This window comes from Phocoena phocoena, chromosome 4 (assembly GCF_963924675.1).
Source record: "Phocoena phocoena chromosome 4, mPhoPho1.1, whole genome shotgun sequence".
In the NCBI taxonomy this organism is placed as follows: domain Eukaryota; kingdom Metazoa; phylum Chordata; class Mammalia; order Artiodactyla; family Phocoenidae; genus Phocoena; species Phocoena phocoena.
This window is the reverse complement of record NC_089222.1, coordinates 132,968,046-133,256,403: the sequence shown is the minus strand read 5'-3', so window position 1 is coordinate 133,256,403 and position 288,358 is coordinate 132,968,046. Positions and strand designations below refer to the sequence as shown.

The following is a 288,358-nucleotide window of genomic DNA, read 5'->3' as shown; positions in this document are numbered from 1 at the left end:
ATAAAGGATTATGTGAGGCATAGACCTTGCCCATAAGGTACTTACAGCCAGTGCGTGAAACAGACACGTAATCACATCCATGGAGAACCGTGTGTGATAAAGGCAGAAGGAGAAGTATAGCAGAGGACAGAGTATAGACATGCCCACTGGGTGGGATCTACTGGAGAGATCTTCTCTCCTGGTCACTGTCCTGAGTGTTTGGAGATTGGATCCCAAATCCTCAAACTACAGTCTGAAGACAAAATTCTGCTTGTTTCCTGTTTTTATAAGCCCCTTACATTTTACATTTTTAAATGGTTGGGGGAAACAAATCAAAAGAAGAAGAATAAATCGTAACATGAAAATTATATGAAATTCAAATTTCAGTGTCCAAAATGAAAGAAAGCTCTATTGGAACAAAGCTGTACTGTTACCGTATTGTCTATGGTTGCGTTTACATTACAGTGGCCGAATTAAGTAGTCACCGTAGAGACTGTATTGCCCACGTGGCTGCCATAAGAGAGTACTGCCCACAGGGTGGCTTAAACAATATAAATTTAGTTTCTCACAATTCTGGAGGTTAGAAGTGTGAGGTCAAGTTGTTGGTAGGGTTGATTCTTTCTGAGGCCTCTCTGCTTGGCTTGCAGGTGCCTGTTTTCTCCCCGTGTCTTCACATGGTTTTCCCTTTGTAACTGTGTCCTAATCTCCTCTCCTTATAATGACACCAATCCTATTGGATTAGGGCCCACCCATATGAACTAATTTTAACTTAATTACTTCTTTAAAGACCCTATCTGCAAATACAGTCATATTCCGTCATATTCTGAGGTACTAGGGGTTAGAACATACGAATTTTGGGAGACCCAATTAAGCCCATAATACACATAAAGCCTAAAGCCTAAAACATTTTCTATCCGCTCTTTTTTATTTATTTTATTTTATTTTTATTTTTATTTTTTGCGGTACGCGGCCCTCTCACTGTTGTGGCCTCTCCCGTTGCGGAACGCAGGCCCAGTGGCCACGGCTCACGGGCCCAGCCGCTCCGCGGCATGTGGGATCTTCCCGGACTGGGGCACGAACCTGTGTCCCCTGCATCGGCAGGCGGACTCTCAACCACTGTGCCACCAGGGAAGCCCTCTTATTTATTTATTTATTTATTGGCCATGCCACACAGCTTGTGGGATCTTAGTTCCCCGACCAGGGATCGAACCTGCGCCCTCGGCAGTGAAAGCTTGGAGTCCTAAGCGCTGGACTTCCAGGGAATTCCCTACTCTCTGTTCTTCACAGAAAAACTCTGCCCACTCTGGCCTATGCCATTGCACAGTTTTGGTGTGGTCTGCTTGCCCTCCCTATTCTCCCCTCCATCAGCACACACCCATTTGGTTGTAACTGTCACCATTCTCTTCTTAGTTTATCCATCCATCCATCCATGATCCATCCATCCATGGTTTTTGGCCACCATGGCATCAGCTGCTCCAAGATTTGTTTACAGAGAATACAGAACTCTTACCAACCATTCCTGTAGGTTGAGCTGTGTTTTACTCTCCATCTGTGGCTGATGTTCTAGTATTTTCCCAGTTCCACTATTCCACTCTCAAACGTAGATTCCTCTGCTCCCCAATAACTCAACTCCAGTTGCTGGTTGCAAGGCCCACAGAGTGGGTATTCAGCAGAAAACTCTGAAGGGCTTCTCATTTGATCATAATTTTAGGTTGACAAATGGAGTCCCGTTCATTAAGCTCTGAGAGAGGTCTCTACAAGCAGTTTCATTTTTTATTTTATTTTATTTTTTTTTGCTGTACGGGGGCCTCTCACTGTGTGGCCTCTCCCGTTGAGGAGCACAGGCTCTGGACGCGCAGGCTCAGCGGCCATGGCTCACGGGACCAACCGCTCCGCGGCATGTGGGATCCTCCCGGACCGGGGCACGAACCCGTGTCCCCTGCAGCGGCAGGCGGACTCTCAACCACTGCGCCACCAGGGAAGCCCAAGCAGTTTCATTTTTACATGGCTCTTTGCTTAACAAATTTACTCCACCTGGGATACTTTTAAATTTTTTGTGGCCCATAGAAATGTAAAACAGTGCAGTACCGGGGTGGGGGGGGGGCCTCTAATCGACTCTAGGAACTGGGCATTCTGTGAAGCTCACCATGGAATTACTTAAGAAAGCAATTGGCTGGTGCAACGAGGAATGCATTTTTACCTTCTTATAAAATGCTGAAATTATGTGCTTTATTATCAAGATAATGGAGAGACGTATGAAGTCAATGCAAATGACTCCTGCGGCCCTGAATGTTCTCCCCTGTTGTCAAGGAGCAATTTTGCTCTGTGCTTTTCCTCACAGTGTTTCTTCCTTGAAATTGAAGACCACTGATCTCTTTTTAAGCAAAATGCTTCAGAAAATATACCGGAAGAGGCTTTTTTTTTTTTCTTTCTGTCGTTCCATTACATGTGGTTGCAGAGGCACTTCCTTTGGTTGCCCCAAGCATGGAGTTTCCTCAAAACTAGAGACGTTTCTTTTGGAAGAGCTTTACGATCATAATCTGGATATTGCAGAAGCATCTTTCGCCACTGCTCCATTTTCACTTCCTAATTTGGGGCTGATCACCATTCTCACAGAAGAGAGGAAAATCTGAGATATCAGCCATGTAGTCATTCAACATTTGGAAAAGAAAAAACAAAGATTAAATAAAGAAATAAATACAAAATTAGGGAGAAAATGCACACATAGGGTACAGTTTTAAAAGAAATAAAAAGAGAAAGCTTAGATTCCGCTTATAAGCCAACTTATTTACAAAACGGGAACAGACTCACAGACTTAGAGAATGAACTCACGGTTACCAGGGGGAAGCGTTGAGGGGAGGGATAGTTAGGGAGTTTGAGATTGTAGGTACGCACGGCTACATTTAGAATGGATAACCAACAAGGACCTACTGTACAGCACAGGGAACTCTGCTCAGTTATATCACAACCTAAATGGGAAAAGAATTTGGAAAAGAATAGATACATGTATATGTCTAACTGAATCACTTTGCTGTACACCTGAAACTATCACTACATTGTTAGTCAACTGTACTCCAATATAAAATAAAAAGTTAAAAAAGAAAAAAGAGAAAGCTTAGGTACTCACAAGATATTTTTTCATAAACATGTTGTGTAGAGGTGTGCTGGGGATCGCAGGGACAGATCTTTGCTTCTTACTCCAGTAGAATAGCAACATCAACAACAAAACCATAAAAAAAAGAAAAAGAAAAATGAAATCCCAACGCTATTAGTTAGAACTTTGTGTTGCAAGGTTTAGAAACCCAAGTTGATTTAACGTCAAAATGGGAATAGATTGGACCCTGTGAGGAGTAGGATAAAGCTGGACTCGAGGAACGGTTGGATCTAGGGAAGTCAGCACATCAGGCCTCTCTTTGTGTCTTTCATCCCAGTTTTTCCGAGTTAGATTAGATTTTTCTCAGTCTAGTTTGAATGCAGCAGAGACATGGCTGCCAGCAGCTCTAGGCTGACTTCCGCAGTTTAAAAAATTATTCCCGGGCTTCCCTGGTGGCGCAGTGGTTGAGAGTCCGCCTGCCGATGCAGGGGACGCGGGTTCGTGCCCCGGTCCGGGAGGATCCCACATGCCGCGGAGTGGCTGGGCCCGTGAGCCATGGCCGCTGAGCCTGCGTGTCTGGATCCTGTGCTCCGCAGCGGGAGAGACCACAACGGTGAGAGGCCCACGTACCGCCAAAAGAAAAAAAAAAAAATATATATATATATATATATTCCCAAGGAAGTTCTCTGATTGGCTAATATATATAGTTAACCCACCTTTGGACCAATCACTGTGTCCAGGGGCTTGAGGTTTAATGATTATCCCAGCCTGGATCATGTGCTCATCTTTGTGTCTGGGGATGGTGGAAGGAGAAAGTGTGGAGGTGTGAAGTGTGCAGAGAAAAATAGTGACAAACAAAGGAGGAAAGGAATGGTTCCCATCACCACACCTAGGCAAAACAGGCATCAGAGAACTTGATGTTCCTGTTTCTAGGCTGGATACTAATCAGAAATTAAAGAAATTAACTGCCTCACCGTGCAGGTAGGAAAGACAGAGTGCTCATTGCCCCAAGAGGTGATAGACGGGCCTTTCTTTAAAAATAAAAATATAGCATCTTCGTGGGTAGTGGATCCATGATTCATCATGAGGACAAAGGCAAACACTGTTGGGTGGATGGCTTGAAGCTTTGGGCTCAGTGTGGGGGTGACCACCGCCCCTTTCTCACTTCCTTTCTGGTGCCCCTGGGTTGTAAGCCTCGGGCCCATAGCTCATGCTGTCCAGGGACTCCAGAGAAGAAGTGGGGAAGAGGGTGAGGGTGCTGAGTCCACTCTTACCTGCAAGAGGTATATTCTTATGCTGGCCATATACATAAACATCTATGTATATGTGTGTGTGGGGTATATACATACATAAATATATATGCCATATCTATCAATCATCTAAGCAATTATTTTTATGACAATATTCCTTAAAGAAGGCTCACCAGAATCTATAACCATATGACCTCCTATTAGTTTAATGATTGGAGGAGAATGCCTTGATGCACTGTTTCCCCTTTAGAACAAGTATGTCATCTTATGTGTCATTAACTGTCTTACTCATTAAACTTTTTTTTTTTTTTTTTCCGCTGTACGCGGGCCTCTCACTGTTGTGGCCTCTCCCGTTGTGGAGCACAGGCTCCGGACGCGCAGGCTCAGCGGCCATGGCGCACGGGCCCAGCCGCTCCGTGGCGTGTGGGATCTTCCCGGATCGGGGCACGAACCCGCGTCCCCTGCATCGGCAGGCGGACTCTCAACCACTGCGCCACCAGGGAAGCCTGATAGTTAGTTTTCATGTGGATTTTATTAAACTCTTTTTAAATTGTGAAATCTGCCACACATCCAGAATAGTACAGTTGAATGTACAGCCTAATGGGGGTGTGGTCATCACCAGCTCAAGAAATGGAACCTTGTCAGCCCTCCAGAAGACCTCCCCTCCATCCTCAATCACAATCTCCTCCCACCTCCTAAAGATAACAACTGGGCTAGACTTCTATGGAATCATGTTTTTTCTTTTCTTCACAGTTTTATTACGCAAGCCTGCCTCTCTGAGCACTGTAGTTTAGTTTTGCTTGTTTTTGAACCTTATATGAGTGGGGTCATTCTTCACTTACTATTTTAGGTCTCGCTTCATTTCCTCACTTTTTAAAAATGAGATTCATTTCTGTTATGTGTAGGTCTAATTGTCTATTTTCATTAGTACACAGTTTCACTGTATGAATAGACTGTAACTGATGTAGCCATTCTAGTGCCAGTGAAATTTGGGTTAGTTCTAGCATTTGGCTACTGTGAATAACGCTGCAAAGAACTTTTGGGGACATCTTTCCCAGTGCACACGTGCATGCATTTCTTGGGGTTTATCACTAGGAATGGAATTGCTGATTCTTCATCTTTAATAGAGAGAAGGTGGTTGACCCAGTTCCATGCTCCCCAAGGGTGTAAAGGAGTTCCTGGTGTTTCAGGTCCTCAGGGACACCTGGCATTATCACTCATTTTAATTCTAGCTGTTCTAGTAATAAGTGGATTTCCTGGGTTTAATTTACATTTTCCTGATAATCAATAAGGCTAAGCTCCTGCTTATAGGTTTATTGGCCATTTGGAATGTCCTCTTTTATGGCCTGCCTCTTCAAATCACTTGTCATTTTTCTAATTGGTAGTTGGTCTTTTTCTTATTGATATATTGTGTGTGTGTGTGTGTGTGTGTGTGTGTGTGTGTGTGTGTGTGTGTTAACATATTCTGGATAATATCCTTTTTTTTTTTTTTTTTTTTTTTTTTGCGGTACGCGGGCCTCTCACTGTTGTGGCCTCTCCCGTTGCGGAGCACAGACTCTGGACGCGCAGGCTCTACAGCCATGGCTCACGGGCCTAGCCGCGCCGCGGCATGTGGGATCTTCCCGGACCGGGACACGAACCCGTGTCCCCTGCATCGGCAGGCGGACTCTCAACCACTGCACCACCAGGGAAGCCCTGGATAATATCCTTTTGTTGACTGTATGAATTGTAAAGATTGTCTCCCAGTGTGGCTTGTCTTTCATTCTCTTATTTATTTTTTAATTAAATAAATAAGTTTTTATCCTGAATGTAATGAATGTAATCAGAATTATTAGTAATTTGCCTTTTATGTCTGACCTATTTAAATAAAACCTCTTTTTGACCCAAGATTACCCATAGGTACCTGAGATTACAAAATCTTACATAAATGGTATTTTTATCCTTCCCAGATAATACTGGGATATTAGAGTGATTTAACTCTCTTTGCCCCCAGCTGGTTTATAGGATACTGTTATAGTATGTCATTTTTCTTTTATATTATTATTTTAAACGTCCTAAGACATTATGATTTTATTACTGTCTTAAACGGCCTTTATTTCTACAATATGGAATTCTCAGTTGGCAGTTCTTCTCTTTGAACACTTAGAAGAACCCATTCATCATCCTTTGACTTCTGTTGTTCTGTGGAGAAGTCAGCTGGCCACCCAGTGGATGGTTTGCAGGCATCAGTCTTCTTCTTACTACTTGTACCATTTTTCTATCTTTGGCTTTTCCAGTTCTGTGACATGTCAAGGTGTACATATCTTTTTGTTTCTTCTGTTTGGGGTTTGTAGGACTTGGATCTTTGCCTTTATGAATCTTGAATTTGTGTTTTTTTGGGAAATTTCCAGCCTGTATCTCTTTTGCCCTTTTCTCTTTTCTCTGGCATGTTGCACCTTTTTGCCGTATTCTCTGTGTCTCTTAACTTCTCTTTCTTTATTTTCCATATTTTTGTCCCTCCCTTCTACCAACTAGTGTTGTAAAAAAGAAATACTATTTATTCACTCAACAAATGGTCTTTTTGGTCCTACTGTGTTCCAGGCACTGTCTGGGGTAGTTGAAATACTTCAGTGAACAAAAGAGACAAAGATCTCTGTCTTTGGGAATTATCATTAAGTAGTAAGCAGTAGTTTGTTAATTGTGTTAGCTATCATTAATACTTCTTCATTTTAATTAATTAAACTTAAATGATATAATGTGTTAAGGAAAGCAGATCTGCTTTGGGAAGAAGGGCAGTCTGTGGTGGGGAAGTGCGCCCAGTTAGGGTACAATAATAATAAGGTACCACTTGAATGAAGACTTAAAGAATGTGAAGGAATTAGCTAACTGTATATCTGGAATGTTCCAGAAAGATGGATCATGTCTGGAAAGTTCAAGGGGCATCAAGGAGGCTAAAGGGGCGTGAGCAAAGGTAGAAGGAGCAGAAGACGAGGTCAGAGAGGTAATGATGAGGCCCAAGCAAGAGGTGACAGGCTTTGTAGGCCCCTCCTAGGAGTTTGGGTTTTACCCCTGGGTTGAGCAGATGAGGGATGTGGTCTCATTTTCACATTAAAAGGGTCCCTCTGGCTCCTGGGATGAGAATGGACTGTAGATGGGCATGTGTAGAAACAAGGGGACTTGTAGGAGGCTGTGCTGTGGTCCAGCAGGGAGAGGATGAGGCTCAGAGTGTAGTGGCAGCAGTGGAGGTGTTGAGAAGTGATTTAGATTTAGAGGCAAAAAAATCATATTTTCATACCTATGAAAATGCTCCAGTAGAGTGAGGGAATTGGATGGTGTAGAGGAGAGAGAAGGAAATGGCTAGAGCATTGTCCTTGAGTGGAGGGAGGAGGATGCAGAGGGTCTAGTCACAGGTGGAGGGATTGGTTTGAGGTAGGATGTGGATGGTTATCTAAGATCCCAGGCAGCAGGGTAGAGTGGGTGCAGATAGATGCTTGTTGGTAAATATAGATAGATAGTCTAGGAAGTGGTGGTGGTCCTATGTGATTGCTTCAATTTTGTCGGAGAAGTAGGATGAAAAATCATCAGCTGAGAAGCAAGATGGAGAGAAATTATTGGGCATCTGGGAAGAGAAGAGTAGATGGGAACTTCATGAGTGGGTGTGAATGGACTGGGAACTTTGTTTTTTTTTAAGTTTTAAAATTTTTATTGGAGTATAGTTGATTTACAATGTTGTGTTAGTTTCTGCCGTACAGCAAAGTGAATCAGCTATACATATACATATATCCACTCTTTTTTTAGATTCTTTTCCCATATAGGCCATTACAGAGTATTGAGTAGCGTTCCCTGTACTATGCAGTAGGTCCTTGTTGGTTATCTATTTTATATATGGTAGTGTGTATATGTCAATCCCAATCTCCCAATTTATCCCTCCTCCCACCTTTCCCCTTTGGTAACCATACATTTGTTTTCTATGTCTGTGAGTCTATTTCTGCTTTGTATATAAGTTCATTTGTACCATTTTTTTTTTAGATTCCACACGTAAATGATCTCATATGATATTTGTCTTTCTCTGCCTGACTTCACTCAGTATGGCTGTCTCTAGGTCCATCCGTATTGCTGCAAATGGTGTTATTTCATTCTTTTTTATGGCTGAGTAATATTCCGTCGTATATATGTACCACATCTTCTTTATCCACTCCTCTGTCAATGGACATTTAGGTTACTTCCATGTCCTGGCTATTGTAAATAGTGCTGCAGTGAACACTAGGGTGCGTTCATGAGTGGGTGTGAATGGACTGGGAACTTTGGTGGGAGATTGCTGATTTCATTTAAAGGCACTTGATATTAGTGGTCATGGGTTTAGAGTAAGACAAGTGGGTTGTTTTTTTGTTTTTTTTTCCCCCTCAGCCAGAGTCAACTGTCTGGGTGCAGGTACAAACCAGGCACTTTGTTGGATTTGACCACGTTAGCATATTTGCCAAACAGATGGGACCAAGTAATAGAGGGACAAGGAAGTAAGCAAGAGAATTTAATGATGGGCCATGGAGGGCTGTGAGGAAGCCAGGCTGGGAGGGCCAGCAGAAGGTGGAGGGGTATTTGGGTTAGGGCCTGAGAGGGAGTGGTCCAGGAGGATGGGAGCCAGTGAACTGAGGGTGGGATCCTTGAGGTTGAATTTATGGAGGCGTTATTCACATCTTTTCCCCTTTCTGTTAACAACCCCTATGTATTTTGGGTTCTCTGTAGGAGGAGTTCCACGTGTAGATGTATTTCTGATGCATCTGTGGGGAGGAAGGTGATCTCTGCGTCCTACTCTTCCGCCATCTTCTCCTGTCTCCCTCAATCCTATGTGTTTTGGAGATTCAGCATGCAGTGTCTTGAAAATTCTTAGTGAGGGTTACAAGTTGCAAAGCCCAACTATTTGTGTATTGGTGGAATAAATGTATACTTCTCCCCTTGTTCACTATTTCCCTTCTTGCTATGTGGGATTCTAAAGGAAAGTGGCAGAGAACTTTGCTCTGTGGTTTAAGGAGCGATCGCAGGCCTGGGTGGTCTTGATCATGCTTCTGATCTTGGTTATCATCACGAGGGTCTATTCAGTTTCAGTCCACAGATATGTGTTGAGGGTCCACCATGTACCAAGCACTCTTCTAGGTACTTGAGATAGAGTTGAGAGCAAAATAGATAAAAGCCCCTGCTCTTGTGGAACTTACATTCTAGTGGGTGGGGAGAGAAACAATAAATAAGAAAATAGGAAAATAAGAAAATTTAGTGTGTGTATGAAGGAGGAGAAAATAAAGCAGGGAAGTGGGAAAGGAGATGTGTCGGGGGAGAGAGGTGGGGGAAGGCAGTTGGGGGAGTGGCTGGGAGGACCCCACAGAGAAGGTACCTTGAATAAAGAGCTGAGATCTGTGGTCCATGTATATTTAGAACAAATGCTGGGCCCCGTGGGAGCAAATAGCACGAGCTGGCACCACAGCCTTATGAAAACGAAATCCCGTGCTGATGCCAAAGGCCAAGAATATTGTTTTTGGTTATTGAAGTCCACTGAGTCAGTAGGCTCCATGTATGTGCTAGTAGTGTCTATGAGACTGGAGATGGGCAGTTCATTAACAGCTATATTTGATATTTTTTTTGTGTGTGGGGGGGTAGGGGGTCTTCCTTCAGGAAGCTGCTGACCTCAGACCCAGCCGCCCTGATTAATTTTCGCCAATGGAAAGTTATGTGTGGACGGGATTACAGCTGTTCTTCAATGGGCTGAGTTCATCTGTGGCCAGAAAAACCAACAAAGGCTCTCAGGATACAGGGCTTTGGGAGGAGTGACGGGTCTGAGTCATAAGCCCAAGCCTGAGCAAGTTGTGTGAACGCGTTGAAGCCGAGCCAGCCCTCTGCAAGGATTCTCAAGCTTGGCGGATTGGCATCCCTGTGACCCAATGCTGAGAAATTCCTTTTCTCAGAAGCCACGAAGCTGGGAGTGGAAGACCGAGCTGTGGTGTTTCAGGTGATCTAGTGAAGCAGTGGTCAGCCTGCTTGCATGAGCCTCCTCTATACCAAGCAGCAGGCATGCGTAACTCTTGGTACCTACGTCAAGAGCAGTGTGTCATCCTGTGAAACACCTGCTGTACGTCACCAGGAAGTCTGGGAGGGTGCGAACTGGTTGAGCTCAAGCAAGATTCTGCTCATCGTGTATTTCTTTTGGCTGTGAACCAACATTGCACATAGCTTAGTATAAAATACCCACCCGATGGTTCATGATCTCAACCCGGACCTTGAACTTGCCTCTTGCAGGAGATCTTGCTTATGGGAAAGGCCCCTTTGAACGTATTTAGAAATTTTCTACATGTGTGTGAGGCATATTCCTTGACTATTGTCCAGTTTAACCTGCTCATCTTAGATACTTTGTTCAGTCATCTTTCTCAGACAGGGTGATGATTACCTTCTAGGAGCTTCGTGACAAACCCTGAAATATGTTGTTTTCCCACTACATTTGGCCTTGGGAGGGAGATGAGGTGCCCCGTGAGTAAGTGCAGCCTTCAGGAATCAGACTCAGCTCTGTGACTTTGTGAGCCCAGAATCTGAATACTAAAGGTGATAAGAATAATACAGACAAATGCAATGCATGTGAGGCTGCCCAGGTCAGTGATGATGACAAGCCTACAGGCCAACTGTAGCAATAAGATCTGGGAGAGCTGGGGTTCCAGCCTAAGTGAGACCAAGTTAGAATTTCAGACCTGCCTCCTACTTGTTGAGCAGCTTCGGGCAGGGCAGCTCACTTAACCTCTATGTCTCAGTCTCTTTTTCTGTAGAATGGGTCCAGTCATAGTACTTTGTTGAGTTGGCATGAGGACCAGGTACAAAAATAGATGAGCAGACCCCAGCCCTATGGTTTTCACAAAGTACTCAGGAAATGTCAGTGACAGCCTTGCATAGCCTCATGAGCGACATACTATTATAACCCATTTTACAGATGAGGGACTGAGGCTTTACAAAAATTTAGGTGATAGGCTTGTGACCAGAAAAGGAATTCCTGGCCAGTCTAGGTCTGTTGAATGGGATAAATGCGTAAAATGTGGTGTGTTAAAATGTGTGCCGTTTAGTACTTTCAGTTGGTAATTTGGATTTGATTTATTTCCTCCTCCTTCGGTTCTAGACTTAGATCCCACCCTCTCTGTCTTCATGTTCTGCTTTGCCATTTGGGATTGGGATGGGTTGCTGGAAGTGGATCCATGACATTCCGTACAGGTGTGACACCTGGCACCTGGGAAAGCTCTTGATGTGCAAAGGTGTGCCTCGTTTTGTCTTCATGCTTATAAGAGATTGAATTTTATAGATTAGACAATCCCATTTTATCACGTACAATCAGAGAAAAATTTGCTCTTTCAGGTGTAGGATTAAGATCTTGGTGATGTGACAAGGAGAAAGGCACCTTTTAAAGCTTGGTTAATGTGCTTAAAGTTTCGATTACTTTTGTTTTTAACAGCAGTATTTTGAAAAGCTACCTGTACCTGAGCCAGTAGGCTGAAAATGATATGTCTTTTTTGAATCATTAAAAAGAATTGTGGTAAAAAATATATAGCATAAAATTTGCCATTTTAACCATTTTTATGTGTATAATTCAGTGACAGTAATTATATTCACAATGTCTTACAGCAATCACCGCTCTTTACGTCCCAAACTTTTTCATCACCCCAAGAAACACTGTAACCATTAAGCAATAACTCTCCATTTCCCCTGCCCCTCAGCGTCTGGTAACCTCTAAGCTCCTCTTTCTCTCCATGAATTTGCCTATTCTAGATATTTCATATAAGTGGGATCATGCACTAGTTGTCCTTTTGTGTGTGACCTTGTCGCTTAGCATAATATTTTCAAGGTTCGTCTGTATTGTAACATGAATGAAAACTCCATCCTTTTAATGACTGAGTAATATTCCACTACGTGGACCAGACCACGTTCTGTTTATCCATTCACCTGCTGATGGACACCTGGTTTGTTTTCACTTTCTACCTGTTGTGAATAATTCTGCAGTGAACATTCATGTGCACGTCAGAAATGATGCTGTTTTTCAGCATCTGTAGAGATATATTTTAACTTCTCGGGACTCTAGGAGTAGGACTTCCCTAACTGGGGGAGTCCTTGTCTTTGACCATGGCACCCCCATGACCCCTTGGGCGTACCTGAATGTGTCCCATGTCTCTACCAGGCTTCCCCCACAGTCTTGCCAAGCTCACCCCTGTAATTTGGGAGGATGCGGTCTGCTGGTGAATCAGCCTGCCTTCAGCCATCCTAGATTGACTGTATCCTTCCATCCCAGGTCTCTGATCCTCTTGTGTCCTTGCTTGGGATTGAGCCAAGAAATTTCTCATGCATCCAGTTATTATGGTTTGCTCTTAGTTTCAGATGGGATCAACGTATATCACTTTTTATTTATATATGCCTTTTGTACTATGTTGGGGTACAGAATTATATTTGCATATACTGTCTTTAATGTTTATTTGATGGAATTTTTTTTAAAAGCAGGTACTAATTGAGTTGGTGGAATGTACAGCAGGTTTGTTTCAGTAGATCTGGCTTCTGGGCTGAATCTGCCATCATTATTTTCTGTGAGCCTGAGGGGGGTCACTTAACCCTCTGACCTCAGATGAATGAGTGATTTGTAAGATCCCCTCCCCCCTTTCTGCTCTTATGTATATGGGTCTATGACCCTCTATGTGTCTATTGCCTTACCTCAGGCCATTTAATATTTTGAGATATAGGCTTGTATTTCCTGATTGAAAATAACCTTTGCAGTTGGATCTTTGTTCAGGGAAAATGGCACCATGTGCTCCTAGAGACCATAAAATCTCATGCCTGGGTGCTTGGAAGGGAATGCAAGACAAGTGGATTCCCATTAGCATGTTCCCAACATTAGAAGTCCCCTAATTTTAATTGATGATGTCCCTGTCACTAGCAGAGAGCTCTGTCAGGTGTTAGAAATGCATCTGTGGGTGTGGTCCTTTTCACTTCACCGTTGTACCCAAGTGCTTGGTGTGTCCTTCCCACCCAGCTTCATCTGGATATGTTCTGGTCCAGAAAATGTGAAATGACAATTACTGATGTATTTTAATATAAAATAAAAGTATTCTCACTCATGAAAAACAAAACCAAATACTGTTTTATTAGCTGTCCCTGGTGAGTGCCAAGGGATGATGTGGCTCACTGTTAGTGACACTCTTGAGGGGACTTGATGCTTCTCCACAATAGGGACTCGATAGGGAGCACTCAAGGGGTCTGTCTGTGGCTCTGGGGTCTTGGAAGGGCCCCCGCTCTCTTATCTGACATGTAACTAGTGTCTCAACTGTACTTCATCCATTACCAAAATATTGTAGTAATATCAACATAAAAACATCATTCTAAACACTACCATAGCTTGAGATACAGGCTTTGCTTCTTTCCTGATTGGAAACTGACTTTGCCTGTGTAGTGCCCTTTACTGTTTAGGGAAAATATTAGGCATGTGCCCGTACAAAGCCTGTTAACCTATGCAGCCCATTGTCAGAGGCATCGATTTCAACTTCCCATTTCACTGAAGGGGAAGCTGGATGGCTTGCTTTAAGTTTCTCACCTGGCTGTTGGTGGAGCCTGGACTTGAACAAGGTCGTCTTACTTCCTGTCCTTGCTTCTCCCAGGACCAGATGAGGCCTCCCCAGTGGGAATGCTCCCTGACCCGGCTTTTCCAGGAGGCTCTACAGTACTGAATGTTAAGGTTATCCTGGCTACATGTTCTTTGGAAAGAAGGCGGGTCTGAAAATTAGAACTTGACTTCTTATCTTAGTCCTTTCGTTATTCAGCGTGATCCGACTTTCAGTGCCAGTGGTAATCATTATTGTTTACTGTGGCCAAGCGGAGAGGTGCCTGAAAGATCCCACACCCGTGAGAACCCAGACGCTCTCACCCCCAGCAACCACATGTACCTCTTGTGCAAGGCACACAGGGCCCTTGGAAGCAACAGCTTCACTGTGTGTGTGGGTAGGACAGCATCTGGCCCCATATGGGCGATTGCTAGTAGGGGCTAAGGGTTCACGGACTTTTCCTCTGTCTTCTTTGTTACCTTTATCCTCTGGTTGCACTTCCTCCCCTCTCCCCTTCACCCTTCCAGTTACAAGCGTGGGTTCAGTTATACGTATGTGGGCCACCACTGAGTCCTGAAACTCTCGACCTTGGCATGTGAGATAAAAGTTGTTCTGTAAAGAAATGTAATTTGTGGCAGTGAAAGCCAATGAGAATTTAAAAATCATGGAAACATATAATTGGAAGATATATATATAATATATATTTCCCCCCACCCCCACCCCTCTGGCTAGGAAGCCAGAGAAAATTAATTTGAACACCATCATTTAAATTGTTGAGGAAAGTGAAGCCTCCAGATTTTAGGGAACTTGCCACACACTCAAGTCACTGCAGTGTATCCTGGAGGTGGCCTCTAAAAGCAAACTATTAGAGTTTGCTTGGCCTCTTTTTGGCAGACATTGTATTTCTCAGGAATATTTCTGCTTATTGGTTAGGCATTCAGTTTTCAGACAGAGAAAACTATGTTAAGAGTCTCTAAGTTTGGTGGGTACAGAGTTTCAAGTTGTAAAACGTTCTTGTATCAAATCAAATTTAATGAGGGCTTTGCATATCGAGACATTGCCTGAAAGGACGAACCTTGGTTTTCTTTCAGAGAGAAGGAAGGCCTCGTCCAGGGCTGAATCAAGGGTTCTCAAACATGTCAGTTTCCTGAGCGGATCCTCAGATCACCAAGCCCGGGAGTGGGTGGGATGGATCCATATTTAGACTTTCAATCAGCTTCAAATATAAAAAATTGATTTTGGCAATCAGTTGTCAGCCAGCTGCAAAATGTATTCATGAATAAGCTTCTGAATTTCCATAGTGACATCATAGGATTAACGGGATCTGCGCTTGGATCTGTAATTATGCTGGGGAATGTCTTTTTATTTGGATTCAGCTCATTTGACTGTGTTAATTAACACCCCTTCTGGGCGTCACCTAACTTGATGAGGAGAACACACTTTCTCCCCAGCTTTGTTGCTGATACAAGGTGACACAGGTGATGGCAGGTTGATGTGAGCACTGCTTACCTTGTTCCTGGGAACCCTCCTTCCTAGCTCCGTATGCAAGCTGGGGATGGTGGTGGGAAGCTCCATTGCAGGCACTGGTAACAACTTTGCAGACCTTGTCAGTTCAGCTGATTGTAATGCTTTTGGGTTAAGCTTCCTCGATTCCTGAGCAAGTTGGTTTTGAAGACCCTTGAACAGATAATCCAGAAGCTTCTTGTTTAAGGAAGGCATTTGTGTTGTTGAGAGCACAATTTAAAAGGAATTTTAAAAGCCAGTTATTGTTGATCTAATGCAATAGCTGTATGCAGTGAGATCGAAGGTGCAATTGTAGATCTAAGCAAGTTAAAGACTGAGTAAAAATCTTTGGGGAGGATAAACTCTCTGGAATTTTTTGGTTTCTTAGTGTAAATTCAACTGACAAAGGGAAGGAGAGAAGTTTAATTCTTTGTGGCTTTCTTCCCCACGTACCAAATGGTGTTTCCCAACAGGTATTAATTGAGTGATTAATTAATTATAATTAATGATGTCTGTTGAGCTAGCTCTTGTGTAAATATCCATTTACAGTATAAATACCATATAAGGGTGTCATGGCTTGTAGTTTTTTCAAAATGTGTGGGTTTTTTTGCTTTTTTAAACATTTTAATTTATATTTTTCAAAAGGAAGGAGACAAACTTTATATCTGCAAATAATTCTAAGCCTTTTGATAGCGAAATACTAAGCTTATTGAATCAGATTGTGGAAATTTGAGAGCCTACAGAAATAGGAAGAATAATGCTGGATGACTTTTAATATAAGTGAAAATAAACATTTTGGAAAAATATTCCAAATTTTTGGATTAGTGACATGGTGGTGTTGGTCTAGCACCATCACTTAGTAAAGGCTTTCGAAAACATTTACAGTAGACATTAGCGTATGAAAAACTTCTTACCCAACATGAAACTAAAAATAATAAAAATAAAATAGAGCATTATAAATTATGGAGCAAGTTTAATTTTGCTCATTCCTAGGAAAAAAAGAAAAACATTTTAGTTTTAAATTAAACATGCTGTGTTCAGTGCCTATCTTATCTACTGATATGTTGAATTACGCTATTATGATGCCATTTAAGTTTGGAAAACAGTATATATTTTGCAGACCTGAAATCAAACCTATAAAATGAGGAGCCTAGCTTTTAATCTTTTTTTTTCCCCCCATGTGTGGTAGTGCGTGATTATTTTTGTAACTTGTTTCATTTAACATCGTCCCCAGGTTTATCCTGATGGTGGATAATTGTTAAAAACAAAAGTCAGTTGTGCGCCCTCTACTGGTTGCATTTCTCTGGAACAGAAATACAGTACTTTCACGCTTAAGTTCATTTCTTTTGGTCCGGCTCATAACTGTGGTCGCTTTTTCTTTTCCTAAATTCATATGGCTTTTTAAAAGCAAAATGAGTGGCATCAGAAACCTCAGGTTAAGAAGCTGGTAACTTAAGGAGGGCTCAAGTGTCTTCCTTAACGCCAATTTGTCAAGTGGTGTTTGGAGGGGACCCACAGCTTGGCACTCTTCCTTCTGTTATAGGAGTAAGCGCTTTGGTGCACAGAGACGTCCCACTGTGAGGCTGGTGGCCGCTGCTTGGGGACCTCTTGGGTTCTGATCTTGACGGGCTTTCACCTGTGTCAGGTCTTTGGCAATCTGTCAGCCACTGAACGAAACCAACAGGTTTTCTATGCGCTCACAGGTCACTCAGACTCTTGAACTCAGGGTGCCCTGCGGATTCCCGCAGAAGCAAGTATAGGGGACTCTTTATTTCCTGGCCTGAGAGGTGAGCAATAAAGTGGGGTACTCCTTCAGTTTAATCCCACATGCATTTATTGAGAACCTACCATCTGCTAGGTTTCAAGGGCGATTCAAGATGAACAAACCCACTGCCCCCTGCCTGGCCACGCCTACCCCCACCCCGCAGCAACAGCAAAACTCTTTCTTATTCAAGAAAGAAAAAAAAAAATATGGCATTCCAGTTAAAAGAAATACTTATCAGGTAATGATAAGACCAGAAAAACCTGTAGAAAAGATGTCTCCACTTTGTAAGTCCTTCACCCTGACCGGTAAACTTTGTGATGTTTTCATTCTTTTTCCTGTAAGTGATTTGTAACTTGCTTTTCGATAAGCTGTAATGAGATTAAATGTCCTTCCTGTTCTCAATGGAGTGTCTCCTGCTAGTGACCCTCAATAGAGAAATGACTGATGTGTCCGGGATAAGCCTGACCCCGTGTATCTTTCACATCTCTTTCACTTTGCACACCGTGCCTCCTTCCCCAACCATGCAGTGATTCTAAAGCTGATACTCTGGCTTTCCATCCTCTTCCTCCCACTCCTTCTTGATTATCATCCTCCAAATTCAACACAAGTTGTTGGCTTAGTGAGCTGCATGGACCTGAGGCTGTGCCCCAAGCCAGTAAACTGCTTTACTGATTCTGACCCCAGTGCCCAGTTTCTTCTGAGCCCACATAGATGGTCCTCAGCCATCAAATGCTGCACAGTGGAAATGAAGGAGAAATGCTATGCTATATTTTCGTAAGTCCCAGGAGAGTCTCTGTATAATGTTGATGGTCATAGATGGAATAAGTCAATTAATCGACAGTTGATAGTGAAACCTCTATGTGAGAGTTTCTCACTAGCAGCATTGGCATCTTAGGCTAGGTAACGCTTTGCTGTAGGAGGCTTTCCTGTGCTTTTTAAGATGGTTGGCAGCATCCCTGACTTTCACCGATTAGATGCTAATAGCACCCCCAAGTCGTGACAACCAAGAATGTTTCCAGATATTGCTACATATTCCCTGGGGGCAAAGTCACCTCCTGTTAAGGACCACTATTCTATCCACTGTCTTTTCATTCTGCTCCTTCAGAAGTCTTCATGGGCATTCTCTTGTTTGTTTGCTTCATTCATTTATCAAATAGTTATTAAATTTCTACTTATGCTAGCTTCTCTGCAAGGTAGTGGGAATATAATGATGAACTAGGCATCTACTTCTTATTCGATTTTGAATCAGTTTTGAACGGATCATGGTTTTTACCATTTTGACGTTTATCATGATTATCTTGAAGGTTCCCTTTTCTGAGTATTGCTCCCAGCCTATCATAACTCCGGCAGGCACTTGAGCAAATAGGACTTCTTTCATGATGAATGCTGTGTTTCTATTTCTGTAGGCTGTTTGTTTGAAAAAAAGCCCCTTGCAATGCGGGTCAGTCTCCTTGGCTTTTGACACAGCTATTAATTAACCTTGTAAAACCATAATGCTGTATTAATCTATCAGTTTCGGCCATGAATGCTTCAACTCTTTCAGATACGGCCCCTTGCTCGTCATTCCAGATATCCTATTGTCTTCTACTGTGATTTCTTTCATTCTCTTGAACCAGCCACCTGAGGCTTGATTTAATGTGTAGTCTTTTTAAGTTTTACTTAATTTAATTTCTGTTTGGGAAATAAAAGCAAGCCCAGGTGAAAGATACTCATTGGATTGCTTTTGGGTGAACTTTGTTAGCATGTGTCCTTTAGAGTTTTTAGAAACTGATATAAAAATTGCTCATGGGAAATCAAATTTATAGCAGTTAGATTTCAAAGAGGAGGAAAACGGGGATGCATTTCAGGGAGGTGTTGACAGATGGCTTCGACAAGATTGGTAATTTTAATTTTTTATGTTGCATGGTTCATTATGTTATTTTCAAATATATTTCTGTATATCTGAAATATTTTGTAATAAGCTTTAAAGGAGAGATAGCCAGCTGAAAGGTGTTTTTAAAAAATAAATTTATTAATTTAATTTTATTTATTTATTGTTTCTGGCTGCATTGGGTCATCGTTGCTGCATGCAGGCTTTCTCTACTTGCGGTGAGCGGGGGCTACCCTTCTTTGAGGTGCGCAGCCTTCTCATTGTGGTCGCTTCTCTTGTTGTGGAGCACGGGATCTAGGCATGTGAGCTTCAGAAGTTGTGGCACGTGGGCTCAGTAGTTGTGGCTCTTGGACTCAGTAGTTGTGGTGTGTGGGCTCTAGACCGCAGGCTCAGTAGTTGTGGCGCACCGGCTTAGTTGCTCCGCGGCATGTGGGATCTTCCCGGACCAGGGCGCGAACCTGTGTCCCCTTCACTGGCAGGTGGATTCTCAACCACTGCGCCACCAGGGAAGCCCTGAAAGGTGTTTTTTTGTTTGTTTGTTTTCCTTTTTCCCCCTGTCCTCCACTATTTTAAACTAGATGTTCAGGAATTAGGTCTCCACTTGCTGAAGCGCCCACATTCCTGCCGGGGAAGAGGGGGTGCTGAGCAGTTATTGAAGATTTATAGCCTCTTAAATCCGGTAAGGGGCACTGCTTTCTTGCCATGTGCTATCGAAAAATAATTTGAAAAGAACTTAGGCTTTCTGCAGGGCGACCAGGTTCATCTGTAAAATGGTTAAAACCTGTTAGGAATTAATTTCCCCTAAGGATGGGAGGAGCTGAGCGCAGGGAAGTTTGCGGCGTTGCCAGCTCCAAAAGGGAGAATTAAACTGGAGGAGGCGGAGAGCAGGGAGGTGACGGTGGGCGGGGAGGAGCCACAAACCCTCTCCAACACACCCAAGTGACCAGATTCATCATAGCACGAAACTTCACAAGTTACGCCCACTCCCACTGCCAGAAGCCGGGGGAAAGCTGCTGCTTCCTCATTTGTGTTACTGGAAGTTTGAGAGATGGGAAGCAAGACGCGAGAAGCATGTGCGCCTTGCTGAGCAGTGGTGAGCTTGAATTTAAAAACCCTTTCTTTTCACCGGCAAATTTCTTTGTATTGGGTGGTGTGGGCCAGCCTCGGAGGGTGGCTCTGGGCTAGGGGAGGCGGGATGAGAGCCCCGGGTTCTGCAGCTGCCGCGCGGGGACCTGTGCGCCACGAGCCCCACTCCCGGGGCCGGTGAGCCGCGACTCCACGCTGCCCTGGGGCTGCCCAGCGACGCCACCCATGTAAGTTTTAGCTTCAGGGAAAAGGGGTTCGGGCTTCGAAAGCGCTTCACTTGCCTTCTGTAACCAGGGACCGCGCACAGAATCCGGGATTGGGAAGGAGGCTGTGGGATCATGTTACCCACCAAAGATGTGCCCTGTCCCCAAAGGTCCTGCTGCGCGTTCAGTAATTACAGCTCAGTGTCTTTGAAAATGAACCCCGTGAAAGTCTTGGGATTTAAGTGACAAAAACTTCCAAAGTAATACCTGAAGCTGTGGCACCCAGCAGGCTCCTGGATGGGAGTTCTGGAGTGAGGCATCCATCGGAAGTCTCGGCTTCTCGTTAATTTTGTGTCCGATTTAAGTGAGTTCAGCTCAAGGCTTCCTGGCTCTTGAGGTGTTATATGTTTATGTGGATCTTTTTTTTTTTTGAAAAATGTTAGTTTTTCTGTGGCAGCTGGTTTATCTTTAGATTGATTGCCTAAGTCAATTTCAGTTGGGAAGGGGAGAGGAAGTTTGGGTGGAGTGTGGTACTGGGGTTTGGATGATTGCAGGAGACACTTCCTATGTCTCAACAAACGATGAACTTGGCCAAATGCAAACATTCTTTAGGTTTTATTTTGAGGCCCTCAGGAGCTTTCATTTGACACGTGTGGTGTTTACTCACTGCAGAGGGAGTTAGGTGGAGGCTTTAGGGGTAACTGTTATCTGTGTCATCTATTTCATATCTGATCAGCAGGTCAGTACAGAGCAGCGTGAGGGGTGTGTGTGTGTGTGTGTGTGTGTGTGTGTGTGTGTGTGTGTGTGTGTTTTGTAAGCTAATGCTTTGTAAGAATTTTTAGAGAATTGTCTTAGGGCCAGAAAAGAAAGTTAATAAATGTGTGGATCTCACTATATTTGTAGAAAACCAAATTGTATTTTACAAATGTTTCTCTCAGTTCTGGGGTGAGTGTGATTAGGGGGATGTTAGTAGCTGATTCTGTAATTCTTCTAATACCAGAACGGAAGAACCTGGCTTTCCCAGCCCACCTTCCACTTGAACTTCGGGGCTCAGGGGACAGGTTGCTGTGGCCACAGTTTTACAAAGTTTGCTTTCACCCTCCAGCTTCCCTGAAGTTTATGATACCGAAGTAAAATGAAATTACTTTTCAAGCACTCTAGACATGTCCCAGGGAGGAACAACAGGTTGTATGGTCCAGGCTGGCACCGCTGCTGGAGCCCTGCTTTCTAGCTTGCTATGGGCTCAAAAAGAACACGCAGGTAGATCTAAACTTGCTGCCGCTTCCTCCTACCTCCCAAGGAACCTTTAGCAACTCACCCAACAGGAAAGACAACCAGACTGGATCTGGTGACAGTTCTGGTGAAACTGACTAATAGACCCTTGTTGGTGGAGTTTTATGGAACAGGAATCCTCCGCTGGGGAAAGGGGAATTTATTATTCATAAAGGTTTCTAGACACTGTCACGTGGGACTGCTGGGGAGCATCACACAGACATTTGAAATTCGGTTAATTCTACTCTATAACCTTGCAGGTGTTGTAACTTCTGTATCATTTTTTTTCTTACGGTTCCTTTACCTCTCCCATAAATAACCTGGTATGGCTCTGCCTATTTGAATTTTTTTTAAAAAATTTATTGCAGGTTCAATTTGTTCAATAGAAATAGGACCATTAAGACGATCTTGGTTTAGTAGCTAGTTTTGTTTTTTTAAATGGAAAATTTCCCATTTCATTTAAAAATTTATTGGTATAAAGTTACACATAATATTCTTTCATAATATTTTTAAAGACTATAGCATCTGTAGAAATGTTTCCTTTTTCATTTCTGGCATTGCTTATTTGTGCCTTTTCTCTTTTCTTCTTGATCAGCCTTGCTAAAGTGTCATCAGTTTTACCGGTCTTTTGAAAGACCCAACTTTGGTTTTGTTTGTATTTTAAATGAAGCATAAACAAAGACTACTTCTTTTAAATTTATATGCATTTAAAAAATTCTGCCCTGTGGAACTCTGTCAAAAAAGATTTTAAGATCCTGTAAAACTGAGTAACTGAGTCTACTAGTTGTATCAAGACATTATGTATTTATCTTTATGTGTCTTTGACAAAATGTTTTTTAGTTTTATGAAAACATACCTTGTATTCTTGAGTATTACACACGTTGGATCAAGTTGTTGTAAGGTGGGTTTTGTATATTCACTGGGACACACCCTGCGAAATTGTTTCAGAAACATCTGACTAGAACTTCCACAAGGCTTACTGGTAATTTAGTGTGGATTGGAGGTGCTTTCCACCCGCTTAACAATACAGGTTAACTTTGTACTGAGGCAGAGCAAATTTGCTGTAATGACTGAGGAAGAATGTTTCATTTTGGTTCATATTTAATGCATGAGCCTTGGCATTTTGGTTTTCTCAGAAAATCTTTCTGAGTATGTGGCAGTATACGAACAAGAACTTCGGAGTCAGAAGGAGCTGGGTTTGAATTCCTGCTCTGTCACTTTTAGCTGAGTGGCCCCGGGAAAATTACCTAACCTCTCTGAGCCTGCATTTCCCCTACTGTGAGATGGAAATAATGAAAACTGCTTTGGTGGTGGGGGGGGAGCTGCTGTCAGATTTCTATATGAGTTATCATGTAAGGTACCTGTCTCGTGGTTTGGCACGAAGTAGACACTTATTAAATTGTAGTACACTGAGTATTTTCCTCTCCTACCCTTTTCCAATACTGTAGTTCTCTCAGTGCCTTCCTTCAAGGTTATTGCAACAGAATAAAACAATACCACTTCTATCATTTGTTTTTTCTTCATTATGGGGAGATGGAATTACCAGGGGCACTTTGCACATTTTCAGTATTTTCATCTTATCCTAGTTGATGGGTGGTAAACTGGCTGTATATTTTTTCCCCTCCACTTTTAATCTTATCTTCCTGGGATCATTGTTATTTTTCCCTTCAGTTCATCTCACCTCCTTGAGGGTCTCACTTCTCTGTTCTTATTTCCTCCCTCCCTTCCTTTCTTCCTTCCTTCCTCCCTTTTTTTTTTTTTTCTGTCTTTAGGGTACAAATGAAATGGGTACAAAGCTCAAAACTTGGCAGAAACTGGTTTGTAGGTTAGTGGGGTTGCTTCTTTAAAGGCAAAGTTTGTTTAGTTACTCCAGAATTGAACTGGGAGACGTAGACGGGGCCGGTGATCACCACATCGAGTTTGCATTGCCGCTGCATTTTCCTAGAATATTTTTCCTGAGCTTGCAGTTCCTCTGTGCTTTGGGGGGAAGTGTGGATTGTTGGATGCTACGGCTGATCTCATAACCAAGAAGGGAAAGGAAGAACACGGGGCGGAGGAGGTTGGCTGGTTAATATTCCTGCACAAAGGATTGTAGTGTTATTGAAGTCACCAAACTAGCTGTTGGCTCCGTGGGGTTTCTCCACTGAAAAGATCCTGGGGAATATGCGGCATAATTAGTTAATATTTATTTAGGCATCCAGTATTGCAAAGTGCTGAACAGGGCACAGGAAGGGATTGTGAACTGGGAAAAGGCTTTATGGTGCGGTGCCAACATCATTTGCTGTTCTGCCCAAGGAGTGAGTCTTGGTTTACATTTTGTGGAGTGAATTGGCCTCTGCCATGGAGTTACTTTCCAAGACAGAAGATTGATTAACTAACTACCCTTGGTCTGTCCTGTCCGCTGTGACCCCGAGTACTGACTAACAGCACCGGAGCTGCTGTTTGTTTTAGCTGGTGTTTTTATGAGGATGGAGAACAAGAGAGCCCCTATAGTCTTCCTTAGCGTTTTACAGCACCGCTTCCGCAGTTGATTTTGATTCTCTTGCTTGAACACAAAGTATGAGCGTGGTGTTCATTGGTAAAACTTTTGGGAGAGAGGTCATCACTTTTGGAAAGCTGTATTTTTTAATGGTTCGGGATGGATTTGTGAGATCTTGGACTAGATCATAGAGCCTCATGTGATACCTTGGAATCATACGCTTTAGTGTTTGAGAATTCTGACTTTCATAAATTATGAGATTTGGGTGGGCAAAAATAAGCATGGCCAAAGTGCTTTCTACAAAGCCTTTGTGGAATAAGGGTCTGGTAAATGCTTCTTTGACTATTAAAATATGAGTACTAAATACTGATTTATTTAGTGTCTACAACATATGAGGTACTTTTCCTGTATTATCTCATTAAGGTTTCAGAGGAGGAGCTTGCAACCCCTAGAGGAATATAAAAAATGAGCACAAAACCCATTCTTTACCTGTGTCTGCTCTTGTAGGTAGAACCACAGTGGACTGAGGCCCACCTTTCTAGACCCGAAGGCCGGGAGGAGGGGAGGAGGGTTGGTACCATGGGGTGTGATGCTCTGAATCCTGGCCTCTCACCTAGAATGTGTGAGCTGCCCCTGTGGATGGCGCGTCTGGAGATCTTGCGAAGCCTCTTCTGTTTGGGATGGAGTAAGTCGGGTATTCGCTGAAGGCTGGGACGTGAAGAGTCAAGCTTTTAAAGACCTTCTTGTCTTATGATCCTGCCCAAATCCTTCTGTTCAGGACAATAGGAGGTTCCTTATTTGTGACTGTTGTTTTGGTGGGAAGAGGGGTTCTGACTCTACCCAGTCAGAATCTGAGGCTTTGAAATTGATTTCCTGGGAACCTTCTGATGCGGGGTCCCTTTCTTCTTGGGTCATTTGCATGGACAGGCCAGTCTTTCGGGCTTGATGAGGCCGGGGTAGGGGTGCACCCCAAGTCAGGGCCACCGTGAGCTGGGTGCCCCTTGTGACCCTTCACCCCTGTGCACTGATTCCTTACGCCTTGAGTCATGAGGAAGAAGACTTCCGTGGATTCTCAGATTCTATTACTTTAGAGACTTTCCAGGGTAACCTTCCTACCTTTGTTTTCCTGGCTTCTCCTTTGCCTGCCCTCATGACACCAGAAAAGGGGAACAAGGGATCCATTGGGACAGCAGCAGGGGAAGCTTGGTATCGGAACGGGCTTTTTCTGGGCTGTTGGACATGAGATCATGTTACTTTTAACAGAGAGGGTGAGCCTCCATCTAAACTTCATCTACCCTGGGAAGTGGGTGTGGTTACAGTGGAATATTTCACGTGGGCGTCACTGCTGTGCTCAGATAGGATGTCATCATTGCATGAGAGGCAGGGGGCTTCCCGCTGGAAGGATCCAATGGTAAAGGAACACGATGTGCAGGCACTCGGAGAAAAGAAACCTGCGCCAGAGACCCCTTTCCTACTTCCTGTGTGTGGCATGAGGCTCTTCTAGGGAAGTCCAGCAAAAAGGGACTCGTGCTCTTCAGTTCCTTCTGCCACGTGGGGACCGGGATGTGTGCCCTGAGCAACCCCCCTCTACTTCACTGGGAGAGAATGATTTAGACCAAAAGGGGCTTTATAACTACACAGAGTTGTACTTATTCTTTTCAAGTTTGCCTTCCTCCCAAGAACAAAGCCACTCAAGCCTTGTTAGTAGGTGCATAATGCTGTATTACTTCACATGTATCAGATTTTGGTCCTGTGCTCGTTGATCCAGGATTTGAACAAAAGATGTGACTACCGTTCTGATGGAGACGGTGAATCACAGATGCTTCCTGAGGCATGAGCCCTGCAATTTAAAAAAAAAATTGTTTTTTTAAACTGTATTAAGAACCCAACATGCGATCTATCGTCTGATCAGATTTTTAAATGTACAATACAGTATTAGCAATAGGTACAGTATCTTACAGCGAGTCTCTAGAAACTACCCATTTGGTGTAACTGAAATTTAATACCTGTTGATTAGCACCTCCCCATTCCCCCTCCCTCCAGCCCCCTGGCAACCACCATTCTGTCCTTCGCTTTCATGAGTTTGACTATTTTAGATACCTCATCTAAGTGGAGTCACGCAACATTTGTCTTTCTGAGACTGGCTTATTTCACACAGCATTCTGTTCTTAGGGTTCATCTGTGCTGTCACATATGGCAGGATATCCTTCTTTTTGAAGGCTGAATAATATTCTGGAGTGTGCGTGCACGTGTGCACGCGTGTATACCGCCTTTTTTCCCCCTCATTCCTCCATCGATGGACATTTAGGTGGTTTCCCCATTTTGACTCCTGTGAATAATGCTGCACTGAACAGTGCTGATGTCTTTCTGAGATCCTGCGTTTATTTCTTTTGGGTCAATACCCAGATGTGGGATTGCTGGATCATATGGTAGTTCTATTTTTAACTTTCTTCTGTGACGGCTGCAGCGCTTTTGCATTCTAATCCCTGTAGTCTGTAGTTTCCCACCAGCATCGCAGGCCTGCTTTGCGGGTCTTGGTGACCTGTTCTTCCTGTCTTACCTGTTCTCCTGGCCGCCTGAATCCAGACTGGCAGCTTTAGCCACGCCTTTCTCTGTCTGCACATGGCAGCCTGGAGACCTCTCGCTCTACTTTACATCCCATTGTATTGTCATAATTGGGTTATTGGCTTTTTTTTAAGGGGCAAAAATAATATAAAGGATAATACAATAATGATAAAAACGATTAACCCCTTGAGCACATGCCGTCTGTGCTCGGTCCCCATCCTTTCAGATCCATGTTATCTTTCGTGCATATAAGCTTCCCACATGTGCTTTCACCCCACCAGCCAGCAACCCCTTCTCTTTGCTGGCCAGCTGGCCTCAGGGTTTGATTCCCCTTTGACTGGAATCCTTGTACCCCTGGGGCAGTCCTTAGCTAGGGCTGACCGTCAGGAGGGCACAGGTATTTCAGGACAGCTCTGAGGTTTCTCCTGTCCTGTCTCCAAAGAGCCCCTGTGGCTTCCTTTTCTTACTCTCCAAACTGGTTTTCTCTGGAAATGCTTCTAACAAGTAACTTAAACACGAGTTCTCATCTGTGGCTTAAGTAACTTGTTCCAAGTAACAGCATTAGAAGTGGGGGGTGGTGGGGGGGGGAAGCTAGGGTTTGAACCCCAGTCGCCTGACTCCAGGGGCTGGGCTCTCAACCAGAGCGCTTCCGTGTGTCTCTCCAGGGCAGGACTACTCATCCTTTTCTGTGTCTCCCCAAGGCAGGACTACTCATCCTATTCTGTATATTTGCCTCATCGTGGATTATAAAGACTGCCATGGCATATTTTGTAAATGCTTGCTTGATGAGTGGCCGAACGACCCGGCTGACCTTTGCACTGTCCCCAAACAGCCTTACTGAGTCCTGTCACTGGGCAGGTGTCCACTGGCTCTCCTCCTGGAGTGACTTTTCCCCAGCTGTCTTTCAGAGTCAGCACAAGCCCACCTCCTCCTTGCTGCCTTTCCAGCCTGTTGCAGCCCAGAGTTATTCTTTTCCCCTCGAACCAGTATTATTTGTCAGATGTTGCCTCTTCTATCTTCTCTCCTCCCAACCCGACTGTAAATCCTTGAGTGCTGCGATGGTGCCCAGAACCACACAGTAAGCGTTTGGTGATTTGATTCTTTGGGGATTAATCAAAACCTGGTCCAAGCTGTCCAAAGAAATGCCACGGTTGTTTCCGGGTTCTATGAATGAAGGGAACTCATGAGGTCAAGGGAGAAAATTGAAAAAATGAAATAAGTGAGGCGGCAAATCTAAAAATTGTTAGACCATTTTTGGGTAAGCCCGTGTGCGCGGCTTCATGCTGCAGCTGTTCAAGCTGAATCACAGGGTGGATGGATCATCTCTTGGCTTCAAGCACGGTGGCTAGCCGTCTTCCCCCTGAGGGAATTTAAGCAGACCTATGTGATGAATAATGTAGATTCTCTTTCACTTCTTGGCATGTGGTTTGACAAACTTTATGCAAGTGGTAGGTGAAGGATGTCAAGTGTCTTTCTTTCCCCCCATTTGAAAAATGACCATGATGTCCCTTAGTAGAGTTTGTGTGTTGAATTTGAGCTGGTGGTCAGCCTCACCATCCACAGAGGCCTCTCCTCTTTGGCCAACTGGGTGTGCCCCCATCGTGAGGTCCTGGAAGGAGGGCTGCGCTAGAACTGAAGATGCAGAGGAGAAGAGACCACGTACACTGAGCACCTACTGTGTGCCTGAGATTCTGCTCAGTGCTGTCAACAGAGTCCGTGATGGAACCTCACCACCACCTTGGACATACTGTCCTTCCCAAGTCCAGCTTATGGAACCCACATGACTTCACCAAACTCACACCGATGCGGTGCTCCTGGATTTGAACTGTGGTTTATCTGACTTTTATATCCATGACCACTCTCATGCATCTTGACCTGCCATTCTAGATATAGACAGAGGTGTTTTGGTGAGGATTCTAGAATTCTGAGACTCCTGGGTTTGTTTCTGATCTCTACCTTTTCTATCTTAGCCAATTCCTCTTAGCACTTCATCGTTCATGAATTTGGTAAAGTCGGTATTGCCCGAAGTACCATGTTTAGGTAGGACTTTTTGGGGGTGAGTTGTGTAATATTTGAAAAATATTACAAAATTACTGCAGAATTAGGGAGCTGATTTTATTTTTAGATGCGTACCCACAGGTGAAATGTATCAAGCCCGTTCCTTGCACACCCTCAGGAAAGTTAAATAGTTTCAGCCTTCTTTCTAAGAAGAAGGAACCTCTCCAGGCAGACTGAGGACTTTCTTGTCACTTACTCTGTAGCACATGCAGCCTGGGGTGTCCTTGCCTTGGGTATGATGCAGCAGGATGCCCAGGATTCTTCGGTCGTCCTGTCCCTCTCCTGCCCACATTGCATAAACATTGGCATGGCAGGGACAGATGGCCACTCCGGGGGCTCCTTTGATGTCACATTTGGTTGCCTGGGTAGGGGGTAGGGGTGGTTGCCGCCAGTCTCCGTGGGAGGAGAGGCTGACTGGGAAATACCCACTTGACAGTGGGTAAACAAAAGCTTAACTCGAGAGGAGCTGGGTGCCCTGATACGTGTGCGGGCTGGGCTGCAACGGAGTCAGGTTTACATAAGTGTGTTTAGCTTGGGAAGAAGCCAGTTAGCGCAAAGCACAGGCTTTTCCCTCTGCTCCTAAATGATGCTCCGTGGAGTTCTGTTTTATTTTGAGAATGTGAATGGACTGGGGTGGGGAAGAGAGAGATGGGACTGCAGATAATTACTTTCAGAGCTAGAAAAAAGAATTCATTCCAGAGGCCTGGGTTATCTTTGCTGGAGGTGCAGGCGAAAGTGTCTGAAATCCCAGGAGAGTTGAGATAGAGCGGTGGGGACCCTGTTATCAGTGGGCCCCTTTGCTGGTCCAACAGCATCAATCTGTATAATGGGGACCGAAGGCTTTGATGGAAATGGCAAGCGTGGTAATGAAGAACCCCCAGACAGGGTGGGCATGAGGCAACAGGATCACGCCTGGAAGAAAAATCAAGGGCTGACAGTCTGTGACAATCAAATAGTTTGTGGTTTTAGCTTTAGAAGGAACACTGGAGGTAATTGCAATTGCCTGCATGCAAACTCCACGCATAGAGTTCCATCCAAGTGGAAAAGGCAAAAGCCACGAGGGTTGATTGAAAGCTTTTCCTAGTCCAGCCTCTGGGTAATAACTGTTGCTATTTATTTCTCTAAAGCATTTACAAACCAAATTGAGATGATGTATTCAAGTTAACAGATTGACATCTAGTTACTAGGCTTCATACTGATTGGGAGGGGGGAGGGGGGTTAGTTTATTTATTCATTCATTCCATGAGTCACTCATTGGGTAGCTATGGGTATTGTCCTTGGAGGTGTCCTCGGGCGATTCAGTGAGGTGTGAGCACAGCTCACATGCCCTCAAGGAGCTTATAGTGTAGAAGGGGAGAAAAGATAATTCCATGGGAAAGTTAGTAGGGGGCCAAATAGGAGAGATATCATCTAGAATTTTGGTGCATTTGAAGGGTCAGGACATTTGTCATTCAATGGTGAAATGATTGGGAAAATCATTAATAATAATATTATTACTATTTTCTCTTGTTTATTAAGTATTTGCTCTCTGGACTAGTCCATTTGCTCATGGACTAACACATTTAATCCTCCCCATGACCCAATGAACTATTATCATTCCAGCTTTACAGGTGAGGAAAGTGAGGCAGAGAGAGAGAGAGAGAGAGAGAGAGAGAGAGAGACACATAAGCGTGACACAGCTGTGCACAGTTAAGTCCAGGTAGACACGTGGGCAGTTTGCACGCCCAACTCCCCCAGGCCTCTGTGGTTCTTCCCAATTCTGATTTTCCTGTGTTGCTGGGACAGTCTGTACATCTTCAGTGTTTCTTTCTGTCTAAGAGTCAGCAGCAAACCACCAATATGGGCGCTTAGTTTCTGCTCCACTCTTTTCAGTATTTAGAGGAATCTAGTTTGTGTGGATGTCTGATGGGCCATTCAGTCATGAAAAGATCTAACCTACTGACTTTTTAGATCCTTGGAGGGTGATTTCAATTATCATATAAATAGCATGACTATGAACATGGGAGTTGTATTACTCAGTTCCTTGGTGGTGGTTCCATTGTCAGTGTCGATACTGCTAGAAATTACCTCCTGCTAGGGCACAGTGAGTTTTCTCTTTTGGCGAATGGTCATTTTTATTTTTTTAAAAAATGAGGTGAGGGAGGTAAATAAACTCAGTCATTTGTGTTGAAACAAAATGATTATCATTATTTGCTAGTGTTTATTCAGTAAAATATGAAAAGAACACTGGGCTACAATGTGAAGAGACATTGTGAAGACAAAGACAAAGTGAAGAGACCCAAGTTTTCTTGACTTGAGCTCTTCCTAAGCCTTGGACATTTGGTGAGCCAGTTGCTTGGGTTAGGAAATTATATCCTTGGGGTCCTTGTGACGTACAGAAGTTTCTCTCTATACGATAAGCCTGTAATAGGGGTATTATGTATCAAGACTCAACTTTTAGCTTGATATTGCTGTGTTGTTTATTTAAACATGTTGTTTTAGACCCGGATGCTGCAGCTGGATTTTGTTTTTGGTGTTGTATTTAAAATATTTTGTTATCTTCTTTCTTTCTTTCTTTCTTTCTTTCTTTCTTTCTTTCTTTCTTTCTTTCTTTCTTTCCTTCTTTCCTTCTTTCCTTCTTTCCTTCTTTCCTTCTTTCCTTCTTTCCTTCTTTCTTTTTTATTCCAGGAGTAGGGGGTTTCATATAGGATGGAAATGGAAACTAAAGAAGAGATTGGATCTGGAAGTAATTTTCAGCAGTGGAGAAATTAACCAAAATGGGGAAACACACCATTTTGCTGCTAGATAAAGGGAACATAGGAGTGTATACTTGCTTTCTCCGAGTAATCAGATACATTATACATGGATTACTTTTTAATTGGGACTTTATGGTTTAAAAGAAAGCAAAAAGCAGATCTGAATATTAAATATTTCCGTCTTTTCAAGAACACATCAAGTTGGCATTTAAACTCGGATTGCCTGCCTTTTATTTCTACAATTTGAAATCAGGTTGAAATCCTGCAAGTGGGGGCATTAGTTCAGGTGACCCCTGTCAGTTTATCCACCTGGCCTCCTCTCTGGTCTTTTTTTTAACTCACAAGTGGGAGTGGGTGTGAAAGCCCAGGAATACTTTGAATGTGGTAGATACAGGATGTGGGAAATTTGTCTGCAAAATGTCAGCCATGAGTAGACATTTTGTAAATGTCTACATTTACAAATATAAGATGGAAGGCCTTCTGAACTGCCTCGTGATTCGATCTGAGTTTTTAAAGCTGGTGTGGTACGGTCGAGGCTTTCGGTCCTGAGTAGTATGGTTGTGTGGGAATTCATTTTGATTTTAGAAATTGAGAATGAATTTTGACTTCAGAAATCGTTGAGAAGAGATTTCTACTGGTATTTCATGTCCTACACATTTGGGCTCTTGGATACCATCTTTGCTCACGTTTCCCCTGAGAGGTGCTGTGGCGGGTAGTCCTTTGAGCCGTGAGGGCCTTAGGGCCTGCAGTCTGTGTTTGGAGGTGGTAAGCTGCTCTTTTCTAAAGAGATGGATCTCTCTGACTTGAGATGCCCACCTTTCTCTGGTTTTTGTTTAATAGTTAGTATGTGGATGTTGACATAGTTGATTGAATGCATGCTTACTTTTCTAATTTGTTTCTATACCTGTGTCCAGGGACTTTTATGAATCTTTGTCTGGAAATTTGTCATAATCTTGGTTGAATACTTGGTGGAATGTTCAGATGCATTTACCAGTTAGCAGTTTTTAGCACCTACTGTGTGCCTTACTTAGTGAGAGGCTCATGGAATTCAGGCACGGATAGATATGTCAGGTATGGTAGATCCCGCAACAGAACTCAGGAGCTGGTGGTACCAGTTGGGGAAAATGGACTAAGTGTGACGGAATTGACGAGGAAGTCCCACAGAGAGACGTTATTAATAGGGACAAAAGAAAATATTCAAAACCTGTATGACGTTTCAGAGTTTATAATCCATTTGAAGTGCTTGAAAAAACCATAGTGTTGGAAATGAATTCATGTGTGTATAAATCTAAAACCAGACTTCTTTGACAAATTTAACTTCTCAAAAATATTCTTAGAAAGAGGGACTTTCTTCGAGAGTGTGAAGCCTATTTTGTCTTCAACTCACTAAGGTTGTGTTTTGCATTTCTCTCTCTCTCCCTAAGATGCTATTAAAAACGTACAAGCATCGACACAAAAACCCTGCACACGGATGTCTGTAGCAGCTTTATTCATAGTTGCTAGAACTTGGAAGCAACTAAGATGTCCTTCAGTAGGTGAATGGATAAATAAACTGTGGAACATCCAGACAATGGAATATTATTCAAGGCTAAAAACTATCTTTCAAGCCATGGAAAGACATGGAGGAAACTTAAATGCATGTTACCAAGTGAAAGAAGCTAATCTAAGAAAGTTACGTACCGCATGACTCCAACCATATGACGTGCTGGAAGAGGCAAAACTATGGGGGGTGGGGGCCAAGGATGAATAGGCAGAGCACAGGATTTTTTCTTTTTAATTTAATTAATTAATTTATTTATGGCTACGTTGGGTCTTCCGTTGCTGCGCGTGGGCTTTCTCTAGTTGCGGCAAGTGGGGGCTACTGTTTGTTGCGGTGCGTGGGCTCATTGCGGTGGCTCCTCTGGTTGTGGAGCGCGGGCTCAGTAGTTGTGGCACAGGGGCTCAGTAGTTGTGGCTCATGGGCTTAGTTGTTCCGTGGCATTTGGGACCTTCCCGGACCAGGGCTTGAACCCACGTCCCCTGCATTGGCAGGCGGATTCTTAACCACTGCGCCACCAGGGAAGTCCTTAAGGATGCAGTTTTTGACGAACTGATTCCTTGGGTAGATTCCATGTGAGCCAGTCTTCCCTGCGTGGGGCATGGTGAGGGAGGAGCTGGGCTTGATAGTATTTGAAAGTGCTGTAGTCTGGGGACCGGAAATGGCCCAATCCTGCCTTGATCCTGTTACCTTTCTGCCAGGGATCGCTATGGGCACAGGGCACATTAACATGGAACTGAGTGAGTTCAAAGATTTTTCCAGAAGTTTACATCAGCGTTTCTCCTTGAAGGTTGCCTTTTACTTTTTTGAAGTCATCATTCACGTCTTCAACAAATATTTATTGAGCCCCTCACTTAGGGCCATGCGCACTTCCAGGTTGTGAGGGTATAGAAGTGAGCGAGACCCAGAAGAATCTCTGCACGCGTGTGTAGACATTCTGGGGGCGGAAGATAGGCAGTGATGAAGTAGTTAAAACGTGGAGTGTGTTGGAAGGTGATCATTGTGGTGGAGAACCAGGGAGCTAGGAAGGGAGCTAGGAAGTGCTGGGAGTTTGAACTTTTAAACAAGGGGGTTAGGGGATTGCATGGGTGACTTTGAAACAAAGGTGGCAAGGGGTTAAGGGAGTGAGATCTTTTGTTAACAGATGGGGAGTGATCCAGGTAGAGGGGCTGAGGTTGGGCCTGGCATGTTGGAGGCCACAGGGACCTGGCTGGAGAGAGCAAGGGGGAGACTCCAGGAGGTGAGTGTGGTCAGGGGAGGGGGCAGTAGGAGGGAGGCCTTTGGACGATGGTGGGCGGGAGACATGATCTGAGTTTTTTTTTTTTTTTTAATTTTTTTTTAAAAATCTGTTTTAAAGGGCAGTTATTTCCTTCTGCCTCATTTATTTATTTTTTATTTTTGCTGTGTCGGGTCTTCGTTTCTGCGCAAGGGCTTTCTCCAGTTGCGGCGAGCCGGGGCCACTCTTCATCGCGGTGCGCGGGCCTCTCACTATCGCGGCCTCTCTTGTTGCGGAGCACAGGCTCCAGACGCGCAGGCTCGGTACTTGTGGCTCACGGGCCCAGTTGCTCCGCGGCATGTGGGATCTTCCCAGACCAGGGCTCGAACCCGTGTCCCCTGCATTGGCAGGCAGATTCTCAACCACTGCGCCACCAGGGAAGCCCCCTGACTGAGGTTTTAATAGGATCCTTCTGCCTGCAGTGTTGAGAGTAAGCCAGACAGCCTTCTGCTTCTCACCCTCGTGGCCAGTAATCCTCATGTCTGAGCAGTGATTTGACTTTGTTATGGCTCACACAGCCCTGATCCCACTGGTGTTATTGGGTCTCTATTAGTAAGTTTTTTGTTTGTTTTTGACTTCTCTAGGTGCAAATCTCTTTCTTTATAGCTGATGAGGAAAAGGTCTTTCACCATGCCAGGGTAGGTAGCTGCTGAGTTCCATACGGAGTTCAAGAGTGCTTGAGAGGGCTTCCCTGGTGGCGCAGTGGTTGAGAGTCCGCCTGCCGATGCAGGGGACACGGTTTCGTGCCCCGGTCCGGGAAGATCCCACATGCCGCGGAGCGGCTGGGCCCGTGAGCCATGGCCGCTGAGCCTGCGCGTCCACTCCGCAACGGGAGAGGCCACAACAGTGAGAGGCCCGCGTACCGCAAAAACAAAACAAAACAAAACAAAACAAGCAAACAAACAAACGGAAAAAGAGTGCTCGAGAAGTGCTCCAAGATCATTCAGGGTTCTCTGTAGTCAGATGCTTCATTTACCTTCAAAACAGAAAAGTCTTCTTCTTTTGCTCTGAGAGCCCCTTTCTTGCCTGTAATCAGGTTCGACTCTCTTTTCCACTTCACACACCTCATTTTGGTTCAGTCTGATCATGTTTTGGTTCTTAGAAAAATGAACCATTTGTCATATGTGTTACCCTCTCATGATGGCCTGAACATAGCTGGAGGGTACCTGAGCCTTTCAAAAATCCCTTCCTAAATATTTTGGTATTTGACCCTCCTTAGCCCATTTTAAGTGGCATGTGGTAAACTTATCCACAGATGTTAGTTTACCAGTGTAGTTTGAACAGAATAATAATAACTTTCACACCTGTTCCCCTTTGCATCTAGGGATCTTAAACCCCAAGTGCACATTAATTAAACCTCACATCAATGGAAGGTAGGGAGGGGATGGAAGGGGATGGCTTTAATCACCACTGCAGAGAACTTAGAGGGACAGCCTCTGGGCCCAACACAATAAGAGGGATTTTGCATTTCACGAATGCATTTCATCTAGCATCTTAAGTCCTTGGCAAGTATTACCTGGTGGGTAATGTGTTATCATGCACATCTACAGGGAGAGGGCTATAGGGACTTGCCCTAGTTTTTCAGTACTATCATTTCAGAGGACTTCTTTTTTTTCCTAGTTCATGGGTCCTTATGGCTTATTATGGATTGTCTGGGATCTCATAGTGTGGACTGAAGCATGGTAGAGTTGACTGATAAGGTTGTTTGATCTTCTTTCCGTCTTTTTGGTTTGGTATTCCAATAGGTAAGGAGTTCCTTTTTCAATGTCAGCTGCGTTCCAAATTGGTAATGGATAATTCTCATGTAGGGGCCTGAGACGTCTCCCTCACCTTAACCCTGTTTCTCCAGAAAGTTTCCCAAGTGAATTGGGTCAACAGAAAGGCAGGAGAGAGCCATGTCTTTCTCCAGAAGAAGCTGCTTGAGTTCATTCCTGATAAATGAGGGCATTGGTTTAAAAAATGGAACAGAACCAAAAAATACAAACGGGAAGATGTTATGGTCATAGTCATTGATGGATGGAGAATTCACCTGCTAACCTGTGGGAGGGAAGTGAAGGATCTGGCTCTTGCCAGCGTGTTTATATGCACAGCCACAGTCCTTCTGGAGCCAGAGCCAGGGGTCATTCCACAAGGGGACGCTGCATGGCAGTTGGGAAAGGCAAACGTTGGCAGCACATGGGAATGGTGTGAAATACACAGTTTGCAGAGAGGTGGGCTTCTTTATTTTATTTTTTTTGATTTTTAAAATATTGAATTATAGTCAATTTACAATGTTGTATTAATTTCTGTTGTACAGCAAAGTCATTCAGTTTATATATATATATATATATATATGCATTCGTTTTATAAAAATATTCTTTTCCATTATGGTTTTTCATAGGATACTGAATATAGTTCTCTGTGCTGTACAGTAGGACCTTGTTGTTTCTCCATTCCATATATAATAGCTTACATCTGCTCACCCCAGCCTCCCAACCCCCTCTCCCTTGGCAACCACCAGTCTCTTCCCTATGTCTGTGAGTCTGTTTCTGTTTTGTAGATAGGTTCATTTGTGCCATATTTTACATCCCACATATAAGTGATATCATATGGTATTTGTCTTTCTCTTTCTGACTTCATTTAGTATGATAAACTCTAGTTCCATCTATGTTGCTGCAAATGGCATTATTTCGTTCTTTTTATGGCTGAGTGATATTCCGTTGTGTATATGTACCACATCTTCTTTATCCATTCCTCTGTCAGTGGACATTTAGGTTGTTTCCATGTCTTGGCTACTGTAAATAGTGCTGCTATGAACATAGGGGTGCATGTATCTTTTTGGATTAGAGTTTTGTCTGGATATATTGGACTTCTTTATTTTAAATAGAGTCTTCAGCTCTATTTTTAGAAATTCCCAAATGCCACTATAAAGTATGTTACTGATTTTACAATGTAATATTGCCTTATTTAGAGTTGCATGTGGAAATAAACAGTATAATGGAAAAATGTTGAGAAATATGGGTTCTTTGAATGTCTCCTCCATGTGGCACCTCCAACCCATTGATTCCTGGTTTCTTTCCATCTTTATGACCTAAGAGGTAGAAAGATATCCATATTTCCACAGGTAAAAGATAAACGTGTGTATTATTTTAGATGAAGGCCCTTCTGAGTCAGTTCCAAAAGCACACCCTCAGAACGTGTGTTTCCTTGACTGTCCGTGAGCACTGTTGAACTGTCAAAAATCCTTAATTGTTGTAGTGTTGGTGTGTTTGTTTACCTTGGTGGAACAGTAATGGAAAGATCATCTGTTCTTATGTGGTGGGATTTCCTTGGGCTCCGGGAGCTCTAGTTGGTGAGGACATTACTGGAATGTTCCTTAAATACATAAATAATTTCTGCAAAGAAATGACCTAGAAATCCACTTGGTTGTTTGGAAGCCAAAACATGCAAACATCTTTGCCTTCAGCATAAACGTCAGACTTTCAAGTTGGGTAGCTAATGTTTGCTCATGGCCATGTCAAGAGCCTGGTAGATGGAATCCTAGAATTCTGAGGTAGCTCTCCAAAATGTAGAGACAGAAAAAAAGGCTAAGAGCAGCAGACAGAATAAAAATCAGTTCTACCACTTACTAGCTGTGTGACCTTGGATAAGTCACTTAAAGTCTCTGTGTATTGGATTCTTCATTTATAAATTGTGGGTAAGTATTTTCCTTCTAGAACTGTTAAGAAGATTAATATATTTCTCCAGTGTCTGAGGTATGGTCGGTCCCCTCCCCCAAACTGTCAACTTTATTGTTGTTGTCATTATTTCTCTGCTCTTAGGCTGGAGTCAAATGAGTGGTATTGGGGTTTTTAAAAGATTTCTATTTTTTTCTCCTACTAAACCTTTGTTGGATTTAACCAGTTCTAAGCCAGTTCTCTCCATTTCCTGCCTGTGGAGCTCCATTAACTGCAGTAGGTGGACATCGTGAAATGATCGTGATTGACATGGTTATCCGGCCCCTGTTTTCTGTTTCCTCTCCTGATGTGTCTATAGCACTACTTTTCATGGCTTCTGTATGACTAGTCTGTGTTTCTTAACTTTGGCTGTGAAGGTCAGAAGTGCACCTAGTAATTTCCCATGAACTTCACCAGCGATCCCGTTTCCCGAAGAAAAATTTGGCTAACTGCTTCCTGGCTGAGGGGCTCATGCCTGAGCTATGTGGGAGGATCAATGAGCCATACTTGGCTCTAATTATCAGTGACTGCTTACCACTGTCATGGAAATAGAAATAGAGGCGTACGTGTTATATACAAGTAATTTAAAAAATTCATTTGGTTTGGGACATACAATTGAACAGTGACCAGTTCAGTAGCTGGACTAGAGAACCTAGTATGGGATGGATATTGCAGGTGGAGATTCGTCGGGGGCAGCTCCTGTCTCAGTGTGGCAGAGGTGACAGGAATGTCATTGCATAGTGACAAAGAGAAAGGCAGTGACAGCAAAAGAAGTACATCTAGGAGAGGGCAGGGTGTTGAAGCTAAGAATGCGGATTCAGGAGCTATACTGCCTGGGTGGGGGACCAGCTCTGTCACAGATCACTGGAGTGACTATGGGCAAATTACAGTCCTCTCGGGGCTGCTGTTCATTCCCCCGTAAGATGGGGAACAGTGGTACTCACCTCATCAAGTTGTTGCAAATAGTCAATGGATTAGCATGTGTCAGGACTTAGAGGAGTGCCCAGCACTGGCACACCTTCAGTAAATGTGAGCTAGAACTGTCCTCTACATCGTGATGAGGCAGATGGAATACGTGAGCGTGAGTGATGGACTCTGGTCGGGGAGGGGGAGAGGAGGCAAGGAAGATTTGAGAGAAGTTGAACTCCAAGCTAGCCTCTTCTTTCTCTTTTGTAAATAATATTTTTAAATGATCGTGCACCTTCATTACAGAAAAGTCGGAATATAGAGACAAGCAAAAAGAGAAGAATCAAAACTACCCCTTGGCCTGCCTCCAGAGGTACCCACTATTAACATGTAGCGTATTTCCTTCTAGACTTCTTTCTTTCTTCTCCGCTGAGTTGGATTTTTGAAAGATGTCAGGGAGGGTTAATGTTTTCTTACACTTAATTCCATCAATTTGGTTACATCAATATGTTATATAAGGAGCAATTTGTACTTGCTTTTAAAATTCTGTCATGAAATATTTCAAAAAACACAGAAGAGCATGGAGGGGGCAGTGTCTAGATTGGGCTCAAATGTGGAGAAGACTGCAGTCTTAGGAGGGGGGAGGTGAAGGCCGACTAAACTTACTGAGTGTCCCTTTAGGTCTGTCCCTGTGTTGGGCTTTTCCGGCGGGTGACTTCCTGTATCCCTGCAGTAACCATCTGAGGTTAATCCCCAGCCCCCCCCACCCCCTTTTTGATCCTGTAATTAAGGAGGCTTTGAGAGGTTGAAGGATTCTCCCACCCTAGCACGTGAATCAGCGTAGAGCTGGAAGTGTCGTGAGCTTGATACCACCTAACCTGAATGCTGTTTCCTCTTCACAGCTGCCTCAGGGCCCCCTGACTCAACCATCTTTGCCCTTCTTTTATGTTGTGAATATCTTTTTTTGACAAATTATATTTGGAAGCATACAGTGAACAAAATTGAGCTGATTTTTTTGTGGTAAAATATATATAACAAACGATTTACCATTTTAAACATCCTTAAATGAACAATTCAGCCAACTTAAGTATATTCATGACGTTGTGCAATCTTTACCACTGTCTTTTCCCAGAGCTTTTCCTCATCCCAAACAGAAACTCTGGACCCACTAAGCAATAACATCCCCACCTCCAACTTCTGTTTTACATTCTGTCTCTACAAATTTCCTTATTCCAGATAGGCAATTCTTCACATAAGTGGAATACTTGTTCTTTTGTGACTGGTCGACCTATTTTACTTAGCATAATGCTTTCAAGGTTCATTCCTGTCCTAGCATGTATCAGAAATTGTATTTCTTTTCGTTGACTGAACAGTATTTCATTACATATACATACTACATTTTGTTTATCCGTTCATCTGCCAGTGGACATTTATGTTTCCACCTTTTGGCTATTGTGAATTGTGTAGCTATGAACATTCGTCATAGAACTCAATGAGAACAGCAACAGAAAATCAACCCAATTTTAAAAATGGACAAATAGACATTTCTCCAAAGAAGATATACATATGACCAATAAGCACATGAAAAGATGCTCAGCATCATTAGTCAGTAGGGAAATGCATGTCAAAACCACAATGAGATCACTGCCCACCCACTGGAATAGCTATAATAAAAAAAAAGGAAAATATCAAGTGTTGCTGAACACGTGGAGAAATCGGAACCCTTGTACATTGCTGTTGAGAATGCAAAATGGTGCAGCTACTGTGGAAAAGATTTTGATGGTTCCTCAAATCCTTAAGCATAAAATTACCGTATGACTCAGCGATTCCACTCCTAGGTATGTGCCCCAAAGAATTGTAAACAGGGACTCAAACAGATACTTGTATACCAATTGAGCTAATTTTGAATGTGCATTATTATTATTGTTTATCAATTCATCTTTCCTAAAGATGATTTACTTATGTTGCCATCTGGACATTTAGCATGTAGAGCAGCAGAAATTAGAGCTCCAGAAAAAAAAACCCACCTACACAATACAATGAAACTGAAGCCCTAGAGACACAAAAAGTTTGGTTCTACCACGCAGGCCAGCTTGTAATGTCAAGACACAAAGGGAACGTTTTGAAGGAGAATCCAGGCTGAATCAGATTTCTTCTGTTAAATAACATTGTCAAGGTAATGATAAAATAATGTCAAGAAGATTTATCTATAGAACTTTTTTCTTCTAGTCTCAGAGCCCCAAAGATTTATTTCCCAAGTATTAGATTTTCTTGGTTGTACCATGATGAAATTGGCAGGTCTTGCTAATCAGAGTTGGGAATAGAAAAATCTACTTAGAACATTTGTTTTGAGTTCTTAGGTAGTTATTCCGTATCTGCAGAGTTGAGTCTCTTGACCACCTATTAACCATTGATAATTTCTCCTGAACTTAAAGCCTTAGGGGGTGTATCAAAATATTCACACTTGAATACTTGTTATTCTGGAAATTCACTTTGAATTATAGAATGAAATACTCTCTCTGCAAAGATCTGGGAGCTGTAACTGCCCAAAGTGTTGTTAACTCCACCCTGCAGCCCTGCCATTAGTTCTGTGACTGGGCATTCACCTAAGGAAAGATACCTTTTGGGCTTCCCTGGTGGCGCAGTGGTTGAGAATCTGCCTGCCAATGCAGGGGACACGGGTTCGAGCCCTGGTCTGGGAAGATCCCACGTGCCACGGAGCAACTAGGCCCGTGAGCCACGACTACTGAGCCTGCGCGTCTGGAGCCTGTGCTCCGCAACAAGAGAGGCCACGACAGTGAGAGGCCCGTGCACCGCGATGAAGAGTGGCCCCCGCTCGCCACAACTAGAGAAAGCCCTCGCACAGAAACGAAGACCCAACACAGCCAAAAATAAATAAATAAATTTATTAAAAAAAAATAAAGAAAGAAAGATACCTTTTTTCTGAAATCCTCTCTTGAGCTGGGTCAGTAGTTACCTGTTTTAGTTTCTCTGCCGGGTGGGAGCTGCTTAAGAATGGGTATATGTAATATAGTTGTCTGATTAAGTTGGCACAGGTAGTCTGTCCTAAAATTACAAAGTAACAGCCGAATCAAGCACAGTCTTTTTTTTTTTCTTTTTAATTCATTGATTTTTAATATATTCACAGAATTGTGCAATAATCAACAGTCAATTTTTAGAGTGTTTAAATTACCCCCATCCCCCCAAAACCCATGTACCCATCAATTGTCACTCTCAGTTCTCCCCACCCTTACCCCCGTCCAGCTCTAAGAAATCATTAATTTACTCTCTTTTTTTTTCTATGGATTTGCCTATCCTGGATTTTCTTTTACACAAATGGAATCATATGTGGTCTTTTGTAACTGGCTTCTCTCATTTAGCATGTTTGCCCATGTTGTAGTACGTAGCCTACTTTCATTCCTTTTTATTGATGAATAATATGTCAGTGTATGGATATACCACATTTTGTTTATCCATCCATCAATTGATGGACATTTGGGTTGTCCCTTATTAGGTACATGATTTACAGATTTTTTTTTCCCATTCTCTGGGTTGTTCAAGCACAGCCTTTCAAGTGCTGTCAACCCACTTGAAATCCAGAATGTGGAGAGGATCAAGCCAGTGGGATTTCAGAAGCTCTTCTCCCTGCCCAAGTTCTGAACCAACTGGGAAAGACAGAGGAGTCAGCAGGTGGAGACCAAAAAGTCAGCTTCGTTATTGATAGATGTGGGATTGGAGGTTGTGGCTTAGAAGTAGGGCAACAGTAAGATTCTTGAAATCCTTAACCTGGAAGAGTTAGATGGACTTGCCCACCTACGCAGACCTAGCCCTGGACAATAGTAGGTGGCCCCCCTACTAAAATTACCTTCTGAACTCACCTGCCACATGATCCAGAGCGGGTCAGACCTTGGGTTCTCCATGGGCCTGGGAGACCCCAAAGAGAGAGGGAAGAGAGAGGCTTGAGTTAGGCATGCGGGGGTCATTTTCCCAAACTAGGTGAGTGACCCTGCCCACCCATCCCCCCAGCAGTCCAAGCGGTCAGTGAAGCCAGGGAGTTTTCTGTGCTTTACTGTACATGGATCTTCCCCAGGGAAGGAAACCTCAGGCCTGGGGACATGGTACACATGTTCCATCAGGATGAATGCTATCATAGTTCCAAAACACAATTATTTTATCACCTTTGATCTGATAAAAGCGAACCACTTAGAGTCTTGATTCATTTTCAGTGAGAGGGCTGATTCTGCCCTAACCGTAGGGTGAGGAGAAGGCCACGTTTGTGTGTGTGTTTTTTTAAATAAATTTATTTATTTTTGGCTGCATTGGGTCTTCGTTGCTGCATGCAGGCTTTCTCTAGTTGCGGTGAGGGGGGCTACTCTTCGTTGCGGTGCACGGGCTTCTCATTGCGGTGGCTTCTCGTTGCGGAGCACAGGCTCTAGGTGCACGGGCTTCAGTAGTTGTGGCACGTGGGCTCAGTAGTTGTGGCTCACGGGCTCTAGAGTGCAGGCTCACTAGTTGTGGCGCAGGGACTTACTTGCTCCGTGGCATGTGGGATCTTCCCAGACCAGGGCTCGAACCCATGTCCCCTGCATTGGCAGGTGGATTCTTAACCACTGAGCCACCAGGGAAGTCCCACGTTTTTGTCTTAATAGACATTCAGGTGTTTACTCCCCATAAAATGCTCCCCTTTGTGAAATGCGGACACCCCTTTTCATCCGAGGGTGGCTGCACTTCACGATTGTCTAAATCAGTGCAAACCTTTTCTTGAAATATTTTGGCTGTTTAATTAGGAATAAGCAGTGATGAAGCAATGATTTTGAAAGTAATTAGCTTAACATTCTGTCAGTTCTCTGTTGGACAGGAAATGTAGGTAGGTGATAGTCTTCCGTTCTGCAGATTTCAGAATCCTAGTGTCATAGCACTGGGACACCACAAAGGCATCAGGGACCCTCTAGTTTAACCCCCTTTCCTAATTTAACACCCAGAATCTTAATATGGTCAATCTTCCTTGGTAGGCACTCGGTTTGTAGAATAAATGAATGAATGCTGTATATATTCTGCTCTATTGCTACTCTTTCTTTTGTGACATAATTTCATGGTCATCTTGGCTGGGATGACCTGCTCTCCTGGCATGTTAATTTTATTTATATATAGTGGAAGCTTTATGTGGTTTGGTTGCCAGGTTTGGTGACCCTCATGAGATAAATACATTCATACACAAAACTTCTGTGGGTTCCACTCATTTGAAAAGCTGGTAAAAGCCATGGAAGTGCTCTTTTTACAAATGCAGATATGCCTATGCACATAATTTTGTCTCCAATTCCAGAAGGTTCAAAGGCCTTTGAAAGTTCTCCAGGGATCCTATTCTGAGAACCTTTGTTTTAGTGTCAACTCCCAAGACCTATGCAGAATTGCTAAAGTGAGCAAGGTTATGTGACCCCTGCCCTTTAAAAGCATGAATGTTTAAAAGAAATACAAATAGCTTCACGTGGAGACTTGTAATTTCCATCTAGGCAGTGATTTTTAACTGAGAGTTGAGACCCTTTTGGGGTTTATTAAATAATGTTAGTGGTTTGGGGCCAACATTACCAAAACAAGGTAATGGAACATAATAGAAAAGAAACCAGGCTATACATCTATATATTGAGTTGAGATGAAAAATATGGGCCCCAGTTTGAGAAGCCTAATGTCTGCTCTGCTTGTTTTACTATATATATTTAGGGCAGTGGGAGCAATTTAAAGAAAGTCGTGCTTTCTTTTCATGATCTGTTTTGACTGTGTTGGCCCTTTTTCTTCCTTATAAAAAAGGTCCAGGAGTCCACTGGTTCCACTAACATTTTAATGTCTTGACAGCCTATCCCAAGTCATCACTTATCCACAGTTGTGAAAATAAGCTTAAATCCTACTCTTGAAGGGTCTCCCGATTTTTCTTTATATTCAGTCTTTTTTTCCTCCTCTCCAGCTAAGTAAAGATCAGTGTGATCCCCACCAGGCCACCACTTAAGCACTTTTAGATAAGAGACTTAATGTTCCTAGACTCAGTTTCCTCATCTGTAAAATGATCCTGATAACGATAATTTCCTTCTCCCAGGATTATTGGGAAGATTATGAGTTTACACATGTAGAGTGCATAGCATAAATCCTCAATAAGCATTAATCAGTATTCCTAGTAGTGGTTGAATTGTTTGTATACCGTAAGGGAATTGCATTTTTTAAAAATAAATTTATTTATTTTTGGCTGCATTGGGTCCTTGTTGCTGCACGCGGGCTTCTTATTGCAGTGGCTTCTCTTGTTGCCGAGCGTGGGCTCTAGGCGTGCAAGCTTCAGTAGTTGTGGCTCACAGGCTCAGTAGTTGTGGCGCACGGGCTTAGTTGCTCAGTGACGTGTGGAACCTTCCCGGACCAGGGCTCGAACCCATATGCCTTGCATTGGCAGGCAGATTCTTAACCACTGCGCCACCAGGGAAGCCCGGGGAATCTCATTTTATACTTCCTTTAGAACTTCTCAGAATCCGTCCATTTGGGCTGCATTTACCAAGGAGATGAGCACTCTGGTGATGTTCTTGTTTTAAAAGCATCTGCCTAATCAATTTTTAAAAAATGTACTCTATTTAACTCCTCATTTTTTTGGTATAAATTATTTTGCCCCCGCACGTCATAAATGACATTAAAAGAACAGTCTCTCTTTCCTCTCTTTGGATTGTGAACCGACATTCTGTTCACTTACAAATGTTACAAATGTTGCAAATGTTGATTTTTGGAACCCATATGGGAGTCTCCACAAAGACTCAGAATATCATTAAAACTCAAGTGCCAGGATCTGTTATTAAAGTAAATGTGGTAAAAAAAAAAAAAATTCTCAGAGTTAAGTGACTTTCCTGGTGTTTTTCCCCCTCAGAAGTACTTTTTGTAGGTACTGTGTCAATCTTTAAGGAAAGGAGTTTATTGAATTTCCAGAGTTATCAACAATACTCAAAGCAAATATTTCCCTCAAATCAATGTATTCAAATTCTTATAAATTTATTTATTTATTATTTATTTTTGGCTGTGTTGGGTCTTCGTTGTGCACGGGCTTTCTCTAGATGTGGCGAGCAGGGGCTACTCTTCGTTGCCGTGTGCGGGCTTCTCATCGCGGTGGCTTCTCTTGTTGCGGAGCATAGGCTCTAGGCGCGCGGGCTTCAGTAGTTGTGGCACGCAGGCTCAGTAGTTGTGGCTCGTAGGCTCTAGAGTGCAGGCTCAGTAGTTGTGGCGCACGGGCTTAGTTACTCCATGACATGTGGAATCTTCCCGGACCAGGGCTCGAACCCGTGTCCCCTGCATTGGCAGGCGGATTCTTAACCATTGCACCACCAGGGAAGTCGTCAAATTCTTAGAAGAGATAATTTATGCATGAAAATCTTGCTTCTCTACCACTCAGTGTATTGCCAGAAGATTTAAGTTAAAGCTCGTTGTAGCTTATAATATATAGGATGTACCCTATGCATATAAATATTATTTTTTGCTCCAGTAGCTGCTATAATTTAAAGGTTGTGTGTGATGTGAGTTTGAGAAGGTTGCTGAGCTCTCTCTTGTGGGGCAGCCCTACCTTCATTAAAATGCTTCCTGACACTCCTTTCTGTTCCATGCCCTGCCCCGTTCATTCCTTCCATCTACATAATGTTTTCATATTCTCTTGTCTTCCTTTCACTCTCTCTAGCTATAAAAACTTTCCCCTCGGAAGGAATGCAGTTACTAGTATCTGGCAGAATTCTATAGGAAAAGGCCATCTATCTATCGTCCAATGGACCAACGTTGGAATTCCCACTCAGCTACTTCTAAGAATTTGGGCAACGTCATTGACCTCTCTGAGCTTCAGTTTGTTGTCTGTAAAAGGGGCCTCTTATTATCTGTGGATTCAGTGAATGGTTCATACTGATAAGGCACAAGTTTACTTCTCTGAAAGGTATGTGTTTCTCGAGAAATAATTAAAAATCAGCATCTAACAGTGGATTTTTTGGTTATTATTCAGCTGGGTAGGGAATGTATTTTGTGAACGAGGGGGGTCTTCTTAGAACCCCTGAAATCTCTTTATTTCTGTTTTCCTACTGTTTGCAAGGGCTCTGACATTACATGCTCAGTGATAGGTGCTAATGATAACATTTGTTGATCCATCTTTCACGTTCCAAGTCAAGTATGTGCTTTTGCATATTATTACATTTAATCGTCATTGGTCACTTGGGGGTAGGATGGTGGTGGTACGGTGTTACTAGGAACAATCACTAGAACTGACTTCTTGCCATTTACAGATGAGAAATTGAAGTTTAGTGATGTTGAGAGACTCACCCCATAGTCTTCCTGGCCCTCGAGGCTAATTTCTCAGTCACTGTTCAATCCTCTCTTTCCCTTTGAAGAGGTAGACAGAGATAATTAGACGGCTGAGTCAATAATAGGGTGCCCCATCCACTGCCCCCACCCCCGGCCCCTGTCTCCCCAGTCCAAGAACTGCCCTTTGTGCGCTGCTACACTCCAACACGGAGGAAATGGACCTGTTCTGAAATTGATCCATAGACCCAGGTGTGGGAGGATGAGTCTTTTAAGAAATTACTAAGTTGACTCAAACATAATGATAAACCACCTCCCATGGCTGTTTGGGCCAAAATCTGTATCCCAAGTTACCGGGAACCTTGGTGGACATTTTTGGAGTGATTTCACTTCAATGTTTAAAGCTTCTATCTTTCACTGGGTGGTGTCATTAAAGAGAAAACACTTTCTTAGTAATATCAGCTGTTCCCTAGGTGGGGTCCTTCCCCTTTTTAGAAAACTGGCAGCTCAGTTCAGGGCCTCCTGTCTCGCTTTGGAGGATATTAATTCCCCAGAGTGAGCAATTTTTGACCCTGTTCCTCTCTGTGCATCAACAAAGCAGTGTCAGAAAACATTTCGTGACAGTGAAGACACTGGGCAAGGGAATCCAGGTTTTCCTCCTTGGTTCCAGCACCAGCGTAAGACGGTTCATTATTTACATATTGTGAGTCCTGCCAAGCCGATGCAGGTGTTGCTGACTTGTGAAGACATGTTGACTCTCCTTTCTCTAAAGAAAGGTTGAGATGCGGTCCTTTGTCATAGGGATCATGCTGTACCAGTCACCGAGCTACACGTCAGTGTATAAAAATACAGATTACACTGTGCTATAGAAGTAAACATTTTGCCGTACTGCCTTTAATAGGTTTTCTTTCAATGAATTTCGTCCTCCTTCCTTCTCACATCCCACGTTGCTGGGTAGCCCTTCCTTTAGGGTTGCTGGCTGTGATCATGAGATCATCTTAGTTGGCTTTGTCGTTTTGGTATCAGTAAATTGTTAGGAGAGAACACAGTCGCTGGGAGTTTCCACGAGGGAGTGGTTAACTTCTACATCTGAAAGGTAGCTAGTAAGGCTGGGTTTTCAGGAATCCAGTATGTCTCAGTTGTAAGTCTGTGAAATTAAGTTCACTTCCATGATGGTAAATTTCCAAGGATTTTTTTGGAGCTGGTAGCTTTGTGACCACCCAGAAGATTCTCACTGAAGTTCTTTAACCCAAGGCAGTTTTTCGTCTAGATAGGCTGACCTCTTTAATATACAACCCCAGATTTCAGTGGCTTCGTGTACTCGGAGGTTTATGATTGCCCTCGTCAATCTATTGCGGGTTCTCTTTCTTCACAAGGTCATTCAGGGACCCAAGGCTGCTCCACCTGCTTGGCTTCTGGCTTCTCTGTATTTGATGTGTAGGGAAGAGAAGAGGCACCACCCGGGGGGTCTCAGGGGAGGTGTCAGGGCTAGATTCTGGAAGTGGCCAACATTATATGAGTTTGTATCCCATTGGCCGTGACACAGGCACGTGGCCCCCACATAGGTTTTTTGTCTGGGCTGGGAAGCTACATTTCCTCACTTCCCAGGTGAAAAAGGAATAAATTTAACGTCACAATTTCATGTTATAAACTTAATCTTAAGCATTTCTGAAGGTGAGGTATGTCTATTAGGAAGACCTTGACAGGGGATTGACTTGGTAGCTAGTTATTTGATCTGAATTCCGGATTTATTTTTACCTTAGGCGTTCATGAGCTTCCCGCGAATGGGGAAGAAGGGAATTTTTTTTTTTTTTTTTAGGTGCTGCACTGGGGACTTTGCTTTTTTGCCTGATGATGTATTTATAACCTGCGTAAAGATCCAAAATTAATGTCTGGTCATGCATGATGCATTCTAGTTATAATCAGATTTGGGTTTTTCAGATGGTTCCTCTGTGGATCTGTGCTAACTTCAGAGATTATTCCCTGATGTCTGTCTTTGTACCTCACCTTGCCCTGAGTTTCAGGGTTAGAAGGCCACGTCATCGAGTTTCCTTGTTTGAGCAGCAGCTCTCTTGACTTTCAGGAGGATCCCAGCCAGACTTTCCTATCCAGGAGTGTGGAATTCCAGCCGTGTGATTTTTTTCCACCTAAGAGATGTTTTCCCCTATAAATTCCAAAGCTTTTCATCTTTAATAATAATTTTGGAAGCATTTAAAACATTTCATACTTTCTCAGTCACCTTCAACAGAGTATGTGGAGCATAATTTAATCTGTGGTCAGTTTTTTCTTTCTTTTTTTTTTTTCTCTCCAGCTGAGATTTGGTCAAGTAGAAGTTATTGAGGTTGGAAGGCCCAGAAAGGTGAGGCCATGAAGCTAATTGCACTATTCTTCTCATGTTGCTTCATTTCCTCCTGTCACATCTGGTGTGGTATTCTGTCCCTTCTTCCTCCTTCCCATCAGCCACTGATCCCTTGAACTCTCTGCCTTTGGTTTACTGTCGGCTGTCACACCAGATAACTCAGTGGGTTAAATCGAGAATCAATAGGTTCTAAATGAGGACTTACAACAGAGAGACTCCCGCTACTGACAGAGTCAAGTTCACGCTCCTCGTCTCGTGGTCTACAGCCTTTGGCAGCTGGCTAATCTGGTCCTGGCTGGTTGCACAAATTACAGCAACCCCACGCTCATGACACACACACTGCACCACCCTCTTTCTGAGCCACACCAAGTTATAATCCTCATAAACCATATAATTGTAATAAATATCAATGAATGTTAATTGAGTATTTACTATGTGCCAGGGTCTTTTGTAGAATATATTGAAGCATTAAACCTTCCCAGAGACCAAGGCATTTAGAATATATTAAATGTAGATCAAATTCTCAAATATTTAAAATAGTTAAATATTATGTGATTAATATATACTATTACATATCACATACTTATAATTTAATAATTAAGTATAGATTAAATGTTACCTATATAGGTGCGTGTGGAATACATTAAAGCGTTTAACCATATCAAGGACGGGCTGGGTAATGTTATTCTCTCCCTTTTACAAATGGGGAAAGGCAATGCAGAGGTTACATAACTTACCCAGGGTCACACGGCTAGGGGGCGCCAGAGCAACCCATTGTGTAGTGCTGGCTGTCTGAAGTAGCTAGACTCCCATGGGTGAATTTTCCTCCCCAGCCCTTTATTCTACTTGGGGGAGCCCCTTATTTCTATGCTCAAAATTCAGTGGAGACTCAACATCTTCCTGTAACTTCCCCCTCTTCTCATGCTGTCTCTTCCTGAACAGAATCAAATCTGTGCTCAGAAATGAGATCATTACACATTCCATCTATTCACAAGCCCCCGTCTCTGCTAGACTTGAGCTCCTCGAGGACAGGGCCGGGGCTGGGGAGGCCTTTGTTAAATGCTGGTGGAATTGATCAGCATGAGAGATTATCGTGCCACCTTCCCATTTTCCAGTTGACAAAACTGAGGCTCGGTGTGGTTGCATCACAGAGCTGTCTGGGAGGATCTGGGACTAGTACCGTTGTTTTCCGAGTCTGTGGCAATGTGGACTTTGAAAGCAGAACACTCGGCAGTTATTTTGGTCTGGTTCCTTAGTTCCTGGCAGTGTTCTGGCTGGCGGGAGGTGTTCCTGAGTGTACCATGCTCTTAACATGTACTTGGAGTGATAGCAACAGTTGTAGGAGTGGCTTGGCATGAAAAGACAGAGCAGGGCCCTGAGTTTACACCAGCCTGCTGACTGAGGGTTCAGATATTCTGGTGAGGACAGAAGGGCACATGAACACGTGTGGCTAAAGGGATTTTGTTTGATTTTCTCCTAAGATGAAACTGGCGAATTTTATACATCCTTTCATTCCTTCTCATATTTAATGTAGCAAATCACTCGCTAAATTACGTCTCCTTGTACAAATGATCCATAACCGTTCTGTACCTGTGTATGCAACTTAGAATAAATAAACCATCAGGCTTCAAATTTTGTTTTTAATTTGAGATTGTCACAAACTTCGGAAAAAGTTGGCACTATCGTATAAAGAATGTTGTTTTCTCTCAGTCATTTGGGAGTAAATTGCTATTACCCCCAGGCATGAGTGTTTTTTTCCTATAAGCAAGGACACTCTACTACACAACCACCCTACAGGGCTCAAAATCATGAAATGAGCTGATACATTACCGTCAGCTCCACATCACACCCTCTTCCACTCTTGTCATTTGTCCCCAGCGCCATTTCAAGTAACAGGTGTTTCCAGTTAGCAGCATGTGACGCCTTGAGTTGTCACGTGTCTTCAGATGCCTTCAGTCGGGAACAGCTCCCCCGTCTTGGTGCTCGTGACTTTGACTCTGTTGAAGAGCCCAGGCCAGTTATTTTGTTGCATGTCCGTCAGTTTGGCTCTGCTTGAGGCTTTCTCGAGAGCAGATCCACATTCCACACCGTTGGCAGACACACTAAATGGTGATGGTGCGTCCTTCCCACTGTGTCGTCCCTGGGAACTCCCAATGTGGACCCGCCCCATTTCGGATGATGGCCATTCACCGTAGTCTCTTGGTTAAGATGGCATCTGCCAGCCTTCCCTGCTAGGAAGTTATTCTTTTCCCCTTTGTAATTAGTAAACGTTTTATAGAGAGAGACTTTGAAACGGTGTCGATCCCCTGTTTCTCAACAAACTTTGAGTTTACTTATTTATAGCTATATGGACTCATGGTTTCCTATTTTAGTCAATGGTTATACTGTGTTAGTGGTAGTATTTATTCTGATAACTCAGGACCTGTGGGGGGTCCCTTCAGGAGGGCTCCTCTGTGCTCGTCTGTCCACCATTCCTCACTCTGGCTGGACTCTGATTAACCCTGGATGCTCCCCTTTGTGGGTGCCACCCCTACCCTGCTTGGGCTCTGACATGCCTGTGCCAGGCCACTCCCGTGAGTGGATACCCTCTCCACTGTAGTTTTTTAAAAACTCATGTTTTTTTTTTCAAAAATGCATACTTCTGGAGAGGGTGTGGAGAAAAGGGAACCCTCCTACACTGTTGGTGGGAATGTAAATTGGTACAGCCACTGTGGAGAACAGTATGGAGGTTCCTCAAAAACCTAAAAATAGAATTGCCAGATGATCCAGCAATCCCACTCCTGGGCATATACCCAGACAAAACTCTAATTCAAAAAGATACATGCGCCCCTATGTTCATAACAGCACTATTCACAATAGCCAAGACATGGAAATGATCTAAATGCCCATCAGCAGATGAATGGATAAAGAAGATGTGGTAATATACATATACATAGATATACAATGGAATATTAGTCATTAAGAAGAATGAAATAATGCCATCTGCAGCAACGTGGATGGACCTAGAGATTATCATACTAATTGTAGTAAGTCAGAAAGAGAAAGACATATATGATACTGCTTATATATGGAATCTATAAAAAGGGTACAAATGAACTTATCTACAAAACAGAAACAGACTCACAGACATAGAGAATAGGCTTGTGATTGCCAAGGGGGTGGGGGTTAGGGATGGATTGGGAGTTTGGGGTTAGCAAGTGCAAACTATTATGTAGAGGATGGATAAACAACAAAGTCCTGCTGTACAACACAGGGAACTATATTCGATATTCTGTGATAAACCATAATGGAAAAGAATATGAAAAAGACTGTATATGTATATATGTATAACTGAGTCACTCTGCTTTACAGCAGAAATTAACTCAACATTGTAAATCAACTATACTTCAATAAAATTTAAAAGAAAGTATATTTCACTTTATCTTGGGGTCAGTATACTATAGACATATTAATGAAGGTTTTAAGATTGCCAATAAACACTTGAAAGAATGCTCAACATCATTAATCATTAGAGAAATGCAAATCAAAACTACAATGAGATATCATCTCACACCGGTCAGAATGGCCATCATGAAAAAATCTATAAACAATAAATGCTGGAGAGGGTGTGGAGAAAAGGGAACACTCTCGCACTGCTGGTGGGAATGTGAATTGGTACAGCCACTATGGAGAACAGTATGGAGGTTCCTCAAAAAACTACAAATAGAACTACCATACAACCCAGCAATCCCACTACAGGGCATATACCCTGAGAAAACCATAATTCAAAAGGAGTCATGTACCAAAATGTTCATTGCAGCTCTATTTACAACAGCCAGGACATGGAAGCAACCTAAGTGTCCATCAACAGATGACTGGATAAAGAAGATGTGGCACACATATACAATGGAATATTACTCAGCCATATAAAGAAACGAAATTGAGTTATTTGTAGTGAGGTGGATGGACCTAGAGTCTGTCATACAGAGTGAAGTAAGTCAGAAAGAGAAAGACAAATACAGTGTACTAACACATATATATGGAATCTAAGAAAAAAAAAATGTCATGAAGAACCTAGGGGTAAGACAGGAATAAAGACACAGACCTACTAGAGAATGGACTTGAGGATATGGGGAGGGGGAAGGGTAAGCTGGGACAAAGTGAGAGAGTGGCGTGGACATATATATACACGACCAAATGTAAAACCGATAGCTAGTGGGAGGCAGCCACATAGCACAGGGAGATCAGCTCAGTGCTTTGTGACCGCCTAGAGGGTGGGATAGGGAGGGTGGGAGGGAGGGAGACGCAAGAGGGTCGAGATATGGGGATATATGTATATGTATGGCTGATTCACTTTGTTATACAGCAGAAACTAACACACCATTATAAAGCAATTATATTGCAATAAAGATGTTTAAAAAAAAATGAAGGTTTTAGGGAAGAATTGGTTTTGTTCCTCACCTGAAAAAAAGCCCAACGAAGCCTGTTTAGAATTTGTAGCTGGTTTGGAGGGGAGCTTCTGTGCTCCAGGCATTTTTTGTTTTTGTTTTTGTTTTTTTTGCGGTATGCAGGCCTCTCACTGTTGTGGCCTCTCCCGTTGCGGAGCACAGGCTCCGGACGCGCAGGCTCAGCGGCCATGGCTCACGGGCCCAGCTGCTCCGCGCCACGTGGGATCCTCCCGGACCGGGGCACGGACCCGTGTCCCCTGCATCGGCAGGCGGACTCTCAACCACTGCGCCACCAGGGAAGCTCCCAGGCACATTGTTAAACAAATTACTAAAAGACTTAGGAGAAGTTCAGTCATGTTAAAAACCCAAGGATTGAAATTGCTGTCATCACTTTCTTCTCCACCACAACTGGGTTGTGGAGAAAAAAAGGATTAGCAAGGTGATAGAAGGGCATCTTCTCAAGGAGAGTTGGGTTGGGAGGAAGGGCGGCTCACAGAGGAACCTGCGAGGATTACTTTTTAACTGTACCCCGTGGTTCTGGAAGGGCGGGGAAAAGGTGAGAACCACTTTTATTTATTTATTTTTAATTGTCTGTGCTCATCTCTCCTTCCTCCCCTTTCCTCTTCTTTCCCATCCTTATCCATGCTGCCCAATCTTGTACCCCAAACGCTCGTTCATCACCACTTACATTTCTATATGACTAGCTCAGATCTGCCGCTCTCAAAATCATCAACTACAATTCTTGTCCCCAAATTTAATTTTTAAAAATTGTTCATAGATAGATTTTTTTTAAAAGAAAGATTTTAGTGCAACAATGATCATAGAGAACACGTTCAGTGGCACATCCTTGTTAAGAAAAAAATATAAAATGTATACTGTTGGGACTTCCCTGGCAGTCCAGTGGTTAAGACCCCCTGCTCCCAATGCATGGGGCATGGGTTGGATCCCTGGTCTGGGAACTGAGATCCGGCATGCCACGTGGCCAAAAAAATAAATAAAGGAAAACCCTTCTCAACAACTGATCAGTCTATTAGAAGAAACATTAAGAGGGAAAAAGAAAACTGTGTTTAAAAATAAATAATTAAAAAAATAAAATTTATACTATTTACTTTATAAATGTCTTCTCTGCCCCCTTCTCTCTCTCCCTCCCCCTCCCTCCCTCCCTCCCTCCCTCCCTCCCTCCCTCCCTCTCTCTGTCTCTCTTTCTCTCTCTCTGTCTCTCTCTCTCTCTCTCTCTCTCTCTCTCTCTCACACACACACACACACACACACACACCAGTGTGATGGAAGATAGTTATCTGAGACAGAGGTTGGGTAAATTTTGAAATTCAGAACATGTCAAGGATATAATATTCCAGTTATTAACATTTACTAGGGCTGGAAAGATCTTTCTGTTGTCTTGAATTTTCAGTAACCACACCCACATTAAAAAAAATCTTTCCCATATTCTCATTTTAGCACATCACTCTTACCTTTAACACATGGTAACTGTTTGACTGAATTGAACTGGACCCCGAATTTTGAGGCTGGTAGGCTATTTCTTAAAAATAGATTCTCTTGATGGCTTCCCAGAAACATAGAGCATTTGAAACTTAAGATGGGGATTTTTTTTTTTTTGAGTATAATTGCTTTACAATGGTGTGTTAGTTTCTGCTTTATAACAAAGTGAATCAGTTATACATATGCATATGTTCCCATATCTCTTCCCTCTTGCGTCTCCCTCCCTCCCACCCTCCCTATCCCACCCCTCCAGGCGGTCACAAAGCACGGAGCTGATCTCCCTGTGCTATGTGGCTGTTTCCCACTAGCTATCTACCTTATGTTTGGTAGTGTATATATGTCCATGCCTCTCTCTCGCTTTGTCACAGCTTACCCTTCCCCCTCCCCATATCCTCAAGTCCATTCTCTAGTAGGTCTGTGTCTTTATTCCTGTCTTAACCCTAGGTTCTTCATGACATTTTTTAAGATTGGGATTTAATCGGTATATACCTGATTCCTTTTGGACCCTAAGCTTCCAAGATTTCCTTTCTTTTTTCCCGTCCTCTCTGTTTTTCTTCACTCCACAGCCTGCTATTATTTCTGTGGTTGCTGTTTATCATTTTTCATACCTCTGGTACCGACTTAGGAAACCTTTAGGTTGGCTTGGAGTTTCTGAGGAATTGAAAATAAGGACCTTTTCTTTGCTTTAGGAGTAAATAGAGTATATGAACGTATCTGTAGCTTTCACAGCCAAATAGAGGCCAAAACTCTCAGGAACCCCACCAAGCAAGTGTCTTACATTTTATTGCTTTTGGTGAGCCATACCTTGGGATAGAGTTTCATACATATTCACTATATCATTTGCTTTTGGCTCTATCTTAGTCATTCTTCCCCAAAGAGTGTTTTTTTTAAAGGTCTTTTTTGTTTTAACAATTATAAATCATTTTGATGCTAATAACTGGGAAGGCAGTGCCATGCCGCTCTATAATCCAGAAGTTACTTAAAATTGACTGTGGACAGTATTGGGGGAGAGTTTTGCAAGGTATTTGACATCTCAACTATATGTTGAATAACACTTTTTATTCTCTGAGTCTTGTATCCCACCTGGATAGCAGGGGCACGTCAACTGCATATGTCTGGCATACTTTGGTGAACTTACCTAGAGGATAATTCCTATCTGAGCTTCCTCTTTATGCCTCTCAGTTCTAACTGTGTCCTGATTTAATGCTCTTGTCTGTATTCCATAGTTATAAGGGTTGTATAATAAGAGTCTAGAGAAGAATAAGAAATGGAACCCAGGGTTTTTATTGTATAGTTTTAAATTCCACTCTATTAATCTAGCTCTTGAGGCCCTGTAGGAACAGGCCACTCGTCTCCAGGCCTGGGCTTGTGGGGTCAGAGTTGATGGGACACCTCGACCTCTTCCCAACCTTAAGCACTAAGCACTGTGTCTCAGCTGTAATAGCTGTTGTTTCCGCTTGATAACAAAAAGTGATCACGTCATGTAATCACACTCTGTAGGGGAACTCTGCTCTAAAATTCACAATCAGATCTGACCTTTCTGTCTCTTCCGTGCGTAACTGGGGGTTTCTACTCAAACATATGAGTCATATTTTTGGTGCTGGCTTTTCTGAGTCAATTTAACAGCTAACACATTTTATTATTGGCACCTCCTACCATGAGATAGCAGGTATTTGGTTTTTATCCCTCAAAACTGTGACCTGGGGCTTCTCTGGTGGCGCAGTGGTTGAGAGTCCGCCTGCCGATGCAGGGGACACGGGTTCGTGCCCCGGTCCGGGAGGATCCCGCATGTCGCGGAGCGGCTGGGCCCGTGAGCCATGGCCGCTGAGCATGCGCGTCCGGAGCCTGTGCTCCGCAACGGGAGAGGCCCGCGTACCGCAAAAAATAAAAAAAAAAACAAAAAACAAAAAACAAAAACTGTGACCTTTTAAACCTAAATAGTATATCTATATTTTATTTTTAGTTTATTTATATTTAGTAAGTCTGATTTGCTTTGTGCATTCCTGAAAAGTTCTGGGGCAAAAAATAAATAATGTTTTGCCATTGGCAATATTCTTTCCAAGACACTGAAATTTTTGTCTCTGGTTATCTTCAATCAGCATGGTTACTTATATTTAGAAGATGCATGTGCTGGGACTTTAATTTGGGTAGCAATAATCTTTTCAAAAAGCTTGCAAAGGCATATAAGAGCGAGAGGATGGGTGTATTATTTTACAAGGTGGTGGTCTTTTGGGTTGTCACTTCTCATCTTTATGCTTCATCATTGAAGAGGGATACCAGATACCCCTAGTGACTATTGTTATGTGCCGTGCCTTACTACTCCATTTGAAGGCTTCATGTGTTTTGTTTTCACTGTAATCAGTAAGGAAAAAGATTTCATACGTTCAGGCACTGATTTCACTAATTTTATTTTTCTTACTTGCTTTTTTGGGAAAGCTTCTAATTGTGGTGCAAGAGCCTGGAGATTATGGTTACTAATCAATATTTAGATGTAATGAAAGATTGCATATCCCCCCCCCCCCCAGGGTATCATTTATGGTGTCATGTCTTATGTTTAAGTCTTTAAGCCATTTTAGTGTATTTTTGTGTATGGTGTGAGGGAGTGTTCTAACTTCATTGATTTACATGTGGCTGTCCAGCTTTCCCAACGCCACTTGCCAAAGAGACTGTCTTTTCTCCATTGTGTATTCTTGCTTCCTTTGTTGAAGATTATTTGACTGTAGATTGTGGGTTTATTTCTGGGCTCTCTATTCCGTTGATCCATATTTCTGTTTTTGTGACAATACCACAAAAACACGTGCTGACAATACCACAAAAAAAATACGTGCTGTTTTGATTACTGTAGCTTTGTAGTATAGTCTGAAGCCTGTCCTCCAGGATATCATTTATTGATTACTTCCATGGCTCAGACAGTGGCCTGGGTGATTTCCAATGTATTGTCCTGTTTACCCATATTATTCTCATTCTACCAGTGAGGAAACTGAGTTTTCATGATGTGAAGTAACGGTCCTGGTGATTTGGGTATTAAGTAGCAGAAGCAAAATTTCCACCCAATTCTGTCTGTCTCCACCATCCATCTTCTGAGCACTAATCTCTTAGTCCTGACCACTTGATGGCTAGTGACATAATGAAATGCAGCTGAGTTTGAGATGACTGTGGTCTGGGAACAGCCCTTATTTTGGCTGATGCTGTTGGTGTCTTTCACAGTTGCTCAAGCCCTGTTCATTATCTGTTTCAGATTTCATTTTGAGATTAATTAATTAACCCTTAAGGGCTTTTCCCATTGTGTCAAGTTCAAACAAAAGAAGCTGACAAACTCCCATTAGAAATTGAACATATGTAACAAACAAACAGCACAAGCCTCAACAAGAACTAACAGTTGGCAGGCTTAGTGTTTGCTCCACTGAAGCCTGGGCCAATGTCAGCAGCTAATTGCATTCTCAGAAATATCATGGAAGCAGGGGAGGGTGGTGGGGTAGTCACATGGCCAGGTTTACTTCTGGAAAGCCAGAGCTGTGTTTTCCTTCATTCTGAAAGGCATGGAGAAGATTTAGTTTTGATTACATCCCAGAGGGAGATATCGAGGTCTTTCTGAGAATTAAATATGCATAACATATTACAAGTTAATTTTGAACAGTTCATTTCTATGTCTTAAAGGTTTGGGGATACACTGTATTAAAAACACAGTATAAAAACAACAAACCTATGATTAGAAATTTCATTTCATGGCTGTTGATGTTTTTGTTTTAGTGAGTGGGAAGAAGCCATTAATGGGATACATTAAACTCCAAATCGAAGTATTGTTGCTGTATAAAATCACCTGTAAAACCCGTATTCCTTTTCACCCTGCACTTCCTTCTTCTGATATATTTGTTTAATACAGAGTAAAATATTTGTTTCTTTCTCTGATTCATTTATACCAGAATTTATAAAAAAAGGTTTCAGGGGCATGTATACCATTATGCTTTTTATTTTTTTTAAAGCTTGTATTCCAGTAGTCACATATACACATAGATATGTATGCATATACACACCACCCCTCACACACATATACATGAGCCCTAAATGGATCAGATTTGATCCATGTCCAGTGAGTAAGAATTCTAAGAGCCAAGGATGATGCCAGGTTAGTCATTATTATCTTTCTCATGGTCTCTGTTGTACTTTTGTGGTTGCTGGAAAGATCTGGATGAGTGAAGATCTAGAAAACTGGAGAGGGAAGATTACTAGATGAGGGTAGTGCTGGTCATGATATTGCCCATTAATTAAACAGCCTGATTACTTGGCTCTTTCTTCTGCAAGGAGAGGCTGAATCTATATAAATGAGTACCTTTCATTAGATGAGTTCGTACAGTAGTAACCCATCAAATACTTTCTCACAGGCTGTTCACAGATATTCTGCAAAATAAAGTCACACAATTAAGAAAGTTTGGAAAACACTGGGTTAAATAAAGTGAAATCCAGTTCTTGACTGCAAGAGTTTGAATTCCCAACTCTGATCACAGAATGCATATTCCTTAAAGTATCTATAAACATTCCCTGTATATCTCCAGAATGTGTACAAATGTTGGAAGAGAGTGTGGGGTTGAGAATTGAGTACATGTATGAGTACACTCTTCCACCCACTCAACAATAGACATGTTACTTAGAAAGAAACAAGTGTGAGAGTTTATACATATGCCTTTCCTCCAAGCTGCTGTGATCGTTAAATGATCTAATGTATATAGAAATGCTTTTCAAATTTTGAAGCACTCTGAAAACATTAGTTATTAATAAACCCTCTACTTTTTAAATTGTGGTATTATATACGTAACATAAAATTTACCATTTTAAGGCGTACAGTTCAATGGCATTAAGTATATTCACATTGTTTTGCAACCATTGCCACCATCCATCTCCAGAACTTCTATTTCTTCCCAACCTGAAACTCTATACCCGTTAAACACTGACTCCCCCTTTCCCCCACCTGCTGGCAACCACCATGCTAGTTTCTCTCAGTGACTATTCTAGGTACCTCATATAAGTGGAATTGTACAGTATTTGTCCTATTTCACTCGGAATAATATCTTCAAGTATATCGTATGATTTTTTATGATGTGGGATTTTAATTTATTTTCTTAATTCTCTCACCCCTGGTGCCATTCTTTTTTTTTTTTGCGATACGCGGGCCTCTCACTGTTGTGGCCTCTCCCGTTGCGGAGCACAGGCTCTGGACGCGCAGGCTCAGCGGCCATGGCTCACCGGCCCAGCCACTCCGCGGCATGTGGGATCTTCCCGGACCGGGGCACGAACCCAGGTCCCCTGCATTGGCAGGCGGACTCTCAACCACTGCGGCACCAGGGAAGCCTCCACTGGTGCCATTCTTTTAACACATAGCTCAGTGACAGAGAGCGCACGTATTCCTAGTGTTCTTCTAGAATAGCCCTGAATAGGCAGTACCCACAATTTTAGGAGAGGAGCTTTTATGGATGTGCCTTTGAGAAAAGCGGATCAAGAATCTAGTCCATCCTTGAAGGAATCAAAAGGTACAAATTTCCAGTTATAAGTACTAAGGAAATAATGTACTCCATGATGTATATATTTATCTCTGCTGTACATTATATAGGAAAGTTGTTAAGAGGGTAAATCCTCAGAGCTCTCATCACAAGGAAACATTTTTTCTATTTCTTTAATTTTGTACCTATACGAGATGATGGATGGTCACTAAACTTACTGTGATCGTTTCATGATGTACGTAAGTCAAATCATTTTGCTGTACACCTGGAACTTACACGGTGCTCTATGTCAATTATATCTTAATAAAACTGGAAGAAAAATGCATTTTAAAAAATTAAAAAAAAAAAAGAATCTAGTCCATCCTCAAATTAGAACTAAAGTGACCCAGAGCTCTCCCTGACAAGCAGACATACTTCGTTTCTTCTTGAATCAGTGTTTGAAATAGTAGAGACCTGAGTTTCAACCCCTAAGTATTCATTATTATCTAGATGCTTTATGCACAAGATTTAAAAAATTTTATATTTCATCATTTTTACCTGTCTTAAAATGGTGGCTCTTGATATGGGGCTCTTTTGGGGAAATCCTCTGTAACTTTTAGGATGAAAAAAATCATCCATTTCAAAATCAAATAGCCTAAAATTTGAAATGACCTGTACTTATTTATTAAAGCCTTTGGAGTGTGTGTGTGTGTGTGTGTGTGTGTGTGTGTGTGTGTGTGTGTGTGTTTTAGAAAGAATATTCTCCTCTATACCGTGATTTTATAGCAAAATTATTTTCAAATACCCATTATTAATCCCCATTATTAGAAATGTTTCCTTTTCTAAGGATTTTCAATATTCTGATTATAGATGAAATGGTGCCAAAATGATCATATTTTTTTCCTAAGTAATCATAACACATCGCTTAAAAAAATCACAAATTAAACTGGCATCTTGTCCTATTGTGCATATTCTTGTAATCAAATGTATGTTTTTACCTTTGCCCTCTTTAGAGCATATTTTTTCATTGTAAATAGTATTAGCGGCATCAGCGTGCTTTAGCATGAAAATTTTCATTAAAATACTAAAATGCTAAATTTCAGTATTCATTTTTCATAGCACTCTGAGCTCCTCATAGACAACCTGATTGCTCTTAGGTCTTTTACTGCATTTTGGGGGTCCTTGTCTCATCTTACCTCCCCACCCCCGAGATCCTTAAGACGCTTTAAGGTGCCTTGAGCCTTCCCTATCTTAGCATCCCCAGGGAATCTCGGACTGCGCCAGCCACAGAGAAGATTCTCAGCACACATTGAAATTGAATTGGCTTGAGTTGAATCGAGATTTAGGTCTGGAAGCAAAAATTGAAGGGATTTTTTTTTTTTTTTAGATGAAAAACGTCAAGATCTTATTTACCTTTATGGAGAACCACGCCGAGCTGGTACAGCACAGATGGCAGCCTGTTCCTGTGAGTGTGGGGATGGAGTGAGAGAAACAGAACAAAACAGGTGGCTTTAGAGCTGGCACCCTGGTGCCAACATTAGCTTGGGCCACACTTCCCTGTGCTGTGTGAGTGAGGCATCGGCAGAACCAGAAGGCTGATGTTATTTTGATCACGAGCTTTATTTAGTGAATACGCTTGATTAGTCCCCCTCCTTCTTCTTCTGGATGCTATTTTGAATGGAAAATCACTACTGGAAAAACAAATCCCTACACTGGTGATGTACACAGTACCTTTTTTCTCCCTGTCACGTACCACACCCAGCTTTGGGCTTCTTATTCTACATTTTGAAAGTGCTTACTAGGTGCTGAATTTTACCGAGGAAGTATCCGAAGCCATAGAGAAATGAAATGATTTGTCCCAAGTTAACAAGTTTTCCTGGTGCTCAAAGAGGAATACCTATGGCCTCCCCACTGGGCGTGTTCTTTGGTTTGGTCCTTGAAAATTCAAGTTCCCTGCCCTGGAGAGAAGCAGAATTAGAACTCCTAAGCCAAATCTCTCTGCTTGTTTTCTGTCAAGGTGAATATTTTCAGAAAGGGGTACACTTAGGGCTTGGGAGGGCTGTGCTCATACCCAAGGGGTGGTTTGGTTTAAATGTGGGCTTGTTGGTTCCAGCTAGCTGGGAGGAATTGCTTCCCCAGTGTGATGCATTAGTCACGAGCAGAGTGTAGGAGGTGGTGAACAATCAGACACCCTGACACCCCGCCCCCCCGCTGGGGGTCAATTTTAAGGTCAATTTTAAGCCCAGCTGCATCAGAATTGAGGACTTGCTGGGGATACCCCTACCCACACCCTGCTGTGTGCTTGAAATCTTGGCTCAGAGGTGGGAGAGGGTGGTGGTTTCAGATCCAAGGCTAGAGCAGAAATGGCGTCACAGGGAAGCTTATGTACCTAGGATGCATAATTTGTTCATGTGTGTGAGGGGTGGGAGCAGATTAAGCGGTGCGGGGGGTTGGCGTACCTGTGTTTTCCCATCTGCATATATATATATATGTATATATATATATATATATTTTTTTTTTTTTTTTTTTTTTTTTTTTTGCTGTACGCGGGCCTCTCACTGTTGTGGCATCCGGCTGCACGGGCCCAGCGGCCATGGCTCACGGGCCCAGCCGCTCCATGGCATGTGGGATCTTCCCGGACCAGGGCACGAACCCGTGTCCCCTGCATCGGCAGGTGGACTCTCAACCACTGTGCCACCAGGGAAGCCCTGCAAATATATTTTGATGCTGTTCTCCATGTTGAAGTAAAAGAGAGCCACAACTCTGAATGAGGTTGGCTACTAGGAGACTTAAGCTTGGAGGGATGCTTTTGTCTAGAAATATATGGCAAAGATGACATCATGAAAGTCAGGCCACTCTCTCAGTGACCCCTTCACGACCTGAACCCTGGGGTGACCAGGGACACCCCAAGTAGACCTTTCTTCAGAGCTCAAGTCAGGTGGACTTGTGGGCTGGTATTCAGTCTAGAACACCTGCTGGCTATTCAGTTGTAAACATTCTATATGGGAATACATTTTTTTTTTTTAGTACGCGGGCCTCTCACTGTTGTGGCCTCTCCCGTTGCGGAGCACAGGCTCCAGACGTGCAGGCTCAGCGGCCATGGCTCACGGGCCCAGCCGCTCCGTGGCATGTGGGATCCTCCCGGACCGGGGCACGAACCCGTGTCCCCTGCATCGGCAGGCGGACTCTCAACCACTGCGCCACCAGGGAAGCTCTGTATGGGAATACATTTTATTCTCTTTGTTCCTTTGGCTGATATTGACACCATTACTAGGTACTGGAGAAAAAGTCTACTGGGACATGGGATGGTTAATATTATATGTTAACTTGACTAGGCTGTGGTGCCCAGTAAGTTGGTTAAATACTAGTCTAGAGGTGGCTGTGGGGTTTTCCTGTTTTGTTTTGTTTTTCGTATGTCAGGCACTCTTCATGTACTTTTTTTTTTATAATTTTTATTGGAGTGTGGTTGATTTACTTTCTGCTGTACAGCAAAGTGAATCAATTATACATGTATCCACTCTTTTTTAGATTCTTTTCCCATATAAGCCATTACAGAGTACTGAGTAGAGTTGAGTTCCCTGTGCTATACAGTAGGTCCTTATTAGTTATCTGTTTTAGGTATAGTAATGTGTATATGTCAATCCCAATCTCCCAATTTATCCCTCCCCCGCTTTGCCCCTGGTAACCATAGTTTTATTTTCTACATCTGTGACTCTATTTCTGTTTTGTAAATAAGTTCATTTGTACTTTTTTTTTTAGATTCCGCATATAAGTGATAGCATATGATTATTTGTCTTTCTCTGACTTACGTCACTCAGTCTGACAGTCTCTAGTTGCATCCATGTTGCTGCAAATGGCATTATTTTGCTCTTTTTTATGGCTGAGTAATATTCCATTGTATATATGTGTACGGCATCTTCTTTATCCACTCCTCTGTCGATGGACACTTAGGTTGCTTCCATGTCTTGGTTATTGTAAATAGTGCTGCAGTGAACACTGGGGTGACGGTATGTTTTCGAATCATGGTTTTCTTCGGATATATGCCCAGGAGTGGGATTGCTGGATCATACGGTAGTCTGTCCGTCCTTCCTTCCTCCCTCCCTCCCTCCCTCCCTATAGTTTTTAGATGTGATTTAGCATTTAAATCAGACATTCAGTAAAGCAGATTATCCCCCCATAATGTGAATGGACTTCATTCAATCACTTGAAGGCCTTAAAAGTAGATTAAGGTCCTTTAGAATGAAGTGATTCTACTCCCAATGACTTTGAACTCAAGACAGCAACATCAAGTCTTCCCTGGGTCTCCAGTCTGCTGGTTTGCCCTGCAGATTATGGATTTGCCAGACCTTGCAATCTCAGGAGCCAATGCCTTAAAATACTTAATCATCCATCCATCCGTCCAACCATGCATCCATATCCTGTTGGTTTAGTTTCTCTGGAGAACCTTGACTAATACAGGGGCCATGTGCCATGGAACCATGTGATAAAAAGTAATGAGCTGTGGTCCCTTCTTTCATGGAACTTGTGATCCTACAAGATGAGATGGATTAAGACAGGTATTCAAATAACTGATAACTGCGGGGATTCAGAAGAGAAAAGTGATGAATATCTTGGAAGGACAGAGCTTTGTAAAATTTTTCAATAAAACACTCCATAAAAAGGGAATTAATCTCTAACCACTCCATGTGCCATTTTATTTTGGGGGGAAGATGGGTATTTCATCTTAGAAAATCATATACATTTAAAATTTTATTCCATTATCAATCTGCACCAACACCCCTGCTCTCCTTAACCTTCTGAGTAAATCTTTGAGTAAAACTGACTCTTCTGAAAGTTGTTCCTTTCTTTAGTCCTGTGGCTCTTGTCTCTGCTGGGTGTGCCAGGGGTGTTTGTACATCATCTAGCAGTGCAGGGGTTTTTGTGGCAGCATTCTTGAAGGACACTGAATGCATCTTGAATGTGCATTAGTTTGGTTTTGCAGTGATGTATACATTGAGTGGTTTGGGCAGAAAAGATGGGTATTAGTGATGGGGATTAAAGGCAGAAAGACTTGCATTAAAAGGATTAAGAATAGGGGGACTGCGTAGATATAGAAGATAACTTTAGGGACCTTGGAGAAAGAAAAGGGGAAGAAGAGGAAAATTTGGAAAGAAAGAAATGAACATTGATGAAACCCTAACTAAATACTTCACACACGCTGCCTCACTTCATCTCCAGCACAGATCTACAAGGGGGATTTCCTATTTTGCAGTTGGAGAAAGTGGTCCCTAGGGATGGTAAGTGACTCACTCAAGGTCACGGGGACATTGAATGGCAGATGAAGACTAGCTCTGACTGCATCCAGACTCCCTGTTACATTTATAAATCTGGCTGCCTTCTGGGAGGGATCGTAAGTGTGGAAGGTTCTGAGCCTGAATGGTGTGTCAAATTTGAGCAATCAGTGGGGTAGCCATATGTAGGTGTCCAGAGGGGCTTAGAAAGAGGGATTTGTGCTGAAGACTGAGATTTAGGTAGATGACAGTGGAAGGAAGTAAATAAGTTTGTTAAACAGAAAAGTACTCCATCTGGAGAGCTAGGTAGAAGGCTGTGGCAGAAACTACAGTTGGGGTGAGAGATGCAGTTGAGAGGTATAAGGGCATGGATGGAATCCAAGGGGAGGGAGCATTTTTTTTGGAGTGGGGGCAGATCAGCAGGGTCAGATGCTGATGGGAGGCCCCCAGTGAGAGGTCCTTTTGTCACCTGGATTGGAAGCTCGAGAGAGAGGGGAGTGGGGGGGGGGAGGTGGAGAGAGAGAGGGAGAGAAAGAGAGAGAGAGGATTACTTCCAGAAGAGGAAACCGTTTTTTCCCACCTATGAGGATCAAAATTTTGTTCGAAAATCTTTTGTTAAATGATTTTTCTCTCTGTGTTACTGTTAGCCTTTATCCTTCCAGACTATGTAACTGAAATTTCTTGACTACTTATCCTGGCTGTGTCTGAGATAACCCACACTGAACAGTGCAGCGATGTTTGGAAACGTGTTTTTGTTTACTGCTTTTTTTTTTTTTTTTTCGGTTCGCGGGCCTCTCACTGCTATGGCCTCTTCCGTTGCGGAGCACAGGCTCCGGACGCGCAGGCTCAGCGGCCATGGCTCACGGGCCCAGCCGCTCCGCGGCACGTGGGATCCTCCCGGACGGGGGCACGAACCCGTCGGCAGGCGGACTCTCAACCACTGCGCCACCAGGGAAGCCCTGCTTACTGCTTCTTGGCCAGTCATTGTATTGTCTTCCAGTGGTTGGGGCTGAGGAAGTTGCAAAGAGTCCTTCCTTTGTGTATCATTTTCTTTTTCTGCGTATGGCATGGTTTTATTAATGACTGTGAAGGGGTATTGATTACAAAAACACAATTTAATGGCCCCTCTAGAGCTAGTGCTGTCAGCAGATAATTTCAGAGCAGCCTAAGGTTTTCAGCATGTGTCTACCGACCTGGTCTTCTGAATGGTGATATTCCCTTCTTGAAGGTTCTGGGAGATTTTGACAGTGCTGTTACGTTGCTTCACAGTAAGCCCGAAATGAAGGTAAAGTTACAGAGGCATTGCTATGAGATTTCCATTAACTGTCTTTCCTTATTTTTTCTCAGTTTCCAGACTGGTTTTCTCTGTCCTAGAACAGTGGTCTTCAGTATTGGATATATGTGCAAGATGATCTCATTAGGGTGTGGGAAGGAAATTTCAGAATTTGTATTTCTCTCTCTGTTATGCATTTAAATTTCTGTGTATTTCTGTTCAGTTCAAATAAATTACGCACATTATAAACAGATACAGAAATTGAAAATGTACATAATTTATTTGAACAGTAGCCCATACATGTAATTTATACATTGATTAAGGCACAGCACGCACTCATTCTGTTTTGGGTGAGCATGCTTGGAACGATTTTATTGAATGGGGATTCCCATAAAACCATTTGCACACTAGTGCCCTGGACAGGAGTGTCCTCGTTAATTCTTAGCAGGCAGGGCCTGGTGTCTTTCGCTCACCTTGTGCGTGGCCTCATAGATATTACTTGGCAATGAACGTCAAGCTTTTAAAGCTAGTTGCTATCATGCAAGGAGCAGATTTGCTTTGTGATTGCGTGTATCGGTTTTTCTGCTCTGGGACTTTGATGTACTACTGTTGTAGAAATGTTCCCGTAACCTCCCAGGAACTGTCTTTGTGTCGAAGAGGTCGATTATCCTCTTATGACGTCAGGGAGGTGCGTGTGTGCTTTGTTTGATTTGTTTTTTCCTTCTGCTTTTAAAAATCCAGCGTGCAATGACTTTGGCTGCTTTTTATTTTTTTCCCAATTTGTTACTTGTCTAGGATGAACGTTAGTTGTTATTTAGCCAAAAAGATCTTGTACCAGTCTTTAAAGTAAGAATTCATCTTCCATCTTGTATTTCTGGGGTTAATCTCAGTGGCACTTTTTGCCTTAATCGCATCACCTGTTTACTGTAAAGAGAATGCCCAGCAGAGAGAATCTCATGGTGGTTTCCATTATAATACTTACAGGTTTTGACTTAAGCAAGTTAAAAAAATGTGGAGTTCTTTTCAAGTATAGGGACCATAGAGACTTCTGGGCCATCCTCTTAATTTTATTTTATTTATTTATTTTTAATAATTTTATTTTATTTATTTATTTTTGGCTGCGTTGGGTCTTCGTTGCTGCGCACGGGCTTTCTCTAGTTGCGGCGAGTGGGGGCTACTCTTCGTTGTGGTGTGCAGGCTTCTCATTGCAGTGGCTTCTCTTGTTGTGGAGCACGGGCTCTAGGTGTACGGGCTTCAGTAGTTGTGACGCACGGGCCCAGTTGCTCCATGGCATGTGGATCTTCCCTGACCAGGGATCAAACCCGTGTCCCTTGCATTGGCAGGTGGATTCTTAACCACTGCGCCACGAGGGAAGTCCCCATCCTCTTAATTTTAAAGGGAATGGACGGTCAGGAAGGTTGGATCGAGTTCCTTGTGGCCCCATAGTTTGTGCATGTCTTTCCTGCCATCTCTCTGTCCCCGTTGCCATGTGCCCCACTCTTGCCGTCCCTATCATGGTCACTAGCGGACCATAACTAACTCAGAGCATTGCCTGAAATCTGCCTGGGGTTGCACAGCTGTCAACTTCTCATTTCACCCGCTCACAGAAAGGTGAAGTGATTGCCCTTAACTGCTACCTTTCTTTGAAGTGACGCTCAGGCACGCTTATTTATACATTGCAGGTGCATTCCACTGTGGTGCTTGGTACAGCTTTGGAACATCAGCCTTGGAGTCAGTGATCTTATTTAATTTATTACCCCCATCCCAAGGTGTGAGCAAGGGGCATAGTGGGTGTTCCTGTGGCCCTAGGGAGTTTGGGGAGCTGAACTCAAAGCTGATTTACATTTTAACTTCGTGGCACCAAACTTGAGGCATCAAGCTTTTCTTTTTGTGTTACATTGTCAATGCTATTTAATCCATTTATTATTATAGGTCTTGACTTAGTCAATAAAAGTGTAGTTGAGATAGTGTTTTTAACTTGTGGCCTCTCACAGGTTATCAGATGTGTGGGTTTTGTTGTTGTTGTTAAGTTCTTTGATTATACAATTGGCCAATATTTGTGTCTCCATTTTGATATCCTTCCTGATCTAAGCATTTTGAGAGGGTATCCTTCCTTCCTTCCTTCCTTCCTTCCTTCCTTCTTTCCTTCCTTCTTTCCTAACTTCTTTCCTTCCTTCCTTCCTTCCTTCCTTTGTGCTGAGGCCTTGAGTGGAATGGACACCAAATTTCCAGTAGGATCGCTGCTGCCCGTGAATTTTGGCCTCTCAGGCATAAGACTTTTGAATTGGATGCCTCATTTGCCATCACAGTGGAAGGTGTTATTATCACCTTCTGTTTTGTCAGTTACCAAACTGCAAATACCAGAGGTGTCTCTCCCTTCTTTTTCTCGTTTCCTCCTTATTTCTCACAGGTATATGTGTGGCCACCAAGTTCTGGTGACTCTACCTGCTCACTCATAGAACAGAATGACGGAACAGTGGGACGTAGGACAGCCTTATTACCCCAAGGCTCTCACTGTCCAGGTGAAGGCCACCTTATCTCCTCCAGGCACTGCCTGATTGGGTTGGTTGCAAGAGGCCTCCACCTTCTCTTTCACGTTACCCCAGGGGATGCGGAGGGATGGGGGAGAGAAAATGTTCGATCATGTAACTCCCCTAATCAAATCCCATGACAGACTCCATTGAACATAATCATGTCTAATTTCTCTGTGTAGCATCCGTAACCCCAACCCATCTTTTTAAAGGCCTCATCACTTCCAGCTCTTTTCCATGCACTTACTTCTCTACAACGTTGGACTGATGCTTTCATTCCTCAGAGCCTTTGCTCTTTTCCTGGAATGCTCTGCCCTTCTTTCTTGCAAACTCCCTCTTATCCCTGTTCATTTCCTCCCATCCTCACAAGCCAAGCCAAATCTGATGAACCCTTCACGACCAGATTTGACTGATAGTTTCCCCTGGCAGAATTAGTCTGTTTTTTTTTCCATCACCCACTATTTTTAAAAAATTATTTAAGTTTTTAATTGAAGTATAGTTGATTTACAATGTTTCAGGTATATAGCGAAGTGAGTCAGTTGTACATATATGTATAATTTTTTTCAGATTCTTTCCCATTATTGGTTATTACAAGATAGTGAATATATTTCCCTGTACTATACAGTAGATCCTTGTTGTTTATTTTATGTATAGCAATGTATATCTGTTCATCCCAAATTCCCAGTTTATCCCTCCCTGTCCCCCCATCATTCACTATTAATAAGGCCAGATTAGCCTTTACAGCCCTGTCTCAGAGTGGATAAGTGTCCATCATTTTCTTAGGCTGCGGGCACCGTAAGGAAACGGTCTATTTCCTCGTCGCAGACATAATGTAGGTGCTCAATAAATATTGATTGAGTTGAACTGAATTGGTAACAATCAGTAAAGTTCTTATGTAGACACTCTGCTTTACCCAAATAATTCACAAGCAGTTTTTAGATAGTCATAACTATTTAAAAATCTATTCCTATAGCCCCTCTTTCATAACATGCTAACCATTGTAAGACACACCCCTCTTTTATGTACCACCAAGCAAGAAAGAAAATGGTGCCGATTTTTATCACACCATTGTGATTGTGAGATAGTATATTCAACTTCAGAGACCTTCAACATGAAAAACCTGTTTCTTAGAGTCAGTGAAATAAGGAATTGTCTTTTACCTGTTAGAGCTTGTAGTCTTAAATATATAACTGCGAAACAATTTGAATTGATTTGCAAGTACGAAATTTAAGTCATTTTAAAAGGTTTTTCCATTTTAAAATGAGGAGAGAGTAAAGGAGCATTTTAGGCTAAGTACCCAGGGATTGACTTGGGAAATAGTGTTCTGTCACTCTGTCTTATGACTGAGCCTTAGTCTTTTTCTTTGAAAAGATGAAGACTTGCAGGTAAAGAATCACTGCTATTTTGAAAGTCCTTGGAAGGAATTCCTTTAAAATTTTTGTAAAAATTATTTTATTTGACTTTGAAGGTTCTTTGCTGTACTGAAATTGGATTAAAATCCTATCTTCTCACCTAAACACATATCAAGATTAATGTCCCCCTAGCAATGGTGTTACGTGGGACCCCATTACAGCTTCACTTTTTAGGTTGGGCAGCTGTGTTTTCCACCTGTCATGTTTGCTCATTGACTTGTGGTTATTAAATCAACTTGCTAATCAGATATTCACATGTAGGTAGAAACTTAACATTTCTAGCTTTTCTTAATGATTGGTTCAGTAATCTATATTTTAAAAAAATAATGGTCTTTTGTTTTTCACTATCTAATACATTCCTATATAGCATACTATTTAAATTTAAGATTTTTTTCCCGTTTTACTGAGAAATAATTGACAAACATCACTGTATAAGTGTAAGGCATACAGCGTGATGGTTTGATTTATGTGTATTGTGACATGATTAAGATTTAATTTAAATTGACACAATGAGGATATTTAATAAGTTTTCAAATGGATGTATGGTCAACTTTTCAAATTTTTGGTATATGCACCTGTATTTCTTAACAACAGTTCTAGCTTTTCTTCCTTCCTCTTCATCCTTGGTATCTGGATTACCCAGTTCTCTCTTAAACCATTTTCTCCTAGAGAAGTTTGCCATCTTGTACACACCTTCCACCAACACAAGTACCACAGTGGTGGGAACAGAACCAAGGAGGATGTACCAGGTGCCCAGGGGGAGTGATTCCTTCTGATGGGCCCTTTAGCCTCAGAGCATAAAGGACCAACAGCGTGGATTCAGTGCACCCCCGCCTGGTGGCCCCTCAGAGGGACTTGTGATATCTCCTCTGTCCTCTATGACAAAGGCAGTCCCAGCCCTCCTTGCTGGCAGGCAGACTTGCCACACCGGCCACCTGCATGCATGGCCTCACTCCAGGGAGCTCTTGTTTGATTCACAGAGTGACCCTCCCTTTCTGAGTGGGAAAGGCAGCTCCGGGCCAGGGAGCTGTGCCTCAGGTGGCGGCAAAGGAATGAAATTGCCAGGATGACCAAGTCGTGCTCTGCTTTCCGGTGAGGGAAACGGACTCCTTGACAACCTGACTGTATTTTAGGCTGATGGACTTCCTTCTTGGCTGCAGGATGAGAGAACAGGTGAAGGGAAAGACCAGGTTGCAGGGGCTGGAGACCATCATGGAAATTGCAAGCTGCCGTTTCCTACTTTTGGGTCACATGGGCGAGCCCGGAGAAAGTCTTAGAGGCAGGCAGCGGCTGCCGGGTCTGAGCATCCCGTCTTTTATGGGATGCTCTCCAGGGCTCACACAAGGCCAAGGCTGTGTCCTTTAGAATGGAGACTCCCCTGTCTGCCTTCCAGGTTCAGCCTCAGCCTTGGATAGCCAGAGGAAATGAGAACCCAATTCCTCTCCTTGAGCTTCAGTCTTTGACAGTGAAAGAGGAGCTGCCCTCCTCCACTCTGTGTGTTGTCTCAGGAAATGAGGCTCTTCCCGGGCCCAGTGAGGCTCCTGCAGCTGATGTGGGGATGGGAAGCAGGTCTGCTGAAGGGAAGACACCTGGGCGACTCGAGTCTGGAAAAGACGCTGTTGGGTAATGTGATCACGTTTTGAAATCTCTTCTAAACTAAGGCATTGTTATATTTTCGAGAAGATTATTCTGAAGTGCAGTTGAAAGATTATACACTCTCTTGTGTTTCACAGGAGTTATGGAAGCAGCTGCCTCAGAGTACCATCCCCTCCCCCTGTCCTCTGTGGGCACCTGGATACCCTAGTTGTCTCACTAGGAACTCTGTTAACTTAAGCCACAACAGGCTTCAGCATCAGAAGTTAATTGCAGTCAGCTCCATTTCCATTTTCTTTTGAGATCAGTTGTTCCATTCTCTCTTACAATGCCATGGGCGTGCGTTTTTGCTGTGACTCAGACTTGAAATTGATCCAGGAGCCCAGAGCTGAACTCTCACATCGTATGGTCACTATGCTTGGAATGGTGGGTGGAATTCTCAAGAGTTCAGTAGCTTCATGGCTTCTGAGTAGGAGTGATGCTGCTTAGAATTTTGAAAAATTACGTGATTCTCGTGGTCCGTCCTGAAAAAACCCCCATTAAATCCATTTCAGTAAGCTGGGGCCTCCTTTGAGCCCTTTTTAGAGCCAAGCAGCGGGGGCTGTTTGGGAGATCTGATGGCAGCTCTGTAACACTGCCCTTTGGGACTGGTGGTTTCCAAACACTTTGTAGTGAATGATGCAATGCTGGAGTTGTATGCATTGGCATTTGTCGGTGTCCAAGTATAGTTGCAAGACAATAAACACCAAGAACCTGGGGAAACTAAAGAGTAGTATTTTGGTCTAAAGCCACTTACATGATGCCAGACAGATAGTAAGCATTCCTTAAATGGTACATCTCCCTGAGTGGGGGGGGGAGAATATATTACTTCACTTTGAAATGCACTGACTTGACTCCTATGAGATACAGTCATGTCTGTTCCAGATGAACCTGTTGGTTAAGTATTGCCAAAGATTCACTGTTCTAAAATTAAAGTTATCATTTTAGTAGAAATTTCTCGACTTACTTAGCTAGCTTAAGAATATCGATTCTATGAACGTTTCCTCACTTAGTTACCTTGGGATGCATTTGGATATGCTGAGAAGTTGCATTGCTCAAAATCAGGGCAGTCTTTGGATAGGGGAACTTTCAGGAATTTTGTTTGGCTGATTTGGGTGTCTGTTTTTACTTGCCTTGGAAAACATGGTTGGGCTAAAACCATTTCATCCATGCTTTAGGGAATAGGAATTTGGAAGCCCTGTCTAGCTCATTCATCTGTGTTGAGGGATCATCTTTTTTTTTTTTTTTTTTTGCGTTACGCGGGCCTCTCACTGTTGTGGCCTCTCCCGTTGCGGAGCACAGGCTCCGGACGCGCAGGCTCAGCGGCCATGGCTCACGGGCCCAGCCGCTCCACGGCATGTGGGATCTTCCCAGACCGGGGCACAAACCCGTGTCCCCTGCATCAGCAGGCGGACTCTCAACCACTGCGCCACCAGGGAAGCCCACAGTCTCAGTTTTTACACAAGCCAGACAAGCTCACCCCTGATGGAACTGTCCCTTTATGCCAGGTGAGGTATGGCTGTCTGGTAGCACAACCCAGCTGCCCTTGGGCATCGAGCCAGAGAGCTCCATCTCCCTCATGCTTACCACCCCTCAGCCCAGCACTCTTTGGAGAGCAAGCAGGTATTTAAAGAGATTTTCCTGGAGGGTAAGCAGCCTGTCTACCACTCAGGATCATACCTCTTCAGACCTTCTGTCCCTGAACTGTGATTTTTTTCCTTTAATCAATTATGAAGACAAGAATCAGCCATATGAAACTTGTCGCTGAGCCCATGTGAAAGGATGTGGTTCAAAAAACGTGGCTCGTTGTATCACAGTGGCCTCAAAGGACCACTGGTGGAAATTCCTGTCTGATCTTGGTACCTAGAACGTTTGTCCTTCTTCTGAGCAATTGATTAGGACATTGTGAATTTTACAACTGCCCTGTTTTCCCTGTCTGAGTTGGCTGTAACAAAAGCTTGCTGTCAAACTGAGCCAGCTGGGTAGATTGATAGGGTCTGCATTGTTACCTTGATTCTGCCCTCTTTCACTTTGTCTTAACCTTTGGGTTCCTTTTATTATTCCAGTAATAATTTCTCCTATTCTATTTTAGATAATGTATCTTTGGAAGTCACTCCTGAGTCCTTTTTTTTTTTGGCTGCATTGGGTCTTCATTGCCGCACGCGGGCTTTCGCTAGTTGTGGTGAACAGGGGCTACTCTTTGTTGCAGTGCACGGGCTTCTCATTGCATTGGCTTCTCTTGTTGCAGAGCATGGGCTCTAGGTGTGCGGGCTTCAATAGTTGCAGCATGTGGACTTCAGTAGTTGTGGCACGCAGGCTCTAGGACGCACGGGCTTCAGTAGTTGTGGCACACAGACTTAGTTGCTCAGCGGCATGTGGGATCTTCCCGGACCAGGGATTGAACCCGTTTCCCCTGCATTGGCAGGCAGATTCCCAACCGCTCTGCCACCAGGGACGTCCCCTGACTCCTTTATTGAATATAATAATGGTTAAAATCATAAGTAAAGAAAATGACTGATGAATTTTTCTTTAACCTTAATTTCTGAACCATTAAAAAATTTCCAGTGTCCTAGATTAATCCATCTGTCTGTTCATCCAAGGCTGATTTTTGGACTAAATATGAATACTAAAATCTAAATTCTTCTGGTGCTTATTGCATAGAAGAAATATTAAGGATTTCTGACTTGTTCAGGATTTAGATCTAACACTATTACTCACAGCCCACTTTAAGGTTCAGGGTAAGGGGAAAACTTTCTGATTCTTATTAACTCAGTAAATATGAAGCACTTTTGGGCACTAAATCATCATGAACAGCGTAAGAATTAACATACTTTTGTAGTCCTATATAGTTTATAGTGTTTTGTTTTGATTCTCTAATTTCTGTCTTATAACAACCTTTTCAGGTAGGTGTTAAGTAGATAATATTACACATCGTTATTTTTCCTGCTAAGTGTCAGAATGGGTAGTTTACTTACCCAAGGTCACAGAAGTTAGTAAGTAATAGAGCCTGGTATATGAACTTAGGTATTTTGAGGGCAAGTACAATATCTTTTTCTCTATACACTTTGATTCCTGGAACTTGCAAACACTTAAAAGTGACAGGATGCCTCTTATGACTGTTTTCTAAAGGTGAAAAAGAAAGTTCTGGTGTGGCAGACAGACATTGTAGGAAAAGCCATGGATTAACTGCCGTGGACACCGCATTTCTGACAGTTGTCATATTTTCATCTCGCATGAGACTGTCGGGTTGGAGTGACGGGACTCCTGAGCCCTGTCTATTTTTGAGGTATCTGAAGTCTGGAATTAGTTTTGGTAATTCCTTCCCCTCCTCCAGCTCACACACTTCCCTGTGAAAACTGGTAATTTGACACCTGACACAGAAATTGACTATACGGGTTGAGATGAATCTGAGTGAGACTGTAAAACGCGGCACATTTATTGTTCACTTCACTAGGGGTCATCTTCATGTAATGCAGGCCATCCTGGTCCTGCCAGATTTTGTCAGCGTGCTTTGTGTCTGTGCGGGGGCTGTGGCTAATTGAGTCAATCACATCTTCCAGCTGGATTAATGAATTCCCCTATTGTCTCACAACACATTTAAGGCTACCAGTTTCAACTTAGAACACAGACCCAGTTTCGGTGAGTTAGGTACCACGTTTTAAGGAAACCCCCATAATAGTGGCCCTTCTGTAGCATCCTCCTTATCGTTTACAAATGTTGAATAATAGTGGAAACAATCGCTGATATTTATTGAGAACTGATGAAGGGGTAGGCGCTAAGCTAATTATGTAACATAGATGATCTCATTTAATGCCTATATCAACAGAATGGCTTAGGAACTCTTATCCCCATTTGTAGAGGAATAAGTTGATATTTAGAGTTTGCCTCAAATCACCTTGCAAGTAAGTGGCAAGGCTGTGTTTTGATGCCTGTAGTGGGACTCCAGGCTTGAACTCCCAACGCTGAGTTTGGTGCTTAGCTGCCTCCCGTTGAAGTTGAATTCTTTGCAGCTCTTAAAGAAAACCTGGAGTCCTGGTGGCTCTCGGGTTGCCATGGTATACCTTCACAAGGCCATGGAGGAGTTAACCCACTGTGAGTGCTCGATACATACTGAGTGCTTGATGACACACTGCAGCCTTAGCATATTTGCTGATTGCAAAGAACAACTACGTGTCTCTTCATCCATCTGTATCAGGGGTCAGTTCCACAGCCAGGCTCACAGGTAAAAATTTTTTTCCCACCAAAATCAGAAAAAAAATCATACCAAATAAACTGAGTTTTGTTTTCCTGCATGTTTTGTAAATCGTGCCTGGTAACTTTCACTTTCTTCCCCATGTAGTTTTTCTGCTCAGGGGTTAGAAGAATATAACAGAGAAACATTTTAATTCTGGTAGTAGAATATGTACTTTTTTTTTTTTTTTTAAAGTATAAAAAAATGCATTATCAGCCTCCGTTGTGCAGGTGGAGGACAGCCGCCTGCAAGGCCCGGTTTGCCAGCAAGAAACCAGCCTTGCAAATTATTGGCAGCTGGTACTGTAATGAGTCCATTTCAATATAAATGGGCTGTTGCTTATTAATTTCTGCCAGTTCCTAAGCAATTCGGGAACCGCTTTGAAAATTTTAAACTTTACAGAGATCAGCTTAAGGAGGATGCCTGGGAAAGAGAGGGAACAGGACAGCAGTGGGAGAATTATGGGAAGGACAGGTATTGTAGGGTAATAATGGGGTATTGCTGAGAGCTCTGCTCCTCTCCTGGCAAGCGTGAGTCACCAAGTTCACGGCGAAATGGCACGTTTTCCAAGATAGAACTGTAACTTCACTTACTGTGCTGTTCTCTGTGGATGTATATATTTATTTATTTACTGTCTTGGTGTGGCTGCCTTCTACACCAGGAGGCAGTTTTCTCCGTGGTCCTGTGCAAGCTGTTTGTCATTTTGGGTTCCCACCTTTATTTCTTTATTTTTGGCTGCGTTGGGTCTTCCTTGCTGACCGTGGGCTCTCTCTAGTTGCGGCGAGCGGGGGCTGCTCTTTGTTGCAGTGCACGGGCTTCTCATTGCGGAGGCTTCTCTTGTTGCGGAGCACGGGCTCTAGGCGCGCGGGCTTCAGTAGTTGTGGCACGTGGGCTCAGTAGTTGTGGCTCGCGGGCTCTAGAGTGCAGGCTCAGTAATTGTGGCGCACGGGCTTATTCGTTGCTCCGCGGCATGTGGGATGTTCCCGGACCAGGGCTCGAACCCGTGTCCTCCGCATTGGCAGGCGGATTCTTTTTTTTTTTTTTTTTGCGGTACTTGCGCCTCTGACTGTTGTGGCCTCTCCCGTTGCGGAGCACAGGCTCCGGACGCGCAGGCTCAGCAGCCATGGCTCGCGGGCCCAGCTGCTCCGTGGCATGTCGGATCCTCCCGGACCGGGGCATGAACCTGCATCCCCTGCATCCGCAGGCGGACTCTCAACCACTGCGCCACCAGGGGAGCCCAGCAGTCGGATTCTTAACCACTGCGTCACCAGGAAAGTCCTCGGGTTCCCACCTTGATGAAGCCACAAGCAATAGGTGCCACCTGTGGGCAGCCCCGCAGAGGAATGGTCCGCAGGAGAGGAATGAGGGCAGCCACCCCAAGGAAGCCCTCGGGGCTTTCTCCTGTCTTTAGTATCTGCAGTCTCACCTCAGAAGGCAGGCTTTAGAACAAAAAGACCATTAATACTGCTTGTTTGTGGAACTTATTTTGAAAACATGTATATGATGAGAAGGTCTATGTACTGAATTTGGTCTTTTGTTTAACTGTCTTTTAGCATTTTCTTCAACTTCTCTGGTAAATATACCTCTACTTTGAGAATAACTGAGTTGCCCTTGTTTCCTTTCATTCATCTCTGTTGTGACTTTTTAAACATTAAGAGGGAACCATGGACACTATTTCCCAGTAACCTGTTTCTGTTATGCGATACCTTCATCTTTAGAGTTAGGTTAAAATGATAAAATAACTGGGTTTGTCAGGATATTTATTACCGTGAATGTAAATATGCTTGTGTTTATTAATTTATCTGATTATGCCTGTTATTTTACACCTGTAGCTAAATGTGGCATTGTTCAATTTGGGGTGTGGTATTTCACACAAAATGGATGTTGGAGACTTTACGTAAATGGGCTCGATGGAAAATTCCTATCTCCTGTGTTCTGGCTAACCATTTGCTTTCTCTTTTTCTGTCCTCTCCAGGTTTTGGGGACATTCTCATAGACTCAGATGAGACTGTGATGGCCACCCCGAGGGGCCAGTGCTGATACGTTTCCCAGCCCCAGTCATTGTTCATCCTGACATCATTTCCAATCTCAATATCTAAATGCCACAGTGCTCTCGGGGCAAGTTGGGCTGGGAACCACTGTTGCCTTGTAAGGTAAGTTTGTGTATGTGTATTTGAGCCTGTGTATATCCCCATGAATTAATGGTGATGCCTCAGAGGTGGTGAGACAGATACATTTTATCAGAATTGGCATTGCTGTGTTGTATGTAGCTTGTGGAAGAAAGAATTTGGAGTCACTTTTTTTGGATTAAGGTTACACCCATCTAACAAGTCAAAAGTATTAGCATTAAAACTAAAAAAAAAAAGAAAAAAGCAAAAGCAGGTACCTGTCTTTTTCCCCCTGTGAATTGCCCTCAGGATCTTCTACATTTATTCCTGAGCTTTGCCATCTTTAGATGGGATTATGTTTGAAAAAGGCAATCCCAGCTTCAAAATCTTACTTCAGAACAATGATATATTTTGTTTCTACTTTGGATAATCTTTTAAAAAGCAAAATAAATACAGTCAAAATAATAATCTTTCTAAATCAAAGATCATCTTTTATTTGTTGCAAAACTTTCCTGTTTAGTCTCCTGTGTTAGGGGTATTTGTGTGTGACTTGGCAAAACGCTTTGCATGGGTTTGTAAAGATTTAGCAAAAACTTTCAGAACTTTGTCTCAGTTTAATCTTAGCTCTTTTCCCCCAACCCCCCTATCCTGTCTTCAGGCTCAGCCTCCAGTAGGAAAAAAACAGGCTTGAAACCAAGCCCTCCCACTAGAATCTAATTTTAAATTTGCAATCTGTTGTCCTGTGATTTTTGCTTCAAATTTAACTTTGAAATAAATACATTTCATCCTTTCTTTTGCAGTTTTGGAGGTCTGTTTTCAAGTCATAGAAGGGTAATCGTTACGTTTATTTTAATAAGTTTTTAAATACCTCGGGAGGGGTGAAAATTTTCATTAATAATAATCATAATTTATATACATCATTAGATGCCTTATGCTTGGATTTCACAATGCCCTTATCAGCAGGAGAAACCTTGCTTTCATAGTTAACTTTTGACTTGAATATAAGTTGGGTCATCTTGCGCCCACTAATGGGCTCTAATATTTTATATTTTTGGAATACCCTTATTATAGGCAATCTGAGTGATGAGCATTTCCATTGAGAAGAGCTGTACGAAAACTTTAATTTATTTAAATGGCCAGTGTAATAACAAGTAAGGCATGATCCCTGCCACTGGGAGATTATAATAAAATGCGAGGGGTCTACGTACAAAGCAAGACAAGTGTGTCAGTGTACAAATAACCATGCCACAGACACGATGTGAGGAGGTCGAGCAAACTGCCATTGGAACATAGAGAAAGAGTGATTAAATTCCAGCTCCATAGTATTTTCTTTATCTTAGGTAATTTTCTGGAGCCATCTGTTTTAAGTTTGGGTTTGGTGCTGTTTAATTGTAGCTGTCAGTGTGGTGCCCCCATCCTTACGCTCTTCAATTATCCAAGAAACCTAGGAACTTAAAGCATTTATTTATTTATTTTTCTTTCCTTAAAATGAATTGCAGGTTTAGTGTAACTTTGGAAAATACAATAAACAAAGTATAATTTTGAAAATTAAAATTGCCCATAATCACTCTATCGAGGATAGTAACTTAAAATATTTTATATGTCTGGATATTCTTTCTCTCTCTCTCTCTCTCTCTCTCTTTCTCTTTTTTCCTCTCCCTTTCCCTCTGTCTTCCTGTGTGTGTGGTGGCGGGGAGAGGGAGAGAGAGGAAGTAAAATGTTGTTAACATTCTTAAATTTTTAATCTCCTCAAAGCCAATATCTTGGATGTGCATCTCAAATGTAAGTTTTGACTTGCTGAGAATAAGAAGAGTTTTGCTCCAGAGACGTTTGACCCTAATAGTAGAATTATCTTTTTGATTATCTACTCCTGAACAGGGCAAGCCCTGGCAGGCTGACCCACAAGGCTGGGCTTTGATCATGTGGAACATTCCTGTTCTTCAGCTAAAGGGTGGGGCATTCTGTCATCTGTTTGGAGTACTGCTTGAACTTCTGGTCTCATCTAGGGAATTAGACATCCTAAACCATAAAAATATTATTATAACCTCCTTAGATCTCAAGGTGATGAGGTTATTTCTCATTTCCCTTGTGTCTTCTTCTTTCTCTCCCTTTTTTCCCTCTGACTAAAACTAGTAGAGTATTTTTCTTTGTTCTCTCTGCCCAGAGACTTTGACCATGGGTGGCTTTCTATTAACTGGAATGTTTTCTCATGCAGTACTAAGAAAACCTCACATTGGCATGATTGAAAAATTCAGCTTACGTGTTATATCTTGGATCATACAGGTTTTACCTTTCTTTTTCATTTGTGTTGTACTTCTCCACTCATGTATAATAATTGATGTTCACGGTGATCTTGCCTAGATGTTGCAAGCAATTAAATTTTTCATTTATTTCAAGAGTGTTTACCTTTACTCAGAGAACACAGTTATACAAGTTGCTTTAAAAGTTTGATAATTCCAACCTCTGGGTCACCTTGGGGTTGGCATCTATTGACTGTCCTTTCCCCTGAGAACTGGTTAGATTTTCCTGGTTCTTTGGAATGCATTGTGGACATTTTGAGTATTCTGTTGGGAGAATCTAGGTCCTGTGAAAATCATCTAGAGAACGTTGAATTTTCTTTTTTGCTTTTTTAGCGGGTAATCAACCTGGCTAGGTTCAGATGGCAAGTTCTGTCTGACCTCCTGTGGGTGGTGGCTCTCATGTCAGTTCAGTTTTCAAAGCCTTTGCTCTGAGGCTGTAGGTTTATTCCACACAGGTGCCACTTGGGAGCTAGACTGGGAGGTGGGCTGTGGTTTATATCATAATTCAGTTCTCAAAGCCTTTGCTGTCTTGCTTTGGGTCAGTCCCAGGTATGTGCACTTGAGGGGTGAACCTGGGACTTGTGTAGATGACTTGCAGGGATCATTATTCTTAGTTTCTTTGGCTAGAATGACGGGGTATGTCTCGGGAGTTTTTGCTGCCTGTGCCACAGCTGGACTGTGTGCTCACCCTCCATGCAAGGCTGGAAGAGTAAAGTAATAAAAACAAAAATGGGAAACTCACTCTTGTTAGAGTGGCTTCTTCGGGTTTTGACTCCCATCCCCAATCCACCTGCTTTTGCTTATTCTTTGGAATTCCTCGGGTAGTTGGTTTTTCCTTTGGTCCAGAGTTTTTGGTATTTATCATTGGGAGAAAGATCAGCTGTGGTGTCTTAACTTCATCTTAGCTGGTACCAATATTAGCATTTCAGTTTTGTTCATACTGTGTTAGAGACAGAAGCCCAATTCCTAGTTAATCAACTCTACTTCTCTATTTAGTCTCACTATAGACCATTGTTTTGTGTTTACTTTGTATTTCTTGATAATATTATACTAGATAATGCTCAATACATGCTTATTTTTTATTGCCTAACTTGTTGAAAAAGAGGATTCAAAAACATTTCATGTTGAAGAATCCTCACTTTTAAACAAAAATTTCATTTAACCAGAATATTCCAGTTAGTTAAGGCTTTAACTTTTTATTTTGAAATAATTATAGAAATCGTACACAATAAGTATACCCTTAACCTAGTTTCTCCTAATGGTTGCATTGTACATAATTGCAGTAAACTACCAAAGCCAGGAATGTGACATTTTTTCCAGTGTGTGTGAATAGTTCTATATTATTTTATCACATAAGGCTTAGTAGGCTAATACATTTATAAAAGCTGTCCCTGAGAAAGGACCACCTACCAGATGTATGTATAAACCATTCTAATGACTGTACCTTTTTTTTTTCCTTTTTTTAAAATTGAAGTATAGTTGATTTACAATGTTGTGTTAGTTTTGGGTGTACAGCACAGTGATCCAGTTATACATACATATATATATATATATATCTATTCTTTTTCACATTCTTTTCTGTTATAGTTTATTACAAACTACTGAGTATAGTTCCTTGTGCTTTACAGTTGGTCCTTGTTGGTTATCTATTTTATATATAGTAGCGTATATACGTTAATCCCAAACTCCTAATTTATCCCTCCCCCCTTTCCCTTTTGGCAACTATAAGTTTGTTTTCTATGTCTGTGGGTCTATTTCTGTTTTGTAAATAAGTTCATTTGTGTCTTTTTTTTTCAGATTCCTAAGTGATATCGTATGATATTTGTCTTTCTCTGTCTGACTTACTTCACTTAGTATGATAATCTCTAGGTCCATTCATGTTGCTGCAAGTGGCATTATTTCATTCTTTTTTATGGCTGAGTAATATTCCATATTGTATATGTGTGTTTGTGTGTATAGATAGATAGATAGATAAAGATACATCTTTATCCATTCACCTGTGAATGGACGTTTAGGCTGCTTCTGTGTCTTGGCTATTGTATGTAGTGCTGCCTGTACTTATTGATAAAGTTCCTTAAGATACCTTTTAACTATTTCAATGAGTACAGTAAGCCCCTTACATACGAACGAGTTCCATTCTGAGAGCACATTCATACATCCAGTTTGTTTGTTAAGTCCAACAAAGTTAGTCTAGGTATACAACTAACATAATCGGCTATATAGTAGTATTTAATTTGATGGGATTTAAAGGAAGTTTCTATGATTACTTGAAAAATTTAACTCCTCACTTAAAGAGAAAGATCATGGTGTTGGGAAGAATGGGAAAGTCACACTCGCTCTAGTGTCCTTGGTCTCTGGCCCTGAGAATCTCTTGATTTTCTGATATCATCTACTTTCAGATGACCCCTTCCCATCATGTCACTATGTCTCCTTTGCCCCCATTTTCTCTGGATCATCTCAGGCTGAGCAGTTCTGCACTGTCTACCCTGACAACGAGGAGATGTATCCTCTCGATTCCAAACCCCTTTCCTAAACTTCTGAGGGAATAGCTCCAAAAAGAGGAGGAATGTGGGAATTAAGTGAACTGAGACAGGAGCAAGGCCTTGATTCGCTGCCCAGATAATTGAAGTTTGGGGAGTACAGTGAAGCAGGGCAAGCTGAAGCCCTCAACTCAGTTCACGGATCAGGGTGGTCCCAAGCCCAGTGGCCTGGAGTGAGGGACCTGCGCTGGTCTGCGGGTGGAAGGGACCCAGAGAACAGCACACAGACTGGAAACCAGTGTGTTGTCTAGGCACTCTGATGTAGAAGAGCTGGCATATTTAAGGCCAATGTGTGTTTTCTCTAGTTCACATTGTGCTAACATTCTCATCTGTTTTCTCTTGTAGTTGTATGAGTTTGAATTTTTACATTCTAGATTAAAGTTTCTTTTGTCATTCATTCATTCATGCAGTATTTTTCCACTGAGCACCTACTGTCTTTCAGGCAGTGTTCTAGGCACTGCAGATACAGCAATAAATAAGACAAGCAAACTTTCAGTCCTACCCCGAGGCTTAGTTTCTAGTGGGGAAGGATAGAGAATAAAAAGGATAAGTATATCTTTTCCTGCCCTGCAAATAGGTTCATCAGTATCATTTTTCTGGATTCCATATATATGTGTTAATATATGATATTTGTTTTTCTCTTTCTGACTTACTTCACTCTGTATGACAGACTCTAGGTTCATCCACATCATTGCACGTCACCCAATTTCATTCCTTTTTATGGCTGAGTAATATTCCATTGTATATGTGTACCACACGCAGATGAAGAGAATGGACTTGTGGACACAGAGGGGGAAGGGGAGGGTTTGACAAACTGAGAGTGTAGCATTGACATATATACACTACCATGTGTAAAATAGATAGCTAGTGGGAAGCTGCTGTATAGCACAGGGAGTTCAGCTTGGTGCTCTTTGATGACCTGGAGGGGTGGGATGGGGGTGGGTGGGAGGGAGGCTCAAGAGGGGATATATATATAACATATAGCTGATTCACTTTGTTGTACAGCAGAAACTAACACAACATTGTAAAGCAAATATACTCCAAAAATAAACAAAAAAAGGTAAGTAAGTGAAACACATTTGTTACAATTATGATAAATGCTAAGGAGGGGGAAAAAGTCAAAGAAGAGGGATAAGAAATGTTGAGTTCTGAGGGTTGTCCTTTTGATAGGGACGCCAGGAAAGGCCTTTCTGAGAAGGTGATATTTGAATCAAGATCGGAACAAACTGGAAAGAGTGAGCCAGATGTAGATTCCTGAAAACTGGAGGGTTGCAGGCAGAGGATGGAGCATGAGCAAAGGCCCTGGGGCAGGCCAGGAAGCCAGATCTTAGACCATTGGAAAGAAAGTGTAAGACTTGAGGTTTGAATTCGGAGAACTGTTCCTATGTTACAGTCTTGCGCACTACTTCCTGCTTAATATCCCTCCCACTAACTACCCCCAGAAAGTGCAAGCTATTTGGGGCCACTAACATTCGACATAAGGAAATCAGTAACGAGTGTAATGAGTTAAAAAATGGTAACATTTTCCAGCTTGCAATCGAGCACCTTCATTCTGATGCTCTGCTCTTCTATTTCTAGCCCAGTTTTTGCATTTCAACCTGTTCTCCTCCCCCTTAATCTTTCCCCTCTTACCTAGTGACTGTGTGATGATTATGTTGGTAAAGTGCTGATCACTACTTTTTGCTTTTGTTACTAAAATGCATGAACATTTATTGACTCATCACACATAGAACACTTGTAGTCTCTCTAGAGGCTACAGAAAAAGTGAAAGCCACTTTCTGCCCAGAGTTGCTTCCAGACTCACAGGAACAAACAAAGCCTGTGCAACCGTAAAATATAAACCAAGGTTTTTGTTTGTAATAAAAATAAATGATAAGGGTTAAGTAGGAGAGAGCAGGAAGAAATGAAGATGCTGAAAGTAGCTGGCATTTTACATTTGTGTGTGAAAAGGGTTAGGATTTTCAATTCACCCATGTTCTGGGGGTTGCCCGTGGGATGGGGGTTGTCCCTGAAAAAGGAGATTGTGTTTGTTGTATGCAATAAGCAATTTTAATTTTTCATGCTTATGTTATTTCAGGGTCCCCCACGTGGGCCTTCGTGGTTCTCACTGACCTTTCAGGAAAAGCTTTTAAATGAAGGGGTGTTTCAGCAGTCCCTAGAAACATTTTTCTGCTAAGTTGAGTTGCTTCAGACTTCCTGCTGACTCTGCTTAGATCATCCCCTGAGAATTTCTTCTCGGTAGGATTTAAGAGATTTGGCATTCATCTCTAAACTCTAGTTCTAAAGATAAAAATGGCTTCTTTCCTACCTTGGCTGGCTGAAAAGAATCTTGCTACTAAAAATGCTATTAATATAACAGACCCGTCAGAGCAATGCAGGGAGTGCTGTAATTCTTGAAGGTTGGGGCCATTTCCTTTAGGAAACCTCTCCTGAGGCTTTTAACTTGATTAGTTTTCTGTTGGCAGAAACAAGCCTAACCAGAAATTTGTTGTTGAGAATATGCCTGTGAATTTATATTTGCAAACTTTTGATGTATACAGTAGAGGAGGGTACCTCCTAGCACATTTGAGGTGACAGTTTTGCCTTTCTATACCTCAGTTTCTATCACCATCATTCTTTCCTTCTTTTAACTTTAAATCTATGTGATTCTTAAAATGGGACTGTGGCCAACGCCTATTCTAAGCTTTTAATTACTCACTGGCAAAACATATAGATACATAGACACATCCAGAGATCTTAATGTACGCTTAAGAAAAGAAATCAAGAACCCTGAGAAATTGGTCATGGCCTTTAGCGTTACTTTAGATGCTTATTTATTTTACTTGCAAAAATGTAGTACATGATATTCTTAGGAATGTAGATAACACAAGTTATGCATGGACAGTGCATCTTTTCATTTTCCCTACACCAAGTTGAGTTTCTGTGTTTTTTCTTGGCTTCTTAAAGACGTCAGCCAGGGAGGCGTGAACTTATTGCTTTGAAGTATGCTTGCTACTAGTAAAAGGAAGATTCTCTTTCTTGGAAACTTCGCTCTCAGAATCATACGACGTGTGACCTGGTAGGGAATATTCCAGTATGGGAGTAGCTTCACATCTGGTGTCTGTATGAATTACCTCTGAACTCTTCGGAAGATTCAATGGAGGAGGTTTTTTCCTTCCTGTTGCCACAAATTTCATTTCAGTGAAGATGTGCTTATAGGAGTTTAAGCAACCTTTGAGACTGAACAGTGGGATTATAGAGTGGTTCTGGATCAATGTGAATGTATATTATGTTTCAAGGTGTTTCAAACTGTAATGGTTACAATAAATTTGTTCCTGTTTTCCTCTGGTACCTTTCACTTTTTTGTTTATTGTATCCCTTCCCTGGCTAGAATGTAAGTTTCATGAGCATGGGGAATGTGTGTCTTTTGTTGTCTGCTGTATCTCTGGCTTCTAGAATGTGGTAGGTGCTCAGTATATATTTTCTGAATGAACGACTATGTAGATGATTGGAAGAATCAGCTCAGGGATGTGCCCAGCTACTCTGTTTTTCTTCTTTCCTTTCTGGCCATTTTCATGTGTGTATCTTAAGTGTATACCACTTAACTAGTCTAGAGAAACCTCGTTGCTGAGCAAGGAGAATAAGGCTAATTATAGAGTCACACATGTTGAACTTTGAGGATTTTTCTATTTTCCACTCTGGGTAACCGTCCTCAGACCAATGAGAGAGACTGGAAAAATGTTAAGGAAGGAGTTGAATTAACCTGGGTAGCCCCAAAAGGCTGAATGATATTTAGTGATTTCATCATGTGAATTTCTGTTTGCAGGGCACTCTGTACCAGATTGATGTTCTCAGGTTGGATTTGCTCCCAGAAATAAACCCATTAGTTTAGCTGCTAAGCAGAGAGTGGGGTTCCTATTTCATTTTGCCCATCTCCCTCTCCCTATCCCATGTCACAGCCCCTACCCGAACCTCCCGATCAGGGTTTTCAGAATGCTGTGGAATTAAGCTAAAAACCTTTTCCTTCTTGACTTCGATTTCTCAGGAAGAGTTGATTGGACTTACATCTTGAGCTTTTCCATTTTTGATTGATTTTGAAGTGTAGATGGAGTCAGAATGAAACAAAACCATTGGGAGAGAGGGAGGTTATCCAGTGCACCTCTGAGTTTTGTTTGGTTTTTTGAAATGTGTAATTTCAAACAGAAAGTTACTCATTTGGCAGACACCTTGGTTTGTACTTTTCAGAGTTTTTAGTTTATGGATAGGCATAGAACTTTAAATATACACCTGTAGAGTTTAAGTAGAAGAAGACAACGGTTGCCAGCTCAATGAACAAGTGTAATTCTCTAATGATCTTATTTATGTTCTTATTTCATATCTCCGCAGGAGTAATCTCAGTACATGATGTTAGTTCTCACCTGCTACCACGTAAAAGTCCAAGTACCTGCCAGGTGCATATAGGCGTGCTGTTATCTGCCAAGCTGGCTGCTGTCCCTGTGTGCTGAACTCTTCCTGTTAACTGCCTATACCCATTGGATGACTCAATGATCCCCTCCTTTTTTTTTTTCTTTGCTACAGACCATAAAACCATGGGAAACGCAGAAAGTCAAAATGTAGTGCATGAGTTTTATGGAGAAAAGCATGCAAGCCTGGGGCGCAAACACACGTCGCGCTCCCTGCGCCTGTCGCACAAGGTGCGGCGGACCAGGCACGCCTCCTCGGGGAAGGTGATCCACAGGACCTCCGAAGTGACCACCCGATCCAGCAGCACTCCCAGTATCCCCCAGTCCCTGGCTGAAAATGGCTTGGAGCCCTTCTCCCAAGAAGGCACCCTGGAGGACTTCGGGAGCCCCATTTGGGTGGACCGAGTGGATATGGGCTTGAGACCCGTGTCTTACACGGATTCTTCTGTCAGTCCCAGTGTAGGCAGCAGCATTGTCCTCGCAGCAGCCTCTGTGCAGAGCATGCCAGACTCGGAGGAGAGCAGGCTTTACGGGGATGACGCTACGTACTTGGCGGAGGGAGGCAGGAGGCAGCATCCCTATACATCCGATGGGCCCACTTTCACGGAGACGGCGAGCTTTAAGAAGAAACGCTCCAAATCTGCAGACATCTGGCGGGAAGACAGCCTGGAATTCTCACTCTCTGATCTGAGCCAAGAACATTTAACAAGCAACGAAGAGATCTTGGGTTCTGCCGAAGAGAAAGATTGCGAGGAGACTCGGGGGATGGAAGCCCCGGCGAGTCCGCGGCAGCTCAGTACCTGTCAACGTGCCAATTCACTGGGGGATTTGTATGCTCCCCAGAAAACCTCCGGGGTGACGGCAGACGGGGGGCGGAGGGGCAAATTTGCAGGCTACTGTCGGAATTTGGTGTCTGATATTCCTGATCTTGGGAACCATAAGATGCCACCGGCTGCTGCCGAAGAGGCTCTTCCGTACAGTAATTATAACACACTTCCCTGTAGGAAATCTCACTGTCTTTCTGAAGGTGCCACCAACCCACAAATGAGCCATAACAACAGCATGCAAGGCAGAAGAGCAAAAACAACTCAGGTAAAGTGACTGGAATCTGTGTCAATATTTTGGAAATGATGCATGGCTTTAAGTGCATGAGTTTGCTCTTACACGATTCCCATCTTTTAGCCGGGTTTTACCGTGTTTGCCTGGTGGGTGCTGCAGCCGATGCCGTTTCTCTGGAGATGCAGCGCTCTTCTGCTTCGCCCTCTTGCAGTTCTGTGGTGAAGGGGTGGGGATTAAGGAGTAAGCGTAGATGTGTGTCAGGAATGTGATGAGAGTGGGAATAAAGCTGATAAGTTCACATTGGGAAGCTGCCTCTCCAACTCAGCTCTTCAACGGCATCTCGCTCCTTCCTTCCTAACGTGGTTCTATCCGTGGACAGATGGGGATGGTGGGGTGTGGACTCTGGGAACTTATTTCTTCAGCGCCACAGGTGGGAAGAGGTTAGTCGGCCGCTCGCTGGAGGAGGTGTTTTTGATTCAGGGCGGGCTCTGGTCATTTGTCAGCTTCTCTCAGAGGTTGGCAGGCTGACTGCCTTACCAGGAGCCATTTCAATTTCCTGTTCCTTGCAAGGCTGGCCAGCCCTCTCTCTGGAGGGAGGTGTTGCGGAAGGAATGACATGGGTGGGTTCCAGTTCTACGCTGCAGCCAACTAGTTTTTGACCTTGGACAAACCCTGACTTCTAGTTGCTCTTCCGAGCAGTGGGGTAAAGATGCTCGACTCACCTGCTTCGGGGTCCAGGGCATGAAAGAGTGGGTGTGAAAACATTTTTCAAAGACTTAAAACATATCTTACTTATGAAAGGAAGACCCGTTACCTTCGTTAGTAATGGTAATTAACGTGGAGATAATAACGTATCAAGTAGTCCTGCATGCCTCTGTCCTCTTCTGGTTTCTGGTCCTGTAATTCCCTGTGGTGGAGTTCTGGGAGTCCTGGCTTGTGTTGAGGATGGGTTGGTAGTTTGCAAGGTGGTGCTTCAGATCCGGAATCCAGATTGGGCCCATTTGCCTTGAAAGGTGTATTGGCCACCAGGGTGTCCAGCGAATACCACTGAGGTCAGCTGGAAAACGGCAGGTGTGCTCTGACCTGGCCAGCAGTGCGTGGTGTTCACCTTCTGGTCTTGCTTCAGTGCAAGTCAGAGTTATTCAAGGGTTATTTTGAGGCTCAATTCTCTTGGGAAGGGTGTCTAAATATAATGGGCAGATGGGATGGTGGGGAACCTGGGGAGGAGGGCAAAGGAAATTGGCACTGGATTGTCTGTGTTCCTGCCCAAGAGCAAGTTTTTTTGTTTTGTTTTGTTTTTAAGTATTCAAAATCTCAGGTCTCTAATTTTATTTTGGAATTTTAAATCCCCATATACAAGTCGTCTGGGGATACAGTTTTTTCTTTTTTGTACCACTGTAGATTTCTATATTAGAATAATTGAAATTTACTATATATTCCTCTGGGTTGATATAGGTTAAAGGAGTCTGTGTTTGACCTTTTCCTCTTCTTTTTTAAAAGATATTTTAAACTGTGGTAAAAGTACACATGACATTTACCATCTTGGCATTTTTAAGTGTATGGTTGAGGGGTATTAAGTACATTCATACTGTTGTGTACCCTTCATCTTCAGAACTCTTTTCATCTTGTAGAACTGAAATTCTGTCCCCATTAAACAATAGTTCTCTGTTTCCCCCTTTCCCCAGCCCCTGGCAACCACCGTTCTACTTTCTGTCTCAGTGAATTTGGCTCTAGAGACCTTGTAAGAGTGGAATCACGTAGTATTTGTCTTTTTGTGACAGGCTTATTTCATTTAGGCTGATATCCTCAAGGTTCACACGTTGTACCCTGTGTCACAAGCACCTTCCTTTTTAAGGCTGAATAATATTCCACTGTATGTATATAACACTCCCCCCACAGCCCCCATTCATCCACTGAAGGACAAGTTTTGCCGATGGTGTCCAAGCCAGATATCCTGGCTCCACGTCTTCTTACCTGAGTAACTTTGGGCACAATTTTTTTTTAATTAATTAATTTATGTATGGCTGTGTTGGGTCTTCGTCTCTGTGCGAGGGCTTTCTCTAGTTGTGGCAAGCGGGGGCCACTCTTCATCACGGTGCGCGGGCCTCTCACTATCGAGGCCTCTGTTGTTGCGGAGCACAGGCTCCAGACGCGCAGGCTCAGTAGTTGTGGCGCACGGGCCCAGTTGCTCCGCGGCATGTGGGATCTTCCCAGACCAGGGCTCAAACCCGTGTCCCCTGCATTGGCAGGCAGATTCTCAACCACTGCGCCACCAGGGAAGCCCTGGGCACAATTTTTAAGTCTCTGGAAGCCTTAATTTCTTCATCTGTCAAATGGGAATAATAATAAAGTTTCTGAGAAAATGGAATGTGAAGGCCAGCGCTTGGTACTTTAGAAGCTACCCATAAGGGACAATCTGTAAGTTGATGTAATTTTCATTATTATTAGTGTTGTATGAATTGAGGACTCAAGGTAGTTTTGTGTTTATATCAAACTTTGTGTTAGAAACAAAATTATTAAAAAGGCTGATTCTGAGGTTTGAGAAGGTGAGTGTGAATGTTGCCTCTAGGTGCACTCCTTGAATTTTTATCCATTTCTCTTCTGAAGCAAGATTATGATGATAGAAACGACTGAATTACCCCGCTGTGGTCCCCCTGCCTACCCTGGCCGGGCTCTTCCTACACTGGCAACTTGACAGGTTGGGACGCAGGTGAGATAGGTGCCCTATTAAAGGGTCACCTGAAAGGCACTGCAGGCTCTGTCCTGAAGACGTTGCCAGATTGGCATTGCAGACCTGATTGGAAGAAATGGTCTCCTGGCCCTCAGCAGTTAAAAGGAACCTCACCTCTGACTGTCACTTTTACCTGGAACAATGCTAAGTTAGCGCACATTCTGTGTAAGATTTGACGGGGTGCCAGGTGGTATTCTGGCTCCCTATCTCCAGGTCTCCAACACTGGGGGACAGTTGGACCTCTGCTTCCCCCCACTCCCCACTGATGGGGCTGTGAGCCTTTGAGTCATGGCCACCCCCAGAAGAGGGGCAGAGGTGGTATCACTGAAAGTTCTCATGTGTAATTGTTGTACGACATTTCCATTCTTTGGCTTGTCGCCTTCTAACATTGTTAATATGTGAAAATGAGACCATCTCAGTGTGGTGTCTCATAAAGCACTGTGGTAGCTTAATGTAACGCAAAGTGCAACAGGACTAGGAATCCTAAGAAGTACATTTGTATCCCGGCTCACTCCTTACTAAACGGTGACCTTGGGCAAGTCACTCCACCACTGGCTCCTTCTCTGACCAGGGTGAGTGACACCAGCCTCTGACAGGGCCATTAGGAGAACCAAGTGGGATTCCATGCATGGAAGCCTTTTGCAGAGTGTATAAAGTGAACGGAAGTCTTATTTTTGTATCGACTTTACGTGTTGAGTGAAGATCTTTAATGACTTGAAACAAACCCCAGAATTATTCACAACACTGTCCCTCCACCCACACTTCCTAGTCTAAGTTTGTTGTGTTCACATCCAGCACGATTTCTTGAGAACCCACTATGTTCCAAACAGTGTATTTTAAGAGGCAGTGGGTGTGGAGGCTTCCTTGAAAAGAATTCTTTTTTTCTTTTTTTTTTTGTTGGTAAAAGTTGCTGACCCAGGGGCCCTCTCCAGCAAGTTTGGATCGTAGATATTAAGGCCTCCTCATCTGCCCTGGTGATGTGGTTGAATCTGTAATAGTCCTGTCAGCAGTTTTACTCCCCAGAAAAGAGCTCCTGGCAGGCATTTCGCCAAGATCATGGCCTCTGAGCCTGAGAGACAATATGCTTTATCTGAACTAACATGAACAACATCTTTTTATTTGAAAATGATCAAAAAATGTGTCTGCCACACACTAAGTGCTGAGAAATTATATTTGTCCAATTCAGTATACTTGAGTATGTGTCGTGTACCTCCTGCATAAAAGTTTTATCTTGTCAGTCAGTCTGCTACTCATTTGTTGGGAGGATTTACCCAGACTACTGAAAGCAGGGTTTATTTGTACTGACTTCTGTAAAATCCCAAGTAGCTTGCCCCTTGATTCAATGAATGCCTCATTGGTATTTTGGCCTGAACTTTACTCTCAGTGTTCCCATGGTTAACAGACAGAGGAAGGGGCAGCCTGGTGTCAGGCAAAGAAGAGGTTCTGGAGTCCAGCAGGTCTGAGCTTGTGAGTTTGAACCCTGTTACCTATGTAACCTAGAAGGATCTCAGTGCCTCTTGAATGAGGGTTCCACACGGGAATGAATGTAAAACTCCTGGCACAATATCTTGCATGTATTAGATGCTCCGTAAATAATGGTTATGGGTTATGATGGTAAAGTTTTGTTTAATTGTGTAGAGTTCAGCTCTCCTGTGTTTCTAAGACTATCAGCGGGTGAGGGGGAGCAAGGAAACTGCCATTCGATGGAGTGTCCTTGAGCCAGGTTCTGTGCTTGAAAGGGAAGCTTTGGCTTGGAGCTGTCCTGCATAACGCCTGAGGAGGGCTTCATTCATCCACTTGGGAGATGAAAGAATGTGAACAGCTGGCTGAGGATGTCTCAGGGGGCCGCCACCTTGGGAGGGAGCAGGGGGGCCCCCCCAGAGCTCCTCGCGGGGACGTGGCGCTGGTGCTAAGGTTTGTGTGCTGGTCCAGCTTCTGACACCCTCTTCCCGCTGTGGTATATGGAGTGGGATTGACAGAAGACAGAGCTCCTGGCCCCTGAGCACCTCTGTGGGGGTTCATTTCAGCCTGATTGCGAGTTGCCAACTCTCCCATCACTTTTCAGGGGAGGAAGTCAACCTAAGGAGATTAGGTGACAGGGTCTCACGACTAGATTGAAGTCCAGGTCTTCTGACCCACAGACCAGGGTCCTTTCTTCAGAAGCGAACCCACACCACACTGCCTCCCCATGTTCAAACAGGTTTCAGCTCACGTGCCCTCAGATTTTAACATCAAAACCCCCCAGTTCTGGTACGGAAGCCAAACAGGGTGGTGGGCTGAAAAGAAAATAGTAACTGTCCACTACCGTGGCCCGAATCAGCAGTCCCTGAGAGAGATGACCAAAGGCGACTTTATTTTTTATTTGTATTTTTTTTAATTGAAGTATAGTTGATTTACAATGTTGTGTTAACTTCTACTTTACAGCAAACTGATTCAGTTATACATACATATACATTCTTTTTCATGTTCTTTTCCATTACGGTGTATCACAGGATATCGAATATAGTTCCCTGTGCTATACAGTAGGACCTTGTTATTTATTCATTCTATGTATAATAATTTGCATCTGCTAATCCCAACCTCCCACTCCATCTCCCCGCCACCTTCCCCTCGGCAACAAGTCTGTTCTCTACGTCTGAGTCTATTTCTGTTTCGTAGGTAAGTTCATTTGTGTCATATTTTAGATTCCACATGTAAGTGATATCGTATGGTATTGTCTTTGACTTACTTCACTTAGTATGATAATCTCTAGTTCCATCTGTGTTGCTGCAAATGGCATTATTATTATTATTTATGGCTGAGTAGTATTCCACCGTATATACGCACCACATCTTCTTTATCCATTCATCTGTCAATGGACATTTAGGTTGTTTCCCTGTCTTGGCTATTGTGAATAGTGCTGCTGTGAACATAGGGGTGCGTGTATCTTTTTGAATTATAGTTTTGTCTGCATATATACGCCCAGGAGGGGGATTGCTGGATCATATGGTAGCTCTATTTTTAGTTTTTTGAGGAACGTTCATACTGTTTTCCACAGTGGCTGCACCAACTTACATTCCCACCAACTGTGTATTAGCGTTCCCTTTTCGCCACACCCTCTCCGGCGTTCGTTACTTGTAGACATTTTAATGATGGCCATTCTGACTGGTGTGAGGTGATATACCTCATCGCAGTTTTGATTTGCATTTCTCTAATAATTAGCGATGTTGAGCATCTTTTCATGTGCCTGTTGGCCATCTGTATGTCTTTTTTGGAGAAATGCCAAAGATGACTTCAGAAGGCTCTATCCCTGATGACTTTCTTGCTTGGATAAACAAGTTAATAGGATTGGTGATTTCAGCAAGATAAAGGGTACAGCACGATCAGAAGAAGATCTTGAGTTCCTATAAAAGTCGTGTTGATTTTTAAAATTTTGTTTTGTTTTACACTTAGTTTAAATGGTTCAGGGATAATAAATATGTTCCCTGAGCTGAGAAGTGACATCAGCATCCAGAGATTCCTAACCTTTGGTCACAGATTCCTTTGCGAATCAGATGAAAAATTTGGATCTTTTGGGATCAACACAAGAGACCACCCTTTTGCATATCATTTCAGGGGATCCACGGGTCCTCCAAGGTCCATCGAGAAGCTTCTGGTTAAGAACCTCAGGTTAATTCTTTTAATTAATTTTTATTGGAGTATAGCTGCTTTACAATGTTGTGTTAGCTTCTACTGCACAGCAAAATGAACCAACCATACACATACGTAACATCCCCTCCCTTTTGGATTTCCCATCCGTTTAGGACAAAACAGTGCGTTAAGTGCATTAACTCCACTTAATGCACTGTGGTGTCCTAAACCGGAGGGAAATCCAAAAGGGAGGGGATGTTATGTGTGTTCCCCTCAGTTGTCTATTTTATACATAGTATCAATAGTGTGTATGTGTGTGTTCCCCTCAGTTGTCTATTTTATACATAGTATCAATAGTGTATATGTATCAATCCCAATCTCCCAATTCCTCCCACCCCACTCCCTTCCCCCTTGGTACCCATACATTTGAAGACCCTTAGGTTAATTCTTCGTGAAACAAAATATTTTCATATAAAATCCATTTAAAAAAACCTCTCTTCTTTCACGGCTCCTGTTTGATGCTTCTTTTTTGCCTTCCTTTTGATTTTTCTTTTTCTGCCACGTAAGTTAAGCAATGAGGTATTTATTTTGGAAAACAGCCCATCCATTTCAACAAGAATATCCCTCTTCTTTGCCAAGATCTTCTTTTGAGGAGTGGGAGGGTGAGAAGGTAGCTGAGACATGGCTTGTATCAGCAGTTCTCAGACTCCTTTATACTCTTAAAAAGTGTTACAGACTCCAAAGGGCTTCTGTCCATGTGGGTTATATCTATAAATATTTATCACATTAGAAATTGAAACAGAAATGTAAAAAAAACCTTGTTAATTCGTCTTAAAATAGCAGCAATAAACCATTACATGTTCACATAAATAACTTTATTTTTTAAATTTTATTTTCTGAAATTAAAAAAAAAAAGCCAGAAGAAGGGCATTGTTTTGTATTTTTGCAAATCTGTACAATTTCTGGCTTATCAGAAGACACTAGAGTCTCATATCTGCTTCTGCATTCACTCCCTTGTGACATGCTGTTTTGGTTGGACTGTATGAGGAAAGCCTGGCTTCGAACAGATAGTTGGTAAAGGCAGGACCTTAGGGATCCCCTGAAATTATTTAAGGACCCCTGGTCCTCACTTGGAGAGCTGTTTATTTATGCTAATATAGGTTGGGGAGGCCCAAGCCTTTGAAAATCACATTCTTAGTTTAGTCCGTGAGGAGAGGAGCCTCTGTGTCCCTCAGTGTAAGTCGTGTCCCACAGTAACGTGCCCTTGCTGGTTTCCCAGCATAACTGAGGAGGCTAAAGGGCTGGGACCGGGAGCTTGGAGGCCTCCCAGCCAGCCTGCTGTGCAGCCCTGGGAGCGTCTCCACGGATCCGCAGGGCAGAACTTAGGAAACGCCCACCAGCTTTTCTCTCTGTGTTGGGGCCCAGTGTGCTTTGAACTTCCTGTTGACAGAATATCTAGTTTGGGCCATAAAACAGCCCAATATGTCTTTCTCACTTTCTCTCCTTTTAAAAAGATGAAAGAAAAAACATGTAAGTGAGCTCTGGTTGTCTCCATAAAAGACGTACTAAACGCGGATGGCTGGAAGATGTGGAAGTCAAGCTTTCCAGTTGGGGCTCAGTTGTGACTTCAACTGGAGTTGAGCGTGAGTTGAGCCTGGAAATGACTAGACCATTAAATCAAACTAAAATGTGTTCCGTGAGAAACGCTTTTCTTGGTTGGAGAAGAGGGTGGAAGATGAACAGCAGTTAAATTGTTCAACAGTGTTTGTGGGTTTTTTTTGGAAGTGCCTACGCCATGCCAGACACTATTCTTGGTGCTTGGGATGCATCAAGAAGAGATCCCTGAGCTCAGGAAGTTAGTCGGGGTGAAGTGGAGGTGTGTCTGCAGCAAACAGTCAGCATAACAAGTAAATGGCATGCTGTGGGGAAAAGAGAGCAAGGTGACGAAGACCAGGCAGTGGGGAATGCGTGGCAATTCCGGATCAGGTGGTTGGGTCGGGCCCCGCCCCTCGGGATGGGCAGACTTGGGTAGGGATTTGGAAGGGAGATGGGAATTGGCCATTGATTTGGAAGGTGGGAGTGTGCCCTGCACCTTTGAGGAAGAACAAAGAGGCCAACGCGGCTGGAGCAGAGTTGGGCGGGGGTGGGGGGGGGTGGGGGGGGTGGGATGCTGCAGAGAAGCTGCACGGGGATTGGAGGAGGGAAAGAGAAGGCTTCCAGCTGTGGGAAGTGGGACTTTGAGCTGAACCTTGAAGGATCAGTATTCCTGGAATTCCTGGACGCAAGAAAAGTTGGGAGCATACACCGGCATGAGTTCTTCAGTTTCACTGGTGGCTGGGTGCATCCAAAGGTCCAGTGCTAAGGCTGGACGTTGGTGGAGGGCCTGGATGGACAGCCTTGGGAGCCCTCACCTTGCTCCTGGGAGACTTACCCAGCCATGGCACGCAGGATGGATTGACGGGCGGAAGGTAGTTAGAACAGAGAGTCTGTGGCTGAACCAGGGATGTGGCACTAGGAAAAGAAGAAAAGGGACTAGGGATGTGATATATCCTGAGGTCCTGAGGAGGGGAAGGGTGACGACAGGGTTTGAGACATGCACATAGAAAAACAGATGAAAGGAGAGAAGATGATTCACTGACTTAGACATAGAGCTGTCTCCAATCTGGAGCTACCTGAGGCAACATTTCAAGCATTTGCCAACTTACTTCTGAGACTCTTCTGGGCAGCGGTAAGAACTCCAGCAGTTATAACTGAGAGAAATTTTGAGTCACTCCGTTGTGAATCATTAGAGAGGATGGGACTGAGTGCTGGAAACTTTATAAGGCATGGAGATTTTGCCTTAGGAAGGAAAGAGGAAGGAAATAGAAACAGGGTTTTAGAAATGTCTCAAAGGGAGCTGGGACACATGGTAAAGAGGCTAAGAGTGGGAGGTCAAGAGGTACAGTTTACAAACTTCGGGATCAAAAATTCAAAATGGGGGCTTCCCTGGTGGCGCAGTGGTTGAGAGTCCGCCTGCCGATGCGGGGGACGCGGGTTCGTGCCCCGGTCCGGGAGGATCCCACGTGCCGCGGAGCGGCTGGGCCCGTGAGCCATGGCCGCTGAGCCTGCGCGTCCGGAGCCTGTGCTCCGCAACGGGAGAGGCCACAACAGTGAGAGGCCCGTGTACCGCAAAAAAAAAAAAAAAAATTCAAAATGGCACTGGCTACTTGTGTAGAGAGAGGAAAGAAAAAACCCTTACAGTGATGGCAAATGGATGCTGCAATATTTCTGTAAATCAAGAGTGGCAATTGTTAGTAGCAGAGCCTAGCGGTTACTTACAGCATAGGAAACATCGTTTTCTTAGTTTACTGTGCAGTTTTGCGAATGTGAAAATAATTCAAGGGGATTACACTGGCTCGCACCTGCCTTGGTCGGCCTGTGTATTTTTCCCATGAGACCTTGTTTTTCCCAAGTTCCTCAGCAACACCCGTTCTTTCATGTTAGTGCAGGAAGCTAGTAAGTGAGGTCAAGCAGCATCTTCTCTCCTTGGGCTGAGCTGTAAGTAAGGCTGAGGATGGACGTGACGGTAATTAGAGTTAACACTCTTGTGCAGGTACTGTGTGCCGGGCACCATTCTAGAAACTTGTGTTACCTCAGTCTCACATCTTACAAAGTGTCTTACAAAGTAAATATTGTCGCTATTCCCATTATACAGGTGAGGAGACTGAGGCACGGATTGGTTCAAAATAACTTGCCCAGACATGACATTTGCTGTATTGAGATTACCACGGGAGGGTATACTAAGAGTATAGTATAGTGTAGTACTGAGCGTACCAAGGAGAGAATGTTGGAAACCAAAGACAGTGCTTATGTGTGTGCATGTGTGGCGGAGGGGAGTCCTTAGATTTGGTGGATAAGATGAAGATGATAAGACAGGGGGAATATTTTAGAATTTAATGAGGCAGAAATTGTTCTAATTCAAGGCTTCTGAAGGTCAAAACCTCCTCCCCCAGGGATGTTCCTGGTGGCCCAGTGGTTAAGAATCCATACGTCCACTGCAGGGGGCGCGGGTTCTCTCCCTGGTTGGGGAATTAAGATCCCGCGTGCCTCGTGGCATGGCCAAAAAAAAAAAAAAAAAAAAAAAATCTCCCTCCATTGAAATTCTGTGAACTCTTTTCTTCTGTATTTACCTTCTTTCTACAGGTGTATTGAAGCAAAGCTGGATTCAACGGGGAAATTAAACAAAGTGACCAACATACCAGTTTCTAACTGCATTCGACTTGTAACTACAAGTTGCCAATTGACCCTCCTGGTCCCTGACTTGTCCCAGGGCCCTTGAACTTTGTGGCTAATTAGCTCTTCAAAATTGTGTCCACACTTCTTTAGCACAGCAAACCTGTCCCTCAGAGTCTTTCTGAATTCCCCGGTGGAAACAACTTGAACCTTTGCCACAATGTGTCTTTAGCCTATGTTCATGCTGGGTGACCCTCCTCCAGTTTTCAAGGCAGTGAAAACAGGCTTTGAATTTACCTCTTGCTGCCTCCACTTTAGCACCAGAGCTCATTTCAGCATTTGCTGCCTGGCTAAAATGACAAAGAAAACTCTTGCCTGGCAGCTGTCGAATGTTTGGGGCAACAGCTGGCCACTTGTGCATCCAATGGGAAAGTGTATGCATTCATGCTGGGAGACTGACAGTGGAATGGAAATCGGTGAGTGCTTGAAGAATCTGGCTTGGGAGGACTTGTCCAGGAAGAGCAGGATTTAAGAGCCTCTGTATTCCATGAATGTTGTTTATAATGGGAAGCCTCTTCTGTGGAGTGGTTCTAACATGGGGAGTTTATTTTGAGCTATTTTTAGGAAATCTTTGGCTGGATCATGTACCATGTTGGGAGTTATTTCTCTGTCTAGCTAGGGTCTTAACCATTTCCCTTGATCTCCTCTGACTTTTGCTTTAAATTTCAGTATTTGGTTAAATATTCTAGGACTGATCGTATGCTAAGACATCTAACTAGAGAAGAAGGAACATGCCTTGCATTTGCAATAAAGACTGCTGGGCTTCCGTGGGAATTTTCCCTGGGGTTGATCATCTGGATTTCTTGCCTTTGGAAGAGTGGGGTGGTTGACAGGGGCTTTTTTTTTTTTTTTGCGGTACGCGGGCCTCTCACTGTTGTGGCCTCTCCCGTTGTGGAGCACAGGCTCCGGATGCGCAGGCTCAGCGGCCATGGCTCACGGGCCCAGCCGCTCCGCAGCATGTGGGATCATCCCGGACCAGGGCACGAACCCGCGTCCCCTGCATCGGCAGGCGGACTCTCAACCGCTTCGCCACCAGGGAAGCTCTACAGGGGCTTTTAAGTGTGGGGAGAGTCAGGTTTCTCACGTGTGAAGTGTCCTTGAGATGGAGGTCGGTAGGAGGAGGAACCCTTCGGAAAGATGCACCAGGAATGTTTGCATCACAATGACGCTGTCTTTCTTCTGAGCTATTGGAAGCTGTATCACAGTGGTATGCATCCTGCCATTTGAGAAGGATGGGCATTTAGGATGCAGCCTTGGAGCGCTCTTTCAGTGTGTGAACCTAGTGCCTCTACATCAGTGTATCTGTCTTTGGTTTGTTCTAGAGATTCTGAGACCTGTAAACTTGTAATTCTCGTGTGGCACTTAGGCATCTGGAGCCCTGCTGTAGATGACTGTCTCCCACACTCAAGGTATAGGGGGATGTGGCGTCCCGTTGACCATTCAGGTGTGGAGCAATGCCTCTGGCTGTGTGGACATCATTTCCCACGATGCTGGAGCAAGGGTTTCTGGGTATTTGGCACATCCCAAGCTTCATGGCCAAATAGAGGCTGGAGCTGGGCAGCCACCATCTGTTTCTGGACAGGCTGGGTCACATATCAGTGGGAGGATGTGCCACTTAGCCTGCTTAACCACTGTGGAAACAAGGGGGAGCTGGCTTGGATCACAGATCTGGGAGCATTCTCCAGTGGCTACGCTCCCAAAGTGTGCCAGCTCTGCTGGGGCCAGCAGGCCTCTTAACCTGGAGTAATCACTTCTTTGCTCGATTTAATGGTCGTCCCAGAGTTGAATACACACAGCCTGGGCCATTGCAGGGTTGCAGTGTCAGTTGACACGAGCACGTGTTCAAGTCTGACAAAGAGGTGAGTGTCTATTGAGGCCTCAACTCTTAGTTGCAGTAGAGACATCAAGGCATTCTGTAGGAGTTCATGGTTTGTGGGCATGTAGTAGACTGTTAAGAGACATGCCTGTCCAGTGTCTGCCTCTGTTTCCCTCATCTTCTTTTTCATCTTCTCCTTCTCCTTCCATCCACTTTTGAGTCTGAGCTCTTTGCTGGGAAACTCAAGGCATATAGATGCACAGTCACTCAGTTGTGCTGGGAAAACCTAGAAGGGGCACTGTTGAAAAACAGAAGGGAAGGCATGGAGTTGACTATTGAGACAGGATCCAGTCAGGTGCTCCCTGCGGCTGAGCCATGGGGCCATCTTGTCCAGTGGAAAAGGTCGTTGGAGGCATGGGCTCCAATCTCCAATCTGCCACCTGCCAGACTTGTGACTTTCTGAGCCTCAGCATCTCCATGCATTCACCAAGGGGATGGTATGGCAAGGTTCCTTCCTGTTCCAGAGCTCTGGGAATTCCAAGATGCCTGGAATTAATTTCTCCTTTTTGTTCTGAAGTCTTTCTCGTGTGACCTAGAGAGGATACCTGTGTAGCTGATCTTACAGAGAAGCAGCTCATCTCTTTTCATTTTTGAGGCGAGTTTATAGCTGGTTTTGTCACTTCTTCCAGAGAAGGACTGAGGCATGTGAAAATGAATCCAGATGTTGGTGAGAATCACACAAACTCCGCATCTCCCACCACCCATGGTTATCTTGAATAATCACTGATGGCCAAATTTACTTATTAGATCCAAAGGGATATGTATGGTAAATGTCCTTGCCAGAGAGAAATGTGGGTTGGTAACAGCACTCTCCTGTTTGTATAGAGGACTTTGACCTACTAGATCTGGGTCCTTGATGACCATTGGTGGAGGGTAACAGGCAGGACGGCAGGTGGCCAAGTGACAGAACCAATAGTCACAGGGTCTGCGTCTGAGCCGCATCCATGGTTTCTTTGACACTCTTGAGTCCCTCTACATCCCAGGGACCTAAACTGCATCGCAAATGTCGTTGGTCCTTAGAAACTCTCTTAACCACTTCCTGCTACTATGTCCCTTCTTACCTCCTCCTTGTTTTTTCTTTTCTTTTTTCAAATTTTTTTTTACTGTTCTTTTAAAATTAATTAATTAATTAATTTATTTTTGGCTGTGTTGGGTCTTCGTTTCTCTGCGAGGGCTTTCTCTAGTTGCGGCAAGTGGAGGGCCACTCTTCATCGCTGTGCGCGGGCCTCTCACTGTTGCGGCCTCTCGTTGCGGAGCACAGGCTCCAGACGCGCAGGCTCAGTAGTTGTGGCTCACGGGCCCAGTTGCTCCGCGGCATGTGGGATCTTCCCAGACCAGGGCTCGAACCAGTGTCCCCTGCATTGGCAGGCAGATTCTCAACCACTGTGCCACCAAGGAAGCCCCTCTTTTTTTTTTTTAAATAAACTTTTTATTTTAGAACAGCTTTAGAATTACATAAACATTGCAAAGATAGTAGAAAGGGTTCCCATATACCACACACCCAGTTAACCTTGAGGTCTTGGCCGAGGTGGTATTTGCCAGGTTTTTCCACTGTCAAATTTCTACCCTTTGCACACTGTACTCCTTGTTCTGTGTTTTTGTGTTTTTTGAAGGTGTACAATGTGAAGATTTAATATATGTATATAGTGTGAAATGATTACCAAAATCAAATTAATTAACATATCCATCACTCACATAATTACTCCTTCCTCCCTCCCTCCCTTCCTTCCTTTATCTCTCTCTCTCTTTCTTTCTTTTGTGGTGAGAACACTTACGATCTACTTTCCTAGCAAATTTCAAGGATACAACATGGTATCATTAACTAGAGTCATCAGGCTATATATCAGATCCGCAGAACTTGTTATAATAACTAAAAGTTTGTAACCTTAACCAATGTCTCCCCATTCTCCGGGCCCTCAGCCTCTGGCAACCACCATTCTACCCTCTGGTTCTGTGAGTTTTACATTTTTTACATTCCACATAGAAGTCAGTCATACAGTATTTGTCTTTCTATGTCTCCTTTGCTTGTTTTCATGTCTGGCTATGCCCATTTTAAGTTGCTCACTTAGGACCTATTCATGACGCAAGTGAACTCTGAGGGCCCTAACTTAGAATTGACCAGGTGAGATGTGCGGAGACATGGGCACAGCACCTGTCTGGGCCTCGTGCAGGATGATATTAGAATGTGGCTTGTCTCATTCTGCCTACCCCGCCATTGCCTCTCATCAAAGATTTGAACGCAAAGCATTGATTTATATGGCAATCGGAATAGCCCGTTAGTTTTTACATTTTCAAACCATAATTAACTATTTATGAGACTAAAGGCTTAACAAGTGGTTAAGCCCCCAAACCACATATTACTTTGCTATCTCTTCCTATGTCAGACTCACATTCCGATTCTCTCCCTTTGAGAAAAACCAGTCTAATTTCTTATCCATGAGACTGTCGAGCTGTGCTTTCCAGTACTGCTGTCATTATCCTCCCTTGATGACTACCATTATTTAATCATTGTTTATGGAAATGCCTTTAGCACTTCAGAGCAATTAAGATTCTGATTTAAGAACAGATCTGCCTGTCCCGGAAATGTTCAACACGCAAGCAGGCGCAGTGCTTTGGAAGTTCCAAATGTTTTTAAACTGGGAATTGATACCCGCCACATCCTGGCAGTGCCCCAAGCTGTCCCTTGGCCCAGGGGCGGTGAGTAGCTTGCTTCGGGCTCCTAGCATCCCAGCTTTGAAAGGGCAAGGTAATTGGAGAGCCTGCATTGGAGCTGTGAGCCCCACAGACTTTTTTAGCTCAATGTGAGAAGTGAGAAGCTGCTTGTTTTCAAGAAGCAAAGCTGATTGGAGCCTGAGGACTCTTCCCTGCTCCTGGGCTGTGGGTCCTTGCTGGGTGAATGGATGAGGTAGCACACTAGTTTTCTTTTTAGTCACCAGATTATAGAATAGACCCCTAACTACGCCCTTTGTTTAAAAAAAAAAAAAAGTTACCAGTAAAGACTTCATTATCCCTTGGAACCCCCTACCTCTGGAATAACTCATCAGTCAGAAGAATATCCTAGAGCTCCAGGCAGGCTGACGAGGGTGAGGGTGCAGAGCTCACTCAGCAGGGCAGTGGGAGCATCTCAGTAGCTGATTTGCCAATTACCTAAAAGTCAGATAATTGATAAGTTTTCTGAAATCTTGCTTGCGTTTTGAAAAATGTTTCTTGAACATTCCAAATTGTTGGCATTCATACCGGGGCAGCTTCATGGTTTTCCTGAGCTGCTCTGCGGGCAAGTTGGGTTTGTGCGGGTCACGGGGGTGAGGAGTAATTGGTCCAGGAGAGGCTGGGAGCAACGATGCCCTGTGGGTTGCCTGCAGCTACACAGCCCCTGGCTGGACCGACAGAAGCCCCTGGGTTACTTCTCTGCATGACGCATGTCTTCTTTTTTCTCCCTTTCGGCTCCCAAGGATGTTAACGCGGGCGAGGGTAGCGAGTTTGCCGACAGTGGGATCGAAGGGGCCACCACCGACACGGACCTCCTGTCCAGGCGATCCAATGCCACCAACTCCAGCTACTCACCCCCCACCGGCCGCGCCTTTGTGGGCAGCGACAGCGGCAGCAGCTCCACCGGGGACGCAGCCCGCCAGGGGGTGTACGAGAATTTCCGACGGGAGCTGGAGATGAGCACCACCAACAGCGAGAGCCTGGAGGAGGCCGGCTCGGCGCACAGCGACGAGCAGAGCAGCGGTACCCTGAGCTCCCCGGGCCAGTCCGATATCCTGCTCACGGCCGCGCAGGGCACCGTGCGTAAGGCCGGAGCCCTGGCAGTCAAGAACTTCCTGGTGCACAAGAAGAACAAGAAGGTGGAGTCGGCCACCCGGAGGAAGTGGAAGCACTACTGGGTGTCCTTGAAAGGTGAGAGAGGGAGCATCCTTCCTGCAGTGCCGGGTACATCCTGTGCTCCGTGGTGCACCTGTGCAAATGATGTTTTTCAATTACATGGAACTTCTATTTCATGCTAATTTCAAAACTTATTTTGTGGCGGTAAGAATACTTAACGTGAGATCTACCTTCTTCGCATATTTTTGGGTGTACGTTACGGTATTGTTGACTAAGGCACGCAGTCGTACAGCACAGAGCGTAATCATCGTATCTAGCTGAAACTTTGTCCCTTGATTAGTCAGTCCCCATTTTCCTTCTCCACCAATGTTTTATTTTCTTTACTGTTTCACAGTTAAGCTATTGGAGCCTCTCGTCTAGTTTTCTCATATATACAGCTGGTTCTCCTGACAGTTTGAAAGGCTTGAGTTCTAAAAGAATATTTCTTTGGAATCATTCCAAAACATGTGCCTCCCGAAGTGACTGTTTCGGAGGGAAAAATCACTGGTTTGAATCTTATGAAATTGTCATTTGGGGGGTAAAAAATGATGGAATATTGCTAATTTCATAGGGCTCAACCCAGCGCTTAATGGAATGTCTGAGCCATCTATGTTTGTGAAAAAGTCACTGTTTTATGGTCAGACTTTGAATATTTGAGTGTGTGTGTATATATATAGATATATATCTATATACATGTATATATATCTATATACAATGGTATATCTGTATACCATCGTCTTTCTTTTCTAATTTAGTAAGCATAATACCTTTATGTCTTGCTATTCATTATCGCTTTACACACACTTTAGAAGTATGTATATGTATTTTTGCACATCTGCATATATCTTGGTAGTGTAGAAATTGTAACACATTTGTGAGCTCTGTGTCTTAAAAAGAAAAACACTTCTCAAGACCGCTTAGAATCTTTGACACAAGATGGATTTGAAGCAGGGTTAGTACATGGCAGGATAGGTTAGACAGGTTAATAAGCATGAAGGATGGGTCCAGGAGGAAGAAGCCTGGGCTCAGCTGGTGTGGTGCACCCATGACTCCATCTGATACTGGATTTCACCAACTGTGGCTGGTGTAGAACAACCAGTCCTAGAGGCATGGAACAGCCTAGAGCTCTGTGCAGTGGTGTAAATCCCCCAGGGACGTGCAGGGTTTGGGTGGGCCCCATTACTAATGCTGCCAGCTGTTGCTTCAGTACCTGGTGAAACAGAAAGGGAGCATGTTAATTAGACTGTAGGTCTTGCTGCATGTAACTGAGACCCACAATGACAGTGCCTCAAGCAAGACAGAACTTTATTTCCCTTCCACCTAGCAGAGGTGGAGCGTGTAAGAGTGATGGGCTGACTCTTTGCTGTTAATTCATCCAGAAGCCAGAATTCCTTTTGTCGTTGCTTAACTGTCCCTAGAGCATTGTGTTAGTCTGAATGATTAGGATAGCTCACCAGCGGGTCCAGGTTCCAGCGGAAAAATGGGGGAAGTTGAGGGGGTATCCCTCTGCACTGAGGGTACAACCTGGAAATTGCCTGCATCTCTTCTGCTTCCATCACTGACCAGGAATGAGTCCAGCCTAGCTGCAAGGGAGGCAGGGATGGGCCCAGCTGAGCACTGGGGTTTCTATTACTGCAGAAGAAAGGGGGTTGTGTGTTTTAGGGAACAACCAACTGTCCCATAGAGGAGTCTTTCCTCTTGACAGCCAGTGCAGGGTAGCTTCCCCTACTGCCAAGGGCCTGTGTGTCTAATGTTGCTGCATGTTTAGGGTGGGCTGCTGTCTTTCTCTTCATGTCTAGCTTTTAAGACTTGCTGGGTTATTTCATCTTGTTGCTCCACTTCCAAGGATGTCTCAGGAAGAGTTAGGTTCTTTCTCATGTCCTTTTCTCATTCGGAAAGTCTACCTTAGTGGTTTCAAAGTTTGAATAGATGTGGAGTTCTGGCAGCCATAGTATCTTCTGTGGAAAAATCACAGGAATTACTGATATTAAACTCTAAATTTTATTTTCTATACTAAATCAAATACCATAATATAGTCTATATAAAGTGTATATGAAATTTTGAACACACATGTGAAATAAGAATATTGAATTTGAGCAAATTCTATCAGTTTACACGTACGCACAGCACACTTTGCTTTTAGCTTTCCATCGTGAATTGGGAAAAGTGTATTTGATGTCATGGTTCTGCTTGTGAAACACAGATGTTCGTTCTGTGGGAGCATTTTGGAGAACTGCTACTGTTTTTTTTCACACGGGACCTGCCTTGGCTTAATTTAGAGGCACTACAGGGTCATGTCTGAGGGGCCCTGCTCTCTGCTCCTCCCCTAAATGTCCACACCACTGATCGCTGCAACCTCTGTTCCCTTTAGCAGCCCATCTTATTGTTCATTTTGTTAACTAATGCTGAGTTGTTAACAACATGATTAGAAGACCACCTGCAGTCACGGTCACCTGAGATGCTTCCTGGGTTATATCCATACCTGCCCTATCTCACAGTTTGGAGGTGGGGCCCTGTATTAGTCCCTGTACTAGAGCTGCTATAACAAAGTACCACAGACTGGGTGGCTTAAACAAAAGAACTTTATTTTCTCACAGTCCTGGAGCCTAGAAGTCTCAGATCAAGGTGTCATCAGGTTTGGTGTTTTCTGAGGCCTCGCCCCTGGGCTTGCAAATGGCCGTCTTCTTCTAGTATCTTCATGTCCTCCCTCTGTACCTGTCTATGTCCAAATCCCCTCTTCTTATAAGGACAGCAGTCATATTGGATTAGGGCCCACCCTTATGACCTCGTTTAATTTTAATTACCTCTGTAAAGACCTTATCTCCAAATACAGACATATTCGGAGGCCCTGGGTTAGGACTTCGGCATAGGAACTTGGGGGGATATAATTCAGCCCATGACAGGCCCGGAATTTGTGGTTTAAACAGGCTTCCCAGGTGATTCTTACACTAAATATGAGAATAACACCGTTAGTGGCGTAGAATAAAAATAATTAGGTGATGTTTTACTTGGGACATGGAAGCGGGGGCTGTTTTGTTTCTGCTGTTCCTTTAGAGAATAAATGATCAAGGAAGGCAAGGTGTAGCTGCTCAGCCCACACACCCATTAGAGAAGGGAGGCTTCACTTTCTTGGTGACCCAGATCTGAGTGACACAATCTGTCAGGATCCAGGCCCAGAGCACAGAGTTGCCGAGTCCTTTGCTTCTTACTCCTGACAGGTCCCATTATATATTGACAAACTTGGGGCTTGTCCTTGCCACTCAAAGGCAGGGCTTGCTGCTGACTTGGGCTTGGATATGGAGAAATAAAAAGCAGAGTACCTGGGAACCGTAGGCTAGAAAATTCTCCTAAGATTCTTTCACTTTTGACAGAATAATTAATTTTACGAAAAAAGGTTTTATTTAGAATTAATCTCTGGAGTGTCTCCATCCACAACTGAAAAGCATACAGATTATGTTCAAGTGAAGATGAAGGTAAATGGACCTGTTACCAGGGACCACGTGGTTCCCAGATTTGCTGCTTCTCATTAATCTTAAAATTGGAACATGTAGGGCTTCCCTGGTGGCACAGTGGTTGGAAGTCCGCCTGCCGATGCCGGGGATGCGGGTTTGTGCCCCGGTCCGGGAGGATCCCACGTGGCGCGGAGCAGCTGGGCCCGTGAGCCATAGCCACTGAGCCTGCATGTCTGGAACCTGTGCTCCGCAACGGGAGAGGCCACAACAGTGAGAGCCCCGCGTACAGCACAAAAAAAAAAAAAAAAAAAAAAAAAAAAGGAACATGTAGATAATTGAGTACAAGCTGATTTTTAACCACCCACTGTCACGGGCGATTGTAAACCAACTTTGAAAAATTATGAAAACATCAATTTGGGAAGACGTAAGATGTTCAATGTGATGTGTGGATGCCCCGTATCCGTTATCTATAGGCTTCAGTCTCTGTTCTCAAACTGTGGTAAAGCTGTGTTGCTCTTTTTCTGTTACGGATTTGTTCATCATTAGCGTAATATTAGTCCTAAGGATTATTTAGAGCAGGGTTTCTCAACAGCAGGCCTATTGACATTTTCTGGATAATTCTTTGTCATGAGGCCTGTCCTGGGCATTGTAGGATGTTTAGCAATATCCCTGTCCGCTACTCGCCTCCTTCTGTTCCCCACCCCCAAGTTGTGACAGCCAAAAATGTCTCCCGACTTCACCAAGTGTCCCTCATTCAGCAAGATTGCCCCACCTCAGGAACCTCGGATTTGGAGGAAAAGGGCCTCCCCTTTCCATTTCTTTTCTTTTTGTGTCTCTGAATCTATGTTAGCTTAAGACATGGAAAGAGAAGGTATAGATGATTCCGAACATGACCTCTATGTTCCTGTAAAAACTTGAGATCTTCAAAATAACAGGAATTATAAGAAAAACAGGGTTGGGGTAGAACACTCCGTAAGTATATAATTAAATTATATGTAAGCAACTTATTACTACAAAACTTAAAGAAATAGAAAACAAAACCCTACTAAAATTACTCTCATAACATTCCTAATTTCCAACAAGAAATATCACAGAAAACGTACAACCTTAAGAAAAAAATGTGAATATAACTTGAATGGATTAGAGGAAGAATTGAAACTCCTGAATTATGGAGACAAAGACAATAGTTATAAAACCATGAAATTCAGGAACACCGTGCGATAGACTTTTAGGCAGAGCTCACGGTCAGGCTGTACCAAGGCAAACACTGTGAAACGAGTGCGCCTCGCGTGCCTGCGTGCTGCGTGCGTCTGTGCTGGGGGACATTGCATCCAGCAGCTGTTACATGCTCCCGTGAAATCTTACGGGCTGGGAAAAATCGCCTTTGCACTCATGTGACTTTTCCATTGATCCCCATCATTCTACGTTGTCAGTTACAAATGTGCTTTACAGAAGTTCATACTGCAGGCGAGTAGATTGTACTTGGAAGTCTTTGTGATTCACATAAACGGTGGCCCTTGCTTGTGGTAAGGGAGATGTTGAAGACGGACCAAGTGGCTTATGTTGAAGTTAAAGAGTCAGAAAACTGGGCCCAGGTTTCCCCTGAAATGATGACTTGAGAGCAAGTGCTCAGTGAGTAATTGCTAATAAAGTGCGCCTCACATGTAGGCCATGACGGAGGGTATCTATTGAACCCACCTTGCCACAAATGTAGGAAAGGTTTCTATTGCTCCTGTCTCATTTAGTTTCACAGTATAATTAAGTGTGGACCAGGCCTCTGGCCTCCCCCAGGCCTTCATATGTGTGCCATGTGTTTCCTCTTCCAGGAGGAGCAAGGACATGGCTGATCTCTAGAAAAACATTTTATAGAAAATATCTGAGACTAAAAGTCTGTCATTTCGTTCCTTATCCTGAAAGCACCTAAAGCCAGTGTTATATTTTGTTTTCTCCAAGGGCATAGTCAAAAAACCCAATAAATTGTGTTCTCTGGTTGCATATCCTGTGAGACATATTGGGAGGGACTCCAGTGGGACAGAACTGGTGGCGGTGCTTGCTGTTCAGGCCTGAGAAGCTGAATTTACAGCCATCACTGGCCAGAGGAGCCATCAGACCCCCGTATGCCTGTGAGGATATCTGTCACATTCTAAAACAGGAAGTAAGATCTTAAAGAACTTGAGGGCATGAATGATGAAACTGTGATTTAAGAGTCTTAACATTGTAAATCAACTATACTTCAATTAAAAAAAAAAAGTCTCTGTCCAAGCCCATCCAAGACTTAGTACAAGCATGGCCCCATTCTCTTCACTTCCTAGGTTTCACACTCATTTCCAGCCCTTTCCTGGTAACAGGGCACAAGCAACAGTTTCCACTACAGACTTTTTTGTGGCATGAGCACCAGATACTCACACGGACCCCCATTCTGTTTCCTCAGGGTGCACACTCTTTTTCTACGAGAGCGATGGTAGGTCTGGAATAGACCACAACAGCATCCCCAAGCATGCCGTCTGGGTGGAGAACAGCATCGTGCAGGCCGTGCCTGAGCACCCCAAGAAGGACTTCGTCTTCTGCCTCAGCAATTCCCTGGGTGATGCCTTCCTTTTTCAGGTTTGTTGGGCTCCTCCTTTGCAGAGCATTTCAAATCTCTTACCAGATACCTCCGTCTCCTGCCCACGTACCTCACCCTGTTTTCCTTTGAGTGGTGGGTTCTATCTTTTGCACATTATAGGAACAAAAACGATGAATGACAAAATAAATGTCTATACTGAGTTCCAGGAATGATTGAACTCACCCAGAGGCCTCCACAGTGAAGCCTGAGGAGGGGTGTGGGTTGAAGGATTTTTCACTGTAGTCTCGATATCATTTGTGTAGCACTTTAGAGAAAGGATCATGAACTCCTTAATTTAGACATGATTTGCACTGTCAAAATTTTTCATCATAATATGTTCTCTTCTAATATTACTCATAAAGTAAAATCATGACATCCCAGAAATGACTAGCTATACCCAACCAGTTTCTCTTCCTCATCTTTTCAGAACTTCGGAATGAAAGTTCTTGAAGTTTGATGGTTAATTGTATTAAAAAATACCAACCTGCTTATCACTTCAGGGTTAACATTTGCTTCTATAAGGAATCCTCTGAGTTTGGTCAGTTGTGATACACTTTTTGTGGTGTTAGTTAGGCTTTCTTCATTTATTCCCATAATACAGGAATTCCTCAAGCCTTTATTCCATGCTTCCTATGTGCTACGCACAGTGATATTGAGAATACCAAGAAGATATTTTGATATGGTTTCTACACTTAAAAGTGTTCACATATAGTATGGGAGACACATTGGAATGAATTGATCTTTTGTGGTAAACCTTGACAGTGAATGGTAAAGGAAGAGTAGGGATGAACTGAGTGAAATTGACAGTGAGGATATTCCATGCCACAGAGAGAGTTGCAATAAAGGCATGACAGAGAGTAATAGGTTATCTCACCATGGTTCTGGGTTTGTCTCCTATAGTTATTTCCATTTGGGCAATTAAAGTAAGAAATATAAAGTAGTGACTTTGTTTGTGAAAAATCAAAAAGCGTGTATTTTTTCTCTTTTAATCTATGATGTAAAACACACATAAGGAAGAGTGCACAAACATAAATTTATTGCTCAATGAAGTGTCACAAAGTAACCACCACCCAGGCCAAGAAACAGAAGGTTCTAGCACCCTACAACCTTACATGAATCCATTCAGCTTACTGGTTGAATAGAGTGAACATGTATTATATTATCTAAGCCAGAACGCTTTTGTTCATCTGGGAATGTCTTCATTTCTCCTTCATTTTTGAAGATAGTTTTGCTGGATATAGAATTCTTGATTGACAGTCTTATTTCAGTGCTTTGAAAATGTCACTGTATTGCCATCTGGCCCTCGTAGATTCTAATGAGAAATCACCTGTTAATCTTAAGAGGATCCCTTTTATAGATAAGTTGCTTTGTTCTTGCTACTTTGGGGATTTCATATTTGTCTTTAAACAGTTTGATTATGATATGTTTAAATATTGATTTCTTTCAGTTTATTATACCTGGAATTCATTGAGTTTCTTGGATGTACTGAGGTATATACGTGTTTGAATCACATTTGGAAAGTTTTCAGCTGTTATTTTTTCAAATAATCTTCCTGCTCGTGTCTCTTCTCTCTTCTCCTTCTGGGACACCTATTATGTTTAAGTTAGTATGCTTGATTGTGTCTCATAGATCTCTGAGACTCTGTTCATCTTTCTGTATTCTGTTTTTGTTTTGTTTCTTAGACTGGATAGTCTCAGTTGACCTACTTCAAGTTCACTGATTCTTTTTTTTTGGCAGTTCAAATCTGCTCTTGAGCCCCTCTGTTGAATTTTTCACTTCATTTATTCTACATTTTAACTTTAGAATTTGTATTTGATTCTTTTTAAAAGAGAATAATTTTTATTTCACTACTGATATTCTCTAATGATTGGAGAGATTACCTTAAGTGCCCAGAAGTAATAAATCTCTCACTCTTTCCCAAGGACCTCTGTATGTACCTCTTTAACACTTAGGCAGTTAGTTTACAGCTCTGCCATAGTCTTCACCTCTGCTTGCACAGAGCCTCAAGATCAGCCTGAGGGGTGAGCACAGGGCCTTCTCAGGGTTTTCTGAGCATGTGTACAGTTCTGTGCATGTATGTGATCTTCTAAATTCTGAGGACTATGGATATCTTACTCCCCAGCTTTAACTAAAGTTTCTCAGTCAACTCTTTTTTGCCCCAGCTGTTACCACAACCTCAGGCAACTGTGATATTAAACAGTTGTTGCTGATTGCTTTTTACAGACAGGCCTGGAGTAAAGGGTTGTGTACATGAATGAGTTCTGAGTCAAGTCCAATAGCTACAAGCCCTGTGAATGGGCATTTCTTTTGCAGTATTAAGCAGGTCAGATAATGACTTCTCTGAGAATGGTGTTTTGGGGGAGCTCCAAACCCATTCTGCCCCCTTCAGTGGCTGCTTTTTTTTTTTTTTTTTTTGTGGTACGTGGGCCTCTCACCGTTGTGGCCTCTCCCGTTGCGGATCACAGGCTCCGGACGCACAGGCTCAGCGGCCATGGCTCACGGGCCCAGCCACTCCGTGGCATATGGGATCTTCCCGGACCGGGGCACGAACCCATGTCCCCTGCATCAGCAGGCGGACTCTCAACCACTGCGCCACCAGGGAAGCCCCTTCAGTGGCTGTTTGACTGCTGGTTTTCAACATGAATGTGGAGATAGAAAGATGATGATGGGAATAGTGCATTAAGATACCCTTATACTTAATATTGTTACTGAGATCAGCCTTTTTTTTTTTTCAATAAATGCACCTCAAGTCACAAGACTTAATTTCCAGAATTCTGAAAAAGTCCATCTTGACAATTTTTGCCACTGTTGTTATTGCTTTTATGGAGGATCATCTTTTTGAGGTTCTTATTCTCCCATTGCTTCTGATGGACTCATGAGGACACTTTAGAGACTAGACAATTTTAAGAGTTATAGCAGCACTATTAACAATTACGCCAGGATAATAGGCATAAGTTTCAATAGTCCTAGGCTAACTGGGATGTATGACAACCTTTCAGTATGTACATTTGAGTTGACCCCAGTTTGTAGGGATCCTGAGCTGTATTGCTATGAGTATTCATTCTTCTATCTATGTTCAGGATACATTTGTCCACATTTCTTTTGGTACATACCTAGGACTGGCATTGCTGGGTCATGGGATATATGCACACATTCAAGTCTGCTAGATACTGTCAGTTTCCAAAATTATTGAAATAATTTATGCTCCCATCAGCAGCCTAGGAGAATTCCAGTTCTTCCTCATCCTTGTCCACACGTGTTATTGTCAGATCTTTTTTTAAAAACTATTAGTGTGAAGTTGAGCACATTTTTATGGGTTTAATGACTATTTCAATATCATCTTCTGTGAAGTTTTTATTTCAGTCTCCTGCCTCTTTTTCCATTTAGTCGTCTTTCTTCTCTTGATGTTTCATAGCAGTTTTTTACATATTTTGTAGATCATCTCTTTGTTGATTATATGCATTGCAGATATCCTTTTCCATGAGGTGGCTAGCCTTCTACTCTCTTAAAGTTATTCTTTGTTATACCAAAACTTTTAGATTTTAATGTAGTCTCATTTCTCAAGTCTTCCCTAATGGGTAGCGCTTTGTGTATCCTATTAAAAAAATCTACATGCTCTGTCTCCTGAAAATATTCCTCTATATAACTTATAAACCATTGTGTTTCCAAATCTAGCATACCTTTTTATTAATTAATGGGGTATCTTGCAAATGAGGAAATGTCTAATCTAACGATAATAACATTATTATGATATCAGCAGTTATCTTTTACTGCGCCCTTATTGTATGCCACTGCCTTGAAAGTGTTTTACAATGTGAATCCACTTAATTCTTCTGGAAATCAGTGAGTTAGATTGTGTATCCATATTTTGACTAATTGATGTGGATTGTGTAGCCCCTTCTGTGAAGCTAAGGCTTACAAAGGCTAATGATTGGATGTCAAGTCACAGTTACTGAGTGTTGGGGCTGGATTCAGACCAAGCCTCTCTTTTGCTGAAGCCCCTTATTGTCTAAGTATATTATTTAACCCAATACTGTTACTACTTACCCTAAGAAGAACATGGGGAAGAATCAGTGATTACGGTAAAAAGTGACTTTTTTTCATTCTTAGAATTAAGCCACTCATTGGGAATATTTCAAAACTGTAACTTGATTTTGGCCATTCTTGCCTCATTATACAGGTTAGATGATAATCTCATTGATTTCAGGATACTCTCTTTTTTACCTGGACACCCATGATGTGAATTCCTTTTGAAAGGACTTTCCTGGCCGTAAAATTGCTAATAGAATCTGAATACCCATTAGGTCACATTGAATAAAATTCTTCTGTGGCAACATAGGACCTTATTCATGAAAACCTCTGTGTCCTCTTGTTTCGGTGAAATTTTTATGCTACTTACGTGGGATAGAGCACAAAATGAACCTTTTCAGAGGAAATTACTGCTCTTTGGGATCCATGAGGGCATTTTCTACCTTCTACTTATTGTAATTCACATGACTCTGGAGGGGCTGAATTTGAAAGGAACCTGTGTGTGTAGGGGGTGAGGCTAAAGCGAGGGAGATCAAGCACGATTATGGAAATAATTTGTAGGTTATTCCAGCCCCAGGGCTCAGTTCAGTGCACACAGTTTCCAGAGCTCGTATGCTTCTGATCTGATGCTGTTATTCAGATTCGTGCATGGAAAGGAGATTCATGTTACGAGCAGAAGTAGAAAAGGGGTTTTGTGTGCCGGATGGGGGTGGGAATGGGCATGAATGTTAGAGCAACTTATATAGAGGAAGTGCTACCCTGTCTGCAAAGGGAGGCTATAGCTCCTGCATTTAAACTATTTTAATTAGCGTTCTTCCCTCCAACTGGAAGCCAGAAATAGCACCCATCACCTACAGAGTACCGTTTCCTCTTGGCCCTCTCTTCATCCATTACGGGAGGATGTTACATATAATTCCAAAAAGCTCAGTGACTTTTATGGTAACGTATCCTAATATTAGTTTTAAATTCCTATATTAAAGGCCTTGGGAACATAGTTAGCAGGCAGAGAAAGAATGATGCCTGATTGGGTAGAAAATCATATGCAATTATATATCTAAAGAAGTGTAGAAAATATTATCTCTAAGGGGTCATTGCCTTTCCATAGAATGTTTCTTATCATTAGGAATGTCACTTGTATGAGGCTACAGCATGCATATATATATATATTTTTTGCTGATCCCAAACTCCTAATTTTCATAGCATGCATATTTTAAAAAGACCCTTTTAAAAGAAGAATAGTATTTGTATCTTTATGTTGAGTTGGGGATTGGATGTGATAATGCAAGTCAGGTATCTGATAGCAAATGCTCAATAAATGTTATAGTTAGCATTTTAATTATAAGAAAAAGAGACTAGTTCCCCAAGTATCTTTACAGAAGTTGAGTGTGGCTTCTCTGTGAAAAGTCTAAGGCTTTGAGTTTTATCATGCTCTGGGGAATTATCTTCAAGTGCCACATCTAGTTCTGTGTGTCAGACTCGATGAAGGTCATTGGCATATGCCCTGGACAAGGGCAGCCAGATTAAGAAAAAATCTGGAAATCCGCTTTCACAAGAAGCATCAAGTGGACTTGGTAGAAGAGACTTTAGAAAGGATTTAGTATCTTGGACTTGAGTAGATTAACATCCAGCCTCCCTCGTAAGGTAGGCATCATCTCTGCAAGGCCCCCGCAGCTGGTCAGCCTGGACAGCTGGACAGCTGTCCATCCCTGGGAAGCTCTCAGCTCTTTAACCATCTATTTTGTTAGTTGGCTCCAAGTTCTAGAAAGTTCTTCGCCATGTTGAGATAATACGTTCTTTCCGGTGACTTTTGCCATTTCCCTTTGCTTCCATATTCTCCCCCAGAATTTAAAGTAAGCCTTTCCTGCTTATTCTTTCTCATAACCTTCTAAATACTTGAAAACAGCTCTCATTTCCCTCCACCATGTCTCCTGTTTAGGTCTCCCTGCTTGAGGTTTCCGAGCCACTCTCCCTATGATTCAGTTCCTCTCTCTTGTAATCGTGTTCCAGAACCTGACACCCTGTCAGGTTCCGCCCTGTACTGCCTACATTTCAGTTCCTGTTCCTCTCATTTCGTCCATGATGCTGGTGTCAATTCCTTAATTTACTAGAAACCACAACAAACGGATGACTCATACCCAGCTTGTGGTCTATCCAATCCTCAGCATCAAGGTCTTCTCCGTCTTATTTTAATAGATTTTTTGAAAAGTCCGAATGCAGAACTTAGATTTACCTCTTTGAAATTTTATCTCTGTGGTTTTCGTCCATCTAATGAAATCATCTAGGATCTTAATTTGATCTTCCCTGATGTTTATATCCCTCCTAACTTAGAGTTATCTACAGATATGACAGATTCAATGTTTGGTCTGTATTCTCATTGTTAAGTGTTGACTTGGTCTCTAGCTAAGTCCTGTTTTCTCATCACTGTAGATCGTTTCCCTGCCTCTCGCCAGCCACTTCAGAAATATTTACCTTTGGTTTTGGCATAAATTAGTTGTGAAGAAGGGTCACCAATGGCACGTGTGGAACTCCAGGCCAAATTTTTTAATCTCTGTAGAGAATTGGACTCAACCCAGATCATCTTGTCAGCACCATTCTGGTGGCTCGATCTCATACGATCTGGTGAAAGAAATAGCAGATATGACCCACGAGCCATAGACTCAAGTTCAAGAGCTCCTTAGGGCATCCTATTAATGCCCCATTTGGGACAGAGGATCAGAGAGCTCCCTGAAGGGGAGAAAGTGAATGGGGTCCCTCCTGGACCCTGCCCATTCCCAGTACCAGAAGGGGCCTTTTCAAAGGATGAGGTGCCATTGGCCCTGCTCTAAGGAGAGTATTATGGGAGAGTATGGATGTTGAAGTGCAAAATGATGCACAGGGCTGGTAGTTGTTTGCAGTGCATGCCCTACTATTAGTGTGTTCAGAGGTTTCTCCACATACGTTAAAAGTACAGCACAGAGATATAATTGTGGCTGAGTTAGATTTTAGCATACAATTTGTATTCTGTTATGTATCATCCAAGTAGTGTTACTAACAGTATTCCTCTTCCTTTTTACAATATTTTAAATTTGTATTTAAGTCAATATGAACAGATAGCTTCATTTATTTATTTATGTATGTAATTAAAGTTTAGTTGATTTACAATGTTGTATTTGTTTCAGGTGTACGGCAAAGTGATTCAGTTATATATATATATTCTTTTTCAGATTCTTTTCCATTATAGTTTATTACAAGATGTCGAATGTAGTTCCCTGTGCTACACAATAGAACTTGATTGTTTATCTAATTTATATGTAATAGTTCGTATCTGCTAATCCCAAACTCCTAATTTATCCCCCTGCCCCCTGCTGCCTTTCCCCTTTGATAACCATGAGTTTGTTTTCTATGTCTGTGAGTCTGTTTCTGTTTTGAACACATAGTTTTAAATAATTCAATTAACCTGAAAAGAATTAAAGTGAAATTCTCTTCCCATACTTCCTTACCCTCTCTTCCAATCACCGCTCCCTTAAGCAACTGTACTCCGCTATTTTAACTGGTTGGTTTTTTTTGTTGTTTTGTTTTGTTTGTTTGCTTTTTCTTGCGTTTACCCTCATTTCTCATCCATATGCTTATACTGTTACTGACCAGGATTCTTGGACTCCTTAATCAATAGAAATTGGTAAGAGGCCAGATGAGAAGTTCTGGCAAGGCTTTACTGGGACTGGAGCTGCAACATGAGGGAGAGAAACAAGTAACAGTTTTCCTTGCTCACTCTCTGAAGGGGGGCAAGCTTGACCCTTAAATGGGGTGAGGGTGGGGATGGATTGGTGGGTCGGGCAGGAGGGGTGGTTTGCCCACCCCCTTGGTGGTGCTATGCGCAGAGATCACGCACAGTACCCTGCGTTTGCTCCTGACACCTCAAAAGTGGCAGTTGGGTTTCTGGTCTTTTTGTATCTTATTGTTCATAATTTGCTCCAACTGCACATGTATGCAGTTATTTTTAGTCCCTTATAGTTACTTTGTGTTCTACTGCTGGTGGAGTTGTTTGTCCAGGGGCAAGTAATGCAGCAAAGGGTCCCAGGTCCCAGCCTGTCTCAGTACTATTTCTTAACTGACCTTAGACATGAACTACTGATTTTCTGTTATGATAGATGAATATCTAGCTGTATTATATACACATTCTCCTTTCCTCATCTTCTGTATGGTTACATGAAAATTTGGGGTTAAGTCGGTAGTCCCTGTTACGCTGTTTTGATGTCATCGTGCTGTATGACCATATAAATAGTATTAGCTGCTGACCCAAATAATGTACTATCATTTTATTTCCTTTCTTGAACAACATTTTGTTTTTTGCCCATAGTTAATGATTATCGGTTTTTTTTCCTGTTTAATTTGCTTATTTCTGGTTACTTCACAATATTTTCTAAATCTCCAATTCATTAAATAGTTGATTAGTACTGTTTTTTTTCCACTGGAGCCTGCCCTCCCCTGGCCCTTTATCCTCCTGCTTCAGTCTTGTCTCTCTCTAGGCCTCATGCATGACAGTCACCGTGTTAACTCATCCGTGTGCTCTGGTGTCTGCCTTTTATGCTGGAGGCTTTTCATCACATGTCTGGTGATCCTTAGCTGACCACATTTAAGCATGAGATACCAAAGGAGCGCTTGGATCTCATCAGTGCACATTGTCATCTACTGGGGGCTATGACAGCATGAACAGATTGGGAGGCCTTTTGTGGAGGGGGTCCAGTTGATAATATTTGTTGGCCTTTTCTGGGGGCTACTCAGCTTTGCCATGGCCACTCACTGGGTCAGGTTTCCATGTATTCCTTTGTTTGCAGTAAACAGTTCCTTCTATTTTTGTGTCTGGCTTCCTGGAGCCTGGAGCCTCTCTTATTCTTGAAAGAGTTCACCTGGGGTGGGTGAGAGGTGGGGAGGTAAGGGTGGGAGTGGTGCCCAGTTACATGACTTTCTCCAGTGGATGAGGGGAGCCCCAGATTACAATTATGGGGTCACATCTGTCATTCTCTTTATAGGTAATAACACTGATGGTTTAATTAAGTCTTGTATAAATAAAACTCTAAAATATGTTCAGCAGAGAACCAATGAGAAAAAAAGACTTTTCAGGAACTCACACAGGAACTTCATTCCCACCTAGCCTCTGCAAATCAACGCATAACTTTATTCTCCTTTTTGTTTTCTTAAAGTGGAAAAAAGTTCAACCTACTTTACAGTTATTCTTGTGCTTCTGTAAACTCAAATCATCTGACATTTTAGTTTCCTAGATCTGGTACCACCTCTCTTGTTTAAAATGAATTTCCCTTTTCCTGCCACTCACGTAAACCATTGATTATCTGGAATCATGAACGAAGTATCCTCCATCCAGTTGGGTGATTGAAGCTGGATCTATTTAAATACATAATGAAGCCCCGTGCTTCATCTTAACTCTGCACTCAAAGGGGCTCTTATGCAAAATGCGCTTTTTGCTGATTCTATTCCTCTGTCAGCAAGAACTGTGCTTATTCCCTTCACTGAACTTGATACAGTATTTATGGCATCCCCAGCAGGCAAAAAGGAAGGAGCACACAATTCACTCTCTCTGCCTGTCTGCTGCTGTTTGTTTCGTGGAAAGTGACGCATGTGGAAGAGGTTGAGACGGTACCACTTGGTGGTCTCTCCTTCCTGCCTTTTTGACCACTGGATTCTGATGGAGGGCGCTAGAGTGGACCTGGTATCCCTAATTAAACTTGCCTGGTTCGAGAAGGTGATGCCAGGTTGGCGGCTTTGAAAAGCTTTTTCTAGCCTGTCAGAGTTTAAATCCTGGCGTGGCCACACTGGAGAACACTGTATCAAGTTAGTGGTCTGCCGTGATCAGCTCAGAAGTTAAGTGTTAAGCCTGCAAACGGCTAGGAACTGTTTCAAGAGTCGTCTCTACTTAACCTACTGCTGACAGCAGTCAGCGCCGTCTTTGCCCACCCTCTGAGTCACACGTAGCCCGTGTATGCCGCTGCTAAAGGACAGACTCTGCTGAAAAGCTCATCTAGTGAAGTGTCCTTCTTAGAAATTGATTTGTCCTAATGGTAGAGAATGGCAGAGACCGCTGTTTTATTTAGGCAGGACAGTTGGAGCAAAAATTCTCTCTAAGGGAGCTGCCTTCAGCCTCTGACAGGTTTTAAAAGCAGTTGGAGACTTGAGCGTCCTTAATGGTTACAAGGCTGATGGTAAATTTTTCATAACGTTGTGGTCATACTCTTCTAAACATCTTTCTCTAGATTATGAGACTTGGTATGTTTTTTCCCCTTCTTTTTATTTTATCTTATTTAAAAGTTTTTAAGTTGTGCTAAAATATACATGACATACCATCTTAACTGTGTCCAAGTGCACAGTTCAGTGGCATTAAGTGCATTCACGTTGCTGTGTACCCATCACCACCATCCATCTCCAGAGCTCTTTTCATCTTGTAGAACTGAAACTCTGTACCCATCAAACTCCCCATTTTCCTCTTCCCCTAACCACTGGCAACCACCATCTTCCTTTCTCTTAAATAAATAAATTCCAGGATAGCTACACCTTTCAAAGGAGGTTTAGCTTCATCAACTAGTATCGGTTTCCTTCATTTCCACCTCTTAAGTGGGAGGCAAACATAAACTCTCTGACATGAGAATGGGGTGTGTTGCCCCTGGCTGAGTTTGAGGAGAATCTCACAGGCGGAAGGAAGAAGGGGCTCTCTTTACATTAAGTGACGAGACCAAAAAGCTGTTGTTCTGCAGAACCTATCAGCTTGTGGCTCCTCTTGGAGGGTAATACTGTGTTATACAGACTCTTATTTAAAAAAACATCACTTATTTTGAAATGGAATTCTTACTTTGCTAGTGTATCAGTCAGGATGGGTTAGATTATGCTGCAGTAAGGAACAACCCTCACATCTCCATGGCTTAACATACCTTTTCATTCTGGCCATGTGTCTGTAGGACATTGGCTATGAAGCTCTTCTCATCTTAGACACTTAGGGACCCAGGCTGACAGAAGCTCCATCCTGCCCCACAATTCCAGGACTGCAAGCAAAGGGACAAGAATTGGGTGAATCAGGCTTTTGTTAACTAGTAACACATGGTCCTTCTACTCAGATTCATTGGCCCCAGCCAAGTGGCATAGCCACACCTAACTTCACAGGAACCAGGAAAATTCCATCCCTCTGTGTCCCTAGGGAGAGCTCAAAAGGAGTGGGCAACAATAAAAACCCCACGGCTAGGTTTTCAGAGCAATTGGTGAGAGCTGGGGGGGCAGGGCTCTGGAATGGCGTGTGTAGCATATTAAAAAAAATTTTTTTAAAGAATAGGATTGACGGAGATCAGGTTTATAATAAATGACTGTGTCATCTCTAATTTTACCGGGCTTTAGTTTCTTCATCTGTAAAATCGTCACCTGGACCCCTTCTAGATGAATATATTTATTTAAAATGTAAAGTTTGTAACTTGTATTTAGCAGGGTTTGTATCAGGAGTTTTAAGCTCTTTCTAACTATTCCTCAGATATTATGTCAGGGTTGTAGGTATTTACTTTTCTTCCCCTGGGCTGGGGGTGGGGGAGGGGAGGGGAGGCAGAGATGAGTGAGGATCGTCTTGGGGGAATACATACTGACCTCTCACTGAGCACTGATGCACCAGCTGTTTTTACTGGAGACACATCCTCTCCTCATTAGTGACATGCTACCTCTGCATGGATTCCATCTGAAACACCCCCCAATATCCTTTTCACATGGGTGAAAACAGCAGCTCCCTTCACATCTAAAAGCTCCTTGTTTCCATGGAGCTGTGCGTACAAAGGGGAAAAGCATATTTTGGCTCAGGGGACTAGCTGTTTATCAGATGCTGCCAGGCACTTTAGAGGACAAAGAAGTGATGCTGGAAAAGGTCATGCTGCTGGGAACTTCCATTACAACCTTGCAGTGACAATTTTTCCTGAAAAATAGACTCTGAAGGGTAATATTTTTTAAGATAGTTATAGAAAAATTATGCTTAAATATTAGGGTAATATATCTTGGAAGGATCTTTTAAAAACTGTCTATTAAAGGATACCATATACACAGAAAAGTACACATCTTGATGATGTTTCACAAGCCGGGCACACCCGTGACATAACACTCACATAACCAGCACCCAGATCCAGAAGCAGAATGTGGCCAGCACCCCAGAGACCTCCCTGTGCTTCCTTCCAGATGCTCCCCCTCTCCCCACAATTCCCATCAAACAACTCTTCTGACTTCTAACAGTGTACGTTAGTTTTTGCCTGTGTTTGTACTTTATATAAATAGAGTCTTATAGTCTATACTCTTCCGTGTCTGGCTTCTTTTCCTCAATGTTATGTGTGTGGGATTTATCCACGTTGTAGTGGGTAGTTACTGGTCTTTCCTTCTCGCTGTGTAGTATGGCACTGTGTGATTATACACATTATTCGCTCATTCTCCTGTAGACAGGTGTTGGGATAGTTTCTAGTTTTGTCCATTGCAAGTTGTACTGCTGTGAACATTTTGGGACATACATTTTCGTGAGCACAGGAACGCATTTCTGTTGAGAACAGACCCGTGAGTGCATTTTGGGGGTCACAAGGTGTGCATATATTCCACTTTAGGAGGTAGTACCAAATAGTTTTCCAAACCAGTTAGACCAGTTTACTCTCCAGCAGCTCATAAGAACTCTGGCTGCTCCATATTTTCACCAGCACTTGGTATTTTCTTCTTGGAAGTTTTTCTTTCAGAAAAGAATCCTTACTTGATTGTTTTCCCATCTGAACTGATTCCTTCTCTAATAAATTTTAGAAAGTGGGGGGAAGGGGGCGGTGAATAACCCCATGCGGCAAAATACCCACTGATGCTGAGGCACGGAGAGACAGCAAACGTTTTAGTTGCACCAGGCAGGAGGAAGCATGGTGGTTTTATATGTTGGGGGATCTTAAACTCTGGGTTTTTCTTGAATAACTTTAAAGTGATACACAAAGGCAAAATGTAACGTAGGGGCTTCCCTTTGGCGCAGTGGTTGAGAGTCTGCCTGCCAATGCAGGGGACATGGGTTCGAGCCCTGGTCCGGGAGGATCCCACATGCTGCAGAGCAACTGAGCCCGTGAGCCACAATTGCTGAGCCCGCGTGCCTAGAGTTCATGTTCTGCAACAAGAGAAGCCACCGCAATGAGAAGCCCGGGCACTGCAACGAAGAGTAGGTCCCCCTCGCCACAACTAGAGAAAGCCCGCGTGCAGCAACAAAGACCCAACACAGCCAAAAATAAATAAATTAAATAAAAAAAAAAAAAAAAAAAAATGTAACGTAGTTACTTTCCAAGAGGATATTAAGAATTCGAAGTGGCGTTTTTAAATCTCAAAGAATTAAAGGGGGGAATGGGGGGTGAAATGGATAAAGGTAGTTAGTCAGTTCTAAGCTTCCAATTATAAGATGATTAAGTCCTAGGTGTGTAGTGGAAAAAAAGATGAATCTCATATACACACATTGCCTTTTTTCCTAACTTTCTCTACCTACAAGTGTTTGCCTTTGACTTCCATTGTCTTTTTCTCTTCTTCTTTTCCCACTCAGTCCTCACAAAATGATTCCATTTGCTTTAGCAGGTGGTACTTCTGTTGTTTCTTTAGGAGAATGTCTAGCTATTGAAGTCTTCTTTAGATACAGGCAAATATTTTGTTGTAAACATAACAGCTGACAGATTGCCTAGGTTTGTCCAGTGTGTGGTGTCTCTGCTGGCAGACACCATTTGTAACATTTGATGCAGTTTCTTTTGTGGAATATGATGAGATTCAGAAATAACATAGACACCTGCGGTGGTGCCTTCACTTAAATTTCAGTCATGTGGGTGGGGTCCTGTTAAGAGAATTTTGTTTGCAAACCATGGCTCAAATGAGTCAGGAAACTAGGAAGATGCATCAGAGGGGAAAAAAAAATAACAGTGTTTTGTGCGTGAAAAATGATGTCGTCAGCTACTTTAACATTGAAGTAGCCAAATAGACCCTTTGTTCAGATGAGCTAACTTCTGAGCATTTACTAAACTTCTCCAGGTTTGAGGCGATACTCATTGATTGAGTTTCTAAAGAATTAATCATGGCACATTGTTACCCATGAGCTATTCCCCCAACTTTTGCCTTTCAGAACACTGTGAGTCACAAGCAAGCCCACTTTGAGGTTACCTGCCCATTGGTGGGTGTTACCCAGCATTGTCTTTTAAATCCCCTTTGACCTGGTCATTCTTAGTGGCTGGGATCCTGCTGAGTGATTGCTATTCCTAGACACTTCCCTAAGACGGTATTGCTTCTCGCTCCTTGAACTACCTTCCCAGGCCTAGTTTTGTCATGGCTGCTTGGCTCTGGCAGGGGACCTGTGGATTGGGGTCACTGTGGTTCACTGGGGGAAGGTTTGTTACATCTTCCTTGGCCAATAATATCCCTCGGCCTCACTCTCACCATGGAACTGACCAGTCCTCTCTGGAAACTGACCTTTGCTTCATAGCAACCCACTTAACTGGAAACTAAGCTGTCTGTATAGGATTATCACATATACAAGTATTTTAGTGCAAACTACCGTAGACTGGGTGGCTTAGAAACATTCTGGAGGCTGGAAGTCTGAGATCAGGGTGGAAGCATGGCTGGGTTCTGGTCAGGCCCATTCTGTGATTCATAGATGGCTGTCTTCTTGTTGTGTCCTCACATGGTAGAAGGGAGCTAGCTAGCTCTTTGGCCTCTTTCTTAGAAGGGCACTAATCCCCTGTATGAAGGCTCCACCCTTATGACCTAGTTACCTCCCAAAGTCCCCACCTCCTAATACCATCACACTGGGGGTTATGATTTCAATGTTTGAATTGGGGGGTGGGGGACACAAATGTTCGGTCCACTGCAACAAGTGAGTTCAGTAAGTACACTGGGTGAGCAGACATGGTGGCCTCATTCCCGTCAGCTGTTGGGGGCTGGGGGTGGGGTGGGGGGGTTGGTGTCTGACCTAAGACTAACTTCTTTTAGGTGTTCTCTGAAGGAGGAGTTCAGAAAGGTTAGCCTTCCTCATGGGGTGTCTAGACCTGCCTCCTTGACTCCCAGCCATGGCTTGTCTGGAAATGCACTAGTTTGTCTATGATAACCTAAGAGGTGGCTGTTTCTTCTCGGCCCCCACCTCCCCCATCACAGACCACCAGCCAGACGGAGCTGGAGAACTGGATCACTGCCATCCATTCTGCCTGTGCAGCCGCTGTCGCAAGGCACCATCACAAAGAAGACACGCTCCAACTGCTGAAGTCGGAAATCAAAAAACTGGAACAGAAGATTGATATGGATGAAAAGATGAAGAAAATGGGCGAAATGCAGCTGTCTTCAGTCACTGATTCAAAGAAGAAGAAAACTATATTAGATCAGGTAATTGTTCTTCCGTGTTTAGACGTGGGCAAAATCCTTAGGTCTTGAAAGTTTCTCTGCTGCCTTGGAATCGAGAAGCATTATCAGTTATCTCACGGTCAGCCTGTCATCCTGACTGCTAAGTTCTTTATTGTGACTGTCAGTTTTCCTCACCCATTGTTCACAGTTGATTGTTGTGAGCTAAAGGGAACAATATTAAATTGAATGAAAGACAGAAATCTAATAGCAGAGCCCACCCGCTCCTACCAGTGGCATGCTGTTCTTGGGGATCTGTGTAACTGGAAAGCCTGCAGTTTCATTCCCCACGTTATCAGGTTAACTTGGTGCTTAACTGTGATGGGGATTTATTCCTGACTCCTCAATAAATTTAGACTTCTAAAGTTAGGGGAAAGGTAGAGTGTGTTTTAAAAATATATGTATGAATTGCTGTATATGTACACAAGTATATTTCATGCTGAAAAGGAAAGATTTCGTGAGATAAGAGAGGACATTTTTGCCTTCAATTTAGTTGTTTAAAAGTCAGTGATAGCCACCTAGTAACACTTTGAAACTTTGCCTAATATGTTGGGAAATAATTATGTGAATAAATACTATTTAAATAATTGACCAGCATGTGATCTTCCATATTTCTCTCGGTCTATTCTTTCCCTCTATTACCCGGTACCGTATTGTTTTTTAAACAGAGGTAAAAATCACATAACACAAAATTAACCACCTTAAAGCATACAATTCAGTGGCATTTGGTGCATTTACAATGTTGAGTAACCACAACCCCTGTCTAGTTCCAAAACATTGTCATCTACCTCAAAAGGAAACCCATACCTTTTAAGCTGTTGTTCCCCTCTGTCCTGGCATTCTGTCTCTATGGATTTACCAATTTCGGATGTTTCATACAAATGCACTTGCATAATATGTGACCCTTTGTGTCTGACATCTTTTAGTTAGCATAATGTTTTGGAGATTGATCCTCATTTCAGTATGTATACTTCATTCCTTTTATGGCGGAATATTATTCCATTGTGTGTATACACCACAATTTGTTTACCCATTCATCTGTTGATAGGCGTTTGGGCTGTTTCCATTATTTAACTGTTGTGAATAGTGCTATGGATATGTGTTTACACTAACACTGTATTTTAAGTTGAAGTGAAAAGGTAGCTATCAACCATTGATCAACATCCACATCATAGCTATCATCTCTGAGCCTCCACTATATGCCAGACCCTGGTCCCACTCTTATTCTTGCATTATCTTATTTAATCATCACATCAGCCTCAGGAGGTAGGTATTATTTTGCCATTTTGAAAGATGTGGAAATATCTTGGATATATCCTCTGGTTGGAACTATGTATTCCAGAGTCTGGGTCTACACCATCTAGTTTTCCACTGTCCCACCCTGTGCTCTCTACCACCCACCTCTTCCCAAAAGCTCTTGGCCTATTTGCCTCTGATTTTGAAATCACCTCGCTTTTCTTCTTCTCTGTCTTCCTATGAAAAGCCACCTCTTGGGAAGTCATATAATTCTCCAGTGATGGAAATCCTCCATTTTTTTACGTCTTCTCCCTTGGGTTTGTGGTCCAGAGCCTGGAGCTGATGGACCTATCATGGCCGCAAACGTGAAATCTATGATGGGAGGGAAGAGAGCAACTAAGGATATCTCTTCTATTTATCGTACTGAATTTATGTCTATAGATGTTTGCAGAAAAGCATGTAAGCTATGGAAACAATAATACTTGAACTATTACCTAAGAAATTTAGGGTACCTGGTATTTACCCCTTAGGACTACAATTAATACCTTTATAACAGAAATTTGTACATTTGTGTGGGATAAAATTAACATTTGTTTTCCCTCTTTCTCCCTACTCTTTTCCCGTATTTTCCCCGCTGTAGATCTTTGTTTGGGAGCAGAATCTTGAACAGTTCCAAATGGACCTGTTTCGCTACCGCTGTTACTTAGCCAGCCTCCAAGGTGGGGAACTGCCCAACCCTAAAAGGCTACTTGCCTTTGCAAGCCGTCCGACGAAAGTGTCAATGGGCCGCCTTGGAATCTTTTCTGTATCATCTTTTCATGCGCTGGTGAGTAGAAGCTGATGTATTTTTGAAAAATATTCATCTTGACTATTAATCCTGAGCCCGACTTGACAAGAGTCTCTGAAGTAGTTTTCTAGTTTACTGCTCTGTGTGGATTTCTGATATGTCCTCCCTTGGTCACGGATGCAAATCTTCACTTGAATCTATTCTGACATTTATTACTTAAGCCTCTCTTGATGGGCCCTTAATTATTGTGCAAAGAAAATATGAAAGGTATTACCTTAAGAGATCTTTGCATGTGGTGCTTGTGGATAACTCATGTCATTTTTAGGCAGTGTCATGTTTTTAACCCCAATACGTACTTTTTATATCTACCTCATGGAAATGGTAAGTGGAAAGCTCGTTCTCTCATACATACATGTGTTTTTTCTCTCTCTCACTTGCCCACGTGAAAACACATACACCATATATTGAACAGAGAGCTCTTTGGAAATCTTCCTTTTCACTTTATTTTTTACTATGGTTTTGGTGACCGTAAATAACTGAGGCATTTGAAGAAGGCCATGACCTTCTGTGTTTATCAGCCCAACATATGTAGTTGCTCGGAGAAGAGAATTTTCATCTGACCTCCAGAGTGGCAGGTTGTGTAGTTGTATGTTTGCAATCTGTAATTTCATGTACACGCTAAATTGCTAACAGCTTTATGTACTTTGGGCCCCTTTCTTCTCAAAAATTGCTATGCGAGTAACATGGTTTTAGCCCATCCAAATCAACACCCACTTAAAATGTACTGCACCTTAGCCATTTGCTGTGAAATTAAATGTTAAGTCCTAGGTTCCAGAAACCGCCTTGAAGAACCTTAGCTGTGCTGCTCTTGGCTTGCCGTGTCAGCTGTACCCTTCAATTGAATTCAGAGCTGTAATTCAGTCAGAGCCGTTTGTATTCTTTATAAATAGATTAGCATCATCATTCAGATAATTGGGGCAGATTTACATTTTTAAAGAAGTCTTAAACAAATTTCTGGAGTTATTAAAACTGGCATCCCGATTTGTTCTACTAATTACAGCTCAGCTCTTGGTCTCCCTGGCTACCACCTCTCCGTATAGCTATTAAGTCCTGTTTTTTTAGTAGGCATGGATCAAAGTGCTGTGATGAATAAATCTGGCAGTTTTCAGTTTGTGGCTCTCGGTCTGTCTCTGTGAGACCTGGACACCACTTTGTAACTTAGCCAAATCTCAGTTTGCCTGTTCTGCAAAAATATTGGGATAAAAATTCTTGTTTACCACACTGAGAATGTCGTAAATTGAGGGAGCATTTTTATTAGGGAAGCTTATGATACCCATGATGTGGCATCAGTATTAATACTAAATCCCAAGCTATCCAGAAGGCTCTTTCCTTCTCCTGGGCTTGGAAGACTTTGGAGAAAATAATTTTGCTGTCTACCTAAAACTTCTATGCCTTTATTATTTTCTTCAAAGCCATTGGAGCTAACCTCTCAGAGACGGGGAAGTAGAAGCCACTGAATTACCCTTCCATAATTTATCTCCAGACCTTCTAATTTCCTCTGTCTCAGTATCTGTGATTTGCATGTACTTTTCTTTTGATGGGCAGGCTATTAAAATCTGACCAGCAGAAGATGGGGGTGGGAGGGTTAGTAACTCTTTTAGGTTTATTTGGTCAGTGATTTTGAAGGAGAATATTTAGTTCCATATGTACCACTCTCTGTTCCTTTGTTCTTTTTTTTCTTTTTCTTTTTCTTTTTTTTTGCTAGCTGCAGCAGTGACATGGCTCTGGGTGTGTATATGTCCTTGCAAACTTCTCTTTTCCATGAGAGGTTTCAATCAGACAGAACAAGTTAAGCAAGCCTGTTGGGTATCTCTTCCTGTTTGTTGCTCTATCTCCTATGGAAGATCCTGGGCAGGGAATTTTTACTGTCTGATTTATTGGATACTTATTTTTTCCTTCTTTCCTTGTCATTTGACCCCAGGGAATTTTTTTCTCCTTGGGGTTGAGACATTCTTCAATTTAGCCTTTGTCCAGACTTTTTTTTTTTTTTCTTCTATTAAGTGGGGAGCATGGGAGGAGGAGGTGTGAGGGCAACAGGGCTAGAGGAGGAGATTTGAGCTACACTTTAAGTACCGTTCACCAGGAGGGCTTCCCATCATGCTCAGTGATTTTCAGTAATTAACTGAAGGGTCCCCGCTGTACTCTTTGAAAGAAGGTTATCATTGTTCTTGTTTGCACAGATGAGCAGAATGATAGAGTAATCAGGTTCCGGCCACAAAGAGAGGCATTGTCTGGGCCAGGATCATTGAGAAACTCTTGAGCTCTTGTCCAGCAGTTCTTTTGCCAGCTTTTTTTCCTCTTCCTCTAAATCCCTTTGCTCATTTTGAGTCATTATTGTCTTGGGAGCAGCAGTAACTTTTGCAGTTTACAAGGCCCCCAACAGTTTAGAGTAGTTACTGTAAGAACTTTAAATAAACAGTCCATTTGTTAAACAGACTCAACTAACTGGTCAGCTGGTAACTGAGAGTATTTATGGTTGTTTGCCTTTCTCTTCTGGACTGTGTTTTTCTAAAATTATACACGAAAGAGTTACTGTTTAATTGTCGTGACTGTGGTATGCAGGATATCTGCTTCTGCTTTTCCGTGTTTGTTTATTTATTCATTCAGTCAACAAATAAATGTGAGTGCCTGGCATATGTCCGTTACTATCCTCTGATTAGGGTTATAGCAGCGAACGACTCCAGAGTTCTTGTCCTATTGGAGCCTATCTTCTTGTGGGAGAGATGATAATAAAGAAGTAAACAATCAGGCAAACACAAGAAGTTCAGATACTGATGTGTGCTGTGACACACACACACACACACACACACACACACACAGAGTCAACCCTTTGTTTCCACGGGTTCTGCATCTGGGGATTCAACCAGCCATGGATTGAAAATACTCAAAAAAATAAATTACAAAAAGTTCCAAAAAGCAAAACTTGAATTTGCCCAACTATTTACATAATATTTACACTGTCCTTACAACTATTTATATAGATTTACATAGTATTAGGTATTATAAGTAACCTAGAGATGATTTAAAGTACACAGGACATTGTTATGTAGGTTATACGTAAATGCTGTGCCATTTTATATAAGGGACTTGACGATGGGAGGATTTTGGTATCTTCGGGGGTCCTGGAACCAATTCCCCATGGATACTGAGGGACAGATGTGTGTGGGTATGTGTGTGTATCTGCCTACATGTACGTGTATATGTATCTATAAATATTAGACCGCATGTCTATTTTTTTTCTAGAATTTTTAGCTTTAATACCATTTATACAGTGGTTCTTAGCATCATTTTGTGGCAATTAACTGATATTGGCATAGTTATGTGAACATCTATGTATGTCAACACATTATCATTTATTCCTTTTATAACCTTTGTTTACCTTTAGCTTAGAAAATGATGAAAATAGAGAAGAGAAAATGTTTACATATTTAACGTAAACACGTGCCCTTTGTGGATTTTGTTCCCCACAACACCTTGAGTGTAATAGTGGGTTAGAACTCTTTCTGGGAGCACTTTCCCACCATTGTCTCGAGTACCACATTTTCACATACCCTGATCGGGGTTTTCTTATGTGCTAAAGACCTCTCAGCTCCCTCCTCTTTGTTGTTTGGGACCAAAACTTTCCCCTAATACCCTCATAGAGAAACTGTTTTGATTCCTGGTTTTGATAGATGTGGGGGGTCTTTGCCAATCTACTCATGGGGCTTCCAGGGTGTTTACCCTGTCAGTACTGAAAACCCCAGAAGGGTGTGCCTTGTAACCAACGTGCTGACTGCTGGGGGGGGGGGTCCCCTGTGTTACCCAACAGTATTCATCCCTGAGAATGCTGCCAGTTGGCAGCCGCCACACTGGGAGTTGACCGTGTGGGAATCTATGACAAGTGGGTTCCGAGATATATACCTCCAGTGACAAAGAGCAGGCGGGGAAGTTTCAAGTTTAACTCGCAGTACCTCCTGACACTCCCTCTTTTGAAAGGAGAGCCCATGGGTGGCCTATTGAGACCTCCTAGCGGAAGTTCCCTCAAGTTTCTGGGACTTTGCTTACAACCTGTAGTATAAAGTTCAAGGCTGAAGGATTGCCTGGGAAGACGCTGTGGAGTCCTCATAGAGATCCTGCATATGCCTGAGTGGCGAGCACAGTGGCAGATTTAGATTTGGCATGTTCCCTTCTGCAATATTGAACTATTTATCTGGGTCGCTGACAACCTTGCAAATATCTCAACAGAGTTTAGCTTCCTTTTTAAAAAAAAATACAATTTTTTTTCCGAAGTTAGAATTTGTTTTAATAAAAAGATGCATACCATATTTTAAGTGAAAATGACAGAATTGCCAAATACGATCAGTACATTCCCATTTTTGTAAAACGATTATATAGATATTTGCTTGGAAATAAAGTCTCGAAGGTTGTAAGCAAGAAATTAATAGTGGTAGTTTTCATGTTTCGGGGAAGGAGGAAAGTGAAGGATAACGGAAAACCCCCTCCTTTCGAGGACCATTTCTGGAAATTACAAACACAGTAAGTCCCCTACATACAAACGACTTCTGTTCCAAGAGTGCATTCGCAAGTCCAATTTGTTCGGAAGTCCAACGAAGTTAGCCTAGGTACCCAACTAACACGATTGGCTGTATAGCACTGTACAGTAATAGGTTTATAATACTTTTCACACAAGTAATGCATAAAAAACAAGCACAAAAAATAAAGAAAACATTGTTAACCTTACAGTACAGTACCTCAAAAAGTATAGTAGTACAGCACAACAGCTGGCATCCAGGGGCTGGCATCGAGTGAACAGGCAAGAAGAGTTACGACTGGAGGAGGGAGAGGAGGTGGGAGATGGTAGCGCTGAAGGATCCTCAGCAACAGGAGACGGAGGACAAGCTGCAATTTCACTCACGCCTGACGTTGATGGCTCAGGTCCTGGTTCCTCGCTGGAACCAGATGCACGTTCGCATCTTTGAAAGTTCGCAACTTGAAGGTTCATATATAGGGGACTTAGTGTAACCCTTCTACTTCCCCTTGACCAGAACTTCATCACAAGCCCATGCCCTGCTACAAGGAAAATAAGTCCACTTCGGTCAGCCAGATGGTCAGCTATATTTGGGGTTTCTCTAAGGCAGAAGGGACATTGATATTGGGGGACAGCTATCGCTTGCCTAATAAGGAAAGTGATTTTATGTAATTCTGAGAAAACTAAGTAGAAGAGATTGGTAAATTTAGATTCAATATGGAATCACAGGAACCAAAATGTGCTGTCTTCACTATTTTTGCTGACACTCAGCCATCATTTTTTGTTAGAGTGAAGAAACAACTCTGTACCATTTGGAGAGAATCTCGAGAAAGTATGGTTAGTTTAACTTGATGCTGGAGTTCAGGGATGTGACCAGAAGGATATCTAATTCTTGGAAACCTAGCATACATTCCATTACTATTTTACGTATTTTTACTGATGTTTTCAGACAGTGATTGAGTTTGCCAACCTTTCGTTTATATTTTGAATCTAGGAAGGGCCCTCAAAGCCCCTATATGTGTAAGTCATGGATGAAATGCTTTGGGTGGTGGGGTCAGGGTTGGCTGGCATGAGGGGGAAGGGGCTTTTGGAGGGGTGGGACTTAGAGGGGGGCTCGGGGAACAGGTGAGTGGTCTTGACACATCTCTTGCTGATGTCCCCTCTTGCCTTCCCTCAGGTGGCCGCTCGCACTGGTGAAACTGGAGTCAGAAGACGTACTCAGGCCATGTCCAGATCTGCCAGCAAGAGAAGGAGCAGGTTTTCTTCTCTTTGGGGTCTGGACACTACCTCCAAAAAGAAGCAGGGACGCCCAAGCATCAGTCAGGTAGGTTCCAGGGTGGATGAGAAAGCAAGCGTAGATCGCTTCCACGGACACCTCACTTTGGGGTGTGCATTGTTCCTTGATTGATACTGTTATATCACATCAACTAGCTGACACAAAGAAGTTAGTTGTGCTAGATGCTTCTTTTTTTTTTTTTTTTTTTTTTTTTGCGGTACGCTGGCCTCTCACTGTCCGGACACGCAGGCTCAGCGGCCATGGCTCACGGGCCCAGCCGCTCTGCGGCATGTGGGATCTTCCCGGACCACGGCACGAACCCGCGTCCCCTGCATCGGCAGGCGGACTCTCAACCACTGTGCCACCAGGGAAGCCCCTAGATGCTTTAAATAGATAACGTATACCCATAACATTGAACTCTGCTATTAGTCTATCACCAAGCTCCAGTCTCCCACCTGCAACCTTTCCAAACCCTGGGTAATTACAGAGGTACTGAAAGTGCACTTCTTCCTGAGTTTTCAGAAGAAAAGCAGGGCTTGATGATGAAGCCAAGTGGGCACCTGAGCGGTCTTTTAAGCTGCCTCTGGCACTGGATCAAAGGCAGCCTCCAGGGAAATCTGATTGTTTCTTTGCCCTTGACTTTTGGGGGTTGACATTAAATGGGCAGTTCTTCTGCCTACTTACATCAGGAACCAGGAATCCGAGAGCGCTCACTCACCACTGTGACTCCCTTCTACTACCCAGGTGCCAGGGCTTGAAGGGGACCTGCCTCAGTGCATCCTGAGTGGCACCACCTAGGGTGCTGCATCACTGGGCCTCTGTTAACCAAATGCTCTGGCCTCATTACTTGGACTTTTTTACTAGCTAAGTCCACTTTCCTGCGGGAGTTACTTCTGGGAAACTCTCCATTGTCATTGTCATCCGCCTTCTTTGGCTTTGAAAAACAAGTGGCTCCAGAGCTGCTTCAGATTTTAAGAACTGGAAGAACATAGGTATTTGTCTTTCAGGAGAAGGAGGATGTCCAACCCGTGAGCCGTAGAGGCACTGAGCATTTTGAGGTCATGACTGGGATTGCCAATTTGACCTATTCACTCTGAGCCCGTAGGCAAAGTGAGAATTCCATTGACTGACTCAATAAAAAAAATCTCATTATTTATTCGACCAGTTCAGCCATTAGTTTACTTAAGAACTGACATTTAAAAAATAAATTAATCGTGAAAGCTGATGTATCACGTCCTTAGCTGACCACCACACTCATTGTTTCCACCTGGAGTGTCTGGACCCTTGGTGGACCTTGCAGGGGACCAGATGAGCAGATGGGAAGAGGCTGAGCATTCCTGCAGTTTGTTCTCTGGTCTTTGGGGAGAGTAGAGCATCATCAAGTTTGCCACCTGGGGTTTTGCTTCTGTGTAAATCCGAAGAAGAAACTGTTGGGAGGAAAGTCAATATTTCTTCGGAAAAACCGCACGAGACTTGATGGCTCTTGATCAAACCTGCAAAAGGGTGGCATTAACAATCAGCATTTCCCCCCTTGTTTCAGGAGGTGGTGATGTCATTTTGTGTGCATCGTTCGGCATTGCAGGTGACTCAGACGGACACTGTAAATATACGTCAGGGTTCGCAGCTGGAAGTTTGGGTCGTATTTCTTTTCTATTGAAAGCCTTAGTTCACTTGCGTGCTTCTACCTTATGGGTGCCCACTTATGTTACAGTCCATTGCTGCTGAAACATATGCCTGAATTTAAATGAATCCAAGAGAATGTTTTAACTTTTTCTTTTAATCAAAGGACCATGTAATGTCTTACAAACAATTCTTGTTATTCTCTCTTCCAGTAAGAGTTTAAAAAAACCTCTTACTTAGCCGTAAGTATACCAATAGAAAGTTACTTGTTAATTTAGTACTTTGAAATGGATAAAAATTGTATGTTTCTATATATCTCATTTGCATTGGAGCAAAGACTTTTTCTTAACCATGTATATTATACCGACCGTACACAGTCGGTTGAGAGCAAACATATGAAATTTTCCCATGTGTTTAGGTTTTGACTACCTAGTGGCATTGGTACCCTGATGTGATTTTAGTCATATCTTTAAGTTAGCAGGATTCATTAAATTTCAAAGGATAGACAAGTTTCTATTTTTTAAATAAGAAACTTTTCCTTGGTGTATGGTAATATAATTATAAACATATGTTCTCAGGTTCTGAGGTAAAAAGTAAACTAATTATTATTGATAAATTTCTGGTTAGGGCTGTGATGCTGTAGCTGAAATTCTTCACTGTGAATGAAGCTGGTTCATTGCATTTGCAGGTTTATTTTCTTTAAATTTAGATGAATTATCCATATCTAAAGCCAATTTAAAAAAATTGTCCAAGACGTGGGAAGTGATCTGTTATAATGGAGGGATGTTTTTCATGGTCTTTTAGCTAGTAAATTATTTTACCTACTTCAGGATTTGATGTAAGAGTATCTGAAACTTCTGTAATGTTTTCTAATAGTCAGGCCTGTTTTCCATCCCCCTTCTCATGCTTCATTTGCCCTTTTGCCCAAATTTCTCTTTAAGATGATACTTTTGTGTACGCAGGTGTTCGGTGAGGGAACTGAGGCTGTAAAGAAATCTTTAGAGGGAATATTTGATGACACTGTTCCAGATGGCAAGGTAAAAACAAACACATGTTCCTTTTCTAAAAGTACCACAAATACATCAACATTACACAATGCAGTGGTTTCTTGGGATCCTAAGATTAAGTATACTCAGTATTAAAAACTGAAATGGTCGGTCCTTTAAAATTATGTAACAGGTCGAGAAGAGATGGAAAACTTGATAACAGTAAGAATATTCTCCTACTGACGTAACATTTTCAATAGCTATCATTTGAATGTTGAAGTTTCCATGTCGAATATAAAAAAATTGTGGGGTACTGGGTAGCAGAGTATTTTATGCCATTGTTAATTCTTCTCATATACAACTTTCTTCTTAAGAGGTGAGTTCTTACTGCCCTCCCTCTCTACCCACACATGCTGCTTTTTTCCTTCAATTAATTTCAAAGAACTGTTCTGACAGTTCGTTCTTTAAAAACAAAATGCACTTGCCTCCCAAGACAAGCATTTGATTAAAGATCCCCAGACTTGATTCAACCTTGTGCTCAGATTTAAAAGGGTCTTTCAAACTGCTCTGATTGAAAGCCCATAAAGAATATTGATTTTTTTTTTTCTAGGCCACTTTTTTTCAGCCTCTAAATAAATGGACATTCCTCGTTTTAAAGCCCCTAATGATGATACAAGCGGCCTCTTGGCTGGGGGCAGTGGGGGGATTCTGGTGTTGATAATGGGACCTTGGTATGATCCTCTGGTTCTTGGACTCAGAATCAATATGACAGAGTTCAGCTCTCGGTTGCCATGCAGCCAAGCAATGGCTTGCCCCTCGTTCTAGATGGAGCTGAGCCTCCAAAAGCAGAGTGTAGTAGGGGAGTTCTGGCTGTTGGGGGGAGGGGGGATAAGAGTGGCCGTGGACACGCCTTTCCTCCCTTGGATACCTAAACTACTCCTGGATTATGTCATCGTGGATATAAAGGCTGCTGTCCTTGGAAATACCCATCCGTAGCACTCTCTCTGAGCATCTGTCTGTTTCTGATGAAATTAAATTGCTGTTCTTATATGCAGTCCAGGCATAGATGTTTTTGATGTTCATGCAGTCATTTCTGAAGTTAGCTAACTCATCTTGCATACCATTATTAGTGCACTTTTAATTTTCCCCAGGCACACAGATCCTGGAAGCTGCAGAAGTTGTTCCAATAGATTTCTGTGTCGCTTTTTTGTTTTTCCAAGATACCCCTTTATCCTCCTCCTTGGCTGGAATGCCTTGTTCTCAAAGAGAAGGTTAGATGCAAAACTTGGGCTGATGTAGTGCCAAGGGCAGTTACTTTAGGTGGCATGTAAGGACGGAATGGGAAGATTCCGATGATAGTTAATGGGATTTGGGCAAGTTGATTGCGTTCTGACAATTCCTTCCCCGGGGTTCAGTTTATCTATGAAAGCCACACCATTCAAAGGCAGAGCTGAAATTGTCTTCTCAATTGAATTTAGTTTAGTAGCCTTTACAAAAAGGTTTTCCCCATTCTGGGATCTGTTCTTTTTACATATGGAAGTTGTTATGTTACTACTTCTCAGCCTTCGTTTGGAAGCTTGTTTCTTCTTATAATTTGCTGGTAATGCCAAATGTTCAGTAATCTGTAGATATGTATTTACCAATCCGTGGCCTGGATGTAAACCACATATTGAGCACCAGTATTATTTTTCCATTGCTAGAATCTAATGGAATGATTTCTCTGCTTATTTCAGAGAGATTAGGCTCCTAATATTTCATCAATCTATGGAGTGTTTTTAGCTTTAGCTGTTTAGCTGACTTAGATATAACCCAGCTGCTGAAGGGTATACATAGGACACGGCTCCTCCCACCCTTAGAAACTTGGTGCTACTCCCTGATGTAGAGGATGGAGTGATGGCAACAGCCTAAGAAGGCCAGAAAGCTCGTCTTTGAAGTTCTCTAAGCCTCATCTGGGAAATGAGGCTGTCTCTCTCCCAGAGTCACATCAGATGTCGAATGTGAGCACACAAACGATGCTGCCGGTCAGTAGGTAATGCTAGAACGTCATCTTTTCTTTAAAAAGTTCTTTGCAGCCTCGTGGTTGCCTTTGAAACATATAGCTCACATGGTAGATGGGCTTTGCTGGAGGAATCACAGCTCTAAATTTAAATGGGTTTGTGGAAGAAATCATGGCAATGAAGCCGAACCTAATGGATAGCCCATTTCTTTCTTTCTTTTTTTTTTTTTTTTTTTCCATTTCTTTCTTTCTTCCAATTTTGAAACCCACTCAATCATGCAATGCCCACCCGTGGATGCCGTGGATCAAGTGCAAGGTCTGTCTCTCTTCTGAGACATCTTTCCTACCTCCAGGAAGCTCCTTTCTCTATAATTTCTTCTTTTCTCGGGGGAGCTCTCTGTCCTTCACCACTGCCACCACTTCTGCCCTGGGCCCTTTTCATTGGAGTGGATAATTCCTGTGTGCCATCTGGGGATCTAGATCTTGAGAGACTAACTTGCTGCTCTGCTAACTTTGTTTCTTATCGTAGAGGGAGAAAGAAATGGTCTTACCCAGCGTCCACCAGCACAACCCTGACTGTGACATTTGGGTCCACGAGTATTTCACTCCGTCCTGGTTCTGTCTGCCAAATAATAAGCCAGTTCTGACAGCCGTCCGGCCAGGGGACACGGCCCGGGACACCCTGGAGCTGATCTGCAAGGTATGAGGTTACTTGGGGTTGCTTTCTTGAGAAGAACAGAATGCAGTGGAGGAATCCATGAACACTCAGAAGCGTGTGGCAGGGGAGGGGACTTTCAAGAACATCTCCATTTCATTTCAGAGCAGCTTTGGATTTCTTTGTGATAATATGCATAATAAACGGAAGTGAATTCTTCAGCGCTGGGAGGAGAGGGATTCTTTTAAGGAGCCTCTTTCAACATGTGTACTTGATAGATTTGTGATAAGCATCTTACATGCTCATTGCACAAGTGTTAGAGAATTCAGGTAAAGGACAAAGCAGAAAATTAAGGCACCCTTACTTTACAATTCAGAGATCACCTCAGTGAACACTTTGGCATCACGTTATGTGCACTATTTGTAACCTGCTCTTTTGACAGTAACTCATACACGGGCATCTTTAGGGTAGGGAAAAACTGAAGTAATAAATATAAATTTGACCTCCATGATGAGAAATTCCTCTTCCTAGGAACACACAATTAGCCTCTTTTGTTTTTTAGAGACAAATGATTGAGCTCACTTCCTTTGTTTTTACCTTACGCTGTAGAAACTTCTTGATCTTTTCCAAGGTAATCCCTGTTTCTTTTTTTTTTTTTTTCCTCCCTGAAGGACAGCTGGATGAATTGGATTGCCTTGAGTGAGGGAAGGGAAAGAGGAAAGAAAGGAGCTTTCCTAACATGCCTGCTTTTCTTTTACATAATTAATAGCATTAATAGTCTTATTTAGTAGTCATATCAAGTCTGGGCAAGAACGATACGTCCCCATTGAACAGATGGAGAAGACGAGGCTCAGAGAGCCTTAGTTCCTTGCCTGAGTTCGCATCACAGTCATAATCACTTGCAAAGGAGGTTTTGAATCCATATCTGGCTGCTCCAAACTTAGATGTATCCCTTTGTGCCAAGTGGATGGTCACAAGAAGTGTCAGGAGTCAGGAAGGATGGTCCGTAAGGGGTGGAAGAATCTAGAATATATTCTTAGGAGAGTGAAATGGTCTTCTCTGAGGCCCCTAAAGGGAAAGGGGAAACCTTTTCTGTCATCATTCAACACAGTGGTTTATAAATGTGGAATAACTTTCACTACCTCAGTTCTATAATTCTGCAATCAGCAATTTTTGTACTTAAAAAAATAAATCACTAGGGCTTTGATAAAGGAAAAATATGGCTTCATATGAAGGAGAAATGGAACACTCTGGCTCAGATAAGCCTGTTGGATCGTCTTCTGTGGAGGAAAAGTAGAAGGACCATTTGTTTCAGGACAAAGCTACAATCAGCTCCCACATGGGTGTTAAAAATAAATGATGCACTCTTGCATGCTTTGACTCCTTCAAGTACGCGAATTCTAGCTTTTTAAAGATAATGGTATTTCTGTTCACATTTTTCATTTTAATTACTTAACAAAATTGGTCTATTGAGGATTTCTGCATTCCTTTATTTATAGATTAGCACGATTCTTTAGAGACCCATTAATATTCTGCAGAGCTGTGGGAATTATTCTCAGAACTGCAGCTGAAGGTGTCAGAAGTAGGACTCTGGGCTTTTTGTATAAGCCAAACTCTGGAGGGTCCTTCCAAGGAGTTGCATTGCTTTGGAGCCTGCTGTGTACATTGGCTTTAGACTCCATCAGATATCAGAGGGTAGGTCAGAGTTTAGCCATAAACATTGATTGGTGGAAAATTGAATAGTGAGTGGGGAAAATAGTGATTTTTAGGTACTTCTCAAGCTTTTGCTTTGATAGAAACTGAGGGAATCAGGGAGGAATAATACTGTCGTGGCAACTTAGAGACCATCTTTAGATAATGAGTTAGACCAGTTCCCCTATAAAGGGTTTATTTCTGTCACTTGACAGGGTTTTTAATGGCATCATTACGACACACATGCCTTTCTCTAACAAGAGAAGGTCATCCCACTCAGTTTTTCCTGAATCCTCAGGTTTTTTCCCCCCAAAACATAGAAAAAAATAAGGTGTGGAACAAGCTTACATCTCTTGAGTTTAAAAACAGAAAAATTTTGTGTGCACTTTAAGAAACTGATGGTCTCCAGAAAAGCACCTGTGTAGGATAAATTATATAGTGTGCTTGGAGCCAGGTACCTTCTAAAGCTTGCTGCTTCCTCGGAAAACACTTTATTGTAATGAGTGGAGCCGATTTTATTCTTCAGAGGGAAAGAGATAATGGGGAAAACAGTGCCACATGTTATTAATGATCTGATTAATGTTGAGTGATTTCTCTTTTCTCTTGGAGGAGGGACTGAAAACAACGGTGATTGTCGGAATGTCTGTCTTTTATTTCTTTATTGTCGTTCTCAACTTTGGTGGTGGGTGCTTTCTCTAATATTTAATAATCAATCTTTTTCTTCTGTCTCTTGCATTCAGCCATTCTCTTTCCTATTCTGTCTGATCCACATCATTTCACATCAGTTTGTCATCTGCCATCCGAGCACCAGTCAAGTTCTGGTACAGTAACTGTTTCAAGATCTACATTTCATGTGCAATTCATGTTGTGAGTGTTATGAAAGGAATGTTGCTAAATATAGCAGGTAACCGTGTTAGCCTATGGGTTGTGGACATGTTCTGATCATTGCGATTACTAAAATAATTGCAAAGAAATTCATTTATTCATACTTGTTATTATTCACGTGTGACCGTTGGCATTTATTTCATGGCTTCACTCTGTAGACCTGTGGCTTTGGATATTCTAATAACCATGGACATTAAAAACAATAAAAATCACCTCGAAGGGGAGGATATGTCTCTTTGGAAATTCTGCAGTAGCACTTTGTGTGTGTGTGTGTGTGTGTGTGTGTGTGCGCGCGTGCACGCGTGGATCTCTGGATGTCCTCACTGCGTGCGTTTATGTTTCCTGAAGAAGTTTGATTGAAATGGAAGAATATGAGGAGAAATGGAAGAACAAAACATTGGTGGATTTCAAGATCGTGTTATTCTCTGTTTTAATGGACTCAAACTATTTGTTGAAAAGACCTACATTATGTTTTGTTGTTTCATCCTTTGAAAGAGTCATAGGAAGATGAAAAATTTGAAAAACATGCCAACTAAACAAACAATATTTGTCTTATGGTATGATTTGGGACTGCATTGTCTCAAAATGAATCAAATGCTTTCTACGTACCTTAAGTAAATGAACATTGGCAAACAAATTTGGACCATTTGTTTTCCCAGCTGAATTTCTCTTACGTTGTAACTGAACATTTTACAAGTGTAAAGCAGGCCAAATCGTTAGAATTACTATCTTAAAATATTCATTAACATTTGGAATTTTTCTTGCACATAGATGTATTGTGAACATGGTGAGTTGTTCAACCCGCCTTGATACTGACTTGTAAATCTTGGAGGAGCGTGAAATTCTTGAGAGTTCTGATGATCTGATTTAGTTAATTCATTACGATTTTCCCTTTATGTTAGACCAGCCATGACTAATGGGGGCTCATAATTGAGAAACATTTACCAAAATGATAAGACACATGGGTATGTTGATCCAAAGTCCCATTTTTAAGGTAACTATTTACTGACCGAACCACGGGCTCTTGGGTTACAAATAAGATCATTATAATTGTTATGTCTGTTACATGTGCTCATTTTTATTTTGCGAAGTTATCAAGACATTATTGTAACTTAAGGAAGTTCGAAAAATACGGTGGTGGAGGGGAAGACGGCCAGAGCCACCCTTATTCCTGTTGCTCTGTTCTCTTTGCTTTGTTAAACACTTCAAGGTGTCGGCCGTTATTTGGCGTTCTCTGGGCATCTGTATAAATGTTTTCAGCGTGGTAGCATTTAAGGGATGATGTCTCCATCAGGACCACCTTAAGACGTTTGGTGCCTGCCAGTGGCACCAAACATCTCTCTTTCACACTGAGGTTTCGGGAGCCCGAAGCTTCTTAGGTGAGGTGGCTATTTTGGTCTGGTTTCCAGAAGACTGTCTAAGTGGCAGCCCCACTGGGAGTGTCTACAAAGTGTTGATTAATGATGACGATAAAGTTTCCAGGTGGATTTGTTCCTGTTGACCAAGACGCCATGAAGTTTCATTTCTCTTTCCCTCCCACCTCAGTTGGAAACAGATGGTGAACCAAAATATTTTGCTTCTAATTAAAGATTTCAGTGGGGATCTAGGTCAGTGGGAAGCATTTGCAGCTTTTATCTCTGTGAGGGAAACTTTTCTTGCTTATCGTAGCACCCTAAGTATTATTAATTTGTTGTTTGTCTCAGCGGCTCTTTGACAAGCAGTAAGTAGCACACTTTGAAACTTCCCTGCTTTTGCTTCCCTGGCTTACCCATCCACCCTGGTTATTTGACATCAGTGATCTGGGTCTGGCAGACACTGAGCGTTTGATTTTCAGTACCGACAGCGAGAACCCGAAAGCCGGGTGCAAGGAAGGTGCTGCCTCAATGGTGCCTGTGTTCGGACGGTGGGCTTCAGACTATCACGTTACTCAGAAAAGGATACACGTTGGAGGTTCCCGAGAGTCACTCTAGAAAACTTCTTTATCATTCTGCTAGGCGTTTAGAACAAACTCACTTCTACTTTCCATAACCGTGCTTTTCTCTAGTGCAGGATCCCTGTCTTGCATGTGTGTTTAATTACGAGGCAAAGTCATCACTGTCGCCACCTCCCATGTTCTGCAGGCCCCTTCCCATACTCCTGAAGACTGCTTCATGCAGTATCTGGCACACTTCAGAATTTGTGAGGTGTAATTGAATGACTATTATTGGAATAATTATTAGAATGTTCTTAGCTTGGCTTTAAAATTTGGGGCCGGGTGGGAAGAAGGTAAACAGAAAGAGCACTAAACCAGTGAAAAATTAACTTCACTTATTTCGAAATGATTCTCATCAGTTGAGCTTTTGGTGTGAAGAGATTTTATATTGATGAAACATTTCAAATTTACGAAGAGTAGGCAATAATGTAATAAACTTCTGTGTCACCATCACCAAGGTTCTATAATATCAAATTATGTTTCTCCATTTACTAACTCACTCCCACTCCCTACTCTGAATGATTTTGGAAGCAGATTCCAGACATCATATCTTTACTAGTACTTCAGGATAAATCTCTAAAAGATAAGTCTTTAAAAAAAGACTTGATGGAAACATTTTCTCTCTAGCAATACATTTTCATGTAACTTGCATGTAACTTTTGAAGAGCATTTTTTTTTTTCCTCTGCATCTTCTTGAATGTGAATTGAGGATGTTAGTTATAAAACCATGTTTCCACTGTTGCCTTTTCCACAAAGTTAATTCACGAATGACTTTCTAGATAGAAAAATATCATTTGACCCATCCTGACCAGTGGAGAAGGCCTGGAAGTTTCAATCCTTAACTGCTTCAGAATTGTTTTCTTTGGGCAAGTCATTCATTGTGTTTCCAAAGTTGGACACATGCCTGTCTTCGCTGCCCCCGGAGGGAGTCTCACTCGGGGTGTATATAAATAAGACTGAAATCCAAATGCCTTGTCTATACACCAGCTCACTTGCAAATGAACTGTGAACAACTGTCCCAGTGTCCCCATGTGGTTAAAAAAATAAGTTTGCCTGGGCACAGCTTTCTTCTGTCACTGTAAATCCTTCCTTGCCTTTCTTGTCACTTTTCTTCTCCAATCACCTTTGTATGTTGGAAATTATGTTTAAAGGCCTTTTGGGTCTGATAGGTTTTCTTGCAAACCCAGCGTTAAAGAGCATAATGGATGAGATAAGCAGAAGTGAAGATGTGACTTTTTTGTTTCCATTGATCATAAGATACCCGTGGGATATTATTAGTATATTCAATGAAAATTAAAGTTTGGTTTTGGGTGTAAACCTTTTAAGAAGTATAGAAATTTTACACCTCCCTTCAGTAGCAAATCATCATTATTCTCAGGAATAGATGACAATACATCAGTGGAAAACTAATTATGTCTATTTACTATTGAAAAGACATTTTCTCTTCTCCTCTTTTTTTTTTTTGTTTTGGTCCCAGGCACATAGACTGGATCATTCTGCTCATTACCTGCGCCTGAAATTTCTAATAGAAAACAAAATGCAACACTACGTGCCAAAGCCCGAGGAGGACATTTATGAGCTGGTAATGTTTATGTCTGTTGTCCAAGTACATTCTGTAGGAGATTATTTTTAAATTATAAGTGTGCTTATGCTAATTGTGGTTGGTGGAGTGGAACAGATTCTAAAATAAATGAGCCTCATTCAGCGCTCTTAAGTTTGTGGAGATGGCCTTACATATCACAATATTTTTGCAGAGTGAAAATGCCACCTTAGTTTATGCAGGGAACGATGCTGTGCTATCATGAAAAATTGAAATCCAGAACTGACTCTCAGATAGAATTTTAGTTATTATGCCTAGCTTTCCTTGTAGCTTTGACAGTCTTATGTTTTAAATGGGTGACTCAAAGGTGAGCTGGCTGTTGTCAGATAAAAAGTACTAACTCCAATTTTGTATGACTTCTCCCTGCATGTTGAAATTGATGGGTCAAATCCTGTTGGGTGAAAAAGCTGCCGTCTAATTATGTGTCCTGGCCTTTTGGAATTGTATTTATTTTATAGATTCTTGGGCACACTTATGTGGGTTTGGGTTTCATTATGGGACTTGGGTTCTGAACTGTATCTGGATTTTTATATTGACTCTGTTGCTTACTAATTATGTGGTCTTGGCAAAAAAAAAAAAAATGAGGTGATAATACTTTCTAGGATTTCGCAAAGATTAGAGATAACGGTTCACATAGTAGATGCTCAATAAATGGTTGTCATGGTAACATGGCAAAATAATGACAAGTTCCTTTTTTGTTAGCCAAAGGGTGCTTTTTTCAGTTCCAGGAAAGAAACATTTTGGGAGCAAGGCCCCCTCTCTTGGAGTTTGTTCTTCTTTCTCTGCACTTAGTCATTCCTCTGGGGGCCACCGAGCTTCTTGCCATGGATCTGTGAACGATAACAGTATGACTTCAGACAGGCTTTCACCACAGAAAACAGAACTGAAAATTGAAACCCGAATAGTCTCTTTTTGAAAAGGGGAAGCATGATTTAAAATTTAGTATATTTAGTAGGGAATTTTGTTTCTAATCAATTTTTTTTGAGGTTTACTTTCTCTGCAATAAAGCATCAATTTTGAGCACACAATTTCATGAGTTTTGGCAAATGTATACAGACAGTTGTGTTTCCAGCATTACAGTCATAATTTAGAACTGCGGTCCCCAAACGTTTTGGCACCAGGGACAACTGTTTCGTGGAAGACAGTTTTTCCACAGACCGGGGGGCGGGGGATGGTTTTGGGGTGATTCAAGCGCATTCCTTTTATTGTGCATTTTATTATTATTACATTGTAGTGTAGAATGAAATAATTATACAACTCACCATAATGCAGCATCAGTGGGAGCCCTGAGCTTGTTTTCCTGCAACTAGATGGTCCCATCTGGGGGTGATGGGAGACAGTGACACCTGAAGTGTGTTGCTTATGTCTAGTCTACTCCATAAGATGCAGCTTGATTGTCACTCACTGATAGGGTGTTTTTTTTTTTTTTTTTGCGGTACACGGGCCTCTCACTGTTGTGGCCTCTCCCGTTGCGGAGCACAGGCTCCAGACGCGCAGGCTCAGCGGCCATGGCTCACGGGCCCAGCCGCTCTGCGGCATGTGGGATCCTCACGGACCGGGGCACGAACCCGTGTCCCCTGCATCGGCAGGCGGACTCTCAACCACTGCGCCACCAGGGAAGCCCCTCCATTTTATTTTTGATGGACTAGGGAAGCTCACAAATGTTTGAAGTCCTGTCCTGAAAAATGACTCCTTCATAGATGACTGTCCCAAAACATTTTATTCTCTGCTACTGTTTTGTCAAGTATTCTTGAGTAGTAAAGTCAATAGTTATTAGCGAAAGTGTGTACTACATTTTAAAGATCTTTTTGGAGGGTCTAGTGCATTTATTTGGTGGGGCTGGGGTTTCTTTTGCTTATGAAAGACCATGAATAGTTAGTTTTCTACTTATCTGCTTTGCTAATATAAGTAATACCCGTTTGGCTACTTTTTCATGATCAGTTGGTTATTGGGTCCAATCTGTAGAATGATAATGAATATGGAGGCACTGGGTTTTTTGAAAACCCATATTAAATATGTTTTTCTTAAAGTGACAGGTGGGAATAAAGAGTTTGCAGAAACACTGACTGATTGATTCATTCATTCATCCCACAAATATTTATTTAGTGTTTATTGTGTTCCTGGCACCATGCTAGCTGTTCTAGGCACTGAGATACACAGAAAAATCTCTACTCTTCATGGAAAATACATTCAAGTTTGTGGATACAGATATAAAAACATGTAAATATTTTTAACAAAGACAAGTAAATGTGTAATATTTCCCGGGATGTTAAGAGTGGGGAAGGAAAAAGTTAGGACAAACAGATAGAGAAAGATAGGCATCTAAAAGCGATCGCGCTGCTCCTTTAGGTGTGATGTTTGAACAGCGTGGTGAGTGAGGTGAGAAGGTGAGTCATAGAGGTATTTTGGAGGAAAGTGTTCTAGGCTCAGGAGACAAAGCTGGGTAAGGCCTGGCAAGGGGAGGGGGGTGATAGTAGAGGTAGTTTACTCATGTTTGAGGAGGATCAGTGAGGAGGGTAAGTGAGGGAGTGGTGGGGAGAGGGAAGGTGGGGTGGGGAGGGGTTTGGATGCACAAGGAGGGAGGATGCAGAAGAGTGACCAGGAGGGCTTGTAGGGCCCAGGTGAGAAGGGAAATCCCCAGAGAGGAAGGGCATTATTTGACTCCTGTCTTAATAGGCTTGCTGTGGCTACTGTGTGGCCTATGAACCTTAGGGCCTTAGGGAAAGAGCTGGGAGAGCAGGCAGGAGGCTAGTGAGCTGTCGTTCAGGCCATGGGTGATGGTCGCTTGGACCAGGCACGCCAAGGAGACCTGGTAGGAAATGAATGTGATTTCGTGATAATTCAAGTGCCAGGGTAATCAGATTGTTTCTTAACGTCTGATGGTGTTTAATCTGCTTTTTGAAAAGAGGGAAAACATGCAGCATCACTGATTTCATAAAAATAAAGGGGGGCTTCCCTGGTGGCGCAGTGGTTAAGAATACACCTGCCAATGCAGGGGACACGGGTTCAAGCCCTGGTCCGGGAAAGATCCCACATGCCGCGGAGCAGCTAAGCCCGGGCACCACAACTACTGAGCCTGCGCTCTAGAGCCCGCGAGCCACGACTACTGAGCCCCCCACGCGCCTAGAGCCTGTGCTCTGCAACAGGGGAAGCCACCGCAACGAGAAGCCCGCACACCACAGCAAAGAGTAGCCCCCGCTCGCCGCAACTAGAGAAAGCCTGTGTACAGCAATGAAGACCCAACACAGCCAAAAATAAATAAATAAATTTAATAAGTAAATGGAATGTGTGTGATACTTCTTTGCTAAAGATACATTTAAAACTACGAAATTTCGAAATTTCTGGTTTCAGATATTATGACTGCATCAGAAATATAAAGTGCAGCTCCTTCTTGAAATTTTACAGGTTTTAGAGATTTTTACCAAACCCAATTTTAGTCCAGCCAGCCTAAGGACAGTGGTCAAGGGCCCTGTCTATATTATACTAAGTTATTGTCTGAAACTGGTAAAAAAACACAAAGACTTTCACACCAATTACAAAGAAGAGAGGAAGTAATATTATAAAAGAATAGCAAAAATTATTTACAAAGCTAAATTCCCACGGGATCTATGGACAACCATTTGGAATTTTCCAGAGATGATTAGAACAAGCGGTGATATACTGCCACCTAGGGGGAGAGTTTGGCTCTCAAGGAAATTGAAAAAATAAAACTAAGGTTCAAAATAAGTCGAAGTGAATACATTTCATAACATTTTATTGAGCATTCCATGACATTACAAAATAATCATAAAATTGATTATATTTGGTATGTATAGTTTTGGTGACTGTAATTTTCTGAACTAAAGATCAGTAGATCTAATAGAACTGATTTCTTCTAACTTCAGAATGCATTGGTTTGAAACTTTTTCTGAAGTATAGAAAGAAAACCACATGAAGTTATGCCCTCAACATGAAGTTACACATTTGGAGGAAGTTGCATTAAATTAGGGAGTTCTAGAGGATCTAGGCCGTTGGGTCAATGTTCCCAGCCCCTGCCCCACCCCTTGGCTTTCTAGTAATACAGCAGCCTGTTTTCCAGACTCCTGAATCCTAAACATTCTGCTCACTTATCCCACCTGTCAACTGCCCTAAGAAAGTGAAGAGAAAGAAACCTGCATTTTTTTCATACTTGTCTGAACAAAATTATTTCTGGACAAATGACTGAGATGGGGGCAAGTTTCAATAATCACCGAGACTTCTCTTTAACGCTAAAGGACAGTTTTCTGTTATTGACTTTGGCTCAAAATAGATTTTCGTTTTGAAATTAAATGACAAATTTTAAGTTCTATATGAGCGTTTGACACGTCAATATGTTTTGGAATTTCTATCATAAAGTTTGGAAGTGGCCTTTGGCTTACTTACTGAAGAAGTAAGGTTTGGTACCCTTTACTGTGGTACCCCTGGGTCCCACCAGGAAACAGTCTGGGAGGCATTATAGTGTAATCGGGAGAACTTCAGGGCTGGAGCAAGTGAGACCTGGGTTCAAATCCCAGCTCTGCCCAGGCTGGCCTTTTGACCTTAGGAAAGGTAGCCTTTTTCTCATCATTTGTAAAATGGGGATCACATTTGTCTCAGAGAGAGCATGTGAGGGGCAAGAACACATGGTAAAACCTTCATAAGTTACCGTCCATGATGATGCTAGGTCCAGACATCTAAGCATGAAGTATAACTTAAATTAATTGAAATAAAGTTTCTCTGTGAACTGTTTCTCTTATTTTTTTTTCCATGTTTTCTTGGGTTTCTGAGAGAGGTGATTAATTTATGTACTTCAATTTTTGCAGTAATTTGGTATAATCTAATGGCTAAAAGAGAATACTGTCATTTATATAATCTGTCGTCTGTTTTAATGCTATAATTTTTCTCTGCATATTTGTACTCTTGTGGACTTTTTGAGCCAAAATGGTATATGAACAGAAGAGAATGGAAGCACAGAGATTTCTCCTATTTCTATGGATCCCATATCAAGATCTTTCTCACCTCTTTTTGATGTTAATAATTTTTTCCCCAGTACTGAAGATTTTCGATTACCTTAGCATTATTTTTCAGATGTGTGATAGATAATAGGGTGGGAAAAGACATACAGAGTGATGTCAAGGAATTATTTAGAAACTGGAACTAGAGCTAAATCTGGGAATGTGAGTTATAAGTTTCCACTTTGAGTCTTAATGGGGTCAGTTCAAGAAAGATACTAGGATGTGATGGAAGTTGATTTCAAATTCTGAAAAAATAGATTTACAAATTGATGACTATTTCTAAGTTATTTTTAAGGAAGTCTTAATTAGGCTTCTCTTTGTCATTTTCAGCTGTACAAAGAAATTGAAATTTGTCCAAAAGTCACTCAGAACATCCAGATTGAGAAGTCAGATACAGCCGGTGATAATTATGGTATGTTTCCTTTTCTTTGATCTTTGGTGTTCTTCACTTTAAAACAATTCCTGTGTAAACATGCACTTATTTACAATTCAATAAAATGCCTTTGGGGCCTATTTAAAACAGAGAGCCCATCTGGCTTCTGTGCTCTGCCCAGCAGCCAAAGTAAGGGGAAAAAGATATTTACCCTGGGTATGATGAAGGTTTTAGCTTTACATTTCTTAACTTTAATCATCGGGGTTCGCCCGTCATAGAAAAGAAATGGATCCATTGGGAGGAGATTATTTTATCTTATGATATACCCTAGTAATGAAGAAATGATCCTTTCGCACCTCTATCCCCCAAATATATGTATTATGCTCCTTTCCCTCACAAATGATGTTAAAGGAACTTGTTTTGGTGGGAGTTGGGGTCCCCAAGACCACCTCTGGGTTTTTTGGTTCACTAAGAGGACCCGCTGGACTCAGCTTAATCATGACCACGGTTTATTACAGCAAAACTATACAAAAGAGCATCAGTAAAAGGGAGAGGCACGTGGGGTGAAGAGCGCAGAAACCCGGTACAAGCTTGCAGGGTCCTCCCCAGTCACACAGAAGTCCATAATTCCCCCAGCAACAAGCTGTGACGATGCGTGTGAACTGTTGTCTGGTAGGAAGTTTGTTAGTGACTCAGTGCCCAGGAATTTTATTGAGAGGCTGGTCAGGGAGGCACCCTCTGCCCAGCATAGACCAAAATTCCAGCCTCCCAGGAGGAAAGCAGGTGTTCGGCGCAAACCACATTGTTTGTACAGATTTTAGACACAATGAGCTACATTAGGGTGTTGGGAACCCTCCCAAAATCCAAGTTCCCAGATGCCAGCCAGGATCCAAACTGAGAAGCAGGCCTTTCAGAGAATAGCAGTCAGGCTTGCTATGTTAAGGCTTTCCTGTTGTCTACCTTCTGGTGTAGTTAAGTATGTAATCCTTTCCATAGATTTAAGACTAGTCGTTTTAGCATTACACTTTATGACTTGGATAGTAGTGAAGTTGGTGCTCGAGTGAAATACATAGGGAAACCCATATGCTATATCAGGGCTAGATCAGTCAGGAGGGCGAGGTTAGCTGAGACAATGACAGTCACCAAAGCCCAGCGGCTCCAAACAGTGAAATTCTTTCTCCTGTTCACCATGCATCCTCTGTGGGTTGGCTGGGACCCTTTCTGTATGTTATCCTCCCTCTAGGACCCAGGCCTGCGGCACCTGCCACCTGGGACATTGTCTGTCTCTTGGCAAAGGAGAACGAGGGAAGGTGGTGATTTGGGTGCTGGCTCACTCCCAATTCACTTGTCAAAGCACGTGACTGGAGGGGGGGGATGGGTAGGTGGGCAGAAGAGTAGTCCTACTATGTACTGGAAAAGAGGAGAACTAGAAGATCTGGTGGAAAGATATAAAGGTCACTGCATATGCTTGCTTACTGCGTATTTCTCTCTGAATTAACTTATTAGGCTTTTTCACATTTGAAAGCCTTCAAACCCTTTACCGGGCAGCAGCATCTTCAGTATTCCTGCCGAAGCCTCTCCCGCAGGCAGCCAGTCCACCTCTCAGAGCACTCACTGGCGTGCTTTGGCCTAATGAAGAGAACCGAATTTCCAACCCCTGGCCACTTGCGTTACACCCTCACGCTGTTTACTTCTTGACCTTAAAACTAAAGACAGCATTAAAGCCAGAGGACGTTTTTGACGGCAAGGGATACATGTGTCTGAAGGCTTCTTATGCAGCAGAAGCATGACCTCAGTAATTAAAGCAGTAATTGGTAGCAGTGCTACAAATAAGCATCTGGGTCCTCCAAACTGAATTTTACCATATCCCTTACTCTTTTGTCTTTGGTTTAGTTACTTTCTCTTGCGTAAGGGGAAAATGTAGCAAGAAGCAAGAGAGGGCTGAATTTCACAGCTCTTGGAGTCAAATGCCAAGGTGGACTGGTTTTGGGGACTTCCCTGGCAGTCTAGTGGTTAAGACTGCGCTTCCACTGCAGGGGGCGTGGGTTCCATCCCTGGTTGGGGAACTAAGGTCCCGTGTGCCATGCAGCGCAGCCAAAGAAAAAAAGAAGATGGTTTGGTTTGGTTTGGGGACTCAGAAATAGAAACTGGGCATAGAACCGCTATATTTTTTATACTTTTTTAAATTAAAGTGGCTGAAGTACTCACAGAACCTGTTTAGATTTCCATGCTGAAGCTGTTACAGGGCATCAGACATCAACCCAGAGGGTACTGTTGGCCGTGCTTCTCACATGACCTGACATAAAGAAGCAGGGGTTTGGGGGTTTTGTTTGCATTTCTGATCTGTCATGGAGCACCCCTGCTTTTGTAAACTACAAAATCCCTTGCTTAGCGGTTGTGGCGGTGTCAGACGATGAGGTTCGCAGTGCTTAGTCTTGCTTTCTGTCCTTACATCGCTGTCAGTTACAGCCTATCTGTAGTGGTTCCTGGACTTCACCTTGGAAGGCCACCATGCATGGCTAATAACCTTAGGTAAAATCCTTTATTCTCAGTGCCCAGTTCGATGTTGGCAGAAGGCGTTCTCACAAGTAGCTAAAAGAGTCCCCGAGTCCTAAGAAGACCTGGTTGTCTCTGACCTGAGAATCTACCAAGGATTCTAAATTCAGCCCACCTCTCTCTGACATTAGCACCTAAGTGCAGCTTCCCGCTATACATCAATTTCAGTATATGTAAGTTACTAGCACACATCAGCACACATACAAGATCTAACTCTAAACCAGATGCTGCTTTCTATTGTAGAGCGCTTTAGGGAGGAAATCATGACTTAATAATTCCACTGACTAAACAAGTGGAAAGATTTAACACTTGCCTAATTTCTCTCTCTTGCCCCTCCCTCTACCTCAGCCCTCAGGACTCTCTCAGACTTGTTGTTGAAGTTAGTTCAAATAGTTTTGTAATAGACTAAGCATGATCCCCTAGGCCGCCTTGAAGTGGATGAATGCATCATTTCAGCAACTGAGTATTCCTTCTTCTCTGGGGACTGCTTAGACTATTAGACTTTTGGTCTTGTGTCCCCTCTATGTCAGAGGTGTCTGCACTTTTCTCACTTTCTCTCTTTCACTGTGTCCTGGACTCTGGTTCTGAGTACTTCTATTTTGTTTACTTTGTTGTCCTGAATTTTCTTTGGTCATGAATTTCAGTATGAGGAAACTTCTGGTTATTTAACATATGAGTCTGTCTTCTTCGTTTCTTCACTCAGTTTTAATCACTTCCTTCATTCTCAAGGTCATATGCCATTCACGGTGCCTCCTGGTCTTTGTAATTCTAAGCCTTCTGATGGGTATCGGATATATTGGGTTTATATTGAATAACTCTCTCTGTCTTCTGTTGGCAGTCATTTTGGACCGCATTACATTTGTCTGCTGGGAATTAGATTGTTGCTGTCCTATTTAAAAGAAAAAAATATTCTGACTTGTGCGGCTGACATCAAAAAGTCTACAAATAACAAATTTTGGCAAGGATGTGGAGAAAAGGGAACCTTTTTACACCGTTGGTGGGAATGTAAATCAGTGCAGCCTCTATGGAAAACAGTATAGAGGGTCCTTAAAAAACTAAAAATAGAACTACCATATGATCCAGCAATCCCACTCCTGGATATATATCCGGAAAAAACGAAAACGAATTCAAAAAGATACATGCACCCCAAAGTTCGTAGCAGCACTATTTACAATAGCCTGCACGTGGATTGAGTGGAATATCATTCAGCCAAAGAAAAGAATGGGATATTGCCATTGGTAGCAATGTGGATGTGCCCAGAGAATATTATTTCACAGCTTTAGTGAAATAAGTCAGACAGAGAAAGACGAATACTGTATGATATCACTTACATATGGAATCTAAAAAATAATACAAATGAGTACATATTTGTTACTGTAGGAGATGGTTATAATCCCCACCTTCCCTCCATTGTGCAAATTATTGGCATCTTGAAATGGAGGCTGCTCCTTGGGACTCTTGACATCCTTCGTAGTAAGGAAGGAAGGTAGCACATGAATACCCATCTCCACTGACTTTGGTTTAAGGTGACTTGCGGTAGGCTGTCAACACATCACCTCTCCTGACAATGTGTTCGTTTTATTTTTAATAGAATAAAATTTGAATTAAAAAATTTGGTCTCAGAACTTTATAAAATGGTAGCATTTTAGAAAGGAAATGCCTGGATTTTAATGAATTCTCTTCATCCTCTCCCTGTTGTAGTCCTTGATTCTTATCTATTCTAACAGATAAAAGAAAAAGAAAATCTCCGCTGCGATGCACCTGCGTTAAGGCTAATGTCATTGAAGTGGCTCGTGTCTAAAATTATTTTTATTTCAGTGGGACTTCTTGAAGAGTAATCTGAAAGTTAGAAGTTGCTGTAAGAATGGAATTTAAAATAAGAGAATAAAGTAAAGACTTTGGAAAGTCCTCAGGGGGTGGGCTCGTATAGTTCCCTATCCGAGGGAGTTTCGGTACCCCACTAGTGGGTGACGGCATCTGACAATTTTGCCTACGTGTGGGTATCTATTTCCTGGTCCTGTGAATGATACAAAAAAACATGTGTTCATTATGACATGAACTGAGAAGTCTCAGTGAGTCCCTGGGCCCCAGTCTTTTAATTAATTATTCTATTTTGTCGTTAGTTGCCTGTTTGTTTTTTTAAACCACTGTTTTTCTTCCTTTGCCTAAGCCTTATTTTTCTCCCAGAGCTGAAATCATTTGTGTCATATCTTTACAATTGTATTAATTTCCATTGCCCTTTTAAGATTATCTACCAAAGTATTTTATCCTGAGGGAAAGTCGGTGTTGGTTGTGGACATTCCACTGATTGATCAGAAAGAGTTTTACGTGAGACTGTCCAGAAACAGACGCGACCAAGTCTTGTAGCCACAGGATTGGGAGCACTTAGAACCTCAGGGCCTTGTTCTGCCTTATTTTCCGAAGGATGTAGCAAAACCCAAGATTGATTAACGAATGGGCTTTGAGCTCTGGAAGCCGAGACAGGTATAAGATAATCTTATGATCAGACACTAGGAGAATGTGCAGTCCATCAGTGTCAATATGAAGAAGGATTTCTAAAGTTTGTTGCTACTTCTCCCTGTTTGCAGAACTTTACTACTTAAAGCAGTGTCCACACAGCAATATATATGGATGAACACACAGCGTACGGTTGTTCTGTTGTGACATGTCCTAGGACGTAGATTTGCCGAAAAAAGTCAAGGGGACCCAGATGAGATAAGCTGATTGTTTCTGTTTTGTGCTATGGAGGGAGCTGTGAAAAAAAAAAAGGAAACTATGGCATTTATTAGCAAGCAGGGTAAACCAAAATCATTTTCTTCCGTTTGAGTTGGTAGGTAGGTTGTCTGAAGATAGATGTACCTGGTAATATTAATTTTTACAGTGACTTCTTTTAGAGTGATCTAAACATACATTTTTCTGCTTTGTGAAACTATACGAACAAGGAAAAACTATAACCCCAGGCAATGAACATACCTAGTTCACAGCAGATTCTTCTTATTGTTCGCTCAACGCTCAGAGGGTGTGAGCCTTACCTGGCTGTCCCTGTGTTTCCTAGGCTTTTCACTTTCTTCTGTGGAAGAAGATGGTGTTCGAAGGCTCTACGTGAATAGCGTAAAGGAAACTGGCTTAGCTTCCAAGAAAGGTAAGTTATCAAGTGTCTTGTCTTGACTTGTTTGTCTTCAGTTCCCTTTTGGGTTTCTCTAGTTGGTGGATGAGAAGGATATGCCCAAAGGGTTCACCCCTGAAGAGTATTTAAATGTTGTCTCATCGAAAACTCTTCCAGGGAATACGAGTATTATTTCCATCAGCTCAACTGTGCAAGGAATGTTGCCTTCTTGGATTTTAAATGGGATTTTGAGCCCATCTCCATGGGGTTGATGGGAAATTCCCTTCTACTCAGAAGTGGTGGTCCTTCCCTACCATCTGGGATGGAATGGAGGTCCCAGGGATCTTCTTGAAGCAGATTATTCGGGAAGACCCCTCTGTGCTTTGGTCTGCCCTGGTTGAAGCTGACATTGGCCCTTGCCTGAGCTGGCAAAGCTCCATCATGTTCTGTTGCTGCCATTCATAGAGGAATCTTTGTAGAAGTTGAGAACCTAGGGGTTCAGGATCCTGACTTCCTGCCCTCCTCAGAGAGCTCTTCTCTGCTACACCCTGCCTGCGGCCCTAGAAGGGCTCATAGTGTTGTCTGTCTAGGCTACTTGTGGAACCCCAGCTCTCCATACTTTTTCTACTCTGAGAGAATCATTTCAACCTAGAGTTTTTGCTTCCTACGTTAGTTTCCTAGGGCTGCAGTAGCAAATTGCCACAAACTGGGTGATTCAAATCAATAGAATGTATTCTCACACAGAGGCCTTTCAAACTTCCGGCCTCCTGATGTATTCTCATCAGGAGGCCGGAAGTTTGAAATCAAGGTATTGGCAGGGTTGTTTCTTTCTGGAGCCTCTGCAGGAAGAATCTGTTTCATGGTTCTTTCTAGATTCTGCTGGCTGCTAGTAGCCCGTGGCGTCCTTGGCTTGTAGCAGCATCACTCTGATTTCTGCCTCTGTCCTCACATGGCCCTCTTTCCCATGTGTCTCCCCATCTTTACACGGCCTTCTTACAAGAACACCAGTCATTGGCTTTAGGACCCACCCTACTCTGGTATGACTTCTTCCTGACTTAATTACATCTGCAAAGACCCTCTCTCCAAATAACGTCACGTTCTGGGTGGACATGACTTTTGGGGGGAACCTGGGCAGGTAGGTAGGGCTTAAAATCCACCTTCATTTCATTCTTTTTGCTATGGAATTTTTAGCTTCATCCAGGCAGTGGCAAAATAATGCCCATTGAATATGAAAGTCCAACATGTCTTGGTCAGTTACACTTGGATGTGATACCTGTATCTGTTCTGCTAGAGGACACTGGAGCAGCTGGGAGAGGATGGAATGCCTGCCTACCTTTCCCACCTCCTCCCATGTTCTGGGGCAGCTTAGTTCTGCGTGTTCATGGCTTACAAGCTCCCTCTGCAGCGTACTTTGCCCTGTGCTGTCAGCACCGGAGAAGTGCTACCCGCAGACTTGGCTCTGCACAGAGATGGCAAAGGTGTGCCCAATCGGCAACAAAGTCCAAGTAATTTATCCACTGCTAACAGCCATGGACAAGGATTTTCCTTCACTTTCCTTCCATATTTTCGAGGCCAAAGGCAGTCCAGAGGCCAGAGTTTGACGCATTCAAAGCGTATCTCAGCTAAGAGCAGAGGTGACGGGGTTTAGTCCCCTTTAAACCCCAATCTGATTTTTATCTCTTTCAGCACGAATGTGCCGGTTGGCGTGCGGGGGTGGGGAAATACGCTGCCCTGGTTTTTAGTCACATCCTGTTTTAGTCCTTTGAATCCAGGAACACTGGTGTTAGATAAAAACAAACGGTCGTCTGCTGCAACTCCCTTGCCCCATATGACACTGTTCTCTGCGGATGCAAGAGTGATGCCCGTTTGTCCACCTGGGTGGCAAACTATTCCCAGTATCCCACCTGCAGAGGGCTGTGTCGGGAGAGATACTTGATGTTAAAGGTAACCGCTATGTGAAGACCTCCCGATAACGGAGAGTTCCCTGTGGACCATACGGCCTCTTTGTGGGCGTCTCTGATTATAAAACATCCTTCTCCCTCAGCTTCCGTTCACTGTTTGCCTCCTCGTTTATAGCCAGCCATTGGTGTTCATGATGTGCTTCATGTTAAAACTGCTAAGTCTTTTCCACATTTGACACTTCCAGATCTTTCAACAAGTCATTAGAATGTAGAATACAACTCTGGTCATTGCCCTCTGGACACTATCCAAATGCTAGTTCTGCTAGAGGATGGTCCAGATTTTAGTGTTTCTGAAAATGACCAAGGGGCGTCTGGTGGCACGCAGCCTAATTAGATCTGAGTATTCTGTTTGCATTAATTGAACCTACACTTGATTTATTTTTCTTAGCCACCTTGGGCTTTTGTCCTGTGATGGGCTGATGGGTAATCCCCATATTCCTGCTTTCTCTTGCCTACCTCTTGCTCTGTGCTGGATCTCATGTTGGCTGTACTTGTAGAACTGACTTTTGGAACCAAACTGTGTTTACGCTTATCTGTGTTCATCTTGGGCCTGTATGGCGCATTGTTCTGCTCTTGGAATCATCTGAGGTTGGGATCAGGCATCTTCTTTGCTGTCATCTAAGTGTCTTCCAGATGGCTCCACAGGACACAGAGAAAGCTCTGTGCTGTACTTTTCTAGACAGGTAGATTAGATGCTTCACAACTTTTACCGTGGGTGGTGGGGATCATTTTTGAGTAGGCTCAAAAATTCCAAAAAAAAGTTTTCCTCTTTGTTCTACCAAATATTAATAATGAGAGTTAATGTCTTGAATATCTTCCACATGCCAAGTGCTGTGCAAAGAGTTTTATATGGATTATTTTGTTGAATCTCATTTAATCCATGCCCCTCTTTACGTATGAGGAAACTGAGGCTGGGAGAGATTCAGTAACGTGCCCACAGGCACAGAGCTGTTACACAGTGGGGTTGTGACAGAAGGACCCCAACGAGGTACTTCATTGCCCACCACTGCTGGGCCCCCTGCTCTCACTTATTAATACTGAGACTAGCTCACTCAGGTAGGCCCTGTATTAGTTTCCTAGGGTTGCCATAACAAACTACCACAAATTGGGTGGCTTAAGAAACAGAACTGGATAAAACTAAAAGCTGGTTCTTTGAGAAGATAAACAGAATTGATTAGCCAGACTCATCAAGAAAAAAAGGGAGAAGACTCAGATCAATAGAATTAGAAATGAAAAAGAAGTAACAACTGACACTGCAGAAATACAAAGGATCATGGGAGACTGTTATAAGCAACTATATGCCAGTAAAATGGACAACCTGGAGGAAATGGACAAATTCTTAGAAAAGCACAACCTTCCAAGAATGAACCAGGAAGAAATAGAAAATATAAACAGACCAGTCACAAGCACTGAAATTGAGACTGTGATTAAAAATCTTCCAACAAACAAAAGCCCAGGACCAGATGGCTTCACAGGCAAATTCTGTCAAACATTTAGAGAAGAGCGAACACTTATCCTTCTCAAACTCTTCCAAAATATAACAGAGGGAGGAACACTCCCCAACTCATTCTACGAGGCCATCATCACCCTGATACCAAAACCAGACAAAGATGTCACAAAGAAAGAAAACCACAGGCCAATATCACTGATGAACATAGATGCAAAAATCCTCAACAAAATACTAGCAAACAGAATCCAACAGCACATTAAAAGGATCATACACCATGATCAAGTGGGGTTTATCCCAGGAATGCAAGGATTCTTCAATATAGGCAAATCAGTCAATGTGATACACCATATTAATAAACTGAAGGAGAAAAACCATACGATCGCCTCAATAGATTCAGACAAAGCTTTTGACAAAATTCAACACCCACTTATGATAAAAACTCTCCAGAAAGTAGCCATAGAGGGAACTTTCCTCAACATAATAAAGGCTGTACATGGCAAACCCACAGCCAACATCATTCTCAATGGTGAAAAACGGAAACCATTTCCTCTAAGATCAGGAAGAAGACAAGGTTATCTACTCTCACCACTGTTATTCAACATAGTTTTGGAAGTTTTAGCCACAGCAATCAGAGAAGAAAAAGAAATAAAAGGAATCTAAATCGGAAAAGAAGAAGTAAAGCTGTCACTGTTTGCAGATGACATGATACTCTACATAGAGAATCCTAAAGATGCTACCAGAAAACTACTAGAGCTAATCAATGAATTGGGTAAAGTAGCAGGATATAAAATTAATGCACAGAAATCTCTTGCATTCCTATACACTAATGATGAAAAATCTGAAAGAGCAAGTAAGGAAACATTCCCATTTACCACTGCAACAAGAAGAATAAAATACCTAGGAATAAATCTACCTAGATCTGTATGCAGAAAACTATAAGACACTGATGAAAGAAATTGAAGATGATACAAACAGATGGAGAGATATACCATGTTCTTGGATTGGAAGAATCAACATTGTGAAAATGACTATACTACCCAAAGCAAACTACAGATTCAGTGCAATCCCTATCAAACTACGAATGGCATTTTTCACAGAACCAGAACAAAAATTTTCACAATTTGTATGGAAACACAAAAGACCCTGAATGGCCAAAGCAATCTTGAGAAAGAAAAGCGGAGCTGGAGGAATCAGGCTCCCAGGCTTCGGACTCTACTACAAAGCTACGGTAAACAAGACAGTATGGTACAGGCACAGAAACAGAAATATAGATCAATGGAACACGATAGAAAGCGCAGAGATAAACCCACGCACATATGGTCACCTTATCTTTGATAAAGGAGGCAAGAATATACAATGGAGAAAGGACAGCCTCTTCAATAAGTGGTGCTGGGAAAACTGGACAGCTACCTGTAAAAGAACGAAATTAGAACACTCCTTAACCCCATACACAAAAATAAACTCAAAATGGATTAAAGACCTAAATGTAAGGCCAGACACTATCAAACTCTTAGAGGAAAACATAGGCAGAACACTCTATGACATAAATCACAGGAAGATCCTTTTTGACCCACCTGCTAGAGGAATGGACATAAAAACAAAAATAAACAAATGGGACCTAATGAAACTTCAAAGCTTTTGCACAGCAAAGGAAAGCATAAACAAGACGAAAAGACAACCCTCAGAATGGGAGAAAATATTTGCAAATAAAGCGACAGACAAAGGATTATCTCCAAAATATACAAGCAGCTCATGCAGCTCAATATCAAAAAAAAACAAACAACCCAATCCAAAAATGAGCAGAAGACTTAAATAGACATTTCTCCAGAGAAGATACAGAGATTGCCAACAAACACATGAATGGATGCTCAACATCACTAATCATTGAGAAATGCAAATCAAAACTACAATGAGGTATCACCTCACACCAGTCAGAATGGCCATCATCAAAAAATCTACAAACAGGGCTTCCCTGGTGGCACAGTGGTTGAGAGTCCGCCTGCCGATGCAGGGGACACGGGTTCGTGCCCCGGTCCGGGAAGATCCCACGTGCCGCGGAGCAGCTAGGCCCGTGAGCCATGGCCGCTGAACCTGCACGTCCGGAGCCTGTGCTCCGCAACGGGAGAGGCCACAACAGTGAGAGGCCTGCGTAATGCAAAAAAAAAAAAAAAAAAAAATCTACAAACAGTAAATGCTGGAGAGGGTGTGGAGAAAAGGGAACCCTCTTGCACTGTTGGTGGGAATGTAAATTGATACAGCCACTATGGAGAACAGTATGGAGGTTCCTTCAAAAACTAAAAATAGGACTACCATACGACCCAGCAATCCCACTATAGGGCATATACCCTGAGAAAACCATAATTCAAAAAGAGTCATGTACCACAGTGTTCACTGCAGCTCTATTTACAATAGCCAGGACATGGAAGCAACCTAAGTGTCCATTGACAGATGAATGGATAAAGAAGATGTGACACATGTATACAATGAAATATTACTCAGCCATAAAAAGAAAGGAAATTGAGTTATTTGTAGTGAGGTAGATGGACCTAAAGTCTGTCATACAGAGTGAAGTAAGTCAGAAAAAGAAAAACAAATACCGTATGCTAACACATATATATGGAATCTAAAAACAAAACCAAAACCAAAATGGCTCAGAGGAACCTAGGGGCAGGACAGGCAGAAAGATGCAGACGTAGAGAATGGACTTGAGGACATGGGGAGGGGGAAGTGTAAGCTGGGACGAAGTGAGAGAGTGGCACGGACATATATACACTACCAAACGTAAAATAGATAGCTAGTGGGAAGCAGCCGCATAGCACAGGGAGATCAGCTCAGTGCTTTGTGACCACCTAGAGGGGTGGGATAGGGAGGGTGGGAGGGAGATAAAAGAGGGAGGGGATATGGGGATATATGTATACATATAGCTGATTCACTTTGTTATAAAGCAGAAATTAACACACCATTGTAAAGCAATTATACTCCAATAAAGATGTTAGGAAAAAAAAAAAAAAAACCCAGAACTTTATTCTCCCACAGTTCTGGAGGACAGAGTCTGAAACCAAGGTGTGTGCAGGGCTGTGGTCCCTGGGAGGTTCTAGGGGAGAATCCTTTCTTCTTCCTTCATCTGGAGGCTCCAGGTGTGGCAGCACTACTCCAATCTCATCCTCCGTCTTCACATAACTTTCTCCTCTTCTCTCTGTGTCTCTCTTTTGTGTGTCTCTTACAAGGATACTTTTCAGTGGGTTTAGGACCCATCAGATAATCCAGCTTGATTTTATCTCAAGATCTTTTACTGAATTACAGCTGCAAAGATATTGTTTCCAAATAAGCTCACATTCCCAGGTTTTGGGACATGGACATATCTTTTTAGGGGCCACCCTTCAACCCACTACATATTGTTATTCAGCCAGTCACAGCAACCTAGAAATTCTTTTTTTTTTTTAATTATTTTATTTTTATTTGTTTAGTTTTTGGCCGAGTGGCTTGCGGGATCTTGGTTGCCTGACCAGGGATTGAACCCGGACCCTAGGCAGTGAGAGCCCAGAGTCCTAACCACTGGACCACCAGGGAATTCCCGCAAACCTAAAAATTCTTTTTAAAAAACAAAAAACTTACAGATGGTTTTAGTTTTTAAGTCGTTTTTTTCTTTTTCTCCTTATTTTACCTCCTCTAATATCTAACGAAAAGAATTGTCTCCAAGAGAACACTTAAAAACCAATAACTGCCTTTCACATGTGGAAATTTTGTGTTTTCAAGTCAAATGCTGTGATGCCAAAATCTTTCACCTAAAAAATGGAATGGTTAGTCTCCCAGAATTCTGCCTCTGACGTGGAGGAAAACCTTCTCATTTCTCCCCCATTGCCTCCTCACCTGCGATGTTTCTTGGAGTATTTTATGATAGAAAACTGATTTCAAGTATTTTGGAAACCTGAGTAAAGCTGGCCGATAGGTGTGACCCGGTGAAGTTGGGAAGTGAGAACTTCTCTGCGGAATTATTTTTCTGCGGAATCAGAGTGAGAACTGCGGGTGTGCCTGAGGGACTGTGTGGCTTTGCATTTGGCAGTTCATCCTTTGTCTCTGCCCTTCAGTCACTCCCTTTTTCAAGTTAGTTTTTTCACAAACAAACTTAGAAAATAAGAAATATTCTTAGGAAATAAGAATCAGACTCCTTTCTTCTTCTTAACTGAAGGGAAACCTTATTTCCTCTCCTGTTCTTCCCTAATCTCTCCCTCTCTCAAACTGCTGGAATGTTCTTGTAATGTCAGGTGGACCTGCCCCGGGTCAGTCACAAGTTCTTGTTCTCCTAGGCTGAGCTGGTTCACAGCCGCTCCTCTGGGTCCCAAGCTTCGGCAGCTCCCCAGCATGCTTTGCAAAAGTAGCAGAACCTTTGGGGACCTTCAAAAGGCCATTCACCCCAAGGTCCTGATGTAGTTTCAAATAAAAGGTGGGGGAGGGGAAAATATGATTGCATTTGGTTCCATAAACTATCATCTCTCAGTGTGTTTGGAATAAGATGACCTTCAGTGGTTGTAGCCGAGGAGACGCCTGCATTTTGATTCCGTAGAAATGATTCATAGACTTTAGCTGACTGTGCACACGTGTCCACCGTAGCACAAGAAGGCATGGAAATGGCTGCAGTCGGGGAGCCTTTCCGTCTTTTCCCCTCAAAATGCCAGGACGATAGCCAGAATTAGCATTTGCGAGGAGCAATTGGCAGCTGCTTAGAGCACATAGATTCAAGAAGGAATAAATTTGTTTAGCTGGTGTATTCAGGACGGGATAGGCGTGCTGTGACATCCCAGTCTAGAACCTTCCAGACCCAAAGACCACGCGATCACCTGATGATCCCCTTTGCGCACTACAGCCTGTTTGCAGCAACACCTATAACAGGAGAGCTCAGTGTGCCCTTTCGAAACCGGGCGTCTAAGATGCAGTGATCTGATTTGATGCTGCAGCTGCTTTTATGCGTGTGTGACATTAAACATTTTCCGTCTCGCGTTGGCAGGCCTGAAAGCGGGAGATGAGATTCTTGAGATCAATAATCGCGCTGCGGGCACCCTGAATGCCTCCGTGCTCAAAGATTTCCTCGCGCAGCTGTCCCTGGGCCTCCTGGTGAGGACCTACCCCGAGCTGGAGGGAGAAACAGAGCTGCTGGGGAGCCCGCCCCTCCGGCTGGACGGCCCCGCCGACCTCAGCGAGAACCCTCTCGCCTTTCTCACCAGCAACACAGGTATGGCTGCGCACCGGGCTGCCCCTCGGAGGCTGCCCACGTGGCTTGCGTATTTCTGTGGATTTCCTGCATCTGGCAGGTCAGCTAAGATGTGTAAGATGAACAGATTACTGAGCTTCCTGTCGAAATTTCAAAGGGGCCAGGAACTCTTGAGCCGGTGGGTCTGCTGTTTGGCTGCAATGGAAAGCTTTGTCGTGCTGCTCTTGTTGGTCATTTGGGAGAAAGATACGTGGGTAGAGGCCACTGTCTCTTGGCTGTGGACGAGAGTTGGAGACACAGAAGTGCCAGGAGTCACTTAAGATGCTGGGGCTCTTGGTGCTATCTTCCCTGCCGTCCACGGCACCATCACCCAGCCCTGCTTTTCCTTCTGTGGAAGAGGAAGATGTGGGGTGAGATGGCCAGAGCGGAAATGTGCCCAGAACTGGTGTTTGGTCAACTTTTCTCTTGGGCCCTCGTGACCTAGAGTCTGGACAAGAGCCCATCGGTGGAACCCCCTGCCCTGCCCCATCTGCCACTTCTCCTGTTTACACGTTTCTTCCCACTCCATCTGGCAACTTTATGCTCATTCAGAAAGGAACAGCTTGAATGCTCCCTGCCCCGGGGAGCCTTCCTGGCACCCCACCAAGCTCCTCAGGACCCTGCGAAGACATCTTTCATGTGGGCCCTGCTCCTCTTACACTCTTCTTACTTGCTTGCATCTCTCTCCTGAGTTTGTTTCCTGGTACGAGGCTTAGGTTTTCTTCACTTTGCTACACAGGCGCCCATTCTTGTTCAGCGGGAGAATCAGGGAGCAAGCCCATAGGGGAACAGATACTGCTGTCACTTATCTCACCATGACCTGGTTCTAGAGTTGGGCTTGATTTGGTAAGCTGGGGTTTGGGATTTATTTTCTCTTTAAAACTCGGGTTAAAAGAAGTCTTCATTTTCCACTTCTGAGTGTAGGTACTCTGAGTATTCTTATTTTTCGAAGTCCCTTCTGAAGCTTGGCTTGGTAAGAATAAATCACAGGCGGACGCCTTGTGACAGTTCATCCTTTTATTGGATGGTTCCCTAGGAGAATTTGACAAGTTGAGGCTCGAGAGAATCAATCACACTTAGTTACTGTTGACTTCTGACTCATTTTGTCATTGCAGTACCCACACGCCAATCACATCTTTAGAAAAGGGCCCCAGGGAGCTGTGTACCCTTTAAAAAATTTTTTTTTAATTTTTTATTGAAGTACAGTTGAATTACAATGTTGTGTTCATTACTGCTGTACAGCAAAGTGACTCAGTGATACATATATATATATACATTCTTTTTCATATTCTTTCCTCTTATGGTTTATCACAGGATATCGAATATAGAACCTTGTTGTTTATCCATTCTATATATAATAGCTTACGCCTGCTAACCCCAAACTCCCACTCCACCCCTCCCCCGCCTCCCTTCCCCTTGGCAACAACCAGTCTGTTCTGTATGTCCCTGATTTTGTTTCTGTTTCACAGATAGGTCCATTTGTGTCATATTTTAGATTCCACATATAAGTGATATCGTATGGTATTTGTCTTTATCTAACCAGGGAGCTGTGTACCCTTCATGATAGGGAATGGATACCATGAAGGTTGTTCTTTTATGTGACCACAAGATGGCAGGCTCAATCCCGTAAAACTCCGTTCACAGTGGTTTCTGTAAAATGACTGAGTAAGGCGTGTTGTGTTAGATTAGGTTATTGAAAGGACTTTATAAGGTCTGGATGTACATACTACAAACAACAGTGTGTACTCAACCTTTTTTGGATGTTTTTTTCCTGTCTGAGCCCTTCCTGTGGGTTATGGATATAAAGTAGGTGTTGGCAAACTAAGACCCACTGGCCAAACCCAGACTATGGCCTGTTTCTGTGAATAAAGTTTTATTAGAACACGGTCACGCCCATTCATTGATGTTTTGTCTCTGGCTGCTTTCCCATCACAATGGCAGAGTTGAGTAGTTATGACTGGGACTCATGGTCTGCAAGGCTGAAAATATTTACTATCTGGCCCTTTACAGACCCCTGATATAAAGTGTGATTGCTCAGGATTTGTTCCTTTAAACACAATCATAGTTTTGATATATTTCTTTCTTTTGAGAAAAGATTTGTGTATGTGTGCGTGTGTTTGCACACGCACACAGTTTGCCAAGTTTTAAAACCTTTTATTAAATTTTTCTTTTAATTTAAAAATGTGTTTGTACATAGGTGTCTGGGGAATATTTGAGTATATTTTGTATATATAGCCCTATCCTGTCAGCAGCTGACCTTACATCCTCCTTCAGACCAGACACCTTTGTAATCTGCATGCTACATCCACTGAACCTACTGTTGTTTAAACCACATTAAAACTTTCATTTTGGAATCATCGTAGAAGATTTAGTTATTTGTTTCCAGATCATAACTTGGAACTGACATTTCTTAAGTATTTGCTCTGTCCCAGACATTAATCTGGATGTGGAAGGTTATAATGATGACTATGACATGATTCTGTCCTCATACTTAACATTTTAGTGTAGTCCTTTGTTTTTTAATTGCTTCACCTTTTAATATTTTGTAGGGATCAAAAATCCTTCAGAGCCAAGTGTGCGTGGTCAAGTTAGGTAATCTACTTGGTTCAGGAATACAGCATGAAAGTAAAGTCACAGTGTGGGTTTTCTGGAAAGTTTCTAAGTTGGTTTCAACATTAATAAGTTCCAGAAGAATTCTCAGATGCTCTCAGTAGTGGCGGCCCCATCAGACTGCCTGGAAGCAAGCAGTCACTCAGGCTCCCCACCTGGGTCTCAGCGTGTCTGCCTCCTGGTTGCTGCCATTTCCTAGTCCCTATTTACCAGTGCAAGATAAAAGAGGGGGCAAGTAAACAGGATAAAATAACCTGAAAGATGGTTCCATAATGAGGCAGAGTTTATGAAGCAGTGTGCACAGACAGCTGCAGTGACAATAGAAAACAACTGAGAAAGTGTGTACAATGGGCAGGCTGGACTATAGCCTTCATCTAAATATAGAAGTAACTAAAAATAAGAAGCCTCCGGAGTGACGGATTTGAGGTTTGATGTCGGGACCATCTTAGGGTGGTCATAGTGGATGTGAGGCAGCCTTGATGGAGGGCCTGGCCGTGTCCACAGGCACCCTGGCTGGTGCCCGTCTGTAGGAGGCTGGGCCTGTGGAATTCTGATTGAAATATGTGATTAGCTTTCCGGGCTGGATTATTTCTGAAGCCTCTTTTATGGAGAGGTTTGTTTCCTCGAGGTAGAACTATCACTACCTAGTGGCCAAGAGTGGGCTCTGGAACCAGGTTCCTTGGGAATGAGTCCTATGTTTATGTTTCTTCGCTTCATGACTTTGAACAGATTATACTTAATCTCTCTGTGCCCCGTGTCCTTGTGCACAAAATGGGGATCGTACCACACCACTGTCAAACGCGGTTGTTGTGAGGAATGACTGAGTGAGGTGTTTAGAATATGTTCTAAGAGGTACTCAAATGTTATGCATTCAAAGCACAGTCTCTTGTGGGGATGGGAAGATTCTCTAGCTAGTAACCAGAGGCTGCTCGGTTTTGATCTCCTCACTGCCCTCTCTTCCACTTCAATCTGCACCAGGTGGATTGTCTGATAACTGAGTTTATGAAGTATACTTAAGGTAGTTTCCTTCCCCAGGTAGAAAGAAGTAGATTCTGCAGTCTAGAAGGCTGAGACCCCTGGGCCCCTTTTCAGAGATCAGGATTCCCTTGGTCTGAGGTCGGGGCTGTGTTTGCACATGTTAGATGGTTGCTTAAAAATCCTTAGGTGATTCTAACGTGCAACTAAGATTGGAGGCTACTCCCTTAGGTCACCGACTATTCTTGGTTATTGATCCTCTTTTTTTCATCTGGGTGGCATGGTAAGATGATTGGAATCTTATTGTCCCACGCAGACCATCTACAGGGGTGTTTGTGGATAACATTCTGTGGTCTGCTTCATTGAGATTTCTGTAATGACGACCTGGTAGGTAAACTCCTTTATCCTCCTCTTCCTCGGTATAGGAGGGACACACGATGACTAGATTGCCGTGTTGGCTTGGAAAGCCAGGGACTGGAGAATAGATTCCATCCTAAGTGTTCTCTCAATAAGACTCAGTTTCCATTCTTGGCCATTGGCCATCCACGTGTCCTTGCTGAAATCTTCCTGGGGCTATTCATCTTTTTTCTTTTTCTTTTTTTTTTTTTTTTCCAACAGTTGTTTAGGGACAGACTGGTAAGAAAATGGGGGAAGAGGGTCCAGGCAAAAAGCTAGTTCCTTCAGTGGCTATTATTTTAGAAAGAGCCTGAAGTGAAGGGGAAGCTGGCATAGGAAGTTGCAAAACTCTGTTTCTGTGAGCTTTCCAAAAAGCCTCTGTAATGTTCCTGTGTGATTTATTTTGAATACTGATCTCATCTGGTGCTACTGACATTTGGGGCCAGATAATTCTTTGTTGTGGGAGGCTGTCCTGTGCCTTCACGTTACCAGTATTCCTACAGATAACTCTCAGCTAGTCGTTTTTAACCCCCTCCCCCCAAGTTGTGTCAAAAATAATCTTCAGACATTGCTAAATGTCCCCACAGGGGCAAAGTCTCCAGTTGAAAGCACTGGCCTGGTTGATTAGAATGTATATACCTACACTCCCCAGTTAGGGAACTGTTACAGTGAATGTCAATATAGGAAAGCAGGGCTTCCCTGGTGGTGCAGTGGTTGAGAGTCCGCCTGCCGATGCAGGGGACACGGGTTCTATGCCCCGGTCCGGGAAGATCCCACATGCCACAGAGCGGCTGGGCCCGTGAGCCATGGCCGCTGAGCCTGCGCATCCGGAGCCTGTGCTCCGCAATGGGAGAGGCCACAGCAGTGAGAGGCCTGTGTACCGGGAAAAAAAAAAAAAAAAAAAAAATATATATATATATATATATATAAAAGCAAATCTAGATCTAAAATTATTTTAAAAATAAGTTTCAGAAAAACAAAAGCCCCCAATTTTATGCAAGTTATAAAAATCATAATTCAAGGGGCAAACATGGTATCTTTCCAAGGCTTCAAAATGTCTGTTTGTCTCTCTCTAAGTTCTGTCCTTAAGGCTCACATTCATTTGACTTTAGCACTGGTTTCTACCTGTTAAAGACAATTAGGGCCAGCCTTGGGTTTGGAGAGTCAGCCCCCTTGATCTTACTCTGTCTGATGCTGAGTGAAAGATGGCAATCCGCAGTGAGCACAGATAGCCCTCCTGCAGGAAGTAGATGAAGCACCCTTTGCTGTAACAGGAAAGGCTTCTGTGACAGCCAGGAGAGCCAAGGCATCTTGGTCAGAGCAAGGAGTCGTTAAGCACTCAGCAGCCTTTGATTTGCCAGGCAGTGCTTGCTTCCCTGCAGTGCCTGTGAAATGCAAGGTTCTATCTCGGGCTGATGTTCCGTTCGGATTGTCTGGTGCTCCATTCTGCAAACAGAAGACAACCAGACAGCAGGAGGGGCAGCCAAGAAAGAGGAACTGCACAGATTTACCTTCCTACAAACAGATATGGTCCCATTCTCCAGATTCACTGAAGTCTCACAGATACCAGTAGCACATGGCCTTCTAGTTGTTTGTTGATAAAATGTGGAGCCATGTGCGTTTCGTAAACTGTCTGTGTGCGATGCTTATCGTCACACAGCACATGGCCCACTTCTGTGGGCCCTGCTAGGGAAACCCTAACACCTAGTCCTGACTTCCAGCTGCATTTGATTAATGACACCCGTTGAGTCCTGTGTGTGGGAAAAAATGTCGGTTCAGAGATTAAGAGCCTCCATCTGTATCATTTTAAAGAACGTTAGTGGATTATATATTATTTGAGTTTCACAACAAGCTGATAGGATTGGGAAGGACTATATCTACAGTTTTTATGGATTAAAAAAATGTTCTCTGGAGAGAAACAGACACTGGGGTTTTGTGAAATTTGGTTGGAAAGAAGTTATTATTTGTCTCCCAAGTTAAAATTGTAGTGTTTTTCCTTTTTTTTTTCATAGTGTATATTTAGCTCTCCCCAGTTTTTTTTTCCTTTATAAATTGTTTTGGTTTTGTTTTCTTAGCTTGGGGGAGGGGCAGGTGTTTATGCTGATCTTATATGAGTGTGTCTATGGAATTCTTATTCTTATATGACAGTAAAATGGCTGAAAAGCAAATTGCTTAATGATGAGATTCCAGCTAAATGTCTTTATTGGCCACGTCTAACCTTTTCTTACTCCCTTCCCCTCAGTCGTTTTTTTCACTCAATAACCAGTTATGATTGGTTCCTCTTCGGAAATGTTTGAATTGGAGAATCTGCTAGTTTAACTTACATTGTTCATGTATCTCATAAGGCAAAGATTTTTTTCCTTCCTCCATTAAATTCTTGGTGAATGCATCTCATCCAAGTAAATCAAAGATAAATCAAAATGTAAGCTTACATTCATGTGTTTGTACTGCCCCTGACCTCATTGTTGTCTATCCGGCTAATGGTGAGTGGGACGTGCTAGCAGCAAAGGTTTCCTCAGTCACAAAACAATCACATTATGATGTGAAAATAATTTGAAGAAGCAGAGAAATGATCACACCTGTTCACAACAATGAACGTTATTTATGGCAGCTTTTGAGATAGTCTATAGGTCCTGTCCTGCTGGGCCTCAGCCCTGCCCTGTACTGCCTCATTCTCTGAGACTGTCCACCCACTGTTCGTCTTTTTTTTTTTTTTTTAATTGGGGTAGAACTGACATATAACATTATATTAGTTTCAGGTGTACAACATCATGATTTGATATTTGTATACATTGCAAAATAATCACCACAATGTCTAGTTAACATCCATCACCACACATAGTTACAATGTTTTTTCTTGTGATGAGAACTTTTGAGATCTACTTTCTTAGCAAATCTCAAATATACAACATAGCATTATTAACTATAGTTGTCATGCTGTACATGACATCCCCAGGACTTATGCATTATAGCTGTAAATTTATACCTTTTGACCCATTTCACGCACCTGCCCCCCAACCCCCTACCTCTGACAACCCCTAATCTGTTCTCTGTATCTGTGAGGGTTTTTTTGTTTGTTTTTGTTTTGCTTGTTTTGTTTTAGATTCCACACATAAGTGAGATCATACAGTATTTGCTTTTCTCTGACTGACTTATTTCCCTAAAGCATAATGCCCTCAAGGTCCATCCATGTTTTTACAAAGAGTAGATTTCCTTCCTTTTTATGGCTGAATAATTCTCCAGTGTATACCCCTGCTCATCCTTTGTCTCTTTAGTTTTGGCTCTGCTTCCTCTCTGTGCTGCCACGCGTTAACTGGCGCCTCTTTTATGCCAGGTGGTGATGTGCTAAGTGCTGGGCATAGAGTGAAGTGGGACGGGAAGTTCCCTGCTTTGATTACTTCCTCAACCACCTCTCAGCCTTGTCTTCAGCTTTCTGGAGCTGTCTGCATGTGTACTGGTAATTAAATGGGGACAGCTACCTCCACCACAAAGGGAATAATCCCTTCAGGGTCTTCTCTTAGAGGAAGGTTTCTTGTGGTAAAGGAAGAGTAGGAAGTCGCAAATCTGTGTTTGTATGGGGTTGCATAGAAACTCAACAATGGTGTTCTATAAGCCTCTTCAGCTGGAAAGTGTTCAGAGAAGGCCTTGAAGTGTGAGAGCAAAAACAGGACTTTTTCCTGGTTTGGATTCCCTGTTCCTGCCATGCCAGTGTCTCTCTTCAGCATTCTTGAAGGGCACCACTGTCAATTCCTGCCTCTCTGGCTCTCTTAGATGACTAAGTTCCCCCTAACCATGTGTTGGCTATCTACTGCTATGTAACAAACCACCCAAAACAACCATTTAATTTGCTCACTGTGCTCAGCAGTTTGGGCGGGGCTCAGCTGGACGGTTGTTCTGCTCTCCTTGCCTCAGTCACTCTTGTGACTTTGTCATCTCGGCTTGGCTGGGGCTGGTTTAAGATGGCCTTAGTCACATATTTGGTGATTGGTTGGCTGGACCCCTCTTCCCTTGAGGTCTCTCATCCTCAATAAACTAGCTTGGGGGTTTCATTGTATGGTGGGTCCAGGGTTCCTGGGGGACCAGACAAGAACCTGCAAAGCCACTTGTAGCCTTAGCTCAGAAGGCTTCATATATCACCACTTATGTCACATTCTGTTGGCCCAAACAAGTCACAAACCAGGCCAACCCAAATTCATGGGGTGGGGTCATTGACACAAAGATCCGTGCTTAAAGGGATGGGAGGAATCATCACTGTCATCTTTGCCAATTGTCTACCACAACTGCATTGCCTTTTCTCTTTCTCTCCTATTTTATTAATTTTTATCTTCAGTTAAAGGCAGAAGCATAGCTAACAGGGTAAAAAAAGAATATATACTGTAGAATCAGATAGACCCACAGTTATTGATTCATAGGACTTCTTTTATATTCTAGATATTAATATTTTTTGCCAGTTACATGTGTTGAAGATAACTTTTCTCAGTCTATAATGTATCTTGTTGCCTTTATGGTGCCTTTTGACAAAGAAAAGTTTTTAATTTTAGTAAAATCTGATTTTCTATCTCATAGGATTTGTGCTTTTTATATCCTGTTTAAGAAATCCTTCTCTCTCCCCTGGGCAACAAACGTTTTCTTCTATATTTCCTTCTGAAAGATTTATAGTTTGGACTGTTCACTTTCTGGTTTATACCTCCCTGGTACTGATTCTTATGAATGATGTGAGTTAGGGTTCAGCTTTTTATTTTCCCATGTGGGTAATCTGCTGTCCTAGCCACATTATCAAATGTTCCATTCTTTTCCCCTGGATCTGCAGTGACACATCTGCTGTACATCACACTTCCATACACGGGTGGGGCTGTTTCTGGGACTCTCTGTTCTGTTAGCCTGTCTTCTTGCTAATTCTGCACTGCCTTATATTATTGTAACTTTAAATACATTTTGATATCTGGTAGGGAAAGTATCCCAGTCTTGTTTTTCTTCTCTAAAACTGTCTTTGGTATTACTAGCCTTTTGCTCTTTCATAACAAATTTAGTTCCAAAAATAATGCTGCCAGTGTGGTCTGTCTGAATTCGGATTCTTTGGCATTTGTTGAGATTTGTGTTATGGCCTCATATGTGGGCTCTTTGCATAAACTGCTAATCCTTGTGAATAGGGTTTAAAATTCATGGATCAAGCATAATAATTCTTGATGTTTACATCTTCTATAGTCTGACTAAATCTATTTTGTGTGGCATTTGGAGAGCGTTCTTTACGTTTGCCTAATATATTTTCCATCCCTATACTTTCAGTCTTCTGTGTCTTTTTGTTTAGGTCTATCTCTTGCCTATAAGCATATAGGTGGGGCTTTGTATGACATTATTTTGGTTTTTATCTAAACATGAAGTTTAAATATTGAGTTTAGTCTACATTACATTTATTTGGAAGATCCATGTATTTTGTCTCATTTCTATCATCGTATTTTGCTGTCTTCATCTTGTTTGTTCTTCCTGCCCTTTCCTGTACTCTCTTTTGGCTGAATTTCTAAACTCCACTTTCCCCTTTCAACTTATACAGTCTAATTCTTTTCTTTTAGTGGTTGCCCTTAAAATTTTAACATGATTTCTAACAAAACAAGACCAAATTCTTTTTACTTCTCACTTGAAGCATAAAAGGACCATGAAATGGTTTAAATACAATCACCCACCATTGCTTTAGTTTCATCTTGTATGTTTTACCTCCAAATGCCTTTTTGGATGTGTGTGGAGTGTTGTTTTATACACTACAACTTGCCTATGTGAATATCAGCTCTCTATTTATCTCTCTGGTAACCTCGTATACCAGATTATACATGTGTGCGTGTGTGTATATATGTTTTCCCACCCGAAGTACATCCTTTAGAGAATTTTTTTTTTAGCGAGGTTCTGTATTAGTAAACTTTCTCACTCTTTGTCAAATGATTTTTATTATATTTTTCTTCTTGAATACTATTTTAGCTTGAAATACAATTGTGTTGATAGTTTGAGCATTTGAGAATTTCTGTGCTCTAGTGAGATAATGTCTTCAGATAGGCCTTCCTAGCTTCTTTCTTCAACTCTTATTCTTATCTGTTGAGTATTTAATTTCAGTGATTATAGTTCTTATTTCTAAAAAATTTACTAATTTACCTGGTCTTTTTTGAAAGTCTCTCTTTTCCTGTCCCCTGCCCCCTTTTTTTTAAAGCGTACTCGTTTGACAATCTATCTGATAATTGCGGTATTATTCCTTGGGAGTCTTGTTGTGGCTGTTGCTTCTCCCTCGTGGGGACTTGGTTCTCCTGTGTTTATAATAATGGATTATAGGTTCTTGTTTGACCCAGCTTATGTGTGTCTGACCATTAATATGATCCCATCATTAAGGATGAATCCCTCTAGAGCAGACTTGTTTTGGCTTCCGCCAGATGCCCTTGGAATACAAATTTAGAACAACTTTATGGCAATTTTTCATTTTGAGGATCACGGACTGAATTCCTGTATTGAAGTCCTAACCCCTGATGTGAGGGTTATTAGGAGTTGGGGGCCGTTGGGAGGTAATTAAGTTTAGACGAAGTTATGAGCTGGATTAGTGTCCTTGTAAGAAGAGGAAGAGAGACCAGGGTTCACCCCCTCTCTCCTTGCACACACAAAGAGCGGTCATGTAGGTGCCCAGTGAGGTGGTGGCCATCTGCAAGCCAGGGAAAGGGCCTCACCAAGGAAAGAATCTGCTGGCACCCTGATCTTTGACTTCCAGCCTCCAGAACTAAGAGAAATAAATGTCTGTTGTTTAAGCAACCCAGTCTGCAATCCTAGTTACAGCAGCCTGAGCAGACTAAGACATTGGAGTCCCCAGAATGTAGGACATAGTGTAAATTTGAATCTCAAAACACCCGTGCAGCCAGGCTGTGGTTGTCACCTCCAAGAAGAAACCCTTCTTCCTCCATCCCCACTCATCCCAGAGTATGGGCAGAGTTAAATCAGCTTCCTTTTTCCTTCTTTTTTTTTTTTTTCTCTTTTGCCAGTGAGTACTTTTAAAAAAAAATCTTTTTGAGTCTTTTTGGGGTAAAAGTGTAGCCCTTCAAAGGAACCATATGAATGTGGGAGATTTGATTCTAACTCTCCAGTTTGTACTGACCCAACAGTTGTTTTCTGTCTCACGGCTTCACAGTTGACACCAAAGGCTCCAGGACTGTGGTTCCCAAGCTGAGATGGTGTTCTGCTGTTGGGCTCTGTAGGGGTGTGTGTTTGATTGTCACAGTGGCTGCGGAGTGCTCAAGGTACTTAGAACCCAGGAGCCCGGCGGGTTGGGGGGGGGGGGGCTAGTGCCCTGTGTACCTGCCACGTGTACAGTTTTCCTCCTAAACGTTTTCCCCTCCTGACACCAACAGGTTCCCGCTCCCTTTGGGAAACACTGCTCTAGGGTTTGGAGTTTGGGGACTGATGGATTACTCAGCACTGCCATGGCTTTGGGACTGGCCCACCCCTCCTGCTTCCTTTGTCTTCTTCATTTTGGGCTCTGGGGACTTCTTGGAGCTCAGCTTTATGTTTAAAAAGGATTTGGGGAGACTTCCCTGGTGGTCCAGTGGTTAAGACTCTGTGCTTCCACTGCAGAGGGCACGGGTTCAGTCCCTGGTCAGAGAACTATCCGCATGCTGCATGGTGCAACCAAAAAAATAATAATAATGGGGCTTCCCTGGTGGCGCAGTGGTTGAGAGTCCACCTGCCGGTGGGGCGGACACGAGTTCGTGCCCCGGTCCGGGAGGATCCCGCGTGCCGCGGAGCGGCTGGGCCCGTGGGCCAAGGCCGCTGGGCCCGCGCGTCCGGAGCCTGTGCTCCGCAGCGGGAGAGGCCACAGCAGTGAGAGGCCTGCGTACCGCAAAAACGAAAACAAAAACAAAAACAAAAAATAATAATAATGAAAAAAATATAAAAAGAATTTTGTTCTATTTTATTGATACTTAGAATTTCTAAGTGTTTTGTAGAATTAGGGTTTTTTTGCTTCCTTTTTAGGATACCTGGCCCACGGTATTGTTAACAATGAAAATCCTTTCATTCCTTTTCCCACTGTTTTGTGAGCAACCTCTAGAGCCCAGGCATTGGGATAAACAGTGGAGATATGCAGGGTCACGGTGTTTGGTTGCACCATCTGGGGGTCGCCATTATGCAGATTACAGCGTGAAGGTGACCTTGTGTACGGCCTCGCCACCCTGCTTAGTGCTGAGGGAGCGTGGTTCCTGCCATCTCAGAGCTTAACGCTGTCCAAATCTTCCCCTTCTTTCTAGCCCCAGAATCTAGGTCATTGCCCCCATTTAAAGTATTCAATCACTCTTTTTTCCTCTGGTGGTGACTGTGTGACATTGTTGATATCCACCAAGTTAAGCGGGCCTGTCTCTTGGATGGCTCCCACCATGTTATTGAGTGAGCAAGTGATTAAAAGAAGTGCAAGAAAATCGTAGAGCCAGAACTCTGCGACTAGGTGCGGGGAGGCGAGGGGGTTCGGACAGAAACTTACAAACCATAGAAGGTAGGCATTCGCTTCATTGGTGCTTCATTCCAGAGGAGGGGAAGGGGACCACAGGACGCAGCCTTGGAGCGAGGTTTGCTCAGGGATTGGCTTCTTTCCTTAGTTTCCCAACCAACCTAGAATTTGATCAGAAAGTCATGCTAAACAGCTTGTGACTGTAACCGTGTCTTTGGAATAAGGCAGCCTCTTTGCAGACTGAGGCTTTCATCCAAAGAGTCAGAAAGTGGCTCCTTCTCTTCTCTTCTCTTTCTTCCCTTCTCTTCTTCTCGTCTTTCTTCCCTTCTCTCTCATCGGGTTAGAGTGATGGTGCTGTAGTCCCTGACCCAGTGCCTGACATATTCTGAGACAATGGTCATCAAACCACTGTCTTATCAGACTAGCTAGAGGTTTGTAAATATACTAGAGACTTGTTATTCCAAGTGTGGACCATGGACCTCTTGATTGATAACATCTTGGAGCTTGTAAAAAATGCAGAATCATAGGTCCAACCATATACCTACTGAATCTGAATCTGTATAACATGAACCCCCAGGCAGTTCAGATGCTCTTTAAATCTGAGAATCCCCCCAGAGGAAAGAGATCTTAATGTTCTCTTCCCCACTGCAGGGGGCTACCATAGCCAACCACTGTAGTAGGGACTTGGTAAAATAGGAAAGAAAGTTGCCTGCACTTTTGCATACATAGAATATGGTGAGAAGAGTGGGTGAAGTTTGCCAGGTAATCTATATGAAAGTTATTATTTTTTTAGTGTTCTTCTCAGAATGGTTTATTCAGTTATTTTAGCAATGAAGTAATTGATCCAGAAATTAATTTGATTATAAATCAATCAAATAATTTGATTTTATTTAAATTTTATTTCATAGATAGATGGATAGTAAATTATTGTCTTAGTCAGCTGGGGTTGCTGTGACAGAATGCCACAGATTGGGTGGCTGAAACGACAGATATTTATTTCTCACAGTTTTGGAGGCTGGGAAGTTCAAGATCTGGGTTCCTGCCGAGGGCTCTCTTCTGGCTTGCAGACAGCTGCATTTTCTCTGTGTCCTTACATGAGAGGAGGGGAGCTCTGGTGGAGGCCCATCCTCAAGACCTCATCCAAACCTACTTAACTCCCAAAGGCCTCATCTCCACATACAGTCCCATTGGGGATTAGGGCTTCAGCGTATGAAATTGAGGGGGGACATAAATATTCAGTCCACAGCAATGATTGTATATTATAAAATATGTATTATAAATAATAAAAGTATACTATGTTATAAAATAATAATAATAGTGGTAACAATAAAAACAACAAAAACTGACATTTATTGAACCAAGATCATGGAGCACATACTTGGAGCGTCTAACAATATATGTACACGTCATGAGCTTGACCCCACACTCCCTGCACTGGCATGGCTTATAGCAATGACTGTACGTGCTGACCCGTGTGTTCTTCTGACTTCACCTTGCAGGGCACAGCCTCTGCAGCCAGCAGGGCAGTAGTCCTGAGAGTGCTCTGGAGGAGAACGAAGGGCCAGACTTGGAATCCTCAGATGAGACTGATCACAGCAGCAAGGTGAGAGATTTCCATTTGCACATCCCATGTCTTGAACCACCAAAGAGTCACAGCTGCCACGTCACCTCTGCAGCTGTATGTGGTTAGAAGGCCCCTCCATGGGACCAAAGTGTTTTTACTTCTGAGATGTCACTAAATAGGATATGAAATCCAAATTATAGTCTTGAGAACAAACCCATATGTGAGAATATAGGGCAGAGCTCACTCTTAATGAATTAAAGTCTCATTTCATCCTGTTTCCTTCTTATGCTTCCATATATGTATGATGAAACAGCATCTAAAATGTGTACAATTGGGTCCGTTATACTTTCTTGCTACTCATGGTTTCTGTAACAGACTCCCTTTGCATTATCTCTGTTTAGCTCTTGTGAAAGGTGAGCACCTTTTTTTTTTCATTAAAGGGAAAGAAACAATCTTTTTGTTTAATCCAAATACAGTGATTCTTACCCGGTTGAGCACTGTGACAAAGCTCTTATCCTGACCCTTTGGTGCAACTGCGAATTTGTTTTCCATAATTCATCATGCTTTTATTCCACTTCCTAAAGGGTTCTATGTGTCAATAACCTCTTCTCATCACAGTCTCCAGAGTATAACAATTTGAAAACTCTGTTACCTATATCTCAAAGACCCCTCCCCAGTAAAAACAGTGATATGTGATTATGTCCGTATGTATTCGTCTTCTGTTTTCAGAATGTCGTTGACATATTTATGTTGGTCCCCCTGTCTGTCTCCTATTCTTTTGCTTGACCTTGACCAATCACTTAACCTGAGCAAATCATGTAACTTTAAATTATACCTTTGTTTTTCTCACCTACAATATCAGGTGATTCTTGCCTTTGTCCAGTAATTGGATGATTGGCTGGGTCAAAAATATAACTGATATTGAAAATGGAAATATACTCTTCAAATCCGAATGGTTATTTCAAAAACCTACATTTCTCTGTGTATACTTTTCTGCCTCTTTTTGTCTTTATATATCTTTGTAGGACTTTCTTGAGTGCATATGTTAGACTATCTTCAGCATTGCTTTTATCCATATGTTTCTCTTTTGCCATCATAGGATCATCACTCTCAGTGTCTAAGTTGAGCACAGTATAAAATTTAATATTTTAAAGTAATTTTAATATTTATAAATTTAATATTTGTAGACTGAAAGGGCTTTATGTTGTTGGTTATTAATTAAAAAGCCAGTAAACGGAAACATGCATGTTTCATTTAAAGGCAAAAAACCAAACAAAAGCTGTTTAAAGTTACTTTTTATTTTTGTGGCCTTTTACCTACTTTTTCGGGGAGGTGGGGGAGGGTGAGTGGCCCTCAAAAGAAACAGATATTTCCGTGTGAGGTAAGATATTTTGAAGGCTATTTATTAAATTGTTCTATTATTAAACTAAAAATGTTAATTCTCAGTTTCTAATTTGATTTCGGAGTACAGTTATTTTTCCTGTATCTAAGACATTTATTTCTGAATACTTTTTAACTTGGATCATTTTTACCTCACTATAATAGCCGTGTTCCACTCCCTTTGTGGATTTTGAGAGATTGTTTCCATTTTAAATATAGTGAGTCATGAAGTCCCGAACAGGGTCCTCTATAATATGGGGTTCTGGCAGCAGAGAGGAAGGAAGAGGCCCCAGGGTTTTGTTGACTCATCCCAGGTGCCTCTCTGATTTCATGGTTCCTTCTCCTGAGAACAAGACCCTGAAACTTGCCTGGAACAGCCAGGGTCAAGTATAGGAGCAGGCGATGCTGTTCCTGGATTTCACTGTAGAAATGCGCGGTAGGCTCTCATAAAGGAGAATATCTCTGAAGTTATTGACAAGTTTGGGTAATGATCTGAGTATTTTTAAAGATCATGAGGTGGATTCATTGACACCATAGGTTCACAGTCCTTTTTTTATAGACTGGATGTACGGAGCACTGTGTGATTCTGTACCTGAAAATACTCCTGGTGTTGGTTTGATTCAGATTTTATCTTCTTTATTTGAATGATTTTGTTATTAGTAATAAATGAGAGCTAATAGTTAGGTAGTGTCTTGTGTATATTAGATGCTGTTCCATATTAACCTATCTCATTCTCACAATACCACTGAAAGATAGATACTGTTATTCCCCCTATTTTATAGATGACAATATTGGAACAGAGAGGTTAAGCCACTTACTGAAGGTCACACAGCTCTGAGATGACAAAACTAGGCTCTCTGTTGTTAACTGCTTTGCTAAAATGACCTTCTGGCCAGATTGTTAAGGTCTGGTATTAAATACCAGGTTTCAAAAAAGGAAGGAAGGAATTAATTAGTGATAGTATAAGCCAGTTTAGATATACAGTTGAACCTTGAACAACACTCAGTTGAATTGTGAGGGTCCACTTATATGTGGATTTTTTTCCCATAGTAAATAGTATTACCGATCTGCAGTGGGTTGAACCTACGGATACGGAACCGTGGATGCGGACGAACCACGTGGATACGGAAGAACTACGTATATGGGGGTAGGGGGGAATATAAGTTATACGTGGATTTTTGACTGCCAGAATATTCGGCACCTCTAACCCCCGAGTTGTTTAAGAGGCAACTGTATACTCGTTAGCCTCTTAAATATTTTTCTAATGCTTAAGCTTCGTGAAATATTTTTCTAACGCTTAAGCTTCGTGTCTTTTTTCATGATTTAAAGTAAGAGCAAGTGTATATCTTAAGTTTCTTGATTAAGGATCAATATTTTTTGATGCGGCTCCTATATCAGTGTGTCATTTTTCTTGAGGATAAACCAAACATTCATAGTTAAGCTGTAAGCTGCCTAAAAGTGGAAGGATGATTTAGCTTTAATTTGAATGCACCAGGCTGGGTGTAGAATGTAAAAACTGGATAAATAGATAAACAAACGAATAAATGAAATGAAACAGGAAATCATTTTTTATCTGGCTGAATACATGAGGGCTGTCGATTCTTTTTGTTTATTTAATATTTTTGCTGCCCTTCCTAAATGAATCATTTTGTGAAACAGTGGGCAGGATAAAGAGAATGCATGTTAGAGTTTTGTGTGTTGTTACAAATATTTTTTAGATGGCAGTTTTTGCGGCACGTGGTCTTCGGGGGTTGAGCAAGTAGGTAATTGTGAGTTTGTTGCTGAGCCGTGGTGACACGGGACTGTCACATCCACGGGGCTGGGGCGTGGGACTTCCACACCGCAGGGACAGTCTGGCGGCCTTTCTCTTTGTAAGCCACGTTCTTCCTCTTATGACTGTGGGTGACAACCTCAGAGGACCTCCTCACCCCCCCACCCCCCACCCACTTGTTTCCCTGCTTCTAATTGAAAACTCTTGTCTCTGGAAACGAATGCTAATTAGCTCCGGGCAGTCCTATCATGCATTCCAGACCCCCTGGCAGCTGTGATTTTGTTTTCCACTTAGCCAATGTATGAGAATCATTTTCAGAGCATTTCCAATTGGAAAGCCTTCTTTTTTCTTTTCAATCCAAATTGTTGTTGTCTTGGAAATGTTTGGTTTTTGTAACAAAGCATTCGGGGGACATTGTGAAAATATGAACTGTTAAAAGATGTTTTGGTTTTTAGTGTCTGCTCTCAACTCTGTGAGGGGTGTCTTCAAAGTTTGAGCCGGGCGGGTTTAATATTCCTGTGCAGTGCAGGATGCAGGCCAATCAGCTGATCTCAGTCTGCAGGGTAGAGACGCTCACATCCCCGGGAGGCGGTTTTTTTTTTTTTTTTTGCATTATTTTCTTGCCTCCTGGCTCTCCCTTTCTGGAACTTCTGCTGTTTAGCCAGGTGAAAACAAAGCATAAATTCTGGTTTATCGGTTAGCCTTTGACTCCCTCCCAGAGGGCACTGACGGCAGAGGGGGCTGCTGTCGGGTCCGGCTGTCGCTGTCCTTGCTCTGTAGAGATGCAGCCGTAGGTCTTCATGGCACAGCCGGCATGGGCTCTCTGCATGGGAGGATGCTCTCTCAGGAGCCAGAAGGCATTTGGTGCTCTCTGAGTATTTTAAGAAACTTCTGTTTCTTTGTGGAACGTGTCAGGAGGTAGAATTATCATGAGAATACCTTCCCGATGATGTCTGCTTTGTGGAAAATAAAGCGCAAGCCCAGGATTGAAAACAGTGGCAAGTCCGGTGATTCTGTATATCGGACGCTTCACCTGGTGAGCACTGTTTGAATTCTATCTTGCTAGCCTTTGTTTATGTTACGACTTTCTAGCTGATGTGTTTCCCAGTTCAAATGATGGTGATATGCTTGTCCCATGTCTCCATATTGCAGCCTTCTGCCCTTTAGATCCCCTTGTTGATAGAGAATATACATTTTAACATGGGAGTGGGGGGCATCAGTAGTTGGAGTGAAGTCGAGTTTGCCAAGAATCTTTACACATATCTGTTTTTTCATTTCTAAATGACAGAAAGGTGGGTTGTTATTATTATTTTTAAAATTAATCGTCATTTGAATGTTTCCCTTTTTCTTTTGGGTGTTGAGATTTTGAACATGTTTGTGTTATATGTGTGATGTCTCCCCATCTCCACCTCCAAACGGGTAGCCTAAGTATTCAGCAAGCATTTCTGGAAGAAGAATGTTCAACTTGCCTCCTATAAAGTTTTAAGTGCTTTTGACTTTATTTCTGCTTACTTGAGAAGCAGGTGGATTTACATGTGTTGGCCCAGGGAATGTATTAATGATTTAATGTCAACTGACCTATATTGTGTATGCCAATTCCTATGGTAACTGTTGCCTCTTTAATAAGAAAAAATTTTAGTGGGTTAAGGGGGAGGAATAATTTAAAATCAAGTTAAACCATTTAATAGTTAAATATTAATATCAGAGTCTGTTGACTATTAGATTTCGTGTCACTTAATGAAATTGAACTTGGACAGTGAGTACACCTGATTTACTCAAGCAAGCCTTTATCCTTATGGAATATTTCTTCTTCAAAGTTTGTTCAAAAGGAGACCAAAAAGATGCCAGAGAACTATAGGGGTTATCATTGTATATGAGGGTCTCTGAAATTATGGAATATGTTACTTTGGTGTTTGTTTCCCAAAAAAGCTTAAATAAAGACTATAAGATTTCAGGCCACTCTGACCCCTTTTAAATCTGTGGGAAGTGTTAAATCGGTCAGACTCAAAGGACAGTTTTAGAACTCTGAACTCATCCCGAGATAGAAATTGCCTTTAGTGGTTGCATAACAGGAAGAGCTTTAACAGCTGGGTTGCTTGTGTTGGTAGTGTGTACTTGAAAGCCTACCCCCCTCTTTTTGTACTTTCTTTTCATCTTCCACAGGAAGAAAGTGATATTATAAACATTGAACTTCATGCAGACCTCAGTAAACGAGCCCATTTCCTCCTTCAGTTGTCATATTCATTTCTGTACGTTGGGTGGGTAACTCTTCATCCTGACAGTAGAACAGCTCTGCTACCCTTTAACAGTTTTAACTGGCAGCTCTGAAATGCCCATAAGTGCTTTTTGTGTCCATGGTGACTGATGGCAGTCCTCAAACGGGGAGAGGTTTGGACTTGGAGAAACTGTGTCTGTCTTCTTTCCAGCCATCCTTTGCTACTTGTACCGATTCCAGGAAACTTGGCTTTTAGGAGATATGTTGAGGACCTCTCATGGCAGCTCTCTTTCTGGGCTACAGTGCTTGATGTGTAAATGACCAGAATGCCATGTATCACTCAGTGGTAGAGTGAGGAAAGCACTGCACTCAACTCCTTCTACATCCTATATCCTGGCCAAGCTACATGGAGAAGCTCCTAATAGGTTTTTTTAAATTAATTTTTATTGGAGCATAGTTGCTTTACAATATTGTGTTAGTTTCTGCCGTACAGCAAAGTGAATCAGCTATACGAATCCATATATCCCCTCTTTTTTGGATTTCCTTCCCATTAAGGTCACCACAGAGCATTGAGTAGCATTCCCTGAGCTATACAGTATGTTCTCATTAGTTATCTATTTTATACATAGTATCAATAGTGTATGTATATCAATTCCAATCTCCCAGTTCATCTCCCCCCGCCGACCCCAGGTTCTAATAGGCTTTGATGCAAACAAGTTTGGCCACAGTATGGGGGCAGGGGGACTTAAAAACTGGGCCACAACATGTAAAATCTCTAGGTTAGAGGTATTCTAAAGACGACCTGCATTTCATTTTTTGGGGGGTAATATTTTAGTGAAACAAAATTCGCAAACTTGATGATATCCTTTGAAGTTGTTTCCAAGCAAAAATTTCATTAAGAGCCTTATAAATAACACCCCTTGATGATATATACAATATAACTTGTTATTCTATCTTTTTGTTTGTTTATTTATTTTATTAAATTTATTATTTATTTAGATAACATGGAATTGACAGTAAAAAGATTATGTCCATATTGACCCAGTTCCTTGATAAACCTGAGAGTTTATAACTTGAATCAGAGAAGGGGCTTGCCAGTGGAGAAACTGCTTCCCCCCCACCCCCCCGATAAATCTATCTTAGCTTATAAGGAAGGGATGCCTAAGGCTCTGAACTCTCAGAAGAGGACTCAGGGATATTTTTAGGTATCCCCTGGGATGCTAAAGGTATTTCCTAATATAATCCAGGACTTGACTCAGGACGGGTGTGCCAGGAAGAAGGTGGGGAGCCTGGCTGTTTGACGGGAGGTTGGGTAGGAGATGGCTAGGTGTAGAGCACTAGAGCCCTGGCCCTCATCTCACTAACCTGAGCTTTCCCTGAGCTTTTCCCTGAGCTTAAAACTCAGAATACTGAACCTTAGAGGTGGTGGACTTGACACAGGCAAAGTCAGGAACCCTACTCACACTCTTAAAAATGGAAACCTTAAAGTATTTATCGTGAAACGGAGGGAACGAAAACCCAGAAACTCCGTGTCATGCCTTTCATTATTCGAGCCAGATATTGCTGAGAATGGCAACAAGTCAGCGTGGTGCGAATTGGGAGCACAAAGGGAAATGTCTTTTGAATTTCCTGCCTTTGATATGTCAGAGTCCCAAGGTTATAACTTGCCTTTTTCTTAAAGCGTGGGACATCCTTGGTGTAATCTGTGAGGACATTGGAGTTCTCATGGCAACTTGTCTAAATGATAAGACTGCAGCAAGGTCTCCTGTGTCTCTGATGGGAATATGGGAATGGATTTAGGTATCATGGGTAATAGCTATGTTATTAATTTGTATGTAAATGACAGGCAGCGGTGGTTATTGTTGGGACATTTAGAAAAGCATTGTGTAAGCGAAGGTGCCAGTTATACATTTGTTGTTTTGATTAGTGACAAATCAAAGTGACAGAGGAGAGTTTGGGATTAGCTGGAGGGCAGGGCACTTAAGCTGTCAGCTGTTATCACACTGTCTTTCCTTGGGATTTTCACTTGGTGAGGCATAACCCCACTTCCATGATGTCTATGTTACAATGCAGTTGCCTTTTACAGTTATCATGAGATCATCTAAAAGGCGTGTGGACGCTTTTGTTAAAATGGACCTACTTGTTCCTTTTTAATTATTAGGACAAAGCCATATTTAACTGTTTATATTTAATGATGACACTGAGTTTGTAAAACCCTAACATAACTAAATCAAACTGTTTAGTTTATTTCTACTGAAACAGGCTGTGATTTAAAAAAAGTAGTTTTTCTTTTTTAACAGCCTTATTGGGTTATAAGTCACATGCTTTACAGTTCAGCCCATTTTGGTGAGTTTTTCATCAGTCACCAAAGGGAGAATTCTTTGTGGGGATAGTCAGTGTCTGACACACTGATTCCGTAGGGAACATTTAACAGTGCCACTGACAGGTAACTAATACATCCCGGCATATAAGACCAGGATCTGTGATAGCAATAAATAAGCTGTGTAACCATAAGAAAATTGGATCAATAATTACGTGGATTTGGGTCCTGGCTCTGCTCTTTCCTGTCATGACACTGCTGCTGATGCATCCTTGTTAAGTTCTGATTTCCCATGTCCTTGTCCTGTCTTTATTCCGGGCTTCCTTTCCTTTGGGCTATGCTAATGAGGAGAAGGCATGCTAATGTTAGCTACCTTCCTCTGTGTTTAAGAATTACCCCCATGGGATACACTTGGTTTGGTTCCTCTGCCTACCACAAAATGCCAGCCTTGACGTTCAGCTCTTTGCACCAACAGTTGTTTTTGGAAGGATGGTCTTCTCAGGATGTTACTTTCAAGAGTGAGCAGGTGGGATACCCACCTACTCACTCCTGAAAGTAATCCTTTATCTGCACAGGTCTATATTGGAAATACTTTGTGCCTAGGGATGAATTGGACAATAGAAACAGGGAAGAGCAGTCCAAGAAGATATGCAAGGAGATATGCATGAGACATTTGCAGAGTGGTACATTCGAACAAATACTAATAAACTAATAAACTAGATGTTGTGCTACAAAATAGCCTTTGGAGTAATACCATAGAGAGCTTTAAAAAAATGCTAACACTTGCGCATCCCGTCCTAGAGATTCGGATCGAATTGATCTGGATGGCGCACTGGGCATTGGGAGGTTTAAAAACTCCCCAGGTAATTCCTACATGCAACCAGGGTGGGGAATTACTGATTCCACAGGATTTTCAGTGGTCCATCTTCAACCCTTGCTTTGAAGAACTGTTTTGCATAACTTGAAAAGTTGGTATTTTAGAATTCTAGATTCCCAAACTTCCACCTGAATCATCCTGGACAGAGACTGGGTGGGGAGTGAGCTCTCCTATTGAGGTCTTTTTCAGGGGTCAGTGCCCCTTAGTTTTAGTTGGAGGAGTGGGGAGGTGGTGGGTGCTGGTGGTGGTGGAATCTTTCTGCCTTGGAGAAGTTGGAGAGACAGAAACTTTAAAAAATATATCTATATGTATATGTGTATATGTATATATATATAATCTGTTGTTATCTAGAGAGTTGCCTCCGTGTCAACTTTTAATAGAGACAGAAGACTCTGCTTATAAAATCATCTTCCAGCTTTGCAAAGTAAATATGTATAGTGCAGTGAACTGAGAGTCTGATAATGAATTACCCTTGTATTTTGGGTGAAATGCACTTGTCCGTATCTTCCTCTCCTCATTGGAGAGCTTCTTGCAGAGTAATTAAGGACACAGGCTTTGAGCCATGCTGCCTGGTTCAGATCCGAGCTGTGCAATCTTGGATGAGTTACTTAACCTCTCCTGGCCTCTGTTGTCTCAACTGTAAAATGGGAATGATAATAGCCCTCACTTACCAAGTGGGAGGATTAAATGGATCAGACCAGTGCCTGGCAGGCAGTGATCATTCAGTATATGTCAGCAGTTGTTATTATGGTTGTCATGAGCGTTCAGTGAGCTCTCAGATGTGTGGAGCAATTTGGGGAAACGAGAGATGTGATTCACGTGTGGCAGTTCATTAACCAGGAGGAACATTTTTAGGAGGGACAGATGTCAGAGAGGTCTCTCTAGTGAGGGATAACTTCGTCTGTCTTGCCTTTTCAACTGTGCTCTGAAGAGCACGGAACAGGTGGCCGCATTTTGCCGCAGTCTGCACGAGATGAACTCCTCTGACCCGAGCCCGTCCCCCCAGGACTCTGCCGGGCCTCAGCTGGCCGCCATGAGACAGCTCACGGACGCCGATAAGCTGCGCAAGGTCATCTGTGAGCTCCTGGAGACGGAGCGCACCTATGTGAAAGTACGTCTTCTCCTGCCCTGCATCCTTCCTCCCATCCTTCGGAAGGATGCAGGCTCTGTGTTGATACTGATGTTGACTAACAGCAAAGCCAGATCACGGTCTTGAAGGGTATTTTGGTCTCTCCTATGGAATTTGGCCTTGATTCTGAATGTTACGATCTCCTTTTGTGTTTTAGGGAAGCATATCTATTCTTATAGCACTTCGTTGATATAAATAACTGATTGATTGACTCAGAAAGGAGATGATGGTGGATGTTAAGTGAACCTTCTGACCTTTCTAAATATGTTGTTGAGCTCATACTAAAATTGAATTCGTTTTTGACAAATTCAACTAGTAGTATCTTCACAATCTACTTTGAGTCTAGGCAGAAAGATATCAGGTCTGTTATCATTTGTTCTGACATTTAGTTATATTCTGAAACTATATCATTTGTTCCTATATAATTTATAATACATACAACTATTGTTTAAAAATGATTAAAGAAGACAATTTAAAAGTGATAAAAACTTTATTTAAAACTTTGTTCGTGAAATGGACAGTCTCCTTTTGTAGAACTGTAAAATGGGACAGAAGGCAAGAAGCTTTCATAGGGTAAAGAATAAAGAACAAGGAAGAGACAAACAGACAATACTTGATTGGCTGGGGCCACGTAGTCAACCTTGGTTGGGATGAGAAGGCCCAGAGTTGGCCTGGCATTTGGAAATTGGCTGAGTGGATATACTACGTTCTGGTCAAGTGGTGTATTGACAGGCACACAAAAATGATCTAAATTTGGGTTTGCTGACCCGACACCCCAGGCAGAAATGGCTCCATCTTGGGCCTGGAAAGTTATTTCAACACTATATAATTTATAATATATTCCTATAACTATATAATTCATCTAATTATGATAATTGTATAATGATATACTCCTCTAACTCTATAATTTAGTTATGTTTAGTTCCATGTTACAATAGTATGATCTGTTTTAGTCTTTAAGTCAGAGGTCAGCAAGTTATGGTCCTTGGGCCAAATCCAGCTCTCTGCCTGTTTTTACAAATAAAGTTTTATTGGAACACAGCCACACACATTCACTTATGTATTATTTATGCCACTTTCCTGTATAGCAGCAGAGTTAAATAGTTGCAACAGAGACCATATGGCCTGCAAAGTCTGAAATATCTTGAGAAAAGTTTGGCTCACTTCTGCCTCAATGGACCTCAGTGACGTAAAGACTGAAATGTTAGCATTTGGGACATAATTTTTTTTTCTTTAGATTCTTTATAGACGTTTAGATGTGCTAATCACATATTCTTTCAACCCTTAGGACTTAAACTGCCTCATGGAGAGATACCTAAAACCTCTTCAAAAAGAAACTTTTCTCACCCAAGATGAGGTATGGTGGCAATTGTCTGAACTTCGTGAGGGTCACACTATAGCTTGACTTGGTGAAGAGGAAGGACTGGGGAGTACACACAATACTGAGAGCATTTTGAATTCATTTAATTGTAATAAATAGATCAAATTATTGCCTGTGGAGCTCTTGGTGTGCACTTGGAGAGGAAGGAGGGAGCTGCCCCGCCTTCTGGTGGTGGGAGCATTACCGTAATTTATAAGTATGGGTAGAAAAACTTTGAAATCAGAAGCAAATAAAGGTTCTGCACACTAATGAAATACGGGGTTGATGAAATTCTTTTGCATTTTCCAGCTTGATGTGCTCTTTGGAAATTTAACTGAAATGGTAGAGTTTCAAGTAGAATTCCTTAAAACTCTAGAAGATGGAGTGAGATTGGTACCTGATCTGGAAAAGCTTGAGAAAGTTGATCAATTTAAGGTAAGTCTCATCCTCAAATAGTGTAAAGCTGCCTCTTAATGTCAAGGGTGGGCTATCCTATAGGTCAAGTCGAATCTCCTAATAACACATCGCAGGAGGCATTGTTGCCGTGGTCTTGAGTCTTCACTGAACTGCCAGTGGAGTCATTTCCTAAAGGGAGTCTGAGAGGGGAACGCACTGCATCTTGCTTTTCTGGCTGAGGTAGAACCAGTGCCACTGACTTGCATTAAACTGGTGTATCTGCTGACTTCTGCTTTGGAAGATGTGCCTACCTTTTGTTCTGTTTATGTAGGGGCTTTTAATACTTGCTATTAACAAATTAGACTAGCACTCTTGGTTTTCCAATAAACAAATTAACTTATCTTGTTCTGGGAAACTGGTTAATGGAAGTGCTTATCAATTATCTAGGAGGAAGGCAATCTTCCAGCACACAGTGTCCTTGTAGCCTTTTTTAATTTATTTTATTTTTGGCTGCGTTTGGGTCTTTGTTGCTGTGTGCGTGCTTTTCTCTAGTTGCGGCGAGCGGGGGCTACTCTTCACTGCAGTGCACAGGCTTCTCATTGCGGTGGCTTCTCTTGTTGCGGAGCACAGGCTCTAGGCGCGCAGGCTTCAGTAGTTGTGGTGCACTGGCTCAGTAGTGGCTCCCGGGCTCTAGTGCGCAGGCTCAGTAGTTGCGGCGCACGGGCTTAGTTGCTCCGTGGCATGTGGGATCTTCCCAGACCAGGGCTTGAGCCCGTGTCCCCTGCATTGGCAGGAGGATTCTTAACCACTACACCACCAGGGAAGCCATGTCCTTGTAGCCTTAGTGAGGATCTATGACTAGTACCTTAGTGAGGATGCTGACAGCTTGTCTCCTTCTCCTTGGTTGGCTTTCCCTTATTGCAGAAATGTCCTGTGCTGTGTTTCTGATTGACAAAGGTTCATTGATTTGTGCACAATGCTGTTGGCTTACATGTCACCCTCATGTACTTTTAAAAAACAGATTAATTGAGGTACAATTGATAGACAATACATATATTTAAAGCGTACAGTTTGATGAATTTTGACATACGTGGACACCTGTGAAACCATCACTTCAATCAGGATAATGAACATAATATCACCCCTAATTGTTTTTCCTGCTCTTTCGTGATTCCTCCCTCCTTCCTCTTTACGGCCGCCTCTTAGCCACAGGCAACTATGTCTGCTTTCTGTTACTACAGATTAGTTAGCATTCTGGAATTTTATATAAATGGAAACATATAGCATGTATGCTTTTTTGTGTGGTATCGTTTACTGTGTAATTATATTGAGTTCCATCCCTGTTGTTACATATACCCACACTTATTCCTTTTTTATTGCTCAGTAGTATTCCATTGTGTGGATGCACTGCACTTTGTGATCCTTTCCCCTTTCTTGGGCATCTGGGTTTTCTTCCAGTTTTTGGTGACTACACGTAAAGCTGCTGTGAACATTTATGTACAAGCTTTAGTATGAATATGTGCTTCCATTTCTCTCGGGTAAATACCTAGGAATGGAATGGTTAGGTCATATGGTAAGTGTATGTTTAACGTTTTAAGAAACAGTGGAACTATTTTCCAAACCGGTTCCAGTGTACAGTCCCACCAGCTGTTCGTCCTCATTCTTACAACAAGATCGGGTCACTCTTTTGAATTCTAGCCATTTTAGCAGGTAGGTGGTGGCACTTCATCGTGGCTTTAATTTTAGTTTCTCTAATGACATGACTATGAGTATCTTTCTATGTGCTAATTTGCTTTGAATATATCCTCTTTGGTGAAGTGTCTTTTCAAATCATTTGCCCATTTATTATATTGGATTGTTTTCTTATCGTTGAGTTTTGAGAGTTCTTTGGAAATTTTGTGTATGAGCCCTTTACCGATATATGAATTGTAAATATTTTCTCCTTGTCATACAGTATCTCCCAAAGAGAAGTTTTTTTTTTAAAGTTGATTTCTTTTTTTTTAATCGAGTATAGTTGATTTACAATGTTATGTTAGTTTCAGGTGTACAGCAGAGTGATGCAGTTACACACATACAAACGTATACGTCTGTTCTTTTTCAGAGTCTTTTCCCTTATAGGGTTATTACAAAATATTGAGTATAGTTCCCTGTGCTATACAGTAGGTCCTTGTTGGTTATATATTTTATATATGGTAGTATGCATATGTTAATCCCAACCTCCTAATTTATCCCTCCCCTGAGAAGTTTTTATTTTTTAATGAAATCCAAGTTTTCAAATTTTTTCTCTTTTGGGTCATACTTTTGCTGTCTTATCTATGAACTCTTTGCCTAAATCAGGGTCATAAAGATTTTCTCCTAAAAGTTTCATAATTTGGGGATTTATATTTAGGTCTCTGATCTGGTGTGAATCGAAGTCAATTTTTTTGCATATGAATATTTAACGTTTCTAGCACTATTTTTTGAAATGACTATCCTTCAGTCCTTTTCCACTGAATCGCTTTTGCGCTTGTGTTGAACTTGGGTTCAGTTGTCCATATAGGTGGGGACCCTCATACACTTTGACTCTCTTCTAACACTTGCAGAAACCTGGCTGTGTAATGTTAGTATGTATACAGGTTTATAGGATGAGATGAAGACTACCCCTTCGATATATTTTTGTGTGTCATCTCTTTACAGTCCCTCTCTGCAACAGGAGTCATTTAGAATGCACACACATATTCATACACATAAGCATATGGACATATATTCATGTATAGTTCTCTATTTTTATTTGGATGTAATTTTAGACTTACAGAAAGGTTGCAAGGATAGTATAAAGAATTCCCAGATAGCCTTCTCCCAGCCTTCTTCCAAATGTTAACACATTTGCTTTATCCTTTCTCTCCCTACCTCCCTTTAACCCTAACTACTGCATATAGTTCATTTTTTGTGTGTTCAGAAATTGCTTGTGTTAGTTCGTTTTTCTTCTCTTCAGGGTAGTTGGACATACTGTCCATTTGAAGTACAGTTTGGTTCATTGATAAATTAATTAATAGGATATTAGAACACCATGATATGGGCCAGTAGTTTGTCAGTTAATCAAAAAGTTGCTTAATGTGGAACATAATAAAAATGCGGACAGACCCGAAAACATTTGGTTTTAATCTAAAATATCTAACATTCATTATATTCATGTAGCAGGCTTTTGCTGTGAGTCCAGTTCTTTGCGGTTAGAGTCAGTTGATCACTTCAGGAGAGTTTAGTTATCAGAACGGTGATATGAGCATAACTGTGTCATGAGCAGAGTTCTTCTAGGGAGGGGTTGGTGCGTGATCCTTTTAGCAAGTTCACGCTAAGCAGTCAGTGTTGTAAATTCCATTTAAGTGGAACTTTCTTCCCCGACCTTCATTTCACTAATTTAGTGCCTAACCTGACCCTCTCCATTCCATCTGTCAGACATGACAACTGGTGCACGTTCAATATTCTTGGCCCTGGGGCTGCTCTCTGGCACTTCTGAGTTGGCTTCTGGACAGTCAGTGTTCACTCTTAAACCTGTTGCTGTTGGTTTCCGCCATTGCTGCTTCATTTAAATCCTGATTATATATTTGTCAAAAACATAAACACTTGTTAAAATATTCAAATTGTGTTGCCTAAGACAGTATTAGAAAAAAAATTGGTTCTGAGGTGAAATAAGTTTTGATATAATTTTCCCTTGGAAGTTTGCAATGTCCGTCAGCCAGTGAGAGGCTCTGTGAAGTCCTGCAGAAGAGAAACACAGGGGAAATGCAGTCTTTGTGTAGAAACCCCTCATGTTTGTGCACACTTTGTGCTCTGAGATCATTTTTTAAGGCTGGAAGAACAAATGAATACCTTAATGTTCTATCTGTGTTTGCTGTATGGTATGTGCCTAGTAAGTAATATTAAGTTAAACAAATGAATGGCTTGATATGGCTAAGGTAAGACGTTACAATTAGAGCTTTTTCTTCTATAGTTTTTCTCATTGATTGTTGAATATAGCTCAAAGGATGACTATACCTACAGAGTCAGACTGCCCCTCCCGAAACCCTCTCTCGGTCAAGCGGGTGAGGTTTGGGGAGGGATGGGGCTTGAGGAGTAAAGGAGGAAAAGTACAACATGTAGGAAAAGAATTTAGGCTTCTAATTACCAGTTATGTGTGGTTCATAATAAACCTTTTTTTGTTTTTAATATTCTATCAGATTTCTCTGCATTGTTCATTCAGTAAAGTGCACTTTGTGGAATCCAATTTATCACTCAAATCCAAAACACACATACATGGAGTCTAAAAAAAAAAGTGGTTCTGAAGAACCTAGGGGCAGGACAGGAATAAAGACGCAGACGTAGAGAATGGACTTGAGGGCACGGGGCGGGGGAAGGGTAAGCCGGAACGAAGTGAGAGAGTGGCATGGACATATATACACTACCAAATGTAAAATAGATAGCTAGTGGGAAGCAGCCACATAGCACAGGGAGATCAGCTCGGTACTTTGTGTCCACCTAGAGCGGTGGGATAGGGAGGGTGGGAGGGAGACGTAAGAGGGAGGAGATATGGGGATATGTTTATATGTATAGCTTAGTTTTTGCTTTGAATGTACGTTTTAAATTCTAAATTTAAATAAGCAATAGCTCTTTCTGAACTAGACTAGATCATTGTGAAACCTCATAGATACTTTTCTGAGGCCTGTTACATATATTTCTATAAAATGTGTAGGATAAAAAGTATCCCACCTCAGGCATATTAAATTCCTAATAGGGAAAGCGTCCACCTAGTTTTGATCCTGTTGGGGCAGAGGGTGTGGCCTGGGAGACAGTACTAATTCCTTAGTTGAGTCTATTTCTTATGTTCTTATCTATTCCTGCTAGAAGAGAGCATGGCATTGGAGAGGGTGGAGTTAGTGATTAGAGAAATGTGTTTTCTATTTCGGGAGATTTATGCGTTTCCTGCCTTTATTTGGTTTGTCACTTCTACCTCCCAACAGGAACTAATGAGAGAATAAAGATTTCTGTCTTCTCCAAAATGCCGTATCTGCTTTCTCGGTAACATTCAAACATCCCAGATAGGTCACTGAAAGACACAAGCCTAGAAAACCAGCGACATCTTGACTCTAATTACCGAGAAAGCCAAATCCAGCATCTATTACACAAACATGTAAACCCACACACTTTCCCATAGGCCATCAGTGAGCTGAGACAGGCTGTGACAGGTGTGAGTGGTGCTGATTTGTGGGGAGAGTCAGGCAGCTGCGAGCTCCCTGCTATATCCTGCTGATATTTCCACATGAGGAGGACCCTAACCTAACTGCATTGTTTCTTGTTAAATCCAGAAGGTGCTCTTCTCTCTGGGGGGATCCTTTCTGTATTATGCCGACCGCTTCAAGCTCTACAGTGCCTTCTGTGCTAGCCACACGAAGGTCCCCAAGGTTCTGGTGAAAGGTAAGGCCTGGGAGGACTGGGTAGCAGGTGGGCCTGTTCACTGTCAGTTCACATCTGTGTGGCCAACTGTGGTTGGGGGCTTTGGGACAGAAATCGGAGTCATTGTTGTGCCAGATGGATGTTCCAACAGGCCGCAAATTAAGGGTATGGTTGTTCCTCGGTATCTGTGGAGGATTGGTTCCAGGACCCCGCCCCCGCATGGATACCAAACTTCGAGGATGCTCAAGTCTGTTATATAAAATGTGTAGTGTCTGCATATAACCTATGCACATCCTCCCGTATACTTTGAATCATCTCTAGATTATTTATAATACCTAATAAAATATAAGTGCCATGTAAATAGCTGTCCGTGTGCAACATACTCAAGTTTTGCTTTTTGGAACTTTCTGGAATTTCTTTTTCCCAGATATATCCTATCCATGGCGAGTTGAATTCACAGTGCAGAACCTGTGGATAGAACCTGTAGATACGGGGGCCCGACTGTACTGAGAAATGAAATGCATTATATCTTGAATTAACAGTTTTGTCCATTTTCTTACCATCAACGTTTTGACTCAGTTATTTGGGGCCAGAATTGATGAGTCATTTTGCAATTATGCAGAAACGTAGGGAGTTTAGAATCCCCCTGCTTTATTTCTATTTTTCATTAATTTTGTTATAACCTACCACACTTCATACACCTTTTTGTGGCATTTCATTTTTCCCTCACCTATTTTTGTTCTCAGGTGTGTGATAATAGTCACCATCATCACTACTAAAATTGTTTCAGTTATTTACAGAAATCATTCCAGCTGTAATTATATTTTGCATGGAAAAGAACAGAATTTTTAGATTGGCAAGCTGCTGTTCCTAAGTGTTCTAGGAAGATGATGGGGTGTTCTGAGAGTCTCCAGAGAGTTGTTTCGCTTCCATAGTTCTGCATGTGACTGTTGATAGGTTAAAGGATTAGAGAAACATGTCCTTGGTAAACAGTAGAACCAATAGAAAGTTCGATTTCAAAGAATCTCTGGAAATCAGCCTGCTCTTCTTTAACACTTTACTGTGGCTGCCATGTAAACAGCTGCTGAATTTGTAAGTAATTTACTTATATTTATGTTTGTTGCCAAAGAGAACTAGCTTGATTTAATTCAAAACGTATTATAATAAACATTAATACAACACAGGTCTCTGGACAACAAAAGATCCTGCCCCAGATAATGCCATACTTAATGATGGTCGTAGTCTAGGCAAAAGAGTTCTACTTCAGCACAAAAATTTAAAGGGAACCTGGGAATTTCCTTGTCCTGCTGTAGGACAAGGAAACTGTCCCGCTGTATGGCCTAGTCTGTGGTTTTACACATGCTGAATTGGTCATGTAGTTCCGTGTGTGTGCATCTTTTTAAACTTTAATTGAATGCTATGTTATGAGAGATTTTAGCGTAACAGTTTTAGAGCACTTTGCTCTGTGGTAAAATTATATACTCATGAGAGTTCTTAAAGTAATTGTGTTATTTTTAATCACTTGATTAGATTAAATTCTGCCCCTATAGATTTTTAAAATTCAAAACCATTATTTTTTGCACCTGAAAAATATTAGAAAATCCTTCAAAACCATGCCTTAAGACATTAGGTGTGACCCACAATTTTCTAATGGCCAGATGTGCCAAGAAGATGAAGAGAACTCTTTGAGGACAAATAGCCTATGATTCTTAACAGACTCCCATCTAGGTTGCATGGGAGTGATGCCCTTTACCGCTCAAAGAGCTGAGAAGCATGCCCTCTTTTGCCCTGATGTGTGAAATACACTTGATGGGTTAAACGCGCATGGACGTGTTTTTGGGCATGAGGACTTTAGGGGGAATTCCTAGGCCCCTTACGGGCATGGACCAAGACTTGGGATGTCCACGGAAGCTGCAGCCTCCGCATGCATCAGCTCTGGGCCTGGGCTCGCTTCCGAGGCCATGGGCTTCTTCTCAGTCACCTCATTCCCAGTCTTCTTTCCCTTCAAGGATTTGGTGGCTGGACCCATGGAGTCTGATTCCTCTTAATGGGGCTTAAACAAATGAAAAGATTGTAGTCTTTACAAGGCCTTCCCCACATGATTGCTGTTTTTCTTAATTGAATAAAGATACTGAGAAGAATCATTTTACAGTTTCATGGTGTCCTTTTATAACACCTTCTGTTCTTAGCTCACATTCCTAATTACTGGAGACGGAAATATATTTTTATCAGAAGCTTAAAAAATATATGCCTACAGTTAGTCACTTTGATATATTGTCCTTTCTTCTTCCCATTCTTTGCCCTCACTTCAGCCTCTCTCTCTGCCATTTCTTTGCACCTGGAAGGCATAAGTCGTGTCTTCCTAATTATCCACTGGCAGGTACCTTTGTGATTGTCTGGGGACCCACAACTCCCCAGGGCTGCTTTTCAGCCCCGCTGGGACACAGATGGAAGCTCAGCTGGTGACGAAAGTGCTGCCTGAGTTACCTTAGGTCAGGTGTATGTTTCCCTCTGAAATAAATCCTAATAGCTGGTAGCACCGAATTAACATAGAACAGATCTTAAAAGGCGTTCACTGCAGGGGATCAGCCTTGCTCCACTTACCAGAGCTGCAAGGTGCCGCTGCTGCTTTTTATTTTCCTGCCTTTTCTCAAAAGAGGTTCTACCAGCAAGGAAATGCTTGAAGGATTAGAAGAACTGGCGTAAGGAGTGTTTTCAAACGTAGGCTTTCATATTATTCAGATATGGTGAGGCCAACAGATCAGGAGACAATTGCCATCAGAAAGATAGTTTGTTACTCAGGACTCCCAAGAGAAGGGGGAGCGCTACGCCGTGCAGGGCCAAGGGGGGAAGCACCACAGCCCACCAGGGGACAGGATGAGTGAGGGGGAAGACGTGGGCAAGACCCTTTATTGTGGTTTCTGCAGGAAGGAGTGGGTGAGGCAGGGTAAACAGGTTTAGGATTGGGTAATTTGAATAATCTCAGCAGGCTCTGGGGTGGAGGGGCAGGGGAGATAGTGGCCTAGAGTGTAAAAGGCTAACAGAAGAGGGAAGGAGGCAGGTGGCTCTGCATTGATTGGCTTGCATGTGAAAGGCATGCTTCCAGGTGAGTCCTTTACCATCTAGGAAGTGTCTAGCTCTGAGATGGGCAGTTTCCCCAGGGTCTGTAAGGCCTCAGATGTCAAAGTATCAGAAGAAGAAGACATTCTGAATGCAAGGACGATAAACAGCAGCCCCTGAAAATCCATGTGTATGAGATTGACAAACTCTGCTATCCCTTAACTCACTGGGCCGCCCCTCAAATAAACAACTAAATCTGATGGACAGGCCCTTCCAGTTGTGCCTCTGAGCCCTCTTTCCCCCCTCTGATAACTCAGTGTACTCTCAGTCCTGTAAAAAGGCACCTTGGAATTCGTGAGTGAAATTGTGAGAAAGGGAGTCATTTCCACATCCTGCCCAGACAACCTGTATTTAAACTCTTCCAGCCAAGATGGACGCGGCTTTCAAGGCATTCCTGGATGCCCAGAACCCGAAGCAGCAACACTCATCCACTCTGGAGTCTTACCTCATCAAGCCCATCCAGAGGATCCTCAAGTACCCGCTTCTGCTGAAGGAGCTTTTTGCTCTGACGGACGCGGAGAGTGAGGAACACTACCACTTGGATTGTGAGTCATGGGCCCCTGAGATCTGCTCCTTGCTCGTGTCTCCATGAGAGCCTTTAAACAGCCTCTTCATTTATTTCGTGACCTGTTTTCTTCTAGTGGCCATCAAGACTATGAATAAAGTTGCAAGTCATATCAATGAAATGCAGAAAATCCATGAAGAATTTGGGGCTGTGTTTGACCAGCTGATTGCCGAACAGACTGGTGAGAAAAAAGAGGTAAGGACCCCCGCTTCTTCCCAGCACACCTATCCATAGAGCTGGGTTGGTTTGTTTCTCTTTAAGGTGCTATTTGTAAGTAAGAGAGTTACAAGGATAGTGTTTTTGTTGCTGAAACCTTTTTCTAAGTTAAAGTATAATTAATTTACAGTGTCGTGTTAGTTTCTGGTGTACAGCAAAGTAATTCAGCTTCTTTTTCAGATTCTTTTCCATTGTAGTTTATTACAGGGCATTGAATATAGTTCCCTGTGCTATACAGTAAGACCTTGTCATTTATCTATTTTAAATATTAGTAGTTTGTATCTGCTAATCCCAAACTCCTAACTTTCCCATCTCTCTCCCCCCTACTTTCCCTCTGGTAACCATAAGTTTGTTTTCTATGTCTCTGAGTCTGTTTCTGTTCTGTAAATCAGTTCATTTGTATCATTTTTTAGATTCCATATATAAGTGATGCCATACGATATTTGTCTTTCTCTGTCAGACTTACTTCACTTAGTGTGATAACCTCTAGGTCCATCCATGTTGCTGCAAATAGCATTATTTCATTCTTTTTTTTATGGCTAAGTAATATTCCATTGTGTATATATACCACATCTTCTTTATCCATTCATCTGTCAATGGATATTTAGGTTACTTCCATGTCTTGGCTATTGTAAATAGTGCTGCAGTGAACATTGGGGTGCATGTATCTTTTTGACTTAGAATTTTCTCCAGACATATGCCCAGGAGTGGGACTGCTGGATCATATGGTAGTTCTATTTTTAGTTTTTTAAGAAACCTCCATACTGTTTTCCATAGTGGCTGCACCAGTTTACATTCCCACATTGGTGGAACTTTTATCCTTTACGCAAGGCTACATTGTGAGTTTTCTTTCTCAGCTGAATTATTTCTTAATATAGGAAACATGTCCTGATTCCACCCCTTCACCCTCGGGACCTCTGGTTTTGTTCTTTGTTAAATGTGAGAGTGAATTTCCATGACCGTAACTTGGGCTGTTTCTCTAAACACCAATGAAGGTGGAGGCTATATCCCCAGAGATTAGAATAATAACCGGCATGTAGTATGTACTCAATAAATACTTGTGGAGTGAATGAAAGTTTCAAATGACTATGAATCTTCTTTTTTAAGTCTGCCTGAAAATCTACTTAGAAGAAATAGTCACAGGAACAGATATACTTGAGAAAAACGTAGCATGAACTCTAAGTTGTGCCTGAGTTATTGAGAAGAGCTTATGTGAATAAAAATGCTGATAATCTTAAAATGAATCAATATATCATTACAGATATGATATGTAATGATATTCATCCGTGCCTCTGTACCTCATGATTTGATTGGAATATTGTCCTCGTTTTGCTTTCTGCCTCAAAAAAGGAGACAAGCTGGGAGGGAACTATGAAGAAAAACTCTCTTGCTGTGATTGGAAAGAGGAGGAAAGGCAGTGGGGCGGCGGGGGAGAGAATGGGTGTAAGGCTTGGTTGTTTAGTCTAGACGTGAAAACAGCCTTATCTTCAGAGGTATAAAGGGTTATTATCTAGGTTCACGTTTATGTCCTCAGTGAAACAAGACAAGGTTTCGGACTATTGAAAGATTTTTCAGAAAAAGGTAAATTCATGATATCTCATAGAGATGTACAAGGGAACACATATGAAGGAATTTATTTTACTCAGATGATGTGAGGGAACCAGACAGTCAAAATAGCACAGGTATATGTATGAAGTGAAGAAATGTCAAGATGATTTGTGAATGGAGACAAATTGGTTTCTCTACAGCACAAGGAAGTCGCTACCAGACTAGAGAGAATTTATACATTTATCTGTTACCTACACCTTACAAAGAGTGGCAAAGGAGTTCAAAGGCACATAGATACAGGGTTGGACTCTGATAGCCCAGGAGGGTGTGCATAGTTTTCCACTGAAATACAATTTATTTTTTCGACATGGATATTTCAGGCAGAGCCTGAGAATGTTCTCAGTCTACCAGGCAGATAATTTAATCTATCAGAGTGTAGAAAGGACGGACACTGCTACTCTTGATGTAGTTCCCATTTTCTTGTAAAACTATTATAGTAAGAAAAACATACTATGTTTATTAAAGAAAAGGGCAAACCTCAGAGAAAGGCAAGGAGAAAAATTATCTATGATCTCAAAACGCAAAACCTCTTGATCTTTTGGTGTTTATTTTAATTTTTACAGAATTATGTATATTATATACTTGAATATTAAATATAGTTCTTTATATATTCTTGAATATTTTGGAAGTTATTTTGTACCTTGAATTTTTTTATAGTGAACAAAGAATTATTTAATTTTCATGTTATTTTAAATGATTCAGAAGAATCCTTGAAATTATTGTAGAATATTTTATTGTGTGATTGAACAATGATTTACTTAATTCCTATTGTCAGGCAGTTCGCTTGGCTTCATTTATTGATGACTATGAATAATACTGCAGACGTTTTAGATCATAAGGCTTCTTCCATCCTGTATTTTGGTTTATTTCATTTTGACAGGAGTGAATTTTATTGGGTCATGGAAATGAACAATTTCAGTGTATTTCATTATATTCTGAATTGATTTCTGAATTTTAATGAGGGCAAAGCACCATTATGCTAAAGACTAGAAGGTGATATGGGTAGCAGATTGCAAAGACTTTAGAAAAAAAGATGAATACGATTAAAAAGTCAGAGACTCTAAAAGGGGATATGGCTTTGGTGAGACTGCCTGTCCTCTAGAATAAAATTCTGTCAACCAAGTAAGAAATCTTTCCAATGAGGAACAAAGAGATACAGTGCTATACACAGCAGTCTCTTGTGAGCAGAGATTTTGTTAGGGAAAAAAAAAAAAAAGTGCAAAAGATGGAAGGAGGGACATTTGATCATATACCAGTATTACAGGGTAGGAAAGTCCTATATCAGTATTAGGATGTCTGAAGACCAGAAAAATGAAGGCTTGGAGAAGATGCCAGAGAGAGCACTGAAAGATTATGTCTTAGCACTATAGGAAGAATAAGAAAGAAATAGGCCCCTAAAAGGGGCCGTAGGTATTGTAACCAAAGACAAATTGATTACTCAAAGAAAATGACTCAGATCTACTTGATCTCTTTTTTTCTCCATAGAAGAGAATGGTCTTCTAACTGGAAAGGATAGAGTGGTCTTGATTCCACAAAAATAAAACCACAGGGAGAACGGTCCTGGGGAAATAGGATGCTCTGTGCCAATATCAGTTATAATTCTGCAACAGTACTTACAGCAAGCAGTATATTGGAACAGCCATGGAAACAGCCTATAGAGGCAGACATTTACAAGTTATGGCCTGATTTTCACAAAGGTGATTCCTGATCCTTGAGTAACCTTTTAATGGCAATATCCAGGAAAAAAACCTAGACTGGTACTGTGAACAGTTGGTAAACACGAATGGGAATATTTATCAGTATCTACTGGGAATGGTAGGTCTATACTGAAATGGTAACATTCCAGGGACACAGAGTACCTGATGCTATCACCAACCAACTGTCCCCAGGAGGTCCCTGAAGACAGATATCCACAGAGGACAAAGAAACATTTTATGATGAAGCTGGACCTTCAGTCCCTACCCCATGTTAAACTCTAGGGAGTTGGGCTGGACCACACAGAGCAAGCATCCCTTTTGCCTAGGTCAGAGGAAGAAAAGGCCAAGGAGGGCATTTCCCCTTAAAAGAAGGGCTCGGAAAACCTGACTCAGCAAGGCATCCCAGTCCTTGTTGGGGTAGAGGCCTTTTAGCGGAACTCAGTCTCAGAGTTGTTTTTTTGTTTTGTTTTTTTTGTGGTACGCGGGCCTCTCACTGTCGTGGCCTCTCCCGTTGCGGAGCACAGGCTCCAGACGCGCAGGCTTATTGGCCACGGCTCACAGGCCCAGCTGCTCCGCGGCATGTGGCATCTTCCCGGACCGGGGCACGAACCCGCGTCCCCTGCATCGGCAGGCGGACTCTCAACCACTGTGCCACCAGGGAAGCCCAGTCTCAGGGTTTTGATAGGATGTTGGGAAGGGGACCAGTGGAAGGCCAGGGGAGAGGCTGTTGGCCAGAGGGAGCAGCCCTGACCCCCTTAATACATTTACAGTGTGGAAACTCGTCAAGAGAGAGGAACCATGTGCATTGGGACTGTATCAGCCTGTTTTTACCAGGTAACAAAGAACTAAAAATCTTAGTGTTCACTAAAGCAAATACTTGTATTTCACTCACAGGGTGTGGGTCAGCTGGGCTTTGGCTTGTCTTGGTGAGCTTCAGAGCTTAGGTCTCAGAGTGTTCCATGTCTCTTCATTCTGGCATCCAGGCTGAAGTAGCAGTGATTGTCTTGAGCATGTCCTTTCCATGGCTGGAAGGCAGAAGCTTATGAGGGCTGGTAGAAACTTCTGATACCAAGTCTACGGCCCAACTCATATGGCCAAGCCCAGAGACTTTGGGGCTTAGCCTAGTCTAGTGGGAAGTACTAGAAAATCACATGGTGGAAGGTACAGATACATAGAGGGAAGAAGTAGAGTTTGGGCAATGATCTACCCCAGTGATCTTTAATCACTTTTTAAAAATTGAAGTATAGTCAATTTACAATTTTGTGTTAATTTCTGCTATACAGCAAAGGAAATCAGTTATATATGTACACTCTTTTTTAATATTCTTTTCCATTATGGTTTATCACAAGATATTGGATATAGTTCCCTGTGCTATACAGTAGGACCTTGCTGTTTATCCATCCTATATATCCTAGTTTGCATCTGCTAGCCCCAAACTCCCACTCCATTTCCCCACTCCCCTTGGCAACTACAAGTCTGTTCTCTAGGTCTGTGAGTCTGTCTCTGTTTCATAGATAAGTTAATTTGTGTCATATTTTAGATTCCACATATAGGTGGTATCATATGGTATTTGTCTTTCTCTTTCTGACTTATTTTAGTTAGTATGATAATCTCTAGTTCCATCCATGCTACTGCAAATGACATTGTTTTGTTCTTTTTTATGGCTGAGTAGTATTCCATCGTATATATGTACCACATCTTCTTTATCCATTCATCTGTTGATGGACACTTAGGTTGTTCCTATGTCCTGGCTGTTGTATCAATAAATAGCACTGCAGTGAACATAGGGTTGCATGTATCTTTTTGAATTATAGTTTTGTCTGGATATGTGCCCAGGAGTGGGATTGTTGGATCATATGGCATTTAATCACTTTTAAAAACATTCCCTCTAAGGCTGTGGACCAGAATGGTTCCAAGGAATTTGACTTATGTATATACCACTCCGCTGTGGTGTGTGGGGCGTGGATAGTGGAGACTATATAGTTCCCTTAGTGGATACTCACCTGGGTGTTTGGTTGACTAGTTACTTAATATGTACAAAGTAATACAGTTGCTTAATGTTTTTAACCACTGAGACGGTACTACTAATAATATTGCTCAATAATAATTGGAGTAATTATTAATTATTATAATGATCCCAACCATTATAGTGGCAGCAATACCACTGCCACTGAGATGGAGCCCCATCTCCAGCACTGTAGCCTGACCTTGTGGCTTGAGAAGGGCAGTGTCAAATGGCACCGTGCTCCGTGGAGGGCTGCTCGGCAGCTGTTGTATCTAGAAACCCAGTCAGATCAAAAGCAGCAAAAAAAAAAAAAAAAACCCAGAGCCATTTGTCCTTGAAGCTCAACACCAAGTTTTCAAATATTCAAATTGCTGCTTTGAGGAAGAAGGACTCGGGCTTGGTTTCTGTGGACGCAGAGCAGAAGTGAGAGGCTGGTGGGCGGATGCTTCAGGGAGGCGTACTAGAGGGAGACCCTCCTAACAATGTATGGTGTTTCCCAGTGGGATGGACCGTGGACTCTGATTTCTGCAAAGCCTCGTGCTCTGACATGTTTGCACAGGGAGCACATTGAGAGACCAGATGATCCTTTCGCCTGTGATTGGGCTGCTGAGTGGGTGGGAGGATGGGAATTTGGTAGACTTGGAAGTGGGCCAAGGACTCCAGTGAAAAAGGCACACATGACTATTGTGAGGTGTAGACTCCAGTGGACTCTCAGGATCATCGTGTCTCTACAAGGAGAAGAGGAACTTGTCCATCTGAGATGGTTTAGATTTGACCTTCGGGGAGACAACACTAGACCTCATGGTTTCCAGAGCTGCACAAGCTTAAAGAACAATCTCCCAGCTTCTCAGTTGGCTTCTTTTCCCTCTTCTAAAGTGAAATGAAATCTTCCTTAAAATGAGTTGGAAGAAGAAGAAATAATTGATTCCACTGCTTCCCAGAAGACCCTGGCTCCAAAGGGATTTAAACTCACAGGTGGCAATGTCTGCAGTTTCCTGGGCTGGATCTTTGTTGTTGACAGCCATTTGTTCTCCTTAGATAACTCTCCATTTGAACACAAACGCTCTCCAATTTTGTTCATCAATTCTGGCAGGTTTACTGCGTGTGAATTTCAGAGGCCCGATTTGTACCTTTTGGCCACCTTATTCTTGAAATTCTGATAAGGCAAACAGGATAAGGGAAAAAAAGTTGACCAAATGAGAGACATTATTGGGAGACATTATTTTCTTGAAGTTGAATTGACACCAGCCTGTTGAATTTTAAAATGTCATGGATATCTGAGTGTTTTTAACATCGCCCAGTAAGTTTTGCCCTGGATTTCAGGTTGCAGATCTGAGCATGGGAGACCTGCTTTTGCACACCACTGTGATCTGGCCAAACCCACCAGCCTCGCTGGGAAAGTGGAAAAAGGAGCCCGAATTGGCAGCTTTTGGTATGTGTCACGAGAAGGTTTGGAGGGGAAGAGGGAGGCTGGCTTATTTTTCGCAGTTAACATTTCTTTTCCAAGACACAATTTATTAAAATATAGTTAATTACAGTTTTCTGCATTGTCTTCCTGCTATGGCCACCAACATGTCACAGATACTAAATTAAACCTTCCAGCTAAGTATGACGAATGTGGCCACCCAGCTACCAAGAGGGAGGGAATGGCTGTTCAGGTCTCCCCCAGGTGTAGACATATGGGCAGGAAAAGATTTTTTTTTAAGCTGCTGCTCTGAATATCTTTTCAAAATAATGAGTTAATAATAAACCAAGGAAAAATCAAGTGAAAAATCAAGACAAAACTATCTCTGTTTGTGAGCTCCCCAGTCCTTTTATTCTCTTCCCAACTCTGTGTTGCTCTGTGTGATGCCAGGATTCAGGGCACGATTCTCACCTCACCTGTTGTGGCGTCACTGGATGCCTTGAGCAGTTACGAGGTGCTTCTCAGTCGCATCGTGGCTAACAGCAGCGAAAGTAGTGATGTTTACGAATGACTAATTTTCCAATAAGCCAGTTCAGATGGACGCAGTTGCTGCAGTTAGAAACCTCATGTGGTTGTGTTGTAAAATGCTTTTTGAGGGTATTTTGACATGCTGGTGGTTTTTGATAGTAGTGGGTATTTTGGGCAGGGGAAGGGATACTGTTTGTTTTGCTTCGTTGTGTTTTCCCATCATTAACAGTTGCATTTCTTATATGGAAATTTCTTCTTGGAGAGGTCTGGGAGTTTTCTGATGCTTCTGAGTAGGTCACTTATGGGGTGTAGGATTCTGAAGGAAATGATCCAGACCATCTCTCTCCCTCTTTCTGATGCTGGGCTATTGGTGAACCATTCCAGAGTTCAACATTGGGATTTTTCATGCCTGTCTCCTGAATTTTACATATTTCCTATAGTTAGAAATAAACAGATTTAGAAAAAGAAAATCCTTTGACTGGGACAAAGTAGGAGGTTGGCAGACTTATTCTGTAAAAGGCCACATAGTAAATATTTTAGGCTTCACAGACCAAGAGGCCATAAGTAGCCAGACGCAGCTGTAGACAGTGTGTAAACAAATGGGCGCTAGTATTGGCGGGTTGTGCGGAAACAGGCAGGCCCTAGTTTGCCAACCTGTGATAGAAAGGGTTCAGGAAAATGCCAGTTTTGAGGTTTGAGGGGCAATGTGTGTGTTTGGCTCAAGGCAGGCTGTCGTCATTGTAATGAGCTTATTTACGTCCTTAAAAGGTGACGTGTTTGGCAGTTTTGGTGTGATTTTTAAGTAGCAAGCAGAACTAACAGAGCCTTAGAAATGTGTTTGTTTTGTTTTGTTTGCGGTACGCGGACCTCTCACTGTTGTGGCCTCTCCCGCTGCGGAGCGCAGGCTCAGCGGCCATGGCTCACGGGCCCAGCCGCTTCGCGGCATGTGGGATCTTCCCAGACCGGGGCACAAACCCGTGTCCCCTGCATCGGCAGGCGGACTCTGAACCACTGCGCCACCAGGGAAGCCCTAGAAATGTGTTTTGAAACAAGGAAGAGTTGCTGTGAGGGAAGTAACTTAATTACCACTGAACAGGCAGCTTTGGGGTTAAAATGTGGTTGTCTTGTTTCCGTTGCTCTGATCTCAGGAAATAGTGCTGCTTTCTTCCGAAAACAAAGTTGACCGGCTGCCCACCCAGCACCTTGATGTTTTACTCCCAGGACGGCTAGTTTGTACTCAGGGCTGACCATCACCACCTTTAAAAGAAGGAAAGAAATCGTTTGTTTAGGTTTCGGCCTTAAAGGGTGTTAGATGTTCACCTTTGGGGATATCGAGAGAGGGATTTAGGCTGGTCAGGGCAGCCAGGCGTTTTGGACATCAAGGCCATGTCTGAAGGGATGGGCAGCACTTGGAGTCAACTGAGTGACCGTCGGCTGCGGATCAGGGAGGGATCAAGGCGGAGATGCTCATAGCCCAGACTGAGGTCCACTCTGGCCCTGCCGCTGTGATCCTAGATGGTCCAGGTAAACCGAGGCAGACCAGTAGCCTTCTTAGAGTCACAGCAACAACCTCACTGAGCTCTGGTCCCAGTGAGATGGTGGGTCTTCTGAGACTAAGTTCACTGGCAACCTCACCCTCTCCTGCAGTGGAGCTCCCTCCATTTTAAAGGGACCTGCTGTCCTGGACACTGTGATTTCTGAAGGCTTCATGGTAAGGACAGAGGGCCGCCTCGGGTGCTCTGTGCAGCCTCCATGCAGAGCTGGTGTGGCCTCCTGGGGTCAGTGGGAACCTTGCAGTCTGTCCTCTGGGATTTTTACCAAGTCAGGCGCTGTGACAGCCCAGACCCAGTGCCTGGGGTCCGCTTCTTTGTACCCGAAAGGTTTTTTCCTGCAGTCTTACACAAAGGGAGCCTGATGGGTCAGTAGGATAAAAAATGATAAAACGTATACCAGACACGTTGGGTTAGTCTGCAGAGAGCCTGGGAGCCTGGGGAGCCTGTCCCTGAGAATTCCCTGTAATTGTGTGTCTGGTACACCAGGTGTGCCCCCTCCAGCTGCCATGTGACTAACGTGGTCCCTGCTATGCCTTGGGGTCAGAGTGTGAAGGGAGATGGAGACCCTGATACAGGGAGCCAGGGATGGGCTGGGGTCACCCTTCCTTGTCGTTCTGGACACCAGTTCTTCTTTGCAGGGGGGTCAGAATCACTGAGTGCTGAACGTCCTTGGCATTGTTTAAGGAATTCTATGGAGGACTATGCATAACTCCATTGTATCTTCCCCCACCCCCAAAGAATATAAGAATAAAACTACATACTCCCTGCTTCTAAATAGTTGATTGCGATTCATCCTGTTTGGAAAAAGTAAAACTGCATTCTACTTCATAAACTCATTTTTATTTATTGAGGTCGAAAAAGATGAATTACATTTCCTGAATTAGGAGCACTCTGCGTGTGTGTAATATTAGCTTAATTTGCATAAATATAAGTTACCGTAAGCATTATTATTATTGATGTTTGTATTGTTCCTTCCGCTACTGAACTAGTACATTTTTGTTAAATGTGTATAAGCTGAAGTTTTACGCTTGAATTGATACCATAGTGAAAATATATTTTACCCAAAAGTTTCCAGTGGGGCAGGAGGGTTTATTTCCATCTCTTCAGGCTTTTCCTGTTTATCTGGGACCTGGAAAATTTTGTCTTAACAGGTTTTTGCATCTCTCAGATGCGCTGAGTGAGTGGAGGGTGGAATGGGAGCCGATTCACGGGGACTGTCTGTCCTCTTCATAACGGTAGTGTTTGTTACCACAAGTTATTGAAAGTGAAGGGGAAAACCCAACCCCTTGTGTGCTATAACTGCCTTCATTTTATGTTTTTCCAGTCTTCAAAACTGCTGTGGTCCTTGTGTATAAAGATGGTTCCAAACAGAAGAGGAAACTTGTAAGACTTCTTATTTCACCCCATAGTTTCAAAGTATCTCCCTTTCTATCTGTTCCTCAGTTTTATCTGCGTAATTGTAATTCTGCACCTTTGTCAGGCGTGAGTGTTTTATGATTTTTTTTGACTGTTTTATGATTTTTTTGAGTGTTTTATGATTTTTTTTAAGTGTTGCTGAGGACTTAAGGAAATTGCCCATCCTGCCTTCCTGCAGGCAGACTCACGTTTAGAGCATGAAAGTAAACAGCTATTGGGCTTACCATGGCCCGAACCTACCTTCCTAATACTATTTTTATCCACTGCCTGTTCTTCCTACCCCTCTGTGCTTGTTTGGGAATCCCTTTTCTCTTTCTTCCTTTGTCTCTCTTTTGCCTGACTGGTTAGCAAGCTTATTTGCGCACCCTCAGCAGATTTGTCCCATGGCCTCTGGCTTGCTGCTGGGTGAACAAAAGTGCACACGGGGGAGTGACCCGGGGTTCCAGCATCACTGCTTTGTTGTTGTTCTTGTTGGGTTTTCTTTTGGAAATTAAAACAATTTATTTATTTGTTTTAATGACATATTTTAAAATTTTTATTATTTTATTGAAGTATAGGTGATTTATAGTGTTGTGCCAGTCTCTGCTGTACAGCAAAGTGACTCAGTTACACACATGTAGACATTCCTTTTGTTATATTCTATTCCATTATGGTTTATCACAGGATATTGAATAGAGTTCCCTGTGCTCTACAGTAGGGCCTTGTTGTTTCTCCATTCTCTATATAATAGTTTACATCTGCTCACCCCAAGTTCGCAGTCCTTCCCTCCCCCATACCCCTCCCCCTTGGCAACCACAAGTCTGTTCTCTATGTCTGCAACATCACTGGTTTAGAAAGTGTGTGCGGGTCTGGTCCGGGCTGAGCACAGACTTCTCACGCACCTAGTTCCTTCTCTTCCTGCAGGTAGGATCTCACAGGCTTTCAATTTACGAGGACTGGGACCCCTTCCGATTTCGACACATGATTCCTACCGAAGCTTTGCAGGTTCGAGCTTTGGCAAGTGCAGGTAAACTCTGAAACAGGTTGGGTACATATTTCTGTGTATGTATGAATTGTTTTTCTGAGTCCACACTCTTGGTTCTAACCACCCTACCATCTTTTTCCTTCTGTGCTTAAGTTTCCTTTCCCTCAGTCTCTCCATTGCCTCTTATTTACCCAGCTGTTTATTAAATGAATGAACTAAGTGAATGGAGGTAGTGCCTTTAATATTGTTCCAAGGAATTCTATTCATTCTGTTATATATATTAATAATACTGCAGGGACTCACATCTAAGTAGCAATGAGTCTTGTACTTCTGGGAAGAATCTTTGTGACCATCAGCAGACAAAGCCCGTGTAAATAACTCACTTGCCTTTTAACTGGGAGACCCAAAAAGACCACCCGAAGCACGAAAAACGCCATTGAATACATTCTTTCTTCCTGAAGCCTTACAAATCTTTATCTTTGTATCAGCATGAAATGTCAGTTCTTTTTCTATGACCCAAGTAGCCGTGAAGCAAGTTGTTAGGCAGTGATGAAAGTACTTGCTAAGATGATTCGTTGATGCTTTAGCACATGAGAAGAGAAGTGAATGTCAGCACGGTATTGACTAAGAATACCAATATTGCTATGACTCGGAGGCCCCATCCAGGGCTTAATTTGAGGCTGTTTTAGGGAGGAGCAATCAGCAATGGTTCTCCCGGGCACACCTGAGAGGGAGCAGCTTTGGGGTCAAGTGGAAACTCTCGGGACACCCCTATTCCCGTCCCACTTGGACAGCAGGTACAGCTTTCTGGTTGTAAGAGGGGCCACGGAAGTGGACCTCTGCAGGTACACAGTGGATCTGTATTTCTCTTTTGTGTTCCTGGCATCTAGCACGAGCCATAAGTTCTTCATGTCTGGTTGGTGTCACTCATTTTCTCCCCGTTTTCATTTGTCACCTCCATGAGCCATAAAATTGGCTCTAATCCTTATAGAGCCACCTCTTCCCTAGTCCAGTGTCATGAGGAAAAACCTTCTGCAGTATTTGGGAAACCTCCAGTTACCCACCCAAGTTAAAGTAGATGCCACTTCCTTCTCAGTTGTTACGCATTGCAGGAGGAGAACTCAAATGCAGAAACCACGTCTGGCAAATGTATTGGGGATGATTATTTGCCTTAAGAAGGTTTCTGTCTAACCTACTGGCCCAGAGGACCCTCGTGCCTTTTTAGCTTTGGTTTGATTTGTAAAATTGATTTACACATGAATTTTCAGGCCCTTATAAATCATAGGTCTACAAACAGCTATAATAATATTTTGAGGTGTGGGCACTCAAACACTAGCATTGTCTTACTTTGCAATCTTAGATTATGAATTATCTAGTTCATGTGTTCCCTCGCGCCTGGTTTATAAATAGGAAAGCGTATGCTTATAACAAACCGCAAAGGCTCCTTAGCCAGGAATTTTGCCTTCATTGAGGACTAAATACATGAAGAATTTAAGTTTGGAAAACAAAGCCATCTTGGTGAAAATGATATTCCGTTCCCGCCCTCGGTTTTTCATTCAAATCAAGTTTAAAATCAAGATAAAAGTTTATTTTCATGGACTTACAGAGACTAGCCAACACATCTCTTGTTATGAAATAAATTCCAGTGGATATGAGAATCAGAAGACGGAAATTTCTAGATTTCGTCTTCGTTTGGGAAAACCTGTGAAACTCTCTGCACATGGGTCCTGCCTGGTTAAATAATGTGGGCACGATGAGGGCTTGTAACTAGGGTTTTGAACCATTAGGTAAGGATGAGACTTCACAACCTGCAGTCTTGAGGTCTGCAGTGAACTGTTTCTTTCATAAACACTCATGATGAATAACCCGGCAAAATAATATGATTTTCAGGCACTGAAAGACTTAGAAGTTGTTTCTAAATATAACTGTTTCTCACTTTCTCAGTGTACCATTCTGGCTTCCTTCAGGTTGGGTGCTGTGGGCAGGCTGAGAAAGAGGAACCCCATTCGTTCCCAGGACACGCTTGTCCAGGGCGCTAGTCCCAGTCGCTCAGGGGAAAGGCTGTGCTGCAGATGGCAGGGCCCTGCCTCTTTATATCACTGGCCTGATGAAATCAGCACTGGAATCTTGGGCTCTGTCTAGTCCAGCTGTTGCCAAAACAACTAATCACTTAATTAAAATAGTTCAGCCAAACGGGCTGTGTAGCTAAAAGGGTCAGTTTTTCCATCAATGTGATTGACTGACTGTCCTTTTAGACCATCCAGAAGGAGATTTTAGCAACTGGTAATTTTCCAAGCATTCTTTTTCTTCACGCCCATTAAGTTCTCAATCATTTTGTCTCTTGAGATCACGGGATAGGAATGAAGTTTCTTCGGTCATATGTGGCTCTGCTCTATTTAATCCTACACCAAAGCATGGGAAATGCTTTTGTAAAAATGCAAATAAATCTCTTTGAAACATACTCTCACTCGTCCTTGTTTTAATTTCTCTAGATGCAGAAGCAAATGCTGTGTGTGAAATTGTCCACGTAAAATCGGAGTCTGAAGGGAGGCCGGAGAGGGTCTTCCACCTGTGCTGCAGGTGAGCCTGGAGCCGTGAAGTGTGGGAGGTGCCGCCCAGAGGGAAGGGATCTGACAGTGCTTGGTGTCCCCAACGCCTCTGGGTTCTGCACACCAGCCTGTGCATCCCTAGAAGCTACATTCTTTCTCTTGTGCACTTGAGAAACTATTTAACACTTATCAAGTAACAGTAATCGGATAAATTAAGCTCATTTTATCAGAATGTAGACAGTAACCTGGTTAATATCTTTCTAAAAGGAAATCGGAATTTTCACGTATATATTTGACATTCGAACGAGGGCTTTCTTCCTATACGTACATTTGGTGGGTTAGAAGGACATGGTTGTCTCATGTTTTGTTTGGGTGTTTGGGTGCATCATTTATACTGTAACATCTCTGAGGTACAGCAGATGGAGAGTCACCTGGGAGGAGGTGAGGGTGTGTGCAGTGTTGCTGGGATTCCTCGTCGTGTAGGGGAAACTTCGACCTAGGGAGCCTGGCTCAAGTGACTCAGGTTCACCTACGGATCTGGAGTGGAAGCTGAACTTACGACGTGGGCTTCCACTTCCTTCTTCTTCTTCTTTCCCTCCTCTCACCATCCCCTCGTCTTCCTGATCTTCCTCCTTTTGGGCTCTGTCGTTAAGAATTTGAGAATTGTACTTTTCTCAAGTGCAGCCAGTTCTCTCTCTCTCTCTTATTTTTGGCCTAAAGACACCAGGCTGAATGGTGCCAACAGCCAGCATTCTGATACATTTGGCTTTCAATATGATCTGTACTCCATGATGCTTTAATTTTATCATAGGTGCTTAGTAATTTATTCAGTACTTATCCCACACCGTGGGTAGTATACTATGGGTTGCCCACACACACAATAGAAACTCAACGGAATCAATATTTTATGGTTGTTAGTAATATTTTATAACGTGGCTGCTGATACAGTAAGAAGGCACATTTAGGGAGACGCAAGAGGGATTACATGCATTATTTCACTTAGTCAGACTGAGCTACTGTTATTCCATTTTACAAATGGGGCGCCAAGGCTCACAGAGGGTACTTGGCTAAAACCTTATAGCAAATGAATACTGAGTTCAAACTCAGTGGGTTTGACTTCAAAGCCCATGTTTTGTGTTTCTTCATTGCCTCTTTGTTGGATGTTGGGTGACAGGGATCAACAAACCAGATCCCAGGAAGCTGTTGGAATTAGAATTGAAATTTTTTTTCAGATAATCTACATGTGGTTTAGCACCATCTTTACAGTCTATTTAGGCTAATCTGCTCGTGACTTTGTTGATAAATCCACAGGGTCCAATGAGCCCGCCCGTAGAGATGCCATATTCATTGGTAATAAGGAATGCCAGCTAAAACTTGCCTGGGTAAAGCTATTAAGAACTTAACAAGAAAAAGAACTAACCTCAGAAGCACTTTTTTTATCGTGCAAATTGGAAGTTGGGAAGATTTTCCAGTTCTCACCAATGTAACTTTAATATTTACATGTTGACGTGTGTCACGGAAGGTGTTGATATTTAACAGGCATCGATATACAACTCAGAGGAAACGAAGGTTGTTGGGACATCAGTTTCCAAGTGCGCCGCAGAGCAGCAAGAATCTTGTGGTTCCTTTGTCTGTAAAACATTTTAGACTGAAAGGCTCTGCCTTAAGTGCCAAGAGCAGAATCTAGCAACTTGGTGGTGCAAAATCCATCTCTCCGTCAATCTATTCATTTGTGGGCTGCTCGGTCCCAAATTGGCTGCAGGAGATGAATCGCAAAGCATAAAGGGAAAGGAATACGTGTTCTGTATCTCCGGCGGTGAAAACACTGCTGGTCGGCAGTGAAATTGGAGTCGTGGCCTCAGTCTTTAACCTTTGGTCCTCAGGGATATTTGTTTGGCTGCACTCGATAACATCAGAAGTTCCATCGTGTGTTCAGTGCTGTTTCGCTAATCGGTGTAAATCTTCTTTTCATAGCTCCCCAGAGAGCAGAAAGGAGTTCTTGAAGGCTGTGCATTCCATCCTGCGTGATAAGCACAGAAGACAGCTCCTGAAGACCGAAAGCCTTCCCTCGTCCCAGCAATATGTCCCTTTTGGAGGAAAACGATTGTGTGCGCTGAAAGGGGCCAGGCCAGCCATGAGCAGGGCAGGTACTGTGGAGATTCAGACGTTCAAGATCCCTGTCATCCCCACTCCACTGTAGAACTGACGTCCTCATTGAGCAAGACTTAGACGTGTCCTTGCGGGGGCTAACGCTGGAGTACATTCTGCCCTGGTGTGAGGTTCCCGGCCCTTGCCTCCCTCCCTTGGTTTGAGCCTCTTGCCCTCCCTCAAGCTTTCCCTTCGCTGCCCTCCTCCTCCTGGCTGGTGAGCTCCCCTCTCATTTGCCAAGCTGGGAAGTGAGCGCATTCTCTTTCTAGAGGGGCTGTCTTAGCCCGCTTGCCGAATGAGAGTTGCTGCTTTGCATGACAGCCAGCTTTGTCCAGCAAAAAGCAGTGTGTGATGTCTCAGCATAGTCACAGCCCACCATTCTGAGAACGTGATGGCTTTGTCCTCGAGAAACAACAGCCATGCCTACTCTCAGTAAGGAGGCCATGTTTGGTAGACCAGATGACCCATCAGATTTTTACCCTCACCTTGGGCCTGCAACTTTATTTTTAGCTTTCGTGTTCATTTAGGGAAGCCATGAGCTGCTATTAGAAAAGAGGAATCTGGAGTTCAAGTAGTCCCAGGGTAAATATTCTTTTAGGACTTATTCTACCACCTTGAAGCAGTAAACATCAATACTACTACCTGTAAATGGCATTAAAGTCTATCTAGGAAGAAAGATATTTTCATAACACTTAGGTATTAATGACGTCAAGACATTAACATTTTTAAATCACCCCTTTCTTAAGAGGCAGTCCAGAATTTTGCAGGGAAGATTCCAATAAAAGAGGCTTCCTTTGCATTTGACAGAAAGGCTTCTGATCTCTGTTCTAAAGAATTTTCCGCCTGTTCTCAATTGTGTTGAAGAGGCAGGTATGGTACTGTGAATGGTTGAAGGTTTTCATAGACATAACCCTGACAGAGTATATTATACTCTTTAAGTACTTTAGTTTAACTAATGTAAAGGGGCTAGTTATCTTATATCTATTCTCCAATCAGTTGATAAGTGTTCACTGAAAATCTGGTATGGTGAACCCCTAGTACTCTTCTGGGCTCACCAGTGCCTTGCATACTTCCCTATCCACAATTTCTCATGGAGTCCTCATGTAAAAAGCTTTCTCATCCCTTTAGAGCTCACAGCAGAGAACTTCACCTTGGAATTGTCTCATTTGTTCCTTTCACTTGCCACATATATTTAATTAGGATTGGGAATATGTGTGCCAACCTCAGGAAACCCCACCTGTCTTTGGTCAGGTTTCTGTTGTTAATCGAGGAACCTAAAGTCGGAGCTGCATTTACTTTGAAACTAAGCATTTTTAGTCTGTAGGACACTCAGAAGTTTTCCTGCTGAGACCCCTCTGGGAAGAAGACAGAGTTGCTACAACCTACCCCATCATCTTGAACATCAAGGGAGAGAGCCTTGATGTCAGAGCCTGTTGGCTTTGGCTGATAGGAAGATTTTTTGCCTGATGGCTCGTTTTTGGCTGAAGAAAGTCTTTATCACTCTGCTTTTGAAGCACCTCACTATCGTCAGGATCTTCAAATTAGATGATTTAAAAATGGTGTTGGAGTGGGTCGGCACAGCACTAGCTAGTCAGTCTTAATAGTGAACAGTGGAAATACTCGAATCAAAGATTGTCTCCTGGAACCCCGTAAGGCTGGCTGGGTTATTTATTTATTTATTTTTTCTCGGTACGCGGGCCTCTCACTGTTGTGGCCTCTCCCGCTGCGGAGCGCAGGCTCAGCGGCCGTGGCTCACGGGCCCAGCCGCTCTGCGGCACGGCATGTGGGATCTTCCCGGACCGGGGCACGAACCCGTGTCCCCTGCATCGGCAGGCGGACTCTCAACCACTGCGCCACCAGGGAAGCCTGGCTGGGTTATTCTTACGCTTCATTATGCATTGTCATGAATACCCAGCTAGTTTATTTCTCTTTTTGCTCAGTAAAGGCAAATAGCCAGTCTCCCTTAGTCTCAAAGCACTTTATGTCTGCCAGTAACCTAACTACACATTTTTTTGTTTTTCCAACATTTTCTTATGAAAATTTTCAGGCATATAGAACAAATGAAAGAATTGTATACATTCATACCTACTGTCTGTAATACTTTTTATATTTTCATTGTCACATATTCATCTGTCATCCATCAACTCATCTTACTTTTGACACATTTCTAGAATAGACATTAGCATACTTTACTCCTAAATACTTAAACCTGCACAACATTGACAAATATTTCCAATATCCCAATTTGGAATTGAGGTAATTCTAATAGAGTGATTGGAGAGAGCCAGGCTCCACTCTGGTGGTACTGAGATAAAATTGAACAGTAATTTCTGCTTCTTTCCAGTAGAGTAATAGTAGTAGTGGTAGTAGTTTTGTTTTTTTTTTCATTCTTTCTTTTTTCCATTTTTCCTGGAAATGATTTTCATTCCCCTTCTTGAGTGAGAGTGGTGTCTATTTACTCCGTGCTTTAAGATGATAGAACACTCAGGAATGATGATGGAAGCACAGGGATCTGGGACAGAGGGTGGTCAGAGCAGGTGCCAGTTTAGACCACTGTCCAGCTCACTGACCTTGTACCTGCTGTATTTGAAGTCAAGGCTGCATTTGGCAGTAATTGTGAATAGTCACCTTACTTCTAGCAGCACTGAAGCAGTTGAATGGTTTTTCAGGCTTAGATTTCAGGAAAGTAGCTCCTAAGTGGTGTCTAGGCTCCTGCCTCCCACTGGAAAGCCCATGGTACATTTCAATATCGAGGGAGAAGTGGCAGCGTTTCCATGTGTCGTGTGTGTGTGTGTGTGTGTGTGTGGTGTGTGTGTGTGTGTGTGTGTGTGATTGTTTGCTTGATTGGGTGGTGTCTTTTGTTTGTTTTTAATAATACTGTCTTCCTACAGGGCAGTAGGGTGAAAGAATGAATTCAAAGATTTGTTTTTCTTAACTCTTAGTCACTTTATCTAGCACTTTGTTAATCAGCTGCTTGGGTGTTGTATTATTTATTTCTCCTTCCACTCCGGCACTGGTAGTTTAATTGCTTTGTAGAAGAGAAATTGGGGATACACAGAACAGAGACGGGAGGGACGAAGGCTCACCTTTGCTTTAGCCTCAAGTTCACATGGGTCTTTGTCAGAAAGAGGACTTAATATCTCTGAGACCCACTCTCTCTCTAGCTTCTCCAAAAACAGTGCTGTGCCCTTAAGGTACCTGCAGATCCTCGAGAAATGTTACATTCAGTTTTCTAGAAAGCAATATAACTTGGACCAGTGTTTTTCCCTCCTTGATATATCATGGTGATTTCTACAAAGACAGTGAAACTCTGGAGGCCTCCCCCATCCTTACTAAAGATTTATTCCAGCTAAATGACTCTAGGACAGCCCCGGGAGAGTCCCAGAGCACTGTGGCATGGGCCATGGTCGGAACTGAGGGCACTAATTAATCCCAACATCAGTGTTGCACTCGACAGCAGCAAGAATCTGTGCTCCCTGTCTCCCAGGTGCACAGGGTAGAGAAATTATTTCAGAGGGAGTTGAATCCCCTTTCCCCCGTAACTTACAACCCACCCATATGATGCCCCCAGCTGCTCCCCATCCTTGCCCTTCCATCGATAGCTGATATCCTCCACGTCCAGACACCTGTGCAAGGTAAACACCCCAAGACAGACTGGTGAAATCCGGACTTTAAGCCCCAAACGACATCCAGGTCCTGAATGCATATCATGTAGTCTTTCCTTTCCTCTTCTTGTATTTGCTTTCTGGATTTGCATCGCACGTAAAGCATGTGGGCGTTTTATTTTTATATTTTTGTGTGTGTGCGCAGTGTCCGCCCCAAGCAAGTCTCTTGGGAGGAGGAGGCGGCGACTGGCCCGAAACAGGTTTACCATTGATTCTGATGCCATCTCCGCCAGCAGCCCGGAGAAAGAGTCCCAGCAGCACCCCGGGGGCGGGGACACTGACCGCTGGGTAGAGGAACAGTTTGACCTTACTCAGTACGAGGAGCACGATGACGTCAAGGAGACAGACATCCTCAGTGACGATGATGAGTTCTGTGAGTCCGTGAAGGGCGCCGCGGCGGACCGAGACCTGCAGGAGCGGCTTCAGGCCGCCTCCATCAGTCAGCGGGAGAGATGCCAGAAGGCCCTGGATAGTCACGCATCCCGCATGACGCAGCTCAAGAAGCAAGCCGCCCTTTCGGGCGTCAACGGAGGCCCGGAGAGCACGAGCGACGAGGTCATTTGGGTTAGGCGTGAAGACTTTGCCCCCTCCAGGAAGCTGAACACTGAGATCTGACTGCCACGTGCCCCGGTAGAGACAGTCCTTGTAGATACGTCTCCCGCCCCGCCCCTACTCCACGCCCCTCCCGGATTCGCGAGGGGGAGAATGTTCCCTTTAAGTCGCACTCTTGCACACACGGTTTTGGCAGCTGACTTTGTTCTGAAGCCATGTAGCCACCCAACTTTATCGTTTCTAACAACATCGGAAAGAATTGTTCAAGAATCCCAAATCAGCTTGAGTCCTATCTCTCTATATTACCAAGGGCTTTTATTTATTCTCAATCAGGGCCTAAAGAATTAAAAACAAAAAAAACAAAAAATTCTATAGCACTGGAAAGCAAATTACCCCAGGAGTTGAAGTATGTACTACAGATTAGTTTAAAGGGTAGCACACGAAAAAATAAAAGATTCTATCTGAAATCAATCCAGGAGCCATCTCCTAGTTGGGGAAACAAAGCAACTGTACAGCTTGCAGTGTTCTTACTCCTTTCCCTCTTAAGTGTCTGAGAATATCTGTGTATTTTAAGAATGTGTGAGGAGAAGGTGGAGATTTATGTTTCCATGAGCCTTTTTCTTTTTTTTTTTTTTTTCCTCTTCTGTTTAGGTCTATGGCTGGTCTTACTCGATGTCGGTGTTCGGAAGTTCTAGTTTTGCATAGAATTATAAAGATGCCAAACTCCTTGAAAGAGATCCAAATTTATCACTTGAAAAAAAACCACTATTTTTTGTATTTTACCTGAGATGCAGGGGGCACAAACAGATGAGACTTACACAGTGTTAGTGTAACTCTGAGTTTAAAAAAATGAGGATTTTACCTTTTACAGAGAGAGTGAGACGTGGTGATTTTATATTTATATATGAAAGGCCAACAAGATGCTTAGGAGAAACTTTTCCCAAGAAGCAGCTTTGTTTTTGTTTTCTTTTTTTTTTTAATTTAAATGTTTGAATCTCTATTTGAGATGGGAGCTTGGTTGGATTAAACATGACACCGGGATGGGCAATGTGTGTGTCTGTTGCACATGGCGGGGGAGGGGAGACTCCTCCTCGTGGAGTTGCCATGGTGATCATTGGTTTTCCCATCACAGTTGCATCTTCATCCATAGATTACCTACTCCTTCCCTGACAGTCCATAACCAAACCGTTTAACAAAACCACCTCTTCAAAAACATGTCTTGGGTTTAACACCTTCTTCATGCCAACAAAACAGGGTAAACATGCTAAAAAAATGAATGTTCTAAACAGATTTCCAAATAGGAAGAACAAAAACAAGTTAAAGCACTTTCAGTATTTTCTTTTTTTAAAAAAAAGGTTTATAGCTTTTTTTTTTTTTTTTTCCCATTTCACAATGTCCACTTCCTAAGAAAGGTTTAAATAATAAGAAAACTTTCTTTTTGGGGAAAATATCTATTTGATGTTTGACACATCAGTAGGTACTTTAAAGACCTGAATTTTATAGTAGCTTTAGGAATTATATTTTATAAAAATCAGTTATGACTTTATATTTCCAGACAATAGAGAGTTCAGACCATCCTGCTCTTGTGCCCCTGCTTGCTTTACCTGCTTTCCCACCCTGTATCCCTCCCCTTTCGGGTTTCCAGGGCTTTGAGCTTGATCTTTTGAGAGTTTTATTCTATTAAATTTTTGCTATATCTTCTGATTTTCTTAAAGAGCTTTAGGATGATTTCTATACCCTTCGTATCACTGCATTGTTCCATTTCATCTCCAGTTCGATTGTGTCTGGGTGGAAAACTGAAGCAGAGGCTTCTAATAGTCCCATTTACCAGTCCCAGTGCAACGGGTTTGTCTGAAAATGCTGGAAAGTCTGGTGCTTGGAGAGGGTGCCATTGTCTCTTGTACATAAGGTCATGATGTGTCTATGTCAAAAGTTCTTATATATTTCTTTTATAAGCTGAAAGAAGGTCTATTTTTATGTTTTTAGGTCTATGAATGGAACGTTGTAAATGCCTGTCAAACAATAAAAAATATTGAAAAGTGTCTGGACGGTCCTGTGCCTTTTTGGGTGGGAGGATGGATATGAACTGTAGAATATGTGGGAGAAGATACCTAAGGATGCCTTTTTTTTGGATACATAAATATCGTGACCATCAAGGGAAAGCGGAATTGGTGGAGCTTGAAGTTTTTTTAATCTTTTTAATTGAGGTATAATTGATATATAACATTGATAGTTTCAGATACTAAACATAATGTATATACTGCAAAACGACCACCACAAAAAGCCTAGTTAACATCCATCATCATCCATAGTTATAAAAAATATTTTTCTGTGATGAAAACCTTCAAGACCCACTCTCCTATGCTACTTTCGAACATGCAATACAGTGTTATGAGCTGTAGCCCCCATGCTGTCTATTACATCCCCATGGCTTATTGCGTAACAGGAAGTTTGTACCTTTTGATGTCCTTCACCTTTTTTGCCCATCCCCCCACCCCACCTCAGGCAACCACCTCTGTTCTCTATATCCATGAGCTTGGTTTATTTGTGTTTTTTTGTTTGTTTTTTAGATTCCACATATAAATGAGATGATAATGGTGTTTATCGTTTGCTGTCGGTAGAGCTTGAAGCTGTTTTTGCTTTAAATTTTATTGGAGCATAGTTGATTTACAGTGTTGTGTTAGTTTCAGGTGTACAGCAAAGTGATTCAGTTATACGTATACGTATATTCATTCTTTTTCAGATTCTTTTCCCATCTAGGTTATTACAGACTACTGAGTAGAGTCCCCTGTGCCATACAGCAGGTCCTGGTTGGTTATCTATTTTATATATAGTAGCATGTGTATGTTAATCCCAAGCTCCTAATTTATTCCTCCCCCCACGCTTCCCCTTTGGTAACCATAAGTTTGTTTTCAGAATCTGTGTCTGTCTTTGTTTTGTAAGTAAGTTCATTTATATCATTTTTTAAAACTTAGATTCCACATGTGAGTGATGTGTTTGTCAGTAGAGCTTGAAGTTTTAACAACAACGCCAAAAAGACATTACAGTTCCTCGATATCTTGGTCTACTGATAGTGGAGAATACGAAATAGCACAGATACGGATCTGTACCCACGCTGAGCACTCTTTTCCGGCATCCTGCGCCCTCCTGGTGCGAGCAGGGAGAGGGGTGCCTGGGGAAGAATTGGGGTGAAGTGCAGAGCTTAGACTGACCTGGGCGGGTGAGCTCTTGAACACAAGATCTGCCTCTACATTTTGTCCCTGGGGGTCTTGCTGCCTGAGTCTTCCACAGGCTCACAGAAAAAGTAAATGCGGTTTTGGGCTGCCTCACCTTTCCCTTTCAGAGCCCCAGATCTTACTCCTCCCCAATCCCTTAAGAACCTTCCCCGTCAAAGTTGACCTCACCCACCCCTCCCCTCCAGGTGAATAGGTTTTCTCTGCCTGCCTTCCCTAAAATAAAAGAGTTCCTCTCACAGCCACAGGTGAGCGGTTCCTGGATGAACAGCATCAGCATCAGATCCTAGGAGCTTGTTAGGAGTGCACCCAGACCTACTAAAGCGGAACCTGCATTTTGACAGGATACCCAGGTGATACATATGCATGTTCAAGTTTGAGAAGTGTTGGTTTGGCAGTCTCTAAACGTTTTGATGTTGAGCAGTGATCTGGAGCACATACCTTTTTAAGTATATTCAGGCTCTGCTGTACCAATATATACATTTTAAGATACAAAAAGATTTCTTCCTGTACCCGTTGTATTTCTTTGGGGAGATAACTGAAGGACACCTGATGCAACTATTCCAACACTTTGCACTCGGTATAAGTGAGAATTAGGCAGTTTGGGCTGCCTTCCAGTTTCTGAATCTGTCAGTGTGGGAAAATTGAGGACTTGAAGTCAAGTATACAGAAATAACCATTCCTTTTTACCTGAACTTAATTTCTTTTTTGGGCTCGCATCCCACCAGGCTGGCGGAACATGCCCTCGTTTCACCTTTCTCTCCCTGGTTGTCAAGATTTGGAGGTAATAAGGGTGGAGTCCTCCCTCCAGTCTTGGGGTCCATTCATCCACCGAGGTAGCTCTAGCCACGACCATTGTCCTGGTCAATGTCCACAGGCTCTGTCAAGTTGGCTGGTGTGCTCTCCAGTGTTTCCTTTTGCCCAGCTCAGGTTTCCCACCTTTGCAACCAGGTCCGTTGCATGCTGTGTCCCCCGCTGGTATGTTACCAGGATGCCTTTCCTAATCTTGCCCCTTCCACCCCTCAGGCCTCCCTCTCCTGCCTGCATCCCCAGGCAGTGGGTATGCCTTTCTGTGTGTGGGTGGGTTGGATGAGAGTGTGGGGTGCAGTGTAGACTAGCCCTTACTTTTTCCTCAGACTTTTTGTTGATATCCAATTTTTACCTGAGTCTTACAGGCAATTTCTGTTTTTCATCTTGCTACAAGCCTATCCTGGAGTAGGGAATCCCTGTGACAGTCCTTTCTTAGAGATAAGTATTGGGCAGGTAGGGTAGAGGGAGAAATGAAAATACAGGGAGAAAAATACTCAAAGTATTCGGCCACTTATTTATAAAGCATATGAGATCAGAATTACAGTGTCACATTCTCCACAGCCTTCTCTAAAAGATGCCAATGTTTGAAGGAAGAACAAAGAATATTCAAAACACAAATCATCAATGTGTAGAGTTCTATAAACCCCACGTGAGTGTGGATGCTGTTGGTAAGTTACCAGCTTCGATTGACTGAAGCAGAGGTAGAAACCCTCCCAAAACAAAACCCTGGATCACTTTGTTTATACTGTCCTCCCTGTTAAAACCCTCTGCTGCTAATATCAATAGAATGCCTTATATACTAAATCTCACTCATCTGTAATGGTTTATTCTGGTCTGTTCCACCGTTTCTACAGTATGAAGCAACTTTTAGCCTATAAATTACCCCGTTGAAGTAAGGCAGTGTCACCATCAACCACGGCCACTACCTCCGTCACGTGCTCAGTGTAAAGTGATGGATAGACAAGTCCTCACATCACTGCTTTCAACAGCGGACTCTTAACTGTGGGCTGGTGCTTTCTAACTGGTGGGCTCTAGGTCCTCTGCTGTTGTCCAGTGATTTCAGATTATAATCCGCATATTCACATAGCATTATCTGTATAGTCAATTACTCTCAGATAGGGGAGGCATGACACATTTTTTTTTAAACCTAAATGCAGGATCCTTAATATTTAAAAAATCAGGAACCACTATAGAACATAACCCCTATTTTCCTTATTGTTTCAATATGCTCCACACCCAGACCAAACAAAGTTGGGGTTTTTAGCCAGTGGTACCCTAACTGAGTTGCTGTCATCTTTCTGAGCCCCGGCTCTATCCTCTTTGGCTTCAGGGCTTAATCTCTTTTTCTGAGAGCCATTTGGGATTCCTGGGCTGTTCCCAAGAGCTACTTCCTTTCTGATTTTGGTGTCTTCCTCTTAGAATGTCCTGTATTCTGTTGTGCTCTGCTCTGTGCTGGTGTTTTCTGCCTGGTATCATTACCTTGAGCTTTAGACAATAATGGTTAGTTAATTATTACACCTTCGCTTTCAATCAAGATGTTAACATTTTGGCTTGTGTCCTCCTGACTGGTTTCTTGAATACATGCATGTGTGCAAACACACACACACAATGGGTTCATACTATTTTATTCATACTATTTTATTAACCTGATTTTTAGCTTTTATGATACAAATTGTGGACATTTTCCTATGACATTATACATAGGCCTATATCACTCTAAGTCATAACTCCATAGAAATCCATGTTAATGAATGGACTGATTTACCATAATTTATATATCCAATTCCCTGCTGATGGACAGTAAGAATTCTAGTGTTTATCATTATAAAAAAATACCATGGGGCTTCCCTGGTGGCGCAGTGGTTGAGAGTCCGCCTGCCGATGCAGGGTACACGGGTTTGTGCCCCGGTCCGGGAGGATCCCACGTGCCGCGGAGTGGCTGGGCCTGTGAGCCATGGCCGCTGAGCCTGCGCGTCCGGAGCCTGTGCTTCGCAACGGGAGAGGCCACAACAGTGAGAGGCCCGCTTACCGCGAAAAAAAACAAACAAAATACCATGAACATCCATGTTGCATACTCTTTGTGCAGGGGTCCAATTATGTCCTTAGAGTACAGTCATAGAAATAGCTTTGGGTGCATTTACATGCGTTTTAAAGATTTTGATGTACATTTCTAAATTGTAGGCTGCCGTACTCCTGTTTGGCTTCTGGTGAGTGGTCAAGATCCTATTTCCTATCTAGTGTCTTTACTTCGTCACAGAAATGCCTGTGGCTTTGCTGAGGGAAACTAGCTTTTTCACCTGAGCTTGTATTCAGATTCTTGGGCTGGATACGCTTGGTGAGCTGGGCCTCCTCTCTGTTCCATCCTCCTTCCTCCAGTCCATATTCAGTTTTACTGGAATGTTCAGCCGTTGGTCTATAGGGTATTTATGGTGATTCGAGTTGAATATCAAAGCATTCTCCCTTTCAGAACTCCCGGGATTTTAAATATCCTTCACCCCATTCACGCTGCTTCTTGTTTTGCCTCCAGATTTAAATGAAAGTTGAGCTTTTATAGTAGAGATAAAATCAATTTTATATCACAGACATGCTTGGGCAATCCATTCTTCCCAGAATATACTAATAAAGGAAATGACATTTTCTTTTTGTTTGTTTGTTTGGTTTTGTGTTTTTTTTTGCGGTACGCAGGCCTCTCACTGTTGTGACCTCTCCCGTTGCGGAGCACAGGCTCCGGACGCGCAGGCCCAGCGGCCATGGTTCACGGGCCCAGCCGCTCTGCGGCATGTGGGATCTTCCCGGACCGGGGCACGAACCCGTGTCCCCTGCATCGGCAGGCGGACTCTCAACCACTGTGCCACCAGGGAAGCCCGGAAATGACATTTTCAAAGAAATAAGTATTTATAGACCTTTTTTTTTTTTTTTTTTAGATTTAAATAAGACTTAATTGTTGAAACAGAGATGCCACAGGATCAAGCTCTGGCTCAAGTGGACCACAATTTAACAACTCATTAATAAAATCTAGCAGATGGGAAAATGGTTACAACACCAAGAATAGGATTCCTTAGTGTGGGGAACGAATGGAAAATCAAGGTAGGCACGGGTGATTGGATGAAATTTTCGTTCACTTGCAATAAATCACGATGTCTTATTAACAGCCATTATGGGAAAAGAAAGCTTTTTGTAGAACAGGGAAAGGGACAATGGTAGATTTTCGATAAGCCATTCAAGTCTCGGGGAGTTTCTCACCACGAGAGAGAGAAAGATGAATAGATGCAACAAAGCAGTGATTTCCTTGAACCAAAATGTGACTTTCCAGGGGGTTCAAGGGAGCCAATAGTTTAAGGAGAATACACACCCAAATATTCTCTCCTAAAATTCATCCACCTAGGAATGTGCCTGTGATGGACGTGTAACTTCCCTCCCTGCTCTTTCACAGTCTTATTTCTACCACTTTATAAAAGAAAGAGACTTCTCATCTTTCCCACATCACACGTAGGGGGAGAAAACCTCTGGGACATCAAACAAATAGACACAGAAAAATAACATGTTGAGAAAGTCAATGACTACTAACCAGGATGCTAGTCCCTTTATAAATCAGGTTGTTTCAAATTTGCTTTCAGTCACTTTGAACGAGGACTTAAGTTGTCAGGTGAGAAATCAGTAAAAATAATTGTCGATGATATCTCTTATTTTTGTTATATAATTCAAGAGGTCAAGGAATCGAGTGGAACCACCGTAATATAACTCCTTTCACTCCCCAGCAAGGTTTCTCTGTTCTTGTATCTATAAAAATGAAAAGTAGAAACACAATTGATGCCAAATTCTATCTGTATCTAGCTAAAAGTGAGAGCCATTCATGGATACATGAACTAATTGGAGAAAAAACCCGAACATTTCTGTGCCATGAAGATATCATCTTCAGTGAAATTTTACCTTTTACATTTAATAATTTTTAATTTATATTTTCATATTGATCAATTATGTACCAATAATAATTATAATCATAACTCAATCCAAAAGTGATTTTTTCATAGTTGGAGGTTTATGGTCATAGAAAATACCAAAACTTTTAACAAATAAACTTATGTAGATATCGTAAAGTAGTGTGTTAGGGTAATAGGGGATTCAAAAACTGAATTCAAAGGAAAAAGAAATGATGTGAAATTTTTCAGGTTTTAAATATATATTTTGAATGGATGATGGGCATAAATTGTCACAGTATTTAGATTATGTTACATACATTAAAAGTGACATAATAGTTTTGTTTTAAAACATCAAATTTTATAGTACATGAGTGAATCAGTTGCTATGTAACAAACCACCCTAAAGTTTAGTGACTTCATACAACAAATATTTCTGATGTTCATGATTCTGTGGGTCAGTGGGCAGTTCTGGTCTTGACTGGATTGGTCGAACTTTGAGGTCAGCTGGTGGCTCAGCTCAGCTGGGACTGGATGGTCTCACATCCTATGGCCTCATTCATGTCTGTCAGTTGGAAGCTTGCTGGGTCTAGGGATCCTCAGATGAGATAGCTTCTTTCTGTTCTATGTGGCCTCTCTTCCACCAGTGGCTAGCATAGGCTTCTTTACATAGTATCTTATACAGCTAGGGCTGCTGTAACAAACATCATAGACTGGGTGGCTTAAACAACAGACATTCATTTCTCACAGTTATGGAGTCTGGAAATACAACATCAAGTTCCCAGCAGATTGAATTCCTGATGACAGCCCGTGCCCTGGCTTGTAGACAGCTACCTTCTCTCTGTGTCCTCACATGGCCTTTCCTCCAAGCATGTGTGGAGAGAGATCTATCTCTTCTATTAAGGGCACAAATCCCCTCATAAGTGTCCCACCCTCATGAACTAATCTAAACTCTGTCTCCTCTCAAAGGGCCCACCTCCTAATACCATCACATTGGTTGTTAGGACTTTAACATACAAATTCTGGGGGGAACACAAACATTCAATCTGTAACACGTGGTGGCCTCAGGGTTCCAAAGAGCATGGGGACCAAGCCCCAATGCACATCCCATTTTCAAGCCTCTCCCTAGCTCAAATTTGCTTATGTCCCATTGGCTAAAGCAAGTCATGTCACCAAACCCAGAGGCAGGTTGGGAAAGAACTGCCCAAAGGCATGGATCCAGGGAGGTGTGACTCATTAGGGACCATTACTGCAACAATCTACCACAGCCAGAAATGACATCCTTTGAAATGATTTAAATTAATCATGGAAAACATTTAGATGTTAACGAGAGAGGGTACATAGTTTTAAAAAAGTATTTGGGGGAGCTTCTGAGAAAAAATTGAAAACTGTTGCCCTAGAAATTGGGAGTATTTTAGAGGGCAGTCCACGCTTTCTCACTTTCCACTCTCCATTGGGCATCAGGGAAGCTGAATGGATGGAAAGTGATGGGCTTTGGCACGGGATGCCTGTGTGCTGAACCCTGACATTTTGTCTACCAGCTGTGTGATCCTGGGCAAGGCACCAAACCCTTCTGAGTCTGTTTCCTCTCCTCAGATGTGGGTTAACAATACCTACTTTATCATGTGACTCAATTAATGGTCACTTTCTACTTCCTCCCACCCCATACCCAGGACCTCAGTCAACCTCATGGACATCTCAATTTATCAATGAGATTATAACCTGGTACCAAGTTTGCTTTGGAACCTTCAAGTGAAAGACGGTCTTTGTTGGGAAACATCTGGAAAATATTCTTTTTTTTTTTTTTTTTTAGCGGTACGCGGGCCTCTCACTGCTATGGCCTCTCCTGCTGCGGAGCACAGGTTCTGGACACGCAGGCTCAGCGGCCATGGCTCACAGGCCCAGCCGCTCTGCGGCATGTGGGATCCTCCCGGACCGGGGCACGAACCCGCGTCCCCTGCATCGGCAGGCGGACTCCCAACCACTGCGCCACCAGGGAAGCCCTGGAAAATATTCTTATTAGGGATTTGTATTCACTTGTAAAGTTATTCATCACTCCATTAAATATGCAAAAGTAAATCTAGACTGAACAGTGATATAAATGATTAGAATAAGAAAGTTTTTATAGAGAACTTAAAAGAAATGGAAAAACTGCCTTGCAAGTGCATTTAACTTAGGTACATGATTTTTAAAACAAACTTGGAAGCTTTGATCAAAATAGCAATTAGTGGATGTGTCCTATGTCACTTACCATAGTACTCAATAATTCATAGTTGGATGTCTGAGTCTGATGCACCCCGATTTTAACATCAGAAAAGAATAAAAACCCATTGCACAATCTGTCTTAGGTAGGATAGGAAAAATTTACTAAAATCTTTTTTTCTGCTTGATTTTTATGTAACTCAGATGACTCTAAATATGTAAAGAAATCTAAAACACAAAGATGCATAGAATTCCACAAACTATTTTTCATTTTTTTTCCCTTCTTTTTCTTACTAAATCTTATCCAGGGCACGTGCAATTTCTCTCAGTTAAAATCACATCATTGATTCGATTTTTATAAGGAACACATTTGGGAATCCTACCATAGTTTCACTGATACTTCCTTTCCCCATCATTTTTTTTTTCAAAATCTTCAATCAGTTGATGGTTCTTGAAATTATTATGTTTTAGTTGATATATTTTTTAAAATTACAATTATTTTCTTCTGCTCATTTTTCTTAATAAACTGAAGAAGTTGGTTTGGTTTTTATTTATGGAGAGCTGTCTTCTGAAGACCTACACCCTCCAGCAATATCTCTAATCCTGGGAGTCGACCACATGGCTGCCACTACTGTGTGGTGGGGCTGAAGAGGGGGAGCCTCTGCCCTGGATCTTGTTTTCATAAGTAAATAAACGGTAATGACTTTCTTCAAGGAAATGTTCCTACTGTACCTTAGTGGACATTATGTGTAAGAAATCTTGACATTATAAAAATAAAATTCCCTTAGGGAGGTAGAAAGGAAGCTGGCGTGTCAGACTGGAAAAGGCCAGGTCCTTTGTTAGGCTTCAGAATGACAAACAGTTCTGGTTTATTAACTGAGAACTAGATAAGAGACACAGACTTACAGGGCGTTTCTGAGAGGGAGAGGGATGTTTTTAAAAGTGAATTTTAAAGTTGAGGTAGGGCTTCCCTGGTGGCACAGTGGTTAAGAATCCACCTGACAATGCAGGGGACACGGGTTCGAGCCCTGGTCCGGGAAGATCCCATGTGCTGGGGAGCAGCTAAGCCTGTGTGCTACAACTGAGCCTGTACTCTAGAGCCCGAGAGCCACAACTACTAAAGCCCTCGAGCCTAGAGCCCGTGCTCTGCAACAAGAGAAGCCACTGCAATGAGAAACCCGCACAACCCAGCGAAGACCCAATACAGCCAAAAGTAAAGAAATAAATAATTTTTAAAAATTGGGGTAGAACAGATATACAAAGTGCACAACATAAATGAATACCTTTGATTTTTATTGTTTTTGGTTTTTTTTGTGGTACGCGGGCCTCTCACTGTTGTGGCCTCTCTCGTTGCGGAGCACAGGCTCCGGACACGCAGGCCCAGCGGCCATGGCTCACGGGCCCAGCCACTCCGCGGCATGTGGGATCTTCCCGGACCGGGACACGAACCCGTGTACCCTGCATCGGCTGGTGGACTCTCAACCACTGTGCCACCAGGGAAGCCCTACCTTTGATTTTTGTATGTTTACCCCATGTTACCACTACTCAGAGCAAGATATAGAACAATTCCTGCGTCCCGTAAAGTTCCCTGTATCTCTTCCAGTCAAAACCCACACCCTTCCTTGGGTCACCACTATTACGACTTCCGTCATTGCTGGGGACTAAATGTTTGTGTCCCCCTGCCCCCCAGCCCCAATCATATGTTGAAGTCCCAGTCCCCATTGGGATGGTATTAGGAGGTGGGACCTCTGGAGATGATCAGGTCGTGAGGGCAGAGCCCTCATGAATGGGATTAGTGCCCTTATAAATGACACGGAAGAGATCATTTCCACCACGTGAAGACATAGCAAGAATGAGGCATTCTGCAAACAGGGAAGGGGGCCTTCACCAGACACTGAATCTGCTGGCACCTTGATCTTGGGCTTAGCCTCCAGAACTGTGAGAAATAAGTTTCTATTGTTTAAGCCACCCAATCTCTGGTCTTTTGTTATAGAAACACTAACTACTGAGATCATCATAATTGATTAGTTCTGCTTGCTTTTGAACTTCACATAAATGGGAGCAGATAGCATGCACTCTCTTATGGCTGGCTTCCTTCACTCAACTGAAATTGGTAAGATTCGTCTGTGTGTCCTAGTAGTACATTCTGTACATTTGTTGCTAGATTTTATTGCATGAATAACTCCAAGTTTGTCTATCCATTGGTTGATGGGTCTTAGGCTGCCCAAGTGAAGGGATGACACCCATCAAGGCTACAAAGTGACTCATGGGACCAGACTCCACTGCTTGCCTCAGACAAATAATTCATTTATTCAACAAATATGTATTGATTTTTTTGAATTTAAGTATAGTGGATTTAAAATATTGTGTTAGTTTCAGGAGTACAGCAAAGTGATTTTGTTTCACATATATATATATATATTTTTTCAGATTATTTTCCATTATAGTTATTACAAGATATTGAATATAATTCCCTGTGCTATATAGTGGGTCCTTGTTGTTTATCTGTTTTATCTATAGGAGTGTGTATCTGCTAATCCCAAACTCCTAATTTATCCTTCCCTCCTCCCTTTCCCCTTTGGCAACCATAGTTTTTTTCTAAGTCTGTGAGTCTGTTTCTGTTTTGTAAAGATACATTTGTATTATTTTTTAGATTCCACGTGTAAGTGATATCATATAACATTTGTCTTTCTCTACCTGACTTACTTCACTTAGTATGATAATCTCTAGATCCATCCATGTTGCTGCAAATGGCAATATTTCATTCTTTTTTATGGCTGAGTAATATTCCATTATATATATATATATATATATATATATATATATATGAATATATATATATATATATATAATGGAATATTACTCAGCCATATATATATCTCACATATTCTTTATCCATTCCTCTGTTGATGGACATTTAGGTTGCTTCCATGTCTTGGCTATTGTAAATAGTGCTGCTATGAACGCTGGGGTGCATGTGTCTTTTTGAATTAGAGTTTTTGTCTTTTCCAGATATGTGCCCAGGAGTGGGGTTGCTGGATCACTTGTGAGCACCTGCTCTGTGTGTGAAGGCCCAGGCACTGTTCTGTGTGCTGGAGGAGTCAAGGAAGCACACAACCAAATCCTTAACCTCATGGAGCTGACACTGTAGTGGGAAGGGATGGGTACGGATGCTGAGCCGCATGTGTGCCCGGCCAATCCTAGCAACCAAATGGAGAACTTGGGAGAGGGTTTCAAGCTCCAGCAAAAGGCTGGCACTTTCAGGGATCAGTGCCGTGGGGACTTTGGAGAAAGGTGAGAGTGACCTCCCCAAGGTCAAGAGAGGTCATCCTAAAGCCACACAGGGAACTGATTTTGAAGAACCTTCTTCACCATCCTTTCTTAGATGGAGACTATACATTAGGAACCCAGTTCTAAAGGACCTGGAGTTTCCATCAATCCTGGCAGGTGCATAAAGTGTGGAGAGTTTGACCTGTTTAAAGTGTAGTCAACACCTGAAACTAACATAACATTGTAAATCAACTATACTCTAATAAAAAGTTTTTAAAAATTGATATAATGAACCATGGTACACAATTTGAAAAAAAAAAATATATATAAAAAGTGCAGTTAAGTTTAGCTCCCCAGAACAAGAACTAGAGGAAATTCCCCAGGATTGTTTCAGATGGAGTCACAGACGGGCTAAGGGAAAGATTAGGATCTATGAAAATGTCAAAACAGAACCTTGACACGGGTTTAAAATAGAAGTTTCATGATTTTTTTTTCCATTTCCCAATTTTTAAAATTGAAGTATAGTTAATTTACAATGTTGTGTTAGTTTCAGGTGTACAACAAAGTGATCCAGTCATATATATATATATTTTTTTTTTTCAGATTCTTTTCCATTATAGGTTATTTCAAGATATTGAGTAGAGTTCTCTGTGCTCTACAGTAGGCCCTTGTTGTTTACCTGTTTTATATATAGTAGTGTGTATTATGTTAATCCCATAATCCTAATTTATCTCCCTGCCCATCACCTTTGGTAATCATAAATTTGTCTTCTATGTCTTTGAGTCTATTTCTGCTGTGTAAATAAGTTCATTTGTATCATTTTTAAAAATTCCACCTATAGGTGATACATGATTTTTAACTTGCCATATTTGTTATTTTTATTTCCTGTTTCTTCAATGAAATTTCAACTGAAATTTATAAAAATGCTGGTTTATTTTTTGGGGACAGCAATAAAGTGGGGAATCATTCCATTGATACTGACTCCACATCCTCACTGCTAATATCTGGTAACTGAACTTGGGATGTGGCAGCTCTGAAGAGGAGGGACACGTGGAGAATCCCTGGCTCTTTCCGAAGGAGTAGCAGTGAGTGATGCACAGACAGTGAAGGGACCAGGCAAGTGGAAGTCCCCACCCCCATCCTCCCAGCTGCCTCCCACTGCTGCTCCGTGTCTCTGGGCTTCTTGTAGTCCTGGAAGAGGCCAGCCCTTCCTCCAGAGGGGAAGCACATGATAGCTCAATGCGCACGCCGGACATCTTCTGGTGGCAACAGGAGAAATGTAATCAGGAAATCTTACCCATCTGTGGTACTCAACCCCAGGCAGCTTTGAAAATATACTGGGAGACTTGGATTGACATATATACACTAATATGTATAAAATGGATAACTAATAAGAACCTGCTGTATAAAAAAATAAAGTAAAATTCAAAAAAAAAAAAGAAAATATACTAATGCCAGGACTCACCTCAGACCAGGAGAATCACAATCTCTGGGCTGGGATCAGTGCATCAGTGTATTTTTTTTAAATGCTAGGCTATGTAAAATCCCTACTTTTATTCATTTTATATGAGTAGTAGAGAGCCCCAGAGCTTTTTTTCAGTCTTTGGAAAAGCTTAATGAAATGATACATCAACCTTCAAAAAGGATCTGAGATGAACTCAAATATTACATTTCTTCACTTTGAACTGGACTCATAGTAACTCAGTGCAATCACCCTTGTACACTCATGCTGATCAGAATGATGGATATATTTCCCTATCTGTGATACTTATAAAATTAAATGCATGATTAGTAAGTGCGATTTGGCGGCCAAAAGGGAATCCTTTAAATTCTGAGGTGACCACAGTTAGAAAAAATACACCAGGAGGGAGGGCATTGGTGATAGAAAAGTCTGGAGCCATGCAGTTCATTCATTTAAACTCCATAGCAAGGTGGGATAGATTAGTAAATGAAGAAGCACAGAATCTGGCTTTTGGGATTCTGTTTCTGTGTTTACTATAAAAAAAAAAAAAAGAAGGATGACCCACTTGTAGCCCCAGGGAGAACTTCCTAAAAGCCAAAGAACAGAGGAGACATGCAGAATTGGAAGACCCTCAAAGCCAGATCAAAAAATGTTGAACCCAGGTAGGTTACCTTTAGGCAAAGAGAATTGAAAAGTATCACTCACTGGACTCCTACTACCCCAAGATTAAATTTCACATCCAGTTGCAAAAATAAAAGAGTGAGCCCAACATTAACTATTATATACCTATTACGGACTAATTCTAGAGGTAATAATATCTAACCTCTTTCTTTCTCTCCTTTTTTTCTTTCTTTCTCTCTCCCTCTCTCTTTCTTCCTCCTCCCTTTCTTTCCTTCTTCCTTTCTTCCTTCCTTCCTTCCTTTCTTTCTTTCTTTCTTTCTTTCTTTCTTTCTTTCTTTCTTTCTTTCTTTCTTTCTTTCTTTCTTTCTTTCTTTCTTTCCTCTGTCTCTCTGTCCCTCCTTACCTCCCTCTCTCCCTCCCTCCCTTCCTTCCTTCCCTTCTTCCTTCCCCTCTCTTTCTCTCTGTCTCTCTCTTTCTTTTGCAAGAGCTTGGCTCATAAACATTTAATAAATGCTGGTAACAACAACAACAAAAACATTTTTTCCATTTGTGTTGATAGCAGCTCAATTCCTTTGGTTCCAAGATACAGTACTTTTGGACCTCTTAAATATTAGATATAATTGACATGCTGCATTATATTAGTTTCAGATATAAAAAGTAGTGATTCCGAATTTGTATATACTGTAAAATGCTCACCACAGTAACTCCAGTTAACATCCACTGCACATAGTTACAATTTGTGTGTGTGTGTGAGATGAAAACTTTTAAGATTTATTCTCTTAGCAGCTGTCAAATGTATAGTACACTATTATTAACCATAGTCCCCATGCTGTACATGACATCCCCATGACATTTGTTTTATAGATGGGAGTTTGAACCCCTTCACCCATTTCGTTCAATTCGCCACTCTTCCTCTGGTAACCACCAATCTGTTTTCTGGGATCCATGAGTTTGTTTGTTTGCTTTTTAGATTCCACATATAAGTGAAGTCATACACTAGTTGTCTTTCTCTTTCTGACTTAGCATAATTCCCTCCAAGTCCATCCATGTTGGCGCAAATGGCAAAATTCATTCTTTTTTATAAAATTGAGTAATATTTCATTGTATATGTATATACCACATCTTCTTTATCCATTCATCTATTGTGGGACACTTAGGTTGCTTCCATATCTTAGCTATTGTAAATAATGCTACAATGAATATGGGGGGTGCATATGTGTTTTCGAGTTAGCTTTTCACTTTGATGTGGTCGCACTTGTTTATTTTTGCTTTTGTAGCCTTTGCTTTTGGTGTCATATCCAAAAAAATTTATCCTTCAGATAAATACCCGGAAGGGGGATTGCTGGATCACATGGTAACTCTGTTTTTTAATTTCTTGAGGAACCTCTATATTGTTTTTGTTTTCTATAGTGGTTGTACTAATTTACATTACTACCGAGAGTGCACAAGGTTTCCCTTTTATCCTCGTCGTTGGCAACACTTGTTTTTTCTTGTTTTTCTGATAATAGCTATTCTAACAGGTGTGAGGTGATCTATCATTGTGGTTTTGATTTGCATTTCCCTGATGATTAGTGATGTTGAGCACCTTTTCATGTACCTGTTGGCCATCTGTGTGTATGTCTTCCTTGGAAAAATGTCTATTCAGATCCTCTGCCCATTTTTTAATCAGATTTTTTTTTTTTTTGCTATTGAGTTGTATGAGTTCTTTACATATTGGGGTTGTTAACTGTTTATCAGATATATAATTTGCAAGTATTTTCTGCCATCCCATAGGCTGTCTTTTCATTTTATTGATGGTTACCCTTTGCTGTGCAGAAACTTTTCACTTTGATGTGGTCCTACTTGTTTATTTTTGCTTTTGTAGCCTTTGCTTTTGGTGTCAAATCCAAAAAAAATCATTGTCTCCTGTGTTTCCTTCTAGGATTTTTATGGTTTCAGGCCTAACAGTCAAGTCTTTAATTGACCTTGAGTTAACTTTTGTGTACGGTACAATATAGTGGTCCAGTGTTACTCTCTTGCATGTGGCTGTCCAGTTTTCCTAACATCATTAATTGGAGAGACTGTCCCTTCCCCACTGTATATTCTTGGCTGTTTTGTCGTAAGTTAATTGACCCTAACCTATTTCTAATTTGTTTCTTTACATTAACCTTTACTTTAGAAAATAAATGTTTAATATTATCACTTAAGCAAAGAGGCGTGTATAAGTATTATAGGATTTATAGTAGCAGCAAATAAATAGATAGATGGCACAGAGAGAGAGACAGAGAAAGAGAGAGAGAGACAGAAGTTAAATGAACGATTCATGCTAAAGAATTTTACCAGCAGTTAAAAAGAATAGAGCTACGTGCACTGACTTTGGTGTATTTAGAAGCACCCAGGTGATTCTAATGCATCAGTAGAGCCCTGAACTACAGGTCTGTATCAACCACAGGCAAGAAACCTAATCCTTTTTCTTGTTATCTTGTAATTGGATTGAAAATTATTGGATTTAATTTACCTTGGTAATTTGAAAAACCATACATCTAACTAGCATTTATTGAGCACCTATTATATACAAGAGATTGGGGACATAATATGGATAAGCATAATTCCTGCCCCAAGGAGCTCACAATCTGGCAAAATGAACGCATGAAATAAATGCCCCTGGTACACGCATGTCCATATGACACTTCATTCACGGAAGGCCGTTTTCTCTTCCTTCCCCAGCACTTCCTGCAAAGGAGATCGATATCTGAAGTAGGAATCGGGAAGCAAAATGCAACGTGATGATTTTCAAGGGTGTGAAATATAAAATCCCTTGCACTCATTGAAGTACAGTCACTTGAATCATTCTTTTTTGTGTTTGTTTAAAAGTAGTAAATGAATGTAAGTTCAAATTTATGCAGTTTATTTATACTACTATAAATTAATAATAAATTTAAATGGGGGGAAACTCACTTCGTTGTCCCATTATTGTACTTCTTGCTCTTTAGTCTGAAAAGTGACACAAGAAGGCACATGCAATGGATCTAGTTGCCCAGACATAACCATTGCTACCATTTTGGGTATCATCTTCCATCTCCCCACTGCCATTTTTATATGTATATGTATATATCTAGCTAATATACAGACATAAATACATGCATATTTAAAGGGAGTCATATTGTACATTATACTGTGGTCTGATTTTTTTTTCACTTACCGTGCATCAATAGTGTCACTAAGCTTCCTTCTAATATACTTTTTAAAAATTCGAGTATAGTTGATTTACAATGTTGTGTTAGTTTCTGCTGTACAGCAAAGTGAGTCCATTATACATATACATATATCCACCCTTTTTTAGATTCTATTCCCATATAGGTCATTACAGAGTATTGAATAGATTTCCCTGTACTATACAGTAGGTCCTTATTAGTTATCTATTTTATATATAGTAGTGTGTCTATATCAATCCCTTTAGGTGGTTATAAAGATTTCTTTTGAGTGGATACACCATATGCACCCTCAAATACTTGCTGCAAAATTGAGGGTCTCAAATTTGATAATTTTGGATGTTTGGATTATTTATGTTTTTGGCTAATTGTAAAGGAAACATTGTGAAGTGACCCTCACCTCTAAAGTAGTTTCACCTGGCATTTGCATCCCTTTTATAGATTTCAAAGCACCTTGTTATATGTTATTCGGTGTGACCCTTACAAAATCCTGTGAGATGGATTGGGCAGATATCTTTGTTGCTAAATTAGAGGTGAGAAAAGAAGTCTCAAGGACATTGTGACTTGCACCACAGCAGCCATTCTGTTAAGTGTTAATGACCAGGATTAGACCCCCACTAAGAGGGACAGACTGGCAAATCCACGCAATTCCAGCCAGAAATTCATTGATTGGCGGTAATAACAATGCTAGAATTATAGGTATCAGGACGCTGTTCCTGCTTCTTTGAAAAAGAACAGACGGAACGTTCTGGCCTCTAAAAGCCTCCAACGGTATTTCCTTTATGGGTTTATCTGGTTAATAAGGATGATAATAGGACTAAATCCGCATTAACCGCCATGTTAAAAGCTCTTTACCAAAGCAGCTTTGAAAGTCCCATGTGTACACCACTGCCCCCTGCTGGAGACCTGCCAGATGGCCTCAAGTTTTTCTTCTGCACCGTTGACGCAGGGAGGAGCTGAACTTGATTTAGCAACGAGACTGTGAGTTCGAGGGAGTGAGGTGGGGGGAGGAGAGCAAGGGAGCTGGAATCTGTCCCAAGTTCGTCTCTCAGCTGAAGGGAGAGCTGTGGCCTCGCAAGGGGTTGCTGCCGCTCTGGGTTGGGATCTGGTCATCAGTAAATTTAAAAGCATCCTGGTGATTGTGATGTATCAGCAGAGCCTTGAGCTACAGGTCTACGTCAACCACAGACAAGAAACCTAGTCCCTTTTTCCTTGTCTGTTACATAATTGGATTGAAAATTATTGGATCTAATTTACGTTGAAAATCCATATGTCTGACTGACTCAAACTTCGGCAGTGAAGAGCTAGACAATGCTTTTCACCTTAATAAAGTGATAAAGACTATAAAGATAATAGAAAGTTGGCTGCCAGTGCTGTTTATTGAGCAACTTTTTTCAGATCTATGGCTTTGACTGAGTAATCAGGGTGTGGAAGGATTGTGTTCCAAATCTCATTTTACCTCGGCATCCTGTGGGTCCTCTGGCTGGATGAGGGCCCTTCCACTGCAGCCCTGCACGAGGGCAGCTCTCCGTGTGATAGGGAAGAACGAATCTAACTCCATTTTAGGTCTGTTCCTTTAACTTTAACCTTTGCATTCGCTTGCTTTTGCTACAAGTTAATCAGGAAAGGGATGTTGCCTATAAGCTTTAATTATACATAATGACCCATCTCTGGGCACCCTGCCTCCCAGGTAATGAGCATTAAGCTAAAATACCTTTGTTTAGCTCACAGCAAACATCCTGACCAGATCCACCTGTGAATGGCTGCAGGAAATAAATTAACACATGCTCTCTGGAGGCTGATCAGAACCAGGACTTTACCTTCTCCCCTTTTAGTATAATAGAGTCTGAATTCTAACTTGGAAAAGATGGTTCTTTGGGGCACTAGTCCACCATCTTCTCGGTTAGCTGGCTTTCGGAATTAAGTCTCTATTCCTTGCCCCAGCAACTCATCTCTCTCGATTTATTGGCCTGTTGTGTGGCAAGCAGTACCAGCTTGGACTTGGTAACATCTGGTGCCCCCTGGTGATAGATCAATGAAGTGCCGTGTATTCCTTTTTGGAACCAGAGCTGAGTGGGCTAAGAAGGACCCTTGGAAGTCATCTTTTCTAACTTCTCTCATTTTACAGGCGAGGAACTGAGGCCCCCAGTGGTGACGTGGATTTCCCAGGCTCACACAACACGGTAACTGGGTTAAGTGGGGTTTAGCTGGGGTGCATTGTTCATGGATGGGAGACAGCGACTTCTGAGGTACAAGGCTTGGAGATGAGAATCAGCTGGGGATGGTGAGTTAGAACAGCTCCTGGGGGCCACACACAAGGACCCCAGGTGACAGTTGGTGGCACTCACTGAGCCTGACAATCTGGAAACTTTTTGAGCTATAGACTTACAAGTCCCTCAGGCCATTCCTCAAACTGAATTGATTATATCCAGCCTCACTTTGTCTTCCTCTATTATGTTTCTTCTCAGTAGATGGCATCACCTGCTATCGGACTGATCAAGCTGGACAGCTAGTCACGTCTCTGTCGTCCAATCCATTACTGAGTCCGTCTCTTGAATTTTGAAAAAATAACCAGTTTACTTATTTAGTTCCCATTTCCTACATCGGCTTCCTTGTCTTCCATATGGGGCTCTGTTTCCACCCAGAATCTGTACAGGTCAGCAGCACCTATGCTCCCAAACTCCTGTGCTGGTCTTCCCAACTCCTCAGTTCTACTTGGAGTCTTTGCTTGATCTACAACAAAGCAACTGTTTTTTGCAAGTTAAGAAAGTGAAAAGACAACCTACAGAATGGGAGAAACTATTTGCAAATCATAACATACGATAAGTGTTTATTATCCAAAATATAAAAACACCTACAACTTCACAACAAAAAGACAAACAACCCAATTAAAAAATGGACAAAGGACTTGAATAGACATTTTTCCGAAAAAGATATACAAATGGCCAATTAGTGCATGAAAAGATGCTAAACATCTTTACTTATTTGGGAAATGCAAGTCAGAATCATAACAAGATACTACTTCACACCTGCTACGATGGTGATAATCAAGGACAGAAAATAAGCAAGGATGTGGGTAGATTGAAACAGTTGTATGTTGTGGGTGAGAATGTAAAATGGTGCAGGTGCTGTGAAAACAGTTTAGCAGTTTCTCAAAAAGTTAAATATAGAATTACCACATGACCCAGCAATTCTTCTCCTTAGGTATTGAATAATTGGAACAATAATTGAAATAATTGAAAACAGGGACTCAAACGGATACTTGTACATCATTCTTCATTGTAGCATTATTCACAATAGTCAAAAGGTGGAAAAAGCCCAAGGGTCCATCAACAGATGAATGGATCAACAGACTGTACCTACCAGAATATTATTTATGGCTGGAATATAATTCACCCATGTACAGGAAAACAGTTTTAATACATGCTATGACAATGGGTGAACCTTGAAAACAGTATGCTAAGGGAAATAAGCCAGACACAAAAGGTCAAATATTGTATGAGTCCACTTACATGAAAAATCTAGAATAGGCAACTTCACGGAGACAGAAAGTAGATTGGAGGTTACCAGGGGTGCCAGATCAGGAAGCTGTGAGGGAAATGGGGAGTGACTGTTTGTTGGGTACACAGTTTCTGTTTAGGGTGATGAAAAAGTTTTGGGAATAGATAGCGGTGGTGGTCACACAAAATTGGGAATGTAATTAATGCTACTTCAAAGTCGTTAAAATGATTTGTGCTACCCATACTTCACCACAATAAAAGAAATGTTTCTCTTCAGTGTTTTAAAAGACTAAATGTAAAAACAGAAGAGCTAATACACAAATGTTGGCTGCACAATTTAATTAATTATAGCTGTATTGTACTCAGTGATACCCACCCAGAAAGGGGTCCAGCCTTGCCAAGCCTCTCCTACCTGCCTAGTGCTTCACAAACTCTCTCCTGGAGTCGTCAGAACAAACCCTGAACAGGTGTTACTCTGCCCATTTTACAGTTGGGAAAACAGACTGTTAAGCCTTGGCTCAAAGTTACCTATTTATATAAACCCAGCTTTCAAATCTAAGTCTAACTGGCTCCAAATGGAGCCCAAGTGAGCCATCGTGACCTCATGGAGAACTCATATGTTCTGCCACTTCTGTTACTTTGGAGCAGTAAGTGTAGTCTTTACTCCTGAATTATATTTTGGAAAAGTTCCTTTATCATAAGAGGATAAGTTTGACTTGGCTTTCCATAATTTAACAGGGGGAGAAGATCTCTCTGGAGAAGGGTAGATTGTGAGCAAGGTCATATCTACGTCTGCTTTCTCACTGGGTTTGTTGAAACATTATCCTCCGGCACTGACTCTGAGTTGAGTTTTCTAGTTTATGGGGTTTATTTCAGTGCACAATGGCAGATTTATTAAGCTGTGAATGCAGTTCTTTTTCAATGTATCAATAGTAATTCACCCATCTTTGAAGTTTGAACTTCGCTGAGGGAGAAGTTCTTGCATTTCCTTCATGTGACCAGAAGAGGTCGCTTTTTCACTATGAATATTTTTATGGTCCAAGGCAAATTCAAGACTATTGCTCTGACCAAAAATTATCCTTTTACTCTCTCTCTCTCTCTCTCTCTCTTTTGTCTCTTCGTTCCTCCTTCCCTTCCTCCATCCACCCTTTTTTTTATCCCTCTCCCATTATTTTAATCAGCATCGGATGCGATAGCAGGAGAGTGATGTTTCTGCTCGTCACATTCCCTGAACCTCTTTCCTACTGAGTACAGCGTACCGCCTAACGGCAAACTCCCCGAGTAAATGGACCAAATGGCAAAGGCGTTTAACCTTCCCCTTTACTAGCTTTCATTTTTGTGTGTAAACAGTTGAACATTCATGTAGCTGAGGTTCAGTGTTCCTTTTTTTCACTGTCCTGGCCCCAGAGAGGGCAACGGTGGGAGTTGTTTAGAAAAATCCATTGTCAGATCGGGAAGCCTGAGATTCTGACATTTGATAGGTAAAACTCATTTTCTGCCTGGAGTTTAGCTTTCCAGAAGTTCTTTTGTTAAGGAATTCACAGGAAATTTAGGTTTTTCTTTTTTTAACTGATTACGAATAAATTATTTTAGAAAAAATATTTCTTTTAGTTTTTTCACCCCAGTTTTTATCTTCTTTTCTCTTCCATATCTCCACCTGTGTTATTCAAGAGAGATATCCACTTAAGGTTTCAGTTGGGAGTTTTAACAATCAAAATCAGATTTTATCAATTAGAAAAATTTGATTAAACATTAAAAAGAACTTTGGAGTGCAAGAAATAAAGGGGCCAGTGTGTGTGTGTGTGTGTGTGTGTGTTGGGAGGTGGGAAAGGTGTGTCGCAAATACAAATGTCCTCTATTTTAAATTACCTTGACGTGAGGAAAATTAATCATTTACTTTAAGTGTGAGGTGACCTAGAGCGCCAAAGAAATGTTGCCTGTCTGCAGAGGTGCTGCATCCCCAACTTGGTTGGTGAGACCTTCAATGGGCTTGGTCCTTGTGTCTTGGACTCCATAGTTTTTAAGGACCTGAAATGTCCTGGGGATGAGGGGTTAGGAGGGAGACAATCTTCCTCTGTTGTAGTCAATATTATCCCTGCTTTTCCTTCAAACCAGCAAGGGGAGCCTGCCCACCAGGTGGGTCGCAACCAAATTTTCCTTTGCTTGTGTGACCTTGAGCCAGTCTCTTACTCTGTCAAGTTTCAGCTGTCCCAGTCACAAATGTACATGTGGAATTATGTTATCTGCTAGATTTTCCAAATGCAGTTTTAGGATTCCTACTGTCTTAATCTCTGAGGCAACATGATCTGACTCTGATTTACTATCCCAATTGTATTAGTCAGGGTTCTTCAGAGAAATGGAACTAATGGGAATTTTATATATATATATATATATATATATATATATATATATATATATATATATAATCCCAAGGGATAACAGCACCAGGCCAACAATGCCTAGAACCTACAGCTTCCCCAGGCTTTCTGCCCTGCCAGAAACAGGGACTTTGGAGAAAACCATAAAGAAGCAAAGCTGGAGTGAGAAGTTATAGGTCCCAGGTCAGCAGTAATTACAATATCTGTGTTTATTTTTCTCTTAGTTCTGGAAACCCTTTTGCCCATACTCTAAGACTTTATTTGGACAGGGGTGGGAAAAAGGAAGGTGAACCAATAAAATGAATGAACAAGAGCAGACCTTTGGAGCCCAACTTCCTGGATTTCAGTGCCAATCCTTCCATTTACGATCTAGGTGGGCAAGCTTTAAAAATTCTTTTTGTCATCATTTTCTCATCTCAAAAAATCGGATAAAAAGAACACCTGCCTTGTGGGATTCTTGAGAAGAGTAAATTATTTAAATTTGTATGTTTGTGTTTAATAAGTGACAGCTATCACCACAATAATGATTATTCTGGCCAACTTTTAACTATGCTTTTTAGGAGATCAGCTTCTTCCTTCCTACTTATGACCCACCAACAAGAGTGAGGGGTATTCTTTTCTGTGAAAAACACTGTCCTGGGCCCCAGTTCCTGCCCTCACAGTATTCACTATCAAGTTGAAAGGGAAGCTCAACATATGAGTAAATTCTAAACAAATAGTCCAAGAGAAGGCTGCTGCAGGAATGTGTTTCAGAGGTCACAGGTCACACTTTTGGGTCTCCCGTGGTGGCTGTTTTGCTGATACCCCTTCAGAGAGGAAGAACAGTCATGGCCGGGGTGAACAAGAGCTGGGGTGAACAAATGCACTGGGTGTTATAGGCTGAAAACCACGCAACAAGATGGAAAAGGTGACTATACATGTAGAGTATATTGTATATAATTATAATACATATATTATACTATATAATATATATTATTTGTATCTGATGAAGGATTATTATGTGTGATTTACAAATCAATAAGAGGAAAAACTCAAAACAAAAACTGGACATTTCAAATTGGTGATTCACTAAATGTGAAAGCTAAATGTCTAGTCAACATGAAAAGATGTTCGACCTCACTAGGAATGAGGGATACACAGATGAATTCCACAGTGAGATAATATTTTGCACCATCAGTTGAGCAAAAAATAAAGACAGATAATACCACGTGTGGATAAGGATCTGGAGAAATGGGAGTTATCAGTCATGATTGGTAGGATTGAGTCACTAGTAACTTGAGAGGGAAATTTGTCACTATTTATCAAATTTAAAGATTCTGTAGTCCTCAACTCAGCCATTCCACTTCTAAGCATGGATGATATTTGACGTACTTAACATCCCAGAGGGCAAGGCACCCACCAATATGGATTTGCACCTTCTCCAGTCAGAATGGAGGCTTCCTGTACCCAGTGGGTGTATGTTTCTTGCTAAAAACATGCTGAATATCAGCCCTGCTTCTGAGAATATTCCCTAGAAACTGTACACAGTGGATACATGGAAAGATAAGTGTATAAGAATGTTTACTGCAACATCATTTGTAAAAAACAAAAAAAGTAATAAAGCAATCTAACTGTGCAGAAATGAGTGAATAAATACACATGTGTCTATTATCCAATAGAATACAGCAGTGAAAAGTGGATAAATCTCAGAAACCTAAAGTTTAGGGAAATAGCAATGGCAAAGCTGTAAATAGAGTTTGAAAACAAAGCAATACTATATTTACATGTAATAACAGTTGAAAGCATGCATGGGAATGACCATCACCGTTCAGAATATTGGTTATTTCTGGAGAAGGAGAGAAAGGAGGGAGAGGGTGAGGAGGACTTCAACCTGATGACTTGTCTCTTAAAAAAAGATGAGGAACAAGCATGGAAGATGGTTAGGATTTGATCAACCCGGTGATTGGTCCCCAGTTACTCAGTGTGCCATTCTTTCTATTCCGTGTGATGGAAGTATTTTACAGTGCAAATTTAAAAAGTCCACATAAACAAGATTATGAGCTACAGATCAGTTTTCCATGGTCTCTGGGCGAGTGGCTTCTGCAATGCTGAGTTCTTTCTTGCTTTTCACCAGTGCCCTTCAGGAAAGATCCTTCCCCTTCCACCCTTACTCCCACCTGCCCCTCAGCTCAGAGCCCCTTTCCCTTTGCCAGTTTCACCCCTAGGATGAGGCTGAAATGCCATTTTGCGGCTCTTCAATCTCTAAGTGTGCTTCTGTGCTCACCTGTCCCACTCAGAGATCCCTGTTTCCAATGGCGCTGTACTTGAACTTGGGACATCATTACAGACGGCTCCAGAACATTGGTTATCACAACATTCTTAACTTGAAAGTGTCAACCTCTCGTCCTCAGCCAGGCTTCACAAACCTGCCTCGAAAGCAAATGGTGTTCTTTCTTGGCATCTTAACTAGGAGGCTCTGCAGTGCCCGTGGGCTGACCTCCACCTGATGGATGCTGCCCATGTAAGATTGATGACTCCACTTGAAAGCCTGAGGCTTTGAACACAGGTGCTTCAATGAAAAAGGTGAGTACATCTGACAAGGCACATGCAAAAGCTCTGAGATGTTGCTGAAACACACTGATTTCTTCCAGAGATGACACTTTTCATGCAGCTTTCTGGTGTAACATTTAATGTATTCTGTCCTTTCCTTTGAATTGGGTTAGATTTAATGGTGCTCCCAGCCAAACAGAAAGGACCAACTGGAGTTCATTTCTTGATGGATCATAATTTAGAGATTCTGGCTTTGGGGCGATTGGAAATGGATACAAATCGATCACTGAGTTTCTGACTGGAGGAAGCAAATCTGAAGAAGGGACATTTATATTTGGGAACTCTCTTGACCCTTTCCCCAGTTCCTGGGGTAAGGTGAGAGAGCTGGGTGTGTGTTTGGGGCACCATGGTCTGGCAGATTGAACATGGGCTCTGAAGTTAGACCTGGTTTTGAACCTCATTGTGTGGCTTTGGGTAATTTATTTTACCTTATCTAAGGGCTTTGATTCCCTCAATTACAAAGTGAGAGAGGGATGCCTTCCATTAAGAAGCTGAGTCAGCATTAAATAAGATGGTGGCTAGATGGCGGTCCGTGCAGTACGGGGTACCCAACTCATTCCTTCTTTTCGCCAACCCTCACCCATAGCTCAGACACTTCAAATCCCTGGGGTCCTACAGTTGGTATTCCCTTCCTTACTCATGCAAATCTGCTCGTAGGAAGGTTTTAACTGGGGGCAGGTGGGAGAGGGTAATGGAGGAGTGAGGCAGGGGGCTGCAGGGGAGTCTGTGTGGAGGTGGGGGGAAGGAGGCTGTGAGGGTCTTTCATGGTCATCACGAGTTACTGCCTGGTGTTACCCAGTTATCCAGTTTTTACAAAAGTTAATCTCTAATTATGAAATCAAAAGCTCTCTTGATCCAGTTTCTGGGATGGTGGGAGTCGGGGACAGAGGGCTTTCCCAGCTCCGGAATCATACCCTAGCCTGTTTCCCTTGTCATCCACACCTGTAGTCAACCACAATAAAAAAAAGGGGGAAGGCTACCCAGGCCTTTTTCAATCCACTTGGGAGCTAGCTGAGTAGAGGCAAAGCTTCACTGTTCTCCTATTGAGGCAAAAAAGGCAATTGTCAGATTCACCAGTTGTGTTTTAATGGACTGAGTCCTGTTTTGGAACAAGAGCTGTTTGGTCTTTTGACTTTTCTGAGCCTCAGTTTCCTCATCTGTAACAAGGCAGGGTGTCATTCTGTCCCAGCCTACTACTGGGGATATGGAATGAGAAAGTAGATGAAAAAGCATTTGTAAACAAGAAATTGCTATGTAAATCTCAAACGTCATTAGTACCCGTGCCTGCAGCCTTTACAGATGCTGCCTCCAGGGAAGAGGAATGTGAATTGGCCACTGCTTCCAGCAGGACGTGAGGCAATGTTCTTACCTAGTTAACCTCATGTTCAGTACATTCTGCTCTCTTTCATGTCAACAAATCGATTATTTTGTACAGCATCTCCCTGAAGGCCAGAAGAAGGGTTTAGAGATGCTGATAGGAGTCAAATATAATCACTGACTTCGAGCCAGAAAGACGGGATAACTCAGTGCCTTAGTAGTCAGAACTGGGGTGAAGTCATAGAAAACTGTACCACAAGTAAAATGAAGGTTTTGATTTGTTCTTTCACTTTTTCTTGGTCTAATTTTAAAGCCACAAATGATAGGCATTATTAGTCAAATTAATATTGGCTTTCAGAGTGTTCTCATGAAAACTTATCAGTTATGTTCTTGGGGTCCAGGGTGTTTTGAGCCCAGAATTTGTTAGTTGTAAGTGAAAGAAAGTTAATCAACTCAAACTAATGAAAAAAGGACATGTTTACCTCACTTCACTGGAAAGCTCAAGGGTAGATAAGCTGGATTCAGGGGCTGCAAGTTTGTCTCAGGGCTTGACCTAGTTTTCTCTCATCCCAGCTCATCTCTTTTCTGTGCTGGTTGATCTCAGCCCCATGTTCCCCTGTGGTCCCAAGATGACTCTCAGGATCCCCATTCAATCACCCATTGCATTAAAAGACAGACAATTGCCTTATACAATCCCTTACAAGCAGACAATGCGAAACCATGGATGATAACCTCATCAGTGTCTCCAGGGAAACTTACGTCCCTGTAAGGACGCAAAGCTCATAAATCTGCTGCATGTAGAGTTGCATGTTTCATTAATAGTAAATTTAATTTTCTCCCATCTCTGGCTGGTCACCATTTCCTGAGAAGTGCTCATTTCACCGAATGAAAGATAATTCACAGCTCACGTGTTTACACCAGGGTATGTAAGGCCACATTGCTGGGGAGCAGGTCACGTGCATTTTATTTTCATTCAGCCACTTAGTGCTTGGCCCACCTGCACTGACTTTGGCATCATCACTCTCCTGCTTCTCCCAGCTCCCAGGGGTTCTGCGGTAATTAGCAAGAGCACCTGGAAAGCTCTAGGCGCTCCTTAAAAAATTGAAGTGCCACGTGATGTTACTCTGTGACGAGAAAGGATGGTGGGTAACAAGGCGGGGCTGATGCAGGTCTCTCGTGCACCCTCCATCACTGGGAATCAGCCCCTTCGTCACAGTGGATGGAAAGCTTCACGCTTAGTCTGCAGCATTTGGGTGAGTGAGGTCCCATGGTGAGAGCTTTGCATGGTCCTGGGTGTGCACAGTCAGGTCAGATGGGTGAATGCGGAATTAGTTTCCCTTCAGTGGCATCGTCTGTGCGGTGCTCCCAGAAGAAACTCAGGGCCGTGGTTCACTCTTCCCACCATCTTGTTGCCTAAGTGAAAGTTATCAAACCCGCCAGTGCCCCTTCCACGTGGACCGCAGGAGTCTCATAATCTGTCTCTCTGTTGCCTCCGCCTCCCTTCTCATTATCGTCACAGGATTATCTTCTGGAAACGTGTACATATGTCGTCCCTCAGCGGCTCTCTCCCTGCTCGCCTCAAAGCTACCGAATAACAGCCCAACTCTGCAACCTGGCTCTGAACACCCTCCTAGGTCTGGGAGTTACCTACCTCTTAAAAAACTCTTTTTCTTGTCTCTTTGATGATCCCTCTACTCTCCCATATGATTCGGCTTTCTGCTACTTTGAATGACCTTCACTAACTGTGTGTCAGCTTCCTTACTTGTGTAATAAGGTAACGATGATTATCTCCCCTGGACACAGTGGTAGATTAAATGGAATATTTTATAGAAAGAGGCTAGGATGGTGCCTGGCACATTCATGGGAATATCAGAATGCTGGTTGTTATTATAATCTCTCCGTCCTGGCTCAGCCTGAGAACTGTTTCTTTTCTGATGCCGTTCCCAGTCCTTGATCTTGAGGGATTTTTCCTTCCACTGAAATCCCAAAGTGCTGTCTCCACATCATAATTTGGTATTATGTAAAAATGATCATGTATTTAGAGTTTGTATCAAGTCCAATTTTACATGTCTTTCTGATTTGCTAAGCTTCAGATTCCCTTGTGTTATATCTTTATTTTTCTTTTCAATATGTCTCAGACTACAACTTCCTCTGTGGTAAGCGCTCTCTGGGTAGCTGCTGGCTGGCCTCGAAGCCCCTGGCTCACTTCGGCCACGGCTATGCAGCATGGCTATTGTGACTGCCATTGTGCTCATGGAAGCAAGAGCCAGGGCAGGTCCAGGGCTCAAGGGATGCAGAGACGGCCTGTGGCCAAGAAGGGACAAGGTGGAGGTACAGCCTTGTTTTCCTGGGGAAGAGTTGTCTGAAATAGTTTGCTGAGGCCCTGAATGCAGTCACTAAAGAGTTAGGCCAGGAAGCTTTGAGGTTCCGAGCCCCTACCCAAGTCTGTCCTGCAAAGGTGGCTCTAGAGACAGAGGGTCAGTGGTTTTGGCTTTGGAGCTGGCCAAGACCAGACTCATAGGGCACTACTCTGTTCTGAGTCTACCACTTCAGAACTGAGACGAAGGGCCATAACTAGGGTGTTAGAACTGGCTCCCTAGTGGCTGCTCAGAGGGGCCAGGTCACACAACTTGGGTGAACTTGGACCAAAAAGAGGCAGGAGACAGGAATGAGCCTGCAGATAAATTGTTCTCCTTCCCTCCCCCATTTGGTTCTTGGGTCCCACTTTCCAGGCAGCATCTGGAGACAGTCCATGCGAGTGGGCAGAATGTACTTTATGGGTAAGGGTCCACCTTCTATTTGCTATACTTTCTACTCTGCTATCCTTTCCCCCTCACTCTGGCTTCCAACGCATTGCACTCCCCAAGTAAACAGGCCGCAGATGTTGCCTGTTTGTTTCCTAGGGCACCCTGCCAAGAAAACGTTACTCTGTTGTGTTTCTTTTCTCTCCTAGCCTCTCCTCTCCTCTGTTCTTCTTGCCTCCTTTGTTCTCCTCTGTCCCTTTTCTTTTGTTTCAAATAAGATCATAGAGAGTAGTTTTTCGGGGGAGGAGTCCCAATGCTTCTTCATCTTTGGGGCTAATGCCCTAAGGAATCATGGGGGCAGTAGCTTTCTGAGCGGGATTCAGGATGCTGATCTTAATAAAATAAACGTGGGTGCACTCAATTTTAAGTAATCCCTTGTATGTACATTCATTCACATTCATATTTGCCCAAAAGATTAAATGGGAGAGTCATTATTTTCTTTACAAAAGAGTTCACATAAACTTCTATCACATAGATAATGATTTGATTCATCGCTTTCAGCTGGCAATGAACTTTGCAGTTGTAGTCCTAGTGTAAGAGGCCATGAGGAGGCTGGCCATTGCTGAGAGCTGCTGCTCTGAAGTGAAGACAGATCCACTCTTGCTATTCTTCCCTGAAAGTTGGGGGTAGTGCTGGCTTTCCTTTGCTCTCTCATTGCCTCTCTAGTGGGGGAAATGCTAAATACTCTATCTAAAAACCCTCCATCTCAGCACTGGGGTCCTTCACAAATGTCTGACATGGCTACGTAGCCACTCGTGAGTGTGTGTGTGTGTGTGTGTGTGTATGCCAGGGGGTGGGGCTGGTAAGTAGAATAATGGTCTCCTGAAATACCTACGTCTGAATCCCTGAAACCTGTGACTAGGTAACCTTACATGGCATGAGGGGCTTTGTAGATGTGATGTCGTTGAGGGCCCTGTGATGGGAAGATTATCTCGGATTACTCAGGTGGCCCCTAAATGCAATCACAAATGTCCTCATGAGAGGGAAGCAGGAATATCAGAGTCTGAGAGATTTGATGATGCTATTCTGCTGGCTTTGAAGATGGAAGAAGGGCCCGTGAGTCAACAAATGAAGGCCACCTTTCTGGGAGCTGCGAAAGACAAGGAAACAGGATTTCCCCCTGAACCTCTGGAATGAACATGCCCAAGAGCTCCCTGTGTCTTATAAATGTGGACAAAAGCTAGAGGCAGGTCAAGGTTGCACAGAACGCTTACGAGCTCCCACCGCAAACACGGGAGGGAAATGCTTTTAAAAGCAGTCCATTCACCTCGTCGTTATTCCTCCAGCAAAACATCTCCCTCCTGTGCCCTAATCAGCTCTGTGACCCAAATGTGCCTCAGTGCTTTATTATGAGTTGGCCAAAAAGTTCGTTTGGGTTTTCTGTAAGATGTTAAGTGTCTTACAGCCTTGGACCTTACCAGGGTCTAAATGGGAGGAGAGGAGACTTGGGCTCCCCGTAGAGGTCAGGGTGTGTGTGGCCAGCTCTGCTAAGTGCCTCAAGGGACTCCTGAAATTTCAGAGGATAAATGGACCCCAGCAGGGGGATGTATCAGGAGGTCGGTGGGTCACAGAACCTTTCACAGAGGAAGGGAATGACCTGTGCTCAAAGGATGGAAAAGTATAACTGAGCAGAGAGGAGGATGTGTGTGTTCACAGGCAGAAAAGCAAGAATCTGTAGTGTTTAGGGTCCTGATCCTAAACTGTTTTGACCTGACTCTGCAAATGCAAGTCGTCTTGTCTGATTTGAGTCTTTCTGAAAATATGACTATTTATAGGATAGTTCTATAGCTGAAATACTTAAGATGGAGTAAAAAAAAATGATTATGCTGAGAAATCGGGGAAGCTTAGGACATGGATATGCTCTTAATCCTTTTGAATTGGAAGCCCCTGAAGAAATACAGCTGTCTCTGGCCCTTTATTCACCTGCAGATTAAATGAACAGATATTAATTGAATAATGAAACATCTGCAAGGTGGTGAGGATTGCGGTAGTTTACTGTGATCTCACTATTCACGAGCAAAGACAAAAACCAGCAGCAGGAGGTAATGCAGGTGGACTCAGATCTCAGGAATCTACTCTGAATAAATAGTCTGCGGTAACACCTGCTCCTCGTGCTGAGAGGGTACATGATGTATATATTTTTAATATTAGATTTTTCTTTTTAAAATATATTTATTTTTGGCCGTGTTGGGTCTTCGTTTCTGTGCGTGGGCTTTCTTTAGTTGTGGCGAGCGGGGCCACTCTTCTTCGTGGTGCGCGGGCCTCTCACTGTCTCGGCCTCTCTTGCTGCGGAGCACAGGCTCCAGACGTGCAGGCTCAGTAGTTGTGGCTCACAGGCCTAGTTGCACTGCGGCATGTGGGATCTTCCCAGACCAGGGCTCGAACCTGTGTCCCCTGCATTGGCAGGCAGGCTCTCAACCACTGCGCCACCAGGGAAGCCCTAGATTTTTCTTTTGAAAAATTTGAATTAAACCCCAATAAATCTGAGTGTGGAAGTGACTGAGTATAAATTGTCATGGTCTTAGGTACAATATTCAGTAACTGGTTAATTAAGAATCTACACAGAGAGATTCTGTAAGTGTGAGATTTCATAAACCATGGAGATATTCTGGAGCAGAGGTCCTGGATGACACTGTTCAGATGACAGAACAGTAATTTTTTTTTAGACTATTTTTAAAATAATTAATTAATTAATTTGGTTGGGTTGGGTCTTAATTGCAGTATGTGAGATCTTCATTGAGGCATGTGGGATCTTTCATTGTGGTGCACGGGCTCTTCATTGCGGCATGGGCTTCTCTCTAGCTGTGGCACACGGGTTCCAGGGTGCGTGGGCTCTGTAGTTCGTGACACCCGGGCTCTCTCACTGAGGTGCGTGAGCTCAGTAGTTGTGGCGCACGGACTTAGTTGCCCCGTGGCATGTGGGATCTTAGTTCCCCGAGCAGGAATGGAACCTGTGTCCCCTGCATTGGTAGGTGGATTCTTTTTTAGTTATTATTATTTTTTAACATTTTTATTGGAGTATAATTGCTTTACCATGGTGTGTTAGTTTTGGTAGGTGGATTCTTTACCACTGGACCAGCAGGGAAATCCCAGTAGTTGTTATAGATTGTGCTAGAACTTTATAGAACAATCTACTGTAGATATTTTACTTAGTGTACGTGTGATCCCACTATTAGAATCTCACTTTTCTGTGTCTGCAACATTTTCTAGTTCTCTTGGGTTTCCTACTGAGTTAAAATCTCTTCTAGTAGATGATACAATTTGAGCCATTGTGAGTCATGACCATTTTAGTTGGGATTATCTGATGATGGCAAATGGATAAGGGAAGAGCACATCCTGCAAACACATGTGAAAGGAGTCGCAGGCATCCAGGAGAGAAGGACCGTGCAGCCCAATGTTAGCAGTGACATGAGAATGTGTGACTGTGGCTCCACATAATATGTCAAGGCTTGGACATGTTATGGTTTATCATTCCAGGGACTCAGGTTGCTGGCGACAGAAACTCATTGTACCTAATAAAGGGAAAATAGAGAAATGTATCGAAAGGATATGAGTTGCCCATAGAACTGAAGGAAAGTATGAATAACTAAGCCATAAGCAGGACAAGAAGCTGGACAGAGTTGGAGAAATGATGGGTAGTGTCTGTGGGCCATGTTTGGGATGAATCCAATTGTTTTCCAGTTGTTTTCTCTCTTTGAATCTCTCTGCACAAACTCTGAATCTTGGGTAGGAATGGGGAAAACCTGGCCTTGGTTTATCTCCCATTGGTCAGAGGAGGGAAGGACACCTTGAACGATAAACGGCTTTGTCAAAACCATCAGCCCTAGATGATCTCTATCCCGAGGGAGAAGGAAAGGCCAGGAATTGTTCCCCAAATCAGTGAGATGAGGTTTGGGTTGCCAGCAATGACAGCTATCATCTTGAGACAGCTAGAAGTTCTCTAATGTTTCCAATGGGAGGACAGTTTTGTCTATTCACTTTCATCGTAGACTTTAGGGTTTCTGAACAAATTTGTCAAGGCTTAAACATGAGGGTGCTTATAAACTGGGTGATAAACACTAGAGCAGAGGGGCGATCGGAAGAGGCTGCGATGACTCTGACTCATACTTTATTTTCATCCTGAAGCACAAAAAGGTAAATGACATCTTGTATAACAAGTTCCGAGTTTCTAAGAGAAGTTTGTACACAGAGTTAATGCATTATTGAGAAAAGCCTGGACTTCTGAGGTGGAAGGATTTATCAAGTTGAGTTTGTTTATTTTTATTTTTTTGGAGGGGGGGTGACTTCTTTCCTTTATAATATGAAATTAAGAAATTAGGAATAGGAAATAATATTTCATAGGGATTTTTGTAAGATATGTGAAGCTCTTGGTATATATTAAGCCCTTAATAAATGTTAGCTTCCTTCTCTGTGTGTTTGTGTGTATGTTTCTCTTTTTATATGAATCGTATGTACTAATGTAGTCTTCCTTTCCCTGTAATGAGCTGCAAAGCAATTCTCTTCCATTTTATTTTTCTGCTTTGGAGCTGGTGTTGGTAAGTGGTGCAAATAGCAGACTAGACTGTGTCTATCCCAAGGTCCGTATTACAAATATACAATCATTTTCCCCTTAACTATAGATGAAGCTATTTATATACCTGGTTGTCTTAAACATCTCGGGTAGCAATTGTCAGCTATAGTTGAAAGGCAAAATGAAATCCTCTGTGGATTTGAATCATACCTAGAAGCAAAATCATGTAGTTATGAGTGCTTGGTTGGGCAAAGTAAAAGAAATGTATTAAAACACCTACATTGCACTGAATTGTAGTTGTGTCATTCATTGCAATTTAAGTATTCTAAAAGATTTCTTTTTATTTGTTCAACCAATTCCTCATATTGAAATGCCTTGATGGGGTGAGTCTTCCAAATATTTAAATGAGGCTGAAAGTAGAAATTGGCATAGAAATAAACAAGAAGCTGTTTAGGGAGGCATCTAGGGGGTGAAGGAAATAACTTTGGAACATGTACTAGGAGGAACAAGTCATCTTGGAAAATACAGTAAACAAAATTTACCCATTGGCCCCAAGCCATGGGAGAAATTAACCCAGGGAACCCAGAACATGGAGAATGGCCTTCAACATCAGAATAGAATTTGAAATCCAGCCTTGCCTCTTCCTGGTAGCTGATTGACTTTGGACACGTTTCTCAGACTCTATGATTTTCATTGTTCTCATCTGTCAAATGAGGCTAAATAATAACTCCATCAGCAGGGTTATTGTGAGGATTAAATAAGAAAGTAAAGGACTTTGGAGTGATTGGAACATACAAAACATTCGATAAATGATGCCGTGTTACTAGTTTAATACATTGAATAATATGTGTTCTGAGATATAAAAATTTTCATTCATTAAGAATATACCTGAAAATGATGCCTTTGTTTATAATTGATAATCTTATTAATTTGCACATACTAATGCTGAACCTTGTACAGCATGAAAGAAAAAACATGGACTCTGGGGGCAGACAGATTACAATCTCTTCTGCTTGGGAACTGAGAGGTTTGGCAAGTCACTATAGCATGCTGAATCTCAGTGTATTTATCCACACAGTGGGGATAAAAAACTTATCTCTTGGAGTTTTGGGAGGATTATGAAATAACCAATGAAAATTGCCCGAGTATATAGAGTATGCAATAAACACTAGTTCTTTTCCCCTGTGGTGTTATTCTGAGCCTATCGTAATCCTATTATATCTCATAGTCACCTCAATACGGATAGCATATAGAATCTTACAAATGGTATATAATATATTATAACGGAATCATAGAATATAAAATTTGAAAGTACATCTGGTGAAAATGTAGTTTAAACACTGCTGATTGATGGGCTAATATCTTCTGAAACATCCCTGGCTAAGTAAATCGCTAGTTAGTTTCTGGGATACCTAGACCCTCACTACCTTAGAATGGAGAGGCAGTTCCATCTATAGGCAGCTTTAATTGTCAGGAAGTTCTCTGTATTGAACAGAAAGCTTCTCTTGGCGATTTTCCAGAGTTCTAGATCCTGAGGAGCTCCACATCACAGCCCTCTGGGTATTTCAAGTCTGCTCTCATAGAACAGCACCTGGCCTGTATTGAAGATTTCCTAAATGAATGAAGGAACGAATGAATGAGCAAATGAGACAAGAAATGAGAACCGTTTAACAGTATTAATGCTTTGCTGTCTCTGCTGAGAATGTTAGCACGTTTTCTTTTGCATTATATTGTATCATTCACGGTAAAATAAGGAAAGTAGAGTCATTATGTGTTTTATAGAATAAGATTTATTATAGGAGTAAGGCCTTACACAATTATGGAAGAAGCTGGAGAGGTAAGGGTTTGAAAAGAGGAGCTGAGGGATCAGAGAAACATCATTAACCAGGCTTTCTGAAGCACTAGCACAAGTGGACCAGTGCAGGGCTCACAAAGAATATGAGAAGGCAGGGACATTGCCTGGGAAGGGGGCCTGGTGGAGGCGTCTAAGGAAGGCTGTCACCTCTGCACCTGGCTGTTGGTCAGTGGGTCAGTGTATTAGTCAGGGTTCTCCAAAGAAACAGAACCAATGCAGGAGTAAATACATATATATATATTTGTATTTATATATAGATTTATTATATATACATATATATACAATATTTATGTATGTACATGTATGTATACATATATATGTATATGTGTATATATAGAAAGGTTTATTGTAAGGAATTGGCTCACATGATTATGGAGACTGGGAAGTCAAAAATCTGCAATGTGTGGGGCTTCCCTGGTGGCGCAGTGGTTGAGAGTCCGCCTGCCGATGCAGGGGACATGGGTTCGTGCCCCGGTCCGGGAAGATCCCACATGCCGTGGAGCGGCTGGGCCCGTGAGCCATGGCCACTGAGCCTGTGCATCTAGAGCCTGTGCTCCACAACGGGAGAGGCCACAACAGTGAGAGGCCTGTGTACCGCAAAAAAAAAAAAAAAAAAAAATTCTGCAGTGTGTGCCAGCAGGCTTGCGACTCAGGAGAGCTGACAGTGCAGTCCCGGTCCTAAGACAGTCTGCTGGAGAATTGCCTCTTGCTGCAGAAGGCCAGTCTTTTTGTTTTGTTCAGGCCTTCAACTGTTTGGATGAGGCCCACCCACATTCTAGAAGGCAATCTGCTTTACCCAGTGTTCACTGATTTAAATGTTAATCACATCCAAAAAAAACACCCTCTGGGGTGACACGTAACATTCACCATCACAGTCATCAGGGCTGGCAGTTAAGAAGAGTTGGATACAGAGGAGGGAAGAGCAAGGATAGAAGCTGGAACCTGCCAGCACTTCTGCCTCTATCCTTTATTGCATCTAACTATGGTGATCTTCAAGAATAATGGATACTGTTCACTTTGTCTTCCAATTCTTACATTTCCTGGGAGGGGATTCAGGGACTCTTAAAGCTCGTAGACAAGTTGACGTAGTATAAAGGCAGCACATTCCACGCCCTATCAACTTGGCATCCATACACACCCTCTTAACCCATATTTAACTTTCTAACATGATGCAACGATCCCTCAAACAACCTAAAACATGCTACCCCTATTTCCCCCCAAAAATACAAAGTCTCAGCAGTCACTTAATCCATCTCCAGGTGATGTTATTCCTTTTCGAGCTGCACCATGCTGTTCCTTTGATATCTTGTAACTTAAATACTGAGATAAAAGACTAACCAACTATTGAAATGTCTGATGATAGATATTAGGGTGATGGGAGAGGGGGAATAAAAGAAAGATAATTGGTTAATATATGCACAAATATTCATACCAAAGTAAGAAGAACAATGCTTAAAATGACTGCAGTTCTTGTTGCTATAACTACTCAGGTGGACCTACCTGGTTTTTAATTTCCTTCTTCCTCTGCCCATTCTGGCTGGTCATGGTCTTTGCCTGGCAGGATGACCCAAACTTTCTTTCGTTGTTACAGTTATTTAACAATGATACAGCCAGTTATAACTTCATGCTCATAAAGTTTTCTTCCCCCAGCTGGTGCCATAACTGAGTTATCAAAATGCAATTCAATTGTTCTATCAGACCAGTGACTGATCGGGAGTGACTAGTGACTTCCATATATGTGAGCTCGTTGTCACACTTTGTTGGATGTGATATAATTCCCAAGTTGATAACTAGGCTCTGTGGAATACGATGATAAATAATGAGGCATTCTCTGGGTCTATAAATATTGATTTTTGTCAGAAGCATTGTGGGCAGAAAAGGCAAATTCATACGTAGAGCAAGTATCTCTTTCAGTGAGAACAGAGCACTGCCCCTTCCATGATGCCTGTGGATGACTGGATGGTTCTCTCAGGGAACGATTCTGTATCAGAGATTCTGTGTTGGGCTCTGCTGCTGGCAAACTGAACAGTCAGCAGTGGCTGGGTCAGACCAGTGTTACCCCGTGTATAATCTCTGTCCCTGTCACCATGGCCATTTGGTTAAAGAGGCTTTGGGGCAACGGCTGGGGTGTCTTGGAAAAGAGCCCCATAGACATCTACAGAATAGGTCATCTTGTATCCCTGATTATCCTCCTCTGTTCAGTTGGCTCTTTAATGACCATTCACATAAAATCCAAACATCCTCACACTGGGCCCATTCAGAGAGCTCAGTCCATATACCTCTTCCCAAGACCTATTTTATCATGACTTTTTTTCTCTAATCATGTGTTTCTCCTAAGTCTTTGTCCATAAGCTTACTGCCCGTGAGTCAGTGTAGATCTCTATGTCTGGCCATCTGTCCTTGCTTGAAATTCTGTCTACTGGGAGGATTTTACTTCACTGTTGCCCTTTAGGGCCACTCCAGAGTGGGGCTGTGGTGCTGCAGTTGTCTATTTTGGGGTAATGGCAGAATATCCTGCAGAACCATCTATAAATCAGGCCTAAAAGTTTTCTTCCTCAATCAACTGATTATTAGGAACTCCCCATGAGACCATATCTATCACTACATAGCTAACCTCTTACTAAGCCTGGTGGCTTCAAATAACAACCATTTTATTTGCTTGCTGTTCTGAGAGTCAGGAATTTAGAAAGGACACTGTGGGGACAGCTCATCTCTCTCCATGTGATGTCTGCTGGAGCTGGGCCATTCCGTATGGCTTCTTCACTCGCTGGTCTGGTGGTTCAGCTTGGCTGGCTTGACGCTGGTCATATATCTGGGGCCTCAGTTCTCACTGTCAGCTAGACTTCTGGGCTCTTCTCCATGACCTCCCTCTCTCTTTGTGTCATCTCTGGATCATCTTCCAGTAGGACAGCTGTATGTCTTACATGAATTCTCAGGGCTTCTAATAGCAAAAAAGCAGAGGTTCTAGGCCTTCTTAAAGCTTAGACCCAGAACTGGCCCAGTGTTGCCACCACTGTATTCTAGTGCTTATTAAGCAAGTTGGGCCCAGCATAGATTCAAGGGGCAAGCACTGCACAAGGGCATGACTATTGGAAGGCATACATCTTTGGGAACTTCTGTATCTGACTAGTATATATACCACCAAAATGTTTTAAAAGAATATTTTGTTGTTAATATAAAACCCTAATAAAATAAAACCCTAATAGCTCTGTAACTTATAATTTATAGACAGAGGAGATATATATATATATATATATATATATATATATATATATATATAAACAACATACATATATAAAAACAATATTCAGGGCTTCTCCTAACATCAGGCTATAGGAATACACTGATATTGATAGCTCTCGAGTAAAAGATGAATTCATTCTCTTATGTCCTTGTTTGGCTACCACAGGAGTGGTAAATAAAATGTCCCCAGCCAAAGTCAACTTATTTCTCCTCTGCTGGCCATTGGCTGTTATCAAACCATTGGAATAAACTAGTTTGGCAGGTTTATTGGGCATTGTCGAATGCCCCAAATTACTAGATAACATTTGAAAATATGATCCCATGTGTTTTTTCTTCTTTTTACTCCTTTTGAAGTTCTTTTATCATTTAAACTAATCCACAAACTGTAGGCTGTCAGGAAAGGAAGGACCCAAAAGAACACAATGTGAACAAACACTCAAATTCTTGGCTTTTAGTTGTAACACAGGCTTTAAAAATTCTTGGTAGAGTCCATAGTCTGAAAGCCACAGCATTATAGGTTTGTAATGCCCAGACATCTTGATAGAGAAAAGTATGTGAGGCTTTAAAGTAGCCATTGCCTGGAGGACAGAGAACATAGAGTTTATATCATAAACAATAGAAAAGGGGGAGATGTGAGATGACCAAGAGCAGTATTCCCTCCAAAAAGCATAAACAGTTGCTTTCCCTTCCTAGCGTCACTGAGATATAATTGATGTGTACCTTTGTATAAGTTTAAGATGTACAGTGTAATGATTTGATATGTCTATATTGCAAAATGATTACTATAATAGTGTTAACACATCACCTCACATAGTCACAATTTTTTGTGTGTGTGATAAGAACTTTTAAATCTACTCTCTTAGCAACTTTCAAATATACAGTGATGTGTTGTTAACTATAGTCACCATGCTGAACTTTACAAACCTAGAATTTATCTTCCACCACCTTCACTCATTTCCACACCCCCCCCCCCCCAGCAACCACCAGTCTCTTCTGTTTCTATGAGTTTGGTTTTCATAGATTCCACATAAGAGTGAAATCATACATTATTTGTCTTCCTCTGTCTGACTTATTTCACTTAGCATAATACCCTTGAAGTTCATCCATAGTGTCACAAATGGCAAGACTTCCTTCTTTTATTATGGCTGACTAATATTCCATTGTATATGTATATCAAATTTTCTTCATTCATCCATTGATGGACACTTAGGTTGTTTCAATTGGCTATTGTAAATAGTGCTGCAATAAAGTGAGGGTGCATTTATCTCTCTGAGATAGTGATTTCATTTCCTTTGGATATATACCCAGAAGTGGAAATGATGGATCATATGGTGTTTCTATAAAAAAATTTTTCTATTTTTCAGTTTTTTGAGGACCCTCTGTACTGTTTTCTGTAGTGGCCCATACCAGTATACAATCCCACCAACAGTGCACAAGGGTTCTCTTTTCTCCACACCCTTCCCAGCACTTGTTATCTCTTATATTTTTTTTTTTTTTTTTTTTTTTAACATCTTTATTGGGGTATAATTGCTTTACAATGGTGTGTTAGTTTCTGCTTTACAACAAAGTGAATCAGCTATACATATACATATGTTCCCGTATGTCTTCCCTCTTGCGTCTCCCTCCCTCCCACTCTCCCCATCCCACCCTTCCAGGCTGTCACAAAGCACCGAGCTAATATCCCTGTGCCTTGCGGCTGCTTCCCCCCAGCTATCTACCTTACTACGTTTGTTAGTGTGTATATGTCCATGACTCTCTCTCGCCCTGTCAAAACTCACCCTTCCCCCTCCCCATATCCTTAAGTCCGTTCTCCAGTAGGTCTGCGTCTTTATTCCTATCTTACCCCTAGGTTCTTCATGACATTTTTTTCCCTTAAATTCCATATATATGTGTTAGCATACGGTATTTGTCTTTTTCTTTCTGACTTACTTCACTCTGTATGACAGATTCTAGGTCTATCCATCTCATTACAAATAGCTCAATTTCATTTCTTTTTAAGGCTGAGTAATATTCCATTGTGTATATGTGCCACATCTTCTTTATCCATTCATCCGATGATGGGCGCTTAGGTTGTTTCCATGTCCTGGCTATTGTAAATAGAGCTGCAATGAACATTTTGGTACATGACTCTCTTTGAATTTTGGTTTTCTCAGGGTATATGCCAAGTAGTGGGATTGCTGGGTCATATGGTAATTCTATTTGTAGTTTTTTAAGGAACCTCCATACTGTTCTCCACAGTGGCTGAACCAATTCACATTCCCACCAGCAGTGCAAGAGTGTCCCCTTTTCTCCACACCCTCTCCAGCATTTATTGTTTCTTGATTTTTTGATGATGGCCATTCTGACTGGTGTGAGATGATATCTCATTGTAGTTTTGATTTGCATTTCTCTAATGATTAATGATGTTGAGCATTCTTTCATGTGTTTGTTGGCATTCTGTATATCTTCTTTGGAGAAATGTCTATTTAGGTCTTCTGCCCATTTTTGGATGGGGTTGTTTGTTTTTTTGTTATTGAGCTGCATGAGCTGCTTGTAAATTTTGGAGATTAATCCTTTGTCAGTTGCTTCATTTGCAAATGTTTTCTCCCATTCTGAGGGTTGTCTTTTGGTCTTGGTTCTGGTTTCCTTTGCTGTGCAAAAGCTTTGAAGTTTCATTAGGTCCCATTTGTTTATTTTTGTTTTTATTTCCATTACTCTAGGAGGTGGGTCAGAAAGGATCTTGCTGTGATTTATGTCATAGAGTGTTCTTCCTATGTTTTCTTCTAAGAGTTTGATAGTTTCTGGCCTTACATTTAGGTCTTTAATCCATTTTGAGCTTATTTTTGTGTATGGTGTTAGGGAGTGATCTAATCTCATACTTTTACATGTACCTGTCCAGTTTTCCCAGCACCATTTATTGAAGAGGCTGTCCTTTCTCCACTGTACATTCCTGCCTCCTTTATCAAAGATAAGGTGTCCATATGTGCGTGGGTTTATCTCTGGGCTTTCTATCCTGTTCCACTGATCTATCTTTCTGTTTTTGTGCCAGTACCATACTGTCTTGATTACTGTTGCTTTGTAATATAGTCTGAAGTCAGGGAGCCTTATTCCTCCAGCTCCTTTTTTCGTTCTAAAGATTGCTTTGGCTATTCGGGGTCTTTTGTGTTTCCATACAAATTGCGAAATTTTTTGTTCTAGTTCTGTGAAAAATGCCAGTGGTAGTTTGATAGGGATTGCATTGAATCTGTAGATTGCTTTGGGTAGTAGAGTCATTTTCACAATGTTGATTCTTCCCATCCAAGAACATGGTATATCTCTCCATCTATTTGTATCATCTTTAATTTCTTTCATCAGTGTCTTATAATTTTCTGCATACAGGTCTTTCGTATCCTTAGGTAGGTTTATTCCTAGATATTTTATTCTTTTTGTTGCAATGGTAAATGGGAGTGTTTTCTTGATTTCACTTTCAGATTTTTCATCATTAGTATATAGGAATGCCAGAGATTTCTGTGCATTAATTTTGTATCCTGCTACTTTACCAAATTCATTGATTAGCTCTAGTAGTTTTCTGGTAGCATCTTTAGGATTCTCTATGTATAGTATCATGTCATCTGCAAACAGTGACAGCTTTACTTCTTCTTTTCCGATTTGGATTCCTTTTATTTCCTTTTCTTCTCTGATTGCTGTGGCTAAAACTTCCAAAACTATGTTGAATAAGAGTGGTGAGAGTGGGCAACCTTGTCTTGTTCCTGATCTTAGTGGAAATGCTTTCAGTTTTTCACCATTGAGGATGATGTTGGCTGTGGGCTTGTCATATATGGCTTTTATTATGTTTAGGAAAGTTCCCTCTATGCCTACTTTCTGGAGGGTTTTTATCATAAATGGGTGTTGAATTTTGTCGAAAGCTTTCTCTGCATCTATTGAGATGATCATATGGTTTTTCTCCTTCAATTTGTTAATATGGTTTATCACATTGATAGATTTGCGTATATTGAAGAATCCTTGCATTCCTGGAATAAACCCCACTTGATCATGGTGTATGATCCTTTTAATGTGCTGTTGGATTCTGTTTGCTAGTATTTTGTTGAGGATTTTTGCATCTATGTTCATCAGTGATATTGGCCTGTAGTTTTCTTTCTTTGTGACATCCTTGTCTGGTTTTGGTATCAAGGTGATGGTGGCTTCGTAGAAGGAATTTGGGAGTGTTCCTCCCTCTGCTATATTTTGGAAGAGTTTGAGAAGGATAGGTGTTAGCTCTTCTCTAAACGTTTGATAGAATTCACCTGTGAAGCCATCTGGTCCTGGGCTTTTGTTTGTTGGAAGGTTTTTAATCACAGTTTCAATTTCAGTGCTTGTGATTGGTCTGTTCATATTTTCTATTTCTTCCTGATTCAGTCTTGGCAGGTTGTGCATTTCTAAGAATTTGTCCATTTCTTCCAGATTGTCCATTTTATTGGCATAGAGTTGCTTGTAGTAATCTCTCATGATTTTTTTTATTTCTGCAGTGTCAGTTGTTACTTCTCCTTTTTCATTTCTAATTCTATTGATTTGAGTCTTCTCCCTTTTTTTCTTGATGAGTCTGGCTAGTGGTTTATCTATTTTGTTTATCTTCTCAAAGAACCAGCTTTTAGTTTTATTGATCTTTGCTATTGTTTCCTTCATTTCTTTTTCATTTATTTCTGATCTGATTTTTATGATTTCTTTCCTTCTGCTAGCTTTGGGGTTTTTTTGTTCTTCCTTCTCTAATTGCTTGAGGTGCAAGGTTAGGTTGTTTATTCGAGATGTTTCCTGCTTCTTAAGGTGGGCTTGTATTGCTATAAACTTCCCCCTTAGAACTGCTTTTGCTGCATCCCATAGGTTTTGGGTCGTTGTGTCTCCATTGTCATTTGTTTCTAGGTATTTTTTTATTTCCTCTTTGATTTCTTCAGTGATCACTTCATTATTAAGTAGTGTATTGTTTAGCCTCCATGTGTTTGTATTTTTTACAGATCTTTTCCTGTAATTGATATCTAGTCTCATGGCGTTGTGGTCGGAAAAGATACTTGATACAATTTCAGTTTTCTTAAATTTACCAAGGCTTGATTTGTGACCCAAGATATGATCTATCCTGGAGAATGTTCCATGAGCACTTGAGAAAAATGTGTATTCTGTTGTTTTTGGATGGAGTGTCCTATAAATATCAATTAAGTCCATCTTGTTTAATGTATCATTTAAAGCTTGTGTTTCCTTATTTATTTTCATTTTGGATGATCTGTCCATGGGTGAAAGTGGGGTGTTAAAGTCCCCTACTATGAATGTGTTACTGTTGATCTCCCCTTTTATGGTTGTTAGTATTTGCCTTATGTATTGAGGTGCTCCTATGTTGGGTGCATAAATATTTACAATTGTTATATCTTCTTCTTGGATCGATCCCTTGATCATTATGTAGTGTCCTTCTTTGTCCCTTTTAATAGTCCTTATTTTAAAGTCTATTTTGTCTGATATGAGAATTGCTACTCCAGCTTTCTTTTGGTTTCCATTTGCATGGAATATCTTTTTCCATCCCCTTACTTTCAGTCTGTATGTGTCTCTAGTTCTGAAGTGGGTCTCTTGTAGACAGCATATATAAGGGTCTTGTTTTTGTATCCATTCAGCCAATCTGTGTCTTTTGGTGGGAGCATTTAGTCCATTCACATTTAAGGTAATTATTGATATGTATGTTCCTATTTCCATTTTATATATTGTTTTGGGTTCGCTACTATAGGTCATTTCCTTCTCTTGTGTTTCGTGTCTAGAGAAGTTCCTTTAGCATTTGTTGTAAAGCTGGTTTGGTGGTGCTGAACTCTCTCAGCTTTTGCTTGTCTGTAAAGGTTTTAATTTCTCCATCAAATGTGAATGAGATCCTTGCTGGGTAGAGTAGTCTTGGTTTCAGGCTATTCTCCTTCATCACTTTCAGTATGTCCTGCCACTCCCTTCTGGCTTGTAGGGTTTCTGCTGAGAGATCAGCTGTTAACCTTATGGGGATTCCCTTGTGTGTTATTTGTTGTTTTTCCCTTGCTGCTTTTAATATGCTTTCTTTGTATTTAATTTTTGACAGTTTGATTAATATGTGTCTTGGCGTGTTTCTCCTTGTATTTATCCTGTATGGGACCCTCTGTGCTTCCTGGACTTGATTAACTATTTCCTTTCCCATATTAGGGAAGTTTTCAACTATAATCTCTTCAAATATTTTCTCAGTCCCTTTCTTTCTTTCTTCTTCTTCTGGAACCCCTATAATTCGAATGTTGGTGCGTTTCATGTTGTCCCAGAGGTCTCTGAGACTGTCCTCAGTTCTTTTCATTCTTTTTTCTTTATTCTGCTCTGCAGTAGTTATTTCCACTACTTTATCTTCCAGGTCACTTATCCGTTCTTCTGCCTCAGTTATTCTGCTATTGATCCTATCTAGAGTGATTTTAATTTCATTTATTGCATTGTTCATCGTTGCTTGTTTCATCTTTAGTTCTTGTAGGTCCTTGTTAACTGTTTCTTGCATTTTGTCCATTCTACTTCCAAGATTTCGGATCATCCTTACTATCATTATTCTGAATTCTTTTTCAGGTAGATTGCCTATTTCCTCTTCATTTGTTAGGTCTGGTGGGTTTTTATCTTGCTCCTTCATCTGCTGTGTGTTTTTCTGTCTTCTCATTTTGCTTATCTTACTGTGTTTGGGGTCTCCTTTTTGCAGGCTGCACGTTCGTAGTTCCCGTTGTTTTTGATGTCTGTCTCCAGTGGCTAAGGTTGTTTCAGTGGGTTGTGTAGGCTTCCTGGTGGAGGGGACTAGTGCCTGTGTTGTGCTGGATGAGGCTGGATCTTGTCTCTCTAGTGGGCAGGTTCACGTCTGGTGGTGTGTTTTGGGGTGTCTGTGGCCTTATTATGATTTTAGGCAGCCTCTCTGCTAATGGGTGGGGTTGTGTTCCTGTTTTGCTAGTTGTTTGGCATAGGTTGTCCAGCACTGTGGCTTGCTGGTCGTTGAGTGAAGCTGGGTGCTGGTGTTAAGATGGAGGTCTCTGGGAGATTTCCGCCGTTTAATATTATGTGGAGCTGGGATGTCTCTTGTTGACCAGTGACCTGAAGTTGGCTCTCCTACCTCAGAGGCAGAGCCCTGACTCCTGGCTGGAGCACCAAGAGCCTTTCATCCACACGGCTCAGAATAAAAGGGAGAAAAAGTAGAGAGAATTAGTAGAAGTATGTGGAAAGAAAGAAGGAAAGGAGGAAAGGAAGGAAGGAAGAAAGAAGCAAAGAAGGAAAGAAAGGAGGGAGGGAGGGAGGAAGGAAGGAAGGAGGGAAAGAAGGAAAAAAAGACAGAAAGAAAGATGATACAGTAAAAATAAAATAAAGTATAATATAGTTATTGAATTAAAAAATATTTACAAAAGAAAAAAAAGGGACGGATAGAACCTTAGGACAAATGTTGGAAGCAAAGCTATACAGAGAAAATCTTACACAGAAGCATACACATACACCTTCACAAAAAGAGGTAAAGGGGGAAAAATCATAAATCCTGCTCCCTGAGACCACCTCCTCAATTTGGGGTGATTCTTTGTCTAAAGGAGGGAGGGAAGGAAGGAAAGAAAGAAAGAACGAAGGTAAAGTATAATAAAGTTATTACAATTAAACTTAATTATTAAGAAAAAGAATTTTTAAAAAAAAGTCATGGACGGATAGAGCCCTAGGACAAATGGTGGAAGCTAGAGTATACAGACTAGATGTCACACAGGAGCATACACGTACACCTTCACAAAAAGAGGAAAAGGGAAAAAAATCATAGATTTCGCTCCTAAATTCCACCTCTTCAATTTGGGATCATTCCTTGTCTATTCAGGTATTCCACAGATGCAGGGTATATCAAGTTGATTGTGGAGCTTTAATCCGCTGCTTCTGTGGCTGCTGGGAGAGATTTCCCTTTCTCTTCTTTGTTTTCACAGCTCACAGGAGCTCAGCTTTGGATTTGGCCCTGCCTCTGCGTGTAGGTCGCTGGAGGGCGTCTGTTTTTTCGCTCAGACAGGACGGGGTTAAAGGAGCCGCTGATTCGGGGCCTCCGGCTCACTCAGGCCGGGGGTTGGGGGATGGGGGAAGGAGGGGCACTGCGTGCGGGGCCGGCCTGCGGCGGCAGAGGCAGCGTGACGTTGCGGCAGAGGCCGGCGTGACGTTGCACCAGCCTGAGGCCCGCCGTGCGCTGTCCCGGGGAAGTTGTCCCTGGATCCCGGGGACCTGGCAGTGGCGGGCTGCACAGGCTCCGCGGAAGAGGGGTGTGGAGAGTGACCTGTGCTCGCACACAGGCCCCTTGGTGGCGGCAGCAGCAGCCCGTCTCTGGGGTCCGCGGTTTTAGCCGCGGCTCGCGCCCGTCTCTGGGGTTTGCGCTTTCAGCCGCGGCTCGCGCCCGTCTCGGGGGCTCGCGCCCTCAGCCGCGGCTCGCGCCCGTCTCTGGGGTTCGCGCTTTTAGCCGCGGCTCGCGCCCGTCTCTGGAGTTCCTTTAAGCAGCGCTCTTAAACCCCTCTCCTCACGCACTAGGAGACAAAGAGGGAAGAAAAAGTCTCTTGCCTCTTCGGCCGGTGCAGGCTTTTCACCGAACTCCCTCCCGGCTAGTCGTGGTGCACTAACCCCTTCAGGCTATGTTCAAGCCGCCAACCCCAGTCCTCTCCCTGAGCTCCGTCCAAAACCAAAACCCGAGCCTCAGCTCGCAGCCCCGCCCGCCCCGGTGGGTGCGCAGCAAGCCTCTCGGGTTGGTGAGTGCTGGTTGGCACCGACCGTCTGTGCAGGAATCTTCCCGCTTTGCCCTCCGCACCCGTCGCTGTGCACTACTCCGCGGTCCCGAAACTCCCCCCTCTGCCTCCCGCAGTCTCCGCCCGCGGAGGGGCTTCCTAGTGTGTGGAAACTTTTCCTCCTTCACAGCTCCCTCCCACTGGTGCAGGTGCCGTCCTTATTCTTTTGTCTCTGTTTTTTCTTTTGCCCTACCCAGTTACGTGGGGAGTTTCTTGCCTTTTGGGATGTCTGAGGTCTTCTGCCAGCCTTCAGTAGGAGTTCTGTAGGAATTGTTCCACGTGTGGATGTATTTCTGGTGTATCCGTGGGGAGGAAGGCGATCTCCGCGTCTTACTCTTCCGCCATCTTCAAGGTCCCCCCCTCTTATATTTTTGATAATAACAATTCTAATAGGTATGAGGTGATAATCTCATTCTGGTTTTGATTTCCCTGATTAGTGTTGCCGAGTACCATTTCATATACCTGTTGGCCATTTGAATATTTTCTTTGGAAAAATGTCCAAGTCCTTTGCCCATTTTCTAATTGGATTATTTATTTTTTGTCTATTGAGTTGTATGTATTTCTTACATATTTTGGATATTAACATCTTATCAAATATGTGGCTTGTGTATTTTCTCCCATTCTGTAGGTTGCCTTTTCATTTTTTTGATTGTTTCTTTCGCTATGTAGAAGCTTTTTAGTTTGATGTAGTCCTACTTGCTTATTTTTGCTTTTGTGGCTTGTACTCTGAATCTCATAACCATAAAAATCATTGTCAAGACTGATGTCAAGAAGCTTTTTTTCTAAGAGTTTTATGACTTCAGGTCTTACATTTAAGTATTTAATCCATTTCGGGTTAATTTTTAATCCATTTTGAGTTAATTTGTCAGTTTCTAATTAAGTGAAGCATACATCTACCCCATGATCCAGCAATTTTACAGGTGGATATTTCCCCAGGAGAAATGAAAATATATGTCCAAAAAAGACTTGTATGTGAAAGTTCATAGCAGCTTTATTCATAATAACAGCAACAACAAAAAACCCACCCTGAAAATAACCCAAATGTTCATTCGGTAGCTGGATTAACAAACGGCACACTATTCATAAAATACAATAAAATGGAACAAACTACTGACACACAAAACAACATGAATGAATCTCAAAAAGATGATGCTGAGTAAATGAAGCCAGACCCCAAAGAGTATGTACTGCATGATTTCAGTCACATGAAATTCCAGAACACACAAAACTAATCTTCGATGATAGAAATCACGAGTGCCTGCCTGGGGGTGGGGATTGACTGGGAAGGGCATAAGAAGAATTTCTGGGTGATAGAATATTCTATATGTTGACAAGTGTACACGTTACACAGGTGTATGCATTTGTTAAAACTAATCAAACTGTACGCACTCTATGTTGTACTATAGGTAAATTATATTTCAATAAAAGGAGTAGAGAAAAGTTCACCCAGCTGGTGTGAAGTGGAGATTCAGAGAGAGAGTATATATGATTTGGATGCTGGTAGTTGTTGGAGATGCCTCTCTCCAGCCTTATTCACTATATTTTCTTTCTCATATCCCAAGAATGTCCAACGTGGCATCTGAGCTAGCCAGCTGTGGTGCCCAGGGGATGAGCTGAGAGAGCCCCAGAGTCTAGAGCTCCCTGTATGTGTGGAGCAGGAAAAAGCCACTGAGAGTTGCCTAATGCCTTTTTGCGTCTGCCCCCTGGCTCTATCCAAGGTGGGCTGGGGCATTCTAGGACAGAACTAATGCACCTAGAGACTTGGAGTTGGGTTGGAGGAAGTCAGCTGTGGATGCTGTCTATAGTTGCCTCTTCCAACTGACACAGGTACAATGTAAACCACCCACTATTCGAAACCACTGCCAGGGAGAAAGGGGCTGGGGAAAAGGCTTGTGATGACAGACTTTAAATCTTAAATTGCTACATTTAAAAATGGCAGTGATGGAGTTTACCTTGAGTGGCAAGATTAGGTGTTTCAACTGCTAAAGAGAAATGAGCTCTCAGGAGCCTAGATGATTCAGTTAAAGAGAAATGAGTGAAATCATGTTTCTGCTTATCTGAGTGGTTTAATCATTACACTTGGGTAAAGACTGCTCATACCTGGTCCACTGTAGATGCTCAGGGTTACTTATTTATTTAATTTTATTTTATTCATTTTTTTGTGTGTTTTTTTAACGTCTTATGGATTTTCAAATTTTGTAAACTTGAAGATTTAAAGTGACCTTAGTTATTTAAGTTTTTCCCAGGGCTTTTAAAAATATTTAATTTATTTGGTTGCACCAGGTCTTAGTTGCAGCAGGCAGGCTCCTTAGTTGTGGCATGTGGGCTCCTTCGTTGTGGCATGTGAACTCTTAGTTGCAGCATGCATGTGGGATCTATTTCCCTGACCAGGGGTTGAACCCAGGACCCCTGCATTGGGAGCATGGAGTCTTATCCACTGTGCCACCAGGGAAGTCCCTCAGGGTTATTTAAAAGACTCTTTCTCTCTCTTTCCATCGGCCAAATAATCTTCAACAACTTAAGGCTATAAATGTAAAAGTAAGCCCTATACCACCTACCAGTGGTAATGTGGGCTCAATTGAAGTATCAGGGAAGAACTCCAGATATCAAATTTATAGGTTTCCAAAGATTAATATGAAGTGATATTAAGAAATATGAAATTACCTGTGGAAAGTAATTCCTGTACTTGTAGACTGAAAGATGATTTTTTCCGTTAATTTCAGGATGAATGGCATCTGGAAAAAACACTGACAGAAATTTAAAAATTACTTTGTTAGCAACCTTTTATAAGTTTGTAAGAAAGTGGACTTGAACATATTTTATTTGATTTTTCTGATAATTTCAGTTACTTACATCAATGAACAATTTCATTAGGTAATATTCAACGAATTTCCAACACCAAAGTCCTCACTTATGAAAAAACAACCTCTTTATGTGGGGTATAGTAAAGCCCCAGCTAGGTGATCTACATTTAACAGGTAAAATTATTCATAGTATGATAGTTAATGACATAGAAGTAGAGAAATTTTACCCACCGAGCTAAAGTAGGGTCTTCTATTTTTTTGTGTGTGTGTGTGTGTGGTACGCGGGCCTCTCACTGCTGTGGCCTCTCCCGCTGTGGAGCACAGGCTCCGGACGCAGCAGGCTCAGCGGCCATGGTTCATGGGCCCAGCCGCTCCGCGGCATGTGGGATCTTCCAGGACCGGGGCACGAACCCGTGTCCCCTGCATCGGCAGGCAGACTCTCAACCACTGCACCACCAGGGTAGCCCAGGGGTCTTCTATTTTTATTGTTTTTTTTCAGGCTAATTCATTCTTTCCTGAGTTTCTCCTACGAAATCCATTATTATTTTTCTAAAAGGGACTAGTTTACTCTCTCCTGACAGTTCCTTATGGATGGCAGTTTTCCAGATTCACCAAGACCTTACCTTGAGCACAAAAGGTCAATGGTGGCCACAAGCCCTGCGTTAGTTACTTTCAGGGTGAAGGGAGAACTTGTTGAAATATGTGGCATTTGTTCCAGCCCTGCATGGTGACTGTACTTTCAGTAAGGTTTGCATCCTTGATGAAGTAGAGTGAGAATTTAATCTCACTGTGAGGGGTAGTTTTGTGGTTATATAGCCCACCAGAAAATCCTTAAAAACTCTGGAAAGATTTTATTCGTCCTTTGCAAAAGGAAGCATTTTTTAGAGTAGGTAAGACCTACGTTTTCAGGGGCTAAGGTTCAGCATGATCACCCCAAGGATGTGAAGGTATTTCTGAAAGTAGCTTGCCATTGTTTCTTGGTTGGCTCAACTCCAGCTGAGCAGGGAGATTTTAGTGTTAGCAGTGCTCAAGTTAAACATGAAAAATCATTTTGAGATTTGAGAAAGACGAGCTGATATAAATATTATTGTATGGACTAAGTTGTGTCCCCTGCCACATTGATATGTTGAAGCCCTAACCCCCAATGTAACTGTATTTGGAGATAGGGTCTTTAGGAGGTAATTAAGGTTAAGTGTGTTATAAGAATGGGATCCTAATTTGATAGGATTAGTGTCCTTATAAGAAAGGAAGAGAGACCATAGCTCTGTCTCTTTTTCTCTGTGCCATGTGAGAACACAGCAAAAAGACAACCGTCTACAAGCCAAGAGAAGAGGGCCTCCAAATGAAACCTACCTCGCCAGCACCTTGATCTTGGACTCCCCAATCTCCAAAATTGTGAGAAATGAATTTCTGTTGTTTAAACCACCCAGTCTATGATATTGTATTATGGCAGCCTGAGCAGACAAATATCATTACCGAGGACCAACTTTAACATTTGTTGAGTCCCACAAACTATGTATGCTTGCTCCCTTGTTAAATTTATTTAATCAGATGTTTTGCAATCACACGCAAACACACACACACACACACACACACACACACACACAGATGATACCAGTAATAACCTTTAGAAGTGGGCATACTGGTAAAGTCACATCTCAGGTGAAGGGAGGATCTGGGTGACATCAATGGGTTTCACAGTCACTGGCCACCTTACCTGGCTTCATCCTCTTGTTACATCTCACAGTGGAACCACACAGGTCTATAAACACTACAAGTCCCCAGCAAAGCAACCTGTTTCCCTCTAGACCAAGATTTCTTTTTAAAAAAAAAATTATTGAAGTACAGTTGATTTACAAATGTGTTAATTTATGCTGTACAGCAAAGTGACCCAGTTATATATATATATACTTTTTCCATTATGGTTTATCAGAGGATATTGAATATTGTTCCCTGTGCTATACAGTAGGACCTTGTTGTTTATCCATCCTATGTATAATAGTTTGCATCTGCTAACCCCAAACTCCCAATCCATTCCTCCCCCACCCCCCCCATCCCCCTTGGCATCCACAAGTCTGTTCTCTATGTCTGTGAGTCTGTTTCTGTTTCATAGACATGTTCATTTGTGTTGTATTTTAAATTCCACATATAAGTGATATTATATGGTATATGTCTCTCTTTCTAACTTACTTCGCTTAGTATGATTATCTCTAGGTCCATCCATGTTTCTGCAGATGGCATTATTCCATTCTTTTTAAAGGCTGAGTAATATTCCACTGCATGTGTGTGTGTGTGTGTGTGTGTGTATATATATATATATATATATATATATATACCACAACTTCTTTATCCATTCATCTGTTGATGGACATTTAGGTTGTTTCCATGTCTTGGCTATTGTAAATAGTGCTGCTACAAACATAGGAGTGCATTTACCTTTTTTTATTATTATAAATTTATTCATTTATTATTTTTGGCTGCATTGGGTCTTCATTGCTGCACGCAGGCTTTCTCTAGTTGTGACGAGCGGGGGCTACTTCGTTGTGGTGCGCGGGCTTCTCATTGTGGTGGCTTCTCTTGTTGCAGAGCACGGGCTCTAGGCACGTGGGCTCTAGAGCACAGGCTCAGTAGTTGTGGCGCATGGGCTTAGCTGCTCCATGGCATGTGGGATGTTCCCAGACCAGAGCTTGGACCCATGTCCTGTGCATTGGCAGGCAGATTCTTAACCACTGTTCCCCAGGGAAGTCCCACATTTACCTTTTCGAATTATAGATTTTTGGGGTATATGCCAGGAGTGGGATTGCTAGATCATATGGCAATTCTATTTTTAGTTTTTTGAGGAAACTCCATACTGGTTTCCATAGTGAGTCCATCAATTTACATTCCCACCAAAAGTGTAAGAGGTTTCTGCTTTCTCCATACCCTCTCCAGCATTTATTATTTGTAGACTTTTTAATGATGGCCATTCTGACTGATGTGACATGATACCTCGCTGTAGTTTTCATTTGCATTTCTCTAATAATTAGTGATGATGATCATTTTATCATGTGCCTATTGGCCACCTGTTTGTCTTCTTTGGAGAAATATCTAAATATTTAGGTCTTCTGCTCATTTTTTGATTGGGTTGTTTGTTTCTTTGTTATTGAATTGTATGAGCTGTTTGTATATTTTGGAAATTAAGCCCGTGTCAGTTGCATCATTTGCAAATATTTTCTCCCACTCCATAAGTTGTCTTTTCGTTTTGTTTATGGTTTCCTTTGCTGTGCAAAAGCTTGTAAGTTTGATTAGGTCCCATTTGTTCATTTCTATTGCCTGAGGAGACAGACCTAAGAAAACATTGGTACAATTTATATCAGAGAATATTTTGCCTATGTTCTCTTCTAGGAGTTTTATGGTGTCTTATATTTAAGTCTTTAAGTCATTTTGAGTTTATTTTTGTGTATGACGTGAGGGTGTGTTCTAACTTCATTGATTTACCTGTGGCTATCTAACTTTCCCAACACCACTTGCTGAAGAGACTGTCTTTTCCCCATGTATATTCTTCCCTCCTTTGTTGAAGGTTAATTGTCCATAGGTGTGTGGGTTTATTTCTGGGCTCTCTATTCTGTTCCATTGATCCATATGTCTGTTTTTGTGCTAATACTATGCTGTTTTGATTACTGTAGCTTGGTAGTATTGTCCGAAGTCTGAGAGGGTTATGCCTCCTGCTTTGTTCCTTTTCCTCAGGATTGCTTTGGTAATTCTGGGTCTTTTATGGGTTCATATAATTTTAGGATTATTTGTTCTAGTTCTATGCAAAATGTCATGGGTAATTTGATAGGGATTGCATTAAATCTATAAATTGCTTTGGGTAGTATGGCCATTTTAACAATATTATTTCTTCTAATCTAAGAACATGGGATATCTTTCCATTTCTTTGAATTGTCTTCAGTTTCCTTTTTTAATGTTTTGTAGTTCTCAGCATATAAGTCTTTCACCTCCTTGGTGAGGTTTATTCCTAAGTATTTTATTTTGGGAGGATGTAATTTTTAAAAGGGAGTTTTGGCTTATATTCCCTTTCTGATATTTCATTGTTCGTGTAAAGAAACACAACCAATTTCTGTATGTTAATCTTGTATCCTGCTACCTTGCTCAACTGATCAGTTCTAGTAGTTTTTAGGGAATCTTTAGGGTTTTCTACATATAATATCAGGCCATCTGCATATAATGACAATTTTACCTCTTCCCTGCCAATTTCAATACATTTTATTTCTTTTTCTTGTCTGATTCCTGTAGCTAGGACTGCCAATACTATGTTGAAGAGAAGTAGTGAGAGTGGGCATCCTTGTTCCAGTTTTTAGTGGGAAGGCTTTCAGCTTTTCACGGTAGTATATTATGTTGGATATGGGTTCTATAAATAGCTTTTATTATGTTGAGATGTCCCCTCTCTACACACTTACTGGGTTTTTATCATGAATGGATGTTGAATTTTATCAGATTGATAAAATTGATGTGATTTTATCAAATGTTTTTTCTGCATCATTGAGATGATCATGAGATTGTCTTTTCTTTTGTTGGTGTGGTGTATCAAATTGATTTTGTGTATGGTGAACAATCCTTGAGACCCTGGGATGAATCCAACTTGGTGAGGTATATGATCTGTTATTTTTGGTTTTCTTTATTGGAGTATAATTGCTTTACAATGGTGTGTTAGGTTTTGCTGTATAACAGTGAATTAGCTATATGCATACATATATCGTCATATCCCCTCCCTCTTGCTTCTCCCTCCCACCATCTCTATCCCTCCCGTCTAGGTGGTCACAAAGCAGGGAGCTGACCTCCCTGTACTATACGGCTGCTTCCCACAGTTATCTATTTTACAATTGGTAGTATGTATGTCAATGCCACTCTCTCACTTCATCCCAGCTTATGCTTCCCCCTCCCTGTGTCCTCAAGTCCATTCTCTACGTATGCGTCTTTATTCCTGACCTGCTCCTAGTTTCTTCAGAACCATTTTAATTTTTTTTTAGATTCCATATATATTTGTTAGCATACAGTATTTGTTTTTCTCTTTCTGACTTACCTCACTCTGAATGACAGACTCTAGATCTCCACCTCACTACAAATAACTGAATTTTATTTCTTTTTATGGCTGAGTAATATTCCATTGTATATATGCGCCCCATCTTCTTTATCTATTCATCTGTTGGTGGACACTTAGGTTGCTTCCATATCCTGGCTATTGTAAATAGTGCTGCAATGAACATTGTGGTACATGATTCTTTTTGAATTATGGTTTTCTCAGGGTATATGCCCAGTAGTGGGACTGCTGGTAGTTCTATTTTTAGTTTCTTAAGGAACTTTCATACTGTTCTTCATAGTGGCTGTATCAATTTACATTCCCACCAACAGTGCAAGAGGGTTCCCTGCTCTCAACACCCCCTCCAGAAGTTACTGTTTGTAGATTTTTTTATTGCCATTCTGAGAGGTGTGAGGTGATACCTCATTAATAATAGGTGACGTTGAGCATCCTTTCATGTGTTTCTTGGCAATCGGTGTATCTTCTTTGGAGAAATGTCTATTTAGGTCTTCTGCCCATTTTTGGATTGGGTTGTTTGTTGTTTTGATATTGAGCTGCATGAGCTGCTTGTATATTTTGGAGATTAATCCTTTGTCACTTGCTTCGTTTGCAAATATTTTCTCCCATTCTGAAGATTGTCTTTTCATCTTGTTTGTGGTTTCCTTTGCTGTGCAAAAGCTTTTCAGTTTAATTAAGTCCCATTTGTTTATTTTTATTTCCATTCCTCTAGGAGGTGGGTCAAAAAGGATCTTGCTGTGATTTATGTCAGAGTGTTCTCCCTATGTTTTCCTCTAAGAGTTTTACAGTGTCTGGCCTTACTTTAGGTCTTTAATCCATTTTGAGCTTATTTTTGTGTATGGTGTTAGGGAGTGTCCTAATTTCATTCTTCTACATGTACCTGTCCAGTTTACCCAGCACCACTTATTGAAGAGGCTGTCTTTTCTCCATTGTATACTCTTGCCTCCTTTATCACAGATAAGGTGACCATATGTGCATGGGTTTATCTCTGGGCTTTCTATCTTGTTCCATTGATCTATATTTCTGTATTTGTGCCATTACCATACTGTCTTGATTACTGTAGCTTTGTAGTACAGTCTGAAGTCAGGGAGCCTGATTCCTCCAGCTCCATTTTTCGTTCTCAAGATTGCTTTGGCTATTGGGGTCTTTTGTGTTTCCATACAAATTGTGAAATTTTTTATTCTAGTTCTGTGAAAAATGCCATTAGTAGTTTGATAGGGATTTCATTGAATCTGTAGATTGCTTTGGATAGTATACTCATTTTCACAATGTTGATTCTTCCAATCCAAGAACATGGAATATCTCTCCATCTCTTTGTATCATCTTTAATTTCTTTCATCAGTGTCTTATAGTTTTCTGCATACAGACAGGTCTTTTGTCTCCATAGGTAGGTTTATTCCTACGTATTTTATTCTTTTTGTTGCAGTGGTAAGTGGGAGTGTTTCCTTAATTTTGCTTTCAGATTTTTCATCATTAGTATATAAGAATGCAAGAGATTTCTGTGCATTAATTTTGTATCCTGCTACTTCACCAAATTCATTGATTAGCTCTAGTAGTTTTCTGGTAGCATCTTTAGGATTCTCTATGTATAGGATCATGACATCTGCAAACAGTGACAGCTTTATTTCTTCTTTTCTGATTTGGCTTCCTTTTATTTCCTTTTCTTCTCTGATTGCTGTGGCTAAAACTTCCAAAACTCTGTTGAATAATACTGCTGAGGGTGGCCAGCCATGTCTTCTTCCTGACCTTACTGGAAATGGTTTCAGGTTTTCACCATTAAGAACAATGTTGGCTGTGGGTTTGTCATATGTGGCCTTTATTTATTGAGGTAAATCCCCTCTGTGCCTACTTTCTGGAGGGTTTTTATCATAAATGGGTGTTGAATTTTTTCAAAAGATTTTTCTGCATCTATTGAGATTATCGTATGCTTTTTATCCTTCAATTTGTTAATATGGTATATCACATTGATTGATTTGCATATATTAAAGAATCCTTGCATCCCGGGGATAAATCCCACTTGATCATGGTGTATCCTTTTAATGTGTTGTTGGATTCTGTCTGCTACTATTTTGCTGAGGATTTTTGCATCTATGTTCATCAGTGATATTGGCCTGTAGTTTTCTTTTTTTTGTGACATCTTTGTCTGGTTTTGGTATCATGGTGATGGTGGCCTCGTAGACTGAGTTTGGGAGTGTTCCTCCCTCTGCTACATTTTGGAAGAGTTTGAGAAGTATAGGTGCTCGCTCTTCTCTAAATGTTTGATAGAATTCATCTGTGAAGCCATCTGGTCCTGGGCTTTTGTTTGTTGGAAAATTTTTAATCACAGTTTCAATTTCAGTGCTTGTGATTGGTCTGTTTATATTTTCTATTTCTTCCTGGTTCCGTCTCAGAAGGTTGTGCTTTTCTAAGAATTTGTCCATTTCTTCCAGGTTGTCAATTTTATTGGCATATAATTGCTTGTAGTATTCTCTCATGACCCTCTATATTTCTGCAGTGTCAGTTGTTACTTCTCCTTTTTCATTTCTAATTCTGTTGATATGAGTCTTTTCCCTTTTTTGATTTTGATGAGTGAGTCTGGCTAATGCTTTATCAATTTTGTTTATCTTCTCAAAGAACCATCTTTTAGTTCTATTGATATCTGCTATTGTTTCCTTCATTTCTTTTTCATTTATTTCTGTTCTGATTTTTATGATTTATTTCCTTTTGCCAACTTTGGGTTTTTTTTTTTTTCTTTCTCTAATTGCTTTAGGTTTAGGGTTAGGTTGTTTATTTGAGATTTGTCTTGTTTTTTGAGGTAGGATTGTATTGCTATAAACTTCCCTCTTAAAACTGCTTTTGCTGTATCCCGTAGGCTTTGGTCATTGTATTACATTGTCATTTGTTTCTAGGTATTTTTTGATTTCCTCTTTGATTTCTTCAGTCATCTCTTGGTTATTTAGTAGTGTATTGCTTAGCCTCCATGTGTTTGCATCTTTTACAGTTTCCTTTTTTTTTTTTTACATCTTTATTAGAGTATAACTGCTTTACAATGGTGTGTTAGTTTCTGCTTTATAACAAAGTGAATCAGTTATACATATACATATGTTCCCATATCACTTCCCTCTTGCATCTCCCACCCTCCCTATCCCACCCCTCTAGGTGGTCACAAACCACCGAGCTGATCTCCCTGTGCTATGCGGCTGCTTCCCACTAGCTATCTATTTTACATTTGGTAGTGTATGTATGTCCATGCCACTCTCTCCCTTTGTCACAGCTTACCCTTCCCCCTCCCCATATCCTCAAGTCCATTCTCTATTAGGTCTGTGTCTTTATTCCCATCTTACCCCTAGGTTCTTCACGACATTTTTTGCCCCTTAGATTCCATATATATGTGTTAGCATACAGCATTTGTCTTTCTCTTTCTGACTTACTTCACTCTGTATGACAGACTCTAGGTCCATCCACCTCACTACAAATAATTCAATTTCATTTCTTTTTATGGCTGAGTAATATTCCATTGTATATATGTGCCACATCTTCTTTATCCATTCATCCAAAGATGGGCACTTAGGTTCTTTCCATCTCCGAGCTATTGTAAATAGAGCTGCAATGAACATTTTGGTACATGACTCTTTTTGAATTATGGTTTTCTCAGGGTATATGCCCAGTAGTGGGATTGCTGTGTCATATGGTAGTTCTATCTGTAATTTTTGAAGGAACCTCCATACTGTTCTCCATAGTGGCTGTGCCAATTCACATTCCCACCAGCAATGCAAGAGGGTTCCCTTTTCTCCACACCCTATCCAGCATTTATTGTTTCTAGAATTTTTAATGATGGCCATTCTGACTGGTGTGAGATGATATCTCATTGTAGTTTTGATTTGCATTTCTCTAGTGATTAATGATGTTGAGCATTCTTTCATGTGTTTGTTGGCAATCTGTATATCTTCTTTGGTGAAATGTCTATTTAGGTCTTCTGTCCATTTTTGGATTGGTTTGTTTGTTTTTTTGTATTGAGCTGCACGAGATGCTTGTAAATTTTGGAGATTAATCCTTTGTCAGTTGCTTCATTTGAAAATATTTTCTCCCATTCTGAGGGCTCTCTTTTGGTCTTGTTTATGGTTTCCTTTGCTGTGCAAAAGCTTTGAAGTTTCATTAGGTCTCATTTGTACAGTTTTGTTTTTATTTCCATTACTCTAGGGAGTGGGTCAAAAAGGATATGGCTGTGGTTTATGTCATATAGTGTTCTGCCTATGTTTTCCTCTAAGAGTTTGACAGTTTCTGGCCTTACACTTATGTCTCTAATCCAGTTTGAGCTTATTTTTCTGTATGGTGTTAGGGAGTGATCTAATCTCATACTTTTACATGTACCTGTCCAGTTTTCTTAGCACCACTTATTGAAGAGGCTGTCCTTTCTCCACTTTACATTCCTGCCTCCTTTATCAAAGATAAGGGGACCATATGTGCATAGGTTTATCTTAGGGCTTTCTATCCTGTTCCATTGATCTATATTTCTGGTTTTGTGCCAGTACCATAGTGTCTTGATTACTGTAGCTTTGTAGTATGGTCTGCAGTCAGGGAGCCTAATTCCTCTAGCTCCATTTTTCGTTCTGAAGATTGCTTTGGCTATTCAGGGTCTTTTGTCTTTCCATACAAATTGTGAAATTTTTTGTTCTAGTTCTGTGAAAAATGCCAGTGGTAGTTTGATAGGGATTGCATTGAATCTGTAGATTGCTTCAGGTAGTAGAGTCATTTTCACAGTGTTGATTCTTCCAATCCATGAACATGGGGTGTCTCTCCATCTATTTGTATCGTCTTTAATTTCTTTCATCAGTGTCTTGTAATTTTCTGCATACAGTTATTTTGTCTCCTTAGGTAGGTTTTTTCCTAGATATTTTATTCTTTTTCTTGCAATGTAAATGGGAGTGTTTTCTTAATTTCACTTTCAGATTTTTCATCATTAGTGTGTAGGAATGTAAGAGATTTCTGTGCATTAATTTTGTATCCTGCTACTTTACCGAATTCATTGATTAGCTCTACTAGTTTTCTGGTAGCATCTTTAGGATTCTGTATGTATAGTATCATGTCATCTGCAAACAGTGAGAGCTTTACTTCTTCTTTTCTGATTTGGATTCCTTTTATTTCCTTTTCTTCTCTGATTGCTTTGGTAAAACTTCCAAAACTATGTTGAATAAGAGTGGTGAGAGTGGGCCACCTTATCTTGTTCCTGATCTTAGTGGAAATGTTTTCAGTTTTTCACCATTGAGGATGATGTTGGCTGTTGGTTTGTCATCTATGTCTTTTATTATGTTGAGGAAAGTTCCCAATATGCCTACTTTCTGGAGAGTTTTTATCATAAATGGGTGTTGAATTTTGTCAAAAGCTTTCTCTGCATCTATTGAGATGATCATATGGTTTTTCTCCTTCAATTTGTTAATATGGTGTAACACATTGATTGATTTGCATATATTGAAGAATCCTTGCATTCCTGGAATAAACCCCACTTGATCATGGTGTATGATCTTTTTAATGTGCTGTTGGATTCTGTTTGCTAGTATTTTGTTGAGGATTTTTGCATATACGTTCATCAGTGATATTGGCCTCTAGTTTTCTTTCTTTGTGACATCCTTGTCTGGTTTTGGTATCATGGTGATGGTGGCCTTGTACAATGAGTTTGGGAGTGTTCCTCCCTCTGCTACATTTTGGAAGTGTTTGAGAAGGATAGGTGTTAGCTCTTCTGTAAATGTTTGATAGAATTCGTCTGTGAAGCCATCTGGTGCTGGTCTTTTGTTTGTTGGAAGATTTTTAATCACAGTTTCAATTTCAGTGCTTGTGATTGGTCTGTTCATATTTTCTATTTCTTCCTGATTCAGTCTTGGCAGGTTGTGCATTTCTAAGAATTTGTCCATTTCTTTCAGGTTGTCCATTTTATTGGCAGAGAGTTGCTTGTAGTAATCTCTCATGATCTTTTGTATTTCTGCAGTGTCAGTTGTTACTTCTCCTTTTTCATTTCTAATTCTATTGATTTGAGTCTTCTCCCTTTTTTTCTTGATGCATCTGGCTAATGGTTTATCAATTTTCTTTATCTTCTCAAAGAACCAGCTTTTAGTTCTATTGATCTTTGCTATCATTTCCTTCATTTCTTTTTCATTTATTTCTGATCTGATTTTTATGATTTCTTTCCTTCTGCTAACTTTGGGGATTTTTTGGTCTTTCTTCTCTAATTGCTTTAGGTGCAATGTTAGGTTTTTTATTTGAGATGTTTCCTGTTTCTTATGGTAGGATTGTATTGCTATAAACTTCCCTCTTAGAACTGCTTTTGCTGCATCCCATAGGTTTTGGGTCATCATGTCTCCATTGTCATTTGTTTCTAGGTATTTTTAATTTCCTCTTTGATTTCTTCAGTGATCACTTTGTTATTAAGTAGTGTATTGTTTAGCCTCCGTATTTTTTACAGATCTTTTCCTGTAATTGATATCTAGTCTCATAGCGTTGTGGTTGGAAAAGATACTTGATACAATTTCAATTTTCTTAAATTTACCAAGGCTTGATTTGTGACCCAAGATATGATTTATCCTGGAGAATATTCCATGAGCACTTGAGAAAAATGTGTATTCTGTAGTTTTTGGATGGAATGTCCTATAAATATCCATGAAATCCATCTTGTTTAATATATCATTTAAAGCCTATGTTTCCTTATTTATTTTCATTTTGGATGATCTGTCCATTGGTGAAAGTGGGGTGTTAAAGTCCTCTACTATGAATGTTTTACTGTTGATTTCTCCTTTTATGGCTGTTAGTATTTGCCTTATGTATTGAGGTGCTCCTATGTTGGGTGCATAAATATTTACAATGTTTATATCTTCTTCTTGGATTGATTCCTTGATCATTGTGTAGTGTCCTTCTTTGTCTCTTGTAATAGTCTTTATTTTAAAGTCTATTTTGTCTGATATGAGAATTGCTACTCCAGCTTTGTTTTGGTTTCCATTTGCATGGAATATCTTTTTCTATCCCCTCACTTTCAGTCTGTATGTGTCTCTAGGTCTGAAGTGGGTCTCTTGTAGACAGCATATATATGGGTCTTGTTTTTGTATCCATTCAGCCAGTCTGTGTTTTTTGGTGGGAGCATTAAATCTGTTTACATTTAAGGTAATTATCGATATGTATGTTCCTATTCCCATTTTCTTAATTGTTTTGGGTTTGTTATTGTAGGTCTTTTCCATCTCTTGTGTTTCTTGCCTAGAAAAGATCCATTAGCATTTGTTGTAAAGCTGGTTTGGTGGTGCTGAACTCTCTCAGCTTCTGCTTGTCTGTAAAGGTTTTAATTTCTCCATCAAATCTGAATGAGATCCTTGCTAGGTAGAGTAATCTTGGTTGCAGGTTCTTCTCCTTCATCACTTTCAGTATGTCCTGCCACTCCCTTCTGGCTTGTAGTGTTTCTGCTGAGAGATCAGCTGTTAACCTTATTGTTGATTCCCTTGTGTGTTATTTGTTGTTTTTCCCTTGCTGCTTTTAATATGTTTTCTTTGTATTTAATTTTTGACAGTTTCATTAATATGTGTCTTGGCGTGTTTCTCCTTGGATTTTCCTGTATGGGACTCTGTGTGCTTCCTGGATTGATTAACTATTTCCTTTCCCATATTAGGGAAGTTTTCAACTATAATCTCTTCAAGTATTTTCTCAGTCCCTTTCTTTTTCTCTTCTTCTTCTGGAACCCCTGTCATTCGAATGTTGGTGTGTTTAATGTTGTCCCAGAGGTCTCTGAGACTGTCCTCAGTTCTTTTCATTCTTTTTTCTTTATTCTGCTCTGCAGTAGTTATTTCCATTATTTTATCTTCCAGGTCACTTATCTGTTCTTCTGACTCAGTTATTTTGCTATTTATTCCTTCTAGAATATTTTTAATTTCATTGATTGTGTTATTCATCATTGCTTGTTTCATCTTTACTTCTTCTAGGTCCTTGTTAACTGTTTCTTGTATTTTCTCTATTCTATTTCCAAGATTTTTTATCATCTTTACTATCATTATTCTGAATTCTTTTTCAGGTAGACTGCCTATTTCCTCTTCATTTTTTAGGTCTGATGGGCTTTTATCTTGCTCTATCTGCTGTATGTTTTTCTGTCTTCTCATTTAGCTTATCTTACTGTGTTTGGGGTCTCCTTTTTGCAGGCTGCAGGTTCATAGTTCCCGTTGTTTTGGTGTGTGTCCCCAGTGGCTAAAGTTTGTTCAGTGGGCTTTGTAGGTTTCTTTGTGGAGGGGACTAGTGCCTGTGTTCTGGTGGATGAGGCTGGATCTTGTGTTTCTGGTGGGCAGATCCACGTCTGGTGGTGTGTTTTGGGGTGTCTGTGGACTTATTATGATTTTAAGCAGCCTCTCTGCTAATGGGTGGGGTTGCGTTCCTGTCTTGCTTCTTGTTTGGCATAGGGTGTCCAGCTCTGTAATTTGCTGGTCGTTGAGTGAAGCTGGGTGTTGGTGTTGAGATGGAGATCTCTGGGAGATTTTTGCCATTTGATATTATGTGGAGCTGGGAGGTCTCTTGCGGACCAGTGTCCTGAATTTGGCTCTCCCACCTCAGAGGCACAGCACTGACTCTGGCTGCAGCACCAAGAGCCTTTCATCCATATGGCTCAGAATAAATGGGAGAAAAAGTAGAAAGAAAGAAAGAAAAAGGATAAAATAAAATTAAATAAGATAAAGTAAAATAAAGTTATTAAAATAAATAATAATTATTAAGAAAAAAATTTTTTAAAAAAGTATAAAACCCCCAAAAAAGCAAAAGGGACGGATAGAATGCTAGGACAAATGGTGAAAGCAAAGCTATACAGAGAAAATCTCATGCAGAAGCATACACATACACACTCACAGAAAGAGGAAAAGGGGGAAAAATCATAAATCTTGCTCTTGAAGTCCACCTCCTCAAATTGGGATGATTCGTTGTCTATTCATGTATTCCATAGGTGCAGGGTACATCAAGTTGATTGTGGAGCTTTACTCTGCTGCTTTTGAGGCTGCTGGGAGAGATTTCCCTTTCTCTTCTTTGTTCTCACAGCTCACAGGGGCTCAGCTTTTGATTTGGCCCCGCCTCTGCGTGTAGGTTGCTGGAGGGCCTCTGTTCTTCCTTCAGACAGGACGGGGTTAAAGGAGCAGCTGCTTCGTGGGCTCTGACTCACTCAGGCTGGGGTGAGGGAGGGGCATGATGCGGGGTGAGCCTTAGGCGGCAGAGGCTGCTGGGACGTTGCACCAGCCTGAGGCGCACCGAGTGTTCTCCCAGGGAAGTTGTCCCTGGATCCTGGGACCCTAGTGGTGGTGGGCTGCACAGGCTCCCTGGAAGAGAGGTGTGGATAGTGACGTGTGCTCGCACACAGGCTTCTTGGTGGCGGCAGCAGCAGCCTTAGTGTCTCATGCCCATCTCTGTGGTCTGCACTGATAGCCGTGGCTCATGCCTATCTCTGGAGCTCCTT

The 288,358-nt window shown here is 42.1% G+C and overlaps 1 protein-coding gene across 5 annotated transcripts; it reads left to right on the top strand.

Annotated features, from left to right (window-relative positions):
• Positions 1-88,780: 88,780 nt before the first annotated feature.
• TIAM1 (TIAM Rac1 associated GEF 1) lies at positions 88,781-221,440 on the top strand. 5 transcript variants are annotated; one of them, XM_065876070.1, is made up of 25 exons: positions 88,781-89,746; positions 105,654-106,101; positions 111,949-112,121; positions 127,300-127,524; positions 129,416-129,601; positions 135,307-135,453; positions 137,988-138,062; positions 140,537-140,707; positions 146,689-146,793; positions 152,154-152,235; positions 157,808-157,894; positions 166,275-166,499; positions 180,465-180,568; positions 190,099-190,203; positions 191,510-191,578; positions 191,891-192,016; positions 197,299-197,407; positions 200,872-201,051; positions 201,148-201,266; positions 207,921-208,029; positions 211,408-211,466; positions 212,403-212,505; positions 214,956-215,043; positions 216,987-217,159; positions 220,971-221,440. In XM_065876070.1, exons 1-25 carry the CDS (start codon positions 88,781-88,783, stop codon positions 221,438-221,440), a joined length of 4,704 nt encoding a protein of 1,567 aa, XP_065732142.1. The 5 variants fall into 5 exon arrangements, with proteins under 5 accessions (XP_065732142.1, XP_065732141.1, XP_065732143.1 ...); XM_065876069.1 differs by having other exon boundaries at positions 190,024-190,203; XM_065876071.1 differs by lacking the exon at positions 137,988-138,062 and having other exon boundaries at positions 190,024-190,203.
• The last annotated feature ends 66,918 nt before the right edge of the window (positions 221,441-288,358 follow it).

What these genes read in the sequence shown, in the direction of transcription:
- TIAM1 (XM_065876069.1), top strand. Translation starts at nt 88,781, where the DNA reads ATGGGAAACGCAGAAAGTCAAAATGTAGTGCATGAGTTTTATGGAGAA. An exon ending in AGAAAGTTGATCAATTTAAG is followed by an intron (nt 192,017 to 197,298) that starts GTAAGTCTCATC and finishes TGTTAAATCCAG; the next exon opens with AAGGTGCTCTTCTCTCTGGG. An exon ending in GGAACACTACCACTTGGATT is followed by an intron (nt 201,052 to 201,147) that starts GTGAGTCATGGG and finishes GTTTTCTTCTAG; the next exon opens with TGGCCATCAAGACTATGAAT.